We start from the raw sequence: 274,002 nt of genomic DNA on the forward strand, positions 1-274,002 counted from the left end.
CATGCCTTCTGGCTGGAGGGTCCCAGCTGGAAAATAAGGTGTTGTTCCTCCAATCTGCGGGTGGTCAGGGAGTGACAGTACATAAGGCCATGGACAGATATGTGGGTGTGAGAGTGTGAGCCGGACTTGAAATAATAAGGTGTTGTTCCTCCAATCTGCGGGTGGTCATGTAAAAATAAAAATGTTTATGTAATATTTTTCATTACTTGTGGTTCTCAGTCATCTGAGATTTACCATTGGAGGCTCTTGTGTTAAAGCCTGTCTGGCCACCCCTGCCAAATGCATTCTCTCACTAAATTCTAATTGTCACTTTCCTGTCCACTAGGACAGACCATCTGTATCTTCTGGATGTCTAAAGCATTCTGAACTGAGGGGTGGTGGTCGGGGGGGTGGGGTGGGGGGGAACGACAGCACATTTAAGCAGGAGCCATGGAGTGAAATTGTAAATTATTTGTCATTTTTAAAAATTCAGTAGGCAGAAGTACAGAACTTGGCTGCTTCACAGGGAGGGGGGCCCATAAACTTTGAGCAGTGTACTAAGGGGGCAACAGCCAAAGGTGCAGTGCTATTTCTTTAGGTCCCAGAGCTCACCAAAATCGGTGTCAAGGAGGTGCCGGATCGGCCCTGTGAAGTTCCGATGCAGCGCTCCAGTGAGCTCTGGCAGCACTGCATCCCTGGCCAGAGCCAAAAAAAGTTGAAAATGGCTGGTCGAAAGCATTCTTCCTCATTTGCTAATTTTTGTATTGCAAACTTCCACTTGTAAGTCCAAATCTTTAATATATAGAGTACTACAAAATGTAAGGGATTGAATATTGAAGTAAAACCCTGTGATTGAAGTAAAAACACAATGCTGGAGAAACTCAGCAGGTCAAACAGTGTTCTTTATAACGCAAAGTTAAAGACACATAACCAATGTTTTAGGCTTGAGCCCTTCATCGAGGTAAGAGCAAATTGTAGGCAGGTGCCTGAACAAAATGGTGGTGAGAATGGAAGGACTGGTGGGTGGAGTAGGGGGAGAGGCACACAGTTCCACAGGCAGGAGGTAGTAGGTGGATAAGGGAGGGTGGGCACTCCAGAAAATAGGGGGAAGGGAGGATGGCTCCGTGTATGGAGAGGGAAGGGGGTGGAGAGCTGGAGGAAAGAAGATGGAGGGATGGGGAAGAGAAGGAGAACGGGGAGTGGGCAAGCAAAACCTCAAGAATGACTTGAATCGGCTGTGAGTCAGAGGAGGAGCTCGGAGAGAGTCGGGCTGTGAGTCGGAGGAGGAGGAGCTTGGAGAAAGTGACGAGAAGGTAAGCTATAAAAGTCAGGAGCTTACCGGGGCTTGGGCCTTCTTGAATCGGCTGTGAGTCGGAGGAGGAGCTCGGAGGGAGTCGGGCTGTGAGTCGGAGGAGGAGGAGCTTGGAGAAAGTGACGAGAAGGTAAGCTATAAAAGTCAGGGGCTTACCGGGGCTTGGGCCTACTTGAATTGGCGGAGGAGCTCGGAGAGAGTCGGGCTGTGAGTTGGAGGAGGAGGAGCTTGGAGAAAGTGACGAGAAGGTAAGCTATAAAAGTCAGGGGCTTACCGGGGCTTGGGCCTACTTGAATCGGCGGAGGAGCTCGGAGAGAGTCGGACTGTGAGTTGGAGGAGGAGGAGCTTGGAGAAAGTGATGAGAAGGTAAGCTATAAAAGTCGGGGGCTTACTGGGGCTTGGGCCTACTTGAATCAGCTGTGAGTCAGAGGAGAAGCTCGGAGAGAGTTGGGTTGTGAGTCGGAGGAGGAACTCGGAGAGAGTCGGGCTGTGAGTCAGAGGAGGAGGAGCTTGGAGAAAGTGACGAGAAGGTAAGGTATAAAAGTCGGGGGCTTTCCGGGGCTTGGGCCTACTTGGTTTGGCTGAGAGTCGGTTGTGGAGGAGCTTGGTGAAAGTGACGAGAAGGTGAGGTGAGTGGCCCGGCGAGTGAGTGACGCGGCGAAAGAGTGGGACTTCCAGGCTTTGGCTTAGGCGAAAGCAGGCGAGGAGAAAGGTAAGCGGCATTATTTTAACTCAGTCATGCCTATGGGCTTAGTGCTTTGTACTGGGTGTCAGATGTTGGAACCATGGGTGAGTTCCACCCTCCCAGATAGCCACATCTGCGTCAGGTGCACCGAGATGCAGTTCCTTAAGAATCGAGTTGGGGATATGGAGCTGCCGCTTGAGGACCTGCGGCTGGTAAGGAGAATGAGGAGTTAATAGATACAACTTTCAGGGAGATAGTTACCCCGAGACCAGATATGTCAGGTAAGTGGGTAACTGTCAGGGGAGGGAAGAAAATGCCTGGAAAATGGAGAGCACACCTGTGACTACTCCTCTCAGCAACAGGTATATTGTGTTGGATGCTGTTGAGGGAGAAGACCTGACAGAAGCTGGCTGCAGTGATCAGGTCGATGGCACTGAGCCTGGTACGGTGGTACAAAAGGTAAGAAGGAATGCAGTGGTCATTGGGGACTCCATTGTCAGAGGTACAGACAAGAGAGTCTGTGAGCAAGATAGGTATACCCGCATGGTGTGCTGCCTCCCTGGTGGAAGGGTAAGGGATGTCTCAAATCTGAAAGGAGAGGGTAAGCAGCCTGATGTCTTGGTACATGTGGGTACCAATGACATAGATAAAAAGAGGGAGGAGGTACTAAAAAAGGATTACAGTGAGCTAGGACAGAAGCTAAGAAACAGGACTGCCAGGGTGTTGATCTCTGGATTGCTACCGGTGCTAAGTGTAACTGAGGACAAAAATGGAAGGTTAAGACAAATGAATGTGTGGCTGAGGGGCTGGTGTAAAAGACAGGGTTTTGGCTTCTTGGACCATTGGGATCTCTTTTGGGGAAGGCATGACCTTTACAAAAAGGATGGGTTACACCGAAACCCAAAAGGGTCAATATATTGACAGCTAGGTTTGGTGCAGCCGTTGGATGTGGTTTAAACTAATTTGGCAGGGGGATGAGAACCTGTATGATAAGGCAAAGGACAGGAAAGATAAAATAGGAAAAGTTGGGTTAGGCAGCGAAAGTAAAAAATCAGAAAGAGCAAGGAAGATGAAAAAAGCAAATCTGAAGGCTTTATATCTTAATGCAAGAAGCATTTGGAACAAGGTAGATGAACTGGCTGTGGAAATTAAGACAAACAAATACGATTTGATTGGGATTACAGAAACATGGCTGCAAGGTGGGCAAGCCTGGGAACTTAACATCCCGGGGTATACGATATTTAGGAGGGATCGGCAAGAAAGAAAAGGGGGTGGGGAAGCTTTGATGGTGAGAGAAGGGACCGACATGATTGACAGGAAGGATATTAACTCGGAAGATGCGGAATCTATATGGGTAGAACTGAGGAATAGCAAGGGGCAGAAAACTTTAGTGGGGGTGGTATGTAGGCCTCCAAATAGTAATGTAGAGGTGAGGGAAGGCATAAAAAGAGAAATTAGAGAAGCGTGCAATGAGGGAACAGCTGTCATCATGGGAGACTTTAATTTACATATAGATTGGACTAGCCAAATTAGTAAAAATACTGAGGAGGAGGAATTCCTTGAATGTTTACGGGACAGTTATCTAGACCAATATGTCGAGGAACCAACTCAGGAGCAGGCCATTTTAGACTGGGTATTATGTAATGAAAAGGGGTTAATCAGCAATCTTGTTGTACGAGGCCCTTTGGGTAGGAGCGATCACAATATGATTAAATTCTCACTCGACATGGAGAGGGAAGAAATTAAAACCGAGACTAAGGTCCTGAATTTAAATAAAGGGAATTATGATGGTATGAGACGGGAGTTGAGTAAGATTGATTGGGTGGTGTTTATGGGGGGGGCGGTTGATGGTGGATAGACAATGGAAAGTATTCAAAGGACTAATGGAAGAATTGCAGAACTCGTTTATACCGGTTTATCATAAAAATAAACTAAAAAAGGTGACTCAACCGTGGATAAGAGACAGCATTAGGTCCAAAGGGAGAGCATATCAATTGGCCAAAAAAAGTACCAAATCCAAAGACTGGGAACAGTTCAAGATGCAGCAAAGGAGGACAAAGGGATTAATCAAGAGGGCAAAAATAAATTACGAAAGTAAGCTTGCGGCAAACATAAAAACCAATTGCAAAAGCTTTTATAGATATGTCAAGAGGAAAAGATTGGTGAAATCCAGAGTAGGTCCCTTGCAGTCAGAATCAGGGGAATATATAATGGGGCATAAGGAAATGGCAGACCAATTAAATTCTTACTTTAGTTCTGTTTTCACTAGAGAGTCTACAAATAACCTCCCAAGAATGTTGGGAAACATAGAGACTAATGCAAGGGAGGAGCTGAAAGAAATCAGTATCTCTAAGGACATGGTCTTGGGAAAACTGAAGGGATTGAAGGCTGATAAATCCCAAGGGTCTGATAATCTACATCCTCGGGTACTTAAAGAAGTGGACATTCAGATAGCAGATGCTTTAAAAATTATTTTCCAGCACTCAATAAACTCAGGATCAGTATCCATGGATTGGAGGGTAGCTACTGTTACCCCACTATTTAAAAATGGGAAATTATAGGCCAGTGAGCCTTACATCAGTAGTGGGCAAAATGATGGAATCCATTATTAAGGATGTAATAGCGGAGCATATAACTAGCAGAGAAGGGATCGGACAGAGTCAACATGGATTTACAAAAGGTAAATCGTGCTTGACAAATCTATTGGAATTCTTTGAGATTGTGACAGGGAAAATAGATAGGGGAGAGCCAGTGGATGTGGTGTACCTGGATTTCCAAAAGGCCTTCGGTAAGGTTCCACATAAACGACTGGCATGCAAAATCAAGGCTCATGGAATTGGGGGCAAGGTATTGATGTGGATTGAGAACTGGCTGGCAGATAGAAGACAGAGAGTTGGGATAAATGTCTCGTTTTCTGAGTGGCAGGCGGTAACCAGTGGGGTGCCACAGGGATCTGTACTGGGACCCCAGCTGTTCACAATTTACATTAATGATCTAGATGAGGGGATTGGATGTAATATCTCCAAATTTGCAGGCGACACTAAGCTAGGAGGGGTTGTGTGCACTGAAGAGGGGGTCAGGAAGCTCCAGTGTGATTTGAATAAATTGGGGGACTGGGCAGATACATGGCAAATGCACTACAATGTGGATAAATGTGAGGTTATCCACTTTGGTAATACAAACCGGAGGGCAGATTACTATTTGAATGGCAATAGATTGGGAGATGGGGAAGTGCAGAGAGACCTAGGGGTTCTTGTGCACCAGTCACTGAAGGCAAGCATGCAGGTATCGCAGGCGGTTAAAAAGGCAAATGGTAGGTTGGCCTTCATATCAAGAGGATTTGAGTATAGGAATAAGGATACCTTACTGCAGTTATACAGAGCCTTGGTGAGACCACACCTGGAGTATTGTGTGCAGCTTTGGTCGCCTTATCTGAGGAAGATTGTTCTTGTAATGGAGGGAGTGCAAAGGCGATTCACCAGGCTGATACCTGGAATGGCAGGAATAACTTATGAGGAAAGATTGCGCAAATTTGGATTGTACTTGCTGGAGTTTAGAAGATTGAGAAGGGATCTCATAGAGACATAAAATTCTGGCAGGACTGGACAGAATGGATGCGGAAGGGATGTTTCCGATGGTGGGGGAGTTCAGAACCCGGGGCCATGGTTCGAGGATAATAGGCAAACCATTTAGAACCGAGATGAGGAGGAATTTCTTTACCCAGAGAGTGGTGAATCTGTGGAATTCATTGCCACAGCGAGAAGTAGAGGCAGGTTCATTGAATATATTTAAGAGGGAATTAGATATATTTCTTCAATGTAAGGGAATTAGGGGTTACGGAGAGAAGACGGGAAAGGGGTACTGAAATTTAAGATCAGCCATGATCTCATTGAATGGCGGAGCAGGCTCGAAGGGCCGAATGACCTACTCCTGCCCCTATCTTCTATGTTTCTAATATTGAATATTGTGAAATCCATCATCCATCAAGAGTTACCATACCACTGAACCATTTTTGTCACTCTCCCTGAGATCGCATGGGCTTTTTATTTCGACATCTGCCAAGTCAAAACCTTTGTGAAGACACTTGTACATCCTTTTTCCTCAAAAAATGCAATAATTAGCCAATGAGACTCTCTAATAATAACTCCTCGATTAAGCTGTGAAATCTAAGTGAACATTTGCATTGTGATTTAGGATTTATTCTTACAAATCGGCCCATGGCCAGTTAAGCTCTCTAATTTGTAATCAATTAATTTATCCCTTTCTCCCATCCTGTGTCATCTCTCCTGCAGCCAGGGAATACTGAAGAATTATAGTCAGCTTCTGCAATTTCCTTTTGTTCTACTTTTACCAGCTTGAGATGTATCTCATCAGGGATTAGTAGATTTCCACTTTCAGATTTTAAGATTATTATAATTTCCCTTTTAGTAAATTCATCCTAATATTTCTCATTTACCCTTCTGAAGTACAGAATCAACATTATTCCACAGCTGTAAAATATTCATTAATTATCTTGCTGACTTTGTTGGCTACCACATATAAATTATTTATTTGGTCCCAGGCCTTTTGTTAGTTATTCTCTTTCTTTGTATACAGAAAACATCTTTAGCATTTCTTTGATTTTATTTGTCAGTATTTTTTTCGGGCTCTTTGTTTCCTAATTTGCCTATTAATTTTTTTCCTTCTCTAGGCTTTCTGATGTATTTAGGTCATCCCACATGTACCTTCTATTTTCCCTTGTCTTATCCTCAACAAACCTTGTACTTCCCCATTCTCTAAGTTTGGCAACCCAATCTTTTTTTTGGGAACATCTCCCCTGATCTTTCTTAAATCTTTTCCATTGTTTCAAGTGGTTGCTTCCTTTCTGGCTATCTCATTGACCATACCCTGATTTGGAAGCTTTAGAGCAGTGATTCTCAACTTTTTTCTTTCTACTCACATCCCACTTTAAGTAATCCCTATGCCATTGGTGCTCTTAATCCCTTAAGGGATTGCTTAAGGTGGGATGTGAGTGGGAAGGGAAGGTTGAGAACCACTGCTCTATTTCAATTGTTACTGAAATATTTTGCTTGAAAAAAAATTTTCATTGGCCCATTTCCTTTGGAGTTATGAAGCCACGCACATAACGAGTCAATGAGGTACCATTAAAAGTGTTTTTCAAACTTTTTCTTCCCACTCACATCCCACCTTAAGTAATCCCTTACTTACTTACAGAGCACCTATGGCATAGGGATTACTTAAGGTAGAATGTAAGTTTAGGGGAGGCAGTTTGAAAACCACTGATCGTCATCCATTTCTGTAATTTCCCTTTGCTAAACGTAATTGAATTGTGATTGCTGCCACTAGAATGCTATCCCACTTCTGCCTTCAACTGCTTTGTATTCCCAATACTAAGTCCATAATTAGATACAGCACTGCTCTGCCTACCTCCACACTCTCTGCCCCTTACATTGTTGTATGTTGGATGCAAATCTTCCCCAGAGTTAATTAGTTATTTATCACTGACACTGTATACACTACTATAAAGTTCCTCATATTTAGGTGATTGCAAACCCTCATCACTACTCCCCTAATACTTTTGCACTTGTTAGTTCCATCCATCTTATCCATGGCCCATCCCTTCGCAAGCGAAGATGAACACGATGCCTTATAGCTTTTCAGCTTTAGGCACCGTGTGCCAAGGCAAGGACTTGGAGGCGAGTGCTTGCCCAGGACAAACACGTCCCTCTGGGTTCCAAGCCACTGAGCCCGGCAGAGTGCGAGGCACGACAGCCAGAGTGACGCGGGATTGTCCTGGAGTGGTCTGTTCCAAGACCGTGTTCACTGGCCATTGTTCTTATGGATCCATTGCCCACCGAGTTTGCTGCTACAGACCGCTATGGAAACTGTTTCCCGCACTCTGTTACAGCTGCCAGCTCCTGCTGCCAAACTGGCATGTGCTATTTGCCCATAGCTGGGGCCCCTTTCCAGGTACTGACGGCTGGGCAAGCTGAGCCCGGGGATTTGATCTTGTTAGTTATTTGCCGACAAAAATCTATTCTTTTATCTTCTATGAACAGTTGGAGTTCCATGATACATTCTTTTTGTGTGATTAACCCTTTTCTAGTTCTAGCTAAAGCCCCATGGCTTCATCTGGTAATCCTTTCAAGATAACATCCCTTCTAACAGCTGAGGCTGCTGCTTTAACCAGTATTCCCAAATCCTGACTCTTTCACTCCCAACCCTTTCTATTTCGTTGGTAGCCAGGAAGATTAAATGGCAGGTTCTGCACCTCTTTAGTGATATACTTCCACTTGTCTATCAGTGCCTTCAGCTCACCTGCCTCATTTTCTTAACTCCTTGTATTTAGACATTAAATAGAGCCAATTATCCTTTTTAAAATGTGTTTTCTAAACCTTGTTCACTGTCTTCCACAATGATCAGTTATCTGCTTTCCATTTCTGGTCTGTTTTTCTCCCTTCTGAATCTGAATCTTTATCTAACTTCCTATTCACTTGTTAAGCTGTTTTAAATCTCTCTGGCTACCTGTGCAAACCTGCCTTTGTGCATATTGATCTTGGCTCTGCAGAGTTGCAACTCATCATCGAATTTGTTCAGGTAGCACCTTCCCTAGTGCCAGTGCCCCATGAATCTAAAGCCCTTCCAAACATTCTCTCCTTTCTATACTTGTGCAAGACACCGAGAACAATCCAATAATTACTTCTTAAAGTCTGCCTGTGGTCCCAAACCTTTTTCTACTAATTTTGCTCATACTATGGACCATTAACCTCTCGCTGGTCACTCTCCCATTCAAAATGCTCCACAAGTAGATTTTGTAAGTATGTTTGAAAATATGTGTCTAAATTATGTTTGTGGCTTGAAATATGATCCTCTACTCAAAATGTGTTCTTCATCTAACACTCCCAGTAGTTTCCAGCTTATCAATTTTTCCTATTAACATTGAGAAATTCTTCACACAATTATACTACAATGAATCATAACCTTTTAAAAAAATTTATTTGTTTTCCATACATGTAATAATATCCAAGTACAAAATATAACAATTATTAATATCAAATCTATTACCTGATAATATAAACCCTGAACCCCCCCAAGCCCCTCCCCCATTAAACTAACCCAAAAGAAGAGAGAGAGAGAAGGAAAGAAAAGAAATGAAATGAGTACAAAACCATAAGAATAAAGGTAAGTAAGAAACTAGAATGGAAAATTGGTTTCTGCAAGTTCCCCCTCACCACGCAGAATAATCGTTTATAACTTTTAATACATTCAAGGAGGTTAACGAAGTCTGAAGCTGAAGAAGACGTCTATAAATTAATTCCCTCAATTCTTAAGAATGGGTGTCAAATTTTCAAAGATACATCATACTTATTTCTCAAATTATAAGTGATCTTCTCCAAAGGAATGCAGCTATGCATTTCTGCATTCCACCATTCTATACCCAGTTGGGTGTCCGATTTCCATGTCACTGCTTTCTTGCTACTGCTAAGGCAATCTTTAAAAATTGTTTTTGATATGTAGATAGTTTCAGTTTCAGTCTTACCCCTTCAATATTGCCTAATAAAAATAACATTGCGGTCTGTGGAAATTTAATTCCCAGAATCCATTCTACATAAATCATCAATTTGACCAAAAAGGTCTCACTTTGGAGCAGGACCAAGTGGAGTGTAAAAAGGTACCTACCTCCCAACCACATCTAAAACACTGGTCAGATAAATCTGACTTCAATTTATTTAGTTGTTGTGGAGTAAGATATAGTTGATGTAAAAATTATATTGAACTATCCTATATCTAACATTTACAGCATTTGTCATATTATCCCAAAACAACTCTGACACAATTCAATATCAGAATTGACACATTTAAATCTGTCAAAATAGACATCGTAATTCTCTTTTAAAAGAAAGTAATTTCCTGCCAGAATTCAGAATTGACACATTTAAATCTGTCTCCCAACATTGTCTGGACCTATGAATCTCCTATTTAATAGTTCTCTTCTGCAATATAGTATACATAGCCAAAATAAATTTCTTAATATATCTACTACGCATCAACCTTTCTACATCACCACATTTCGATAATAACATTGTTGGACTCAGTTTATCTCTTAAATGTCCATAGTTGATAATAACAAATAAGGGTATTATTTTGTATCCCATATTTATTTTTTAATTGATCAAATGTCATTAAATTTCTTCATATGTAACAATCTTCTCCACATCTAAATCCTTTCCGAAACTAAATATTTAAATATTGATTATCCATTGAAAATGGAATAAGTTGGTTTTGCATCAAAGGCATCTTAGGTCGGACAGTGCTCCTCGTTTCAATTTCATCACTTACTTTATTCCAAATGTTAATCAAATGTTTCAACAGAAGTGCTACCCTCTCCCCAGATAATAATTTAGTTTCCCATTTGTATATAACATTTTCTGATCTCCTTTCTCCTATTTTATCAATTTCTATTTTAATCCAGGCTGGTTTCTTCTTCCTCATCAAAGAAACAAGTTAAAAATCTCAATTGAGCTGCCTTATAATAATTTTTTAAATATGGTAACTGTAAACCTCCTAACTCAAATTTCCGAGTCAATTTATCTAAAGAAACTCTCTACATCAGTGTTCTCAACCTTTTTTCTTTCCACTCACATACCACTTTAAGTATTCTATTAGTAAGGGATTGCTTAAGGTGGTATGTGGGTGGAAAGAAAAAGTTTGAAAACCACTGTTTTAATTGTACCTAATTGACTCATTTTGTACCTGGTTTCATAACTCCAAAGGAAATTGACCAATGACAATTTTTCTCAAGCAAAATATTTCAATAACAATTGGGTCTAGAGCAGTGATTCTCAACCTTCCCTTCCCAAACACATCCCCACCTTAAGCAATCCCTTACTAATCACAGAGCACTGATGGCATAGGGATTACTTAAAGTGGTATGTGAGTGGAAAGAAAAAAGTTGTGAACCACTGTTCTACATCTATCCCTTCCAAAGAACATTTCTAATATATTTATTTAATTCTTGAAAAGAACCATAAACTTGCCACAGAGTTCTACTGTTCAACAACATTCTCCGCACTTGAATAAAGTATTTGTCCAGTTGTCTGAAGTCAACAGTGGAGAGAAAAGAACCAACTTTTGTCTGAAAAATAGAACCATTTGTCCAGATGAGTGACTGTACAATCTAAAAATGAAATAAAACCTTTATTGAATGTTGCAGTTTCTGAGTAAGAAAGTATTTGCAACTTTTCTTCAACATATCCGCAGAATTAATCTTTCGATCATTTTATCTTGGTGAAGCAACATTGTTCAATTCCTTCCAGTAGCATTTCTTTAGTTTATTTCTAGATTTTAAAAAAATCCAGTAGCTCAAGAATATTTGGGTATTATTGTATATGTTTTGAAGCCTATTCTAATGCTTGTTTTTCTCTCCAGTGCTCATGATGAGAATGTTTGGTGGAAAACTGGAGACACTCAGCCAGAGCAGGAGTGTGAACTATCATGACTTGCTTTCACTGTGCTAAGGATCTTATATAGTTCTACTCAAAGCCTTGGAACACTTGGTCAGCATAGATGCATAAATCGGGATGCTCTTTATCGACTACAGTTCAGCATTCAATACCATCATCCCCTCAAAACTGATTGGCAAACTCCAACAACTGGGCCTCAATAGCCCATTGTTGAATTGGATCCTGGATTTCCTCACCTCCAATTCCCAATTCATGAAGAACATCTCCCCACAATCTCCATCAGTACCAGAGCACCACAGGGCTGTGTTCTTACGCTCCTGCTCTATTCACTTTATACCTACAACCGTGTAGCTAGGTTCGACAATAACACCATCTACAAATTTGCTGATGAATCCACGGTAATGGGCTGTATAAAAATGGGCAATGAGTCAGTATAAAGAAGGGAGATTGAAATCTTGGCTGAATGATGCACCAACAGAAACCTCGCACTCCATGTCAACAAAACCAAGGAACTGATTATGTACTTCAAAAGGGGGAAACCAGAAGTGATTATTGGAGGATTAGAGGTGGAGAGAGTTAGTAAATAGGAGTCACTATTTCACGAACCTTTCCTGGACCACACACATGAAAGTCATCATAAAGAAAGCACTTCAGAGACTCTACTTTCTCAGGAGTTTGCAGAGGTTGTGTAGCATTGGAAGAACCTGGCACATTTATCAAGATATTTGTACCTTGAGCTGCTGTGACAGATGGTAGTGACACCGGATGTTGTAAAGTATCATCTTCTTCCTAAGAATTTTGAGGCACAGATAGGGTTGCTGATTAGGAGATTTTCTCACTAGATTTAAAGACTTTTAAGGTTTATTGCCCAGCAATTATATTGATTTAGCGACCAGCAACTTTTTTAGGAAGTTCCCAAAAAATGTAGAGATCTTTTCAGCAATTTTCCTGAACGTGAAATACTGAATTTTTAATGGGAATATGGGAACCCTGTTGCATGATTATTTGTCCATTCTAATTATTTATTCCGAGGGCCCACCAGGCAGCATTTTGTTGTTTAGTGATTGCAGTGCTTTCCTTAAAGCGTTTTAATTGTATTTTTAGTCCTTTTCAAGACTATTAAAAATGGAAGGAGTCACGTGATGGAGTAGTAGCTGGTAGGGTAATATCAGCCCTCTCCAGAAAAGAAGAAAAAAAGTTAAGAAAAGACAAAGTTCATAAATACAAAATATAAGAAATAAAAGATAAAGTTGTAGAGAAGAGAAAGAAAATGGCACCTATGAAGGAAAAAGTAAAAACAACAGGAAAAAAAGAAGAAGAAAAGACACCGGAAAAGAAAGGAGAAGGTAACATTGAGCTGTGGTGGAGAAGAGCGCCCGATCTCCAAGGTTGGTGACGGCCCTGTGGAGTCGCGACCCCCTGACCGCTGGACTGCAAAAATGGCTCACTGAGCCAAACCAAAGTGCGCAACTGCACAATCTAAGGAGAAGGAAATCACCGACGGGAGGGGGACTCAGCCAAGGAGCAGGCAACCATGGCACAACCAGCTGAGGGATGCCCGAGACCATGGCTCTCAGCTGGAGGAAGAGGAAAGCGGCAGGAGAGGGAGTGAGGAACCAGGTGAGAAATAAAGTCGATGGGATGAACGGCAAGAGGAGTAGCAGCAGGAGGCTCAACAGATGAGCAGCTCAGAAGAAGAGGACCAACAGCAAGAGGCCAAGCAAGAAGAGGCCCGACAAAGTGAGAAAAGCAACTCATCAGGAAAATCAGAAGATACACAGATACAAAGAAGAAAAGAAGACACAAACACAGGTACAGACACAGAAGAAGAGGAAGAAGACCAAGATCTTCACAGAGAGATAGAAGGTAAAACAGTTGGACAGAATATAGATAAAGCTTTTTTTCAAGAACAAATGAGATCATTAAAAGAATGGTTGTCATTAGAATTTAGTGTAATTAAAAGAAAAATGAAAAGAACAGAAGACAAAAGGCAAAGATTAGAGCTGGTCATGACAGAAATAGGGAAAAGAGTAGAAAATGTGGAAGAATGAGAAACGGCTGTAGAAATGGAAGTAAATGACTTAAGAGGAAAATTGGAAGAAAGTGATAAAAAAAAGAGACACAAGAGTTGTTAGCTCAGAAAATTAATATGTGGGAAAATTATATTTGGCAAAACAACATAAAATTAGTGGGCCTAAAGGAAGATGAAGAAGGCACAGACATGAAGGAATTTATAGAAGAATGGATCCCGAAGGTCCTGGGAATAACAGAAATGGAGGAAGGAATGGAAATAGAAAGGGCACACAGAACACTAGCTCCAAAACCACAGACGCATCAAAAACCAAGATCCGTTTTAGTAAAATTTTTGAGATATACGACAAGAGAAAATATACTGGAGTGGGCAAGAAATAAAATTAGAGAAGAAAATATTTTTTTTACCCAGACATAAGTTTTGAACTCTTAAAGAAGAGGAAGGAGTATAATACAGCAAAATCGATCCTATGGAAAAAAGGTTATAAATTCATGTTAAGACATCCAGCTGTGGTTAAAATATTTATCCCCGGGGAGCAAAACAGATTGTTCTTGGATCCGGAGGATGCACGAGAATTTGCAGAATGCCTGCAGGACAGAAGGAGAAATGACGAGATGTAACAAGAATGAAGAATGGCGATAAAATACATATAAAGATGTAAAAATAATGTATATGTAAGAACTAAAGAAGGGAAAGAGAAGGGAAGAAAGGAAGTAAGTGGGGAAAAAAGAGGGTGAGCTTTGTTATATATGAAAAAAAAAGTGTTTTTGGGGGGAGTTGGGGGAGAGAATAACCATCACTGTGAAATCAGTTGATGCTTGCGAGCAGGTTCGCAATCCAAATGGAAAGGGGAGTTGTGGTTGCCCAGCAAGGGATAAGGGGTAACTCAGAGAGGGGGGGGGGAAATAAGGAAATATTAGATGTGGGAGTTGTTGGAGTATCTTATGTTTTAAATATGTTGTTATACATTGAGTTTAAAAAGGGAAAACAGAGATGAAAATGGGGAAAAGGGGGATGGTGGTGGTGAAGAAGCGGAAATGAGGTGTAAACAGGATATGAGATGGCCACATTGAATTTTTGACTATAAACATTAATGGAATACATAACCAAATTAAAAGGAAGAGGCTATTAAATTTACTGAAAAAAGAAAAAAATAGATATAGCATAGCATTTGTGCAGGAAATGCATCTAACTGAAGTGGAACATAACAAATTAAAGAGAGATTGAGTAGGACATGTAGTGGCAACATCATATAATTCAAAAGCTAGAAGTGTAGCTATATTAATTAATAAAAATGTACCAATCAAAATAGAGGAGGAAATAATAGATCCAGCAGGGAGGTATGTAATGATAAAGTGTCAGATATGTTCAGAATTTTGGAATTTGCTCAATATATAGCCACCTAATGAGGAGGATCAAAAGTTTATGCAAGATATTTTTTTGAAGATTGTGGATACACAAGGAAATATATTAATAAGATTGGATTTTAATCTTAATTTGGATCCAATACTGGACAAAAGACTAGCAAAAAGAATAAAGTGGCCAAATTTATGGTTAAATCAATGCAGGAAATGAAACTTATGGATATATAGAGGAGACAGCACCCAAGAGAGAAGGAATACTCATATTATTTGAGTAGGCATAAAATATACTCAAGCATTGATATGTTTTTGTTGTCAGCCCATATCCAAGGGAGAGTTAGGAAAATGGAATATAAAGCTAGATTGCTATCTGATCATTCACCCCTGCTATTAGCAATAGAACTGGAGGACATCCCACCAAGAACATATAGATGGAGGTTAAACTCCATGCTACTTAAAAGGCAGGAATTTAGAGAGTTTATTGAACGCCAAATTAAAACATATTTTGAAATAAATACGGAATCAGTGAAAGATGAATTTATATTATGGGACGCAATGAAAGCCTTCATTAGAGGACAGATAATGTTATATAACTAAGATGAAAAAGGACTACAATCGGTAAATAGAGCAGTTGGAAAGGGAGATAGTAAGTACAGGAAAGGAACTAGTAAAAAGGGATAATATAACAAAAAAGAGAGAATTGGCAGACAAAACAATAAAATACGAAACATTATAAACGTATAATGTGGAGAAGAACATAATGAAAATAAAGCAAAAGTATTACGAACTGGGAGAATAAACACATAAAATATTAGCCTGGCAACTTAAAACAGAACAAGCTAAAAAAACTGTATTGGCATCAAGGAAAAAGGACAAACAAATTACATATAACCCAATAGAGATTAATGAAAACTTTGAGGAATTTTATGAACAATTATACCAAACTGAGAATGAGGGGAAAGATGATAAAGTAGAAGAATTTTTAGCTAAAATTGAACTGCCAAAATTCCAAGAAGAAGAAAAAAACAATCTGATAAAAACCATTTGAAATACAGGAAGTACAGGATATATTAAAAAAGCTGCTGAACAATAAAACACCTGGAGAGGATGGATTCCCAATAGAATTCTATAAAACATTTAAAGAGTTATTAATTCCTCATCTCCTCCTCTTCCTCTGGAAGTAATGAATCAGATAGAAGAAAAACAAAACTTGCCAGATTCATGTAAGACAGCAATGATTACAGTAATACCAAAGACTGGGAAGGATGCACTAACACCAGCATTATATAGACCAATATAACCATAACCATATAACCATTTACGGAGCGGAAACAGGCCATGTTGGCCTTTCGAGTCCACACCGGTTCACTGATTTTGTGCGCCCTCTTCAGGCAATGGTCCCGATGGGTTTGGCCCTCGGGATCTCTACTTAATTCAGATTATGATAATAGCAAAATTATTAACAAACAGATTGGCTGATTGTGTACCAAAAATAGTAAAACAAGATCAAACTGGATTTATTAAGAAAAGATGAACAGCGGATAATGTATGTAAACTTATTAATCTAATTCATGCAGTTCAAGGAAACAAGAAGCCAACAGTGGCTGTTACTTTAGATGCAGAAAAAGCCTTTGACAGAGTAGAATGGAATTATTTATTTAAACTATTACAGAGGTTCAGTCTAGAAGAAAATATATTAATTGGATTAAAGAATTGTATAATGGACCATTGGAGAAGGTAACAGTAAATATATATGTATCGAGCCAATTTAAATTAACTAGGTCAACAGGGATATCCATTATCCCCCTCACTGAGCGCTTTAGAAATAGAACCATTGGCAGAAATGATAAGAACAGAAAATAAAATAAAAGGGATAAAAATAAAGGAGAAGGAGTATAAAATCAGTTTATTTGCAGATGACATCATACTATACTTAACAGAACCAGAAATATCAATAAAAGAACTATATAAGAAATTGAAGGAGTATGGAGAAATATCAGGGTACAAGATCAATGCAAATAAAAGTGAAGTGATACCAATGAGTAATGCGGATTATACAGAATTTAAAAAAGAATTACCATTTAAATGGCAAACACAAGCAATCCAATACCTAGGCATTAGGTTAGATAATAACTTAAGCCACCTGTACAAATTAAATCATCAGTCACTAATAAAGAAATTGGAGGAAGATTTAGAACATTGGAAAGAATTACTGCTAATGTTGATAGGGAGGGTAAATTGCATTAAAATGAATGTCTTCCTAAGGATACAATACTTATTTCAATCATTACCAATTCCCTTAACAGAAATTCTTTAATGAACTAAAGAGAATAATAAGGAAATTCTTGTGGAAAAGGGGAAAACGAGGATAGCGTTAGATAAATTAACAGAGATGTACAACCAAGGTGGTTTGCAGTTACCAAACTTTAAAAATTATTATAGACCAGCACAATTAAAGTATTTATCAGCTTTTTGCCAGTCAAGGGAAAAACCAGACTGGACAAAGATAGAACTAGATAAAATAGGGGAGAAGGTACCGGAACATATACTTTATAAGTGGGATGAAAAGCTGCTGCTGTAGCGGCAACTACACTGCTCCTGAAAGAACAAACACAACCAGACGGGTTGAGCTCAGTGAGCAGATTAATTTATTGCAGGCTGCTGGGCTGCACTTATACTCCCAGCCCGGACCTGGCTGACAACCGCATTGAATGGCGCTGATGTCACCCAGGCGTCTCGTGGTCCCCAAGTCCGGGTTTCTGAGCCCCGAGCTGGAAGGAAGGGAAACCCCCAACGGCACCATTCTGGCCGGCTGCCCAGCCGCGTGGCTTACAAGCAGGACTGGTTTGTCTGCCTTGTGGAGAGCTGCCACAGTACAATATAAAAGCTCACCAGTGCTGCATCATTTACTCAATATATGGAAGAAGATCCACTTAGAAAGGAAAAAAACGAATTACCAAATACCAAAATTACTTTTACACAAAATCCGCTAATCCCTTTTACAATAGATAACCTTTCCTTTAGAGAATGGGAGAGAAAAGGTATCAAAAGAATAGAAAATTGTTTTTTGGGAAATAATTTTTTAACATTTGAACAGTTGAAGTACAAATATGGAATAACTAATGGTACAATGTTTGCATATCATCAATTGAAAGCTTATTTAAAGGATAAATTGGGAAACAGACTGAGATTACCAGAAGGAAGCAGCTCTGAATATGTGATTACAGACACAATGATAATTAAAAGATTTATAACAAACATGTACATTAAGCTGCAAGATAAGGAAAATGATGAAATAAGCTATAAACCCAAGCAAAACTGGGAAAAGGATTTAAACATAAAGATAAAAAATGAAACATGGGAAAAGTTATGTTCTGGAACTATGAAGAATATAATAACCACAAGGTTACGCATGATACAGTATAATTGGTTACACAGGTTATATATCACGCCCCAAAATTTAAAAAAATGGGATCCAACATTATCAGATAGATGTTTTCGCTGTAAGAAAATAGGAATAACAGTACATGCAATTTGGGCATGTGAGAAAATGAAAATGTTTTGGGAAGATCTAAATCAGATATTAAATCTTCTTCTTTGGCTTGGCTTCGCGGACGAAGATTTATGGAGGGGGTAAATGTCCACGTCAGCTGCAGGCTCGTTTGTGGCTGACAAGTCCGATGTGGGACTTTCCCCTGCAGACACGGTTGCAGCGGTTGCAGTGGAAAATTTGTTGGTTGGGGTTGGGTGTAGGGTTTTTCCTCCTTTGCCTTTTGTCAGTGAGGTGGGCTCTGCGGTCTTCTTCAAAAACCATTTGAAATACAGGAAGTACAGATAAGCGCCAAACTGTGAGGCGCCAAGATGCACGGTTTGAGGCGATATCAGCCCACTGGCGGTGGTCAATGTGGCAGGCACCAAGAGATTTCTTTAGGCAGTCCTTGTACCTTTTCTTTGGTGCACCTCTGTCACGGTGGCCAGTGGAGAGCTCGCCATATAACACGATCTTGGGAAGGCGATGGTCCTCCATTCTGGAGACGTGACCCACCCAGCGCAGCTGGATCTTCAGCAGCGTGGACTCGATGCTGTCGACCTCTGCCATCTCGAATACTTCGATGTTAGGGATGAAAGCGCTCCAATGAATGTTGAGGATGGAGCGGAGACAACGCTAGTGGAAGCGTTCTTGGAGCCGTAGGTGATGCCGGTAGAGGACCCATGATTCGGAGCCGAACAGGAGTGTGGGTATGACAACGGCTCTGTATACGCTTATCTTTGTGAGGTTTCTCAGTTGGTTGTTTTTCCAGAATCTTTCTTCTAAGTAATATAAATAACGAATTAGGCCTCAAATTGGATAAAGTGCAAAAAAGATTTATTATGATAGCCTTAGCAGTAGTAAAAAAAATGTATAATGTCAACTTGGAAAATGGAAGAGACCCTGAGAATACAGCAATGATACATAGAAATGAATAAATGTATTCCATTGGAAAAAATAACATATAATTTAAAAAATAAAGTCACATTATTTGAACAAATTTGGGAACATAACAGAGAGGGCTTGCCTCGGACCTCCACCCTCCAAAATGATAAGAAGACAAAACGACTTGATCCAGTGTGTAAAAGTAGATGACGCATTTTTCTTGTTTATTTTTCATGGTTTAATGGTTTTATTATATTGTATATGTTGAATATTTATTGGTTTTGGAGGGGTATGTGAAGGGGGGAGGGAAGGTGGGGGGGGAAAGGGAGAGAATGCCACTGTGTATATTTAATGAGAAACATTTGTATATATTTTGGTTGATATGGTTCACGGTGTGAAAAATAAAAAAAATATTTAAAAAAATTTTAAATGGAAAAATTTCATGATGAGTGGTTATGAGATGAAAGATATAAAAAACTGGGTACAGAAAAAGCGACTATACAAAATGTAGATGCAAGTACTGCGGTGCCACGTTATCAGCAAAACTGAGTGATCTAGAAAAACACAGACAAACAAATAAGCATATAAAGGAAGAAGCACCATTTATAGCCAGAGACAGTTAAGTGTTCTTCCATTTACAAAGACTGAAGATGTACATATGACAGAGGTAATATTGCACTCTTTGTAGCAGAAATTTCTGCCCTTAAGGCTTGCTGACTGTTTAACTCAGTTTTGTAAAGCAAATTTTCCTGACTGTAGAATCTGTAATAATCTTGCCCTTGGAAAAACAAAACGCTCTGCCATAATCTTGAATGTATTGGAACCACATTTTAGAGAAGATCTACGAACGGATAAAGGTGATGCAAACTATAGCATCATCAATGAAAGCAATGATATTTGTTTCCAAGCTATTAGGTTGAATAATTAGATTTATTCTCGCACCAATTGTAAGATAACTGTAACCTTTTTGGAATTGGTTGATCTTAAAGAATGTCAACATCAGCAAGGCAATTAAAAGAGCTTTGAGTGAAAATGGCTTGGATTTACAAAGTCTTATTTCTATTGGTGCTGGTAATGCATCGGAAATGACAGGCATCAACTTAAAAGCTGAAGTGCCTACTTTGATTTTAATCAGATGCATTTGTCACTCGCTGGAATTAGTTGTATCACATGCTTTGAGCAAGGGTGTTTCAAGAACAGATTTTCTTGTTAAAGAAACCTATAATTGGTTTTCTCACTCATCAGTTAGACTTGAAAAATACAAGGACCTTTATGCTGCAATGAATAGTGGACTTTTCCCATTAAAATTAGTACAGTGTAGTGAGACTCGATGGATGTCTATTGAGCCAGCTATTGATAGAATTTTGAAACAATGGCATGAGCTCATAGAGTATTATAATGTAGCCCACACAAATGAAAGGTGCTACACAGCAAAAGTTTTGCACTTGATGTTTTGTGACAACACAAATTTCTTATTTCTTGTATTTCTCAAACCTGTTATTGGAGAAGGACATAACATGAATAAGAAATTTAAATCAGAAACTAACGACCCCACTAAATTGCTAAACGATCTTGTTCAACTATTGGAATCCCTTTGCTCCAAAATTATGACCCAGGAACAAGAATTACCGATAAGATAGTGATTCAAAACAATTTAATGCCAAATCCATATTTGGGTTTCATGTTTGAAACCGAAATGCTGAAAAGTAAGCTTCCAGATGCAGAGTGAAAGAATATTCGAAGTAGATTCATTGCATTTCTTTTGGGCCTTATAAGACAACTCCGACAAAGGTTGCCAGACAATATGACTGTTTTGCAAACTATGTCTTCATTTAGCATCCAAGAATGTCTCAATCCAATAAAGAAACATCATTAGCCTTGCCAAGATGTTTGTCACAGATGGCAAACTGTTGACTCACATAGGAGGAAACAGTGTACTTCTCAGTGGAAAGAAACACCAGGTACCTTATTTTGGACAGAAGTTGCAAAATATCTATATGGTGTTGGAGAAAATCCCTTTGTAGACCTTGTAAATTTAGCCTTAAAGATTCTTTCATTGCCTCACCCTAATGTCAATGTAGAAAGTTTGTTTAGCCAGATGAATCTCATGAAAATAAAATTACAAAACCAAATGCACATTGATACCTTAAATGCTATATTACAATTAGATATGAGTTACGAAGGCTTGGCAAAAGTAGCCACAATTACGACTTGCCAAGAAGAATCATTTCCAAGATCGGCACGATGAAAGCTTACGAAACTCGTGTGCAAGCATCAAGTGCATCTGTTACTGAGGATTTGCAGGAAATAGATGACATCTTCCTCAAACTTCACTAAACCTCCAAAACTGAAATTTAAAATGTTAGTTTTTTTAAATTTTAAATCAATGTCTTTTATTTACGATTTTTGGGTGTTTCTTTTATTTTAAGTTAGCGATTTTTTTAGCGATTTTTCTTGCTGCCTTTAGCGACATATATAATTTTGATTTGGCAACCCTAGGCACAAATGTTTCTTGAGTGAATACCTAGAGAAGAGGGAAATGTGTTGAGCAGTATATCATTTGAAATTTTAATGTCTTTATTGATATAGTTGTAATTGATCATGTGACTGGGTTAACATAACAATGGACAATAGGCTGATGAGAATGTTGGGTATAATAGTTTGTGAGGAGCTTATTGTTTTCAATGCAATTTTACATTAATTTTGAGCTTATGTTTGTGCTGTTTGTTTCTGCTTTGATATTTTCTTCCAAAAAGCAGTGTTGTTTTTCCCCATGAACAAGACAAAAAGTGGGCATATTGCTGGACTATGAAAGTCAGAGTGCAAAATGAGCTGATTTCACAGCAATAATTTATGTCAACATATGACATGGTAATGAGTTGTATCAAGAAAGGGGATGGGTCAGCATAAAGGAGGGAGATTGAAAACTTGCCTGAACAGCCTTGCACTCAATGTCACCAAGACTAAGGAGCTGATTGTTGACTTCAGGAAAGATAGGGGTATATAATCATTGGGATATCAGAGGTGGAGAGTGGGAGCAAACTTAAGTTTTAGGGAGATCTTGGAGGATCTTTCCTGGACCCAACACACCAATAGCATCGTGAAGAAAGAACGTCACTGCCTCTACTTCCTCAGGAGTTTGCGGAGGTTTGGTACGACACCAGAAATCCTGGCAAATTTCGACAGAGGTGTGGAGGAATGTCTGTTGACCTGTTGCATCATGGTCTGGTGAACCTAAAGGTAGTAGACACAGGTCATTACTGGCAAAACCTTGCACACTATTGAATACATCTATAGGGAACACTGCCATCAGAGGGCAGCAGCAATTATCAATCATCATCCAGCCCATACTCTGTTCTCGCTGCTGCCATCAGGAAAGAGGTATTGGTGCAAAAAGATATGCACCACCAGGTTCAGGAACAGCTGTTCCCCCTCTACCATCAGACTCCTCAACAACAAACTCAATCAGGAGCTCATTTAGGGTGTGATAGAATTGTTATTATTAATGTTTAGTTAGTAAATATTTCTTAATAAAGTTAATTTTAGGATGGACAGGTAACACTTAGAGATGCAATTAAACTCAGAGAGAAACCATTTTGAAAATTGAAATGTCTGTTAAGCCATTGTTTGATGGAAGCTGTGTGAATAGTCATAGAACTGGAGTGATTGTCCATTCAATTGCTGGAACAATGAATGTTTACTGGAGAAACACCTACAGAGACACACTCAGGAGGTCTATGATTGTATTCTCTGAACCATGAGAGATACACAGACAATGACAAGGAAGAGCCACTTCAGCTGTCTTTTGAAAAGAGGACAGATGAATTGTGTCCACATCTACATGGGCACTTGATTTAACCCTTGCCATTGGTATATTGAAATCATTGTGGAAGAAAACACAAATACTGTAACCTCCATGCAAGAGGGGGGAAATCATTCGTATGAAGAAATAATTCTCTGAAAACTACTCTGCAAGAATCTCATGAGTTGTGAGAAGTCTGATGCCTCATATCAACTCCATAATTGCTGTTTCAACACAAAATCTTTCTGAGACTGAATTTTAAAATAATCTCTTCAGAATTAAGCTTAAACTGTAATGGTTTTGCCACACACACATACATTTGTGCATAAGGGCTTAAGTTAAAGTTAAGTAAGAAATGTTATATTACTAATAGTTACTAATAAAATTTATTGTTTTGAAAATACCATTGTGTTGGTGAACTTCCATTGTTGCTGATCTTATATGTAACAAAGGACTCTGACTTGTGCACTTTACTGATTTTCTTTTGTCCTCTGTATTGCACAGTCAGTTTGTTTACATGTTTACACTGTATACAGGTTTTTTTTTGCACTACCAATTAGTGGTAATTCTGCCATACCCACAGGAAAAAGAATCTCAGGGTTGTATGTGATGTCATCTATGTACTCTGACAATAAAATCTGAAAAAAAATCTAAAATCTGATGTCAATATATTTTTTTTCTTGAATGTATACCCTAAAGTACAGAAGTTACAAAAGTAAGCATGAAAACATTCAAGAAATTGTGAAACAGTCAAAATGCATTGAATGGAACTGTGGTGATTTTGATCATGTGTACAGTTTATTTATCAACTGATGGAGTTTGATAATGACTTTTTTTTTCTAGATCTTAAAACTCATGGACTGCCGGACTGAGACCATCCGAAAATTGGAGGAACAATACCTCATCTTCCAACTGGGCACCATCCAACTGGATGGCATTAATATCGAGTTCTCTGGCTTTTATTAAAATTCCCCCCCCCACCCCACCCCAGCTTCCCAACCTCCCACCCCACCATTGCCTCTCTCATTTCGCACAGACGTGTTAAATTCTCACCAAGTCCCTTATCACATCCAATTAACACCGTTTGTTGGTCTGGATTCCTCCCCCATTGTTGAATTCTGAGACTTTTTGCTTCTGCCTTTTCCTTGAAGAGAACAGGCCCAAAACGTTGGCAATGTATCTTTGTCAAAAAAATTCTAGATGCCAAATAAACCAGGTGAGTTCCTCCAGCAGGCACTTTTGAGCTGCAGCACTTGGGTAGCCGTCCTGGGACCCACATGCGATTAGTGGGGCAAATGTGCTTCCAGCACCTTTTAAGCTGCAGGGGGATCGACCAACCTGGAGATTTAAGGGAGATGATGCACCACACACTCAGTGGAAGGGACAAATCAGTCCAAATGGCGAACAGGAATGGGAATGGTCTTCAGATCCTGGCTAAGCAACTCTGCTGTGCTGCAGTACAGCAGGCAACTGTTGTGACCACCGCTGTCAGGTGAATGCTGCAGTCATTGGAGGAGCAGCAGGATGTAAGCACTGTGCATTTCAATCGATGCAGCCCGGTGATGGACGCACGCAAGCGCTGACGTCACCAAAACAACCGGGTCAGCCATTTTAATTGTCAAGCCGCCGGTGGACACAACCTAGGTAAGTTTAACTCGGTTCCCTGACTACCTACGAGGTAGGTCAGGGACCCAATTGGATTTGGACCACGCTGACCGGGTCAGACCCTTCAAGCTTCTGCGTAAGTGGGGCGCTAACCGGGCAAATTGCTCATTAACCCCATTTATATGGCAGCTCGTAAGCGCCTTCTGAGGTAGGCCAGGGACCCAGATGATTGAGGAGCAGGCTGACAGGGTCGGACCCATTGAAGCTGCCATCTGAGTGGGTGCAAATCGCCCAGTTAACCCCATTTTACACTGCAGCTTGAAAGGGCCGAGCATTTCGGGTTTTTTTTACTACAATCACAGCGTCTGCAGCCTTTTAATAGAGCTAATCATTCCCTTTCAGCGTTATGGGTTCAATCCTGTCGTGAGGCATTGCCTGTGTGCTGGGACAGCTGTGCGGGTTGGTAGGTTAAGTAGCATTGCCAATTGCTCAGAGTGTTTGTTTGTGGGAGTGATGGAATCTGTTGAAAAGTGGAGAGAAAACTCTGACAGAAACACGGCCTGTAACGTACGGAGAAGATGCCCCTAAGAGCACGGTTTGCAGAGGCACGGACTGTTCTGCCGCGGGGGCTGGCGGGAAGACGGAGGAGCGGCAGGCGCGCTGCCTGATGGGAGGCTGGCGGAGTGTCTCCGGGCGGGCGGCGTTGATTGATTCGCGTGAGGCCTGAGGTAACGGGTTAAGGAGAGGGAGAGAGTTCTTGGGGTAAGTGGTGTGGGGTTGTAGCTCCAGAACAGGAGTAGCGGTTATCGGACATCTGCCGAAGGCCGGGGTTAACAAAAAAAGGTGGCCGGAGAGAGGAATGTGGGAGGGATTGGAGCGGCGAGGGGTGGGGCAGAGACTGGTGGGGGGAGAAATGGGGCGGGGAGGGGATGAAGGTGGGGGAGGGGATGAAGGTGGGGGAGGGGATGAAGGTGGGGGAGGGGATGAAGGTGGGGGAGGGGATGAAGGTGGGGGAGGGGATGAAGGTGGGGGAGGGGATGAAGGTGGGGGAGGGGATGAAGGTGGGGGAGGGGATGAAGGTGGGGGAGGGGATGAAGGTGGGGGAGGGGATGAAGGTGGGGGAGGGGATGAAGGTGGGGGAGGGGATGAAGGTGGGGGAGGGGATGAAGGTGGGGGAGGGGATGAAGGTGGGGGAGGGGATGAAGGTGGGGGAGGGGATGAAGGTGGGGGAGGGGATGAAGGTGGGGGAGGGGATGAAGGTGGGGGAGGGGATGAAGGTGGGGGAGGGGATGAAGGTGGGGAGAGACTGGGGGCAGGGGGCGGTAAGAGACGGGGAGGTGGGAGCAGGGGTGGGGAGAGACTGAGGGGCAGGAGCGGGAAGAGAGTGGGGACTAGGGGCAGGGGTGGGGAGAGACTAGGGGATGGGGTGGGAGAATGACTAGGCATCGGGGCAAGGGGTGGAGGGAGAGACTGGGGGAGGGGATTGGGGACTGGGGGAGGGGATTGGGGGCAGATGGGGGAGCGAGTGTGGTGGAAAAACCAGTTTGATTGAGAGAAGGACAAAGCGAGCAAAAGTATAAAAATAAACTGGATAAGAAAGAAATTCCAATGAACATCCTTTGTCACCTCCCTTGTCATCTCCTTAACGTTTCTATTTGGTTATATGCAACTGGCTCAAAGTGCGGATTGGACCATTTAAAAAAAAATCAGTTTCTCACATTCATTTGTGTGTTGTCACTTTTTACTGTTATCTGCATATGCAAAATCATTGGCAGGCATGTCACCTCGACACTTTGACTGTCGTACGTACATCTTTGGAACTTAGAGTACAGCTTTTAATCAGTAGGTGTAATTAGCTCCGCATACCAAACTGCATGAGTTTTTCATGCTCTGCTGGGACCAAGGAAAGCTGCCTTAGGACCTTCGTGATGCCATCATCATCACCCCGTACAAAAACAAAGGCGAGAAATCAGACTGTTCAAATTACAGGGGAATCACGCTGCTCTCCATTGCAGGCAAAATCTTCGCTAGGATTCTCCTTAATAGACTAATACCTAGTGTCACCGAGAATGTCCTCCCAGAATCACAGTGCGGCTTTCGTGCAAACAGAGGAACTACTGACATGGTCTTTGCCCTCAGACAGCTCCAAGAAAAGTACAGAGAACCAAACAAAGGACTCTACATCACCTTTGTTGACCTCACCAAAGCTTTCGACACCGTGAGCAGGAAAGGGCTTTGGCAAATACTAGAGCGCCTCGGATGTCCCCCAAAGTTCCTCAACATGGTTATCCAACTGCACGAAAACCAACAAGGTCGGGTCAGATACAGCAATGAGCTCTCCGAACTCTTCTCCATTGACAACTGCGAGAAGCAAGGCTGCATCCTTGCTCCAACCCTCTTTACTATCTTCTTAAGCATGATGCTGAAACAAGCCATGAAAGACCTCAACAATGAAGACGTTGTTTACATCCGGTACCGCACGGATGGCAGTCTCTTCAATCTGAGGTGCCTGCAAGCTCACACCAAGACACAAGAGCAACTTGTCCGTGAACTACTCTTTGCAGACCATGCCGCTTTAGTTGCCCATTCAGAGCCAGCTCTCCAGCGCATGACGTCCTGTTTTGTGGAAACTGCCAAAATGTTTGGCCTGGAAGTCAGGCTGAAGAAAACTGAGGTCCTCCATCAGCCAGCTCCCTACCATGACTACCAGCCCCCACCCCTCCACATCTCCATCGGGCACACAGAACTCAAAACAGTCCACCAGTTTACCTACCTCGGCTGCACCATTTCATCTGATGCAAGGATCGACCACAAAGAAATAGACAACAGACTCGCCAAGGCAAATAGCGCCTTTGGAAGACTACGCAAAAGAGTCTGGAAAAACAATCACCTGAAGAAACACACAAAGATCAGCGTGTACAGAGCCGTTGTCATACCCACGCTCCTGTTCGGCTCTGAATCATGGGTCCTCTACCGGCATCACCTATGGCTCCTAGAACGCTTCCATCAGCGCTGTCTCCGCTCCATCCTCAACATTTATTGGAATGACTTCATCACTAACATCGAAGTACTCAAGCTGGCAGAGTCCGCAAGCATCGAATCCATGCTGCTGAAGACCCAACAGCGCTGGGTGGGTCACGTCTCCAGAATGGAGGACCATCACCTTCCCAAGATCGTGTTCTATGGCGAGCTCTCCACTGGCCACTGAGACAGAGGTGCACCAAAGAAGAGGTACAAGGACTGCTGAAAGAAATCTCTTGGTGCCTGCCACATTCACCAGCGCCAGTGGGCTGATATCGCCTCCAACCATGCATCTTGGCGCATCACAGTTCAACGGGCAGCAACCTCCTTTGAAGAAGACCGCAGGGCCCACCTCACTGACAAAAGGCAAAGGAGGAAAAACCCTACACCCAACCCCAACCAACCAATTTTCCCTTGCAACCGTGTCTGCCTGTCCCGCATCGGACTTGTCAGTCACCAACGAGCCTGCAGCAGACGTTGACATACCCCTCCATAAATCTTCGTCCGTGAAGCCAAGCCAAAGAAAGAAAGAAGTAATTAGCTGTCTGATTCTGACTCTTCACCTTCAGTCCAGATTCTAACATTCCATCAGTGGTTTAAGTCAATCCTGTATGATCAAAATGTCTTTAAACATCAAGGGAGGTTCATACTAGTTAACAAGTTAGGAAAAACAAAGCAAATTCTATAATTCATATTGCACATTTTGCATGCATGGATGCCCTCAATATATATAAAGTGTAGGTTTGTTTCTAGATCAAAAAACTTCGTTCTTTTAGCTCCTGGCAATTATGGTTTCTACCCTATTTGGGAGTAACCTACACACCTTTTTCACTTCAAAGAACAGTTTCTTCCTTGAAACTTTCTGTAGTGGATTTTCATGCAATGAGTCTAGATAAGGCTCTTAAATCTAAATGCTGACCAGTGCTCGAATACACATAAGCATGTGACGTCCCTGCTTGATTTTCACCATTTTAAGTTCAGAATCATTATTATTTGCATTAAATAAATTTGAGGCTTGCACTTTCCTATTTCTTCAATTCTCAATTTTTGTACATGACTATGTATGCCTTCATTTTAGGTCATTTGAACAATTCCCTTGCAAAGAAAAGTGAAACCTGGTGCTAATTCATCCCTGCCTTTTGGGATTTTTTCCTTAAAGTTGAAGCATGTTATTGACCTTTAAAAATTGAGTGCTCAAACTCTTACTCAATTCCTAAAGCATCTGTTGAACTCTACCTTGCATTCACTCCAGTCCAATAAACAGATTTTGGAAATTAAATATTTTCTGTGGAAATGTTAGTTGATGATATGCATGGAAATACACACAAGAGAACAGGATGTGTACATCCTTAAAATTCAAATTAAACATATCTTTGCCTATCCTTCAGAAGATTAAATCATACTGTTAGATATAATCAGATAAACATTAATTCATTTTTGCCAAGTTAATTATTCCACAAAAGAAGTTTAAAGGTTGCACACAGTCTGTACTGGATAGACTTGTGTTAAAATCGAAATTCCTCACAATGTCTGGCCATGATTGGTTTAATGTTTTATTTCTATAGGTTTTCATACTATTAAATGAAATAATCTAATATAAACACATTCTGAAACAAACTAGATTTTGATTTGCTGTACACAAATGTTTGTTGTTCTGGTGATGGATAAGTTTCGGCCTATAATCTGTGCACTTAATCCTCCTTGGTAGATGACATAATGTCGTGTGGAAGCTAGCGCCTTCCTGATTGAAATAAAAAAGGAAGTCTCTCATGAAACATATATAATTAATGTGGAACAATAATCATGTTTGTGTTTTTGATTTTGTTTAAAAAAAATGGGTTATTTGTGTGTTATTAATCTTTATTTTAGATTGCATGATTGTTTTCGAAGCAATGTTTCGGAGAAAAATATCAATGAATAATCACTTTTTTTTGCAGCCTATTTGATCACTGCTGGGATTCTTTCATTCTCATTTCTTGGTATTATAGTAGAACTATTGCCTGTGTCCACTTCTGTGACTATCTCTTTTGTACTCCATCTCAGATGATTCCAGTTGGAGCATATTTCATGGTGGATGTCATAATTTAATGGCATAAATTTGTTCATGAGATCATTCATAGGAGAACTCTTGGTTTGCCTTTCCCTTGGTTTATCCAGTGCAGTGGAATTGAAACCAACCTCAAACTACTATCAAGTGTACGACTGTGATTAGTAGAGGGATCCTTGGTTTACTTTTCCATTCTGAGTCAATGGTATTCGAACTGATATTAACATTTAAGTCTACTGCATCATCAAATATACAGAGGATCACACACTGATCTCATCCTATTAGAGTCTGGTGAATCAGACATGTGCATTGAGTATTTAAATAAATAGTGGGTCATCTTGAATTATATGTTACTTTTTAAAAAGTGGTCTTTATGTTTTGTGTTCACATACTGTTTACTTCACCCTGTCCAAATTTGTGGATTTGGTGTTGTGTGTTGTTGGAATTTGTTGGACCAGGAATTTCCGTTGTCTATGCACATTACTTAGATAGAAGCATTCCTGATAAGGCAAGTGGTTCAAAAATACCAGACATGGAACTCCGGTGTGAAGCTTAAAACAGCAAATAAGGGACAGAAACCCCATTTAAGAAGCATAATTTTATACTTGGACCAGAGGTAGGGACCACCTGATGTCCTTTCATATTGAAAAGTCCACTCTATCTATCAAGTATTTTGAAATCCAAGCTTAGTGCACAAGGACCAAGTTAAAATGGTGGGAGGATAGGGTGAATGAAATGAAGCACCAGAACTGGATCCTAAAGAAGCATCTGTTCTATTTTAGTTTTAAGGAGGAGTACACTTGTATGAGAGTAAAACTCCTCTGTTACCATCTGCTCTTTCTTCTTTATAAGGCATTTTCCATCTCGATGCCTGACTCCTTTTCTAAACTTGCATGTACCTAACCTTTGTGCATACTCTGATATTCACAAGTTAATTCCAATCTCTGATTTTTTTTTTCCCATTGTTGTTTCATGTGATCATTCAAACTTAAAACAGAACTGAGAGCACGATCTTTATTTCATTTGTGCAGAATGTTTAAAGTACCAAACTTGTTTGTGATGTATCAAGGCTGCATTTGTGGAACTTTTGTAACTGTTAATTCAGTTTTGAAAATGTTCTGGTAAATTGTGTCCAAATGTGTCCATTCCATTCATTATTTAATAATTAAAGAGAGAAAATGACTTTTCAAAATCAGGTTTATTGTCATGAACATCATGTCATGAAATTTGTTGTTTTGCGGCAGCAGGATTGTGCAGAGCAAGATGTTAAAATTACAATTTTGTAAATGCGAGCTATAAATAAATAAATAACTAAATGGTTTGATAAATTAATAGATATATAGACAGACTTAAAAAAGAGAAAAAGTGAGGTAGTGTCCAGAGGTTCATTGTCCATTCAGAAATCTGATGACAGAGGGGAAGAAACTGTTTTTGTAACGTTGAGTGTGGGTCTTCAGGCTCCTGTACCTCCTTCCTGATGATAGCAGTGAGAAAAAAGGCATGGCCTTGGTGGTTAGGGTACTTGATGTCCTTAATGAAATGATTAATGTCCATGCTGATGCCGGCTGAGTTTACAACCCTCTGAAGTCTGTTCCTGTCGTGTGCGACAGCTCCATACCAGACAGTGATGCAACCAGTCAGAGTGCTCTCCTTGGTACACCTGAAGAAATTTGCAGGAGCCCTGGGTGACATACTAAAACTCCTCAAAGTCCCGTTGCAAGCGTTCTTCATGATTGCATCGACATGATGGCCCCAGTATAGATCTACAGAGATATTGAATCTGAAGTTTCTTACCCCCTCCACTGCTGACCCCTCGATGAGGACTGATGTGTTCTCCTGGCTTTCCCTTCCTGAAGTCCACCATCAATTCCTTAGTTAAAAACATAATGCTGGAGAAACTCAGCAGGTTAAACAGTGTACTTCATTCTTTCTTCTTCTTTGGCTTGGCTTCGCGGACGAAGATTTATGGAGGGGGTAAAAAGTCAACGTCAGCTGCAGGCTCGTTTGTGGCTGACAAGTCCGATGCGGGACAGGCAGACACGATTGCAGCGGTTGCAAGGGAAAATTGGGTGGTTGGGGTTGGGTGTTGGGTTTTTCCTCCTTTGCCTTTTGTCAGTGAGGTGGGCTCTGCGGTCTTCTTCAAAGGAGGTTGCTGCCCGCCAAACTGTGAGGCGCCAAGATGCACGGTTTGAGGCGTTATCAGCCCACTGGCGGTGGTCAATGTGGCAGGCACCAAGAGATTTCTTTAGGCAGTCCTTGTACCTTTTCCTTGGTGCACCTCTGTCACGGTGGCCAGTGGAGAGCTCGCCATATAACACGATCTTGGGAAGGCGATGGTCCTCCATTCTGGAGACGTGACCCATCCAGCGCAGCTGGATCTTCAGCAGCGTGGACTCGATGCTGTCGACCTCTGCCATCTCGAGTACTTCGATGTTAGGGGTGTAAACGCTCCAATGGATGTTGAGGATGGAGCGGAGACAACGCTGGTGGAAGCGTTCTAGGAGCCATAGGTGATGCCGGTAGAGGACCCATGATTCGGAGCCGAACAGGAGTGTGGGTATGACAACGGCTCTGTATACGCTTATCTTTGTGAGGTTTTTCAGTTGGTTGTTTTTCCAGACTCTTTTGTGTAGTCTTCCAAAGGCGCTATTTGCCTTGGCGAGTCTGTTGTCTATCTCATTGTCGATCCTTGAATCTGATGAAATGGTGCAGCCGAGATAGGTAAACTGGTTGACCGTTTTGAGTTTTGTGTGCCCGATGGAGATGTGGGGGGGCTGGTAGTCATGGTGGGGAGCTGGCTGATGGAGGACCTCAGTTTTCTTCAGGCTGACTTCCAGGCCAAACATTTTGGCAGTTTCCGCAAAGCAGGACGTCAAGCGCTGAAGAGCTGGCTCTGAATGGGCAACTAAAGCGGCATCATCTGCAAAGAGTAGTTCACGGACAAGTTTCTCTTGTGTCTTGGTGTGAGCTTGCAGGCGCCTCAGATTGAAGAGACTGCCATCCGTGCGGTACCGGATGTAAACAGCGTCTTCATTGTTGGGGTCTTTCATGGCTTGGTTCAGCATCATGCTGAAGAAGATTGAAAAGAGGGTTGGTGCGAGAACACAGCCTTGCTTCACGCCATTGTTAATGGAGAAGGGTTCAGAGAGCTCATTGCTGTATCTGACCCGACCTTGTTGGTTTTCGTGCAGTTGGATAATCATGTTGAGGAACTTTGGGGGACATCCGATGCGCTCTAGTATTTGCCAAAGCCCTTTCCTGCTCACGGTGTCGAAGGCTTTGGTGAGGTCAACAAAGGTGATGTAGAGTCCTTTGTTTTGTTCTCTGCACTTTTCTTGGAGCTGTCTGAGGGCAAAGACCATGTCAGTGGTTCCTCTGTTTGCGCGAAAGCCGCACTGTGATTCTGGGAGAATATTCTCGGCGACACTAGGTATTATTCTATTTAGTAGAATCCTAGCGAAGATTTTGCCTGCAATGGAGAGCAACGTGATTCCCCTGTAGTTTGAGCAGTCTGATTTCTCGCCTTTGTTTTTGTACAGGGTGATGATGGTGGCATCACGAAGATCCTGAGGCAGTTTACCTTGGTCCCAACAAAGCTTGAAAAACTCATGCAGTTTGGCATGCAGAGTTTTGCCGCCAGCCTTCCAGACTTCTGGGGGGATTCCATCCATACCTGCTGCTTTGCCACTTTTCAGTTGTTCGATTGCCTTATATGTCTCATCCAGGGTGGGAACCTCATCCAGCTCTAGCCTTAGGGGCTGTTGAGGGAGCTGGAGCAGGGCGGAATCTTGGACTGAGCGGTTGGCACTGAAAAGAGATTGGAAGTGTTCTGACCATCGGTTGAGGATGGAGATCTTGTCGCTGAGGAGGACTTTGCCGTCTGAGCTGCGCAGCGGGCTATGGACTTGGGGTGAGGGGCCGTACACAGCCTTTAGAGCCTCGTAGAAACCCCTGAAGTCGCCAATGTCCGCGCTGAGCTGGGTTCGTTTGGCGAGGCTAGTCCACCACTCATTTTGGATCTCCCGAGTTTGCGCTGAAGATGGCTGCATGCGCGACGGAAGGCTTGTTTCTTCTCTGGACAGGACGGCTTTGTAAGGTGAGCCTGGTGGGCAGCTCGCTTCTTTGCCAGCAGCTCCTGGATTTCCTGGCTGTTTTCGTCAAACCAGTCCTTGTTTTTCCTGGAGGAGAAGCCCAGTACCTCTTCAGTGGATTGCAGTATGGTAGTCTTCAACTGATCCCAGAGGGTTTCAGGGGACGGGTCCGTGAGGCGGGTTGCAACGTCGAGCTTTGCTTTGAGGTTTGCCTGGAAGTTTCGTCTGACTGCAGGTTTCCAACATTGAACCTCTTTCTGGGGGCTTTATTGTTCCTGGGCTTTGGCTTAAAGTGAAGGTTGAGCTTGCAGCGAACCAGCCGGTGGTCTGTGTGGCATTCCGCGCTAGGCATGACCCTGGTGTGGAGCACATCTCGTTTGTCACTTTCTCGCACCAGGATGTAGTCCAGGAGGTGCCAGTGTTTGGATCGGGGATGCATCCAGGTGGTCTTAAGGCTGTCCCTCTGCTGAAAAGGGTGTTTGTAATGACAAGTCGCTGTTCTGCGCAGAGCTCCAACAGGAGGCGCCCATTGTCGTTGCACTTGCCGACGCCATGCTTGCCCAGGATTCCTGGCCAGGTTTCTGAGTCTTTGCCGACACGAGCGTTGAAGTCGCCCAGGATGACAACCTTGTCAGCTGTAGGGGTGCGTTGGATGAGGTTGCGCAGGTCGGTGTAGAACTTGTTCTTTTCTGCTGATTCCGCCTGGAGGGTTGGAGCATAGACACTGATGAGGGTGATGTGACGCTTGTTTTGAAGTGGGAGTCGCATGGACATGATTCGGTCCGAGAGGCCTGTCGGAAGGTTTTCGAGTTTGGAGGCAATGAAGCTCTTGACCATGAAGCCTACACCAGATAGGCGTCGTTCATCCGAAGGCTTGCCAGACCAGTAGAGTGTGTAGCCCGCGCCGCGTTCTTGGAGGCTGCCTACATCTGCCAGGCGGACTTCACTGAGAGCGGCTATGTCGATGTCAAGTCTGAGGAGTTCATGTGCAATGAGGGCAGACCGACGTTCAGGTCGGTGGCTGTCAGCCTTGTCTAGCATGGTTCTGATGTTCCAGCATGCTAGCTTGAGTTTGTGAGCATCTTTTGAAGGGGAGGACGTGGAGGGGAGGGACGTGGAGGGGGAGGACGTGGGGGGGAGGACGTGGAGGGGGAGGACGTGGAGGGGGAGGACGTGGAGGGGGAGGACGTGGAGGGGGAGGACGTGGAGGGGGAGGACGTGGAGGGGGAGGACGTGGAGGGGGAGGACGTGGAGGGGGAGGACGTGGGAGGGGGAGGACGTGGAGGGGGAGGACGTGGAGGGGGAGGACGTGGAGGGGGAGGACGTGGAGGGGAGGACGTGGAGGGGGAGGACGTGTGGAGGGGGAGGACGTGGAGGGGGAGGACGTGGAGGGGGAGGACGTGGAGGGGGAGGACGTGGAGGGGGAGGACGTGGAGGGGGAGGACGTGGAGGGAGGACGGGGGAGACGTGGAGGTGGGAGGACGTGGAGGGGGAGGAGTGGAGGGGAGGACGTGGAGGGGGAGGACGTGGAGGGGGAGGACGTGGAGGGGGAGACGTGGAGGGGTGAGGACCGTGGAGGGGAGGACGTGGAGGGGGAGGACGTGGAGGGGGAGGACGTGGAGGGGGGGAGGACGTGGAGGGGGAGGACCGTGGAGGGGGAGGACGTGGAGGGGAGGACGTGGAGGGGAGACGTGGAGGGGGAGGACGTGGAGGGGGAGGACGTGGAGGGGGAGGACGTGGAGGGGGGAGGACGTGGAGGGGGAGGACGTGGGAGGGGGAGGACGTGGAGGGGGAGGACGTGGAGGGGGAGGACGTGGAGGGGGAGGACGTGGAGGGGGGGAGGACGTGGAGGGCGAGGGACGTGGAGGGGGAGGACGTGGAGGGGGAGGACGTGGGACGTGGAGGGTGGACTTGGGGGAGGACGTGGAGGGGAGGACGTGGAGGGGGAGGACGTGGAGGGGGGAGGACGTGGAGGGGGAGGACGTGGAGGGGGAGACGTGGAGGGGGAGGACGTGGAGGGGGGGGGGGAGGACGTGGAGGGGGAGGACGTGGAGGGGGGAGGACGTGGAGGGGGGAGGACGTGGAGGGGGAGGACGTGGAGGGGGAGGACGTGGAGGGGAGGACGTGGAGGGGGGGGAGGACGTGGAGGGGGAGGACGTGGAGGGGGAGGACGTGGAGGGGGAGGACGTGGAGGGGGAGGACGTGGAGGGGGAGGACGTGGAGGGGAGGACGTGGAGGGGGAGGACGTGGAGGGGGAGGACGTGGAGGGGAGGACGTGGAGGGGTGAGGACGTGGAGGGGGAGGACGTGGAGGGGGAGGACGTGGAGGGGAGACGTGGAGGGGGAGACGTGGAGGGGGAGGACGTGGAGGGGGAGAGGACGTGGAGGGGAGGGACGTGGAGGGGGAGGACGTGGAGGGGGAGGACGTGGAGGGGGAGGACGTGGAGGGGAGGACGTGGAGGGGGAGGACGTGGAGGGGGAGGACGTGGAGAGGGGGAGGACGTGGAGGGGGAGGACGTGGAGGGGGAGGACGTGGAGGGGGAGGACGTGGAGGGGGAGGACGTGGAGGGGGAGGACGTGGAGGGGAGGACGTGGAGGGAGAGGACGTTGGAGGTGAGGACGTGGAGGGGGAGGACGTGGAGGGGGAGGACGTGGAGGGGTGAGGACGTGGAGGGGGGAGGACGTGGAGGGGGCGTGAGGGGAGTGCGAGGAGGGGGGACGTGGAGGGGGGAGGCCGTGGAGGGGGAGGACGTGGAGGGGGAGGACGTGTTGAGGGGAGACGTGGAGGGGGAGGACGTGGAGGGGGAGGACGTGGAGGGGGAGGACGTGGAGGGGGAGGACGTGGAGGGGGAGGACGTGGAGGGGGAGGACGTGGAGGGGGAGGACGTGGATGGGTGAGGACGTGGAGGGGGGAGGACGTGGAGGGGGAGGACGTGGAGGGGGAGGACGTGGAGGGTGGAGGACGTGGAGGGGGAGGACGTGGAGGGGGAGGACGTGGAGGGGGAGGACGTGGAGGGGGAGGACGTGGAGGGGTGAGACGTGGAGGGGAGGACGTGGAGGGGAGACGTGGAGGGGGAGGACGTGGAGGGGGAGGACGTGAGGGGAGACGTGGAGGGAGACGTGGAGGGGGAGGACGTGGAGGGGGAGGACGTGGAGGGGAGGAGGTGGAGGGGGAGGACGTGGAGGGGAGGACGTGGCGGGGTGGACGTGGAGGGGAGGACGGTGGGGGGAGGACGTGGAGGGGGAGGACGTGGAGGGGGAGGACGTGGAGGTGGGAGGACTGTGGAGGGGGAGGACGTGGAGGGGGAGGACGGGATGGGGAGGACGTGGAGGGGGAGGACGTGAGGGGGGACGTGGAGGGGGAGGACGTTGGAGGGGGAGGACGTGGAGGGGTGAGGACGTGGAGGGGGAGGACGTGGAGGGGAGGACGTGGAGGGGGAGGACGTGGAGGGGGAGGACGTGGAGGGGGAGGACGTGGAGGGGGAGGACGTGGAGGGGGGAGACTGGAGGGGAGGACGTGGAGGGGGAGGACGTGACCCTGTCCTCGGGCCTGTCCTCGGGCCTGTCCTCGGGCCTGCGCTAAGGAGCTTTTAGGTGGAGTGCAGTGCGCGCAGTACTGAGTGTACTTCATAGAGCAAAAGATAAAGATATACGTCTAACGTTTTGCGTTTGAAGTCTTAATCAAGGAATGAATAAAATGTACCTTGATGAAGGGCTCAAGGCTGAAATGTTGGTTATGTATCTTTATCTTTGTTATATAGAGACTGGCTTGGAAACTCAAATGCTCAGAAATGCAAAAGGTTGAAAGGTTGAAACACATGCACTAACCACTCATCTATGTGAGGTGTTGAGTCAAGAAGGCAGCCAATATCATAAAGGATTCAGGTCACCTTGGTTACAATCTTCTTGCAGCGACCTGCAGGCAGAACCTCCGTATATTACCTCAGTTAGAAAATACGCTTCTACTTGCCCATTATCTCAGCCCTCACCCACATCTTTATTTCCCCCACATCCAGTTCATTATCATCCGATTGCACAAATGAAACCTGATGAAACAACGTTCTCCGGTCCTTGGTACAAAACACCCACACACAACCAGAAATAACACATGCGGAGACAAACAGTATATATGCAGGACGTATCTGTTTTCATACATACAAGTACATATGAGAGTCTTAGAGTAAGCAGTTCCTTTGATCATTCAGCATTCTTGCTGCCTGAGGGAGGAAGCTGTTCCTCAGCCTGGTGCTGCTGGCTCTGATACTCCTGTATCTCTTCCCTGTGACAGGAGCAGCTGAAAGATGCTGTGTGCAGGGGTGGAAGGGTCCTCAATGATTTTGCATGTCCTCTTCAGACAACGATCCCGGGGGGGAGAGTCCAGTGATCCTCTCTGCCACTTATCCTGTGGATTGACCTCCGATCCATTTCTCTGCAGCAACTATGATGCAGCCGGCCAGGACGCTCTCCATAAAGCTCCTATAGAAGGTTGATACAATAGTGGGTGGTAGCCTGCCCCACTTCAGTCTTTTCAGGAATGCAGTCGCTGTTGCCCTTTTCTGATAAGTGAGGAGATGTTGAGTGTCCACGATAGGTTACTGGTGAAGTGAACTCCAAGGAACTTGGTGCTCTCCACTCTCTACTACAGAGTTGTGGGTGTATAGAGGAGGATGGTTGTTCCTGGTCCTCCTGAAGTCCACGATCGTCTCCTTAGTCTTGTTCATGTTGAGACTCATAGCATTTCACAAGATTTTCTTTCTCTTCGTTGAAGTGCGACTTGCCTTTGTTGGTGATGAGGCGAACTACTGTTGTGTCAATATGCCCTGGCCCCTTCTCTTCCCCCCCACCCCAGATGAAACAAGGTCAGGATTCCCCTTGTCCTCACCTACCACCCCACCAGCCTCCGTATCCAAGATATCCTCCACAATTTCTGTCACCTACAATGTGATCCCATCACTGGACACATCTTCCCCTCCCTTCCCTTCTTCACTTTCCTGAGAGGCAGCTCCTTCCACGACTCCCTTGTCCACACATCTTTTCCCATGAATGGTAACTACCCCTGTGACTGCAAGAACAGCTCCACTTTTCTCGCCACCATTCTTTGGGGCAACAAAGTCTGTCCAAGTGTGCACCACTTCACGTGAATCTCCAGGGGTCATTTACTGCAACCAACACTCCCATTGTGGCCTCCTATATATCAGTGAGACTGAACAATGCAGATTGAGAAATTGTTTTGTCCGCTGCGACAGCAAGGATCTCCCAATGGCCAACTGTTTAAATTCCACACACTATTCACACACTGACATGTCTATCCATGGCCTCGTGCACTGCCAAATGAGGATACCTGCAAATTGGAGAAACAACACCTTGTATTCCGTCTGGGCACTCTCCAACCAGATGGCATTAACATGACTTCTCCAATTTCTGTTAACCCACCCCCCTGAGTGTCTCTCTTTGCCACGACCTCTTGTCTGTTAGTATGTGCTCCTCCTACAGCTACTTCCTCTCTCCTCTCCTCCTCACCCCACCTTTTTTCATAGATATTGCTTATATCTGACAAAGGGCCTAGGCCCGCAATTGTTTCCCTTTACTTCCTATGGGTCTTGCGTGACCTGCTAAGTTTTTCCAGCACGTTTGCGTATAATATTCTGTAACCATTATTACCTTAATTAATATGGAAATTGAACTGCCAGAGCAGCCCTTTATGCTTTCTAAATGCACATTTATTCTCAAAATTAAATTTGTAAGAATCCTTGAATTTCACCGAGAAGATGTTGCTTTCCACGTACCTACCCTTTCATTTCCTTCAACTTCTCCGAGGCTCTGAGCTGTTGCTGCAGCATCTGCAGATTTTCTAGTTTAACTCTGGTTGCTTTAGTTTGCTGAGAATCTCATGATCTGCAAAGTTTTACTTTTTTGCACTGATTATGTGAGTGAGCCAGTGGCATCTCAGATCTACTGTACAGCTGCATCAGGAATGAAGAACTCTATCTGTTTGGAACTGGAGGAATTCTGGGATGATTGTGTCATTGAGCCAGGAAGGAAATAGCTTTTAACAGGTCAGCAGTTATGAAAAGTCCAGAATCATTTTACAGTTCAAATATGCCACAGGTGCTTTCCAATGCACCAGAAAATATAATCCTTTAATGTCAAGATGAATTTGAGATGTACTGTAATTGATTAATTCACGTTGATTTATTTTTAATGAGAGTAAAACATGAAAGTCTGTGGATATTGAAGTAAAAATGCAATGTTGGAGGAACTCAGCAGGTCAAACTACTTTATGTAGCAAAGGTAAAGATACATAACCAATGTTTCAGGCTTGAAACATTTATTCAAGATATGAATAAAATGTGGACAGACATCAGAACAAAATGGTGGGAGGAAGAGGCAGGGGTCCCACAGGTGGATAAGGGAGGGAGGGCACACCAGCAAGTGGGGATTGGCTCTGAATGAAGGGGGGAGCTATTCTCCTTCCTCCTCCATACCTTTGTTTTCTTCCCTCCAGCTCTCTACCCCCTTCCCTCTCCATTCACAGAGGTAATGCCTCTCCCACCACCATTTTGTTTGGCTCAAGCTGAAATCATTGTTTATGTTATTTTGGAGGGTGGGAGGAAACAGTAGCATCCAGAATAAACTCCTTACAAGCTCCTTACATAGAGCCCTGGATTTGAACCCAGGTCACTGACGCTCTAATAGCGACCTGCTAATTGCTATGCTAGCTGCCTTCTTGAATTTCAGCTAAAAGTGGGCCTGTCCACAAGGAATGGTAAGAAGCACAAACTTCTTATCTGTATTAAAATACTAAATAATCTGGGATAGATAAATTGGCAAGGTTTGGATGATGATGGAAAATGTAGAACATCAATCCTTCTCGGACAAATGTAGAGCAAGTACCTACCCAAAATGAAAGAGGTGAGTACAATGAAGAAAAAGATAGGGTGACTGTAAGGTGACATAAGGCAGACAAAAATTAGTATTGCCCAGTGCCCCTTGCAGTCAAAGAGAAGCAAAAGGCAGTCCCCCCAGACCAAGTGTCTGTTGCTTCCTCTACAGCACTCCTGTAGCCTCTGCAGCTGTACAAGACTCCAATTCAGTTCAAACCTAAGCCTAGATCCAAACTTTCTTCATGTTGAGGAAGCCTTCAGCACCCAGGGCCCTTCGGGAGCCCTTCTTGCCCTCAACATCCTCTCGAATCCCAGTTTCGATACCTGGTTCTCATGAGCCAGTCTCAAGCAGCCCATATCCTGCTGTGAGTCCTTTGACCTCAAATCGCCAGCCTGTGTGGGTCCCTCGCCTGTAAGTTGCCAACAGCTCAGTGCCAGTTCGTGTCCTTCATCCGCAGAGTCCCTTGCAGATCCGCCTCTGTGATCCTTGGATCGTCTCCTCTGTTTCTCCTCAATGGTGGGAGAGTGTCACCTCCCTGGAGTCTGTAATACCGTGATGCCGCTGCAGAACATAAGCACCATCTTGGGCTCATACCCTGCGGTTTCTTTAACATGCCATGTAAACCCTGCATGGAGCTGCCTGCAGATGGACTGGGCAGTTGGGGGGTGGGGGGTGGGGTTGTGGTCTGTGTCTCTGCTCTCTCTGGGTCTGCCCCAGCGTTGCTGTAAGTGCAGCCTGGTAGCACTGCGATTTGTTTTCTTTTAAGTTTCTAATTTTCAGCTAATGAGTGTTGAGGAACAGATAATGAAAACTCTAAGCTACAGTCAGATCTGAAAGAGTAATGAAAATGAGATTGTAAAGATGATGAAAATAGTGGGGAAAGTTATTCTAGTATTGCAAAGAATTTTCAGGCTGTTTGAAAAGTAAAACCTCATGGACGTCATATGCTGAATTCCTTGAACCTGAGACTCCTAAATGCATTGAGTCATCCCCTCCCATTGAGACAGGAAAAGGATGGAAGGGTGAAAGAACCATGGTGTATAAGGGATGTAGAAATTCTAGTTAAAAGCTTACAAAGAAGTTTAAGAAGATAGGAACTGATGGTGCTCTTGGGAACTAAAAGATTGCCTGGAAAGAAGGAAGGATTTAGGAGAGCTGGAAGGGGCCATGAGAAGGCCTTGGGAAGTAGGATTAAGGAATTCTCAATCCATTCTACAGGTATGTGAAGAACTAGAGGATGGGTTGTAAGATGATGGGACAAATCAGGGGTGATAGAGGAAATGTGTACATGGAGTCGGAGAGATAGCAGAGGTCCTTCATGAATACTTTGCTTCAGTATTCAGAAAAGGACTGAAATGTTTGAGCATATTGACATTAAGAGAGAGGCAGCATTAAGGCATTTGAAAAGCATGGTTAGCTAAGTCGTCAGGAGCACAAGAGTTACCTAAGACCACTGTGGGGAGGAGTTGCTGAGCCACTGACGATGATATTTGCATCATTACTAGGGATGGGAGAAGTACCAGAGGACTGGAAGGTTACAAATGTTGCTCCCCTGCTCAAGAAAGGGAGTGGAGATAGTACAGGAAATTATAAACCAGTGAGTTTTAATTCTGTGGTGGGCAAGCTGTTGAGAAGATCCTGAGAGACACCATTTAGAGAGGCTTAATCTGGTTAGGATAGTCAGCATGGCTTTGTCATGATAAAGTTTTGTCTCGTATGCCTGAATAAACTGTTTCTTTGGCTTGGCTTCGCGGACGAAGATTTATGGAGGGGGTAAAAGTCCACGTCAGCTGCAGGCTCGTTTGTGGCTGACAAGTCCGATGCGGGACAGGCAGACACGGTTGCAGCGGCTGCAGGGGAAAATTGGTTGGTTGGGGTTGGGTGTTGGGTTTTTCCTCCTTTGCCTTTTGTCAGTGAGGTGGGCTCTGCGGTCTTCTTCAAAGGAGGTTGCTGCCCGCCAAACTGTGAGGCGCCAAGATGCACGGTTTGAGGCGATATCAGCCCACTGGCGGTGGTCAATGTGGCAGGCACCAAGAGATTTCTTTAGGCAGTCCTTGTACCTTTTCTTTGGTGCACCTCTGTCACGGTGGCCAGTGGAGAGCTCGCCATATAACACGATCTTGGGAAGGCGATGGTCCTCCATTCTGGAGACGTGACCCATCCAGCGCAGCTGGATCTTCAGCAGCGTGGACTCGATGCTGTCGACCTCTGCCATCTCGAGTACTTCGACGTTAGGGATGAAAGCGCTCCAATGGATGTTGAGGATGGAGCGGAGACAACGCTGATTAATAAAGCACATTGATGAAGACAGAGCAGTGGATGTAGTGTATATGGATTTCAGTAAGGCATTTGGTAAAGTTCCACTTGCAAGGCTCATTCAGAAAGTAGAGACATGGAGTCCAAGGAGATCTTGCTTTGTTGATACAGAATTGGCTTACCCAGAGAATACAGAGAGTGGTTGTAGATGGTTTGTATTCTCCACAGAGGTTACTGCACAGGTCTGTTCTGGGACTCCTTTTTATGATTTTTATAAATGACCTGGGTGAGGAGATGGAAGGCTGTGTTAGTGAGTTTGCATGTAACATGAAGGTTGATGGAGTTGTGGATTGTGTGGAGAGTGGCCAGAAATGAGAGATATTGATAATATGCAAAGCTGGGCTGAGGTTTAAACAAGAAAAGTGTGAAGTGCTTCATTTCAGTTGTTAAAATTTGAAGGCAGAATACAATGTTAATGGGAAGATTCGGAGCTATGTGGAAGAATTGAGAGATCTTAGGGTCTGTGTCCATTGGACACTCAAAGCTGCTGCAGAGATTGATAGTGCTGTCTTCTTACACTCTGGGATGAAGTTCAAGAGCCTTGAGGTAATGTTGCAGGTATATAACACCTTTGTTAGTCCACTTGGAACATTGAGTTCAGTTCTCATCATCTCACTACAGGTTGTGGGTACTATAGCGAAGGCTCAGAGGAGGTTTACAAGGATGCTGCCTGGATGGAGACTATGCCATAGGATAGGTTGAGTGGACTTGGTCTTTTCTCCTTGGAGTGACAGAGGATATGGGGTAACCTGATAAAACTGCATGAGATGATGAGAGGCATTGATCTTGGGGTTGGCTAAAAGTTTTCATCCCAGGGCTAAAATGATTAACATGAGTTTTAAGGTGCTTGGGAGGTAAATTCTTTACACAATGGTGGGTGCATGGAATGCTTTGCCAGAAATGGTGGTGGAGCAAGGTACAATAGGCACTTTTATGAATAAATGTACAGAATCTTTTATCCGAAACAGTTGGGGCCAGATGCTTTTTGCAATTCGGAATTTTCTGGATAATAGAATAATAGTAATGGCGGTATGTTAAGTAATTGTGCTGATTTCAGATACGTGTAAAACAAAGTCACACCAACTAGAAGGGTCTTCTGGATGGGGGGGGGAGGAGGGAGGTGTTTGTGGTGGCGCTGGACAGAGGGGTGGTGGCAATGCTGTACGGGGGTAAATGAAGTGAGATAAAAGTAGAGCATAAAATTACTAGTGTACTTTTTATTTTTAAGTAAAACAGAGTAAAACTTCAAACATAAACTGGCTCAAACTATGCTAAACACCTAAAAATGTGCAGTAAAAGCACATTACAACAATGTCATCATCAAAGACCATCATCTTCAGGTTGGAGTCTTTTAAAAGACTTCTTCCAGTGTCATTTGTCCGGGTGTGGGGCCGTCTACGATGAATCGGGCGTCCGTATATGGCGAACTGGAGGCACTGCACTCTGTTTTTTCCTCTGGCACCGATAAAGTAAGGATTCCCTAGGCTTTCACTAATTACCGACACAGGATATTTAAGTGTGAATTGAGCGTGGGTCGCATCAAGTCATGTTTGGTGCCAAATGCGAGCTTTGGTGTGCAGACACCATGAAAAAATGTTCGGTTTCATAATTTTGGATAAAAGAATACATATCTGTGTTAAATAGTTACATGGAACTGAGAAAAAGGAATATTTTTAAATAATTTTTTATTTTTCACACTGTGAACCATATAAAACAAAATATATACAAATGTTTCTCATTAAATATACACAGTGGCATTTTCTCCCTTTTTCCCCCCCTACCTTCCCACCCCCATCTAAAACCAATAAATATTCAACATATACAATACAATAAAACCATTAAACAATGTCATCGCACAATAAAAAATAAACAAGAAAAATGTGTCATCTGGATCAAGTAGTTTTGTCTTCTTATCATTTTAAGGGGTGGAGGTCCGAGGCAAGCCCTCTCTGTTATGTTCCCAAATTTGTTCAAATAATGTGACTTTATTTTTTAAATTATATGTTATTTTTTCCAATGGAATACATTTATTCATTTCCATGTATCATTGCTGTATTCTCAGGGTCTCTTCCATTTTCCAAGTTGACATTATACATTTTTTTTGCGACTGCTAAGGGTATCATAATAAATCTTTTTTGCGCTTTATCCAATTTGAGGCCTAATTCCTTACTTCTTATATTACTTAGAAGAAAGATCTCTGGATTTTTTGGTATGTTATTTTTTTGTGATTTTATTTAATATCTGATTTAGATCTTCCCAAAACATTTTCATTTTCTCACATGCCCAAATTGCATGTACTGTTGTTCCCATTTCCTTCTTACAGCGAAAACATCTATCTGATAATGTTGGATCCCATCTCTTTTAACTTTTGGGGCGTGATATATAACCTGTGTAACCAATTATACTGTATCATGCGTAACCTTGTGTTTATTATATTCTTCATCATTCCAGAACATAACTTTTCCCACGTTTCATTTTTTATCTTTATGTTTAAATCCTTTTCCCACTTTTGCTTGGGTTTATAGCTTATTTCATAATTTTCCTTATCTTCCATTCTACTCTGTCAAAGGCTTTTTCTGCGTCTAAAGCAACAGCCACTGTTGGCTTCTTGTTTCCATGAACTGCATGAATTCGATTAATAAGTTTACAGACATTATCCACTGTTCGTCTTTTCTTAATAAATCCAGTTTGATCTTGTTTTACTCTTTTGGTACAGAATTGGCCAATCTGTTTGTTAATAATTTCGCTATTATCTTATAATCTGAATTAAGTAGAGATATTGGTCTATATGATGCTGGTGTTAATTGAGCCTTCCCCATCTTTGGTATTACTGAAATTATTGCTGTCTTACATGAATCTGGCAAGTTTTATGGTTCTTCTATCTGGTTCATTACTTCCAGAGGAAGAGGAGGAATTAATAACTCTAAATGTTTTATAGAATTCTATTGGGAATCCATCCTCTCCATGCGCTTTATTGTTCTGCAGCTTTTTTAATATATCCTGTACTTCCTCTATTTCACATGGTTTTGTTCCTCTTCTTGCAATTTCGGCAGTTCAATTTTAGCTAAAATCTCTTCTACTTTATCATCTTTCCCCTCGTTCTCAGTTTGGTATAATTGTTCATAAAATTCCTTAAAGTTCTCATTAATCTCTATTGGGTTATATGTAATTTGTTTGTCCTTTTTCCTTGATGCCAATACAGTTCTTTTAGCTTGTTCTGTTTTAAGTTGCCAGGCTAATATGTGTTTTTTCTCCCAGTTTGTAATACTTTTGCTTTATATTCATTATGTTCCTCTCCACCTTATACGTTTGTAATGTTTTGTATTTTATTTTTTGTCCACCAATTCTCTCCCTTTTTGTTATATCATCCCTTTTTACTAGTTCCTTTTCTGTACTTACTAGCTCCTTTTCCAACTGATGTATTTCCCAATTGTAGTCCTTTTTCATCTTAGTTACGCAACTTATTATCTGTCATAGGAACATAGGAAGTAGGAACAGGAGTAGGCCAAAAATGGCCCATCGAGCCTGCTCCGCCATTCAATACGATCATGGCTGATCTAATTTATGACCTAACTCCACCTACCTGCCTTCTCCCCATATACCCTAATTCCTCTATCATGTAAAAATTTATCTAAACGAATTTTAAATATGTTTAATGAGGCAGCCTCAACCATTTCCCTGGTTAGAGAATTCCAAACATTCACTACTCTCTGGGAAAAACTATTTTTCCTCATCTCTGTCCTAAATCTACTCCCCTGAATCTTGAGACTGTGTCCTCTCGTTTTAGTTTCCCCCGGCCAGCTCAAAAAACCTTCCTACATTTATCCTATCCATACCCTTCATAATCCTATATGTTTCTATAAGAAACTCAAGCGAATACAATCCTAGACGATTTAATCTTTCATCATAAGTCAACCCCTTACTAGGATCAACCTAGTAAACCTCCTCTGGACCGTCTCCAAAGCCAGTATATCCTTCCTCAAATATGGAGACCAGAACTGGACACAGTACTCCAGATGTGGTCTCACCAGTACCTAATACAGTTGCAACATTACCACCCTACTCTTGAATTCAATTCCTCTAGCGATGAAGGCCAACATTCCATTTGCCTTCTTAATAACCTGCTGCACCTGCAACCTAACGTTTTGCGATTCATGCACAAGCACTCCCAAGTCCCTCTGCACAACAGCATGCTGTAGTTTTTCACCCTTTAAATAATATTCAGCTCTTTTATTTTTCTTGCCAAAGTGGATAACCTCACACTTACTAACATTGTACTCCATCTGGCAGACCTTTGCCCACTCATCCAGCTTAACTATATCCCTCTGTAGACTCTCCACATCCTCATTACAGTTTGCTCTTCCACTCAATTTGGTGTCATCCGCAAACTTGGCTACACCACATTTTGTCCCCTCTTCCAAGTCATCAATGTAAATGATGAACAGTTGTGGGCCTAACACTGACCCCTGCGGCACCCCACTTACCTTTCTTTGCCAACCTGAAAAACTCCCATTTATCCCGACTCTCTGCCTCCTGTCAGACAACCAATTTTCAATCTAGGCCAATATACTTCCCCGGACTCCACTTTCCTGTAACTTACTGATAAGTCTCTTGTGCGGCACCTTATCAAACGCTTTCTGGAAATCCAAATATACAACATCAACTTGTTCCCCTCTATCCACCGCACCCATTACATCCTCAAAGAATCCTAACAAGTTTGTCAAACAAGATCTTCCCTTTCTAAAACCATGCTGCGTCTGCCTGATTGAACCCTTACGTTCCAAAAGTTTCACTATTTCATCTTTAATGACAGCTTCAAGCATTTTTCCAACTACAGACGTTAAGCTAATTGGCCGATAATTTCCAGTCTTCTGCCTACATCCCTTCTTAAAATGTGGCGTGACATTTGCTGTCTTCCAGTCTGCCGGGACCTGCCCAGAATCCAAGGAATTTTGGTATATGACCACCAATGCATCAACTATAACTTCTGCCATTTCCTTCAGAATCCTTGGATGCATATCATCAGGACCAGGTGATTTGTCTGGCTTTACTCCCATTAATTTCTCCATCACTACTTCCTTTGTAACAACTATTTTATCAAGGCCCTCCCCAACATTCGCATCCTTAACTCCGCACTTGGGCATGCTGGACGTGTCTTCCGCCGTGAAGACTGACACAAAATATTTGTTTAATGCCTCGGCCATTTCCTCATTTTTTGCTACCAGTTTTCCTTTCTCATCCTCCAAGGGTCCCATGTTAATTCTGGCCACCCTCTTCCGTTTTATATATTTATAACATTTTTTGCTTTCTGTTTTTATATTTTGTGCCAATTTACTTTCATAATCCTTTTTCCCATTTCTTATTACCACTTTGTAACCCCTTGTTGTCTCTTAAAATTTTCCCAATCTTCCAGTTTCCCACTGCTCTTTCCAGCTTTGTACACCTGCGCCTTCAATTTTATACTCTCCTTTATTTCCTTTGTTAACCACGGTTGATTTTTCCCTCCCTTGCTGCCCTTTTTCCTGACCGGAATATATTTTTGTTGAGCATTACAAAATATTTCTTTGAAAATCTTCCACTGTACTTCAACTGTTTCATCAGTTAGCCTGTGCTCCCAGTCCACTCTGCCCAATTCCTCCCTCATCCTATGGTAGTCACCCCTGTTTAAGCATAATTTATTAGTTTTAGATCTAACTATTTCCCCTTCCATCTGAATGAGAAATTCAATCATCCTATGATCGCTATTTCCCAGATGGTCTCTGAGTATTACATCATTTACTCTACCTATCTCATTGCACAACACTAGATCCAGGAGAGCATTTTCTCTTGTGGGTTCCTTAACATGCTGCTCAAGAAAGTTATTGCAGATCCGTTCTATGAAGTCCTCTTCCAGACTCCCACGACCAACTTGATTTTCCCAATCTATGACTACTGCTGTATCATTATTACATACCTCACTTATCTCTCTATTTATTTCCTGTGCCACTAAACTATTGTTATTTGATGGGCGATAGATAACACCCACCAATAATTTTTTCCCTTTGTTATTCTTTATCTCTACCCAAATGGACTCAACATTATGCTCTTTAGATCTTATATCATCCCTCATTACTGCCTGGAGGTCATCTTTGATTAAGAGTGAAACTCCACCTCCCTTACCATCCTGTCTGTCTCTTTACACCACCTGATACTCTTGAAAGTTTAATTCCCATTTAGGGTCACCTTGTAGCCATGACTTTCTTTGCATCCCATAATATAAATATGTCTTTCACTGATTCCGTATTTATTTCAAAATATGTTTTAATTTGGCGTTCAATAAACTCTCTAAATTCCTACCTTTTAAGTAGCATGGAGTTTAATCTCCATCTATATGTTCTTGGTGGGATGTCCTCCAGTTCTATTGCTAATAACAGGGGTGAATGATCAGATAGTAATCTAGCTTTATATTCCGTTTTCCCAACTCTCCCTTGGATATGGGGTGACAACAAAAATATATCAATCCTTGAGTATGTTTTATGCCTACTCAAATAATATGAGTATTCCTTTTCTCTTGGGTGCTGTCTCCTCCATATATCCATAAGTTTCATTTCCTGCATTGATTTAACCATAAATTTGGCCACTTTATTCTTTTTGCTAGTCTTTTGTCCAGTTTTATCCAATATTGGATACAAATTAAGATTAAAGTCCCTTCCTATCAATATTTATTGTATACTTGTCTATCTACAATCTTCAAAAAAATATCTTGCATAAACTTTTGATCCTCCTCATTAGGTGGCTATATATTGAGCAAATATCCAAATTCTGAATATTTTTGAGACTTTATCATTACATACCTCCCTGCTGGATCTATTATTTCCTCCTATTTTGATTGGTACATTTTTAGTGATTAATACAGCTACACCTCTAGCTTTTGAATTATATGATGTTGCCACTACATGTCCTACCCAATTTCTCTTTAATTTGTTATGTTCTACTTCAGTTAGATACGTTTCCTACACAAATGCTATATCTATTTTTTCTTTTTTCAGTAAATTTAACAGCCTCTTCCTTTATTTTGGTTATGTATTCCATTAATGTTTATAGTCATATAGTTCAACGTGGCCATCTCATATCCTGTTTACACCTCATTTCCGCTTCCTCACCACCACCTTTTCCCCATTTTCATTTCTGTTTTCCCTTTTTAAACTCAATGTATGACAACACATTTAAAAAATAAGATACTCCAACAACTCCCACATCCAATATTCCCTTAATCCCAAATAACCCCCGCCCCTCTCTGAGTTGTCCCTTATTCCTTGCCGGGCAACAACAACTGCCCTTTCCATTTGGGTTGCGAACCTGCTTGCAAGCGTCAACTAATTTCGCAGTGACGGTTATTCTCTCCCTCCCCAAATCCTCCCCCCCCCACCTCGGAAATCACTTTTTTTTTTTTTTTTTTTTTTACACATAAAACAAATTTCTCCCTTTTTTCCCCCCTTACTTCCTTTCTTCCCTTCTTTAGTTCTTTACATATACATTATTTTTAGGTCTTTATATATTTTTTAATCGCCATTCTTCATTCTTGTTACATCTCTTCATCTCTCCTTCTGTCATGCAAGCGTTCTGCAAATTCTTGTGCTTTCTCCGGATCCGAGACAGTGTTTTGCTCCCTGTTTATAAATATTTTAAGCATAGCTGGATGTCTTAACGTGAATTTATAACCTTATTTCCATAGTATTGATTTTGCTGTATTAAACTCCTTCCTCTTCTTTAAGAGTTCAAAACTTATATCTGGGTAAAAAAAATTTTTTTTGATCCCTGTATTCCAATAGTTTATTGTCTTCTCTAATTTTATTTCTTGCCTGCTCCAGTATATTTTCTCTTGTTGTATATCTCAAAAATGTTACTAAAATGGATCTTGGTTTTTGATGCGTCTGTGGTTTCGGAGCTAGTATTCTGTGTGCCCTTTCTATTTCCATTCCTTCCTGCATTTCTGTTATTCCCAGGACCTTTGGGATCCATTCTTTTATAAATTCCTTCTTCTGTGCCTTCTTCATCTTCCTTTAGGCCCACTGTTTTTATGTTGTTTCACCTCCTATAATTTTCCAACATATGAATTTTCTGAGCTAACAACTCTTGTGCTTCTTTAATTTTTTAAATCACTTTCTTCCAATTTTCGTCTTAAGTCTTTTACTTCCATTTCTACAGCCGTTTCTCGTTCTTCCACATTTTATACTCTTTTCCCTATTTCTGTCATGACTAGTTCTAATCTTTGCATTTTATCTTCAGTTCTTTTCATTTTTCTTTTAATTGCACTAAATTCTAATGACAACCATTCTTTTAATGATCTCATTTGTTCTTCAAAAAAAAGCTTTATCTATATTCTGTCCAACTGTTTTACCTTCTATCTCTCTATGAAGATCTTGGTCTTCTTCATCCTCTTCTTCTGTGTCTGTACCTGTGTTTGTGTCTTTTTCTCTTTGTATCTGTGTCTCTTCTGATTTTCCTGATGAGTTGCTTGTCTCACTTTGTCGGGCCTCTTCTTGCTTGGCCTCTTGCTGTTGGTCTTCTTCTTCTGGGCTGCTCATCTGTCAGGCCTCCTGCTGCTGCTCCTCTTGCCGTTCACCCCGTCGACTTTCTTCCTCGCTTGGTTCCTCATTCCCTCTCTTGCCGCTTTCCTCTTCCTCCAGCTGAGAGCCCTGGTGTCGGGCATCCCTCAGCTGGTTGCGCCGTGGTGCCTACTCCTCGGCTGAGACCCATCCCGTCGGTGTTTTCCTTCTGTTTAGATTGCACTGTTGTGCACTTTTATTTGGATCAGAGAGCCATTTTTGCAGTCCACCGGTCGGGGATTGCGACTCTGCAGAGCTGAGACCAACCTCTGAGATTGGGCACTCTTCACCACGACTCCCTGTTTTTTCGTGCAGTAAGGCCTTCTCCTTTCTTTTCCAGCGTCTTTTCTTCTTTTTTTCCCCCATTGTTTTTACTTTTTCCTTCTTCGGTGCCATTTTCTTTCTTTTCTCTACAACTTTATCTTTTATTATATTTTGTATTTATTGAACTTCGCCTTTTTTATATTTTTATTTTTATTGTTATTTTTCACACTATAAACCATACTGACCAAAATACGTACAGACATTTTTCTCTTGAATATATAGTGTAATTTTCTCCCCTTTTTCCCCCCCTCCCTTCCCTCCCTCCCTCACCCCCCTTCCCATTTATTCAAAGTTCAATCTATAAGATACATTAAACCCGTTAAACAATGTCGTCACTTAATAAAAATAAACAAGAAATGTTTGTCTTTTACTTTTACATACTTTCATTTCGTTGTCTTCTCCTTCTGTCATTTTAGGTGGTGGAGGTCTGTGGTAGGATTTCTCTATTGTGTTTCATGTATGGTTCCCATATTTGTTCGAATATTGTGATGTTATTTCTTAAATTATACGTTAATTTTTCTAATGGAATACATTTATTCATTTCTATATACCATTGTTGTATTCTCAAGTTGCCTTCTAATTTCCAGGATGACATAATACATTTTTTTGCTACAGCTAGGGCTATCATAACAAATCTTTTTTGTGCTCCATCCAAATCGAGTCCAAATTCTTTATTTCTTATATCACTTAGAAGGACGATATCTGGAATTTTTGGTATTTTATTTAATATCTGGTTTAGATATTCCCCAAATTTTTTCACTTTCTCACATGCCCAAATTGCATGTATTGTTGTTCCCGTTTCCTTTTTACAGCGAAAACATCTGTCTGATACTGTTGGGTCCCATTTATTTAAATTTTGGAGTGTGATGTATAGCCTGTGTAACCAATTATATTGTATCATGCGTAACCTCGTGTTTATTGTATTTCTCATAGTTCTGGAGCATAACTTTTCCCATGTTTCATTCTTTATCTTTATGTTTAGATCTTGTTCCCATTTTTGTTTAGGTTTACAGTTTGTTTCCTCTTTGTCCTTTTCTTGCAGTTTGATGTACATGTTTGTTATAAATTTTTTAATTATCATTGTGTCTGTAATCATATATTAGTTTAATGCAGCAAAATCGACCCTTTGGAAAAAAGGTTATAAATTTATGTTAAAATATCCAGCGGTCCTTAAAATAGTTATCTCGGGGCAGCAAAGCAAGCTTTTCTCAGATCTGGAAAAAGCAAGAAAATTTGCAGAACACCTACAAAACAGACAGAGAGATGAAGAGATGTAACAAGATCAAAAATGACAACAAACTATATATAAAGAGGAAGAATAAAGTATAAGTAAGAACTAAGAAGGGAAAGAAAGGGAAGAAAGGAAGTAAGGAGGGAATTAAGAGAGTGAGCTTTGTTATATATGAAGATTAAAATCTTTTCTGGGGGGGCTGGGTGGGGAAGAATAACAGTCACTGCGGAATCAGTTGACGCTTGCAAATCCAAATGGAGAGGGGAGATGTGGTTGCCCGACAAGGGACAAAGGGCAACTCAGAGAGGGGAGGGACTATTGGGGTTAAAGGAATTTTAGATATAGGAATAGTGGAAATATTTTATGTTTTAGAAATGTTGTCTTACAATGTGTTCATAAAAAGAAAACAGAAATGGATAAGAAGGGAAGGTGGTGATGAGGAAATGGAAAGGAAAGATAAACAAAGCATGAAATGGCCATGTTGAACTATATGACGTTAAATATTAATGGAATACATAACCAAATCAAGAGGAAGAAGCTGTTAAATTTACTGAAGAAAGAAAAAATTGATATAGCGTTTGTGCAAGAAACACATCTAACTGATGTGGAACAAAGAAATTAAAGGGAGATTGGATAGGACATGTAACAGCAGCATCATATAATTCAAAAGCCAGAGGAGTAGCTATATTAATCAATAAAAATGTACCAATCAAAATAGTAGAGGAAATAATAGATCCAGCAGGGAGGTATGTAATGAGAAAATGTCAGATATATTCAAAATTTTGGAATTTACTCAATGTATACGACCTAATGAAGAAGATCAAAAATTTATGCAAGATATCTTTGTGAAGATCGCAGATATGCAAGGGAATATACTAATAGGAGGGGATTTTAACCTTAATTTGGATTCAAACATGGATAAAACTGTAAAAAAGACTAACAGAAAGAACAAAGTAACCAAATTTATAATTAAATCGATGCAAGAAATGCAACTTTTGGATATATGGAGGAAACAACACCCAAAGGAAAAGGAATATTCATATTATTCGAGTAGACATAAAACATACTCAAGGATAGACCTATTCCTGTTATCAGCCCACATTCAAGGAAGAGTTAAGAAAATGGAATATAAAGCTAGATTGTTATCGGATCACTCGCCCGTTATTGGCAATAGAGCTGGAGGACATCCCACCGAGAATGTATAGATGGAGATTAAACTCCATGTTACTTAAAAGACAGGAATTTAGAGAATTCATTGAGCGACAAATTAAAATGTACTTTGAAATAAATACGGAATCAGTGAAAAATAAATTTATACTATGGGACGCAATGAAAACATTCATCAGAGGACAGATAATAAGTTATGTAACTAAGATGAAGAAAGACTACAATCGAGAAATAGAACAGTTGGAAAGGGAAATAACAAATACAGAAAAAGAATTCTCAATAAATGAAGATACAACTAAAAGAAGAGAATGGACAGACAAGAAAATAAAATATGAAACACTACAAACATATAAGGTGGAGAAGAACATAATGAAGACAAAACAGAAGTATTATGAGCTAGGAGAAAAAACGCACAAAATACTAGCGTGGCAGCTTAAGACAGAACAAACTAAAAGAACGGTATTGGCATCAAGGAAAAAGGACAAACAAATTACATATAACCCAACGGAGATCAACGAAAACTTCAAGGAATTCTACGAACAACTATATCAAACTGAAAACGAAGGGAAAGAAGACAAAATAGATGAATTTCTAACTAAAATTGAACTACCGAAATTACAAACAGAGGAGCAAAATAAATTAATAAAACCATTTGAAATAGAATACTGGAGATATTAAAAAAAACTACCAAACAATAAAACCGGAAGAGGATGGACTCCCAATAGAATTCTATAAAACATTTAAAGACTTATTAATTCCTCCTCTCCTGGAAGTAATGAACCAGATTGAAAAAACACAAAACATACCAGATTCATGCAAAACAGCAATAATTACAGTAATACCAAAGATGGGGAAAGATCTACTAACACCAGCATCATATAGACCAATATCTCTACTTAACACAGATTATAAGATAATAGCTAAACTATTAGCAAACAGATTGGCCGACTGTGTACCAAAAATAGTAAAACTAGACCAAACTGGATTTATTAAAAAAAGACAAACAACAGACAATATCTGTAAATTCATTAACTTAATTCATGCAGTACAAGGAAACAAAACTCCAACAGTAGTGGTTGCTTTAGACACAGAGAAAGCCTTTGTCAGAGTAGAATGGAATTATTTATTCAAAGTACTAAAAAAAATTCAACCTACCAAAGAAATATATTAATTGGATTAAAGCATTATATAAGGGACCATTGGTGAAAGTGACAGTAAATGGATATATATCAAACCAATTTAAATTAAGCAGATCAACAAGGCAGGGATGTCCACTATCTCCCTCACTGTTCGCGTTAGCTATAGAATCACTAGCAGAACTGATAAGAACAGAAAATAAAATAAGAGGGATAAAAATAAAAGAGAAGGAATATAAAATCAGTCTATTTGCAGATGACGTTATAATATACTTAACAGAACCAGAAATATCAATAAAAGAATTACATAAGAAATTGAAGGAATATGGAGAAGTATCGGGGTACAAGATCAATGCAAATAAAAGTGAAGCAATGCCAATGAATAATGCGGATTTCACAAAGTTTAAGAAAGAATCACCATTTTGATGGCAAACACAAGCAATTCGATACCTAGGTATATAAACTAAATTATCATCCATTAATGAAAAAATTACAAGATGACTTAGAGCACTGGAAAGACTTACCACTAACACTGATAGGAAGGATAAACTGTATTAAAATGAACATCTTCCCAAGGATACAATACCTATTTCAATCATTACCAATTCACCTAACAGAGAAATTCTTCAAGGAGTTAAAGAAAATAATAAGGAAATTCTTATGGAAAGGGGGGAAACCGAGGATAGCACTAGATAAATTAACAGAATGGTACAAACAAGGAGGCTTACAGCTACCAAGCTTTAAGAATTATTATAGAGCAATTAAGATACCTATCAGATTTTTATCAAACAAGGGAAAAACCAGATTGGACCAGATTAGAGCTAGATAGAATAGGGGAGAAGATACCTGAACATATATAAGTGGGATGAAAAATTGGTGCCACATAGGAATTCACCAGTATTGCACCATCTGCTCAACATTTGGAAGAAGATTCACGTAGAAAGGAATAAAATAAATATCAACTACTAAAATTAATATTGACACAAAATCAACTAATCCCTTTCACAATAAATAACCTTTCCTTCAGAGAATGGGAGAGAAAAGGGATCAAAAGAATAGAAAATTGTTTTTCGGGAAATAAATTATTATCTTTTAAACAAATGAAGGACAACATACCACCAACTGAAAACCTACTTGAAGGACAAATTGGGAAACAGTCTGAGGTTACCAGAAGGAAGCAACTTTGTCTTTTCTTAACTTTTTTTCTTCTTTTTTGGAGAGGGCTAGTTTTACCCTACCGGCTACTGCTCCATCACATGACTCCTCCGAGAAAAAGGAGTGTTAAGGCAGTTGTTAGTACAGACCCCAAGGCCTGTGCTTTAGATTTCTGTGGTATGAGAGAGAGTTGATTTTTTTTTCCTCTTGACAGGTGTGTTCATGACCTTTTATAATGGGTTTGTACTCAGTAATTAAGGTGATTGCTGGGCCTGATTTTGGTTGTCCTGATTGGATAAGAAAAATATTTTCTGGATTATTTTCTCATCATAGTTTTGATCCCTTTAATCCTTATGTTGGGAGTGAATCATTAGGTTCTGCATTTGTGTGGTGGGCCTGAATGAATCAGGGATATTGTGTCAGTAATTGTTCATTTTGGAAAACATATTAGTTAAATAAATCAACTATCAACGCAGTGTTCAGAAGCATTTGTTCAATGAGTATTTTGTGACAAAACCACATTTAAATTCTGTAGATAAATCTGTAGTGAGAAGTGGTTTTCTTGCTTCTGGTAGAGCCATGATAGAACTTCTATCTTATTGAAGTAGCGTTTGTTATTGCACTTGGAGTGCATATTAATATTTTTGAGGTAAGTTAATTTTTCCAAAATCACAAAGACCTGACAATGTGGTTATAGGTATGACTAATTATTTTTAGTTTGGGAGTGCATCTGCATTAAGAGCAACAGTGTCTGGTGAATTGGATGGCTGTCAGCGACATTTCTCTGATTGAATATTCTGTGCTGATAGTGTTTAGGTTCCTGATCTGTTTTATTTATGACATGTTTGAATATTTTCCTTTAGGCTGTGAGGTGTGAAGTTAAACCCCAGCATGTCAGCAGAAAAGGGAAAGGTGAGTAACTTAATTAAATAGCTGTATGATTACATTAGTTGGCCTGATAACGGAAATTGTTTAATAGTGGTCTCTTGAGTTACAAAATTAAATAATATAACCATATATCCATCTACGGAGTGGAAACAGGCCAATAATTATTTAAAATATCTTTTGAAATAAGCTTTCCTGAGAGAGATTGCTGTGTAATTGTCATGGGTTTATAATGCATGAGATGTAACCTGTGGGGTGGGGGTGGGGGTGTGTTGCAACTTCTGAGCTTTATTATGTTCATTGATGTCTGCTTGTATAATGACGAGGCAGGTGGAACATCTTAAACAACCATGATTCAGACTGTAACTATGGCACATAAACAAAAGGATGGCTGTATACTTTTTTTTCCCAGGCTGAGCGATTGGGGGAAATTAGTCTCAAAATAAGAGGTTAAGCCTTTTAGGAAGGAAATATGGAGACATTTCAAAAGTAAAATTGATTCTTAAAATAGTACAGGAACATGATGTTAAGGTTTGCTGATACTGATGGTGGAGCAGTCTTGAAAGGCTGCTTGCTTCTATCATTGTACTGCTTCATTTTACTGTTAATCCTCAAAGGCTCTATTATTGAATATTTGTTTTAAGGAAATAGAAATTTGTACCATTTCTAACTATTGAGTGGTACTAGAGAAGACTACTTCATTAAGATTGCTCAAACTTTAAAAAGAAAAATTTAGACATACATCACGATAACAGGCCATTTTGGCCCACGAGTCCATGCTGCCCAATTAACCTACATATCCAGTACGTTTTGAACAATGCAAGGAAACCGGAGCCCCCGGGGAAAACCCAAGCAGACACGGGGAGAACGTACAAACTCCTTACAAACACTGTGGGACTTGAACCCTGGATTCGATCGCTGGTGCCTAAAGGCATTGCGTTAACTGCTACGCCAACTGTGCCGCCCAACGTGAATCCGGATTTGCTGTATATATGTAATCCACTGGGCCAATGTTTTTTTTATATACATTTTGTTACCTGTGGCCCACTTTATCAAAAATCCAACGTAGGAAATGTGAACGCTACACAAGATTTTTGAGCAATAGGTGAACCCAGACATACTGAACGAATAAAAGTAAAATATGCAAACAGAATGGAATGGGATAAGAAATGCGGAAAAAAAACTGTCATGGTACTTTGGAGGAGGAGGTGGTGGGCGTGGTTCAAAATAATCTTGTATTCTAATGAGTGCACATGTGTGAGCTTGTATAATTGTATAAACTGCCCACATTTCAGTATTTGCTATCATACCATTTCCTGCATCTTTTCCTCCATCACTGAGGCACTAGATGATACTTACACTTTTCTGAAATTGTTCACAAGTATGTTTGGATTCTGTGTTCTTGCATCTATATTAGAAACTCAAAAAACCAGCAGAAACGCTCCAATAATATCCTGCAATGGAGATTGCTTTGTTGTTCATCTGATTTTTTGAATTACAGAATGAGCCTCGTGGGTTAGTACAAACATTTAGAGAGTCACCTGTGGGCGACATGTCACTGAATTTTCAGGGGGTTGGCTTTTTTTTTGGAATAATTTTTAATAGAAGGCATCTAATGTTGAGCAATTAGTTTAGGGATGAATAAACAAACATTTTGGTTTTAAGCAGATTAGACTTGGTATCCTTCCATTTTTTTTAGTTTGCATTCCCATGAGATTTCTCAAAAACTCTTCAGATGAGTTTATATTACTACGTAGGATATGTAGTAGCACCTTTTGTTCCGTGTGTGAGCATTATAATGAGCCAAGCCTTCTAGTTTGCCAGCATGCTGATGGAAATTATTTTTCTAACTTCTTGGAAATAAAAGTTTATTTGTATGGAAAATTAATGAGTTGAAAGTGGAAGTAAGCTGAAAATCGTAGAAGTTTGCGACATATGTAATGTAAGAAGAGAGAAATTATCTGTGGAGTGGCTACATTCTACAAGAGCAGGTCAGTCTAGCGCTGAAGAGTATGTGCTGAAATGAAAATTGAAAGTGTGTGGTATCATGTATTGCATTTGGTCATTTTAAACATTTTCAGATAGTGGCAAAAGTGGGTTATGGTTAATTTCCACAGGAATAAGATCTCCCGTTTTATATTTTTCTTATAAAATCTGAGGCCATTTGGCTCATTAAGTCTATCCCAGTTGTCAGAGCAATTTCATCAATCTCATTCCCCTGCTATTTCCCAGTAAATGAACCTCCTATCAACTCAAGTCACAGGGAGAGTGAACAAATTCTACACATCACCAGAGGTCAGGACTGAACCTGGGTTGCTGGAGCTGTGAGACAGTAGTATTTATTACTCCAACGTCATCTATGGGCGGAGCGGTTAGCACAACACTATTGCAGTGGCACGGGTTCGAATCCAGCGCTGAATGTAAGGAGTTTGTACATTCTCCCTGTATCTTTGTGGGTTTCTCCTGGATGTTCTGGATTCCTCCCACCTTTCAAAAGATATGGCGGTTGTAGGTTAATTTTTGGGAGGGATAGGCTCGTTGGCTGGAAGGGCCTGTTACCATGCTGCATGTCTAAGTTTTAAAGATTAAATAATTAAAAATCTTAAAGAAACAAAACTGAAAAAGTTGGAAATTCTTAGCTGGTCAGACAGCCACTTGGAGAGTTAATATTTCACATTAATGTCTCATCTTCAAATCTCCATTTCTGATGAAGACCATCAGTCTGAAATTTTAGCTCTGTTTTTCTCTCAACAGATGCTTCCTGTTAATAAATATAAAAGAAGGAGCAAAGAAACAAAAAAAAATCACAGTTGGCCGGTAGTGCAAACTGTTTTTTGGCGGCTTAGGGTTGTATTAAGGTTCAAGTTGGGGGGGAAAACTCAGGTGGCTGGATCAAGTGTTCTGTACCTTCCCCTGAAGGTTGCAGTGAGAAGAAAGCATAGCCAGGGAGGGGGTGGGGGGGGGGGGGGGTCTTTTATAATGTTGACTTGGCTCGGGTATTCTTGAAGAGTTTGTGAACACATTAGTGATTCTTGAAAAACCACGACTGCAGTCAGGATTGGTTCGGCAGGACTGCAGATTTGCAAATGGCACTCCACTCTTTCAGAAGGGAGAAAAGCGAAAGATGGGAAATTATTGGCAGGTTGGCCTGACTTTAGTGGTTAGTCAAGTCACCTTTATTTGTCATTCATACCATGCATTGCTCGATAAAGATGAGATAGTGTTTCTCCAGGGCCACGGAGCAGATTTACATAAATAGAAGTTAATGTAGAAGTAACAATAAAGTCCATGGTACATAATCCACATCTGTTCTTGGAATTCAGGAGCCTGATGGCTTGGGGGTTTAAAAAAAAACTGTTGCCCAATCTGGATGCAAGGGCCCGAGTGCTATGGTACCTCCTGCAGATGGAAGTACAGTTTATATGAGGGGTGTGTGAAGTCCTTCACAATGTTTATTGCTTTCCGCTTGCATTGTATGTTGTAGATGTCTGTCAAGAAAGGAAGTGAGTCCCCAATGATCTTTTCCGCTGACTTCACTATCCTCTGGTACAACTTCCAAACCAGGCAGTGATGCAATTGCTCAGAATGCTCTCAATACATCCTCCGTGTTGCGATGGAGGGTGGGAGATGAACTTTCCCCAGCCTTCGCAGGAAGTAGAGGTGTTGCTGGGCTTTCTTGGCTATGGAGGTGGTGTTAAGGGTCCAGGTGAGATTCTTTGCCAAGTGCACACCAAGGAACGTGATACTCTTCACCTCAGCAGTAGATTCTGGAGCCAATTATTAAGGATGAGGTTTCAGGATACTTGGAAGGATGTGATAAAAATAGACCAAAGTCAAGATGGTTTCCTTCAGGGGAATTCTTCCCGAGGAAGTAACAAGCCAGACTGATAAAGGAGAGTGAATGAATGTTGTTTACTTGGATTTTCAGAAGGCTTTGATAAGATGCTGCACATGAAACTGAAGTAGATAGGAACGCATGGTATTGCAAGAAAGGTACTAAGAAGATTTGCTGATTGGCAGAAGGCAAAGTGTGGGAATAAAGGAAGCCTTTTCTGGCTAGCTGCTGAAGGCTTATTGTGTATTGTATATTCTGCAGGGGACTGTGTTGGGTTTGCTACTTTTTCCAATAATGACAGTGCTGCTGCTGGTGCGGACACAGCACTGCTCTCCTAGTTCCTACTGTCTGGTCCTGATAGCAAAGGCTCTGTAAAGGCTTAAAAGGCCTGCTGAATCCTGTAACCATGGATGACTGTGCCCAAGATGCCGGCATCTGTGCTGGGCAGTGTAGCACGAGTGTTTGCAGACTCTGGGAGGGTAAGGCAATAGAAACTGGGAGAACCCCCCCCTTGAAAAGGAGAAACATGGGAGTTGACCATACAGGGAAGTTGTCCATAGTAGAGAGGGTCAGCGGCTGAAGGACCCACACAGGCTGTGGGCTGTTGACAACTTGCAGTTGAAGAACTCGCACAAGCTGTGAGCTGATGGTGACTTGCGGTTGAAGGACCCACCCAGGCTATGGGCTTCCGAAGACTGGTTCAGGGAACCAAATATTGGAACTGGGATTTGAGAGGGTGCTAAGGGCAAAAAGGGATCCTGAAGGGAGCTGAAGGCTTCCTGATTGTATTGGAGGCTTGGGTTGCCAGTGGTTTGAACAGGAGTTTGTGTGATGGCTGCGGGAGTGGTGGAGTGAATCCCCAGAAGGAACTTTTCTGCTCCTCTTTCTCTTATTGTTAGGGCACTGGGCAATGGTCAGGGAAGAGTTCAAGAATATCACATATACATTTTTATGTATTATGTGATAAAATGAACTTTTATTTGGATGGTGGAATTGATGGCTTTGTGTCAAGTTTGCGGGTGATATGAGAATAGGTGGAGGGGGAGGTGGTCTTGACACAGAGAGTATGTTGGGAGAATGGACAAAGGAATGGCTGATGGAACACGGTGTGGGGAGTTTTATGGTCATACATTTTGGAAGAAGGAATAAAAGTATAGACTATTTTCTAAAGAATTTAGAAAGTGGAGGTCTATAGGGACTTTGTAATCAGAGTGCTTGAATCCCTAAAGGGTTAACTTGCAGGTAGGTAGGGAAAATGTAATGTTAGCATTCATTTCGAGAGGTCAAAGCATGAATGTAATGCTGAGGCTCGATAAGGTATTGCACAGATGACTTTTGGAGTATTGTATGGGAGTTTTCTCATACCCTGGCTTTGTATACTAAGCTACAGAGACAACAACTTTCCCTGGAGTAATGCAGGGAAAACCTTCCTTGGGAAAAAGAAAGTGGAATTGGAGTTGTAGAGAGAGAGAGAGAGAGAGAGAGGCTCTGGAGATCAGGACAGTTAGAAGGTAGTCATAAGAGGCTGAACAATGGTTACAGGTCTTCCTCAAATTAACAGATTGGGCAGTATTCAAGGACTCAGCTGAAGATCTGAACAATTACACCAGGCTTTATCACAGACTTTTTAAAAACAGCTGTGGATGACTGTATCCCCACCAAATCTTTCAGGGTTTTCCTTAACCAGAAGCCCTGGATAAACAATGAAATCTGGAACCAAATGAGAACCAGATCACAGGCATTTAAGTCCAGAGATCCTTATCAAAGCAGAAGGAACAGATATGACCTATGAAAAGCTATCTCCTGGGTGAAGTGGAGATTCTGGATGAAAATAGAAATAGTAAGGGACACCCACCAGCTGTGGCAGGGCGATGCCATAACTTGCTATGGGCTGGCATAGTTGGCGTAGCGGTTAGCACAATGCTGTAACAACACCAGCGATTGGGACTTGGGTTCGAATCCCACATTGTCTGTAAGGTGTACGTTCTCTCCATCTCTGCGTGGGTTTTCTCCGGGGGCTCCAGTTTCCTCTCACCATTCAAAGCATATCAGGGGTGTAGGTTAATGGGGTGTAAATTGGGCAGCATGGACTCGTGGGCTGAAATGGCCTGTTACTATGCTGTATGTCTAAATTAAAACATTTAATAAATTTAAAAGCCAAATATGGTGAAGTAACAGACAGAAAAGAGGAACTCAGTCCCTTCTATGCCTGATTTGATGACAGTAACAACGAAGAACCACCCCTCCGCACCCCCATTTCTCCTGATGATCCCAACCTGTCCATATTTGAGGATGACATTTGTGCTGTCTTCAGGAAAGTGAAGCCGAGGAAAGCAACCAACCCGGATGGAGTACCTGGCCGAGTATTAAACATCTGCGCTGACCATGTGTTCACAGAGATCTTCAGTATCTCACTCCAACAAGTTGTGGTACCCACCTGTTTCAAAGAGTGTAGAAGAGTGTAGTAACCTGCCTTCATGACTATCGACTGTGATGAAGTGTTTTGAAAGGCTGGTTTTGAAGCATATTAGCTCCTGTCTGAGCAGTGACATGGCTACGTTCCAGTTTGCCTATCGTAGCAATAGGTCTACAGCAGATGCCATCTCACTGGCTCCTCACCTAACCCTGGAACACCCAGATAGCAAAGATGCATTCATCAAGATGCTGTTTATTGACTGCAGTTCAGTATTTAAAACCATCATCCCCTCAAAACTGATCAGCAAACTCCAAGACCTTGGACTCAGCACCCCTCAATGTAATTGGATCATAGATTTCCTCCCCTCCAGACCACAATCAATGAGGATTGGTAAGAACATCTCCATAATCTCCATCAGTACCGGAGCTCCACAGGGGTGTGTTCTTAGCCCCCTGCTCTACTCACTTTGCACCCATGACTATGTGACTTGGTACGAAAATAACAACATGTACAAATTTTGCAAAGATACTGCGGTAGTGACTTGCATAAAGAAAGGTGATGAGTCAGCATACAGAAGGGAGATTGAAAACTTGGCTGAACAGTACACCAACAACAACCGTGTACTCAGTCACCAAAACTAAGGAACTGATTATTGACTTCAGGAAGGGAAAACCAGAGGGATACAATCCAGTGATCATTGAGGGATCAGAGTGGAGAGGGTGAGCCACTACCTCAGAGGATCTTTCCTGGACCCAACACAAATTGCATTGTGAAGAAAGCACGTCAGTGCCTCAACTTCCTCAGGAGTTTGAGGAGGTCTTTTATGACACCAGAAACTTTGGCAAATTTCCACAGATGTGTGGTGGAATGTGTGCTGACCGTATGCATTATGGTCTGGTATGGGGACACCAATACCCATGAATGTGAAGCCCTCCAAAAAGTAGTGGACAACATCCCAAGACATCACAGGAAAAACCCTCCCCACTATTGAGAACATTTACAAGGAACACTGCCATCAGAGGGCAGCAACAATCATCAAGGATCCACACCGCCTGAGATTGGGTGATCTCGGAAGCTAAGCAGGCTCAGGTCTGGTCAATACTTGGAGAGACCGCCTAGGAACACCAGGGGCCGTAGGTTTCTGTGAGGGGCGCTGGATAAAGTGGACAAAAGTTAAAGAATTCCATGTATGTTAAATTTTAAATGTAGTATTACGTGACAATAATGCAGCCAGCACATGCTCTGTTCTCGCTGCTGCCATCAGGAAAGAGCTATAGGCACCACAAGACTCGCACCACCTGGTTCAGGAACAGCTGCTACCCCTCCACCATCAGTCTCCTCAACAACAAACTCAATCAGGGACTCATTTAAGGATTCTTGTCCATTTTATTGAATTTTTAAAATTCTCTCTGTATTGCACAGTCAGTTTGTTTACATTCGTTATCTGTTTGCAATTCTTTATTTCTTTACATATGTACGCTGTGCACAGTTTATTTTTTTGTACTACCAATAAGTGATAATTTTGCCGCACCTGCAGGAAAAAGAATCTCAGAGTTGCATGTGATGTCATGTATATACTCTGACAATAAATCAGAAATCTGTACAACATGGAAATAAATCACCATCTCTCCTCCAACTACCATGATTATCTATATTAGTCCTATTTGCCTACATTAAATCCGGACCTGTCCAGCTAAACAAACTATTCATTTAAAAACATAAAATTTAATAACCCATAATATCATAGTTGTGAAGCAGTTAAACTTTGCTAATCTGCTGATGTTCTGAACTATCAGATCACCAGGTTCCCTATTTCTTCTGCTCCCTTTAAACGCACAGCGTTCTGTATCCCGACTCCCTTTAAACTTATTAGGTTTTCTGAAAACATTGTTATACTCCTTTATAGTATTTAAAAACATGAATTAAAAGTGTGTAGTCTAAAAAATCTGCTTGTTTATAACCATCAAAGTCTAGAAGCCTCTGGGTTATCAGAATTTTACAGTGTGTATGTGGTGAACAGGAAACCTGCTTGATCAAAACAGATGGATTTCTGCAAGAATTTGTGGCACTCTCTATGCATGTAGCTCAGCTCTTGCAAGCTAAATTGTTAAAGGAGAGGAATGTGTCATGTAAATGACAGCAGTGTTTACATGATGTTGTTCCATGGTAAACTGCAATGCATTTGGAGACAGTTCATGTTTACTGTGGCTTTACATTTGCTTAAATAAAAGAATTTGGGTCATGCCCTAAACTGATAACCATCTCCTGTGTCCAGAAGGAATTACTTAGAAGTTGTGTAGGGATAAGATTTGGTGGAGTGGGAAAGGGACAATTTGTGTATTTCTGATACTCGGGGACTATCTTCAGCACCTCAGTGTGATATATTTGTATTTGAGACTTTGCAAACTATACATGGAGAACTTTACTTCATTTGTGGTTCTCCCCCATTCCTTTTCTTGCTGACTCCTCTAACTCTGTTGGTGAATGTGTTCCCTCCCTATCCCACAGTATATTTGTGTTGTGTGTCTCGAGGTTATAGCTCAGAAAATAAGATACACACATCAAGGAGTGCAGTTGACACTAACTTAATGAACTGTCTGCTCTGATATATAGTCAGGCTGACTGGCTGCCACATCACCGATGAGCGTGGCCAGTGTTCCTTTGGACTCTGATTGGTGTCTTCATGACCCACCGTCAGTGATTGGCTGGATCGGCCTGTCTTGCTGCACCATCATCAACGGGTGTGGTTTGTGCCACCCCGGGCACTGATTGGCCCTTTCGCGATCCAGCGATTGGCTGGCTGAGCCCGTTTTGCAGCGGCCTATGGGAACAGACTGCTGACGCTTCGTGCTGCCTGCTTGATTGCCGTGTTCAAAAAGCATCTTCTGTGTCAGCATCTTCTGTGTCAGCCTGCGGTGACGGCCATGACCCTCCCCCACCCCTGAACCAACAATCGGAGAGGTATTAGTACCTTTGGAAGTCCTATCACTACAGCGAGTAATTGGGAATATAATTGGTTGACTTCTGTCCAATGTGTCGGTTTGAGCCAATGAATCAGAAAGTTTTTTCCCTGCTGTCAATGTCCAGAACATAGGTGGACCCATTGTGTCGGAGGACGTGTTTTGGCCCCTCGAAAGGTCTTTGGAGAGGTGATCGATGAGCACTGTATCTGACAAAAACATACCTACAGTTCTTTAAGTCTTTGGGCACTATAGATCAGGGATGGCTACGCGCTTTGGGAAGAGTTGGGGCAAGTGTTCCCAAGCGTTCGTGCAGACAGGCTAGAGTGGGTCTTCCGGGGTACTAGCCAAGAATTTTTCCGGGATGACGTATGCCATATGCCATCTCAGCTGCGGATATATTAAAATCCTCCTTGGGTGAAGTTTGAATGCCCAGGAGTACTCATAGCAACTCACCTGTGGCCATGAGGGCTGATTTGAGGTGCCTATGGAATCCCTCCACCAATCCATTGGCTTGTGGGTGATATGCCGTTGTTTGGTGGAATTGGGTTCCAAGGGCATTGGCCAATGCTGCCCATAGACTGGAGGTAAATTGGGCTCCACTATCTGAGGTGAGATGTTCTGGGACCCCAAAGCATGCCACCCAGTTGTTTAGCAGGGCCCTAGCACATACCTCAGGTAACAGGACTGCTTTAGGCCAGCTGGTTGAACAATCTACAATAGTGAGCAGGTATCATCCAGATCCTGGGGCCATGGTTTGAGGATAATAGGCAAACCATTTAGGACTGAGATGAGGAGGAATTTCTTTACCCAGAGGGTGGTGAATCTGTGGAATTCATTGCCACAGAGGGCAGTAGAGGCAGGTTCATTAAATATATTTAAGAGGGAATTAGATATATTTCTTCAGTATAAGGGTATTAAAGGTTGCGGAGAGAAGGCGGGGATGGGGTACTGAACTTTAAGATCAGCCATGATCTCAATGAATGGCGGACGAGGCTCGAAGGGTCGAATGACCTACTCCTGCTCCTATCTTCTATGTTTCTATGTTTCTATGTATGAACACCCTGTGACACTAGTAGTGGGCCGACTATGTTCAAGTGTATGTGACTGAACCTTTGCCGTAGCAGTTCAAAAGTCTGGAGAGCGACTTGTTCCCACTGGCTGACCTTTTCAGAGGCTATGCCAGGTAAATTGGCCAGCTACCATTCTAACAGTGGTCCTAATGGAGGGGTGTGCCAGATTATGGACCATGTTGAAAATTTGTCTTTTCCAATTGGCCGGGATGATTGGGCATTCTTTACTGGTAGCTGTGTCACACAAAAGAGTCATTTCACTGGACCGATTGGGACGTCCTCCAGCTGCAGGCTGGTTACTGCAGTCCGATAAGTGGGGATGACGGGATCCACTTGTTGTGCTTTCACGAGGACCATGTAGCCAATGCCTGGGGCGGGGTCATGCATGGCAGAAATGGCAGGTCGGGACAATGTGTCATCCACCACGTTGAATTTTCTAGCGATGTGACTAATGCCGGTGGAGAATTCTGAAATACAAGAAAGGTCTCTGTTGCCTGACTGACCATGGAACTGAAACTTTGCTGAAAGCAAAGATAAGTGGTTTATAGTCAGTGAAGATCTGGAATTTCCTGCCTTCTAGGAAATATCAAAAATGCCTCACTGTCAGGTACAGAGCCAATAGTTCGTGGTCGAATGCACTGTATTTCAGTTCTGTTGTCCAGAGGTGCTTGCTAAAAAAGGCTAGTGGCTGCTGTTATCCATGCACCAGCTGCTCAAGCACATCCCTGACCACTGCATCGGAGGCATCCACTGTGAGGGCTATCAGGGCGTCAGAACTAGGGTGCACCAGTACCATTGCATTGGCCAGAGCATCCTTAGTGGATTGGAAAGCCTCAGCTGTCTCATTCTTCCATATAATGTCTTTCTTGTGATTGGAAATGAGGGAGAATAATGGCCTCATGATGTGGCCTGCTGCTGGTATGAATCTGTAGTAAAAATTAATCATACTGCGAATTCTTGTAGGCCCTTGACTGTATTTGGTCTTTACCTTCTCAGGCAGTAGCCTGGCCCAATCTTTGTTAATTTGGTGCCCCAAGAAGTCAATAGCGTCATGGTGGAACTGGCATTTTACTGGGTTAATGATCAACCCATACTCACTCAGGCGAGTGCACAAAAGTCTTGAGTGAGTAGCGTGCTCGGCATAGTCACGACTAGCTATCAGAATATCATTGAGATAGATAAAAACAAATTTGAGATCCTCGCCTACTGCGTTCATTAACCTCTGGAAGGTTTGAGCTGCATTTTTTAATCTGAAAGGCATCCGGAGGAACTCAAAACATCCAAAGGGGTGATAATGGCGGTCTTGGGGGATATCATTCGGGTGGTGTGGGATATGACGATAGCCCCGGATTATGTCCATTTTTGAGAATATCCCGGTCCCCTGAAGGTTTGCAGTGAAGTCTTGTATGTGGGGGACTGGATACCTGGTGGGTGTGGTGGCATTGGTAGTCTCCACATGGCCCCCACACTGGTCACTGTGTGGAGTGGTGAGGCCCACGGACTGTCAGACCGCTGTACAATGCCAAGCTCCTCCATTTTACAGAATTCTTCCCTTGCCAGATTAAGTTTCTCAGGTGGCAGGTGGTCCCTGAGTGACGATCTGGTGCCACACCCCATATTTGGGGATTGTCGAGGTGAAATGCGGCATTGTAATGGAAGGAAACGCGGCAATAATGCGTGCAAACGCATTGTCAGCAGCAGTCACAGAATGTAGGTGTGGGGCCGTGAGTGCTACCGAGTATATCAGTCTCTGTCCTTTGATGTCCACCAATAGAGAGTTGGCTCGGAGGAAGTTGACTCGCAGGAGTGGCTGTTGATCGACGGGCGTGGCCAGTGTTCCTTTGGGCTCTGATTGGTGTCTTCACAATCACCATCGGTGATTGGCTGGATCAGCTTGTTTTGCTGCAGCGTCATCAATGGGTGTGATTTCTGCTGCCCTGGGCACTGATTGGCCCTTTCGAGATCTGTCGCTGACGATTGGCTGCCTGAGCCCGTTTTGCAGCGGCCTATGGGAACAGGCTGCTGACACCTTGTGCTGCCAGCTCGACTGCCGTGTTTGAACGGCGTCTTCTGTATCAGCCTGCAGCGATGGCCGCTAAGGCATGTCATTTTAATCAATTTATGATTTGACAAATGAGACTGTTTAATTTACTCAGACAACCATCCATCAATGTAGTTTATTACAAATGGTCAATTTGTTAGATCTGGGATTCATTCTTACCAGGCATTGTGTTGTGGCTTTTGTTCAAGGCATCTTCTGTGAGTGTATTAATTGTTATTTTGTTCTTTGCCGAGGGGTGTGGGGAATACTAGTACAACACAGCTGAAATATGGTCAAGGAGGTTACGCATGTTGTTCTGACAAACTTGCATGTTTTTTTGCTCAGTACCTCCAATACCCATTGACGGAAAATTCGAAGAAGTAAAAAAAATGTTTTGTCGTCCATCTGATTTTCCTCAAGGCAACCAGCATTGTTGGGGGCTTTTCAGAGCCTCATCTGCACAGACTCTATTATGTAATATTCTCCTGGACATAACATTTCTCGCAGTGTTTGTAATTGAAAGGCAGGATGTCACAGACCTATGAAATCACTTTTCACAAATTTCTTCTTCATGTTGTTGTAAAAATGGTCTTCCAGCATGCATTTCTGCAAGGCAATATTCTGCCTCAATTGAGCAACATATAAAGCCTGTAGCAGAATTATGATTTATTTCCTAAAGTTGTAAATGATGAGTGTCATGACACGTACACAGCACACACAAAGGAAACTTTTTGTTTGTAGAAAAAATAAACCAGCAATCACATTGTAAGGATTTGTCACTTGTACTGTGGCTTACGTTTGGCATTCAATATAGTCCCCTAATGACGAAATACTCAAAGGAGTCCAAACAATAGCTGTCAGTGTTCTGAGGGGGGAAAAAACATTCAAAAGATTTGCCTTATAGATGAAGGAAAATTAATGAAAGCTGTTCATGAAATCAGTTATTAATTTACATATAATAGAATTGTTATTCTTGGTGGGGTGATTTCCTTTATTAATTGACGAAGGTCTGTGCTGAAATTGAATCACTTGGTGTAAACATTTATATTTTTGGCGATTAATTAGATGTGTAAGAGTCTGATAAAGATGCTGCCCAGCGTTTTAAGGTGTGCTTCAAGACCACACCTACAGCAGTTTTAAAACATCAAGTTTATGTTCACTGAACATGTTATGACAATGTCTGCTGGATCCTCGAGAAAATGGTAACTTCATGATTCTGTACTGTAACAGCCTGAAATGCAGAAATAGCACCCAAAAGCATCATAGTTAGGAAGATGAATTCTTACAGTTTCTTTGTTCTTCCTACAATTGGGTATCATGGAATACCTTGATAGTTAGTCCACCATCTGTGGAGCCTGGTGTCATTATGAAGCTATATTTATCAGATAAATATAATTAAGAAAAATATATCTGTTTATTTCAAATACTATTGGTGATTTTAAAAAAAATATATACACTATTCTGTAATCTTGATGGTGTCTAGTACAATGAGTGAAAAATTGCTTCTTCCCCAGCATAGTCCTGTTGCCATGGCATGGTGTTGCAGTAGGAAGACATAATACTGTACATGTTAAAAACCATGATGGGAAATCTCGGTTGTGAAGGGAGGAATAAATGTGATTGGTGACTTGTGGGTGGCTGACTGTATAATGTGTTGTGTAGTCTATCTTTCCCAGATTTCCCTTCAGTTTTCTTCCATAATTGGATAGACTGGAATCCTTTTCTCTCTTAACAGTTTCCAGATGTTGCTGGCTATGTGGGCTTTGCAAACCTGCCCAACCAGGTCCATAGGAAATCCGTGAAGAAAGGATTTGAATTCACGCTGATGGTTGTTGGTAGGTTGTGCTGCTCATTTAAGGCTATAAATGGATGCAAACTGTTATAAATCCTGTTGACTAAATTTCAGTTCAACAAGTTTCAGATAGAAATTGGGATCTAAGTTTATAAACAATCAATTGTTAGTGGAAGAGACATGTTCTTTTAACCATCTTTCAAATTGTTTGCATCTGAAATGCCAGTTATCTTTTTACATTTTATTTAATAATTTTAAAACTACATCCAAACATACATATTGAATAAAAGTATACATAGAAAAAAATACATCTGTGTGTATGTATGTAAAAGAAAACAACCCCCCATCCCTCCCACCCCCCATTAATATAAAAGAAAAGAAACAAGGAGAATGTCAATAAAAATTATTAATTCAATATATATAATATTGGAGTTGAGGGTTACCAACGGGACAGGCCTTCAAGAGTCTCTTACACCTTCAAACCAACATGTTGTAAATATGGGCTCCATACTTTCAAGAAAAAATGATATTTATATGTAAATTATAGATGATTTTCTCAAGTGGAATACAAGAACACAATTCAACATGCCATCTCTCCAGCCCTAAATCCGTATCTGATTTCCAAGTAATGGGTATGCATTTCTTAGAAACGGTTAAAGCCAATCTTAAAAATTCAATTTGATACATAGTTAATCTTAATTTAGGACTAACCACTTTAATATTACCCAACAAAAGGAACTCCCACTCCTGTGGGAGTTAAACTTTTAATATTTTCTCCAAAATATTTTTAACCTGTAACCAGAAAGGCTTTACCCTAGAACACTCCCAAGTAGAATGAAAAAAAGGAACCAACTTTCTGGCCATATCTAAAACATAAATCAGACAATGTTAAGTTCAACTTATTTAATTTTTGAGGAGATTAATATAATTGATGTAAAAAAATTATATTGAACTAATCTTTATTTAACATTAATAATTTTTGTCGTACTTTCTTTACATAATTGTTTCCAGTCATTTTCATCTATTTGTCTATTTAAATCAATCTCTCATTTTAATCTTGATTTATGAATTCCTAACTTGGGAGCAAATTTTTGAAGTAATCTATACATCTCTGAAATAAACTTATTTATGCCCCCATTACTTATCAACATTTCTAGTTCGTTCTGCCTAGGTAATATCAAATTATGACCTAACTTCTCAACCAAGAAAGCCCAAACTTGATAATAACAAAAAAGAATATTATTTGAGACATTAAATTTCTCTTTCATTAGTTGAAAAGTAATAAATTTAACTTCAAAATAATTCTCTACTTCAGTGGTTCTCAACCTTTTTCTTTCCACTCACGTACCATTTTAAGTGTTCTCTGTGCCATTGGTGCTTTGTGATTAGTAAGGGATTGCTTAAGGTGGTATGTGAGTGGGAAGGGAAAGTTGAGAACCACTGTTCTAGAACCAATTGTTACTGAAATATTTTGCTTGGGAAAAATTGTCATTGGCCCATTTCCTTTGGAGCTATGAAACCGTGCATATAACGAGTCAATTAGGGATGATTAAAACAGTGGTTTTCAAACTTTTCAACAGAATCCTCTTAGTCATAAGTTCCATGAGTCAATTATGTTCAGTCAATGTTTCCAATATAATTATTGAATTTCCAATATAATTATTAAATTCCCAGTTGTGTCACGGCTTTTACATAAATACCATATATTTTGGTGTATGTCGACCTTCAGATAAGTCAGGTCCCCATTTTCAGCCTAATTTTCATGATTTTATTATATATTGGTTGTTTAAGTCGATCCTCAAACATCGCGTTGACTAAACTGTTGGACATTGTAATCACGGAGCCTCCAGTAAAATGTCAAGAGTATGAAGCAAGTTTTAAGTTAAAAGTAATAGAAGCGACCAAGAAATCCATGATAGAAAATTTGTTGTAGGTTGGGTTCTTCATGGTGTTTCAAGGGTTGTCTTGTACACTGAATTTGTGTAGTGAATTTATGTTCTCATTTTTGTATATGACGTATAAGTCGACCCCTGATTTTTGAGTGCTTTTTAAGAGTTTCAAGACTTGACTTGTACACTGAAATATACGGATAGTTGGGAAAGTACCTGATGATGGGTAGTACTACACACTTAACTGTTACAAAAATTTTGCTTCTAAAACCTTCTTCTGATTAAGACCGAAATAATGATTGTTTGAGTGGCTGTTGTTTATTTGATCTTAACTGAGTACAAACTGAAAACCAATCATTTACTTTTGAATAAATGGCTTAATGTAATTCGATAAATCTTCAAAATGCTCATCAGTGTGATGACATTTTTGCCAGTGTTAAATATTCATACTTAAAACATGTACCTGTATATCAAAATAACATTTCCTCTTCATTGAAATTACAAAAGAGTGAATTATTAAGATTGGTTCCTTTAAATCGGTGGCTTTCAAACTGCCCCCTAAATTCTCATTCCATCTTAAGCAATCCCTATGCCACAAGTGCTCTGTGATTAATAAGGCATTACTTAAGGTGGGAAGAAAAGTTTTGAGAACCACTGCTCTAGATCCAATTGTTACTGAGACATTTTGCCTGAGAAAAATTGTCATTGGCCCATTTTCTTTGGAGTTGTGAAACTGTGCACATAACGAGTCAATTAGGGACGATCAAATCAGTGGTTTTCAAACTTTTTATTTCCACTCGCATACCATCTTATGTAATCCCTTGCTGATCACAGAGCATCTATGGCATAGGGATTGCTTAAGGTGGAATGTGAGTGTAGGGCAGCAGTTTGAAAACCACTGCTTTAAATCATCTTTTGTCTTTTTTGTTTCTAATCTGCTCAACTGTTGTCAGTTTGTGCATAATTCCCTTAGTCACACATTTTAATGATCTTATGATGTCATTTTGCACCTTCCCCAGGTGAGTCTGGCCTTGGAAAGTCAACACTGATCAACAGCCTGTTTCTGACTGACCTCTACCCTGAGCGTTACGTACCTGGGGCTGCAGGTAAATCAATTATGGGGGGAATTTCTAAAATTTTAACTGTTAAGTAATGTAGTCATGTTGTCACATTTGCAATAAAGATTGTATAGTTTACCACAAAGGTGCAGTGCTTAATGGCAGATCTGTATTAGTTGGGGTAAAAATTCAGATGATTTAATAGTTTTCCTGGAGTAGAAGAAGAAGAAATAGAGATGGTCTTTGTTCCTGATAAATAACTGGTGATGCATTTTGGAATGTGTTTTGTTATGGATACAGTGTAAGTCATAAGGTGTGGTTCATAACTGACACTCTTCTTGGCTGAATAATCAAACCCACTCCCAAATTAAGCTCAAAACAAAAAGTTTTTGAGTGACATCAGATTTCTTTAAGTTCTAATAAAATTGCACCCAGTAACAGTTAACTGCTTCAAGGAAAGGCAAGTGGGGAATGAGGGGAAATAGATAAAAAGGGGGAAATGTATTAGAAACTGCAGCTGCAGGACATTTGAAGCTGATGTTTACAGTTTTTCAGAAAATGTCCTCCTTTATTTGTGTTTCAAGGTCAAGGCTCATGAGCTGTCCGTCATGCTGAAATCCTTTTGCAGAGTGTAATGTGATAGCTGTAGCACCAGTTATCAAAACTACTCCATATGTTTGGAATTGATGTTCTTTTTCCAAAATATAATTGTTTTTCCACAGATAATATCCCATAATAGAGGCATAGCAAGGTGCTGTCAAGTTTAACTAAACATTTACTTTGGACTTACTTTGACCCTCTCTTTTAAAATCTACCTCCCTTCTCCAAAAGTAACACAAATCTCTAATAGTAAATCATTAGAGGTGCATGAGAATAATATGTGGTCATCCATAGAAAAATAATCTCCACGAACAAAGATTGATGTGAAGATCTGCCCGCATTCTAATTAGTTTTGGCCCTCGTCTTAGTGACAGCTGCTTCTGTCAAAGTGAGCTTTAAGCGTTAATATTTCTGCTCACCAACAGATTGTATGTCAGGACCTGAAAACCTGTTGTGGGTGACAATAAATGTTTTCCTCCAAAATACGAAGAACGGGGAAGGAAAATAGATCTTCAAGAATAGATAAACAGAGTTTTAAGAAAATGCAGTTGGCTACAAATAGGAAAATAGTTGGATTGTAAAACCCTCATTAAAAATTATGGAAATAGGAATTGAGTTGGATTTAAAACCTTTTTTGAAGAAATTATCTGGAAGTTCTGACAAAAATGACCTACACAGCAAACACGAACTGATATAACTGTATGGAACTTAAAACTTCAGTGTCTTTGTGTGCTTATTTTAAAATAACTTTCAATCTTGCCCGAATAGAAGCCATTGGCTTATTTGAAGATTTTGTGGCTTATTTGAAGATTTTGTGGCTTATTTGAAGATTTTGTCATAGCATCCTTATTTTTCTTGAGTGGAGTTTGGAAGAGATTGGAAACACATTAGTAAGAAAAGTACGGCGACTATTTATTTTCACAGAAAAGATTGAAAGAACAGTACAAATTGAAGCCTCAACAGTGGAAATTGAAGAGCGAGGAGTCAAACTACGCTTAACAGTGGTAGATACTCCAGGATACGGTGATGCTATTAACAGTCAAGATTGGTAGGTTCCCAATTTCTTGTGTTATACAGTGCTTGTGAACTACTTTCTTGCAGTTCCTCAAACACGGATGCTTCACTTTGTTGATTTTAATTAGTGCAGGATTTGGTGCCAGCTGCTCTGCACAGGAATAGCATTCTGAAATTCTTAACCAATGCCCATTTTTTTATCTTAATTAAATTATGTTGTGAATTAATAAGATAAGGATGTTATTTCAGTTCAATTGTGTTGTTTTTCTTTATTTTGAAACAATAGTTATATGTGGAACTGCTTAAGATTTTGAAGTTTACTTTGGTAAGAAAAATACTTCAGCCTATATCAACCTAACATTGATTTTTTTAAAAAAGTAATAAAGAAGGGAATATATTACAATTTTTTTAAAAAGAAATTTCCAAAACTGGGATAGTGCCATAAACTGTAGAAGTAAAATGTAACTAAGGAAATTGGTGAACATCCAGATAAATGTACTTTTCATCTTTGTACGGTTTCCTCCAGGAAAAGGAACCAAAAAGCAAGTGGTGTTGCAGTTCATTTGCTTTTGATCAATGCATTTGTCTCAAGAAATTACCTGTCAAATATTTAGTCTGTTTACCTTTTAGTTAGTCTGGATCAGATTTTCTGCCTTAACTGTGGTATGGGTGGTTGCTAAGGAAATCATCAGATCTCTACACAAATACCCATGAGATGGGTATTTTAAAATTTGCCTGTGCTAATTTTTGCTCCCTTGTACAGGTTTTCAATCTTCTTTCAAAGATAATCACATTTATTATGGTTTCATTTGTTTTTTACTTCTATTCTATTGTGTAAGAAAATGGAATGATTTTGGAAAAAAAAACTTTGCACCAGATTTGTCTATTGAATTGCAGGAATGCTGCTTTGGAAACCCAGTTGCAAGTTGGCCACTTCTGTAGGTGGAGTTTGTTTAGATGGATATTTTTGATTGTTACACTTGTATGTGTAAGCCAACCTTACATTTTTTTATATTCTTATGTTGGCTTTGTAATTTATAATGAACTTCTGTAGCCCAAACATTTATCATTTTGTCGTCACTGCACCGTAAGTCACACTGTCACCCTCCAATATTGAGTACCTTTATCCCTTATCAAGCAGACTGTCAACCTGTTTTACTGAGGTTTTTGCCTTCTATCAGCCACATAGATATCCTATTGTTTAAATACTGTAACACTTGGGTCCCTTACATCCAGATTGGGAATCTGAACATTTGTGGGGTTGTAGCTTCTTCTCAGCCTTCACCGACTGCTGAAGGTGACATTAATTTAATAGCACTGACTGACAAAGGGAAGTTGATGGTGTGCCTCGTACCACGCCCTCTTGTGTTCAGTCCCCACCAATGAAGCTCCAGGCATCCACCACAGGACAATGGATTAAGGACCTTCTCTCTGGGATTTGCAGTGTCTCTGACAGAATCACTTCCTTGATGGGTGTTATGCAGGAGAAAGATAAGGCTCTAAAAGGGAGACCTCTAGGAGGGAGATGTTCAAAGATGGTTTTTGACTTCAGGAGGGCCCACGCAGGAACCACACACCGCTGACCATTGTCAGCTTGACCATTGAGGTCGTCAAGACTATCAAGTTCCTTGGAGAAGAATTTTGTCTGGTCCCTCAACACCAGCTCCATAACCAAGAAAGCCCAGCAGCACCTCTACTTTCTGCAAAGGCTGAGGAAAGTTTTATCTCCCACCCTCCATCCTCACTACATTCGACAGAGGATGTATTGAGAGCATCCTGTGGAACTCCATCACTGCTTGGTTTGGAAGCTGTACCACTTTGGACCGCAAGACCCTGCAGCGGATAGTGTCCAGGTTGGGCAACAGTTTTTTTTTCCCTCCAAGTCATCAGACCCCTGAATTCCTAGAACACATGGGGATAATGTACCATGAACTTTTACTGTATGCGTGTTAATATTTTAATGTGTTTAACTTCTATTCTAACTTATAATTATGTAAATATTCTCCATGGACTTGGAGAAACACTATTTCATCTTTACCATACGAGCATGGTATGAACGACAAATAAAGGTGATATGACTAATTTACTTTAATAGTCAGTCATAGTACCACTGTCATGAGTATTTGGACAACCACTTCTGACATAATTCCTGCTCTGCTAGACTTGATACTCCCACCCAACCTCCCCCACCCCCAAAAAGAAAAAAAAAACAAATTGAAAAAGTAAAAAAAAAAGTATAAAAGGAAAAGTATAAAAAAAGTATAAAAAGAAAAAGCTACAAAGAATCTTGGATGGCAGAGAGAGAAGTTGTGCAGTACAACTCATTAGTCCTAATTCTAACATACAGAGGAGAATTCTGCAGGGCTAGAGGGGTAAGAAGGATATCACTACAAATTTAATTCTATTATTTGAGTGTACGGGAGGCAAATTTGTAAAAACATGAAATATTTATTCCTTAATTTGTAAGTAATTTTTTTCCCCAAAGGGATACAACTTTGAATTTCAGTGTGCCACTGTGGCAATGTTAAAGATGTATCCAATTTCCAAGTGATTGCAATTAATTTTTTCACAACTGCTAAGGCTAATTTAACAAATTTCAATTGATATTTTCAATTTAGAAGTTGTACCTTCAATATTTCCTAATAACAACAGATCAGGATTTAATGGAAAAACAACTTCTGTAACTTGTAAAAAAAATATTACTTTCAGACACCCAAAAGGGTCTCACATTAGGACAGGACCACGTTGAATGTATGAAAGATTCTACGTCCTCACTACATCTAAAACATTGATCTGATAAATCTGATTTTAATCTATTCAATTTCTGTGGTATAAGATATAATTGATGTAAAAAAAGGTATTGAACTAATATATACCTTACATTAATTGTATTAGTCATAGAATATCTACATAAATTTTCACACTGAAAGACTTGCATGGTCTATGATCAGATAAGCAGACTGTCACCAGGTTTACAAATTACCTTGGCCACTTGTCAGTCACACAGGCAGTATTATAGAATGTAATAGTCTGAAAAATATATCCAAATTCAGTAAAATACCTGTTATCCGGAATTCAAGCATCTTCAAGTGACTGGAAAAAAAAAATTGTGGAAAATAATGGGTAAAAATACGGAAGTTTAAAATTGGCATGCCTCGCTGTTAGTTCTCTATTTATACAACACAGTCTCAAGTAAGCAGAAAACTCATTTATCTGGCATCTATCAATCCTTGGAGGTGCTGGATACAATGGGTCTCACTGTATTTGAATGATTCAGCTGTACAAGTGATTTTAGGTGTTTCACTATTGAATTCAGTTTAATGTAATTTAAGTGGTTTCTTGATGGATTTTCAGAGAGGCAAATTACCAATTAGACTTCTAAATCCTAGTCCATTCCCTGGCGGGGCTCCCAGGTGCCCTCAGACTCTGGCTCTCCTGCTGAGTTCAGGGAGTTCTACGTGGGCATTTGACAATCAGAGACCTCTTCTCTCTAGGCAAGAACAGTGTGCAGCAACTGGAACCCAGATAATCAAGAAGAAAACCTCCTCTAATGGGATGTGAGGATATGGAAACATCCTCATCCTGATATGGGAATATTAATAACCCTGAGTGTAAAGCCCTCCAAAAGATAGTGGACACAGCCCAGGACATCAGAGGGAAAACTCTGATGCAACTCTTATTTGCACTACCAATCAGTGGTAATTCTGCTGTGCCCGCAGGAGAAAGGAATCTCAGGGTTGTATGTAATCTCATGTATGTACTCTTGACAATAAATCTAAAAAGTAAATGCAAGGGGTAAAGTGAGAAGAAGGTGAGTGGGAGCAGAGGAAGATGAGGCAGAAAGGTGACTGAGGAAGGTAGTTTGGATAAAAGGGATAGTGATAGGGAGACTGAGTGAAGGATGGACCAATTGATAAGGAGTCTGTGCATGCACCACAATACATGCATCATTGAGTGACATCTTCCATAACTGAGAATTGGAGTTGAAGCAAGTCGTTCTCAATCCTGAGGGTGTGCCTGGGCTCAAACCTTAGCTTAATTTGTATTAATTCTGTCTTGTGTTTCATCTTGATCTCTCATTTGTTGAATTGAAATTTTCATTTATGTGTTTTGGTTGGTCATACAGCCTGATGGATAATTCTGTGTAATGTAATTGAAAAAAATAAGGTTCTTCGTCATGCTGGGTTTTTGAGAAATGTGGTTGGCAATTTTCTGACACAAGGATTCATAAAACGGTAAATAATACAAGTCTCCAGTTAATCTTAATTGATGGAAGATCAACTGTTGAATAGAGTATCCGATAAGATTCTGCTCAAGTGCCAGTTTGATTTGAAATAAATGTCATTTTGCACGTTGATTGGAAATTTCATTGACTGACTAGAGAATTGTGTGGGGGGGGGGGGGGGGGGGTTAAAATTATGTGTAAAATGTGTCAATGCAGAACATAACAGTTGATCAATTGAAAAGGCAAATTAATGGTGAGATTGTGTCAAATAATACAGTGCATATTGCAAGTGGCAAAGTCGAAACTTTGGGATTCAAGGTAACCCACAATTGAAACTCAATTCAGTCGTGCTAAAGGGTCCCAACCCGAGTATCTCCAGCTTCTCTTTGTTCACTCAAGAATCCAGCATTCTGCAGTTCTTGAAGGAAGGCTCAGGCTCAAAATGTAGGCACTAGATCTTTGTCTCTTGTAGATGCTGAAAAGACTGTCTGAGTTCCTCCAGCAGCATCTGCAGACTTTCTCGTTTCACTCGCCCATGATTGAAATTCAATTCCCCTCGGCTCACTGACAAAGGTAGTCGTGAGTGGAGGAAAAAGTAACAAAACTAGTTAATTTGAAGTGGGGAAATGTTTAGGGAAGCTGATCAAATCTCCACCTCACTATTTAGCTAGCACCTATTTTACCTATCTCGGCTGCACCATTTCATCAGATGCAAGGATCGACAATGAGATAGACAACAGACTCGCCAAGGCAAATAGCGCCTTTGGAAGACTACACAAAAGAGTCTGGAAAAACAACCAACTGAAAAACCTCACAAAGATAAGCGTATACAGAGCCGTTGTCATACCCACACTCCTGTTCGGCTCCGAATCATGGGTCCTCTACCGGCACCACCTACGGCTCCTAGAACGCTTCCACCAGCGTTGTCTCCGCTCCATCCTCAACATCCATTGGAGCGCTCACACCCCTAACGAGGTACTCGAGATGGCAGAGGTCGACAGCATCGAGTCCACGCTGCTGAAGATCCAGCTGCGCTGGATGGGTCACGTCTCCAGAATGGAGGACCATCGCCTTCCCAAGATCGTATTATATGGCGAGCTCTCCACTGGCCACCGTGACAGAGGTGCACCAAAGAAAAGGTACAAGGACTGCCTAAAGAAATCTCTTGGTGCCTGCCACATTGACCACCGCCAGTGGGCTGATAACGCCTCAAACCGTGCATCTTGGCGCCTCACAGTTTGGCGGGCAGCAGCCTCCTTTGAAGAAGACCGCAGAGCCCACCTCACTGACAAAAGGCAAAGGAGGAAAAACCCAACACCCAACCCCAACCAACCAATTTTCCCTTGCAACCGCTGCAATCGTGTTTGCCTGTCCCGCATCGGACTGGTCAGCCACAAACGAGCCTGCAGCTGACGTGGACTTTTTTACCCCCTCCATAAATCTTCGTCCGCGAAGCCAAGCCAAAGAAGAAAGAAGAATTTTGGGGGCAAATGTATATAAACTTTCAGCACTCTTGTGAAATGACCACTGTAAATCCTGATGTGAGCCCTCAGTGATGAATTATCTCATTAATTCAAAAAATTCCAGTTCAGCTTTCAGAGACTGCATGGGATTAATTGCTGAACATCTGCAGAAACTCCATATTAATTGGCCACAGGATATTGAATGTGGAGTCTTTACACGTGCAAGAATAGTGAATGCTGAATGTGAATTCCAGCTTTGTTTTCATTCTTTGTGGTTAAGGATACAAAGTGCATTCTGTGTTCAAAACAATTGCTCTCATTCATTGAAAAACGATGGGTGTTGGTAATGGTCAATTTAACTGTAAAAGAAGGTGTGCGGTAGAGTTTCAAACTTGAACTTCTCTGGGGAGAGCATTCTGAGCTGGGGAACACCTGCAGGAAATGGCGGCCTCAGAACTAGCATTATTCATTTATTAGGAGAGCGTCTTGAGGTGAGGAACTAAAGAATTATAGAAATATATTTATTTTATCCTAGCCCTGTCGCTGGGACTTAAACCTGGAACTCTCCCCAACATCATCCACATCTCAAGGACTACAGCGATTCAAGAAGGCAGCTCATCCGTGTTCCAATTAGCGATGGGCAATTAAATGCTAGTTCAGCCTGCAAAGCCCACATCCCCTAAATGTTAAAACAAAAACACACTGCAGTCATTATTGTACATCCCCACTTCTGACCTTGGGCTTGAGGGAAGGTCATTGATGAAATGTCTGTCTAAAGAAACCTAAGCTTTGACGAACTCCCACGGACATCTGGCAATAAAACGGTCCCTGCTTTTCCACAGCAAGGCCACTAATGCGGTATGTAAAATTCATGTGCATAGTGGTCGTCAGTGACCATTTTCAGTCATGCCAATAAATTAATACCTTTGACATTACATTGCCTTTACCAATAAAAAACACTCCAAATTGGGCCAAGCACAAATCTGGTGAGAAGAGATGATTGGAAAGTCACTGGCTTATGATATTTTGCTGTGCGTTCTGCATACCTCACCAGTTATTGGAGCCATACTTAACCTTGCCTCTGGATTTGGCTCTTTTGTTTGCCAATTTGAATCAAGACTAGAAATGAGACTTGGAGATAAATGGTCTTGGTGGGACTTAAGTGTCATCGAAGAGTTTAATTGTTAATCAAATTCCTCAAGGTGCCACTTTTCCTGACAATTTGCATCATTTTGCTGAGAGTGAACTGATGCCTTGGCAAATGGTTGGATTGGATTTGTTCCGCCTTTTCGAGGCTCATCGACCAGAGCAATTTTTTTGCATTGAGCCCATGTCATTAATGTATCTGTACTGTAAGGGCTTGGTTAGGGGATTGGTGGGTCTGGAGCACATTTCCTCACTGCTAGAGCAATGATGCTGTTTGATTCCAAACCTTTACTGAATCCACTTTGCTAAGTCAATTTATTTTAATATATATTATGTCTCTTTCTCTTTGGCTTGGCTTCGCGGACGAAGATTTATGGAGGGGGTAAATGTCCACGTCAGCTGCAGGCTCGTTTGTGGCTGACAAGTCCGATGCAGGACAGGCAGACACGGTTGCAGCGGTTGCAGGGGAATATTGGTTGGTTGGGGTTGGGTGTTGGGTTTTTCCTCCTTTGCCTTTTGTCAGTGAGGTGGGCTCTGCGGTCTTCTTCAAAGGAGGTTGCTGCCCGCCAAACTGTGAGGTGCCAAGATGCACGGTTTGAGGCGATATCAGCCCACTGGCGGTGGTCAATGTGGCAGGCACCAAGAGATTTCTTTAGGCAGTCCTTGTACCTTTTCTTTGGTGCACCTCTGTCACGATGGCCAGTGGAGAGCTGGCCATATATTATGTACAGGAAACTAAATTGGGTGAAGATTGGTATTAATGAAAGTGGAGACAGAAATGCATAGATCTGTTCAAAATGCCAGGCTAAAGAGTTTTGTAAACATTTCAACTTTGGTTCTGTTCCACTGTGAATGGTGGAGAAATTAAGTTGATTTAATTGTACACCAGCATTGATATGCTCCTGCTTAGTAACTTTATTATATTGTCACTTTATTGCATGCCAGGTGGTTTCCAGATCTGCTCTTTACTCTCATTATTGAACCTGGGTGAGTCCTAGGCTTATAGTAATGGTGAAGTGAAGGGTATGTTGGACCCTGTTATTGGTGTAGGAGTCAATTAATGCTGCTGTTCATGCCCCAAAGTTTCTAAATGTCCAATTTTGAGATGTTAGATCTCTTCTAAATCTATTCTATTTCACACTATTGTAATGTCACACAGCATGGGATACCTCAGTTGAAAGCCAAACATTTTTGTTACAATGGTAACAATACAATTGCATCAATACAAATGAATCCATTGAGTCCTGTGAACAAGCGATGCTTTTTTTCCCCTTTCATCTTACTTTCTCTTCACACCTGAATAAGATTGGATATGACTTTCAGAGTTTGGCCAGCTTGATTAGTGATTTTTTTTTTGTTTTCTTTTTGTTGATCTGCATTGATGTTTTCTGCATCCTTGCTGCCATCAATGTCATCTTGAAAGTCATCTTCAGAATGGAAGAGCAATTGGTTCATCAACTGAAGGTGTCTGTTAGGCCATTCCAGCAGGAGGATTCCAAGCTGTTTTTGATTCATGGCCACAAACTGCAGGACATCTTGTGTTAGTGGGAGATGATCCTTCTTGATGGTACACAGCTTGTCTTGGCCACTTGAGTGGGATTGGACAAAATTGGGTGGTGATGGAAAGCCTTTGCCGTGGGCAGAAATACATGACTCTTCAGTCAATGCTAGATGGGACTTCCAAAGTTATTTCTGTTGTACTTGATACAAGACTTTGGTCCTTTTCAGCCCCTTTACCATATTGGTGTGAATTAGGAGTCACAGAGCCATAAAAGGATTAGGATGGATAGACATGTAGATGAAATTTTATAACCTTTTCACATAGACATCCCTGATACTAGCAATTCATTTTAAAATTTAATTCTATTAATTGGTGTTAATTTAAATACATTGGTAGTTGAATTTGTCTCCAGGTTATTAGCCAAGGCATAACCATCATGCTCTCATACCCTCTTGTTAAAACTCTGTGCAAGTAGCACTCATTGCAACAGTGGGAAAATATATGTTCAGATACTTCTCCAGGCACTGGTTAGTGTCGCACTTCCTCAGGGTGTCTCCAATACAACCAATATCATTATGGCTGAGGTGTGCCTTTACAGGCAAACAAAAGAAAACTTTTTTTTGTATTTATGTACATGACAATAAAGTTATCCTCCTTATTATAAACACTCCTTTTATCAATACATGTATAGTAGTTTGCCTGGAGCACAAATCCCATAGTGCTATTTACATTTGAACAGAATGTTTTATTTTTGATATTCCACAGCTGGTTAAACAATCAAAAGCATTATAACAGATCATCTATTTACTTGCTGCATGTAGGCTTTTGTACAAATTGCTGCCTTTGTGTTGATTCTATGCAGTCACTTCAAGATAATTAATTGCACTTGAATCATTTGGAATGTTTGATAGATACAGTAATATAAATTTAAATCTTTTTGTGTTTTTTTTTAGTCAGGAATTGCTCTGTTTGTCATTCTTCCAATTAATATACATTTATATATTTTATGAAGGTGCATTGAGATTGAGTGTAGGTCAGATTGCAGACATGGATTCCGCTATTCTGACATCCTGCCTCTTTAAGTTGATTTTAAGCATGAGATACAGCACAGTAACAGGTCCTTCTGGCCCATGAGTCCATGCTACCCAATTAAACTTTTTGGAGGGCGGGAGGAAACCCTTGCAGACACGGGGAGAATATAAAAAATTCCTTCAGACGGTGTGGGATATGAACCTGGGCCGCTGGCGCTGTAACAGCTTGGCACTATCCATTACGCAAACTGCGGCAAAAATTTGACTTGACAAAATGTTATGCTGCTGCTGAAGTGAAAATAGTTAATGAATTAATTAATCTTTTTGTGTATCAATATGAATGAGTAGTGTTTGGGTTTCCAGTCCTGGGAATTGTTGGGTGAGATATCAGGTTTTCTGATTTTGGGACTACTTGAGAAAGAGGACTTTGACTTTTCCATCCAGTTATAATAGTATTTTGAATATTTGACATTTTACATTGTAAGAGAATTTGGATTGTTTTCCCCAGACATTATTCTATGGTGTATTCATTTGTAAGCACTTTACATCTGCAAAACATCCAGGTAATTAAAAAAAATCCAAATGGAGCTATTTTTGGGTTGGTGATTTGTTTTTTTGGACAATGAGGCTTTACTGAGACTTTGCAGAAGCATGTATCAAAGTATCTGGAATAGGTTCATTTATTTGGATCTTATGAAGGGAAAGTGTTATGACCTCTAAGCTTTTAGCTCTGTGCTTCTGTACTCTCCTGTACTAAGTATGAGATGCCTACCAGCCTGATCACAAAACACCCACTGTCACTACATCCTGGCACATGCAAGAGTAAGAGTGAAACACGAAAGTTTTCACACGCTGTGATTGTCGTAAAAACACAGAAATGCTGGAGGAACTCAGCTGGTCTTCTCAGCATCCAAAAAAGCAAAGATATATTACTGACGTTTCAGGCCTGAGTTTTTCTTCAAGGAATAAGCAAAATGAGCCAGAAGCAGGAAATCTTAGAAAGTCTCCGAATTCAGACAGTGCTGGTTGGGGGAGGAATCCAGACCAACAAAAGGAGTTAATTGGATACGATAAGGGATGAGGTAAGAATTTATCATGTTTGTGTGAAAGGCGACAGGGAAAAGGGAGAGAGCTGGAGGAAGGCGACAGGGGAAGTTGGGGTGGGGGGGGGTTGGTTTAACGAAAGCCAGAGAAGTCGATATTATTGTCATCTGGAAAGAGGGTGCCCAGTCTGGAAATGAAGTTTTTTTAAATCTCCAGTTTGCAGGTGGTCTCAGTCTGGCAGTGCATGAAACCATGGATGGACATATCAGCAAGGGAATGGGAGATCTACACTATTGTGGCTGACAGCCAAGGTGCTCAACAAAGCGATCTCCCAGTCTCTCCGATGTAGAGGAGACCACAACGGGACTACTGGATGCATTTCACTTGTGAATCTGCAGGAGTCATCTACTGCATCCAGTTCTCCCGTTGTGGTCTCCTCTACATCGGAGAGACTGGACATAGACTTGGAACTCACTTTCTCAAGCATCTCTGCTCCATCCACAGCAATAGTGTGGATCTTCCAGTGGCCACCCATTTCAATTCCTTATCCTATTCCCTTGGTGTCATGTTTGCTCATGCTCTAATGCACTGTCAGACTGAGACTGAAACCTCTTCCCACTGGACACTCTCCAACCAAATGGCTTCTCTGGCTTTCATTAAACCCCTCCCACCCAACATCTTACCCCATCACCTTGCTCTAGCTCTTTTTCCTGTCTCCTTTCACACAACATTCCCTATGTGGCCAACGTTCATAGGTGAACCATGGCAATATACACTTGATGGACAGTAAAAAAAACTTCACAGTTGATTTTTGGCTATTCTGCAAAATACACGTGCAATGTGCTCTCGAGTATGGGTCAAAGAACAGTGAGATTCAGATGCATTTCACAATGCTTTAAACTGCTGAAAATATGGGAACATATCAATTGGAGCAGAAGTAATTTTGATACAACACGATTAAATTCTTATCTCATCCTTTATCATATCCAATTAACACCTTTTGTTGGTCTGGTTTCCTCCCCCAACCAGCACTGTCTGAATTCTGAGCTTTCCTGCTTCTGGCTCCTTCTACTTATTCCATGAAGAAGGACTCAGGCCCGAAATGTTGGTAATATATCTTCTCTTTTTTGGATGCTGAGAAGACCGGTTGAGTTCCTCCAGCATTTCTGTGTTTTTACATGTAACAGTAAACTTGAACTAATTGGGTGTATACATGTAGAATCCAGTAAATAAAACAATTAATTATTTTGACTTTGGTCACACTTTCATGTGTAGATATTAGGCAGTGGAGGATTATTTAAAAAAAAGTGTTAATAAAAGATTGAGGCAAAGAATTTGGTGCATGTTAGGGAATTATGCTTACAAGCTAGTTGTTGTTCAGCTTAAAAAATAAAGCAAATTGCCACTTTCAAATGGTAATGCAATGCCTGAATCTCTCTACCCAGTCATCATTTTGACAGCATTGGCTTTAAAACATGGAATCCTTCTCACCCTCACCAACCACCCCACCAGCCTCCGCATCCAACACATTATCCGCTGGAATTTCCAATACTTACTACAGGATCCCACCACCAGACATATTTTTCCTTCTCCTCCCCTCTCAGCCTTCCATGGGTAGCTGTCCCTCTGCTTTCCCCTCGTGCACTCATTCCTCCCCATCCACAGGATGGTTCAAGACTTGTGCCCACACCTCCTCCCTCACAATCTGGGGCCCCAAACAGGCCTTTCATGAGAAGCAACACTTGAACAGCTAGAGCACTAATTTACTGCACCTGGTGCTCCCTTTGTGGCATTCTTTACAGCGGAGAGACTAGTCACTTTGCTGAGCACCTCCGCTCCATTTGCAACCACAGCGGCTTCCCAATCGCCCACCATTTCAATTCTGAGTCACACTCCCTTGTTCACATGTTTGTCCATAGCCTTGTGTACTATCCCACCCTGCCCACCCGCAAATTGGAGGAACGACACTCTATATTTCATCTGGGCACTCTCCAGCCAGATAGCATGAGCATTGACTTCACTGCCTTCCACTAAACCTGCTCCCCCCCCTTCCTGTCTTTCTAATTCTTTCACCCACCCAGCCATCCCTTCACCTCATTGCAGATGCCCCCTCGCTCCTTTCTCCACCTATCATCTCCTGCCTTTGCCACCCCTTCTCCCTCTCCCCCTGGCATTTTATCGCACTTTGATGAACGTCAGTTCTGTATCTTTACCTTTGCTACATAAAGGGCATGGTTTGACCTGCTAAGTTTCTCCAGCACTTTGTGTGATTTTACTTCAACCAAGGTGTCTACAGATTTTTGTGATTTACTTTTGCCTTTATATCTGGCTCTTTTTCTGTAGTTCTTTCTTTTTGGATGTATTTTATTTTATAGGACTAATTTCTTGATGTGTAACTCTGTTTTCCCGATTTGCCTTAAAAGCTGGAGGAAACATCTATTTTGTTTTGTGATTCTCCATGTTCATATTAATAAAATACTTTGCAGGATTTAAGTTTTAAAATTACTTTTTCCAATTGAGAACAGTAAATTGGATCATAATCCAGAGCAGCTGCAGTGACCTTGTTTCTTCCACCCACTTCATGGAAGAGGGTTAATTTAGGATCATCCAAAGCATCAATCTGGATCTGCCTGTGTGCAATTCTCCTGGCACTGAAGATGCACAGCTAATAATGTGTTTTGGGATTGGGTGTGTTTGAATTGGCTCTAGGAATGTTTTAAAAATGTGACCTCACTCCCACAGAAATGATCAAAGTTGCCTCAGGATGCAGGTGGCTCCTCCCCTTGGTGTTTTTAGTGGCTCTGGTCCAGTGTAATTCAAAGTGGTGGGTCAGTGTTAGCTCTGCAAATTTTATTTTCATTTTCGAGTAGGTTGGCCCTCTGCTCCATTCTTTCCTTGAAACACTGATTCTTGTTGAGATTTGGTCCCACAATGCTGGAGGTTCTCCAGGGCATTCCCGATGTGGCCAACGTTCATAGGTGAACCATGGCAATATACACTTGATGGACAGTAAAAAAACTTCACAGTTGAACTTTGGCTATTCTGCAAAATACACGTGCAATGTGCTCTCAAGTATGGGTCAAAGAACAGTGAGATCCAGATGCATTTCACAATGCTTTAAACTGCTGAAAATATGGGAACATATCAATTGGAGCAGAAGTAATTTTGAACCTGATTGGATAGGATCATGATTTGTTTGGTTGTAATTTGAAATCCAAATCCCTTTCCACCTCCTCTGACCTTTTGTTTGAAGAATGTATTGAAAAAATAACTTAGTCAATGCTTCCCTTTGCAATTTAAAAAATATTGCCTTATCACTCTCAGATGATTGAGGGGGACAGCATCCTCCCAACATCTACACTGCGTCCTTCCTCACAGGATCTTCTATGTTTCATTCATTTCCCTTCACTTTTCTGGATGCTAATGCTTACAAACCGAATCTGTTCAACATTTCCCATAAGAAAACTTGCCCATTTGAGAAAGGTAACCCAGCAAACATTTTCTGAACTGCTTCCAAAGCATCAACATCTTTCCAAAAGGGGGCAATAATTTGCAGTGTATTCCACATGAGGTGTCATCGATAACTTTTATGATATATGCCTGAACTTTCATTTTAACAAAAAATATATTTTGGCTAATGAAAATAAAAAATGCTGAAAATCTGAAAGAAAAGCAGGATATGCTGGTTAAACTTAGCAGGTCAGGCAGCATCCATGGAAAGTGAAATATTTTGTGTGCCTGGAATCTCATCAGAACTGGGAAATGTCCGTTTATCTAGTAGTTGGGAAAGTGGGATTCCTTTTTTTTGTGTAGTATGTGTCATCAGTTGCGGTACATCTGATGGATCGACAGGATATTGAGAAGAAGTTGCTCATGCTTGAATATATTTAGGAAGCTTTGAAAGATTGAGAATTGATCAGGTATGGAGAATTGTTTTCTCAGATGAGAGAACTGAAAGCAAATTAGACATTTTTAATGGAAGGGAATAAAGGTATCTAGTTTGTGAGGTGTCCGAGGAGATTTGGTATGTCACCGAAGACTCAAACTTCTACAGGTGTACCATGGATGAATGTTCTGGCTGGTGGCATCACTGTCTGGTACGGAGGCACCAAATCTCTGGACAAGAATAAACTCCAGAGGGTTGTTACCTCTGTCTGCGACATCACAGGCACCAGACCACTCCATCGAGGACATCTACGTGAGGCGGTGTCTTTAAAAAAAAGCAGCCTCTCTCCTCAAGGACCCTCACCACCCAGGCCATGCCCTCTTCACTCTGCTACCACTGGGGGTAAAAGGTACAGGAGCACTCAATGGCACAAGGACAGCTTCTTCCCCACTGCTATTATTGATTATTCCTAAATAATCAATGAACCAAAGGCACTGTCTTACTTTTTGTGCACTATTATCTTTACTTTTTTATAGTAATTTTGTAAGATGGTTGTAATATGAATGTTTGCACTGATGCTGCAAAACCCCAAATTTCAAGACTTGTTCATGGCAATAACTCCTGATTCTGAGTAATATAGTGAAGGTACGTGAATGTTCAAGAAGTACAAATCAATCATCTAGCTTTTTAAAAAAATAGCTGAATATAACCATATACAGCACAGAACAGGCCAGTTTGGCCCTACTAGTCCATGCTGGAACAATTCCCCGCCCTCCTAGTCCCACTGACCAACACCTGGTCCATACCTCTCCAATCCTCTCCCCTCCATGTAATTATCCAGTCTTTCCTTAAATGTAAATAATATCCTTGCTTCAACCACCTCTGCTGGAAGCTTATTCCACATCCCAAACACCCTTTGCGTGAAGAAATTTCCCCTCATGTTCCCCTTATAATTTTCCCCCTGCAATCTCAAACCATAGCCTCTGGTTTGAATATCCCCCACTCTTAACTGAAAAAGCCTATCCACGTTGACTCTCTCTGTCCCTTTTAAAATCTTGAACACCACCATCAAATTCCCCCTCAATCTTCTACACTCCAGAGAAAAAAAAGCCCCAGGCTGCTCAATCTTTCTCTGTAACTCAAACCCTAACATCCTGTCAACATTCTCATGAACCTTTTCTGCACTCTCTCTATTTTGTTTATATCCTTCCTATAATTCGGTGACCAAAACTGCACACAGTATTCCAAACTTGGCCTCACCAATGCTTTGTACAATTTCATCATAACATCCCAACTCTTGAATTCAATACTCCGATTTATGAAGGCCAACATTCCAAATGCCTTCTTCACCACTCTATCTACCTGAGTATCAACTTTGAGGGTACTATTTACCATAACTCCTAAATCCCTTTGTTGCTCTGCACTCCTCAATTGTCTACCATTCAATGTATATGTCCTATTTAGTTTGCCTTTCCAAAATGCAACACTTCACACTTGTCCGTATTAAATTCCATCAGCCATTTCTGAGCCCACTCCTCTAGCTTTCCTATATCTCTTTTTAAGCTACGGTAATCTTCCTCACTGTCCACAATACCACCAATCTTTGTATCATCTGCAAACTTACATATCCAATTTACCACCCCTTCTTCCAGATCGTTAATATATATAACAAATAATAGTGGACCCAGGACCGATCCCAGAGGAACTCCACGAGTCACCGACCTCCAATTTGACAAACAATTTTCTACCACTACCCTCTGACACCTCCCATCCAACCATTGCTGAATCCATTTCGCTACCTCCTTATTTATACCTAATGCCTCCACCTTTTTTCCTAACCTCCTGTGGGGAACTTTGTCAAAAGCTTTACTAAAGTCTAAATAGACAACATCCACAGCCTTTCCTTCATCAATCCTTTTTGTAACTCCCTCGAAAAACTCTAAGGTTTGTTAAGCATGATCTACCCCTGACAAAACCTTGCTGACTACTACCTATCAATCCCTGTTCTTCCAAATATTTGTAAATGCCATCCCTCAGAACATTTTCCATCAACTTACCCACCACAGACGTCATACTCACAGGTCTGAACCTCACATTTGAACCCTTTCTTAAACAGCGGAACAACATGAGCCACCCTCCAATCCTCTGGCACTACCCCCGTGACCAGTGACATCCTATATATCTCTGTTAATGGCCCCACTATCTGTACACTAGTCTCCCTGAGTGTCCTTGGGAATACATTGTCCGGACCCGGAGATTTGTCCACCTTTATCTTTTTTAACACTGCCATCACTACCTCCTCGGTTATCCTTATATGATTCATGACCTCCCGACTATTTTTCTTTACTTCAACTGGTACAATATTTTTTTCCCTAGTGAATACCGAGGAAAAGAAATCATTTAAAATTTCCCCCATCTCCTCTGACTTTTCACATAGCCTAACCTCCCTATCTACAAAGGGTCCAATTTTATCCCTCACAAATCTTTTACTTTTAATGTACCTATAGAAACCCTTTGGATTTATTCTTACTCTGCCTGCCAAAGCCTCTTCGTGCCTCTTTTTGGCCTTTCTAGTTTTTCAAGCTCTGCTGGGACCAAGGAAAGCTGTCTCAGGACCTACATGATGCCATCATCATCACCCTGTACAAAAACAAAGGCGAGAAATCAGACTGCTCAAACTACAGGGGAATCACGCTGCTCTCCATTGCAGGCAAAATCTTCGCTTAGAAATCTATTCTTTTCTGTGGACACGCTTACCCCTCAACCATTAGTTGCAAAAACTGTCTATTCACCTCAAATTGTTTTCAAGATGCAGAGGTAGCTTTATAAATTGGCTGCAATATTTGTTTACAATGCACTTCAACTTGAAAGCAATTTCTTAAGATTTTTTCTACACTCCTTGTAGTCCTCTTTCAATTTCTCATCACCCTGCTGTTTATACCTCTTGTATACCTCCCTCTTTCTCCTAACCAGATTTCTAATATTCCTTGAAAACCAAGGCTCCCTATGACTTCCAGCCTTTCCTTTGATCCTCACTGGGACATATCTACTCTGTACTCTCAAAATTTCTTCTTTGAATATTCTCCATTTTTCATTTACATCCTTTCTTGAAAAAATCATGTCCCACTCAATACTCCCCAAAGCCATTCTCATTCCTTCGAAATGTGCTTTTCTCCAATCCAGAACCTCAACTTGAGGCCCTTTTTTGCTCTTCCCTAAAACTACCCTAAAACTAATAGAGTTGTGATCACTAGACCTAAATTGTTCTCCAACATTAACCTCAGACACCTGACCTATCTCGTTCCCTAACAAGAGATCCAATATTACACTGTCCTGAGTCGGTTCCTCTACGTATTGATTAAGAAAACTATCTTGCACACATTTGACAAACTCTAGCCCATCCAGCCCTCTTACTGTATGGGTATCCCAATCAATGTGAGGGAAGTTAAAATCTCCCATGATCACTACCTTATGTTTATTACACATATATGCTATCTCCTTACAAATTTGTTCTTCCAATTTTCTTGGCCCATTTGGTGGTCTATAATACACTCCTATTAGTACCCTCATGCCTCCTCCACCCCTCAGTTCCACCCAAACAGCCTCACTGGACGATCCCTCCAAACCATCCTGCCACCTCATGGCAGTAATGTCCTCCTTAACAAGGAGAGCAACTCCTCCCCCTTTTTTTACTCCCTGTTCTATCACATCTAAAACATTTGTATTCTGGAATATTTAGTTGCCAGTCCTGACCCTCCTGTAACCAGGTCTCACTAATTGCCACAACATCATGATTCCAAGTGCCAATCCATGCTCTAAGCTCATCTACCTTGTTCACTATGCTTCTTTCATTAAAGTACATGCATTTCAGAGAATAACCCTCACATATATTCCCTATTCTACCTTTTACCTTAACCTCCATCCTTCCTTTGTTATCTTTATCATTCTTAACTAGGTGGCCATGCACTCTAGACTGCTCGCAAACTCTGCTCCCCACCCCCTGCCAAACTAGTTTAAACCTTCCCCCACAGCTCTAGTAAATTTACTTGCCAGGATATTGGTCCCCCTCCAGTTCAAGTGGAGTCCGTCCCTTTTGTACAGGTCCGACTTTCCCCAGAAGAGATCGCAATGATCCAAAAATCTTATCCCCTTCCCCCTGCACCAGCTCTTTAGCCACGCATTCATTCTCCACCTCCTATTACTACTCTCTAGCGCGTGGCACCGGCAGCAATCCAGAGATTACTACCTTAGAGGTCCTGTTTTTTAACTTCCTGCCTAATTCTATGTATTCCTGTTTCAGGACCTCATCTCCACTTCTAACTAAGTCATTAGTCCCCACATGGACCACGACTTCTGGCTGCTCACCTTCCCCTTGCAGAATTCTGTGAACTCGATCAGAGACATCCCTGACCAGGGAGGCAACAGACCAACCTGGATCCCCGATCTCGTCCAACAAACCTCCTATCTGTCCCTCTGACAAGTGAGTCCCCAACCACAATTACCCTGTTTTTATCCCTCCTTCCCTTCTGAGCCTCAGGGGCAGCCCCTGTGCCAGAGACCTGACCCCCACGACTCGTCCCTGATAGGCTGTTCCTCCCAGCAGTATCCAATGCCGAATACATGTTCCTGAGGGGCACTTCCACAGGGGCACTCTGCACTGGCACTCTCCCTCCTTTCCTTACAGTCACCCAATTCCCTGACTCCTGCCTTCTAGGGGTGACTGTCTCCCTGTATCTCTTCTATCACTGCCTCTGCTTCCCTTATGATCTTCAGTTCATCCAATTGCAATTCAAGCTCCCTAACCCGGTCGCTCATGAGTTGCAATTGGATGCACCTTTTGCAGGTGTAGTCATCAGGAACAGCTGTGCTGTCTCCGACTTCCCACATTCCACAATTGGAGCATTTGACTACCCCAGCTGACTCCATTACCTCCTTTCTCAATGTATATAAGTTATTTAAAAGAAAAACTAAACAAATAATACTAAAAGACTAACCAAAAAGCACACAGGGAGCTCCTTCCTACTGAAGTCCCTCGAGCCAAAGCCCCAAGTCTCCACTCCTTCACTGCCCCACTCCTCACTGGCCGCTCCCTCCCCTTTCACTCCTTTTATTGGCCCCTTGACCAATTAACCCCGTCACTTTCACCAAGCTCCTCCTCCGACTCACAGCCCAACTCTCTCCGAGTTCCCAGCCGAACCAAGTAGGCCCAAACCCCGGTAAGCCCCCGATTTAAATATCTTACCTTCTCGTCACTTTCACCAAGCTCCTCCTCCTCCGACTCACAGCCCGACTCTCACTGAGCTCCTCCGACTCCCAGCCGATTTGCATTGTTTTGCATTTTTGTTTGTACCACAGTGAGGAACTAAATGTGCTGGTTGAATTGTGTCGAGATATATTTTGTTTCAATTTTTAATGTTTATGAAGATCAAAAGATAAATACTGGATTGAGAGAACCATCTCGTATTAGATGCACCAATGAAAATTGAGTGAACGGTGGTTGCATAATCTTTGTCACAATTAAATGGTATTCTGGTCACATTGGATAGTTGTGAAAATACTGTTTCATGCACAATCTCTTGTGATTTAGGAATTGCTATCTTGCCTTAATTCCAGAATGCAGTATGGAAATATATTGATTGTGTTCTTCTCTGACTTTTTTGGGGAATGCGTTTATTGTAGGATTAAAGAGTTGGAAGATTGGGTTTTATACAGGAAATAAATAAATTCGATGTTCCATGACTAGCTGATGATGAATCATTTTTAGCCAGTTACGTATACAGTATCTTGCTTCCTCTAATGTCCATTTGCAGAAGTTACGAGAATCACAAAATCAGAGGATTTTGAATGATGTTAGTATTTTATAAAAGCAATGGACCATTGTGTAAAATATCTGATTCACTTTGATGTCCAGTTCCAAAGGATCCAGTTTCAAGCCTTGAGCCTCTAATTTAGACTGATATTTTTGTGGGCTTCTGCAGGAATAAGAGGTTTGATTTTTTTTTTAAAAACTAAGGCTGCATTTTGAATGAATGCAAACCATCTTCTGACAATGTTCAAAATAACAAGAGAATTTGCCACGTCCCACAGCCAACAATATCACTCGAATGTTCGAGACTTCCTGTGTAGTAGTAGTCTCCAGAAACAGAGGGTACAGGTGTGACAGATAAAAGGGTTATCTTAGCAAAAGGATTGTTATCACAGTGGAATAATTTCTCCTATGGGTTTTATTATATTCATTCCAAAATATTTGTTTGAATGTCATTCACCCTTTTAATTTAATTTCCAATCTTCTTTATACCCAAACACATGGTGGCTAAATTAAAAGGTGTGATCTAATAGATGACATTTAAAGAATATAAAGTGAATACCGAAAGGCAAATACACCACAGGATGAATAATCCATCCTTGATAACTGGAGGATATAATGGGTGAAAATAAGATTACAGTAAAATAATAGTTGAGTGGCAATAGTTGGCAAAAATCTGCAAACAGTAACTAAAATGATTTTTAAAAAGAGAAAATGACAGATGGAATTTCAAAACACAAAACTTTTGAGAATTGCAGATAAGAAAGGAGGATCAGAGGTTGTGACTGCAGAATTAATGATAAGAATTTTTTAAAAAAGTCATCTATGTTAACATCTTGTATAGTAGACTATACCAGGTAACCAAGTGAGGATTAAGATGATTAATGTAAGCTGAGGGAAAAGTATCATACCACTTAGAAAGGAGTAAAAGAAAAGGCAGGAAGATGCAGGTAATTAGCTTGGCATCCAATGTTGGCAAAAACATTGAATCCATTATTTAAAAAGTGTTAAAGTACTTAAAACACAATATAATGAGGCAGAAATGACATAACTTTATGAAAGGACATTTTTAATTTGTAAGTATTTTTGAAGGCTTAATCAGGAAAGGAGATAAAGGGCAACCAATGATTGTGGTCTTGTGATTTCCAAAGAGCATTGGTAAAGTCCACTGTGGGAGGTTACTGCAAGGGAAAGAGGGCTGTTTAGCAGACGGGAAGCAGGATAGGGATCAATGGGTCATGTTCATGTTGGCCAACTAGTCAGTGGAAGGCATTAGATTAATTCCGGCTCAGCATTTTACAATTTATATTAATGATTTGAATGAAATAATAGTGCATTAATCTCAATTTGCTAACAAAAGATAGACTGAAATGTATGTTGTGAGGGGCATACATAGTCTGAAAAAGCATAAATATCAATTGAATGTACAATAAGATTGTAGTTGGTGTTTAACCCTTTGGACTCAATATCCCTGTTTTCTAGGGACCACCAACAAGTGCATAAACTCCACGTCCCTGTTTTCAGGGACCATCAGCAAGTGCATATTCTCCATGTCCTGGTTTTCAGGGACCACCAACAAGCGCATATACTCCGTGTCCTGGTTTTCAGGGACCATCAACAAGTACAAAAACTCCATGTCCCGGTTTTCAGGGACCACCAAAAAGCACATATATTTCGTGTCCTAGTTTTCAGGGACCACCAACAAGCGCATATACTCCATGTCCCAGTGTTCAGGGACCACCAACAAACGCATATTCTCCGTGTCCCAGTTTTCAGGGACCACCAACAAGCGCATATACTAGGTGTCCCAGTTTTCAGGGACCACCAACAAGCGCATATACTCCGTGTCCCAGTGTTCAGGGACCACCAACAAGCGCATATTCTCCGTGTCCCAGTGTTCAGGGACCACCAACAAGTGCATATACTCCGTTTCCCAGTGTTCAGGGACCACCAACAAATGCATATACTCCATTTCCTGATTTTCTGTGACTGGCTTTATCTCCAGCCACCAGCTGGTTCATACTGGTGTTCATACTATAAATGTTTACCCATGGACCCAGTCCGGAGTATGGTATATATTATGAAAGGTTAAAAGTGGTCAGAGTCCAAAAGGTTAATGTTGAAAATTGAGGTGACCTCTGAGTAGAAAACTATATTACCTACTTAATATATAAAAAAAACTGTGGGATATGCTACTATATGTTAACATTTCATGTTGGAAACCATCAGGACTGATGTTAAATATGATTCAAATGATGTTGGTGTATTAATTTTTTGTCTTTGTTCAAAAAAGGAAGAGTACAGGTTCAACAAACAATTAGAAATATGAATGATATCTCTGTCTTTTAGGGATGGTGGTCATGAGACCACACATAGAATATTGTACAGATAGGCCCCTACTAATGACTGTAATTGAGACTGAAGGTCGGTCGGATCTCGAATGTACCTAAGTCCAGATTTTACCCGCGTACGTGGAGTACCGAAGTCTTAAAGCAAACTTTTTAATAAAATATTGTATCTGACAAAACTACAATAGTGATACAGGGCATGTATAAGATTCAAAATGTGAGTATTTCTTAGTCGGCGTCCCAGGGACCATAAACAAGGAGTGGCTATCTTGATCCCTGTGCGCATGCGGGAGTCTTAAGTTGGCGCTTGCTTGGTGGGTTCGTGTTAGAGTTCAGTTAGTGCATGCGCGAGATTTAAGCACCCTGATGATATCAGCAAAATCATTATGGAAAAAGATAGAAAATAAGGAAGTTTAAAATTGGTGTGACCCATTGTTAGTTCACCTCAAGCATTCGGAAAATGCACTTATTCAGCATCTACCCATCCTCATAAGTGTCGGATACCAGGGGTTTTACTGTATTCAGCTTTTAGAGTAGTACAGTGAAAAATCGTGAGTTTAATTCCAGAGATAAGTGGATGAGTAAACATTGAAAGACTAGGCCTTTGCTGCCCATAGTTTAGGGTAGGAAAACTGATCTTATTGATATATTAGATCAATGGTATTCAACCTTTCTCTTTCCACTCTCGTACGACTTTAAGTATTCCCTATGCATTCAGGGCTCTGTGATTAGTAAAGATTGCTTAAGGTGGTATGTGGGTGCAAGGGAAGGTTTAGAACCACTACCCTAGACCCAATTGTTACTGAAATATTTTGCTTGAGAAAAATTGTTATTGGTCCATTTCCTTTGGAGTTATCCCTAACAAGCCAATTAGGGATGATTAAAAGTAGTTTTCAAACTTTTTCTTCCCACCTACATACCACCTTAAGCAATCCCTTACTAATCACAGAGCACCTATGGCATAGGGATTGCTTAAAAGTGGTACATGAGTGGGAAGAAATAAGTTGAGAACCACTGGATTAGATTCTGAGAGGACTTGATGTTGGATTTTTTTTTTGTTCCCCTCCAAAGGAAATATTCTTGCTCTCCAAGTTGATTGTGAATCTATGAAATTCTCTACCATGGCGAGTGGTAGTTGTTGAGTTATTAAACATTTTCAAGGCTGAGCTGGACAGATTGTGGAATGCAGGTTTAGTGGATGGTGGAAGAAAATGGTATTATTTAAGATGGTGATGCATGAGGCTCCTCACAATGGTGAAATCCCCAATCCGCTACTTTGTGTCTATGACCCTTGTCAAAATACAAAACAAACTGGACTTTCAAATGAGTGGATCGGTAAGATTCTGTATGGTTTAAATTTACTGAAGCAGGGAATACAGACTGTTGCGTGGAGCGGAGCGGATCGCGGGAAACACGTGGGAGGCCAACAGATGTGCTGCTGGAGAAGGCAGAAGCATGGAAAACAGGCTGGCATCAGCGTTAGACTGAGAGTTAACCCCCTTTAGACCTGCGCTCCCAGTGATTGTATTCTCAAATGTAAGATTGCTGGAAATGAAAATAGATTACCTGAGACTGTATCTGAACCAGAGAGAAGTGCAGGGCTGCTGTACTCTGGTGATTACAGAAACGTGGCTCCAGGACACTTTTCCAGATTCATTGATCCAATTGGATGACCTGACCTCCTTCAGGACAGACAGAGACACTGCTGCTTCTGGCAAGATTCAAGGAGTTATATCAATGAGAGCTGGTGTACCAATGTCTCTTTTGTGAAGGCCTTCTGCTCAACTGCGATAGAGTACATCCTGGTGAAATGCAGTCCTTTCTACATGCCCAGGGAATTTTTGGCCTTGCTGATTGCTGCAGTCTACATTCTACCTTTGGCTAATGGGGGTGAAGCCATGAAGGAGCTTTATGGTGCTATCAGCAAAACCTAGACTTTCCACCAGGACAGTGGCATTATTGTTGCTGGCAACTTCAATTACGCCAATCTGAAAACAGTATTACTACAGTTTCAATAGCATGGGAACTTTGCCACCAGAGGAGAGAACACCATGGATTGGGTGTACACCAACATCCCTGGTGGGTACAAGGCTGCACCTCGCCCCTTCCTGGTTACTTGGATCACATATCTGTCCTACTAAACCTGGCGTGGAGACTCTGGCAAAGCCAACTAGGTCAGTTTGCAGGGAGATCAGGACGTGGCCAGGCAGTTGGGGTGGGGTGCCATAGCAGTACTGCAAGATTACTTTGAGACCACAGACTAGAGCTGTTTCAGGGAGTCCACCACCTACAGTGGTCATGTAAACATAGAGGAATTCACGAGCTCAGTGACTGGCTACATCAGCAAGTGCATTGAGGATGTCATCAAGATCAAATCCAGGGCTAACCAGAAACCATGATTGGAGGCAGATGGCTGGGCCCTTTTCAGAGCTCATGATCCTGTCTTGAGGACAGGGGATAGGATACCACTAAGATCATCCAGGCTGAAATCTTCCATGTAATCTGGAAGGCAAAGCATGGGTACGCACAGAAGATCCACTGTCAGCTGTGCGACACGAGGCCCATGTGGCAAGGGATCAAGGCTAGTATGGATCACGAGTCAACCTTGCAACTTAAGAACAATGACACCTCCCATCTGGACAGATTGAAGACTTTCTATTGATTGATGAGAAGAACAGGATGATGCCAAAGAAAGCTCCATGTCCCACTGATGACCTAGCTCCCTGCATAGTTGTGGCCAAGGTGAGGACTCTACCCAAGGTGAACCCACACAAGGTGGCGTGACCAGACAACACTCCATGAAGACAGAGGTCTTCATGGGCATCTTCAAAACTTCACTGCAGCAGTCCATCGTTCCTGAAGGGTTCAAGACAGCCACTATCAGTCCAGTGCCCAAGAGGGTGACAGTAACAGGCCTCAGTAACCACCGATCTGTAGCAGTGACCTTCGCTATTATGGAATACTTCTAATATCTGGAGATGGAACGCATCAAAGCACACCTCTCAGAGATGCTGGATCCATTTCAAATCACCTGTAGAATAAACTGTTCCACAGACGATGCTATAGCCTTGTTATTTCATCCTGTCCCAGCCCACTTGGAGAAGGATGCCTCATACTCCAGGCTGCTGTTCATTGACTTTAGCTAGGTGCTTTGTACGATTGTTCCTCAGAGGCTGGTGGAGAAGCTGTCCTCGCTGAGACTCAGCGTCCCTTTCTGTAATTGGATCCTGGACTTCCTGATGGAAAGACCACAGTCTGACCAGGTTGGTAGCAGAATATCATGCACTGTCAAGGCATATCTCAGGGCTGTGTGCTCTGTCTGCTCCTATTCACGCTACTGACCCATGACTGCACTGCCAATACCAGGTCCAACAGTTCCTTCAAATTTGAAGATTATACAACAGTTGTGGACCTCAAGGATGTCACTTGATGCCGTAGGGTTAGGATGTAGGAGCCTGACCCTTCTGGTAAACTAGTAAAAAAGTACTAAATAAGTAATGTTAAAGTAATTAAACTATTTGAAGTATTAACATTGAAATAACACTTAAAAAATGTCTCCGAAGAAAGAAAAAACTGCTGCAGCCCTACCTTGAGCCCAATGTGAAGAGAAGATTAGAAGAGATCTAAGGCCTACATCTAGCTTGAAGCAGGGAACTAGTGTTTGAGGTGTTCCCTGGATGAGTGAATCTGCTGAGGGTGCATTTGCTGACATCGCTCTCCCACAGCAGTGGAGTGATAGCGTCAGGGAAGAACCCGGAAGTGTACTGTGCATACACAAAAGGCCTGAGCCTTCAGTGACAGCATTAGAAGGAGTCAGGCTCACAAGGCTCTAGCAGTGAAGATGAAGAAGAGGAAGAACAGCAGCGGGAAGAGGAGGTATTGAAGAAGTTAATATTTTTTAAAGTTAAAGTAAACGTACAGTTGAGGATGTAACCAATGTTGAACTATTAAGAGAACTTCAAGGAATGAAAGGGGAAATAACAGTCTTGGTCGCAGTGAATAAAATGAAGAGAAAATTAGATAAACTGGATGGGAAAATAAAGAAGATGCAGGAAGAAATGCAATGTTGTTGATAAGCGAGATAAGAGTGGAAGATTCCACTACTGTTTTGAGAATGGAAAATCAAAAGCTTCAACAGAAAGTAGGCGTGCTGAAAAATTTCAGTAGAAGAAATAATATTAAAATAATGGGCCTTAAAAAAGGAGTGGAGGAACAAGACCCAATCGACTTTTTAAAAAAAGAAATGGATTCCTGAAGCTTTGAAATTTTGCATATCCTATTGAGATTGAAAGAGCTCATAGAGCTCTTAGAGGAAAACCACTTCCAGATCAGAACCTGTGTTCTGTGCTAATTAAATTCTTTCAATATCTAGATAGAGAGATCTTGACCCTTGTGGCAGAAGGGGCAAGGAAAGGCCTGCTTTAGTATGAAGGGGATAAAGTTTTGTTCTACACTGATATAAGTGCAGATTTATTAAAGAGAAGAAGACTCTTTAATCCAGTTAAGAAGGCTCTTTGGGGGAAAAAGGATATCTATTGGCACTGTTTCATCCTACAACCTGAAAGATTTTCCTGCCTGGAGGTCAAAATAAGTTATTTTTGAATTTTATTCAAGCAGAAAAATTTGTGCAAGATCTTCCAAGAGCACAAGTGGAATGAAGAATTAAAAAACCCAGTTATTGTTACTATGTCCCAGAGGGACTAAATTTTTTTTCATCTACTCTGCAGGACTGAATAATTCAGAATAATGATTATTCTCTCTTTACTGATTTTTGTAAAATCTTTATTTATAAATTAAATGATTAAAGATCAAATGGTAAATGTACCAGGGGGGTTGGGAGGGGAGATGAGGTTCTAACTGCTACTGAATAATTTGTGTATTTGTGAGCCTGGATGCAGGCTGTAAAATAGAGGGAGGTAGTGTGTATAATTAAAACAAAACTTGTTTTGTGGTGGGGGGGATTTATTCTGTCTATATATAGTTACAAATGTTGGAGCATATTTCTTTAATTGTATATTTGTTTTCATTTCTTTATTTGGATTGCTGGAGGAAATGCGCGTCGACACATTGGATATTGAGTAATGGACTTAAGGGGAGGAGATTCACAGGCAGAGGTGGAGGGAGTAATACTAAAGGGTTTGAATATGGTTTATTAAGATGAGTAATACATTGAGTAAATTTTTCTTCAAAGAAGAAAAGAATACATTGAGTAAATTTTAATGTTAATGGGTTAAACGGATCAGTGAAGAAAATGAAAGTTGACTTAGCTTTTTTGCTAGAAACCCATTTAATTGAAAGAGAACATCAGAAATTAAAAAGAGGTTGAGTATGTAGCAGCTTCTCCATTTAATTCTATGACAAGAGTTGTGGCGATTTTGATGAAAAAGTATCTTCCAATTAAAATTTAAAATGTTATGACTGTCAAATATATTTGGAATTATGGACCCCTTTAAATTTATGTGCACCTAATGTTGATGATGAAAAATTTATTTAAGAAACATTCCTTAATTTAGAAGATGCACATGAAACTATTTTAATAGGAGATTTTAATTTTTGTTTGGATCCTTTTTTAGATCTATTAGAGGAGTGACAAGAGCTAAAACAGAAAAGATTACATTGGTATTAATGAGAGATTTGAATTTAATATATGCATGGAGGAGAATCCATCCTGGAGAAAAAGATTATTCTTTTTATTCAAATAGACATGATTCTTATTCTAGAATGGATTTATTTTTAATTTCAGCACAGAGGCAAGGTAGGAGTTTAGAAGTGGAATATAAAGCAAGAGTTTTGTCTGATCATTTGCTTTTATTAATGACTATTGTAATTCCTGATAAAGAGAAATTGGTTTGTAGATGGAGACTGAATCCAATTTTCCTAAATAGAATGGATTTTTGTGATTTTACTAGAAGACAAATTCAGATATTTTATGATACAAACTTGAACTCTGTTAATGTATAGTTTGTAATATGGGATGCTTTGAAAGTGTATTTGAGAGTGCAAATTATAAGTTTTACTGCAAAAATCAAAAAGGAGTATATGAAAGGGATAGATCAATTAGAAAAAGAAATAAGGGTTTTGGAAAAAGATTTTCAAAGGAGAAGTTCTGAAGATAAACGTAGACAACTAATTAACAAAAAAAAACAGTATAATATATTAGAAACCTACAGAACAGAGAAAGTAATTACAAGAACTAGACAGAAGTATTATGAACTAGGCAAACGATCACTCGGTACTTGCATGGCAACTAAAAGTGTAGCAGGTTTCGAGAACAATGTAATTAAGAATGACTCCACTGTTATTAGTTATAAACCTCAAGAAATAAATGAATCTTTTAAGAGTTTTTATTCTAATCTATGTATGTCAGAATCTTTAAAGGATGATAATAAAATAGATAGATATTTATCTCAGATAAGTATAGAAAAACAGACAGAATTGAGTGCCTACATGTAGAGGTGAGGGAGGCAATAAGTTTGTTACAATGTAGAAAATCTCTGGGAGAAGGCGGCTTTCCACCTGAATTTTTTACAAAGAATTTAAAGATTTATTAATTCCTATTTTAATGGAAATGTTAGATCAGACATCAATTACTCAAACTTTCATTTTCAACAGCAATAATTACTGTGATAACAAAAAAGAGAGAGACCCTTTAAAATCTTCATCTTATAGACCTATTTCATTATTAAATGTAGATTATAAGATTGTTACCAAAATTTTGGCAAATAGGATAACTAAATTATTACCAGGCTTTGTAAAAACGAGGCAATTGGCTGATAATGTGGCTTAAAGACTATTTCATCATTAAATGCAGATTATAAGATTGTTGTCAAAATTTTGGCAAATAGAATTACAAATTAGTGCCAAAAAAGATTTAAGTGTTGCAGTGGCTTTAGATGCATTTGATAGATTGGAGTGGGACTTCTTATTTAAGGTGTTAGATAAATTTGGATTTGGACAGACTTTTATAAACTGGATTAAGGCATTATCTAATGACCTTAAAGCTAAAATAGTGACTAATGGACAAATATCTGCTCCATTCCAATTGACAAGATCTAGTAGACAAGGATGTCCCTTATCTCCAACTTTGTTCATATTAACTATACAGCCACTAGCAGAGGCAATTAGAGAGATTTGGAAATTAGGGTTGGTGAAGAGCATAAAATTAGTTTATTTGCAGATGATGTTCTAATATATTTGACAGAGCCTGAGACTTGCAAAAATTGGAGGAATATGAAAAGATTTCTGGTTACAAAATAAATTTGGATAAAAGTGAAATTATGCCTCTTACGAAGGAGATTATAGTCATTGTCAAAAAAATGCTCAAGTGACCAAAAGATGGGATTAAATGTCTATGGATTCATGTAGAAAATAATTTAAAAAAAAATTATATAAATTGAATTATTTACCATTACTTAAAAAGGTTGAAGATGATTTGGAAAAAAGGACAATTTTACATATAACATTAGTAAGAGAGGTTAATTGTGTTAAGATTAATATTTCCAAGAGTACAATATCATTTTCAAACTTTACCTATATTACACTCTCAAAAGTTTTTTTCAGAAATTAAATAAGTATGTAAGGAGATTTATTCGGAAAGATAAAATGTCAAGAATCTCTTAAAAAGATTAATGTGGAAATATGAATTGTGAGGGCTACAGCTTCCTAATTTTAAGAATTATTATCAAGCGGCTCAAATGAAATTTCTTAGTTTTTTTGAAGGAAAAGAAAAAATAGCATGGGTTAGAATAGAATTGGATAAAATAGGAGCGAGATCAGCAGAGGAATTCATATATAAATGGAATTCAAAATTAATAGCTGATGTTAAAGAAACACTTGATTAATGTTTGGAATAAGATAAATGATAAAATTGGAACAAAAATAAATATAACGTCAAAGATGCCTCTGAATCTAAATTGTTTTGTTCCTTTTTCAAAGGATAACCAATTTTTAAATACTTGGATTCGTAAAGGGATTTAAAAAAAAATTCAAGACTGTTATGAATGAGGCCAGTTGCTGTTGTTTGAACAATTAAGGAATAAATATGGAATAACGAGTAACACTATTCTGTTATTTTCAATGGAGAGGATAATTAAGCGAAAAGTTAGGTCCAGCTATGTTGATACCTATTTGCAGGTAGGTGGAAACTCTCATTAGGAGGGGAAATATTAAGAAATTTATTTCTGCAATGTATCTTTTATTACAAACAGGAATCCCCTAAACATGGAGACAGAGGTGGGAATTGGATTTGAATATTATAATTGATGAACAAAGATGGTCAGATCTCTGTTGAGGCTGTATGACAAATGCTATTAATGTAAGATATAGATTAGTTCAATATAATTTTTTATATCAGTAATACCTTACACCACAAAAATTGAACAGAACGATGAGGAGATGGGAACTTTCTTGCATTCAACTTGGTCCTCTCCCAAGGAAAGACCTTTCTGAGTGGACACTGTATTTCCACAAAATCCTGATTTTTTTTCGTGAATATAGAAGCAACAAGACCCAAATTAAAATATCAATATACCAATTTAAATTAGTTAAAATAGCACTAGCAGTGGCAAGGAAATGTATTGCAGTTATTTGGAAGTCAGATTCACACTTGGGTTTGGAAAAATGGAATGCAGAAATTCCAAGTTGTATTCCCTTGGAGAAAATTACATATAATTTGATAAATGAATATGGAATTTTTTTTTTCAAATTTGGCACCATATATGCAAATTTTAGGTATAAATACCACGTCTCCAGAATGGAGGACCATCGCCTTCCCAAGATCGTATTATATGGCGAGCTCTCCACTGGCCACCGTGACAGAGGTGCACCAAAGAAAAGGTACAAGGACTGCCTAAAGAAATCTCTTGGTGCCTGCCACATTGACCACCGCCAGTGGGCTGATAACGCCTCAAACCGTGCATCTTGGCGCCTCACAGTTTGGCGGGCAGCAGCCTCCTTTGAAGAAGACCGCAGAGCCCACCTCACTGACAAAAGGCAAAGGAGGAAAAACCCAACACCCAACCCCAACCAACCAATTTTCCCTTGCAACCGCTGCAATCGTGTCTGCCTGTCCCGCATCGGACTGGTCAGCCACAAACGAGCCTGCAGCTGACGTGGACTTTTTACCCCCTCCATAAATCTTCGTCCGCGAAGCCAAGCCAAAGAAAAGAGGTATAAATATGCAGTAGTGTTCTTCCTGCTGGTTGAGACCTGTGTTAATCTGCTCTAAATTAATTTTATAGAAAATCTGGTGGAATCCTGTGTGTTGGATAGCAATCCTCCGAGCAATCCATGAAGCTCTTTTATTTTACTATATATTATATTTTTCTTATATATAACTTCTTTGGGGATGGGGGGTTTAAGGGGAGGATGCGGTGAGAAGGTGAGGGATTATAACAATCATGTAATGATTACAACCTTTTTAAATTTAAATTTCTATTAATTGCTTATTAATTACATGTTTGGAAAAAGTTTTAATAAAATATTTTAAAAAGTAGTTGGCCTCATCAGCAACAATGACGAGTTGCACATCAGAGTAGTGGTGGAAGATCTCGTGAAATGGTGCGAGAGAAACAACCTGAGTCTCAACATGGACAAGACGAAGGAGATGATCATGGATTTCAGGAGGACCAGGAACAACTACCCTCTACTACATATTAACAACTCTGGGGTGGAGAGAGTGGAGAGCACCAAAGTTCCTCGGAGTTCACTTAACTAGTGACCTATTGTGAAAACTCAAGATCTCCTCATTCATCAGGAAGGTGCAACAATGACTCCATATTTTGAGAAGACTGAAGCGGGCAAGGCTATCGGCCACCATTATGTCAACCTTCAATAGGAGCTCTATCGAGAGCATCCTGGCTGGTTGTATCATAGTGTGGTATGGTTGGTGCATAGAAATGGATTGGAAGTCAATACACAGAGAGGATCACTAGAGTTTCACTCTCCCTCCCCCCCACCACTCCCTCGACGTGATCTACCAGGATTGTTGTCGAAAGAGGGCATACAAAATCATTGAGGACCCTTTCCGCCCTGCACACAGCATCGTTCAGCTGCTCTTATTGGGAAGAGCTTCTTCCCACAGGCAGTGAGAATGTTGAAACAACCAAAGGATCTGCTCATGCTTCCATCCAAGACCCTCGAATTAATTTTAATAGATGCACAGTGAAACCTCGATTTTACGTGGCCTGATTTAACGCGAATTTGGTTATAATGCAATTAGCCTGTGCTGTCTGAAATATACCGTCTGGCTCTCGCCTGCTCTCGGATGTGGGGCTGTGGGAGGCCAGCAGATGGTCAGGCACGGTGCTGTGGAACTCTGGCAGCCGACTGCCCCACATATCAGCTGGAGACGTGTTTGCCAGTGGCTGCTAGTCGAAGTTGAGAGCTGAGTTGTTCCATAGCAGCCAGTGCAGGCTGCAATTGCAGCACAGTGAGTTGTTGTCCAGGTGCAGCATGGCCAGACTGGGCTGGTGGCAGTGTGCTCTCTTCCAGCGTGGTCAGCTCCTTCAGCTTGTACAGTTGCCAAAGGTTCTGCTCCTACAGAGAGCTGATTCCCAGGAAATTCAGCTGGATTGTGCCCAGGTTGTGCAGGTAGGACAGGGATTCAGCTGAAATTCAGGTTGAACAAATTGCTGAATGTGTCCAGTTCCACTCTGCTGCTGATCTTCTGCTGTATTTGTAAGTAACCCCGATTTAGCGCGACCCTGCTTTTTCCTCAATGACTTTTTATGGATTCAAATGATCATGTTATAATCAGGTTTCACTGTAATATTTGTCTTGCATATGTATTTTTTTGTCTGTCTGTGAGTTATGTCTGGCTGTGTGGCTGCATGTTTTGCACTGAGAACACTTTCATTGGGTTGTATTTGTACAATCAAATAGGAATAAACTTGACTATGTCTAAAGATTAAAATTGTGGCCATTCTGGTAGAACAGGGATCATATGACCTACTATTTCTAATATCAACAAAGAACCCTGACACTAAATGTTAACTGACCATTTCTACCCATGGGTGCTGCGTATTCTTCCAGCATCTCGTCATGTGCTCAAGATCCCAGCGTTTTGTATTTCTCCACTTCTAAAACCGCGCTCTCCATAATGTTTGGGACTTTTTTTCCATTATTTGTCCCTGTGTTTCATAGCTTTAAATTTGTAATCAAACAATTCACATGTGATTAAAGTGCACATTCCAGATGTTATTCGTGGGCATCTGTGTACATTTTGGTTTGACATGTAGAAATTACAGCACTTTTTCTACATAGTTCCCACATTTCAGGGCACCATAATATTTGGGACATAGCAGTGGTATGTATATTAAAATAGTCATGTTTAGTAATTAATTGCAGTCACAATTAGTACTTTGTTGCATATTCCTTGCATGCAATGACTGCTTGAAGTGCATCGGACATCACCAGGTGTTGAGTATTTTCTCTGCCAGGCTTCTCCTGCAGCTGTCTTCAGCTCCTGCTTGTTTTGGGGGCTTGTCACTTAAGTTTTCTTTTCAGCAGATGGAATACATGCTCAAATGGATTTAGATCGGGTGACTAACTTGGGCTTTCAAGAATTTTACAGTTTTTAAATTTTGGAAAAACTCCCTTGTTGCTTTAGCAGTCTGTTTGGGATCATCGTCTTGCTGTAGGATAAAGCGTGGTCCACTGGGTTTGGAGGCATTTGCTCGAACTTGCTCGAACAGCACATAATGATGTTTCTGTACACCTCAATTAATTTTGCTACTGCCACCAGCAGTTACATAATCAATGAAGATGAGTGCACCAGTACCTGTGGCAGCCAGACATGCCGAGGCCATAACACCCCCACCACCATGTTTCACAGATGAGGTGGTATGTGTTGGATTTTGGGCAGTTCCTTTACGCCTCCACACTTTGCTCTCACTCTGATCCAGGTTAATCTTGGTCTCATCTGTCCAGAAGACCTTTTTCCAGAATTAACCAGCCTCTTTTAAATACTTCTTGGCAAACTGTAATCTGGCCATCCTGCTTTTGAGGCTAAGTAGTGGTTTGTATTTTGCTGTGTAGCCTCAGTGTTACGGTTCATGAACTCTTCTGCGGCAATTAGTCATTGGGCACATCCACATCTGCCTCCTGAAGAGTGTTTCTGATCTGTTGGACAGATATTTGTGGCTATTTCTTCATTATGATGAAAATTCTTCTGCCATCAGCAGTGGAGGTCTTCCTTGACCTACCAGTCCCTAAGCTCACTGGTACACTCTTTCTTCTCAGTGATGTTCCAAACATTTGATTTTGTTCATCCTAAGATTTGGGAGATGTCTCTTGCTGTTTTATCCTTGTTTTTCAGTCTCACAATGGCTTCTTTGACTTTCATTGGCACAACTTTGGTCTTCCTGTTGAAAAATGTCAACTATAGACTCCTGCATCAATGAAGCAATTAAACATACCTGAGTAATCCCAATCACCTGTGAAGCCAAATGTCCCACATATTATGGTGCCCTAAAATGTGGGAACTATTTATTTAAAGTGCTGTAATTTCTACGTGGTCAAATCAAAATGTATGCATATAACCTTACATAAAATATGGAATGTGCATTTTAATTACATGTGAATTGTCTGATTACAAATTTAAAACTGGAGTGCAGGGGCAAATAAGGGGAAAAAAGTGTCTGCATCCCCAACATGAAACAAATTTTTTGCTTTGTAACAGCTGAATGAAGACCTAATTGTCTACCATATAAAAATATGAAGAAAGTTTAGATAAATGCAGGGACTTTGTGTAACTAAGGTTTGTGCATGCATTAATAATGAGTAGAGCAGGGCATTGAAGAGAAACTTTATGACCTAAAGGAGACATTCTCTTAAAATTTTAAATCACAAAACATAACATTTGTTACTACATTTTAATGCAGACATAATGTGATTAGTCATTTATATATAAACCCCCCCCCCCCAACTTTCCCAAACACCCCAATGATACCCTCCCTCCTCCCTTCCCCACCTTCAAAGAAGGAAAAAGGAGATCGTCATCTAGTACAATCACATTAAAACTTTTTGGCTGCAGGAGCGGTGGCACCTGTCGAAGTGGACTGAGAGATCAAATTCTAACCCAAATAGTTTTCAAATAAGGGCTCCAAATTTTAGTAAAGAAAAATATATTTGTCTCTTAAATTATATGTAATCTTTTCTAAAGGAATACAGGCTTTCATTATGCCATCTTTTCATCCCTAAAACCGAATCAGATCTCCATGTAATAGCTAAACAGTTTTTAGAAACAGCCAAGTATAAACACAAAAATTCCATTTGGTACATAGTCAATCTAAAGTAGGCTTCTCAATTTTTTTGGCTATGGCCCCCTTAGAATGCTGCTCAAAATTAATGGGCCCTCTTTGTTGCAAAGCTTCTGCACTTCTCTCATACTGACTACATAAAAAACAAAAACAAAAAAAAAATTATGTGAGGTGAGAAGAAAACAGAGCTGTAGGGCCCCATTGAGAATGGTTGTCCTAAAGCATGGCTATGAGGAGTTTGCTACCCTATTTTATGCAATTTATTCATGTGTTATTAAGAATGAGCTGGATAAGAAGAAGTGGGGGTGGGGGGGGAGGGAAGCAACCAGTTTAGATGACATGCAGCAAATGAAACTGTATGTTGAACATTAATATTGCCTGGATCTATGGCAATGAATCTGGCTCCAAATAACCGCTAGGAGAAACAGATATGGGACACACACCCAGGTCCGATCAGCCTGTGGTGGGCCTCCCTTGGCAGAGGGTGTCTTGTATTTAAAAGGCCGAAACACTCAGTGATACCAGAGAATACAACTGAAGATGTGTCTGATACCGGTTAATATTTCCTAATGGTCATCCTCTATTATTGTAATTGAAGCAACTGACTCAATCTAACCAATACTGAAACCTTGGGGATTCTAACTCCTCATCCTGTGTATCAACCTGTATCTGTACTTTGAAAGTTATGCAATTATTTTGTCTTTTTTTTCCTGCTATTTTTTGATGTTGGGGACTTGTACATATTAGTAGCTCTATTTGCCCATAAAGAAGAATTATTAAGCAAAGTGCCTTTTTTGCAATACATCTTGAAGTTGTTGGTATCTGTCATTAGAAAAATTCACTTACACAAACATTGAATGGGAATTTTCTGCAAATGCAGCTGTATTAAAATCGTAATAATGTATTGCAGACATGAAACCTTGTTGTCACTGTGTTCTAACAATGAAGAGAATATGGCTCCATAGGGAGCCACCCACCATTGTAATTCTGGTGCACTGTTTTCTGTTGAAGCTTCCTCTCATTGGCAAAATACAGGCATGTTTTGGCCAGTCACATTGTTTTTTTTTAAGCTGATATGAAACTTCACAAATTGTTTACAGTCCAAGTAACCTGTTGCATGTGATATTTTGTTTTAGTTTTTATAAATTAATTTCTGTGTAAGTGATATTTCTGGTATATTTTGCATGGGGTTTTTAGTTGTAGCCCTGTATATTGTTGTAGGAAAATCCAAAATGATTGCTAGTTTTAAGCTATGAAAATCTCTGAATTCCCACATAATTGTGTTTAATTTATATAAGAGCAGGGTGTGTTCTGCTTGTAACTATTTAGTTTTTTACTTTTTTTCCAGTCATAAGAACATATTTGTTACCTCATGCTGCCTTGAAGCAGTCTTGATGATGAGTGAATTACACGCACAACTCCAGTATTTAACAGGGAGCATGCATCATTCTTTGGAATCCATCTTTCCGAACCAACGTGTGTATTGTGAAGAGAACCGTGACTCCTCAGCATTGTTAGGAACGAGAGACTGATCATTGATATTTTATTTCTTTGCATGTGAGAATATTTCAGGAACTTACTGTAACTATGACTGTTTCATCTTCTAACATCCAAGCTGTAGAGACATTATTTTCTTTAACCCAGTAAGACGGTAAGAAACGTTAAATTCCTGGGTGTCAAAATCTCTGAAGACCTAACCTGGGACCATCATGTCGACGTATTTATGATGCACAGTGCACGAACAGGCTACAGAGGGTTGTAAACTCAACCAACACCATTCTAGAGCTCACTCCATTAACCCTTTGGTGTCCAGCTATTTTTAACCTTTCATATTACAGTAGTTGCACCTTATCTGCAGGGTATATGTTCCAAGACTTCCAGTGGATGCCTGAAACTGCAGATAGTACCGAACCATGTTTTTCCTATACATACACACCTCTGATAAAGTTTAATTTATATATTAGGCACAGTAAGAGATAAATCAACAATGACCAATAATAAAATAGGACAATTATAGGAATATTAAAAAAGTCACTTGAACAGAAGCACTACGATACTGGGACAATCTGATAACCAAGATGGCTACTAAGTGACTAACAAGCAGGTAGGGTATACAGCGTGGATACACTGGACAAAGGGATGATTCATGACCTGGGCAGGATGTCGCGAGATTTCATCACACTACTCAGAATGGTGCACAATTTAAAACTTATGAATCGTTTATTTCTGGAATTTTCCATTTAATATTTTTTTAACCCTGGTTAACCGCAGGTAGCTTAAACCACGGAAAGTGAAACCGTGGGTAAGGGGGAACCACTGTATATTCTGTACTCCAAACTGGGTCCATGGGTACAGTGCAAACACCAGTTTGAACCAGCTAGTGGTTGGGTATAAAACTAGTCCTGGAAAACCGGGACTTGGAGTTTCTGTGCTTGCTGGTAATTGTGCTAAACTGGGACTTGGAGTATATGTGCTTGTTAGTTGTCCCTGTAAACAGGAACTCAGAGTCCAAAGGGTTAAGGGCATCTTTAAAAGGCAATTCCTTCAAGAAAGCAGCTTCCATTATCAAGGACCCTCACAACCCAGGCCATGCCCTCTTCTCACTGCTACCAGCAGGAAGGAGGTACAAGAGCCTGACGACATACACTCAATATGCCACCATCAGATTTCTGAAAGCTCAGTTAACATGTGGACATAACCTCACTTTTTCTCTTTTATTGCACTACAGTTAGTCCTTGACTTCAAACCTATGCAAGTTACGTCCACCCACACACGACTAAAATTTTAAAAATATCTTTTTTTATTAAAGCTACTGTACAAGTTCATATTTTGTATTAAAAGTACTGTATACAGTACTTTAGACTCTTGGCAGCTGCCTGAAGTCCCCGCTCCCCGTTCCTCACGGCACCTGAGGTCCCTATTCCTCAACTTATGACCAAACCCAGTCCCCATTACAGTCGTAAGTCGGGGACTACCTGTAGTTATTTATCTTTTTAAAAATCTTGTATTTAAAGAATTGTAATTTATAGTAATTTTGCACCTTGTTCTACACAATCCTGCTGCTGCAAAATAACAAATTTCAAGACACATTCATGACAATAAAACCTGATTCTGATTATGCCATGTGTTTCCTCCCATGGGAGCACTAGCTCAGCAAGTTGAGTAAGACATTACAATGGTCTTTCTTCCTTTCATTTATGTTACCCCATAGATGTTTTCACCAAGGGATGTGTGTCATTTCGTTTAGGGAAAAAAAAGCACTAGCCTGAGTCACGATGAAATCTGGAATCATTGTGGCAAGGTTGAGTTGGTAGTCATGTGATTGGAATTTTTTTTGTCCCATGCTGCTATGTTTTCCATGAATTCACAAATTAAAAATTGAGTTTTTGTTATGTGAATAATATGTGACCATTCTTAGATTTGGAGATGCAGATTTATACCAAAGTCAGTTTCTTAATTGGTTTTGCATCATCGTAAAATGAAACAGCAGAGAAAGATTAAGCCCTTTCAAGCTGCCATGTAAAATGGGGTTAACCAGGCAATTTGAAAGGGTTCAACCGGATCAACTTGGTCAGATCCCAACTGAGTTGCTAACTCTGAGGTAGTCAGGAAACCTAATAAAACTTACCCGGGCGTCCTGGTTTGGCAGTTTGAAAGGGGAATAGCCGACCCGGTTACTCTGGTGACATCAACACTTGCACGCTTGTGTCACAGGAAAGCCTTGGCTGAGGTGCCACTGCTGCAATCGGGTCGGGGGGGGGGGGGGGGGGAAGAGAGGTCGCTGCTGCGATTGGGGGGGGGGGGGCGAGAGAGAGGGGTCTCTGCCACAGGGGAAGAGAGCTTGCTGCCATGATCGGGGGGAGAGAGGTTGCTGCCGCGATTGGGGGGGTGGGGGGAGAGAAAGAGATCGCTGCTGAAATGTGGAGGGGAGAGGCTACTTCTGAGGGATCCCACGATCGAGGGGAGAGTGGGGGGCCGCGATGTTCTGTTGCTGCTAACGCTGCTCCGGTTCGTGGTGATGGCTCAATGCTGGATTGCAGGATCAAATGGCCTTCTTCCTTACCCATTATCCACCAACCTGCTAGAGCTGCTCTGGCGCTGGCAGAGTGGTACAAGTGGCGTGGGGGATTATGGGTAAGGAAGATGGCCATTGCTCCCATACTCCAGCATTGAGCCATCACTGCGAACCAGAGTGCAGTAACCCCCCCCCCCTCCCCTACTCATGGTAGCAGCATGTGGCTGGGGAGAAGTCGCAACTGACGGGGGTGGGGGGGTGCACTACTGACGGCCAATAGTTGCTGTGAGTGCATGACACATCACTCACCATGTCATCACAGGGGCAAGATCCCCCTTAAATCACAGGTTGGCGATTTAACAGGTAGGTCCACCTGCGACTTGAAGGATGCACCCCGACCCAGTAATCACATCTGGGTCCCAGGAGGGCTAGTCGGGTGCTGCAGCTTGAAAGGGCCTATTGTGGTCATGCAGGTTCTGGGAGACGTAATCATTTTGGCCCATTGTTCCTTCCCCATTACTTGCTATTTTTCTTTCCTTTCAAATATTTATTCAAGATTCTGCAAGTTAAAGGTTGTGGGCCCTGAAGCCTTCTGATAACCTGATGGGTTTGTATCAAGCTGTGTCCTTTGGGTGCACAATCCCTAAATGTTTCTGTGACAATTTGGCAAATCTTGGCCAGGTGGAGGTGAAATAGTATTGTGGTCTTCATAGTTCTTTGGCAGGAGTGGAAAATCAAGAAAAATGACAGCTTTTAAAATCTTTCGATTCTCTTCTAATGTTATATGTTTGCAAGAAGTAACTTCATTGGGCTATCTGGTTGATCATATTACGAACCATTGGCCAGTCCACGAAAAGACGAAACGATCTATCCAGTCGTACAGGAAAGTCTGCGGATGGCGTGATTATATTGCACAAAAGTGCTGGAGAAACTCAGCAGGTCATGCAACACCTATAGGAAGTAAGTGGATAGAACCAATATTTTGGGCCTGAGCCCTTTAAGGTCTGAGCAAAAAGCAGGCAAGCCCCTGAATAAAATGATTGAGGAGAGGAGGGAAGAAGGAGCACAGGCCAACAAACTGGAGATCGTGGGTGAATATCAGAGGGAGAGCAGAAGAGACAACAGCTCAGAAGTGTTGGGTGGAGGGGGGTAGCTCCTTTTTAGGGGCAAACTGGGAGGCCTGGGAATGGAGTTGGAAACCACATGGCACAGTATTTGCCCTGTCAGCTGCGATAACAGGGATCTTCCAGTGGCCAACCATTTCATTTCCACACCAGCATATCTGTTCATGGGCCCTTGCACTGCCAAACTGAGACCACCTGCAGACTGGAGGAACATGTAATATTTTGTCTGGGCATTGCCCAACCAGATGGTGTTAATGTTGACTTCTCCAGTTTCTGTTAGCTCCCTCCCCTGACTCTTTCTCTGTCTGGCTGTCACCTTTCCATCAGCTCTCTGCCCCCTTCCCTCTCTATTCAGAGAGTTACCATCTCTCCCACCACTTCTCAGCATTTTTCTCTTCTGACCTCCCACCAACATCCACCAACGACTTTCTACCTGTTGGTCTGTGGTCCTTTGACAGAACTGAGGGAGCACATTATTACAAAGGTATTTTTCTGCCTAAATAGCGGAAATTTGATTAGTATATATGATGGCTGCTTGAACTAAAAACTTGTTTCTACTTCATAACCTAATCCTCTGGCATATCCATCCATCATGCTATCATTGGTGTCAAACCTGAGACTTACTGCTGACTCGATGAGGAGTGTAGAAGGTCAGACAAAAAGTAGGTCTTGGTATAAATTGAATTGTCCATGTGGTGAAGGCATAACACTATGCACGATGAACAGCAGAGTCAGATTACCAATAAACAGAGCTAAGTAATCTTGCAACCAATGGATCTCATCAAAGCAGTGTGAATGGGAGATGGCTCCTTGAACAGCTCCATCGACAAAAGCAGAGGCAAGAAATCAAAAACAAAAAAAAAGTAGTGGAAATAGTCAGGCAGGACTGCTAGAGTTCAGCACGTGAGGTCAGCAGAAGCTTTGCCAGCTAGAATCCAGTCTTCAGCTTTTCGATTAGTTCCATGTGATGTCAAAACACAGCCAAGTGCAGTAGATCGACCAATGACAATTGGCAACAGATTCCAACTACCCCCTTCTTGATGTTGGCGGTATTAACATCAATTCTGTACCAACCTGGTGGAATACCATTAACGTAAAAATGCAACAGGAATAGTCTCACAAGTCAGAAGGTAAAGATAAAATAACGTTTGGCTAATTCACATTCCACAAAATCTTTTCATCCTCCCACACAGTATGAATCAGAATTGTATGGATGACATGTTTGGATGAGAGCAGCTTCAACAGCAGTCAACTACAGAATAATAGAGTCCACTTAATTGGGTTCATACCCACTACTCTAAACATTTAACATCGATACACTCCCTTCTGTTATGTGCACCATCAGCCAAGTCCATGGCAACAGCTTTCCGTGGATTTTTGGACAGAACATCCAAACACGTAATCTCTTCTTCTGAAAAAGACAAGCAGAGCAAGCGCATGGGAATGCCAACACCTAGTCATATGCCATTTTGACCTGCAGTGTAAATAAAGTTCACTTCTTGTTGCACTGTTAAAATTGTGAGTCCTTCAACTTGACGGTGCAACTTTACGAGAGAACTACAGTGGTCCAGGCAGTTGGATGGTGATGCCCTTCACAAAGGTTGGCCATAAATGCTGGCTTTGCCTCTAATGCTCATTGTTTGAAGAATGAATAAATGAAGAAAGGAAATGTGGCAGGTGGTGGGAGCAGGATGCTGCAAAAGCCACAAATTGCAAAGAGATGAGGAAAGAGATAAGCATTATGTCTTCTGTTCTGATTCCTTTAGTCCTATAGAATGTCACTAAACAGCAGGTTGAAGGGCCTCGAGAGAAATCAGCCGGGTCCTCCTCTACCTCAATAAACTGGTGTTTGAGTAAATTCCAAGAGTGCCATTATCCTTTTTTTAAAAAAAAAAATTATTAATAAATTTAAAACCACAAAGAATTCAAATCCAAATGCATATGGCATATATTAAAAAGAAAAGAAATAAAGAAATCCCCCCCCCGCCCCCCCAATATACCCCTCTCCCTCTATCCCCTTCAACAGGCGCACTTATTACTTTAAAGTTTATTTTAATATACTGAGACCTTAGGAGAAAGGGAATGTCAGAGCTTCATTTAAATATTCACACCCACACTTTGTGGCTCCATATCTTCCAAAATATATAATATTTGTCTTTTAAATTATGTAATTTTCTCAAGTGGTATGTAACTCTGAACTTTCGCATGCCATCTTTCTATACCCAAATCTCTATCAGACTTCCAAGTTATGGCAACAGATTTTCTTACAAATTCAATTTCAATTTAGGTTTAACATTTCTAATATCTCAATAAAAATAACATTGGATCCTGTGGGAATTTAATTTCCATTATTTATTCCAATAAATTACCTATTTCAAACCAAAAAGGTTTAATTCTAGGACACTGCCAAGTAGAATGCAAAAATGTACCTATTTCCTGTCCACATCTAAAACATAAATCCAAAAACATCTGGTTCAATTTATTTAGCTTTTGTGATGTCAAATATAACTGATGAATAAAATTGAATTGTACCAGCCTGTACCTCACATTTATTGTACTTTTCATATTTTCTCTACATAACTCAATCCAATCATGTTCATGTCTTTGTTTATTTGAATCTACTTCCCATCTTTGTCCAGATTTATGGACCCCTACTTTTCATGCTTTCTTTTGTAATAACCTATGCATTATTGAAATAAATTTCTTTATATCTCCATTACACAACAAAGATTCTAATTCTGTCTCTACTGCTAATAATTGCTTGACCAAAATTTTCATGTAAAAATTCCATAATCTGATAATAACTAAGTCTAATATTCTCAGGTACCTTGAACTTCTTCATTCTATTAAAAGTAATAAATGTCCCTGCTTCAAAAAACATCCTCAATCTTCCCAATTCACTGACACTGCCAAATCTTTAAAAATTGAATTCCCATGGAAAACGAATCAGTCTATTCTGAAATAATGGTGTTTTTCTTGACAATAAACCTCCTCTCTCAATCTCTTTATCAACCTTATTCCATAGCTCAATTAAGTGTTTCAATATAGGAGTTTCTCTATTTGCTGTTAACAATCTTAAATTCCATTTATAAATAAAATCTTGTGGGTTTGGTTCCCCTATTTTACGAAGTTCTATAGGCACCCAAGATGGAATTTTATTTAAATCATGCATTACGTTAACAAATTGCAACTAGGCTGCTTTATAATAATTCATAAAATTAGGCAGCTGCAAACTTTCTAAGTCATAATTCCACATTAATTTATCCAAAGAAACCCTTGCCATTTTTCCTTTCCATAAAAATTTTCCTAACACAACCATTTAATTCTTTTTAAAAATTTTGAGGAATTGCCTTAGGAATCAATTGAAAATGATGCTGTATTCAAGGAAAAGCATTAATCAAGCAGCCATTAATCTTGTGTGAACTTTAACTGTATAAGCAAAGCTCTTCATTCAAGTCCATATGTAAGATTTTTTAAACTTGTGTAAACAGTATGTTGGTGCATGTGCCTAATATTCCCTACTGAAGGCCTAGTTGTTACATAGCAGTTGCTCGGCATTGGCTGAGATGAACTAATCAGGTACAAGGTTTGTATGTGGGTTGTTTCTCATTTGTCCATTGAATTGGGAACTGACGGGAAGCTGAATCATTCTGTAAGTGGTAGTATCCCATTTCATTGTTAGTGTTGGTTGAATTTGAAATTTACTGTGGGCTGGCATTTAAATAATACTGGCAGGAAGGAGATCACAGGTCAAACTACATGGTTCCATTGTGAATAAACGTAGATTTTTATTGCCACAATGTGAAGGCTATTGTGTATAGGACAATAGGTGACTGGCAATTAAATTTTACTGGTTCATTTGTTCAATTCTCATGATTTTAAAAACAATCTGTTTGAATCTAGCAAACCACAATTTCCATTGCATTGCAGTTAAGAAATGCCATGAATTTCAAGTTCTCATCAATTATTTACTTTAAATGGTGACTTGTTGGCTAGGCAATATGATAAATCGGCAACAATGAAGAGTGACCATTCGTTGGTTAATTGTGAGAACTTGGTTTTGCATTCCACGCAGGCTGCTTGCAAAAAATCAAGCTCCAGCGACATTTTGGATTGGCAAAAAAATCATAGAAAACTACAACACGTAATAAGAAACGTGCAACAAGTAATCATGACGACCATAACGTTGAACTTCAACAAACAAATCAAATTTAAGTTTAAAAAAAATTCCTGATGGATATCTGGCAGAACAGTTGCTCATGTCACAGTACTGGCCTCTGTAGCAGCCATAATTGCTGGCTCCCTCCCCTTTCACTGTGTCCTGTCATTTGAGTTCTCTGTTTGAGCTTGACCAGTCTTTTTCTAAGGAAATCTCTTTGAGTCAAGGATGATTTGTTTCCAGTCCATTTTTGCCTTCTGAAGTTACTAATGAATCCTTTACAGAATCCTCAAGCTCCCTCACAGTGAAGCTTCATGGGAAAGGCAGGTTGGTTGGGATGTTGTGCACTCCTACTTCCTTCTTGATATCTTCTGTAATGGTTCTCTGCCAGATTTTCCTTGTAAATCAGCAAGGAGTTACATTTTCCAGGCAACAAGAGCTGGAGGTATTTTATTCTGTCATCTTGGGAATTGCTTCAAATATTGGAAGTCAAAGTCATGTACTTGTATGCAGAATCAGGTGGGAGACCGGTGGACAATTGAAAGTAATTGCCTTTGATCAGAGTCTTGCTGTTGGAAATGTAGCCATATGAGAAGGCCCTGATCATTTGTTTGCCTGTTACACAAATGAATCAGGTTTATTGTTATGTGCTGGACTTGGGATCTCGTTCTTCAAGCACATTTTCCTTCAGGGGCTGAAGGCAATGCTGGCATATTGGAAGAGATGATGGATTTCCCACTGATGTTAGCTTCGGTGAGAGGCAGCTACTGAGAAATGGGGAGTATTCTATATATCACAAGGTCACATCTGGATCTTGATTGCCAGAGGGCAGTGTTTTGTGATGGGACCTTTGCCTTTCTGTTGTTTAATCTGAGACCTATTCTCTTACAAACCTTGAGTGGTTTAAATATGGGATGCAGCTTGTGTCCATTATGTAAACATCAACTGTGTTTGATAACTGACCAAAATTGGAGTGATTTTTGGTTCTGGAGTGAGGAGATGAAGGTTGGACAATTTCCATTTGGCGAGTAGTTCCACAAGGTGCATGCTGTGTTAACACAATTTGAATGGGCTGCAGTGGGATTGGACATGTGCTGGATTAAGTGGTAAGGATCATGGCACACTTGCCGTTGTGGAATACTTCCTCACCCTTTATCATTTCCACAACTTTCTCTGGTTGTGATGTTCTAAGCTTTTTATGAAATCAGAAATGTTTGCTGCTCTTCCCCATATTTTTCATGAATTTGTGGCACGAATGCATTTTTTTTTGCTGCTCTCAAGGAGTTCTTCACCCAATGAGGAGGGTTTTAGTAGTGACTTTCCCTAATGCACGTGCCAAGGAGACTTGCAGTTACTTCATTTGGACTAGCCCTTTCATAGCATTGTTGCATTTTGACCATCAGTATTATTATCAGCCAGCAAGTTCAAGATGGGACATAATTTGCAGTAAATAAGGTTTGTTTGCCTGGAAATAAACCACAGAACATTACAGCACGGAAAAGGCCCTTAGGCCCTTCTAGTCTGTGCCAAATATTATTCTGCCTAGTCCACTGACCTGCACCCATAGCCCAACATATCCCTCCCATCCATGCAGCTGTCCAAATTCTTCTTAAATATTAAAATTGAGCCTGCATTCACCACTTCAGCTGGCAGCTTGTTCCACACTCCTACCACTCTGTGTGAAGATGTTCCCCCTAAATTTTTCCCCTTTTACTCTTAACCCATGTCCTCTGGTTTGTATCTCACCTACCCTCAGTGGAAAAACCCTACTTACATTTACTCTATCTATACCCCTCATAATTTTACCATTCAAGATAATGTCATGTAATAAAACAGTGTCATATTACATGAAATTACTTTTGCCTAACGTAAGGCAGACAGAGTCACCATCAGCAGAAATCGCCTGAAGAACCTCTTACAGTCAGAGAAAGAAGCAAAAGCGAATTCCCCCCAGAGTCACTGTGTGTCCGTGGATTCACCTCCAGTGCACCTGCAGCTTCCACAGACACAGAGAGTCCAGTCCAAACCATCGGCAACCCGAGCTCCAGATTCAAACCTCTGATATGATTAGGAACCCTTCAGCGGCCTCAGCACCCTCTCACATCCCAGTTCTGATATGCCCAGTCTCCAGCAGTCCACAGCCTGGTGTGAGTCCCTTGACCGTGGTTGTCAGCAGCCCACAGCCTATGTAGGTTCCTTGCCTTGAGTCACCAGTACAAATCCCATAGGTGCTTTGTGGTTAGTAAGGCATTATGTCAGGTGATATGTGAATGGAAAAAAAATGGTTGAGAACCACTGTCCTGACTTATTTAACCTTTTCCTGTAACTCAGTTCCTGAAGTCTGGGCAACATTCTAGTAAATCTTCTCTGCACTCTTTCAATATTATTGATGCCTTTCCTGTAGTTAGGTGACCAAAACTGCACATTGGCCTCATCAGTGTCTTATACAACTTTACCATAACATCCTATACTCCTATAATAGGGAGTATCACCAGCCTATAATTTCCAGGGTTACTTTTAAAGCCTTTTTTTTAAAATCACATGAGATGCCCTCCAATCCTCTGGCACCACACCCGTGGCTAAGGACATTTTAAATATTTTTGCCAGGGCTCCTACAATTTCAACACTTGCCTACTTCAAGGTTTAAGGGAATAACTTGTCAAGCCCTGGGAATTTATTCACCCTTATTTGCTTTAACACTCCTCCTCTTTAATCTACATAGGTTCCATGAGCTCACTGCCTGTTTTCCTACTTCCTTAGATGCTGTGCGAGTTTTCTGAGTAAATACTGATGCAAAAAAATTAAGATCTCTTCCCATCTCTTCTCGCTCCATATGTAGCCATTTTCTCTGATCTTCGAGTGGACCAATTTCAGTTATGTTTAAGCAGAAAATTATCTAATGGTAATATAGATTGTACAATGTACATATGCACTGAAATCCTTCTTTGCTGCAGGGCAACAGGCACTTTCTAAATTAAAAAGATAATAAATACAAACAATGGATAAGTAATAAATATTCACAGTTACCAATAGCGCAAAAAAAACAGTGGTATTGTAATGGTGCAGAGTCCTTTTTGTGGTATTAAGAGTATTTAATGATTAGTGTAGTAAGGGAGCTTCAAGAGCCTGATAAGTGTCGGAAAGAAACTTAACCAAGAGGAACTGAACGTCAAGCTTCTGTACCTTTTTCCCAAAGTCAGCAGCGAGAATAATGTTGTGACCTGGTTCAGGGGAGTCCTTTACAATGTTGTCTGTCTTCTTGAGGCAGTGTCTCACATGAATGTATTCAATGGATGCAAGTTCAGTGGCTGTAATGGACTGCAGCACCTTTTGGACATCTAACAAAGTGCAAGACTCTTTCTTATTTTTTGTTTGGAAATTTGTTGTGAACTCCATTGGTAAGACAAGATGTGAGAGAATATGAAATGACTTAATATGTCCTGTCATAATATCCACAAAATTATTTCCATGACCTTTGCTTTGTAACAAAACTGAAATGTGAAGGTGAAATGTTTGGTGTACATATCTAAATTCACTCCCAAATAACCATGTTCAATCAAGTGTTGGCATATTAGTACAGTGAAACTCCGTTATAACATGATTATTGAGGACCATAAAATATCATCGCGAAAAAAAGATGGATTGTGCTAAATCGGGGTTTCACTGTGTATATACACACAGTTTACAGGTTGACTCAGATTTAGAGAAGCGGGGGCAGTTTGGCAATTAGGACAGATTACCAGAGGGCAGGAATTTATGGTATCTCGAAGTGACACTAACACATTGATGGGGCCGGGACTCACTGCTGGTGGGTGGGGGAAGAACGAGGAACCCAAATCTGTTGGGTGGTGGGGGGGTTGGGGGGGAGAACCTGTTTCTGTGGCTCCGGGCTGATTCAGTTTTCTTGTCTTGAACTGAACTGCATTGCGCAAACCTTCCAGTTGCCAAGTACGCCAAAATGGCTTTTGGCGGGGCACATGTCTGGAGTTTGTTATGACTTAGGTGTCTGAACACCTTTGCATCCCCAGTATTTCACTCTCACTTAGAATGTCTCCGCAAAGTTAGTACTTGCAGAATCGTCTTTAAAATGTTGCGTGATTTCCCCACCATGAAAAATATTTGTTTGATCCACTGAGTGTGCAGGTCATCTTGCAAAAACAAGATAAACATTAATTAGTTACCTTAATCATTTAGGTGCACCACTACTAATTATCCAGTGTGCCACTTTTGGCGCATAGCTTGGCCATCCTTGGCACAGCATCTTTTAAATGAACTTGTTTAACATCCTATTTAAGGAATGGAACGCGAACAGGGGTGGCGACCCAGAGCTTTATCTTTTGGGCAACTTCATTGAAATAAGTAACAAACTAATTAATTCCAAATTTCATTTGTTAAAATAGCCTTAGCAGTGTTACGAAATGTATTGCGATTACTTGGAAATCCAACTCCCCTCTACATCTATCATGATGGACTGCTGAGATGATATTTGCATACCTTTGGAAAAAAATTACATACAAGTTGAAGAACAAATATGACATATTTATTAAGATATGGCAGCCATATTTGGGTCAAATAGGGGCACAATTGTAATTTTAAATATAATAATAAAAAGGATAATAGTAATAAATGCTGCTAAAGTATAAATGTAAGTAACTTCCCATATAGAATCTTTGATGATTAACATATATCTGAGCCCTAATGGTGTGTGGATTTATACTGTGAGTGGGGGGGGGGGGTTGTTTTGTTCATCGTAAAGAAAAATAAATTTTATATATCTATATATTTAATATTGGGGAGTTTTTCTATGTATACTTATGGAAAAAAAACCCAACAAATGGATCGCAGACGTTAAGCGATGCATACATTGTATATATCAGTGTCCAATGACTCATCGTGCTATATCCGAATTAGCATTAAATTGGGGTGCGTAAAATCAGGGTTTCACTGTTCAGTAAAACCCTCAGTATCTGGCACCTGGGGATTGGTAGATGTCAGATAAGTGTATTTGCCAGTTGCTTGAGGATTGTGTGTTGTGTAATTGGCGAACTAACTGCTAGGAGGCGCTGATTTTAAACTTTTATATAATTTTTAACCTATTTATTTTCCACAATTTTTTTTGCCGGTTGCTTGAATTTTGAATAACAGGTTCCAAGTTGTACCAATTTTATGGTTGTATGATATTTAGTGTTATTGTTCATAAGGCCGTACCTTCTTTCTTCTTACAGCTTCAGACCTATCATTCAGTACATTGACAATCAGTTTGAACGGTATCTTCATGATGAGAGTGGTTTGAACAGACGACACATCATTGACAACCGAGTACATTGCTGTTTCTACTTCATCTCTCCTTTTGGTCATGGGTAAGGAAAGATGATTCCTACTGAGATTTCAATCATTAAAATGTTTATCTATATGCCATATTTAGTCATGGAAGGATGCACAGAGATATCAACCAAAGGATGCTAATTTGTGTGTTGATAATTTTATCATGGAATGTGAGCAAGAGGAGTGAGCCACTTGTATGAGTTGTAGGCTCGGTATGTCATCGGAAACCTTGGCAGGCTTCTGCAGATGTGCAGTGGAATGTGTGCTGACCGGCTGCATCACAGTTTGGTATGCGACCACCAATATGTCTTAGCTAAAAATCCTGCAAAAGATAGTGGACTCGGTCCAGTATATCATAGTCAAAACTCTCCCCATCATTGAGGACATCAACGTTCAATGTTGCGTCAGAGAGGAGCAGCAATTATCAAGGATCCACGCCATCCAGGAGATGCTCTGTTCTTGCTGCTGTCCATCAGGAAGGAGGCTCGGGTGCCACAGAACACGTACCTCCAGCTTCAGGAATGGTTGCTACCCCTTCAGACTCCTGAACGAATTCAGAGACTCATTTAAGAACTCGTACTGAATATTTATATTTTTGTATTTGCAAAGTAATTTTCTTTACAGTTCTTCCTTCCTTTGAGTACAGTTTACAGTTACTGGTAATTAGAAATTCTGCCTGGCCCACAGAAAAAGAATCTCAGGATTGTATGTGATATCATGTGCAGTATGTACTCTGACAATAAATTTGAACTATGACCTTGAGGCAGGGGTCCCTTGGGAATCATGGATTATGACACAAAGATCGTTCAGTTAATCCATTACGAATAATGTAATTTTCAGCTTGGCCAGTGGTCTATACCCTTTCTATTACCTAGAACTTTTAAACACCTGTTTTAACTTCATATCCTTCAACAGCAAATAAAATGTCAGTTTAATCTGCTGTCATCATTTTGGGTATTTGTTTAACCATCTTTGTGCCAATGAAAACGGTGCTGTTTCATCTTCTACCCCTTGACGATCAAGTGCTAGTGCAGATGAATGCTGTGAGATAACCCACTTCCATCAGCCACGAAGGCAGTGCGTTCTAAATTCCAAACACTCCTGAGGAGTTGTCCTTAACATTCCCACCAGGAAGCTCTAATGGAACCAACCTTGTCCTTTTAAAACCAAACTTATCCCTCTTGTGGCATTTTGTTACTTCCTCTATTAGCACATTACTGTGCACAGATTGTTCCAGCTTGTGCGCATGTCATGACACACAGCAGCTTCTTGGCAGAGATCATTTATGATTTTAAATTTAAGTCTTCAGTGTAATAATTTGTTTAGATGGAATACAAGTTAAAAAAAAAAATCAGAATTTTACTTAAAAATGTTGGAGAAACTCAGCAAGTTGCGCAGTGTTCTTTATGTAACAAAGGTAAAGATACATAACCAATGTTGCGGGCTTGAGCCCTTCATCAAGGTATGAACAAAAATCAGACAGGCTCCTAAATTAAATGGTGGGAGACTGACGGAGGGAGGAGCAGAGACTCACAAGGGTCATGGGTGGACATGGGTGGGAAGTCACAAGAGAAAAAAAGCTGAGAAGTGACAGGAGGAGGGGATAGCTCTCTGAATGGAGAGGGAAGGGGGTGGAGAGCTGGAGGAGAGGAAACACAGGGATGGCAAAGAGAGGCTGACAAGGGAGAGACCTAACACATACTGGAGAAGTTGATGTTAATGCCATCCAGTTGGAGAGTGCTCAGATGGAATATTAACTGTTGCTCTTCTCAGCAGAAGGCGGGGAGGGCAAGATGTGTCTGATAGTGGGATCATGTTGCATGTGATGGAAATTGTGGATGATATGTGGATGGTGGAGGGTGGTGGGGTGGTAGGTGAGAACAAGAGAAATCCTGTCCTTGTTGCTTCAAGGGGCAGAGTGGCCAGGGAAGATGTGTGGGAAACGTTGGTAGTAGAGAGGAGACCATGTTTTTGGAGGAAGAGGAGGACATCTCAGATGATCTGGAATGGAAAACCTCAACCTAGGAGCAGATGCGACAGAGACAGAGGAATTGAGAGAAAGGACAGGGGACAGGGTGTAGTGGAGGTAATTGTGAGAGTTGGTAGGCTTGTCAAGAATGTCTCAGAAAGTTTGTCTCCTGAGATAGAGACAGAGAGATTGAGAAAGGGGAGAGTGTTGCCATAGATGGACCCGTGCCATACCCATGGCCACCCGTTTGACTTGGAGAAAGTGGGATGAGTCAAAGGAGACATTATTGAGAAAAATCAGAAGACTTGATGAGTGGGAAAAATTGTGCTCGGATTACTTAAAATGCTGCAGCGAGGTAGCCAAGATTATGAAATTAAAACAATACCAATTGTTAGCATAGAAGACGGCATGGTTAATGCAAAACTCTTACAATGTGAGCCACCCGGGTTTGAATCAGCCGCTCTCTGTAAAGGGTTTGTACATTCTCCCCATGAGCTTCCTCCAGGTGCTCTGGTTTCCTCCCATGTTCCAAAGACTTAGGGGGTTAGTAGGTTAATTGTTCACATGGGTTAAAAGATCCAAAAGCCAGGCCTTTATTCTGAAAATTTTTTAAATCTTTGGAGAGAATGGTGAGTTCTACGTTTCATGCAGTATGTAACTGTTTGCCATCTCGTGCAGCCTGAAACCGCTGGATGTGGAGTTTATGAAGGCCATTCACAGCAAAGTAAATATTGTACCTGTGATTGCCAAGGCAGACACACTGACGTTGAAGGAACGGGAACGACTGAAGCGAAGAGTAAGTAGTTGTTACTTTTGATCTCTCAAGTTCAGGTAGTAGAGAGAGATGGTCAAGTTGAAGTATGATTTATTGTTTTTCCTCTGTTTTTACCCATTTGTCCACAATAAATTTCAGTTATTTAGTGTTTTCATTGGAAGTTGGCTGGAAGTATATAAATAGGTTTTGCTTTCAGAAACATTTTAATATGTTTGGATAATATTTGATTAATTCTCCATGGAATCAGGAGGGATACATATCTTTGCTACCTGCTAATATTACATTTGGAACCCCGCATTTCAGATAAGTGGCATTCTTTCCAGTATTTTTATGGGTTTGGATTCCCTTCCACTGTCCTTCCATCCAATGCTATTTTGTGCAGCCAAAAAATTATAGATATGGAGTTCATGGTGTCAATTAATTGTAATGTACATATTATTATTCTGTTTCTGCTAAAATTAGTGTACTAGTCTTGAGTTAATGGGAGCAACAAATGCAGAGCAAATTACTGCTTTTAGCTTTGATCAAGACCGAGTGACATAATGGCACAGTGCACTACATCTCCTATGCCCAACCTTTATTTTGGCTGTAGCCCCCTTCAGACTCTGCTCAGACTTGATGAGCCCTCTTCCCTGTTAAGCAGCCAAATTTAGTCGGTGTCTTCTGTACTTCTCTCCTTCCAATGACATAAAAATATATTTTATGATTTTGGTCCTTGGCCCCACTTAAATGTGCCGTTGGCAAGCATGCTGTTGAGAATGACTGCTCGAGATCACAAAATTCTTGCATAATGCATTATTGCTATTTTCAGGCAGTATTACTGCCTGAAAATAGCACAGTTGGCTTAGCAGTTAGTGCATTGCCTTTACAGCGCCAGTGATCAGGATCAGGGTTCGAATCCCATGCTGTCTGTAAGGAGTTTGTGTTCTCTCCGTGTCTGCGTGTTAATGGGGTGTAAATTGGGCGGCACAGACTCATGGCCGAAATGGCCTGTTACTGTGCTATATGTCTAAATTTAAATAAAAAAAAAAATTACTGTTACTGTGTGTGTTGAAGCAGTCCAGGATGTCAAATTCATGAAATAGTAAGGTAAGCTTTACTGCTGCAGAGTTGCATGGTTATCTTCTTTCCATTTTGCATGCAATTGCTTGGCCTTTGAGGCTGGAAAGGTTTAACAGGTGGCATGTGTTAGTTCTGATAGTATTCTTTGTTACCGCATGCCTTGCGTTTGTTAGGTGGGCCCCTTTGTGCTTAAATTATAGCTGTCTGTTGTAATAGGTGCAATATTTTTTTATATCAGTAAACTTAAGTTATTGCAGCCATTTAAATGTCTCTGTTCTTGTTCTGATGCTGAGATCAACAATGCTTTAGGTTGCAATTTTTCTGCAACAAAACTTGTGATAGTATTTCCAGTATTGTGTGGGCGTGGGTGTGGGTGTGGGTGGGTGTGGGTGTGGGTGGGTGTGGGTGTGGGTGTGTGTGTGTGTGTGTAGATGGGTGGGTGTGTCTGTGGGTGTGTGCGTGGGTATGGGTGTGGGGGTGTGTGTTTGGGTGTGGGTGGGTGGGTGTGGGGGTGCGTGGGGGTGGGTGCGTGGGTGTGTGCTTGTGTGGGTGGGTGTAGGTGGGTGTGTGTGGGTGTAGGTGTAGGTATAGGTGTGTGTGTGGGTGTAGGTGGGTGGGTGTGGGGGTGCGTGTGGGTGTGTGCATGGGGGTGGGTGTGTGGGTGTGTGTTTGTGTGGGTGGGTGTGTGTGTGGGTGTAGGTGTGGGTATAGGTGTGGGTGTAGGTAGGTGGGTGGGTGTGGGGGTGCGTGTGGTTGTGTGCTTGGGGGTGGGTGTGTGTTTGTGTGGGTGTGTGGGTGGGTGTGTGGGTGTAGATGGGTGGGTGTGGGTGTGTACGTGTGGGTGTATGTGGGTGGGTGTGTGTGTGGGTGTAGGTGGGTGGGTGTGGGCGTGGGTGTGTGAGTGTGGGTGGGGGTGGGTGTGTGTGTGGGTGTGTATGTGGGTGTGCGTGTGTGGGTGTAGGTGGGTGGGTGTGTTGGTGTGTATGTGGGTGTGGGTGTAGGTGGGTGTGTGCATGTGGGTGTGTGCGTGTATGTGGGTGGGTGTGTGCGTGTATGTGGGTGGGTGTGTGTGGGTGTAGATGGGTGGGTGTGTCTGTGGGTGTGTGCGTGGGTATGGGTGTGGGGGTGTGTGTTTGGGTGTGGGTGGGTGGGTGTGGGGGTGCGTGGGGGTGGGTGCGTGGGTGTGTGCTTGTGTGGGTGGGTGTAGGTGGGTGTGTGTGGGTGTAGGTGTAGGTATAGGTGTGTGTGTGGGTGTAGGTGGGTGGGTGTGGGGGTGCGTGTGGGTGTGTGCATGGGGGTGGGTGTGTGGGGGTGTGTTTGTGTGGGTGGGTGTGTGTGTGGGTGTAGGTGTGGGTATAGGTGTGGGTGTAGGTAGGTGGGTGGGTGTGGGGGTGCGTGTGGTTGTGTGCTTGGGGGTGGGTGTGTGTTTGTGTGGGTGTGTGGGTGGGTGTGTGGGTGTAGATGGGTGGGTGTGGGTGTGTACGTGTGGGTGTATGTGGGTGGGTGTGTGTATGGGTGTAGGTGTGGGTATAGGTGTGTGTGGGTGTAGGTAGGTGGGTGGGTGTGGGGGTGCATGTGGTTGTGTGCATGGGGGTGGGTGTGTGTTTGTGTGGGTGTGTGGGTGGGTGTGTGGGTGTAGATGGGTGGGTGTGGGTGTGTACGTGTGGGTGTATGTGGGTGGTGGGTGTGTGTATGGGTGTAGGTGTGGGTATAGGTGTGTGTGTGGGTGTAGGTGGATGGGTGTGTTTGGGGGTGCGTGTGGGTGTGTGCGTGGGGGTGGGTGTGTGTGTGGGTGGGTGGGGGGGGTGGAAGAAAATAATTAAAAGCAGTTATCTAGTGTTGTTTCCTTGAAGGCTCATTGTTGACTTACTTTGTAAATTGCCTTTTGAATACTGGGAAATGTGGATCTACTTTTGGCTTGAGCCAAACTACAAAGCTTTTTATAAGCATTTTCCCAAATGAGTTATTCTGCACTTCAACAAAACAGAAAACAAATAATCTTCTACTGAAAGTCAATCAACCATTGATTGAATGATGTCAAAGAATTATATGTGTAGCAAGAGAGCAGTTAGTCCATTGTGCCATTTTGATTAAGTATTGGACACTGATAACAATATTTTTATAATGTAATCTAGATATATTGAATTCATGGATTTTTTTTAACTGAATTAACCTAGAATATTTTGCAGTCAAGAAAAGATCATTTGTTTAACTCCAAAGCCTAACCCCTGGTCTTAAAAGGAAACAATTTCCAGTGGTCAATGTGAGTTAATTGTCATATGCTCATGAACATTGTACAGATGTACCAAAATTCTTGCTTGCCAAGCAGGTACACCAACTCGTAAAATGTAAATGTCCATGAATGCAAGGCAGAAAAAAAAAGATAATAAATATCAAAGGATAGATAAATATTCACAATTGCAGTGAGTGCAAGACAGAAAGTGACATTTCAGTCGTGCAGATCTTGTTTTAAATTTTAGTTTGGAGATAAAACTCGGTAGAACGCTCTACCAGCCCATGAGCCCGTGCCACCCAAATACTAAAAACGCCATATGCTTTTGGAGAGCGAGAGGAGCACACGGAGGAAATGCACACGGACAAAAAAGGGTTCAAGGAGGAAGCCTGGCAACTATCGGCCTGTAAGTTTGACGTCTGTGGTCGGTAAATTAATGGAGAAAATTCTTAGAGATAGTACTTATAAACATCTGGATAGACAGGGTCTGATCAGGAGCACTCAACATGGATTTGTGGGAGGAAGGTCATGTTTGACCAATCTGATTGAATTTTTTGAAGAGGTGACTAGGAATGTGGATGAGGGTAGCGCAGTGGATGTTGTCTATATGGACTTCAGTAAGGCCTTCGATAAGGTACCACATGGAAGGTTAGTTAGGAAGGTGCAGTCTTTAGGTATAAATTTTGAGATAGTCAAATGGATTGAACATTGGCTGAAAGGGAGAGGCCAGAGAGTGGTAGTGGATAATTGTCTGTCAGGTTGGAGGCCGGTGACCAGTGGTGTGCCTCAAGGATCTGTATTGGGCCCATTGTTGTTCGTTATATACATTAATGATCTAGATGATGGGGTGGTGAATTGGATTAGTAAATATGCAGACGATACTAAGATAGGTGGAATAGTGGATAATGAAGAAGGTTTTCAAGGATTGCAGAGGGATTTGGGCTGCTTAGAAAAGTGGGCTGAAAAATGGCAGATGGAATTTAATGCTGATAAGTGTGAGGTGCTTCATTTTGGTAAGAAGAATCAGAATAGGACATATGTGGTAAATGGGAGAGCATTGAGGAATACAGAAGAGCAGAAAGATTTAGGAGTAACGATACATCGTTCCCTGAAGGTAGAAACTCACGTGAATAGGGTGGTGAAGAAGGCTTTTAGTATGCTGGCCTTTATCAATCATTGCATGGAATATAGGAGTTGGGAGGTGATGTTGAGATTGTATAAGACGTTGGTGCGGCCTAATTTGGAGCTCTGTGTGCAGTTCTGGTCGCCTAATTATAGGAAGGATATAAACAGAGTGGAGAGAGTGCAGAGAAGGTTTACCAGAATGTTGCCTGGGTTTAAGCAACTGGAGTATGGGGAGAGATTGGACAGATTGGGTCTTTATTCTTTGGAGCGTAGAAGGTTGAGAGGGGATTTGATAGAAGTATTTAAGATTATGAAAGGGATAGACAGAATGGATGTGGATAGACTATTTCCGTTAAGAGGAGGAAAGTTTAAAACAAGAGGACATGAGTTAAGAATTAAGGGGCAGAGGTTTAGAGGTAACATGAGGGGGAACTTCTTTACTCAGAGAGTGGTAGCTGTGTGGAATGATCTTCCGGGAGAAATAGTGGCGGCGGAGTCAATTGTATTATTTAAGAAAAGGTTGGACAGGTATATGGATGAGAAGAAGATGGAGGGTTATGGGCATTGTGCAGGGAGGTGGGACTAGAAAGGGGTGTTTGGTTCGGTGCGGACTAGAAGGGCCTAATGGCCTGTTTCCGTCCTGTAATTGTTATGTTATGTTATAATAAATTACATGAAGAGAACGTACAAACTCCTTACAGACAGCGTTGGGTTTTGAAGCTGGGTCACTATAGTGCCGTAGTAGTGTTGCGCTAACCTTGCCGCCCTTTGGTGGTTAGAGGGTAGTTTATGGTTAGGGTTAGAATATTACTGGGAGGGTCATAGCTGTTGGACTTGAGACTGTTCTTGAACCTGGAGGTGGTGGACCAGTCTTTTGCACCTTCTGCCTGAAGTGAGCAGCAAGAGGAGATTGTGATCAAGGTGAGGGAGGTCCTTTATGATCTCCATTACAGAATAGGTACAGCAGGAAAGAGGCCTATTAGTCCCTTTGGCAACCCTTTCCTGTTTTCAAAAACTTAATTGCGTGCCCAACTTTCCTGTCAAAAATATTAATGGAAAGAGTAGATATTTTCTTGGTTGAGGCAGAAGAAAAATCAACTTGCTTCCTGTTAAATTCTGATCAGTAAAACCTTTTAAAAAGGGATTTTAAAAAACAATTTGGATTTTCATGAAGCCTATCGCATCCACATGGTTTTCATAAATTATTGAATGCAATTAGTTGGTTATGAAGTATATTCCATATTAACAAATTTTTTGAAATCAAAATTGCAGCATAGAATTTGAAAAATCTGATATTGTGTAGATTTATTTTGGTTAGAAAAGGGGGCAAAATTTCCAATTCTTTTACATATTCCAGGCAAATAAGGACTCTTGTTTAATAGCTTGCGTCCATAATGCACATTGCACAACATGCTTGTCTCAGTGCTGCACTAAACTGTCAACATAGATTACTGGCTGGACTTGCTCTTGTCTTGAAGTTAAACTTCTGACAGAACCAGAATATCATCAAAAGAATATTTGCATTTCATCGAGTAACATTTATGCTATAAGTACAGCAGTCATGGGCCATCTCAGACACAAAGTTAACCTAAATTTCAGCAGTACCGAAAAAGTCCTCTATCAATCCTGATATTGACACTGAGTACCACTTTAATTGTCCAAAAACTGATCGATAGCTTGGACCAAGAACTGAGCAGAGACTGGCTCCTCCAAGATGCTTCATAATTGACAAAGTCCAAGTTACAAAATGTTCATAGGGGAACAGTTATAATATAAAATCTTAGCTCCATGCAGTTTTCCTGATCAGTTCCACACAAATGAAATCAATGCTCCCTCTCTTCATACCCACTTAGTGTCTTTGAATAGACTTTTTTTTCCTCTTATTTTGAGGGGCTCTGGGCAATGGTGACTCTTTGTTGATATATTGTTGTTCACAGTATTACAGTTGAAATAATCTTGTGTAAACTGTTCCACCCAGCCCTTCTCGCTTGGCTGACAGGGGAAAAAGCATAAGATAAAATCTCGTCATTTCAATATTGGACATAAATAAACTAAAACCTTTAAGAGAGACTAGATGCAGACTAGGAGGTCTCTTCACTGAGCACCTTCACTCTGCATCAATGTCAGGGATCTTCCAGTGGGCATTTCAATTTTGTCCTCCACTCCTGTGCTGTCCATGGCCTCATGCACTATCAAAGAAAGGCCATGAGAGGAGCACCACTTAATATTCTGTCTGGGCACGGCATTAAGATCAACTTCTCCACTTTCTGCTAGACCACTCCCTGTTCTCCTTGCCTTCCCTAGCCCTCGAGCTCTCCATCCCCTTCCCTCTCTATTGACAGCTGTCCCTTTTCCCCCTGTTTGCTGTTGTGCCTTCCTTTCCTTATCGATCTATCACCTCTTGCCTGTAGCCCTTGCTCCTCCCCCTGCCCCTTTCCCCACCCCACCCCACCATTTTATTCAGATGTCTGTCTATTTTTTGCTCACATCTCGATGAAGGGCTCAGGCTTGGTTATGTATCTTTGCTCTATAAATGTGTGCTGAGTTGATCCAGCATTGTTTTATTTTAAAGTTCTCGAATTCTCTGCATTGCAATTTCCATCAACAAAGAGCCCCAACGTTTGCAAAACCACTAACTTCAAAAGTTTGAGATAAATAATGCACATCAATTTGTTGAATCGGAAGAAAATAACAAGTTTCTCACAGATACAGTGGGAGTAATGTCTCTTCAGAGGCTTCAGCTAAATGGGAGGGCTGTCAAATTGCTAATGTGGGTTTGTTAGAAGGGGATGCGTTATTTATCCAAAGGCTTTTGCATGGTTATTACAACCTCCTGAATGAGATGAAGTTGGGAGGGTAGAAGCAGGGTGTATGATCCAGTGGAAAAACCATGGACTGATAAATTGAGATTAAAAATGAATTTGGAGAAATGCCATGGCCAAGACATAAAGTTAATTATAAAGACTTTTTTTAAAATCATTTCTGGCATGCCTTCTGAAATAGATCTCCCCTACTCCCGCCATCACAACACTCTACATTGGAGCTTTCCATTTATTTCTGTTAGTGAGACTAGTTTATATTAAACTATTGCTGAACTCATTAGCTGTTCCCATTGGCAATTGTGTATTGTCCTAATTCCCTCTCATTTATCAACCTCTTTAAAACTGCCTCTTTGACCAAGCTTTAAATCACCTGACCTTTTGTGCTATGGTGCCAATTTTCCGTGAAAAGAATTCTGAGAAATTGTTTTGAGACCTTTTTATTATGTTACTGAAGCAAAAAGAACTTTTATTTTGTCCTCCTCCTTGGATTTTCAGTCAAAAATTAACTAATATCCTCTGAACTGTAACTGCAATTTGTTACCTTTTATTACAAGTTCCCATTTTAGTAAAATGGGTTTATCACTAAAGGATAGGAGAGACAAGAGGAACTGAATGGTCACACAAGCACCATCACAACACACGTCACACTCAACGACTATTCGATAACATTGGAAGAACTGAGGGAAGGCTTGTCATCGTCTGTTCTAGATACAATACATTTTCAATAACACTGATTTTGCTTGGGAGAACCATTTTGATGCTGGAGAAAAAACAGCTTTTTGAAACAGCTTGTGTGGCCAGCCATATTTGTGGAATTCAGAGCAAAGCTGGCTCTGTGAATGACTGGGGCTTTTTAGTGGATTGACCTGTGCCAGGAAGATCTTTTCGGAAGCAAAATGCTTCAGTTTGAGTGTGACTAACAGTGAAGGTCACTTGGAGATATCGGTGCCTGAGTCTTGGAAGCTTCATAGAGGCTGCCCAGTTCGAGCCTTGCCTACAAAAGGACCAGGAGTGTTATGACCACAGCTCATGTGGATGGACATTTCTTCAAAGGCAACACAAGAAGAATTTGTAGGTCTGTAGTAGCCACAACTCCAGTCTTCCCATCAATTCAATTCTGGGCATCAAATTTCAAAGACCTGGACTGTAATGGTTTGGGTATATCTCACTCTCTCACACACAGACACACACAGTTTAAATGTAAGAAATAAAATTCTTTTCTTTCTTTGGCTTGGCTTCGCGGACGAAGATTTTTGGAGAGGTATGTTCATGTCTGCTGCAGGCTCGTTGGTGACTGACAAGTCCGATGCGGGACAGGCAGGCACGGTTGCAGCGGTTGCAAGGGAAAATTGGTTGGTTGGAGTTGGGTGTTGGGTTTTTCCTCCTTTGTCTTTTATCAATGATGTGGGCTCTGCGGTCTTCTTCAAAGGAGGTTGCTGCCCGTCGAACTGTGAGGCGCCAAGATGCATGGTTGGAGGCGATATCAGCCCACTGGCGGTGGTCAATGTGGCAGGCACCAAGAGATTTTTTTAAGCAGTCCTTGTACCTCTTCTTTGGTGCACCTCTGTCTCGGTGGCCAGTGGAGAGCTCGCTATAGAACACGATCTTGGGAAGGCAATGGTCCTCCATTCTGGAGATGTGACCCACCCAGCACAGTTGGGTCTTCAGCAGCATGGATTCGATGCTTGCGGACTCTGCCAGCTCGAGTACTTCGATGTTGGTGATGAAGTCATTCCAATGAATGTTGAGGATGGAGCGGAGACAGCGCTGAGGGAAGCGTTCTAGGAGCCATAAGTGATGCCGGTAGAGGACCCATGATTCAGAGCTGAACAGGAGCCTGGGTATGACAACCGCTCTGTATATGCTAATCTTTGTGAGGTTTTTCAGGTGGTTGTTTTTCCAGACTCTTTTGTGTAGTCTTCCAAAGGTGCTATTTGCCTTGGTGAGTCTGTTGTCTATCTCGTTGTCGATCCTTGCATCAGGTGAAATGGTGCAGCCTAGGTAAGTAAACTGGTTGACCGTTTTGAGTTCTGTGTGCCCAATGGAGATGTGGGGGGGCTGGTAGTCATGGTGGGGAGCTGGCTGATGGAAGACCTCAGTTTTCTTCAGGCTGACTTCCAGGCCAAACATTTTGGCAGTTTCTGCAAAACAGGACGTCATGCGCTGGAGAGCTGGCTCTGAATGGGCAACTAAAGCAGCATGGTCTGCAAAGAGTAGTTCACGGACAAGTTGCTCTTGTTTCTTGGTGTGAGCTTGCAGGCGCCTCAGATTGAAGAGACTGTCATCTATGCCAGATGTAAACAGCGTCTTCATTGTTGAGGTCTTTCATGGCTTGGTTCAGCATCATGCTGAAGAAGATAGTAAAGAGGGTTGGTGTGAGGACGCAGCCTTGCTTCACGCCATTGTCAATGGAGAAGAGTTCGGAGAACTCATTGCTGTATCTGACCCGACCTTGTTGGTTTTCGTGCAGTTGGATAACCATGTTGAGGAACTTGGGGGGGCATCCGAGGCGCTCTAGTATTTGCTAAAGCCCTTTCCTACTCACAGTGTCGAAGGCTTTGGTGAGGTCAACAAAGGTGATGTAGAGTCCTTTGTTTTGTTCTCTGCACTTTTCTTGGAGCTGTCTGAGGGCAAAGACCATGTCAGTAGTTCCTCTGTTTGCGCGAAAGCCACACTGTGAATAAACTGTGTAATAAAATTAGTACTTTAAAATTTGATCTTGTCCCAGACTATTTGCCTGCACCGGAATTCTCAGAGCAAAAGGATTTGAGTACAGGAGTACAGAGATCCTGCTGCAGCTGAGCAGGGCCTTGGTGGGACCACACCTAGAGTACTGCATGTAGTTTTGGTCTCCTTATCTGAGGAAGGACATCCTCGTCATGGAGGGTTCGCTAGAATGATACCAGGGATGGAAGGACTTACATATGAAGAAAGGTTGGATAGACTAGGCTTGTATTCTCTGGAATTTAGAAGTTTGAGGGAGGATCTTATGGAAACATATAAAATTCTTAAGGGTTTAGACAGACTAGATGCAGGAAGGTGGTTTCCAATGCTGGGAGAAACCAGAGCCAGGGGTCACAGTTTAAGGATAAGGGGGAAGTTTTTTAGGACAGAGATGAGGAAAAATTTCTTCTCTCAGAGAATGGTAGATCTGTGGAATTCTTTGCCACAGGAAGAAGTTGAGGCTGGTTCTTTGTCAATATTTAGAGTAGGTTAGGTTTGGCCCTTGTGGTTAAGGAGATCAGGGGGTATGGGGAGAATGCAGGAACCAGGTACTGATCAGCCATGATCATATTGAATGGTGGTGTAGGCTTGAAGTGCCAAATGGCCTACTCCTGCACCTATTTTCTATGTTTATATATCAAAGAAAGGTCTTTGGTTTTGTTTGTTCTGTGATTTGCTGCTGCAGGTATGTGTGAAAAGAAAGTTGCTGAAATTTATGATGTCAGAAAGAAGTAACTAGAATGATTTATGTGGTGATGAAGACAGATCCCTTTGTTGATTTATTGTCAAAGTACAAACATGACATCACATACAACCCTGAGATTCTTTTTTCCTATGGGTGAGGCAGAATTACCACTTATTGGCAATGCAAAAAAACTGTACACAGCATATATATGTAAACAAATAAAGAACTGTAAACAGCTAACAAATGTAAACAAACTGTGCAATACAGAGAGAATAAAAATAACAATAAAGTTCCAAAATCAGAGTCCTTAAATGAGTCCCTGATTGAGTTTGTTGTTGAGGAGTCTGATGGTGGAGGGGGAGCTGTTCCTGAACCTGGTGGTGCGAGTCTTGTGGCACTGATACCTCTTTCCTGATGGGAGCAGTGAGAACAGAGCGTGTGCTGTGTGGTGAAGGTCTTTGATGTTTGCTGCTGCTCTCGACGGCAGCATTCTCTGTACATGTATTCAATAGTGGGAGGTTTTTGCCTGTGATGTCCTGCGCTGTGTCCACTACCTTTTAAGGGGCTTTACCCTCAGGGGGTATTGGTGTCCCCAAACCAGACCATGATGCAGTTGGTCAGCAAACTTTCTACCATACCTCTAGAAATTTGCCAGCGTTTCTGATGTCATTCCAGACCTCCGCAAATTCATGAAGAAGTGGAGGCACTGAGGTGCTAGCTTCACGAGGCCATTAGTGTGTTGGGTCCAGGAAAGATCGTCCGAGATAATGACTCCCAAAAACTTAAATTTGCTCACCCTCTCCATCTCTGATCTCCCAATGATCACTGGCTTTCCCTTCCTGAAGTCAACAATCAGCTCTTTAGTTTTGGTGACGTTGAATGCGAGATAGTTGTTGGTGCACCATTCAGCCAAGTTTTCAATCTCCCTCCTGTAAATTGAGTCATCACCTTTCTTTTTACAACCCTCTACTGTGGTATCATCGGCAGATTTGTAGATGATGTTATTATTGACTCACACAGTTGAAGATGTAAAGTGAGTAGAGCAGGGGGCTAAGAACACAGCCCTGTGCTGCTCTGGTACTGGGAGATTGTGGAGGAGAAGTTATTACCAATCCTCACTGATTGTGGTCGAGAGGTGACGAAATCTATGATCCAATTACACAGTGAGATGCTGTGACCCATTTCTTGGAGTTTGCTGGTCAGTTTGGAGGAGATGATGGCGTTAAATACTGAACTGTAGTTGATAAAGATCATAAAGAACAAAATGAACCGTTTCAATTTAAGGAAAGACTGGATCGTTACATGGATAGGAGGGGACTAGAGGGATATGGACCGGGTGCTGGTCAGTGGGACTAGGAGGGTGGGGATTTGCTACGGCATGGACTAGTAGGGCCGAAATGGCCTGTTCTGTGCTGGTTATATATGGTTAATTGAAATGTAAACATTTATTTTACAGCTTTTCTGCAAAGAAAGTTTTGAGCTCGAAATCAACATGTTTCTCATGAGAAAGTTGATTGTTAAAAGCCCAGCCTCTACAAGAAATGGGATTGAGTTAAACAGATTATTTCAGAAAGAGAATGACAGACTTTCTTCTTGTGTTATTTATGCACATTTCCACAGGAAAGCTGAAGGCAGATACGATGTCATAAATATTTCAGTAGTGCCAGCTGGGGCTTTCCCTTGATTGTTTTACTTAGTATTATCTGAATAATCGTTACCACAGCAATGATTCAATTACTTTTCTTGGGCAGAGTTATCAGATGTCTGCTGAACGGGGATAAATTAGTCTGAATGCCACAACCTCTCAACATCTTGTTGGTGATGTTATAAATGGAAAAAAAGTCTTATTTAGTTAGTACAGTGCAACTCTGATTATCCAGAATTGGATTATCCACAATCCTCAGTTATCTGAAATTTTTTGAACCCAAAAGTGACATTTGTTTGCCTCAGATAGAGTTGAGATAAATGAAGATGTCCGAAACAATCAGAAATCCACAGTTATCTGAAATTTTTTGAAGCTGAACTGACCTCATAGGTTTAAAATAAAATTCACCCGACATGAAATTAGAACGACGATTGTCCTCATTTCAGGTAACTCTCTCCCCTCTCTCTTTCCATTTCTTCTTTACCTTCCCCTGTTTACTTTTCTTTCTGACTCTCTCTCTCAAACTGTGTGCAGCTGTTCGAGGGTTATCAAAGTCCTTGTCAACCAGCATGAGGCATATACCTTCTGGGATATGTTCTAAAAACAACTGCTTGAAGACCAAGCAAGGCCTATGGCTGTCTGCCAGTGCCATCATGTCGTTCATTAACTCTGAAGGGGTGCGGTCCCCCAGGCCATCAATATGGAGGAGACGTGCAGCTCGCTCACGCCGTGAGAGATTATAAATCTGGAGAAGGAGGGCTTTTGGGGCTTTATACTTGCCATGAGCTGGTGGGTCCCAAAGGAAATCCACTACTTGGCTGGCTGTTGCCCGATCGAGGGTGCTTATCACATGATGGTACTTAGTGGTGTCCACTTCTATCCCGCGAATGTGGAACTGCGCCTCAGCCTGACCAAACCAAACTTCAGGTTGAGTGGTCCAAAAGACCAGCAGTCTGTGCGAAACCACTGCGTTGTCCATGTTGGGTCCAAATTCCATTTGAGCCCATTAGGGTCACCAATGTAGCAGCAGTGTCACAATATGAAATGAAGAACAAGAAAATGATCAAACATAGTCGAGTCGAAGTTCAGTAAAAGTCGCTTTACTCAGTCACATGCAGCTTTTTAAACCCTGTGCATTCCAAATGACGTCATCACATTGGGACGTCACTCGGAACCTCCTGAGTCGGTTCGAATAAGCCTCCGGTGAGCTGGTCCCGACCATTTTGGATAATCGGAATTGTACTGTACACATCTTTTTCTGTGTAATATTGATGACCACACAGATACAGAAATGGAGTTGTATCCCAGAGCAGCTTTATTTCACAATTTCTGCAGTTATAGTTTGAGCCATACATTAGCAATAATTTTACCAAATTTAAAAGAATATTGAAAATGGGGGAAGCTAATTTGGAGTAGAAACTGGGAATATTTAGCTGGTTATTAATTTTGGAATGCAACCATGTTGACATATCTATTGTCAAGTAATAGGAAAGTTACATTTATACTAAGTTGAGGTATCTCATGAAAGTGAACTGTAATAATATTTTGAGTTTGCATAGCCTATAGCAGTGGTTCTCAACCTTTTTCTTCACATACCACTTTAATTAATCCCTATGCCATCGGGACTCTGTGATTAGTAAGGGATTACTTTAGGTGATATGTGAGTGGGAAGGGAAGGTTGAGAATCACTGCTGTAGACCCAATTGTTACTGAAATATTTTGCTTGAGAAAAATTGTCCTTGGCCCATTTCCTTTGGAGTTATGAAACTGTGCACATGACGAGTCAATTAGGGACGATTAAAACAGTGGTTTTCAAACTTTCTCTTTCCACTCACACACCACCTGAAGCAATCTCTTACTAATTAAAGTGGTATTTGAGTGGAAAGAAAGAAGTTGAGAACCACTGGCCTATCGCATACTGGAATGAAATTGCAATATAGAGTGCAAGATTTTTTTTCCTAAAATTTCATTTGGAATTCGTTTCACTGACACTGTTGGATATGGATAACAATTATTGAATATATTACCTTTATTACTTGCCATTTTATCTAGAGTTAGATTCATTTCATTAACTAAGTGTTTTGTACATGTATTTGGAATAATATTTATGATTTTTAGCTTTAAACAAGTCAGGCTGTGGTCAAATCCAGGACCTATTCATTTTCTTGCATTGCTGACTTCATATATTAGTTTTCAGTTGTTATATTACCACTCATGGATAAATGGACTAGTGTTGGCAAGTTCATTCTTTAAATCTCCTGATGTGGACGGCTGGATAGTACTGATTCCCTTGCATTTTATAGTCCCAAACACATCACTTTGTAGCGGCCCACTCCATGGGTCAGCCCAGGAAATTGCCGTCGAATGTGGTGATCGAGCATGCAGGATGGGAGACCCAAAGGCTGCAGAATAGCGGCCAAATCAACCAATCGCCGTCAGCGGATCATAGGGGGTCCAATCCAGGCCTGCGGATCTGAGGTGGCCAATTGGCAGTCAGCTCCGCTCAAGCCACGCCCTCGGTGGTGATGTAGCCGGCTGCCTATAGAAGGCAGAGCTGCATCTCAATAAACTCAGTATCAACTACACTCCCTTCATGTGAGAGTCTTCTTTCTTGTTATAACCTCGAGCTATAACCATAGTGACCCTCTACAACTTAAGAGTTTAAGAACATGTACATTTCAGCTTCTGTTTTGCTTTTACAGAACTTCAGAGGGAAGGTTGCAAGATGTGATTCAGGACTTGACTATCATCAGTAGTGCTCACAGAAATATGCTTATACCTTCAGGATGCATGCTGCTGAAGTTACAGATGAACCCTATTTTAATGCCAGGTTCAAAGAATCAGATCGCAACAAAAGCGGGGTCGTGCTAAATCAGGATCACAAAAACAGTGTGTTTTCAAAAATAAAATAAAGAACACATGTACAATACCTGTGTTTGCAATTATCTTTTTTTATTTATTACAATCATCATTTTCTTTCTTAAAAATACAATTGAGTGTTCGTTGCCTGATGCAGCATGTCGCTGGCGGGGAGCGAAATCCAAAATGCTTCGGAGCTGGAGGATTTTTATGTGGAACACATCCTGGGTCTCCAGCCAATGTAAACGAACCTCAAGATACTCAATGGCTTCAGACACTTTCGGAGGTGGAGGTGGAGGCTCCTCATTGTCATCTTCCTGTGGTTCGGGAACTGGTGCTATAGTAACGTTATGGACAATCTTGGAATCCATCAGATGCTCATATATCGGGCATTCGTCATTGGCAGAGTACCATCGGTGAAAACCCTCTCCTAATTTGAAACAGCCTCTGCACCTCACCCATCTGCGAAGCCGTAGAATTCATGTTCATCATCATCATCATCTTCATCTTCCTTGGTGGGTTTTTGTGATGAAAAGGCTGAACCCAGACTCTTCTCCCAGCATTTTTCCCCACACGTGAGGAGCTGACTGCTGCCCAGCCCTTCCTATCTAAGTGGTAAACTTCTTTAATGTTTGTTCTTTTCAGATCGTCTTCCAGTGTTGTTGATTTGCCTTCAATTCTACAAATTAATTTGCACCTGTAATTATGGTTGAACACAGAGATGATTCCCTGAACTAGGGGCTGGATCTTTGATGTAGTGTTGATTGGGAGGTAAGAAACTCGAATCTATCCATCACGGCATAATAGGTTGGCAGTTGGCAGGTGGGTGGGACAGATGTCAAATAAAAGAAGAGCTTTGGCTTCTAGCTTCTGCTTACACAAATGAGCGCAGACAGCAGGGACAAAAGTTACATAAAACCAATCTTCAAGATGATACTGGTCATCCAAGCATTCCTGCTCTGTGTGTACTTGAACAGTAATGATGTCATGTTGACATGGTGGAAACAGTGGGGTGAGCAAAATTTGCTAATCATTAGCGGTTTTAACTTTTGTGTTCTAGTCTTGTTAATACAAAACAACAATTTAACATGATCTTTGCGTTGTTTGAACCCCTCACATTGATGGGCATCATCTTTGCTAGTCAATGTGTGGTCTTGGATCAGAGGCCTGTTTCGTCACAGTTGTACACTTGTCGTTTGATGTAGCCACCGTCTTCTAAGAGAGTTTTTAGTTCTTCCGGATATTTGCTGGTGGCAGAACTCTCAGCTGAGTGAATTTCTGACACTAACACTTGAGAAATCCCGTGACATCATTTAAACTGGTCTAGCCATCCATTTCTAGCTTTAAACTGTGAGGTTTCTCCATTGATCAGCTGGTCAAACTTCTCGGATTGAGCTTTGAGAATAGGCCCAGAAGTTGGAAGGCCTTCTGAGTGTGCTTGAATGAACCACTTGTACAGGGAGTCTTCAAGGCTGACATCTTAGGCTGTCTTCACGCGTTTGGCCTTTAGTCCCGCCTCTTCCTCAATTTTACAAAGCGACGCGCATAACTTATCTTCCTGAGATTTCCAGCCATGAAGAGTTGATTCAGTTATGTCAAGGTCGTGTGCAACTTGGGTTTGACTTTTATTCTTGATTGCGTCAAGCGCGTGAAACTTATCTTTCACTAAAAAAGATTGTCATCTTCTAACGGTGATTTTCATTTTGATCTGAAAACAATTTCAGTTCTGGAAAGAGGCAAAAAAAGAGTCCACTGGCTGATCATATTATATCTGGGCTCATGTTAAATAAGGTCGCGTTAAATTGGGGTTCCATTGTATTAACATTTTAAAATTAGACATATCAGAGCTGAGCACATTTTCGTTGCAAAATGGGCCTATGTTTGATGAAGTCGGAATTTTTTGGGCACTGAGTCAAATTTTGATGTTAAGATCAGAATTTTTTTCATCTCCGATTAATTGATTTCACAGCCATTTAAATATTGAACCAACCTTCTGGCTTGATAAATTAAGGAAATTAATAAACAAGGTTAATAATTTCATCATTGTGATCAATGGTCCAGTGTGGCAGAATTCTTTCAATTTAATAGGTTCACCATCTATGCAATATTCAGGATTATTTCTGGATTGATAATCTTGACACATTTTCAACATGAGTCCAAAAGGTAATGATCCTTTCTCACCAATGTACATAACTTTTCTTTTGAGCAAGTGATGTCTTCTGCATGCCCCAGCCGCATGCTTTGCACTGACTTCAGAAAAGCATTTGATGGAAGCCCTAGTATGAAAAATTGTGGTAAACTTCAGAATAGTGAAGGGTCACGGTAGAGGTGATGTTTAGTGCAGTATCCACAGCATTGGTGCAGAAAGGTGTCCAGGTACATGAGAGCTCCACATATATTTAAAACTCAGAACCAGAGACTAAATTAGCTTTTCTTTGATGCTTGGTTACAATTTGCAGTTGGTTCCCAAATTATTGGGATGATTTATGCAAAAAAATGTCGCTTTGAAATTACAAAATAAGTTAGAGAAATGAACAAGCAAGAACATGGAACAAAAGAGGATAATACTACAAGAATGATTTTGCAATGCTCATTGAAGTAGAAAGGCTGGGCAGATAGAAAGTAGATGTTTTCTTCAGGAAACTGCCCAAAAACTCATTGTGCTTTGGATTGGATATTGAGTTCAATTCCACCTTGTGTACTTCATGTTTTCACTATTTAGTTTTGTTATTCTGCCTCCTATTTGTACCTCCAGAGCTGCTTGATGTTACTGCTCTTTTCGATATTTAACTTCTTGGCTGCTGCCCAATCAAATACCCTCCTTGTTTTCCCAGATTTTCCCCTTCTCCATTTTACCTGCCTGGCTTTCCCCACTTCTGACATAAACTGATTGAATGTTTAACTCTTTCCGCAGACTCTCACCTGTTGTTTTCCAGTGCTTTGTTTTTCAATTAACATTTAAGTCCCTCTTCTTGAAGCTTTGCCGCAGTCTTCTCACAGTCACCCCAAAAGCTGCAAACACCTATTTCATAAGGACCTTGAATCAAATAAAATTTCCTGTCTTCAGCTGTTTGTGTGTCATTGAAGAATATACTATAAACTAGGCGATTTGCTAATTGTTCTAGCTAGTATCTATTGCAGCACATTGTGTGTTTGAAATTTACTGTTGTGTTTAAATGTCATTTTGCAATCCACAAACATGCTGTTCCTTGCTATGTTGCTACACCTGATGCCAGTTCACCTTTACTTCCCGTGGATACATGACCTGTGTTTCTTCGGCATGTTTGTGCATTGGACTAGACCCCAACATCTGGAGACTTTCTTATTTCTTTATATAATCTATCGCTCTCCATTTTTCTTCCTATTAAAACACCAAATCCCAAATATTGCCAGTCTTCCAAGACAGTACGTTTCAGATTATCTGAAACATTCGGGACCGGTTATGTATTGGTTAACTGCATTTTCTGGATATCTTGAGAAAGGGCTTTAAGCAGCCCATTTTAAGCAGCAGAATTCTTGTATTGGCCGACGTCGATCCCGACACCTTCCCACAGCTGTTACCGAACCTGCCCGGGAGCCCGAGGTCCCAGCCCAGTACGATACTTATATCAGCAGTTGAAGCAAGAACAAGGGAAGGTTTTCAAGCATGAATTAAAGTTTTAATTCTTGCCATAAAAACAACGTGATGTCTGCTGACAAAAATAAGATAAATCCACCAACATTCAAAATGGATTAAAAATGGCACTAACAGCACACTTAAGTACACGAGAGCTCCATTGGATTCAAAATGGCGCTAACAGCTTGTCAGAGTCCCACTTGAGCACAGCATTTTTCACTTGTGATGACATGTCGCCGCTGAAATTCTTTGCGGATAACTAGAATTTGGGTAAAGTGGTTTTTGGATATCTTCTAAGTAATGGGTTCTGCACTCTTCTGATTTGAAAGGAGAACTAGGCTATCAAGATGACAATTAAATAAGAATGTACAAAAACATTATTATCATACAAAGAAAATGGCAAAATTGCAATAATAGTTAAAACTGAACTTGAGCTGGTCAAAAGCTTGTCGTTTGAATAAAAAGTAATTCACATCAAGTGATTAACAGCTCCAAGCAAGTCTACGGGAGCCTTTCCTTGAACAAAAAGGTGGATTCTGTATTAATAAAAATAAACATTCATAAATGCTGGAGGAAGTCAGCAGGTCTCACAGAACATAAAGATATATTACCGACATTTCAGGCCTGAGCTCTTCTTCAAGGTAGGCTGAGTTCCATTCAGGATTCTGCATTAGGACAAGCATTGAACTTTACGATTAAAGTGAACTGAATCATGTAGCTCTCCTTGTTTCTTGTGACATGACTAGAATTCAAATAAGGGGAAAAAAATCTTTTATTGAAAGGCAGAAAACTCCATGTACAGCCTTTCTAAAAAGTTACAATAGTGGATCTGAAAGTACCCTGTATAAGAGAGACTGTGTGTTCATTTGTGCTTTCCTGTAATTTATGTTACAAATGTTCGACTATGTCTATTGGCACAGCTTGGATTTCTTCAGTTCCTATTCTTTGAAGCTGCTTTACTGTTGAAGCTGAGCCAAATTCTGCCCACAAATGCACGTACTATGATGGGAGGGAAGTGAAATTGCACTGCCTCCTTTTTCGCACTCTTAAATGAGAGATTTAAATGTAACATTTGTTGAAATATTCAAAATTAACTTGTTTTCAAGCAAGAGAAAGAAATAAGAGGATAGATGGCTGATTAGAAGATTGTAATTCAGAAGCCAAATTTATTAGTTTTCTGCTTAGTAAGTTTGAAGTTCTGATTTTACTGTTCTGAAGAACATTATTTGGGGCAGTATCTTTTAATTACATCCAGGAGTGTTTCATGAAGCAGTCTTTAGTCAGAACATTGAGGGAAGGGACCATTCTAGAATCTGCATTGGTAAATGAACCAGGTGATCAGAATTTTGGTAGGAGAGAATTTTGGGAATAGCGATCACAAGTTCTTAAGTTTCAAGATAGTTATGAATGAGGATAGGCCTGGATCTCATGAGAAAATACTAAATTGGTTGAGGGCAAATTATGACATCATTAGACAGGAAGTGGGGAGAGTTGATTGGAGTTCCTGTAATAGGGCAAGACCGCATCTGTTGTGGGAGCTGTGTAAGGACCAGCTAATTAATCCAGTATCAACATGCTCCAGTAAGGAGAAAAGTCAGGGATGGCAAGTTTTTTTAAAAAAATTGAATGATGAGAGAAGTTCTGAATTTGGTCCAAACTAAAAAAGAAAATGTTAAGTTTAGGAAAGTAAGGAATATTAAAATTCCAGGGAAGAGCTCAAGCAGGCCTTTAGGAAGGCTAAAAGGGTCCATGAAACCTCCACGATCAGGATGAAAGAGAATCCAAAGGTAATTTAGACATAGTAAAAATAAGATGACCAGGCAGAGAATAGAACCATTCCAAGGTCAAAGGAGGAAATGTATGCTTGGAGTTAACGGACGTTGGTGTGGTACTAAATAAGTAATTTGCAATGCTAATATACTGGGATGTTTTGAGATCAAGAATGAGATGCTGCTGAGTCATTTGAACAGCATTAAGGTGGCGATACCCCAGGACCTGATGGTAACAGGCAAGGTCCCAGCCTTTATTCAATAAGGATAATCCATGAAATTATAGGCCATTAAACCTAATCAGTGATTGGAAAACTATTGAAGAGGATACTTGGGGATAGGATTTGCACTCAATTGGAAAGGCTGGTCAGTCATTTGGGACATTTAGCATTGTTTTTTGTTGGGAAGATGATCTACCAATTTGATTGAGATTCTTGTGGAGATGTCAAATGTTGTTAATAATGGTAAGGTTGTGGATTTGTCTACATAGATTTTAGTAGGGTATTGGTCAAGGTTCCTCATGGTATAGATGCATGGGATCCACAGTGAATTGATCATTTGGATTCAGAATTAGCTGGCCCACAGAAGACAATGGTAAAAAGTGGAAGGATGTTGTTCTGACTGGAGTTTTATGACCAGTGTTCCTTTGGGATCGATGTTAGGAGAGTGTGTGTGTGTTTTTTTTTTAAAAATGTAGACATACAGCCTGTGTGTCCAATTATACCCAATTAACCTACAACCCTTGGTTCATTTTGAACGGTGGGAAGAAACTGGAGCCCCTTGAGGGAAAACCAATGCGGACACAAGGAGAATGCACTGACACCTTACAGACAGCGCGGGAATCGAACCCCAGTCCTGATTGCTGGTGCTGGAGTGCCGTTGTGTGCTAAGCTCTATGCCAAATGTGCTGTTACAAAAGGATATAAATGAGTTACAGATATAGGCAGAGAAATAGCATATGGAGTTTAATACAAGTCTGGGATGTTGCACTTGGGAGAGCAAAATTAAGTGAAATTTTTTAGTTAATGGTAGGATTCTTAAAAGAATTAGCTCCTTGAAAGTGGCCACACAATTACAGTATAACTCCGATTATATGAAATTGTGGGGACCGGGCCTATGTCGGATAGATGGTTTTTCGGAGAGCTGGTCATTTTTTAAAAACAGCCCAGTAGCAACAGCAAATCACTTGTTTGTACAACAACAAACAACAAGGGAAGGCTTTTTAAGCATTAAAATAATGTTTAAATCTCACCCAAAAAATGCTGGCCGCTGCTGATCACCGACACCTCAAATGATGAAAGGAAGTAGTTTTACTTTGTCAACTGAAGCTCATTTATCGACTTATAACTGCTACAAATCTAATTGTTTCAAGTCCTTGAGGTGCAGTGGCAACAGTCTACATAATGTCTCCACAGACCAATAGAACAGGCAGTGCAAGGAAAATACTAAAAAGGATTGTGTCATCCAGATTAATAACAATGAACATGGGGACATCTGGTCTTGCAAGGCTTGAGTGCCCTGGAAGGTGCCTTCAACAGGCGTGTTAATTATAAAATTGTGATTACTAGAGCTTACTGTGCAGTTAGTTATGTGAGCTGTGTGGGAGTGTCATCTGGTGTGATGCAGGAGTCTGATGTCCAAGTGTGTGCGTTAAAGCATGTGTAAATTATGTGGAGCAGAAGGTTAACAAGATCCATAATTAGTGTAGGGAAAAATAAAAGGCAATGGGAGCTCTGCAGCAGGTCTGTAATTCAAACAGATCTCATTAAAGACGATGACATATCTTACTGATAACTTGTGCCTTGATACAACAACAGATAAATTCCTGCTGCTTGAGGTCTTTGACTTAATTTAATTTAGATTTAGGCTTGGAATTTCAATTTGCCAGTTGACTTCCAATAGATTTCACAGACTGTCTGAGCAACTATGGTGTCAAAACATAGGCAGGCTTAGTTAAGGGTTGAATGCAACGAAATCCGCTATCAGATCATGGAGTTAAGATGAAACAGGCATTGCTGGCAACTAATTGACCATAAGCTTACTTTGTATGTACTGGCATTGTACCCATACTGTATACAAGGTAGACCTAATGGACCCAGTCCATTTCTTGGCTGTTCTCTAACTAGCACACCAGCATTCTAATAGCAGAAACACAATAACCACAAGGCATCTATTCAGTTCAGTAGGCCAGATAAAAAATCAATTCAGATTACTTTTGCAGTCAAAGTTAACGTGATTTAATTTTCGGATCCATTCATGGTGAATGAGTTTTACCTTTTCTGTTAATATCAGATTTCAATGATTTTTTTGTAAGATGTATTTGATTTTAATGTCAGTAGAACATCACTGCTTCTCCTGGAGTGATATTTCCTTTATATTTGAATGTTGCCTTGTATTTTCAGTTCCCCAGTCTTCCCTGCATGGGACCATTGCTTGTGGATGGAAAATAGATGAAATGGCAGTGGGATTTTTCTAATTAAAGGATGAACTTACTGATTGAAGTTGCAGGTGTCTGGGAATCACTTCCCCATGGATTCTTATTAAGTAATTCCATTAGTTTAGACTAAATGGACCATTTAGGCTGTGCAGTAAATGTGGTTTAGCGCTAAATTTGATTTTTAAAAAAGTTGATGTCTACTTGAAAACTGAGACAGAATGTTCAGACCCATGTGGAATGATCCTGAACACCCCTTTCAAGAGTGGGCCCCAAATAACTTAATTCTATTGCACTGCTTTCTTTGCTTCTTTCTTAGATACTAGATGAGATCAACGAACACGGTATCAGAATCTACCAATTGCCAGACGCTGATTCTGATGAGGATGAAGAGTTCAAGGAGCAAACCATGATTCTGAAGGTGAGACGTTCTGAGTGTCACAGTAATCAACATCAGCAGGTTCTAACAAAGTGGCGATTAAAAGCAAACACTGAAGTGGAGACGTGGAAAATGCAATTCGTGCATCAAATGGAATGAACAATTTTTTGCACAGGTTAAGAATGTAGCAAGCAGATTCTGTGTGTTGATTATTCCAAGGAGCAGCAAGACTTGGCTGACTTGCTGAGCATCATTTATGTAGAAACAATGATTTTGTTTGACAATTGGAAGTTAGTTACAGATGCATAAATTTCTTAAGAGGTCAGTTTGAGGGCACAGTTTCTGGGGAATTAAATTTGAGTTTTGAATGGAATAATGCAATTATTTTGTTCATGGAATTAAATTGTGTCTAAAGTTTGCATAGATAGGCATATATTCTAATTGAAATGTTTAAATTTTAAAAGGAATTGACAGAATAGAAAGATAGAACCAGATAGATAGAACCTGTTGAGGGAATCCAGAACTAAATGTGTGGTATAATCACATTGCACTTTGTTGTAATAGCAAATCCACAGCTATTAATGATCAGATCTGAAATTGATGGGCAAGGATATAAGGGATTGTGGAGCAAAGGTCGGTGGAATTAAAATGCAGCATTTCACGAAAGGGTGGAACAAATTTGTCAGTTAAGCTTCTTATTCCTGTTATTGTCAATCAGTCCTAAATTTCCTTTTACTTCTAGGCCAGTGTTCCCTTTGCTGTGATTGGCTCCAACCAACTGATTGAGGTGAAAGGCAAAAAAATCAGAGGTCGCCTATACCCATGGGGAGTGGTTGAAGTGGAGAACCCAGAACATAATGACTTTCTCAAACTACGCACAATGCTGGTGTAAGTATCCTTTGACGCAACGACGCATCATAAATGACATACAAGAGGATGCAAAACCAGTAATAATAATAATAATGATAATAAAGTTTCCATACATTTATATATACTGCACACCAATTTGAGCATAAGATGCTTCTAGAGAAGGTAGGCCATGTTACATTGAAGTATTGCTCTCTAGTTTTAAGGGACCAAGATACTGCACTGAGATTACCTATGGACTGACCTCATGAAGAATCATTGGATTGTCTGATATCTTATCCATGCTTTAATTGCCATATACTAAATATGCTGACAAGTGTTTGTGTATACACACACACACACACACACACACACACACACACACACACACGTACACTTTTATATCTCCACATATTTATCCGTTTTCCCCCCCTTCTCTCTCTCTCTCTCTCTCTCTCTCTCTCTCTCTCTCTCTCTGTCTCTCTCTGTGTCTGTGTGTGTGTGTGAAATCTAACTGAACTGATCCTGGAAAATCCTGAACTTTAGCTCTTGCAAGTAAATAGATTTTTAGTAAGTCTTCTTGTATACTCTGAAGATTAATTTGAGTTTGATGGATAAGCTCAACAGCTTTTATTACATTTGACTGGAATTTATACCTTCCGTATTTTGTCCTTATTTTGAAGAGAATATCGCTGAAGCTTTGGAATTGGGTAGAGTGGAATTTTTCACCTCAACCCTTCCCCTGCCTCTGCATGATCCAAAAGTTTTGTTCAACTTTATCTTGGGTAAACTAGTTGCGACCATTTAATGATTTGCCATCTTTTCACCAAAATTCTCATTTCAACAGTCCCTCCAATCTCCACATTATTGCTGCCTTAAGCCTCATTTCTCCCTCTCTTTTCCTTTTTCCCCTCCCCATCCGCCCTACCTGCCTTGTCGTCTACGTTTTCCTTCCTTCAGCCCCTACCCCTTTCCCTTCCTCCCATCAGAATGCAACTTTCTTATCCTCTCTCCCTTCCCTCTGTGACTTTGTAGCTCCTTTCCTTCCCCCGATCGCCTGCCAACTTGTGCTCCACCCCTGTCCTAATGCTACTTTTTATTCAGGTGTCTGTCCAGTTTTTGCTATTTCTTGTGAAGGGGTTTCAGCCTAAAATCTTGACTGCTTTCCATGGATGTTGCCTGACCTGATGAGTTGCTCCAGCACTTTGTACGTTGCTCCAGTTTTTCTCCACTGCACCCCCGCCCCCACCGTACAATCTTTGCAGCATTTTGAACCAGACCTCCAGGTTTGACTGTTCCTCTGATCACCTGAGTGACCTGCATCACGCACCCTGCCTAGACTTTAGTTTAACCAGATCTCTATCATATTTACATATCCTACTCTGTGGTGCCACTACCAGACCTGCTACCCCAAATCTTGAGCAACACGAGTTCAATACTGACCTTGGGTGCTGTTTGGAGCTTGCACATTCACCCTGTGACCTGTAGGTCTCCTCCAGTTCTGGTTCCTTCCACGTCTCAAAGATGTGCGACTCGATAGGTAAAGTGGCAGAACTTGGGCGTGGGGGAAGGTTGATAGGAATATGGGAGAATAACAAAAAAATGGATTAATTCAGGAATTACAAACACTCATACCTTGAAGAAGGGCTCAGGCCTGAAATGTCGGTTAGATATTTAGACCTCCTATGGATGCTGCAAGACCTGCTGAGTTCCTCCAGCATTCCATGTGGTGCTCTACTTTTCCATCAGCTACATTCTTTCTTCTTTGCCTTTATTAAGACTAGTGTAGATAGATGCTGATGGTCTGCTAGAACACGGTGAGCTGAAGGGCCTGTTTCTGTGTTTGTTCTTACCCACCGAAATGCCCTATTAGGTTTCAGCAGGCTCTGACGTCACTCAATTCCTGGATTTCTCAGCCGGTAAGATGACTTTTCCAAATGTAATTTTAAAAACATTTAGACATACAGCACGGTAACAGGCCATTTCAGCTCAAGAGTCCATGCAGCCAAATTTACACCCCTTTAACCTACACCCGTGGTACGTTTTGAAGGATGGGAGGAAATGGGAGCCCCCGAGGAAAACCCATGCAGAAACGGGGAGAAGGTACAAACTCCTTACAGACAGCATGGGATTCAAACCCAAGTCCCGATCACTGGCCCTGTAAAGGCGCTGTGCTAACTGTTACACCAACCGAGTTGCCCAAATGCTGTTAAGACCACTATCTGTTTCTATAATCCCCATCATCCCTTGAGAGGAGCTCAAGCCCAAAACGTTGGTGATGTCTCTTTATCTTTGCTACATAAAGTACAGTGTTTGACCTGAGCTTCTCCACCCTTGTGATTTTACTTCAGCCACATTGTCTGCAGAGTTTCGTGTTTTACATCTGTTCCTATTCAGGCCTCTTCTGAATCAGGTTGTAATATTGTTGGGCTGAATGCTCAGTAATTCTCTTTGTAGCTTTCTTGGCTGCAACACCTCCACCTCTCTTTTTATGTTTATCTCTTGAACCAAATTTTATTCACCTTTTAATAATTCCTCCACATTACTCTCATTGCATTACACTACTCTCACCCTAGTCCTGGCAGTCTAAATGACTGAGCTTCTGTCACGAACTTTCACCTTAGTCCTGGCGGCCTACAGGACCGAGCCTCTGATGCAAACTCCCACCCTGGCCCCTCCCCCTCCCTTCTCTGACTTTCCCAAACCCTTCCTCCTCAGGAACCTTCCGGACCACCCTCCCACCTCCTGATTCACCCCATCCTACTCCTCTTGACATGCACCACCTCACTGGCCCCCAATCTAACCCCAGCCTGGTCTTTACCATTCCCTCCGAACCGCCCCATCAGAGACAAAACACTCTGTCCTCAGTAGAGACTTGACCTTCATTGCTCTTTGCCCACTCTTCAGCGAGTTTCTCACAGCTACGATGCTGAATTCTTTTTCCATCGGCTCTGTCTCCCTGCCTACTTCTACAACCAGGATTCTCCACTCCCCACTACAGAGCCTTTCTACTTTAAACCCTCTTTCTCCTATACACCTTGTTCCAGCATCTGCCTGCTGTGGACCTTTATATTTCCAGCTGCTGCCGAGACATCAACCGTCTCGACTTCAATACTCCCTTCACTTATTGTAATCTAATCCCTTTGTAACGCTCTGCCCTCCATTCTCTAATCCCAGCCTCACCATCCAACCCGCATACGTGGGTGGCTCACTGAACTCTTATCTGGTGAAAGCCGGATGATAACTCACAGACTCCTCCTCTTACCCATCCCACAAAACTCATCAAACTTCCATCTCACACACTTACTCTGAGCTCATCATTTCTGGTCATCTCCCTTCCACATCCTCCAGCCTTAAGTTTCTCAACCTCGCTCTGCCCAGTTCCACCTCCTGCCCAAAATTCACAGACTCAATTGTCTCAATTGACTCCATTTTGATATGCATCTTTACCTCCTATGGACGCTGCCAGACCTGCTGAGTTCCTCCAGCATTTCTGTGTTTTTACTGCAAGCACAGCAGTCTTTCATGGTTCACTCCTTGGTTTCTTTTTGTCACCTGACTTCTCTGGTGATGTTAAAGATGTTGAATGCTTTTCAGTACTGCTGATTGTCATTCTTATTTTTCTATTTTATCTTATTAGTTTGCAAGGGTGTGGAAGAATTGGGAGAACATATCTGAACAATTGTTATCTCTCACATAGGGATGCCAGGCTAGTGGTTCTGTCTTAAACAGGAACGTCTGCAGATGTTGTGAGTGATTGTAGTGCAATATTACAAAAATGCTGGAGAAATTCAGCAGGTCATGCATCATCCATGGGAAGTAAAGGGTGACCAGCATTTTGAGCCTGAGCCCTTCATCAAGGTGTGAGCAAAAAGTAGGCAGGCACCTGAATAAAAAGGTGGGGGTGATGTGAGGAAAGGGTCGGAGGAGGAGCACAGGTTAACAGGTAGGAAGTCACAGGTGGATGTAGGTTGGAGGATAGAAGAGGGAAATAAGCTGAGAAGTGATCGGGGGAGGGGGGTTTTGCTCTGAATGAGAAGGGGGTGGAGGGATGGAGGAAAGGAGTCAGAGGGATAGAGAAAGAGAGAGACTCAGGAGGGGTTTAAAGGAAACTGGAGATTGGTAGCAAAGCCTTCTGGTTAGTGTTCCCAGATGGAATATTATGTGCTGTTCTTCCAATTTGTGGGCAGCCTTGGTTTGCCCATGCATCAGATCAGTGTGGGATTGGTGTGTGGGATTAAAATGGATGTCCACTGGGAGGTACTTGTTATTTCATGTAGGTGCTCACTGAAGCAGTCTCACAGCGTGCGTCCAATCGCTCCAATGTAGAGGAGACCACAACAGGAGCATCGTCTGCTTTAGCTAATCCTTGCATATTCACAAGTGAAGTGTGTGGAGCGAAGGATTTGTTCATGAGCCCTGCATATCAAAAGTTGTAAATCCTATAGAGCTATAACTGACTATTTCATTACAGGAAAGGAGTAGCTTTCAATTTGACATATAAAGCAAGTTTAAGTAAAAACGGGCATTCAGAATCAGAAAATAAATTGTGCCATGGAAGTAAAAAGCATGAGTGGCTGCTCAGTTCATTTAAAAGGAGAAATGTGGAGTCAGTCACGTGGTTACATGTTTTTCAGTAATTGATATCATCTATTTACTTATTGTTGTCTGAGATGGTTCAGTGTGAGGTTGTTTCATAAAGTTATCTTGACTACTTGCAGTAGTCTTCCCATTGAATCTTTTCAAGATCTCTCTCGCACTTGTTTTCTCACATCTTAAGATGTTACTGTTCAACACACATTAGGTTATCACTCTTGACCCAATTATTTTGCCCTTCTCTGTTTAACAATTCAGTTTAAAAAGGTCTCCTTTTTAGCCTTGTTCTATTTTTTGTGCACATGATCAAGTCAAAGCACTGCTTATCCTTTTAAATGTCTTCAACAGAAAATCCTTTGCATCAATTCCAAAACTTTACTCAATTTTTTTTCCTTTAATGCTTCTATTCAAATTTCTTCATTCCCTTTGCTGAAATGGCAGACTTTACATAGGTTCTGCTATGTTTTAAAACCACTGTGCAATGCGCTGTGACGTAGCTCACAGCGGCCACTCCGGACATGGGTGTTACATTTACCTAAGTGAAGAAACACTGAAAAGGATCGAGGATGGTCTCTGGAACAATGGGTAATGGGAAAAGCAATGCTGGAGACATCACGAAGGAAGCAGACCTTTTGAAAGTCGCTGAGGTCCAATTTGAACGGCTGGTGCTGGCGGCAGAGAGCTTGTTGCGGCCTGGTGGTCACGGACGAACCCTCCGTGTCGGGGATGGCGGTGTGGTGAGCAAAGTCAGTGGTGGAGGCTGGAATTGGCAGGGCAGTGGGGTGGGGTGCGGTTGGGAGGGCCATCTGCATCACTGGCAGCGGTGGTGTGTTGGGCTGGAAGAATGGCGAAGAGTTGAGGTAGTCCAAGGGTCTGGAGTGGTGGGCACCCATGGCGGCCATGATGGCTGTGTGACAGTCACTCGCAGTGGCCCCTTGCTATGGTGCCATTTGCCCGCTATTATGCTTGGTCTTATGTGTAGTATTATGTCTTAAAGTACCACTTTGTCCAGGAGAAATGTTGTCTCGTTTTTATGGCTGTTTTACAGTTTTAAAAATGACAATAAACTTTGATTGATGTAACTTTTGCTTTTTTTTTTAAACATAACTGTGTTTTCATTAATTCTAATATGGTTCATAATATGTTAACTTCATTATGTCCTCTTAATTTTGGATTTTGTGAAGACTGGAAACTGAAGTATAGATAACGTGCAGTTAAGGAATGGTTGGACTCCATTCCTTTTATGGCTGGGAACTTACTTGCCAAATTTGACACAACTATTTCTAAGCACCATTGTTCTCTGCCAGTACTGTTCAGAAACACCCAAAGGCAAAGAAAATCCTGACTACCTTCTCCACTACAATATCCTTTAGTTTATCTGCCCTGTCTTCTGTCTTAACTCTGAGGAGCTAATGAACTTAGTACTAAGACACCAGCAAACTATTCAGTTTCTACTTTGATCTCGCAGATTGGCAAACCATACTTAAGTGGCACCTGTGCTCCGTCTTGAAAATATGCCCTTCCCTGGTCTCATACTTCCTTCTATTAAGCCTGTCCATGCAATTCTATGAACTATTTTTCCACCAACTCTCTGGCAATCTCTCTACACATTTACTGGCCTTTATTGTAAACTGTTCCTTCTGTGCTGTAGTTGCCCTCTTTTAATTATGAATCATTGCCTTAAACTACCCTGATCCTCCTTTCCTTGTACGAGACACCTATGGGTTGATTCTCTGGGGTCGAGATGGAGGTTTAGAAAGTGAGGCAGGGAGCAGATGAACCAAGCAAGAGAGGAAGAAAGGGGACTCCCAGGTACTAATCAGTCAGGCAGGCGATAGCTTGAGTTCGGGGATGTGTCAGCGAGGATTATGAAGAACAGAAGTGGTATTGATGAAAGAATCATAGAATGATGTAACATAATCCTAAAGCTTGTAGGTTCTACTATTTTCCACATAGCCAATTCTTCAGTATAAGTATTTGTCCATTTCACTTTATGAACATAGTTACTTAATCTGTTTCTCCTTCCCTTTCAGGCAGTATATCATAATTCAGACTTTCTTCATGTTGCTGCTGGCCTTTATCCCTTTTACATTACATTAATGTCCTGTGTTTTACACATATGTAATGGATAATGTTTCTCCTCATTGCATCCATCAAGGTATTTCATGATTCTGATCATCCCTTGAGATACTCTATTCTGCAAAAAGCAAGTCCAATTCTTTCATCTTTCCATGTCATCAAAGCTCCTACCCTGCTAGTAATCCTCTTTTCATCAAGGCCTTGCTTTTTATCCCCCTAAATCAGTGGTTCTCAACCTTTTTTCTTTCCACTTACATACCTCTTTAAGTAACTCCTATGCCGTAGGTGCTCTGTGATTAGGTGCCTGGCATTGGATACAATGCTGCTGTATTTAAGATGTTTAGAGTAACTTTGTTTTTGCACTGTATAGATCTTAGCATTGAGAATTCTCCTGTTAAAGCTTGCTTCTGTGCCACTTCTCCACATTCATTAACCTGCCTAAGAACTTTGACTTTAATCAAACTACTGGTTATTTTTTCCCAATTTTCCCAATACAGTGGCTGGGAGTTGATTATTCATAACGTGAATGTAAGTTCTTTTCTCTCTGCTTGCTTCAGAGGTTATGTGAGAAGATAAGCTGATCCTGCAGCTTTACAAATATGGTAACTTAAAGGTTTATTCCATACTAATTGATTATTTTGAATTATAAAGTTATACAGTTATGCTTTGGGAATGATTTCAAGGAAATGGTGGAAGAAAGGTGATAGCTGAGATGAGATCAACACAACAAGGGGCCTGGGGGGAGGCGGGGAGAATATTTATCCTTACTTTTTAAAAAATATTTCAATCCTTCTTAAAGAAGGATTGTCTTGCATATTAAATGCAAATTGAAACATTTCATAATGAAGGTTGGTTGCTTAAGAGATTTTATTAGTAAGTATTAATGGTTTTTCCATCCAGAACTATGGTTTGCAAAATCACTGAAAGACAAATGTGCCCATGGTAATCATAAATGCTTAAACACCAGAAAATTACCAAGCAGTGCATTTCAAGATTGTGCCACATGCGACAGATCAATGGCATGAGCTTTCCTCTTGGATTCTGGAATAAACTGACATTCACTGTAACCTTGTACCCAATAGCCATTTTCTATCATCTTCAGGGGAAACTAAGTATCACTTAGTATTATTGTTACGGTACCTCAGGATAAATGTGGAAAACCAGAAAGTTGCAGCTGCAGATTTAATCTGGAATTGAAGTCTTCTATTTAAAGTATATTCTTATTACAGTTACTTTCTGCGGATATTTTGATAATGCAACATCAACTAGGCTGCTCCAATGAAAAGCAGAATCATTAGACTTTGGGTTATAGAGAAATACAGCACGGTTACCGGTCCTTTAACCTACTTAGTGTGCATTGACCATCAGCCATCCTTTTACGTCAACCCTACATTTATCTCACTTTCTAAAAATATCTCTCTTCCCTGCCCACAACATTCTTATCGTTCTAAATTCTATCACTTACCTAAATGCTAGAGAGTATTTACAGTGGCCAGTTAACCTTCTGACCCATGAGTCTTTGGGACCTGGGAAGAAACCAGAGCCACTTGAAGAAATGCAACTCGAGAATGTATAAACTCCACACAAGGCAGGATTAAACCCTCGTCTCTGACACTGCCAGGCAGTGCCACTATGCCAATCGCCAACTTGCGTCAGGACAGTAATTGGCTGAGGTAATTGATCATTGCTGACTGCGCAGATTTAGGAAAACTGCTATCCAGTGCTCCTGCTGTCAAGATATATGTGGTCATGACTTGAGAGTAATATCAAGTTTGGATATGATGCCTTTTGTGGTAAGACACCCTGGAAGGGGCTTGCTGTCAAAATAGAAGAATGCCACCATCTGATAAGGAATAAGAGCCAGCAAGAAGAGAGGCATAGAATGGATAAGAAAACGTTGTTTCCTACTTCATTTACCATTGTTGATAAAGAAATGTGTATTGGCACTTATAAATTATCAAAAATCCAGTTGACATTTTAACAATCAGTTTTATTGACTGTAGGATGGTTTTAAAAATTAATTGTGCTTTCAAATAGAGTATTTGCTTTAATTGGTGTATTAATGCCCCATGTTGCTATTAAATATAACTGAAGCAGTGTTTCCCTCATTAATCTCACTTGCCTTATGGGTGCCAGTTTCAGGGTTGAACTGAACAATCAGAACTAATGACACCTGCACGTTTTACTTTGATGCACTTTCTTCCAAGTGGACAACAAAGCAAGCATGGATAATTTGTCATTTGCCTCAGTAGAGAGCCTGGCACAAGATCAGTGGTTGCCTTTGAATCTGGGTTGACGTGCTTGGCTCCAGGAATCCTATTTTACTTTTTGGAGAAAGTTTGGCAATCTCCAAAAGGACTTTGACATGCAATGAAAAAATTAAATTACAGCTTGACTTCTTCAAGAAAACTGAAAAGTCTGTCAGTGGGCTTGTGAAATTGCCGGAAGGGTTAACTCGCCAGGTTTTCAGCAAATCGTTGGAATAGTAGGCCCCCTAGTGCCAGAGTATTTCAGTGATTGTTTTCTACTGGCCTGAGAAACAAATATTAGGTCAGTGGTGCACAATTTATTTCTGTGATGGGCCAGATTGCTCGAGGGAGAATTGCCCATGCAAGTGCAGTAGTTCTGTACGTTTTATGTGGTGTTCACAATTTTCATTCTGATCATGCTCCTCATGAGATCCCTGTAGTTTCCTTGTAGCTATGCTGAAAAACATGACCACAGAATTTCCACTAGTAGAAAAGGCAAAGTAGTGCGGCATTTTTAAGATGGGCACATAGTAAGGGGGATGGCTTTGTAAATCTTGATTTCTTCTCACAGAGAAAGGGTTTACCCCAGTGTTTGCAGGATTCCAGGGGTTAGATCATTGGAGATATTTAAAGAGGAATGATTTCCGGATTGAGGGAAACTGACACAGAAGAGGAGGAAAGGCCAGGGTCAGTCAACCAAGAGATGGCACAGCTATGATGCTACTTTCACATCGCTCCAACACTCCAGAGTCAATGCTGACCTTTGGTGTCTGTTGGTAGGTTAATTGGCCACTGTAAATTGCCTCTTGTATGTGCATGAGTGGTAGAATCTGGGAGAAGTTGATGGGAATTCAAGGCAAATAAAATGGGAGAAATGTAAATAATTGCTCAATGATTGATGCTGACACTCGGCTGGCCGAAAGGCCTTTTTCAATCGCAGATCACATTGACTCTGTGCGACTCGATATTGCATGAGGAGGCAGGTGGCTACACCTATTTTTATTTTGTGTACTCGTGAACCAGATTTAACTTGGAAGAGACTCAGTGACGGATCACATTGTGATGGACTGAATGGAGATTAAATGACTTCGAGGAAGTTTCCAGCTCCACATTGAACTTTGATAGAAACATAGAAGATAGGAGCAGGAGTAGGTCATTCAGCCCTTCGAGCCTGCTCTGCCATTCAATGAGATCATGGTTGATCTTAAAGTTCAGTACCCCGTCCCCGCCTTCTCTCCGTAACTCCTAATTCCCTTACATTGAAGAAATATATCTAATTCCTTCTTAAATATATTCAATGAACCTGCCTCTACTGCTCTCTGTGGCAATGAATTCCACAGATTCACCACTCTCTGGGTAAAGAAATTCCTCCTCATCTCGGTTCTAAATGTTATCCTCGAACCATGGCCCCGGGTTCAGGACTCCCCCACCATTGGAAACATCCCTTCCGCATCCATTCTGTCCATTCCTGCCAGAATTTTATACATCTCTATGAGATCCCCTCTCAATCTTCTAAGCTCCAGTGAATACAATCCCAAATTGCGCAATCTTTCCTCATAAGTTATTCCTGCCATTCCAGGTATCAGCCTGGTGAATCGCCTTTGCACTCCCTCCATTGCAAGAACATCCTTCCTCAGATAAGGCGACCAAAACTGCACACAATACTCCAGGTGTGGTCTCACCAAGGCTCTGTACAGCTGCAGTAAGGTATCCTTATTCCTATACTCAAATCCTCTTGATATGAAGGCCAACATACCATTTGCCTTTTTAACCGCCTGCTGTACCTGCATGCTTGCCTTCAGTGACTGGTGCACAAGAACCCCCAGGTCTCTCTGCACTTCCCCATCTCCCAATCTATTGCCATTCAAATAGTAATCTGCCCTCCGGTTTGTATTACCAAAGTGGATGACCTCACATTTATCCACATTGTAGTGCATTTGCCATGTATCTGCCCAGTCCCCCAATTTATCCAAATTACACTGGAGCTTCCTGACCCCCTCTTCAGTGCACACAACCCCTTAGTGTCAGCTTAGTGTCGTCTGCAAATTTGGAGATATTACATCCAATCCCTTCATCTAGATCATTAATGTAAATTGTGAACAGCTGGGGTTCCAGTACCGATCCCTGTGGCACCCCACTGGTCATTGCCTGCCACTCAGAAAGCGAGCCGTTTATCCCAACTCTCTGTCTTCTATCAATCCATATCAATACCTTGCCCCCAATCCCACGAGCCTTGATTTTGCATGCCAGTTGTTTATGTGGGACTTTATCGAAGGCCTTTTGGAAATCCAGGTACACTACATCCACTGGCTCTCCCCCATCTATTTTACCTGTCACCATCTCAAAGAATTCCAATAGATTTGTCAAGCACGATTTACCTTTTGTAAATCCATGTTGACTCTGTCCGATCCCTTCTCTGCTAGTCATATGCTCCGCTATTACACTGGTCAGCCACAAACGAGCCTGCAGCTGACGTGGACTTTTTTACCCCCTCCATAAATCTTCGTCCGCGAAGCCAAGCCAAAGAAGACATACTTAATAATGGATTTCATCATTTTGCCCAGTACTGATGTAAGGCTCACCGGCCTATAATTCCTCGCTTTTTCTCTACCCCCCTTTTTAAATAGTGGGGTAACATTAGCTACCCTCCAATCCATGGATACTGATCCTGAGTCTATCGAGTTCTGGAAAATAATTCTTAAAGCATCTGCTATCTGAATGTCCACTTCTTTAAGTACCCTAGGATGTAGATTATCAGGCCCTTGGGATTTATCAGCCTTCAATCCCTTCAGTTTTCCCAAGACCATGTCCTTAGAGATACTGATTTCTTTTAGCTCCTCCCTTGCATTAGTCTCTATGTTTCCCAACATCCTTGGGAGGTTATTTGTATCCTCTCTTGAGAAAACAGAACTAAAGTAAGAATTTAATTGGTCTGCCATTTCCTTATTCCCCATTATATATTCCCCTGATTCTGACTTCAAGGGACTTACTCTGGATTTCACCAATCTTTTCCTCTTGACATATCTATAAAAGCTTTTGCAGTTGGTTTTTATGTTTGCCGCAAGCTTACTTTCGTAATTTATTTCTGCCCTCTTGATTAATCCCTTTGTCCTCCTTTGCTGCATCTTGAACTGTTCCCAGTCTTCGGATTTCGTACTTTTTTTGGCCAATTGATATGCTCTCTCTTTGGACCTAATGCTGTCTCTAATTTCCCTTGTTATCCACAGTTGAGTCACCTTTTTTAGTTTATTTTTATGCCAAACCGGTATAAACGAGTTCTGAAATTCTTCCATTAGATCTTTGAATGCTTTCCATTGTCTATCCACCGTCAACCACCCCCCCCCCCCGATAAACACCACCCAATCAATCTTACTCAACTCCCATCTCATACCATCATTTAAATTTAAATTAAATTTATTTAAATTAAAATTAAATTTATTTAAATTCAGGACCTTAGTCTCGGTTTTATTTTCTTCACTCTCCATGTCGAATGAGAATTCGATCATATTGCGATCGCTCCTACCCAAAGGGCCTCGTACAACAAGATTGCTGATTAGCCACTTTTCATTGCATAATACCCAGTCTAAAATGGCCTGCTCTCGAGTTGGTTCCTCCCCATACTGGTCTAGATAACCGTCCCGTAAACATTCAAGGAATTCTTCCTCTTCAGTATTTTTACTAATTTGGCTAGTCCAATCTATATGTAAATTAAAGTCCCATGAAGATTGACGTGTGTGTTTTCAGGCTCTTGTACCTCTTTCCTGATATTAGCAGTTTAAAAAAAAAAGGGCATGAGGATCTTGATGATAGAAACTACTTTCATGAGCCACCATCCGTTGTAGACGTCCTTAAAGGAGTGAAGATTAATGTCCATGATGTTTCTGACCAAGTTCTCAACTCTCTGTAGCCTGTTCCTGTTCTGTGCATTTGCACCTCCGTACCAGACAGTGATGCAACCTGTCAGAATGCTCCCATGGTCCACCTGTAGAAATTTTCCAGTCTTTGGTGACATACCAAATCTCCTCAAGCTCCTAACAAAATATAACTGCTGGTGAGCCTTCTTCGTGATTGCATCGAGGTGCGATCCCACGATAGGTCTTCAGAGATGTTGACACACTGAAATTTGAAGCTTCTTACCCTCTCCACTGCTGACCCCTCGATGAGGACTGGTTTGTGTTCCCCTGGTTTCCCCTTCCTGAAGTCCACAATCAATTCCTTAGTTTTACTGATGTTGAGCGCAAGGTTGTTGTTGTGACATCACTCAACTGGCTGACCTATCTCACTGCTGTACACTTCCTCATTAACATCCAAGCACCACAATCGCATTTCATGAACAGCACGATTGCATATTGAAATGTGAGACATTGAGACTGTGGCTATGGTCAGTAAAATGAGATGGAAATTGCAGAGTAATGCCATGGAGTATTGCCAGCCATAATCTTTTTGCTTTAGTCTGTGGTATTAGTGTGAACACCTTATTTTGTTGAAGATCAGTTCATTGCATGTATAAACTGTGTGGGCTGTCACTGGTGTTATAAATATTAGTTCTGCTGTAAGACCATACAGACACATGATTGTATAGAGGAGTTTACAGTTAAAAATGAAAAGTCATTAACCAGAAACAGTAACCTTGTTTTTCTTGAATAGTTCCAGCAATTTTTGTTTTATTTCACACTCTGTGAATCTTGTAGAATTTTGGTTTTGAAAGTTGCACACCTAGTTTCAATTGATCCAGAGATACGGGTGCGGGAAATTGAAATTATATCAGATTTGTGGTCCTTGATGGGGAAATGAGTTGTGTGGTGTGTCAGTTTGAGGGGAGAGGGTGGGGTGAAGCATTCGAGGTAGGGAACACATCTGAACCTAGTGAGGAGAGATTTGCTGGTGTGACAGTTTGCTGTCTTATTGTCAGTAATTTTAAAAGGGAAATTGTGCAGCACATATAATTAAGTATCTCCAAACTAATTTTTTGTACCTTGAACCATGAAAACAATGATTGAATTATTGGTTGCGTTGATGGACGTCTTTGAGCAAGGCAAAGCAGCTACTTCTGCCTCCTATGGTGGTATTTTTTACTTCGAATAAACATGTTCTCTAAGAAGACACAGGTTTATACTTCATTTTTCCCCGTTGCAGATGTTCTGATTCTCCCAATTCCTGCATAAGAATTTCCTCTCCTTTCTAATGATACAGTAAAAGTCTAAAAATCTAGATGCCACCCAAGAAACCAGACTCTCAAACCTTTTAAATTTAGCAGGCTTTTGTGTGTGCGGGCATGTGTAAGCGCCATAGATGCACAGCGACAACAGACGACCACACTTGATAGAGATAATCTTATCATAAAGAAATTCATTTGTATACTGTTCTTTTACCGTGTTCATTTTTAAACATAATTTCAAGCATTAATTACACACTTTTTCTTGTAGTGAAAACATTTTATGTTTACATTTTTGTCAGGTGTTGACTTTATTTTTCTTTAAAACTGCTTGCTTTGATAAATGAACAGTGCTGTTTTTACTGATGAATGAACTATCAAAATTTGCCTGTTCAACTCTTCTTTATTCCTCTTTAAATTTCAATTTTAAAAGTACTGTCCAGAATCCAGAAAATCCAGACTGACGCAATCCCCAAACAGTCAGGATTTTAGGACTTTTACTGTAATTTTCAATAATAATTCCATAAATTCATTAAAATCATTCTTGTCCTCTTCTACCATCCAATTCCATAGGCCCAATTACATAGGCTGTGACCAGTCTGCTTTGATTATTATAACATGATTCCTGCGATGGAAGATTTATCCTGTGAGGCGAACTTGTGCAAACTGGAGTGATACTCCTGAATTTAGAAGTAGAATACATTGTCTCATTGAACTCTGAAAGATCTTTCGCAGCTTGACAGAGTAGATATGGGAATAATCCTTCTCCAGGTTTGGTGTCTTGAAAGCGCCACAGATGCACAGCGACAACGGACGACCACACTTGATAGAGATAATCTTATCACAAAGAAATTCATTTGTATACTGTACTTTTACCGTGTTCATTTTTAAACATAATTTCAAGCATTAATTACACACTTTCTTGTAGTGAAAACATTTTATGTTCACATTTTTGTCAGGTGTTGACTTTATTTTTCTGTCTCAAAACAAGGGGTTGGCCTTTCAGGACAGGTCAAAAGAAATTTCTTAACTCAGAGGGGTAGTGGCTCTGTGGAATTCTGGAAGCAAAGGACTGTGAAAGTTTAAGTCACTAGTGTATTTCAAGACAGGTTAATAAGCTTTTGAATATCAAAGGAAGTATGGAATGTGGAGTTAGAGCAGAAAAATGGCATGGAGATAAATGATTAGCCATGATGTCCTTGAATAGCACAGCAAGCATAAGGAGACAAATGGCCTTCATTTGTTTCTCTTTCTTCAATGAAATCTGCTAATAATTACTTTTTCTTTCGTAAAGATGGAGAATCTCATTAAATATTCTTGCTACATCACCTGTGGGTGAGTTCCTAATCACTCTTGCCATTTGTGAGCTCCACTTACAACACTGAGCTCCTTTATTTTGAGTTGTGTGAAAGGGTAGATGAGTAAAAGATCAAGCCGAAAGAACCAAATGCAAACCCTATTGCTGTTTTTCTCCAATTACTGCCAGAACTACCTCAGAAGATCAAGATTTACATTGATTTGTTTGGTTTTATTCCATGGGGCAGTGAAACTGGCCTCGCAGAATATAATCGAAAATTCAAAAACCACAGATGCTGTAAATCTGAAATGAAAACAGAAAATTTTAGAAGTACAGCCATTCCCTGACATATGTTGGATCTTGAATTGGACGCAAGTCAGATGTGCAGAATTTTAGCATTGGCAAGCAGTTTGCATGCTTTCAGACCACACACTGATCCCACTGCCCCGCTCTCTCCTAATAGCCTGCTGTCAGTCCCCACACTGATCCCACTGCCCCGCGCTCTCCTAATAGCCTGCTGCCAGTCCCACACTGATCCCACTGCCCCGCGCGCTCCTAATAGCCTGCTGTCAGTCCCACACTGATCCCACTACCCCGCGTGCTCCTAATAGCCTGCTGTCAGTCCCACACTGATCCCACTGCCCCGCGCGCTCCTAATAGCCTGCTGTCAGTCCCCACACTGATCCCACTGCCCCGCGCGCTCCTGATAGCCTGCTGTCAGTCCCCACACTGATCCCACTGCCCCGTGCGCTCCTGATAACCTGCTGTCAGTCCCACACTGATCCCACTGCCCCGCTCTCTCCTGATAACCTGCTGTCAGTCCCACACTGATCCCACTGCCCCGCGCTCTCCTGATAGCCTGCTGTCAGTCCCCACACTGATCCCACTGCCCCGCGCGCTCCTGATAACCTGCTGTCAGTCCCACATTGATCCCACTGCCCCGCGCTCTCCTGATAACCTGCTGTCAGTCCCACACTGATCCCACTGCCCCGCGCGCTCCTGATAACCTGCTGTCAGTCCCACACTGATCCCACTGCCCCGCGCTCACTGATAACCTGCTGTCAGTCCCCACACTGATCCCATTGCCCGGCTCTCTCCTGATAACCTGCTGTCAGTCCCACACTGATCCCACTGCCCCGCGCTCTCCTGATAACCTGCTGTCAGTCCCAGACTGATCCCACTGCCCCGCGCTCTCCTGATAACCTGCTGTCAGTCCCACACTGATACCACTGCCCCGCGCTCTCCTGATAACCTGCTGTCAGTCCCACACTGATCCCACTGCCCCGCGCTCTCCTGATAACCTGCTGTCAGTCCCACACTGATCCCACTGCCCCGCGCTCTCCTGATAACCTGCTGTCAGTCCCACACTGATCCCAGTGCCCCGCGCTCTCCTGATAACCTGCTGTCAGTCCCCACACTGATTCGACTGCCCCGCACGATCCTGATAACCTGCTGTCAGTTCCCACACTGATCCCACTGCCCCGCGCGCTCCTGATAACCTGCTGTCAGTCCCCACACTGATCCCACTGCCCCGCGCTCTCCTGATAACCTGCTGTCAATCCCCACACTGATCCCACTGCCCCGCTCTCTCCTGATAACCTGCTGTCAGTCCCACACTGATCCCACTGCCCCGCGCTCTCCTGATAACCTTCTGTCAGTCCCCACACTGATCCCACTGCCCCGCTCTCTCCTGATAACCTGCTGTCAGTCCCCACACTGATCCCACTCCCCCGCGCTCTCCTGATAACCTGCTGTCAGTCCCCACACTGATCCCACTGCCCCGCGCTCTCCTGATAACCTGCTGTCAGGCCCACACTGATCCCACTGCCCCGCGCTCTCCTGATAACCTGCTGTCAGGCCCACACTGATCCCACTGCCCCGCGCTCTCCTGATAACCTGCTGTCAGTCCCCACACTGATCCCACTGCCCCGCTCTCTCCTGATAACCTGCTGTCAGTCCCACACTGATCCCACTGCCCCGCTCTCTCCTGATAACCTGCTGTCAGTCCCACACTGATCCCACTGCCCCGCTCTCTCCTGATAACCTGCTGTCAGTCTCACACTGATCCCACTGCCCCGCTCTCTCCTGATTACCTGCTGTCAGTCCCACACTGATCCCACTGCCCCGCTCTCTCCTGATAACCTGCTGTCAGTCCCCACACTGATCCCACTCCCCCGCGCTCTCCTGATAACCTGCTGTCAGTCCCCACACTGATCCCACTGCCCCGCGCTCTCCTGATAACCTGCTGTCAGGCCCACACTGATCCCACTGCCCCGCGCTCTCCTGATAACCTGCTGTCAGGCCCACACTGATCCCACTGCCCTGCGCTCTCCTGATAACCTGCTGTCAGTCCCCACACTGATCCCACTGCCCCGCTCTCTCCCGATAACCTGCTGTCAGTCCCACACTGATCCCACTGCCCCGCTCTCTCCTGATAACCTGCTGTCAGTCCCACACTGATCCCACAGCCCCGCTCTCTCCTGATAACCTGCTGTCAGTCTCACACTGATCCCACTGCCCCGCTCTCTCCTGATTACCTGCTGTCAATCCCACACTGATCCCACTGCCCCGCTCTCTCCTGATAACCTGCTGTCAGTCCCCACACTGATCCCACTGCCCCGCTCTCTCCTGATAACCTGCTGTCAGTCCCCTCACTGATCCCACTGCCCCGCGCTTTCCTGATAGCCTGCTGTCAGTCCCCACACTGATCCCACTGCCCCGCGCGCTCCTGATAACCTGCTGTCAGTCCCACATTGATCCCACTGCCCCGCGCTCTCCTGATAACCTGCTGTCAGTCCCACACTGATCCCACTGCCCCGCGCGCTCCTGATAACCTGCTGTCAGTCCCACACTGATCCCACTGCCCCGCGCTCACTGATAACCTGCTGTCAGTCCCCACACTGATCCCATTGCCCGGCTCTCTCCTGATAACCTGCTGTCAGTCCCACACTGATCCCACTGCCCCGCGCTCTCCTGATAACCTGCTGTCAGTCCCACACTGATCCCACTGCCCCGCGCTCTCCTGATAACCTGCTGTCAGTCCCACACTGATACCACTGCCCCGCGCTCTCCTGATAACCTGCTGTCAGTCCCACACTGATCCCACTGCCCCGCGCTCTCCTGATAACCTGCTGTCAGTCCCACACTGATCCCACTGCCCCGCGCTCTCCTGATAACCTGCTGTCAGTCCCACACTGATCCCAGTGCCCCGCGCTCTCCTGATAACCTGCTGTCAGTCCCCACACTGATTCGACTGCCCCGCACGATCCTGATAACCTGCTGTCAGTTCCCACACTGATCCCACTGCCCCGCGCGCTCCTGATAACCTGCTGTCAGTCCCCACACTGATCCCACTGCCCCGCGCTCTCCTGATAACCTGCTGTCAATCCCCACACTGATCCCACTGCCCCGCTCTCTCCTGATAACCTGCTGTCAGTCCCACACTGATCCCACTGCCCCGCGCTCTCCTGATAACCTTCTGTCAGTCCCCACACTGATCCCACTGCCCCGCTCTCTCCTGATAACCTGCTGTCAGTCCCCACACTGATCCCACTCCCCCGCGCTCTCCTGATAACCTGCTGTCAGTCCCCACACTGATCCCACTGCCCCGCGCTCTCCTGATAACCTGCTGTCAGGCCCACACTGATCCCACTGCCCCGCGCTCTCCTGATAACCTGCTGTCAGGCCCACACTGATCCCACTGCCCCGCGCTCTCCTGATAACCTGCTGTCAGTCCCCACACTGATCCCACTGCCCCGCTCTCTCCTGATAACCTGCTGTCAGTCGCACACTGATCCCACTGCCCCGCTCTCTCCTGATAACCTGCTGTCAGTCCCACACTGATCCCACTGCCCCGCTCTCTCCAGATAACCTGCTGTCAGTCTCACACTGATCCCACTGCCCCGCTCTCTCCTGATTACCTGCTGTCAGTCCCAGACTGATCCCACTGCCCCGCTCTCTCCTGATAACCTGCTGTCAGTCCCCACACTGATCCCACTCCCCCGCGCTCTCCTGATAACCTGCTGTCAGTCCCCACACTGATCCCACTGCCCCGCACTCTCCTGATAACCTGCTGTCAGGCCCACACTGATCCCACTGCCCCGCGCTCTCCTGATAACCTGCTGTCAGGCCCACACTGATCCCACTGCCCCGCGCTCTCCTGATAACCTGCTGTCAGTCCCCACACTGATCCCACTGCCCCGCTCTCTCCTGATAACCTGCTGTCAGTCCCACACTGATCCCACTGCCCCGCTCTCTCCTGATAACCTGCTGTCAGTCCCACACTGATCCCACTGCCCCGCTCTCTCCTTATAACCTGCTGTCAGTCTCACACTGATCCCACTGCCCTGCTCTCTCCTGATTACCTGCTGTCAGTCCCACACTGATCCCACTGCCCCGCTCTCTCCAGATAACCTGCTGTCAGTCCCCACACTGATCCCACTGCCCCGCTCTTTCCTGATAACCTGCTGTCAGTCCCCTCACTGATCCCACTGCCCCGCGCTCTCCTGATAGCCTGCTGTCAGTCCCCACACTGATCCCACTGCCCCGCGCTCTCCTAATAGCCTGCTGTAATTCCCACATTGATCCCACTGCCCCGCGCGCCCCTGATAGCCTGCTGTCAGTCCCCACACTGATCCCACTGCCCCGCACGCTCCTGATAACCTGCTGTCAGTCCCCACACTGATCCCACTCCCCCGCGCTCTCCTGATAACCTGCTATCAGTCCCCACACTGATCCCACTGCCCCGCGCTCTCCTGATAGCCTGCTGTCAGTCCCCACACTAATCCCATTGCCCTGTGCTCTCCCGTCAGCCCACTATGCTTGTACGATATTCTTTTATCCTGAGAACTGAGAGATGCTGTGATGTACATAAGGCTGGAATATTGTCTGGCAGTCACTATCGTACGCATGCAGCCATTAGCAGTGGTGGACGTACGACCAAGTGTAATTTTTGTAGTTACATTTTTTAAAAAATGTATACAGTTATTTTTTTGATCTTATGTACGGATGGTCGTAAGTCACTCTGGAAAGAGTGAAAGGGCGGGCATTGGCCATGGACAGTGTTGGGCTCTCTGCAGTTAAGTGATCTGCATAAGATCTGCAGATTGGCTTTGAGAAGAGGGCTATCATTTTTCAACTCTGCAGCAGATGTCTGCTCATTTAGGAAAGATGGTTGAAAATAGTTCAGAATCATATACCCTTTTTAAAGGTCGAAAGTAGGGGAGAGGCTGTAAATAAGGAAATTTGTAGATACTGGAGTATAATGCAGTACCCAAGAGCCCTGGAGAAACTCAGTAGGTCATGAAACCGCCATAGGATGTAAAAGGCAGTTGACCTTATGGGTCTGAGCCTTTCCTATTCGGGGCCCTTTCAAGGGAAGCAACACTTACTTCACTTGTGAATGTGTAGGTATCATTTCGTGCATCTGGTGTTCCTGATGCAGCCTGCTCTATGTCAGGAATCCTGGATGCAGACTGGGAGATTGCTTTGTTGAGTTCCTTCACTCTGCTGCAGCAGCAAGGACCTCCCAGTGGCCAACCATTTCAATTCCACACACCATTGCCTCAGTGACATATCTGTCCATGGCCTCGTACTGCCACATTGAGGCCACCTGTAGATTGCAGAAAAAGCATCTTATGTTCCATCGCGGCAATCTCCAATGGATGGCATCAGTATTGACTTTCCGATATCCCCCTCCCCAGTCTCTCTCTCTGTCTCCCTATCCCTCTGTCTCCCTTCCTCCAGCTCCCATCCACTTCTCTTTCTTCCAGCACTGAACTAGCCTTTCTAGCCCTCTGTCTTCCCCACTTATCAGCTCTCTTTTTTGACCTCCCACCGCGATCTCCACATTGCCTCTTATCCCCCACCCTTCACCCAGCTTTTTGTTCAGACATCTGCCCGATTCTTAGCACCGCTGGAGAAGGGCTCAGGCCCAAAACATCCATTGCCTTTTACTTTCTTTCAATGCTGCTTGGCCTGCTGAGTTTCTGTTTTTATCTTTGCTGGGGAGGACAAAAATTGGTTGGTTATTTTTGCTTGTTATCCATTCATCCTAGAAGTGTGGGCATTGGCCATGGACAGTGTTGGGCTCTCTGCAATTGAGTGGCCTGTATAAGATCTGCAGGTTGATTTTGAGAAGAGGGCTATCGTAGGAAATATGGTTGAAAATAGTTCAGAATCCTAGAAACAGGAGAAGACACTGGCTGACTGAAATTTCACTTTTAAATCCTTCCTGTATTCCAGTACACACATGCAGGACCTGCAGGAAGTCACCCAGGATCTGCATTATGAGAATTTCCGTTCGGAACGACTGAAGCGCGTTGGCAGGTGAGTTACTATGTTTCTTCCCTCTGCTGTTCTTGTCTGCTTTTGCTTTCTGCAGGAAAAGTTCTACTTGATGTTTTTGTTTTTCTGTTCATCTGGTGTGAATTTAAAATTGTTCCTAATGTGTTAGCAATTTAAATTCATGCTCCAGAGGAGTAATGCTGAGTCATTAAAATTGCACCTTTTATCCCGCATCAGTCTTGAATTAATTAATCTCACTTAGAACAATGGATTGTGCAGCATTGGGATCTGCAACCTTTGGCATCAGAGGTCAACCAAAAAAAGCTTGATTCATCGTCTTAACCAGAGTTTCAATTTCTCTAATGCGCAGTCTGAAAATAAAACAGAATATAACATTTTTGGGTGAGGCAGAGGAGAGCATGCACTTCCTGTGGGAATTTCTTGCAACATGTGACTTAGTGATCTAAGAAGTGGGCAATATTGTTTTCACAAAACTTAAGGAAACCTCAATGTTGTCTTTTTGTTTTGATAAACTTTGATTTAAGAAGGGATGAAAGTATTTTGGTTTCTACTCACAAATCAGTATAGCCTGGGCACCAGTCAAAATGTAATAAAAGGCTATTTTTCCTCAAGGGAACTGCAATACAAAGAAGGCAGTAGGCCCTTTCATACAGTCAAAAAACCCGAGTGTAAAGGTGGAGATTCTCCGCCTTTATGTCAGGAGACTCACCTCCCTTACCATGAATGTGCCCCGACCGGCTCCAAGGTGCCAACTGCAATCCCTCTCCGGGGGGAGGGTCAGCAGCAGAGCATAGTGCACTGCCATCTAGCATGAATGTACTGCTACTGCAAGCGGCTGGGTAGGGCCAGGCTGATGATGTTGCGGTGACGAAGTCAGCCTGCAACTCAACTCACTCACCCCTCTCCAACCATGACACTCTCAGGGCGGGGGCCGTCAGGGCAGGGGCAATTGGTGGGGGGCCGTCAGTCCAGGAGAGACTGGCAAAAGCCATCAGGGAAGGGGGGCTGGTCGTAGCTGTCAAGGCAGGGGGGGTCACCAGGCTGCTTCGGCCTCCGGGGCCACTTGTCAGCGCCGTGGCTTAATATGCGGCAAAGCAATGGCCATCTTCCCTGGCCATAATCTCCCACGCAGAGTGGTTCCAGCTGCATGGGGGGGATTATGGGTAGGGAAGTCTACCATTGTTCTGCTGAGTATTTAGGGCAGGTGTCACCACAGCAACAGTCTCCCTGTCTACCGAGGCACTGCTCTGCATAAAAGCAGCACTGGAGCAGCTCCATGAAGAGGTAAGTTTAAAATTTTTATCCACCTCTGCAGCTGGCCTTGAAATAGAGGCCCCACATGAAAACAACTGTTGCAAACTTTGAATTCCCTGACATTGTGCGATTGAGTGCGATCAGTTTGAAATTGAAAGGATAACATGGATTGATATAGACAGAGAAATTGTGTCTTCTTCTCTGTGAGGTAAAAGTTTTCAGGGTTGGGGGGGGGGGGAGTAATCCAAGAACCTTATTGTCAGGGTACTAAGTTAACAGTCATTGAAATGCTCTAAGCATTCAATGTATACATCATGGTAAGGAGGTTGTGGTAGAGGGTTGTGGTGATGAATTTATGTTCTGGAAAGTTGGAATTTGTATAATTGCAGAGATGATTCAAACAGTATTGGTTTAAGTTTGTGGAATTGACCTTTTTACTGATGAGTTATAAGTAATTATATTTTCAATTGGGAATTTACCATATTTACCTTTTTTTGTTGCTTCTGAATCCATATGTCCACTGAGCTGCCTTTGTAATTGTAGGCAAACCTGGAATTCATTTTCTGTTTAGGTTGAAGAGGTTAGATTTGATTGAAGAGAGTGCAGAAGGAATGTGCTTACAATCTATAGCTACTCATACTGCTATTAGTATTGAATAGATTTTCTAATCAGGAGATTTGTAATTTGACATTATTTTGTAGAGGACACTTACACACATTATTAATGCACAAGAATGGTATTTTTTAAAATGATTGTTATGTGCATAGCATTGAAGTCCTTGCAATGAAATATTCAGTAAAACCCCTGGTATCCAGAATTCAAGCAACTGGAAAAATAATTGAAGAAAATAAATTTTAAAAATGAAAGTGAATAAGAAAAAAATAACAGGTAAAAAATACACAAGTTTAAAATTGTAAACATTGTCTGAAGTAACACATCAACCTTTGGTGAAGATGGAAGCAAATATTCAGCCAGTGGAGGGCCTTGGTCGGGCCTGGCTCATAGCAGCTGTTTGAATGAAACAGTAATGGCGTCGCCCAGGATGCCACTCACCGTTGCGGTGATTCTCTTAAAGTGCCTCCTTCTCCCTGCTTACTTAGAGTTGCCTTGGTCAGAGGTTTATCTATAAATTTGGGGGAGGGGGGCTTAATTATGTAATTAATGTCTTTTGGGTGGCTCTGCAGAGGAGGTGGAACCAGCAGATGCAGCAACGGTTAAATGTTTTCAAAGAATGTGACTGAAAATAAAGTAGTGTTTTAAGATTTGTATATTAATGCAAGTGAAGTGTGTTCAGTGTAAGTATAGGCTAGTATTTTTGTCTTTTAAACTGTTTATTCTTAATGCAGGTGTATTAATTACCCATTCTAAGAGTAAGTCTCAAGCAACCAGAAAATACACTTTCCGACATCTACCAATCCCCATAGGTGCTGGATACCAGGATTTTACTGTACATTTTAATGTACAATGAATCGAGTGTCTGCAGTACATATTGAAGTTTCTACTTCTTCAAGGTGTATGCAACTATGTGAGGGTATTGCTGTTAAAATTAAATACAGCATCTGATGTATACATGAAATTTAACCAGAGAATGCTGGAATGCCCAGAGCAGTTTCGACAGAACCTCTGTTAAAGGAAACCTTAATGGTCAGTTCAATTATCTTTCATTAGAAATGTTCCGATGTAAAGTCCTCGGTTTGATCCATTCTCTATAAATGGTCCCTAATCTGGTTCCTCAAATTTTTCTGTTCTTAATGCAACTTATTGTGAGATCAATACTATTTGAGTTGAATTGTGGTTGCAGAAATTTAGCTTTTGAAGTTGGCTCACCAGTGATATGAATTGCACAAAGTATGTTGTTATTTAGCTGTTTTGTATATTAACTACATGGAATGTTAAAGTGTTATTGCACAGAAGTAAGCTTTTTGACATGTCAATTCTGTGGATTCTCGCGTCCTTTAATTATTTAGTCTATTACAAAGAATTTCTGTTTTTTTTTCACATTTTAATCACTCTACTTTTTTTTAAAAAATCTCCCCTTTAATTGTACATGTGATTATTTGATATTTATGATCTCCAATCATCTGATGCAAAAAGCCTAGTTATTTACTTGCAAGCCTGAATTTCTGTGCATATAACAATCTTACAAGTTCTAATATTTCAATTTGATAAACATTGACCATCCTATTGACCCATTCTGCAACCATGTATATTTGGTTATAGCTTTTAAAATTTATCATACTCCAATGTGGTACTGACTGCATCTTTGGAAATTGTATCTTCGTTCAAACTAGTTGTGCGTGGAAGCATAGTGAATGGGACTTGATATACTTCTCCACAACATATACTTTCTCTAAAGCACTGCCCCTGGTTGCATTATTGAGGTTTGATCTACTTCACTTTCTCATCAGGGTATATCAAGTTTTCATTCCTTTTTGCAATTTTGTTTGTTACATTTATCAGCATTTTCTAGGAATACTTACAAATTTATTTTTAAAAAGTTTTGATTTGCCATCCCTTCTGCTCTGAAGCGATAACATGAGGTCACCCTACCTCAACAGTTACCCACTGATTCCTCCATTTCAGTATCTGCTGCTAACTTATCCATCAATAAGCAGTCTTGTAACAATAGGCTATCTCAATGGTTTTCAAACTGCCCCCCTAAACCCACATCCCACCTTAAGCAATCCCTCTGCCATCAGTGCTCTGTGACTAGTAAGGGATTGCTTAAGGTGGGATGTGGGTGGGAAGGGAAAGTTGAGAACCACTGCTCTAGGCCCGATTAAAACAGTGATTTTCAAACTTTTTCTTTCCACTCACATCCCACTTTAAGCAATTCCTTACTAATCACAGAGCACTAATGGCATAGGGATTACTTAAGGTTGGATGTGAATTTAGGGGGGCAGTTTGAAAACCACTGTGCTTCGCTATTTCCAAGATATTGGAGCATTTCTTGAACTAAATCTGATGAACCCTTTGTGGAAACATTGGCCGAATTCATAAATATGGCTTATAGAATCTTCTTAGTAATCTTGAATGCCTGGAGAAATAATGCAGCGTTGATGATTGAGTAATTCATACAAGATAGCCATGATCTTGTTTCAGGCCTTTGTGCAAATCTCAGGAAAAGATGACACCCCCCGCCTTATAACAATGCTATTTATTCAAAACATTTTGCAACACCAAATAATTGTGTAGTGAAGCATTAAAGGGAAGTCCAGCTCACTGGGCATATCGAGAGATTAAAAACAACAGTGAAGACATAATATCCACCCAAGGTAGGAATGTGTTGAGTCAGTTTGTCTTTGGAGAAGTGTTGAGTAAGAAGCTGTGCAGTAGTCGTGCAGAAGTCAGCATCTGCCCTACATGTCACTATTGTTTTACTTAGCAAGCTAAAATAATCTAGACATTCTTTGGGGCAAATTACAATGTATTAATCATCATGAAAATTAATTGCTTCAAATAATGTAGTTTAAAAAATATTGAGAGTGAAAAGTATTTTAGATTTATTTTTCCAGATGCTCAGAATTACTTACACTTAGTCACTAACGATTGCACTTGATCTCTCATTCCTATCCTTTCAGTAAAATTCAGGTGCTATTGCTATTATAAAAGCCATTATGATTATAAAAGCTATTACGGTATATACACGTGTAACTATTGATACCATGTAAAAGTCGCTGCCCTGTTTTTGGCCCCAAATTCTAGTATTAGCCATATATTGCATTTAAAAGTCAACTTCCCCTATTTTTGTTCCCAGCCACTCGCCCACCTGAGCTCCCAGCGCTCTGATCGCGGACTCTTGCCTGGGCCCTGACCACCTTCTCATCCAAGCACCTGGTGCCCCGACCATGGACCCTCACCTCAGCCCCAGCCATCCCATATATTTTACCCTAAGATTTGTTCCACAAAATTTGACTATTACACATGCATATAAGGTAATTGTTCAATGTTTTTGCAGTCGTTCTGTACAGCCACACCTCAGACTCCATTTTGTGAAGCTTTGGTGTCTGTTAAAATTATTTTCCTCTTGCCAAACCCGTCGCTAAATCAGGATTATGCTAAAATGCAGTGATAACTTCTGGCTACAGTTTTGTTGTGCTGCTGTCATTTTAACCCTGTTGGTTCCTCCACCCTTATTTCAACAACAAATGTGAGGATTTTTTTGTAAGCCAATCAATCTTGCATCCATTAGTTTTTTTGCATCCAAACACCATAAGCTCTAATTTTAAGCCCTTCTGAGCTCCCGGCACCCCGTCCGCTGACCCTTGCCTCAGCCGCATGCATGCTTGAGCTCCCGGTGCCCTGACTGCAGACCTTTGCCTCGACTGTCTGCCCATCCGAGGTCCCGGTGCCCTGACCGTGATCCGTTGTCTCGGCCGTCCGCCCATCTGAGCTCCCAGTGTCTCAACTGCAAACCCCCACCTCGTCGGCTGCCCATCCGACTTTCTGACACCTTGACCTTTGATGCTGCACGTTATCAAATGTCTTCTGTGAATCATAGTACCTATATTGGTTCCCTTGAAAGAACTCCATTGGATTGGTCTAATGTGATTTTCCTTTCTCTTTTGTCCATTCACCCTTCAATTCTTTGCTGTAGATACACTTTCATTTGCTGTTACTTACCACCTTAATTTTATTTATCGTTGTTTCCGAATTTCTCCTGCCTCCCTCATCTCCGAAATCCATTTGCTGTGCGTGAAGAGAATCGGGACCTCTGATGTGTCACAGAAAATTATATTAATTTTTGGAGACTGGTCATGATTTTTCTGTATGAGTTCCATATTTACAGACGTCCATGTATTAATTTTGTTCTCAAGTAGGAAAATAGACAAAATCATTCAGGATCATAACCATACCTTGCAATGAATGACATCAAAGGCACACAAGACTCAGACTGAAGCTGAGTTCTGCTCTTTGTAGGAATGAATTTATGTGCCTATGGTGAACATTTGCACTTCATAATAGGGGAGCTTCATCCTAAAATGGAAAGAGGGCAGAGAAGATTTACTAGGATATTGTTGGGACGAGGAACAGAGTTTCAGGGAAAGGTTAAGCAGGTTAGGACTTTTATTCCCTGGAGTGTAGAAGAATGAGGGGACATTTGATGGAGGTATTTAAAATTATGAGGGGGATAGACAGAGTAAATGTAGATAGGCTTTTTCCCCCTCTGAGGGTAGGTGAGATACAAACCAGAGGACATGGGTTAAGGGTGAAAGGAGAAAGTTGAGGGGGAACATTAGGGAGAAATTCACACAGGGAATAGTGGGGGTGTGGAAGTAACCGCCAGCTGAAGTGGTGAATACAGACTCAATTTTAACATTTAAGAAACATTTGGACAGATATATGTATGGGAGAGGTATGGAGGGCTATGGACTGTTTTCAGATCAGTGGGACTAGGCAGAATAATAGTTCAGTACAGACTAGAAGGGTCAAATGGCCTGTTTTCTGCGCTGTAATGTTCTGTGCGATGTACAGATGACCAAATGTCAAGTTTGTAATTCAAGGATAGTTTGTTTGAATGTTTGTTCATTTCTCAGCTAAGATCTGCATTTATTTTCCATTGCAATTTGTTTATCGAGTGACGATGGGTAGATAAGGCCAACGATGCTGTTAAATGGGAAATTACTTAAAGGCCAGTCTGGGTCATAATCATCATGCTTGGCTTCACGAATGAAGATCTAAAAGGGGGCTGTCCACGTCTGCTGTAGGCCCACTGATGGCTGACAAGGCCAATGCAGGACAACATGCCCAACTGCAACGGTTGCAAGGGAAATTCTGTTCTGAGTTTAGTGCTGCTGGTTCTTCCTCCACCTCCTTTTGACTTCAAGGCCAGACCTGCATGGATTCTTGAAGCAGCAGACAAACTGGTGAATGCTGTGTCACCAGACTGCGCAATCGGAGGGTAGAATAGACTACTGGTGATGGTCAATGTGACAGGCATCCAGGGATTTCTTCAGAGAGTCCTTATACTTTTTTGGAGCCCCTCTCTCATGTTGACCAGTGAGAGGTTGCCATAAAGCACAATCTTAGACTGGTGATGATCCTCCATCCCAAAGACATGCCCTGCCCAGCGTAGCTGCATCTTCAACAGTAACCTCTGCCTGTTTGAGGACTTCAATGTTGGAGATGAAGTCACTCCATTGGATGTTGAGGATGGCGTGGAGGCAGCTTTGGTGGAAGTGCTCGAGGAGTTGTAGGTAGTGTTGGTAGGTGACCCACAAGTCGTACAGGAGGGTGGTCAGTACAATGGCTCTGTACACACTGATCTTTGTGCCTTTCTTCAGATGCTTGTTCTTCCAGACTATTTTGTACAGCGTGCAAAAAGTGCTCTTTGCATTTGCCAGTCTGTTGTCAACCGCTTTATGGATCTTGGCATCTGACAAGATGGCGCACTCCAGGTAGCTGAACTGGTGGACTGTCGTCAGCTCAGTCTCGCTGATGGTAATGCGGGAGGGTGGTACTCTTCTGAGGTGCAGCCTGATGGAGAACTTCTTTAAGCTGACTTCCACTCCAAAGACCTCGGCAGCCTTCGCAAAGCAAGATATCATACACTCCGATGTTGTCTTTGTACAGGCAACAAGGGTAGCATTGTTGGCAAAGAGTAGCTCTCGAATGAGTTGCTCCACTGTCTTGGTGTGGAACTGTAGTCCCCTCAGGTTGAACAGGCTGCAATCGGAGTGGTATCCGATATAGACACTGTCCTCGTCATCAAGGTCTTCTGTGGCCCTTTGGAGCATCATGCTGAAGAAAATGGTGAAGAGTCAACATGATGAAGGGTTCTGAAAGGTCATTGTTGTGTCTGACTTGGCCACAGTGATTTTCATATAGCTGGATGACCATGCTGAAGAACTTAGTGTTGGCATCCCAGTTGTTCTACAATTTGCCACAAATCATTCCTGCTCACAGTGTCGAACACTTTGGTAAGGTCTTTTGAATACTTTATTAAAAAATTTAAAACCACAATACATTCAAATAAAATGGATTATATAAAAAGAATACAAGTGGTATATATGCCAATCCCCCCTCCCATCACATTATCCCTCTCCCTCCCAACCCAAACCCTGAAAAAAGAAAGAGAAGAAGGAGATTCAAACATAACTAGATGCCATGGATCAGAGTAACACCACCACAATGGACCATAGGGAATTCAACATTTTAAACCCATATAGTCCAATTAAAGGCTCCATACTTCCCCAAAAAAGAGATAATTATTACATAAGTTATACATTATATTTCTAATGGAATACATAATCTCAATTCCATTATGCCCTCGTTGCAAACCCAAGTCACTCTCATTTTTCCAAGTAATCGTTAGACATTTTCTTGCTACAGCCATTGCCTATCTTAAAAATGCAATTTGACACCTGGCTAACCTCAGTTTCAAACTCAACATTTTAACATGACCTAATAAGAATAATGTTGAATCCATTGGTAACTGAATCCTTAAAACTTTCTCTAAAATTGTGTTAAGTCTTGTCCAAAAGGAATTAACATTATCACATAACCTGGTTGAGTGTAAAAAAGAACCTACTTCCTTATGACATCTAAAACAAATTTGAAGAAGTCAAATTATATCTCTTCAATTTTTGAGGAGTTAAATACAACTGCATAAAATTATCATGAACTATCTTAGTCATACTATCTTTGCATAAATTTCTCTAATCTTCTTAATATTCCCAAATATTTTTCCCACTTTAATCTTGACTTGTGTATATCTAACAGGCATCTTACTCTACAATAATAAATACATTTCAGATACAAATTTTTTCTTTCCACCTTCCATTAGCAAAACGCTTTGGTAAGGTCGACAAACATCACGTTTGGTCCCTTGTTCTGTTTCCTACACTTCTCTTGGAGCCATGGGAGGTGTTCTTCTGCAATGATGGGCAGTAGTCTGTTCAGGAGTATTCTTGCAAGGATTTTTCCTATGATGGAGAGCAGAGTTATCCCCCGTTCTTGCACAGGGTGATGATGACTGCATCACTGAGGTCCTGTGGTAGTTTGCCTTGTTCCCAGCAGCAGACAAAGAACTCATGTGTAATACTGGGCTCCCATGCTTCCAAACATCTGGTGGGATTCCATCAACTCCTGTTGCCTTCCCACTTTTCAGCTGCTTCAATGAATTGCTGAGTCTTGGGCCATGTGGTTGGCGCTGAAGAGAGTCTGGAAATGTTATGATCACTGGTTCAGGATGGATGTCTTGTCTGTGTAGAGCACCTAGCCATCTGCACTGTGCAAGGGGCTCTAGGCCTGGTGTGAATGGCCGTACACTGCCTTCAGGTCTTCTTAAAACCCTCTGTAGTCACTGGCATGAGTTCTCTCTGCGAGATTGGACCACCACACATTCTGAATCTCTCAAAACTTACGCTGGAGATTGCTGCACACAAGGCAGAAGGTTTTTTTCTCATCAAGACAAGATAGCTGAACAAGGTGCAGCCAGTAGGCAGATCTCTTCTTCACCCGCAATTCTTGGATCTCCTAGTTGTTTTCATCGAACCAGTCTTTGTTCTTCTTTGTGGAAAACCCTAGGATGACTTCAGAGGTCCACAGGATGGTAGTTTTTAGGTGTTTCCAAAGCACTTCTGGAGAGTGGTTTGTGGGCAAACTGGGATCCTCAAACCTTGACTGAATGTTCATCTCGTTGTCAGCTTTCACTTCAGTTGACTGGAGATTGTCAACCTGGAACTTCTTCCTTGGAGCATCTCCTCTGTTTGGCTTGGGTTTGCAGTAGAGACTGAGTTTTCAGCAGACAATGGTCTGTATTACACACTGTGCTAGGCATCATTTGAGTGAGTAAGCCATCCTGAAGGTCTCTCTGGCACACCAAGATGTAGTCTATGAGGTGCCAATGCTTGGATCGAGGGTGTATCCAGGTTGTCTTCAGACTGTCTTTCTTCTGGAAAATAGTGATGGTGAGTTGCTTTGCCACGCAAAGTTCTAACAGAAGGCGCCCGCTGACATTGCAGCTTCCAACACCTATGTTTACCAAGTATTCCTTTCCAGGCTTCTGGATCTTGGCCTACTTTGGGATTGAAGGTGCCAAGAATGATGACCTTGTCGTCTACAGGGGTGTTCTGTATAAGTTGTGCAGATTAGTGTAAAACTTATCCTTTTCTGCAGGATCCACTGAAAGTTGGGGCATGCACGCTAAAGAGTGTGGCATGCTGCTTGGTTTGAAGTGGAAGGAGCATGGAGATAATGCAGTCAGAGTGACCCATTGGCAGGCTTACATGTATGAAGTCAATAGAGTTCCTGACCATAAAGCTGTCTCTCAGTCTCTGGCTTGCCTGACCAGTACAGGGTGTAGCCGGCACCAATTTCTTGAAGGCTGCCTTCCTCTGGGAAACGGACTTCACTGAGAGCAGTGCTGTCGACATTCATTCTTGTAAATTCATGTGCAACTAGAGTGGAGTGTTGTTCTGGGCGACCACTGTCTGCTGCATTAAGCATAGTTCTGATGTTCCAAAATGCAAACTTTAGTCCTTACACACCATATGAGGCAGTTACGTACCTTTTTTTTTATGTTGTTCGACCACATTTGATGATACCCCTTGACAGTGGCTAGCCAACTGGAGGAAATGGAAATGAGCTTTGGTTAAGCCACCTTTTCAAGGTGGGGAGCAAGCAGTGCTGTTCCTAGAGAAGGTTGCTTGGTCATTTGAAGTGCTGCCAAATGACGTTGTCGTCTCCGCATCAGACAACCTATACACCTGAACTGCCTGCATGTAGGATTAGAACTGCGGCTTCCAGTGTCATCTTCCACTTGTCATTTTCGCCCCTCTTCAATCACTGCAGGTCTTATGGTCAGGGAGGATGGTCGAAGTTGTGGGCAAGGCCTTCGAGCCTGCACAGTGAATTTTTTTTTAGGTGGAATCCAGTGAGTGCAGTACTGGCCCCACCCTTTATACCCGGGGTTTATCTGCCATGGCCTAGCACCCTAGGATGGTGACAGCCAGGTCATTGGGTCATAGGTATTACATCGAAGTGTCCTTCCAGATGGATGGCCTGATGAGGTTAATAAGCCCCATCTGCCCGGGTTTGAAATTAGAATTTTCCTTCTCTTAGGCTGACTGCCAACCAAGGCTAACGAGTCCAGCCTACCCATCCAGTTATACCACCGGATGCTCGGTTGCATCATGATGTAGCAAACTTGACGAGAAGGTGTTGCTATAACCATATAACAATTACAGTAGGGAAACAGGCCATATCAGCCCTTCTAGTCCGCACTGATTTATGTGAAACTCCAACTAGTTCCACCTACCTACTCCCTGCCCATAACCTTGCAACCACCCCACATCCATGTACTCATCTAACCTCTTCTTAAATGACAGAATTGGCCCTGCCGCAACTACCTCTTCCGGAAGATCATTCCACTCAGCCACCACTCTCTGAGTGAAGAAGCATCCTCTTATATTACTCCTAAAGTTTTGCCCCCTAACCCTTAACTTATGACCCCTTGTTCCAATCTCCCCTACCCTCAGGGGAAAGAGCCTTTTCACATCTACTCTATCTATTCCCTTCATAATTTTAAATACCTCTATCAAATCCCCTCTCAACCTTCTACGCTCCACTGAATAGAGTCCCAGTCTACTCAATCTTTCTCTGTATTTTTGATACTGCAATCCAGGCAGCATTTTAGTAAACCTTCTTTGCACCCTCTCTACCTTATTTATATCCTTCCTATAATTTGGAGACCAGAACTGCACACAATATTCCAAACTTGGCCTCATCAATGCCTTAAACAGTCTCAACATCACCTCCCAGCTCCTATATTCTATGCTATGATTTATAAAGGCCAGCATATGAAAAGCCTTCTTCACCACCCTATCTACATGGGAATCCACCTTCAAGGAATGCTGAACCGTTATTCCAAGATCCCTCTGTTCCGCAGTATTCCTCAATGCCCTTCCCTACACTGCATACGTCCTATTTTAGTTATTCTTCTCAAAATGAAGCACCTCACACTTATCTACATTAAACTCCATCTGCCACATTTCAGCCCACTTTTCCAAACAGTCCAAATCCTTCTGCAGTCCACCAAAACCCTCCTCGCTATCCACAACTCCCCCTATTTTTGTATCATCTGCATATTTACTCACCCAATTTACCACCCCATCATCCAAATGATGAACAACAAAGGACCCAACACCGATCCCTGAGGCAAACTGCTCGTCACTGGCCTCCATTCTGATAGACAGTTGTCCACCATGACTCTCTGGTGGTGCCTATCTTCTAGCCACCGTTGAACCCATCTGACTATCTCTATATTAATCCCTAGTGACTGAACCTTCTTCACTAACCTTTCATGCGGAACCTTATCGAAAGCCTTAGTGAAATCCAAATTGAAAACGTCGACTGCTCTACCTTCATCAACCTTTCTAGTTATTTCTTCAAAAAATTCAACAAGATTTGTCAAACACGACTTTCTCCTCACAAACCCATGTTGGGTGTCCCTGATTAATCCCTGCCTCTCCAGATATTTATACATATTATCCCTAAAAATACCTTCTATTAGTTTCCCCACCACTGATGTCAAACTTACTGGCCGATTATTGCTTGGTCTACACCTTGAGCTCTTTTTAAACAATGGAACCATGTTTGCAACCTTCCAATCCCGTGGCACCACACCCTACTCTTGTGACCGTTAAAAAAATCACTGTTAGAGCCTCCGATATTTCCTACCTGACTTCCCTTAAGGTCCTGGGAAAATTCCTGTCAGGACCAGGAGACTTACTTACTTTTATACATCCCAGAAGTTCTAAAACCCCCTCTTTATTAATCCCTATCTTTTCCATAACTAACTCTTTTGTCTCACTTATCTTACACAATTCAATATCTCTTTCCTTCGTGAATACCAACGAGAAGAATTCATTCATTATCTCCCCCATCTCATATGGTTCCTCACACGTTCCTCTGCTCCGATTTTCCAGTAGACCAATTATACCCTTCACTCTCCTTTTGCTATTGACACAGTAAATGTAGAAGAGGCTTTTTGCAGTGGCCTCCTGCCTGACAAGCTAGAAAGTGACCACGCAGCAATTACTATCCTGAGAAAGGTGAGGTGATGTATTGCATGTGCTCTTTCCCTGGGTGAGCGGGACATCAGGCCCTGTCATAATGGTAACCAGGTGAAGACGATCTGATAATTTGATGGTAACTGTTATTGGTAGCTTCATTCAGATCTATGTAATTACAGTAAAACCCCTTGTATCTGCCACCTACAGCAATTGGCAGGTGCCGGATAAGCAAGTTTTCCGGTTGCTTGATACTCATTCTTACAGTGCCTAACTAATACACCTGCATTAAGAATTGGCAGTTTAAAAGACAAAAATACTGAACTATACTTACACTGAACAAATTTCACCAACGTGAATATATAAATTTTAAAACATTTTACTTTATTTTCAGTCACATTCTTTGAAAACATCTTTTTTTTTTGGACTTTATTTAAAATTTTATAACATGAATACAATAGAGAATTACATTTAAAGAAAAATATAAAAAAAATTAAAATGGTATGATTACAATATTACATCAGAAAACTACACAAAATAACCCCCCCCCCTGTTAATTGTAACACAATATTAGTAATCGAACTTAAAATTAGTCCAGCCCTTCCACCCCCCAAATAAAGAGTTAATAAAATTAACAATATTATATATGGAAAAAAACCCACTTACAAAAAAAGAGATAAAACTTAACCTAAAAAAATTCTAACAAAAAATTTTTTATCAATACTAAAATATCACAAACATATATTTAAATCAAACTTAAATGCATATAATTAGCAAACAGAGTCCACTTTAACTTATAAAAAGACATCTTATCCTGAATTGAAAAAGATATCCTTTCCATAGTCAAACAAAATTTCATCTCCAAATACCACTTATCTAAAGTTAATATATTTTTATCTTTCCAAGTAAGTGCTATACATTTCTTAGCCACGACTAAAGCTAAATAGATAAAGGAAATCTGATAATCCTCTAAACCTAAATCAATTAATGATTGCATGTTCCCTAATAAAACATCTTGAAAATATTGGCAGGTTCATCCTCCTCCATAGAGCCACCCGAAAGACGAGCAATAACAGAGTTGTCAAGATGGGAGATTTTAATTTCCCATATATCGATTGCCATCTCCCTAGAGCAAGGGGTTTAGATGGATGGAGTCTGTTAGGTGTGTTCAGGAAGGTTTCTTGACGCAATATGTAGATAAGCCTACAAGTCTGTACTTGATTTGATATTTGGAAATGAACCTGATCAGGTGTCAGACCTCTCAGAGGGAGAACATTTTGGAGAGAGTGATCATGATTGGAACAGACAAGTTTGAAAAACGTTTAATTGGAGTAAAGGAAATTATGAGGCAATTAGGCAGGAAATTGGAAGCTTAAATTGGGAACAGATGTTCTTAGGGGAAAATACAGAAGAAATGTGGCAAATGTTCAGGGGATATTTATGTGAAGTTCTTCATGGGTACATTCCAATGAGACAGGGAAGTTATGGTAGGGGACAGGAACTGTGGTGTACAAAGGCTCTAATAAGTCTAGTCAAGAAGAAACCTGGGTAATGTTAGAGATCTAGAAGATTATAAAGCTAACAAGAAGGAATTTAAAAAGGAAATTAGGAGAGCCAGAAGGGGCCATGAGAAGGCCTTGGCAGGCAGCATTAAGCAAAACCCCAAGGCACGTGAAGAGCAAGAGCAAGAGGATAAGACGTGAAAGAAAAGGACCTGTCAAGTGTGGCAGTGGGAAAGTGTGCATGGAACTGGAGGAAATAACAGAGGGGCTTAATGAATACGTTTCTGCAGTATTCACCGTGGAAAAGGATCTTGATGATTGTAATGTTGACTTGAAGCAGACTGAAAAGCTCGAGCATGTAGATATTAAGAGAAAGGATGTGCTGGAGGTTTTGGAAAACATCAAGATGGATAAGTCACCGGATCTGGATGAGATGTACCCCAGGTTACTGTGGGAGGCGAGGGTGGAGATTGCTGAACCTCTGCCGATGATCTTTGAATCATCAATGGGGACGGGAGAGGTTCTAGAGGTTGCGGATGTTGTTCCTTTATTAAAGAAAAGGAATTAGAGATAGCCCAGGAAATTATAAACCAATGAGTCTTACTTCAGTAGTTGGTAAGTTGACGGAGAAGATCCCGAGAAGCAGGATTTATGAACGTTTGGAGAGGTATAATATGATTAGGAATAGTCAGCATGGCTTTGTCAAGGGCAGGCCGTGCCTTACAAACCTGATTGAATCTTTTGAGGATGTGACTAAACATATTGATGAAGGAAGAGCAGTGATGCAGTGCAGATGGATTTCAGCAAGGCAATTGATAAAGTAACCCATGCAAGGCTTTTGGATAGGTACATGGATCTTAGAAAAGCAGAGGGCTATGGGAAAGCCTAGTTATTTCTAAAGAAGGGACATGTTTGGCACAACTTTGTGGGCCAAAGGGCCTGTATTGTGCTGTAAGTTTTCTATGTTCTAATAACAGATGAGGCCTTACTAATATACTTAATAAAAATAATATTAATAATGGTAGACGCTTCCTAAGCAGGGAAAAGGAGACACAAGGCTCTTTCAGGTGGACCCTTCGCCTTGAGGCTGGCATCAGGAGAGGATTTAAAACTCAAATACACCTTTCAGGTGGCAACTCTAAAAGGCTGCTGCAGCGTTACCTGGTCCATCTGAAAGGGTCTATTCATATCCAGAAGCACTGTGTAGCAGGTGAAACTGCTCTGTGTTTCCCACAATAGTTCCAACTGGGATTATGGATAGAGAAGACCACCATTGCTATGCCGTGTTTTGAGCCGCAGAGAGTGGCCCCAGTGCAGGAGCGGCCAGCTGGCTGTCATAGCCCAACTGCTGCTCCTGCCCCAACTGCCCCCGCCGACCTCCGCTCCCCAGTGGGGGTAGGAGGCTGTCAGGCAGTGGGGAGTTGGGTCACCGGCTGATGGAGTCATCAGTCCACCCTCAGGCAGCCGCCTACACCAGCTGCACATTCAGGTGTGTCAGTGGAACGTGGCACTCCACTGATCACCACATTCAGGTGAGTATGTCTTTTGCCGTGGTGGGAAGATTATGCAGCTTTACAAAGGGGTGTTCAGGCCACCTGAAAGGGCCTTTTAAGAGAGGCACCCTAACGGTGAGTGGCATTAACCAGCTCTTCAACCTGGATGACTCCATTTTATTCATACACAACTTTATTCAAACAGCTGCTACAAGCAAAACACGACCAAAGCTCTCCATTTGAAAATAAGGTTTATGTATTACTTCAGAGAACATTTACTTTTACACTTTTTAACTTTTATTTTAATTTTCATGTATATTCATCTTTTTAAATGTATTTATTTTCCTCAATTTTTTTTTGCCAATTGCTTGAATTCAGGATAAAGGGGTTTTTACTGAATTTATATTCACTGGCTGCAAGGATGAAATTTCCATCTTGTGACCCTGCACCTGCTGTCCAAACTTTTGAATACCTGTTCTGTAACTTAACTTATTATAGATAGTAGAGTGCTGAAGTTTTGTATGTCACTTCAGAACTTCACTGAACTTTCCCAACAACTTGACTTTTGTGATTTGTTACATTGAGATACTGCCTTGACAAGACCATGCTTTGGTAATATGCACTGAAAAGCAGAGGGCAACATGCATACTTATTGGTATTCAGACAGCTGTAGAATTGACATCCATGTTTAGCATAAATGAAAATAATTCAACGATTGAGTCCAGCTAACTATCGAAGATTTTGTATATGTTAATTCCCTTAAAAGTTCAGGAGCTACAGGTGTTTGGGTCTGGGTCAGAATCATAAATATCTGTTAGCTTGTAGTGACCAACTGCCAAATACGAGCCAGCATTTGCAGTATAACTGCAGGCAGTCACTGGTTTCTTTGCTCGGTTAGCCGGCAATCCTGTTTAGGCACATGGGCTCACCATCAAATTATCAGTATGTTAGAACGAGCTCACTACCTTTGCACTCCTTCTCCCCGAGCTCCACCAGCACACATTTCTCACAGTACCAGGCCTGAGTCTGCACTACCAGAGGGAATAGCTTCTGTATAACCTAATTCATCCACCATGTAAAGTTAGGATCCACCCAGTCAGTTCCCAATCAATGTTATCAGGGGATCTCAACTTAAGCATGTATATACTAATGGAGAACTTGGTGTTCAAGAATATTATTTTTATCAGGATGCTCTTGCTTTTAGAGTGATGGCAGCTTTGCACATGAGGAGAGATTGTAGCCCAGGTCAGTGTTGTTTCAAGATTTAGAATGGGAAGAAATCTCATTAAAATTCTGATGAAGCTTGACAGGCTGAATGCAGGGAGAAGGTTGTTCCTGGCTGAGGAGACAGGGGCAGAACAAGAAGCAGTCCAACATTTGATGTTCTCTATCTTGCGCAGTTTTGCATGTTTGGTCGTTATGTTAGCTGAACTAAGAATGAGAGTTAACTTTTGCTCATGTAGACTCATTGGATATGAGCAAGAAAAATGTAAGGAATGGTCAGTATTCAGGCCTAAAGGTTAAACTTGTAATGAGTTGTGCCACAGGAAAGGTTGGATCATTTGTGGAGTGTACTCTTTCTTAATCACCAAGCAGTAGAAGCCAGAATGAGCATGAGTAGTTGATCATATCTTTTGCAAATATTTTGCTATTCTAATCAGGAAAAATATTGTGCTCAGAATAGTTACGGGTATTTAATAAAAAATAACGAAAAAAATGGAGATACCTGGTCATAATCCAATTCACTTTAAAAATAGAAAAGGAAACAATGTTTAAAAAGAATGATAGGTAAAAAATAGCAGACCAAAAGATATATAACATTTTTTCTCTGATTCATTATTCCCTATTGGTATCAAATTCAATGCAATCCAGAAATGATAGTTGATCACAATCTAAATGTATGAATCAATCTTGTGAAAAACTCCTGGATGTAGCATTGGATGTAGTATTTGTGTTCCAACAATGCAACATGGAATCATTAGGTTTCAAAGAATGATTTGGGATCAGCATACTTCTGCAAGCTTGTGTACGGGACTTTACTGCTTGGGTTTTAACTGACAGGTAATGTCATTTGAGTTATACAATCTTTATCTCTTACTGACAGGAACGTGGAAGATGAAACAGTTGACAAGGACAAAATGCTTTTGCAGAAGGAAGCTGAGGTGAGTGCATTCATTTCACAGGAGAAATGTGCAGAAATTAACAAGTGGTAGGCTTTCCCAAGGCTATCCAATTAAACGTACTACAGTACTTTAAACACAACACCGTCTGCTGGAGGAACTTGGGTTAAACAGCATCAGTAGGAGAGAAAGAATTGTCCATTTTTCAGGCTGCATCCTTTCGTCTGAGCAGCTCAGATCCCAAATGTTGATTGTGTCTTTTATTTCCCACCAATGCCACTCAGCCCACTGAGCTCCTCCAGCAGATTTTTTTGCTCCCAATTCCAGCATCTGCTCTGTATTAGTGTTCAAATTAGTGTTCAATATTATTAATGTAACTTGCACTCGGAGAATCACCAGTACTTTCTTGCTTTGCACAGACATGAAATTTCAGTGACTGAGACTGTGTGCGGAACTAGTAGAAGTTGCATAAATATTGTGCTTCGTAACAACAGTGTGAGCTGTATATCAATATAATTTCTTCCTTTGCTTGTGTTGTGAAGGTGATGTACCTCAGGATACAGTTATAAAGAGGTAAATTTCTGACTAGCCACCTAAGTGTCAAGTTCCCATTAACAAAACTTACTACATGTGAATTTTGATTCATGGAACCTGAAATTCCACACTATATCCCTGCAATCAAACTGTGCTGGGTGGCAGTCATTTCCTCTTCCAGGGCATTTCACCAACATAACCCAGGGAAGGCTAAAGCTGGCGTTTATTTATGTGAAGTTCCCAGAATCCATAAATGGTCATCTGGTTTCCTCACTAATCATCCAGCAAGTGTTCTGATGTTAAAGGCACATTACACAGCAGCTGGAAGATGGAACGCAGTGACCCTCACCACATTAAGTGTTTAAAGATGATTAGGCAAGCACACATTAGTTTATCGTAGGTTGAGCTTATCATAAACTATGGCAAATAAATAAAATCTGGCCCGGCCAGTAGCCACTCAAATCTTTGATATTGGCCTTGTGTTAAAATGAAAATTTTAAATGATTCTCACAATCAACTGATTTTTCTCAGTTGCAGAACACGGTTTATGGTGTATGTGAGAAATTGGAGCCCAAGCAGGATGTACATTTAGGGGTAATAGAAGGCATTCCACTTTTTGTATCCAGCAACGTATGAATATTGTTTCAAGGGCTGCCAAAAATATCACTCGGGTCACCAAGTATAGAAAGACAAGGAACATAAACTTTAGCATACAGTATTAACAACATTGCTCCATGTAGCTCCAGGATATTTAAGCTCCAAACTCAACAGATCTCCACATGGCTTTTTACACTTGCCTCCAAGTGTAAAGTTGAGAGCAATTTCCCCCTAATGCAATAGACTAATAATGGTAAGGAAACAGTGAATTCTCCAGCAAGGCACATATTGAAATACACCTCCTGCTCCTTGAAGACGTCAGCTGTTAGGTTGCTACGAATGCTCCTTGGAGCCCCACAGACACGCACATACAACACGCAATTGCCTTGCAGCTAAAGTCTAACTATCAAGTGGCAACAAGCCAAGTCATTCAAGCAGCAAGTAAATCTCAGAGCAGAGAGCACAGTAATTAGATTAAAACCAATTCATGCACAAGACAGATTGACTTCAGCTGCAGCAGAATGAGTTAGATGGCAGTGAGCAAGTCAGATCATTTAAATTGGAGAGGACTCTTCTTCCTTGATTGACAGAATGGATGAACTGAATGATCATACTCATCTGATTAAATGACATCTGCATAATTAATTTGCAATGTTAGAGAGGAGAAAGTCTAAATTTTAGTCACCAAAACTAAAGTGACTGAAAAAAGAAATTCAAGAACTGTCCATCCATTTTCTTGTTCTAGGCTACTATTTAGCCTTTCTGAGACAAACCTAATGTAGCTGCCGATCACCGAGATGAACCAAACCACCGCTGCCGATCAGTGACACAAACCCACCGCTGCTGCTGATCCCTGGGGAGGCTTCCCAGGCCAGTGGAACACTCACAAGTCGGTGGGCTACTGTCTCCCCTGTCACTTTAGCTCCTGCCTCCGAATCCATCCCTCGGCCTACCGCACATGCACACCGGGGAAGTAGGATGAGGGGAGAATTTGGAGTTGGCATCTGGTGTGCTGAGGAGGGGGGATGAAACGCCACTGAACCCAAGGTCCCGCTGCTGCCCGTGAAGCCGGCCTCCTTGAGACGCTGGGACAAGGGATTCTTCCGACTGCTTGCGGCTGGGAGATTACAACACGCAATTTGAGAGGGAGAGTTGGAGAGAAAAGTCAACAGGGAAAGGTAAAGAAAAAATGGAAGGAAAGAGGGGAAGGTAAAGAAGAAATGGAAAGAGAGAGGGGAAGAAGTTACCTGAAATGAGGACAATCATTGTTCTAATTACCACTAATTGATAGTGCAAAAAATAAACTCTACACAGCGTAAACATGTAAACAAAGAAAGAACTGTAAACAGATAATGAATGTAAGCAAACTGACTGTGCAATTGGATTAGATTCAACTTTATTGTTATTGTGCCAAGTAAAATGCAAAGCCAATTAAATACAATTAGCATCCAACTAGAAGTTAAAAAATACAGAGAGAACAAAAAGAAAATCAATAAAGTGCACGTCAGAGCCCTTAAATGAGTCCCTGATTGAGTTTGTCAGTGAAAAGTCTGATGGGGAGGGGTAGCAGTTGTTCCTGAACCTGGTGGTGTGAGTCTTGTGGCGCCTGTACCTCTTCGCTGATGGCAGCAGCGAGAACATTCTCACTCTCTTTTAAGACTTGGGAGAAACACCGTTCAATATCATTTCCCTTTATAATTTAACATAGTAATGTAGTTTTTTTAACCTTGCAATGATTTGCATTCCATAGTACAAACCATTTCTGTAGATTATTTGCCCTACAGACTGATTTTGTATCTCAATCAAGAAAGCTTTAAAATGACATAGTTGGAGCTGACATCCTTTGGCTGGATGCAGATTTTGAACTACATACAGCAGTCCACATGCATTTGCCCACCCTGGAACTTGGAAATGACAGCTTCCCTTATTTGGGATACATTTCTAGTTTGGTTTGTAGAAAGGCTAGATTTTTACAAATGTTTCTATTCACAGAGCTGGTCTGTGAGGCTTAATGTGCCACCATTCCTTTAGCAAGCGGTGGAACAGATGTAAGAGGGATGTAAAGTAAGGTATTCCCTTGGAGAACATCACCTCTCCATGAAATGATTTGCAGCTATTTTCAGTGTTAAAAGTGCCAAGTATACAAGTGTGTTGTTATTTTAAATAAGAAAGACTCAATGTTCTGCCACTACCTCTTAATAGCCAAAACCATTTGGTTTTACAAGTAGCAGCTAAATAAGTATTCAAACATTATTTAAAAATATATTTTGAGAGGATGAACATTGCAGGAAACTGGTCTATAATCTTCTGTTCAGATAGTTAGTTTTGTCGAACTATTAAATCTACTATACAGGACAGGTAATTGTGATCTTGCTTAAAGTTTAGCTTTTCTATTGCAGCAATTCCTCAGAATTGCTTTAGAATGTCAGCCTCTATTTTACATCTCAATCTCTGGAGTGGGGCTTGTGTCTACAAGCTGTGTTTTAGGCAGAAATCTTGTCAACTATGTAAACTGATCAGATTGAGGATAAATACAGTTGTACAGCACAGAAGCAGTCCCTTCGGCCCAGCTCACCATGCTGACCAGTCTTCGACCTGAACTCGTCTTATTTGCCTGTGTTTGATTGATCCCCCCCCCAATATTCATGTTCCCATTTCAATGTATTTTAAATTACCAATTTAATAACATATTTCTAATTGTGACCAGAACTGTGCACAAAACTCCAGCGTGGCTTTATCAATGTCTGTACAGTTGTAACATGACATCACAACTCCTTTTCTCAAAGCAAGCATGCTAATCACCATTTTCACCATCTTGTCTAATTGTTTTGCCGTTTTCATGGAACCATGTGCATGTACTCCTTGGTCTATTTGTTCTACAACACTCCCCAGGGCCCGCCCTACCATTTACTTTGCAAGTTCTGTCCTGCTTTCACTTTCCAAAATGCAACACCGTTAACCCGTTTGTGTTACGTTTCATCTGGCCATTCTTTAACTTACTTCCCCAGTTGATCAAGATCCTTTGTAATCTTAGGTAGACTTCTTCACCATTTTTGGGGAGATTTGCAAACTTGCTGAGCATGTTAAGTGCATTGCCATCCAAATCATTAATATCGATGACAAACAATAGTGGACCCAGCACCGATCCCTGAGTCGCAGGCCTCCAACCAAAACACCACCCCTTGTCTGCAATCTCATGACTCCTTTACCAAGCTAATGTTGCATCCAGTTAGCTAGCTCACTGTGGATCACGTGTCATCGAACGTTCCAGATGAACTTTCTCATCAAAGGCCTTACTGAAGTCCTCATAGAGAATGTCTATTCCCCTGTCTTTGTCAATCTTCCATCACATCTTAAAAAGTCTCAGTTAAATTTGTGAGACACAATTTCCCACATACACAACAAAATTGACTATCCCTCAGCAGACCTTGCTTTTGCAAATGCTGATAAATCTTATCTCTTCGAAAATCCTCCAGTAACTTCCCCACCACTGATGTTATGCTAACTGGCCTCCTAGTGTACTGGCTAGCCTTTGTGTCCCTCTTTAAATAAAAGGAAAGCATTAGCTGCCCTCTAGCCTTGCATAAAAGACGATAAAATCTCTCTGCCAAGGTCTGTCCAATTTTCTTTTCAAAGAATCGCTGGGTAAGGCCCCAAAGTACTCAGAAAATTGGATAAATCTCCCAGGCTGAATGGATTGCACCATAAATAAGTAGCAGTAGAGATTGTGGAGGCATTGGTAATGATCTTTCAGGAATCGATAGATTCTGGCACTGGTCCCGAAGGACTGAAAAATTGCAAATGCCACTCCACTATTCAAGAAGGGAGGGAGGCAGAAAGGAAATTATAGGCCAGTTAGTCTGACATCAGTGGTTGGGAAGATTTTGGTCGATTGTGAAGCATGAGGTTTACAGAGTATTTGGAGGCAAATGACAGAATAGGGCAAAACCAGCATAGGGTCCTTAGGGGGAAATCTTGCTTGACAACCTATTGGAATTCTTTGAGGGAAAGACAAGCAGGCTGGGTAAAGGAGATGCAGTGGATATTGTGTACAGCCTCTCCTCCTACTTGCGACTTGTGTGACTTACAACCGTCAATACATACGACTGAAAAAAATGTTTAAATTTTAAAAAAATAAAGAGAAAATGTATGTAAATGTAAAAATTACGCTTGGTTACGTACATCCACCAGTGCTAATGGCTGTATTTGTACGATCGTGACCATCGGACGATATCCCAGCATTGTGTACATCACAGCATCTCTCTCAGTTCTCATGGGAGATGAATGCTGTTCAGCAGGCTGTCAGGAGAGCATTGGGCAGGGAGATCAGTGTGGGGACTGAGAGCGGGCTGTCGGGAGAGTGTTGGGCAGTGGGATCAGTGTGGGATCTGAGAGTGGGCTGTCGGGAGAACGCGGGGCAGTGGGATCAGTGTGGGGACTGATAACGGGCTGTTAGGAGAGCGCAGGGCAGGGAGATCAGTGTGGGGACTGAGAGCGGGCTGTCGGGAGAGTGTTGGGCAGTGGGATCAGTGTGGGATCTGAGAGTGGGCTGTCGGGAGAACGCGGGGCAGTGGGATCAGTGTGGGGACTGATAACGGGCTGTTAGGAGAGCGCAGGGCAGTGGGATCAGTGTGGGGTCTGAGAGCGTGCTGTTGGGAGAGCGTTGGGCAGTTGGATCAGTATGGGGACTGATAGCGTGGGGACTACATGCCGTGCTAACATATGTCTGACGCGTCCATTTCAAGATCAGAACGGAACTTGGACTTATTTCAGGGAATGGCTGTATGTAGATTTTCAGAAGGCATTTGACACAGTACCACACATGGGGCTACTTGAACAAGATAAGAGCCCTGGTATAACAGGAAATATGCCAGCATGGGCAGTATTGGCTGATTGGCAGGAAGCAGAGAATTGGAACACAAAGATGATATTCTGGTTGGCTGCCAGTTGCTAGTGGTGTTCAGCAGGGTTCAGTGTTGGGGATGTTTCTTTTGATGTTGTATATTAATGGAATGAATGGCTTTGTGGCCACTTTTGCAGATGATATGAAGGTGGGTGGAGGAGCAGGTAGTGTAGAGAAAACACAGGCTGCAGAAAGATTTAGACAGATTAAGAGAAGTGGCAAATGAAATATAATGTTAGAAATTGTATGGCCATGCACTTATAGAACCTAGAACACAACAGCACAGTACAGGCCCTTCAGACTTTGATGTTGTGGTGATATGCTTGTTCTTTCAAGAAGAATGACTTTATGTGGGTTAAACACTTAACCGACTTTATTTTCCTTGAGTTGCTTCAACCAATCTCCAGCATCAACCCCCGTCGTATATCACTTCTGGTTTCCTCCCAACCATGTGCATTGCATTCTGGTAAATGTGGTTCATATTTACACGCATGGTAACAGATCTTTTCCCTTTGAGAAACACAAACATATGTCTACATAACAAAAGTATCCACATTTCTACCATTTGCATCTGATGAATTCTGATTTCACAAAGTCATTCAAGTTCATTTAGGGCATCCATAAGATTCAGCTGAAGCTTAGAAATCCATGAAGAGGGTCCTGTTTATACACAAGTTCACCTAACAGACACCAGATAGCTGTTGCAGTTCACCAACATTATGATAGGTCACCAGATGCTAATCAATCACTTTAGAGGAACTGCTTATGTCAGCAGGACTAACTTTACCTTCACGTAAAATATGATTTCCTTCAGCATCTTTTAATTCCATCAAAAGCGCCCTATTCTGCTGTGAAAGATCTGACCCTTGCATCTTTTACCTCTGATTCTCCCTGTTGAGTAATGAAGCATGCTTATTTGCCTCATCGGTGATTTTTTTGTAAAAGGTGAATTTCCTTCATGGCATTTCTAATTTAGCTGAGAGATTTGCCACAGATTTTTCCACATGTTCATATTCTTCACGCTGGCACATCGGAAGCGCAGCTTCATATCTTTACATTTTCATCCAAATATTTTTCCTGTTTTGCCAATAACAATTGATCTTGGGCTTCAATATATCCATGATACAACTCTGTGAGCTTCATTCCAGGCTTCACAATCTTGGCCATAGCCGCTGCAGTGGGCGACACAGATGCCATTTCTACTTCTGATAGTGTGGTGGTTCCTTTAAAGTTTGTAGTTGAAAGAAGATGGTTTGCATTTTCTGATTTCTTATCCTGAAGAGACTCTTCAAGGTGTTTTCTTGAGAGTTCAGATTCTTGTATCGATATATTCTTATCATCTAATGCAGCCATTCTTTATTTTAGATGCAGCTGAAGTTGCTCATTAGACTCTTGTCAACATCTGTCCACTATGCCTAACTGTCGCTTATTGTGTTCTTCATTCAGTTTTTCTTTCTGTCGGGCCCTTTTCAGCTCCTGATTCCTTTCTTCAAGCTGAGTCTCTAAATGCCTCAGACGGTCTTCTCTGCTGCCAGGCCGTTCTTCAGCCTTTGTCAGAGCTGCAATTCGCTGGACAAGTTCAGCTTCTACTTCTGATAAGGTTTCTGCTCGTTTCATTGTTTGCTGCAGTTTCTGTTCAGCAAGTTCCAGACATTTGTGTAACTGCCTAATTTTGTCTTTTAGCTGGCATAAGAAGGCATCCTTATTTGCCAACTCATTTTCCAGTTTGTCATTCATGTCAGGTAATGAGGTTGATTCTCTCTGTACATTAAGGTATCACTTCTCCAATGTCATTATCCTTTCTTCCATGAGTGTTGTGTGCTTATCCTCAGTCTGTGAAGGCATGATGAAAACTCTTTCACCAGGTTGAGCTCTTCACGTGCTCTCAGACCTAATATTTGCTGTGCTCTCCTTTGTACAGTCAGTAGCTGTGACTTTAGATGTCGTCCTTTGTGTTTGAGGGTCACCAAACAGCCCCCTTTTACTGGAATGTACTCTCCAGAGTAGCCTGTCACTTTTAATTTCACTGGATAAATCTTGCTGTTTGTGATGAGGATCTTGAAATCATCCATAGACAACATATTCACCTGGGCTCCGGTGTCGAGCTTAAATGGAATTCAGTCACTGGAACAATCCATTCTGTTTTGCCAGCATTAGTCTGTAGTGAATCCTCAAAGAATTCCTCCATTTCTTCATCCACTGTATATACCTTTCTCTTGGTATCCCCTGCTTTGCAGCACTTTCCAAAAGGATTCTTCTTTCCACATTTATAGCAGGACTTTCCATAGGCTGGACACATCTACCTCCGCACCTGCTGCATTAGCTGTTTGAGCTTACCACTTTGCTTTGTTGTTACTTTGGGAAACTCCTGGTGCTCTGCTTATCTGTTTTCATCACATGCACTGCTATGTCTATCCTGTGCAGCTCCTTAACTGTTGTGGCTGTCCTGTGCAGCTCTTAAGCTCGTGCTTGTGGGGTCTCTGCTGCTCTACACATATTCATGGCCTTTTCCAGAATCAAATCTTTTTCACACAACAGTCCATTATATGGGATTCCGCAAACTATCTTTAATGAGTGAATTTTTCAAATCTCCAAATTCACAGGAGTTGCTGTGTGAAGCTCGGTTAAGTATTGGTCAAAGCACATACCTTGTTTCTGGTCTCAGGAGAAAAACTTGAATTTCTCAAACATGATGTTTTTACTTAGAATAAAATACTCCTCAAATTATTTCATCAGGAGTGTCCAACGTGAAGGCTGTCTCATCAATGTGAAAACTTAGAGATGTCCAAGGCATCTTCACCCATCACGTGCAGAAACATAGACATTTTCTGTTTTCCATTGGTCTCTCCCATTCCACCAGCTTCTAAATAAATGTTGAATCGCTATTTGAAGCGTTTTCAGTTATCAGGTAGATTGCTGGTAAACTGCAATGGTGTGGAGGACTTAACTTATCCATGCTTACAAACTATTGTCTTCTCCTACTCTGACACTTCTGATCCTTGTTCTTTTGAAAAGAACGTGTTTGTTTGGGTTAAACACGTAACCGACTTTATTTTCCTTGAACTCCTTCAACCGACAACCCCCATCATATGTCATTTCTGGTTTTTGCCCAACCATGCACATTGCATGATGGAAAATATTTAACATGGATAATAACACAGTGCTGACCCATATATTCCTTTAAAAAAAGTACTAAACCCTCCCTACCCCATAACCCTCTTTTTTTCCATCCATGTGCCTATCTAAGAGCCTTTTAAATGTTTCAAATGTTTTACCACCAACCTTAGCAAGGCATTCCCGGCACCGTCAACTCTCTGCATTTTAAAAAAAATCTTATCCCTGATGTCTCCCCTCCCTTCACTTTGGTGTTTGTTGTTTCTGCCCTGGGAAACAGGCGCTGGCTGTCCACCCTATCTAAGCCTTTCATAATCTTGTAGACCTCTATTAAATCTCCTCTCATCCTTCCATGCTCCAAAGAGAAAAGTCCCAGCTCTGCTATCCTTGCCTCGAGACTTATTTTCCAATCCAGGTAACATCCTGGTAAATCTCCTCAGCACCCTCTCCATAGCTTCCACATCCTTCCTATAATGAGGTAACCAGAACTGAACACAATACTCCAACTGTGGGCTCACCAGAGATATGTAGAGTTGAAACATGACCTCTCTACTCTTGAACTCAATCCCCCTAATAATGAAGTCCATTATCCCATTGGCCTTCTTAACTATCCTATTAACCTGTACGCCGACCTTGAGGAATGTATGAACTTGGATCCCTAAGGTCCCTTTGTTCATCCACACTCTTAAGTAACTGACCATTAACCTTGTACTCAGCCTTCTGGTTAATGTAGAAAAAAATAAATTGGCAGGTTATTTTTAAATTGGGGAGAAAATTGAACATACTCAGATGCAAAGTCCTCATGCAGGATGGCCTGAGGCAGTGGAGAAGGCAACAAATGCAAGGCTGGTATTCATTTCAAGAGGAATAAAATACAAGAGCAAGGATGTGACACTGAGGTAAAGTAAGGCACTGGTGAGGCCTCACTTTGGAGTTTTGGGCTCCTCATTTAAGAAAAGTTTTTTTATATTTTAGTTTAAAATTTTTAACTAGATATGCATTCAAATATATTTCAAAATACAGATGTAATAGTGTATTTGATATCAAATACATGATGATAATACCCCAACAACCCCCACCCCCTTACAGTCCCAAGAAAAGATAAAAGAAAAAAGTATAGAATAAAGTGTTAAGATAGGAAAGAAGAGAAAGAATGAGAATGGACTGCTGAAAGTCTTAAATCCCATCTGGTCTAAAATTCTTACCTATTCTTTCATTGTTAATAGGGTTCCACACAGATCTTAAAGGCTCAGAAGAACATTTAGAAATTTAAAAATTTAATCCTTTTTTTGTAAATACAGGCACCAAATTTGTAAAAATATATATAATTTTTTCCTTAAATTCTATGTAATTTTCTCAAGGGGAATCCAAATGTGTGTTTTCCCCATTCCATTGTTCCAAACTCAAGGGTGAATCAGATCTCCAAGCAACTGCAATACATTTTCTGGCACTGCTAATGCAATTTTAACAAATTCTCTCTGGGTATTTAGTTAATTTCAACTTGGGTCTTATCCCTATAATGTTACCTAATAAAAAAAATTCTGGATTTTGTGAAAATTGGACTCTTGTAACTTGTTCTAAAAAATGTCCTAATTCTAGCCAGAAGTGTCTTAATTTATCACAAGACCATGTTGAATATAAAAAAGTCCCCACCTCTTCGCCACATCTAAAACATTGATCTGATAAATCTGATTTCAATTTATTTAATTTCTGTGTTGTGAGGTATAACTGATGTTAAAAATTATATTGTACAGTCTATAATCTTACATTTATTGTATTAGTCATACAGTCTCAACATAAATCAGCCCAATTCTTCTCATCTATTATCACATTTAAGTCTGATTCCCATCTTTGTCTAGATTTATGAATCCCCGGTTGAGAGGTTCCTGTTTGGAGTAAATGATAAATTGCTAAAATAGATTTCTTTGAATTTCATTTTGTTATTAAAATCTCTATATCACTGGACTTTGGTAAATACATTTTTGGACCCAGCTTATCCCTTAAATATGCTCTGATTTGAAAATAGGTAAATATCCTATTATTAAGGATATTAAGTTGTTCAGATGACATCAATTGCCCTTGCTCGTAGGTCTTCAATGTATCTGATCCCTTTACGAGACCAAATTTCATAAATTTGATTATTTAATGTACAAGGTACATGTCTGTTATGAGACAAAAGGGTTTTAAGAGATAAATTATTCTTTATTCCAATGCTCATTTAAGAAAAGATGTGCTGATGTTGGAGAGGGTTTAGAGGAGGTTCACCAGGATGATTCTGGGAATGGAAAGGCCATCATATGAGGAGTGTTTGACAGCTCTTTACCTGTACTCATTGGAATTTATGAGAATGGGGGTGGGGGGGGGTCCTCATTGAAACATTTTGAATGTTGAAAGGTAGGTGTGGACAGAATAAATGTAGAAAGGTTGTTTCCCAAGGTGGGAGAGTCAAAGACAAGAAAGCATAATTTAAGGATTGAAGGGTGTCTGCTTAGAACAGAGATGCTTAGGGATTTCTTGAGCCAGAGGATGGTAAATCTGTGAAAACTGTTACCACAGGTGGTTATGGAGGCCAGGTCATTGGGTGTATTTAAGACAGAGATTGATAGATTCTTGATCAGCCAGGTCATCAAAGGTTATGGGGAGAAGGGCAAAGAGGCTGAGTGTGAAAATGGATGAGCTCATGATTAAATGATGGGCCAGCCTCAATGGGCTGAATGGCCTATTTCTGCTCCTTTGTCATATGATTTATCCACCTTAATATCTTTTGAGATCTCGAGAACCACCACATTTGTGACATTTAACCATTGTTGCATCTCTGGGTTCCTCCCCTTCCACGAAATCACCCAGAAGATGAACAGTAACGTTATAGACAATTAATCCCCCTTCCCCCAAGTTTACGGATAAAGCCTTACTAGTATACTTGCTAATAAATATAAAGACCTTTACTAAGTGGGGATAAGGAGGCACTTTAAAAGAGTCACCCCAACAGTGTGCGCCATCATCCTGGGCGACACTATTGCTGTTTCACCCAACGTAATTTAAACAGCTGCTACGAGCAAGGCATGACCAAGGCTCTCCGTTGGCTAAATATTTGCTCCCATCTTCACCAAAGGTTTATGTGTTACTTCAGAGAACATTTACTTTTACAATTTTAAACTTTCATTAAATTTTTATTTGTTCTTGTTTATTTTACATTTTTATTTATTTTCCTCGATTTTTTTTGCCGGTTGGTTGAGGTTGCCAGTTGTGGATAACAAGGGTTTTACAATATTGATTTAAGACCTCTCCTATCTTCTGTGGCTCAATTTTTCCTAAAGGGAACCTATTCTTTTCATCATTCCCTTTTTGCACACAATGTATTTCAGATCATAAAGTACTTGTAGGATTAAGATGATTGTTTATCTTATCTGCACAAGCTACTTCATGTCCTCTTTTAACTCTTTTCATTTCCCTGTCAAGTGTACTTCTACATGCTTTATAGCCAAAGATTCACTTGATTCCAGCTGCCTATACTTACATAGGCCTCCATCCTTTACTTGATTAGAGCGTCAACATCCCTCATCAACCAGGTTTCCCTAATTCCTTTGCCCAGAGAGACGCTGTCCCTGACATCCCTCTATCTCACAATTAAAAGCCTCCCACTTGCCAGACACCTTTTACCTACAAACAGCCTCTGCTGATCAACCTTTGCAAGTTCCTGTCTAATGCCTTCAAAATTAGCCATACCCCAGTTTAATCCTTTAATTTTTGGATCAATTCTATCTTTTCCCATAACTTTTTAAAAAATAATATGGTCACTGGTCCCAAAGTTCTCCCCCACTGACATTTCACAGGAGGAAGGAGGGCCAGTGTTGTGCTCTCTTGAGTAGGGCCATCGGCATGTTGTTTGAGAATTAATTTTAAAATATAGTCTCGCGTCACTTAATGTCCGCAATATGTTCTGTGAAATCGAGCGCTATGCGATTTGGACGTTGTGCGAACACCATATTATAGTAATATAGTTGTTTATTATGACTATCAAGACATGTACTATAGGTTATATATGTACTGTACATTAGGGTTTTATTTTTAAATTGGGGAGAAAATTGAACATACTCAGATACACCTGGCAGCACAATTGCTTTGTATACAAGAGACTGAGATACATGTGTTGCATGTGGGAAGCCGCTATGTCCCATTCTCCAATCGGGATTTCTAAAGTCTATTCTAAGCATATGGGACCACGGAAGTATATGCGGTTGGATGTTGCCCGAATGGACGTTATGCGACACATTACTGTACAAAAGATCAATTTTTAGAGATGGTAGACCAAATATAAAAACTTAGAGAAATACACTGCATGTTGGCAATTGAACAAAGAGAGATGAAGATAATGGGTGTTGTGTCCAAATTTTTGATCTACATTTCTGACTTCCATATTCTTTCCATAAAACATTTTCAGTTAGAAAAAAAGATTCTTTCTGTAATGAATTTTGAGCTAGGGTGGCACGGTTAGCATAGAGGTTATTGAAATGCCAGTGACTAGGGTGGTTCGAATCCAATGTTGCCTGAAAAGAGTGTGTATGCTCTCCCCATGTCTGTGTGGGTTTTCTTCAGGTGCTCTCCAAGAACATACAAGGTTTGTAGGTTAATTGGTGACAGTAAACTCCTGGTATTCAGCACCCATGGGGAATTAATAAGTGAATTTTCTGGTTGCTTGAGATTGCGTCTACTATGATTGGCGAACTAACAATAAGGTCCACCAATTTTAAATTTGCGTTATTTACAGGGTTTTACTGATTTTGGCGGCACAGGCTGATGGGCTGGAAGGGCCTGTTACTGTGCTGTATCTCTAAATTAAATTTAATATATAGAGTGCTAATGGAGTGAAATATTTTCTCATTGATTCTTCTCTTCATCTTCCCTACTTCTCTAAACAAACCATTGATCATTAGTTCTGCTTCAGCTTTGACTAGCATAACTTGGAAACTTTGTGTGAGAAAATAGATTTTTAACATTTTCTTTTGGAGAAGTTTGTATAATGCATTGCAGCATGAAATTTGATGTGGCACCTGAGTGCACTAAATTATCGAAGTGCAGAACATGAATAGTTTAATTATTAACATGATTGAACCCTGGCATTTGCCTCATGTCTCATGTGTGTATGTTCCCTTTATAAAAGCAGGTTTATTTTTAGTGGGGAGGTCCTATTGGCTTTGATGTGGTTTTTTGCAAGCATTTTGAACTTCACCTGTTTCAAGCATTACCAGTTGATTTAAAAAAAACCTTTTAATTCATGCATTTTAAGTGAAGCCAGGAAGCTAATAATGCTTGCAAAAAATAGCAACTCTCAGAGCTGCTGCATTTGTGCTCAGTTGGCCACAGCCACTTGAAGACTCCTGCTCATGAGAAGTTCTTTGTTTTGTTTGCAATGCTGGAGGCCAACATTGTACAATCTTTCCCTTTTGTGCTTTATGCCAGCTGTGTCCTTAGTAAAATGGTGACCTGATCACCACTGAGCAAACTATCTGAAATAGTTTGATTAAATACAGGAACCAGTGAGGAACTTGTTTTGTGGTTAGCAATGTCCAACAAAAGATTAAATTAGCTTATGAAATTCAGTGCTGCAAGTGCTGTTGTTCATGTAAAAAAGAATAATTGCACTTTTGTTAAAGATTTGCCCTTGCATTTTCAGTCATCACATTTTCTGCTTTTACTCTTAATACACTACTCTTCTTTGAAATTCATTTTTCTTTAGAGAACCTATTAATACTTAACAGATTTGGAATTATTCTTTGCAGGTGGGTGAACATCAAACTACTTCCCCAGCATCTTTCTTGCTTCTGCTGAGCACGACTTTCCCCTGCCTCAGCAGGACAGATTCCATAATGTGGACTTTTGTTAAATACGGATGTTCATAATCTGGGTATGAGCCTATCCAATACTTTTCATACAGCAGTCCCCACCTCTTCACGAGCTCCATCCCATCCAGAAATCCTCTTTTCATACAGCAGTCCCCATCTCTTCACGAGCTCCATCCCATCCAGAAATCCTCTTTTCATACAGCAGTCCCCACCTCTTCACGTGCTCCATCCCATCCAGAAATCCTCTTTACATACAGTAGTCGCTTTGCCAGTTACCTTTGTTTGTGATCCCACTTCATCTTTAATTATATTCTGTATTTTCTGCAGCCTATTTGAAGAGTCAGCTCTAACCAAAAATCCTAACTCAAGTTATCTTCCTTTAAATTTGCAACAAGAACTTTTCCAGTGATTCCCCCAGTTCCACTCATTCTCAGTGGGCCCCCATTTTATTTTGTTGCATATGGATGATTCTTGTTGACTGATATGAAATAGAATGGGCGGCTTGGTTAGCATAGCTGTTAGCACCACGCAATTATAGCACCAGCGATTTGGACCGGGGTCCGAATCCCGCGCTATCTGTAAGTATGTTCTCCCTGTGTCTGCTTGGGTTTCCTCCGGGGGCTCCGGTTTCCTCCCACTGTTCAGAATGTACTGAGGGTTCTAGGTTAATTGGGTGGCACGGGCTCGTGGGCTGAAATGGCCTGTTACCGTGCTGTATGTCTAAATGTTAAAATTTAAGAATCCATTTTGCTTTCCTTAAACCACCGCCTTACTGAAAGGCTCATGGGGGCCGGAAGGGAGAAGTCTGAACTGTGTGAACTTTACTGACTCTCCGTGTGATGGTGTGGATTTCCCCATGTTCCAAAGACAAGCAGAGCGGTGGATTGCTGTCATACCATTGTGTAGAATCGAGGGAAATTGATGAGAATGTGGGGAAAGTAGGCTACAAAGAAAATGAATGTGAGCAGCATAGATTCAGCAGCTCTTCTTCTATAGCACAGGGAAATACGGATCTGACCACTTCCTCCTTCCTGGCCCAGCTGAACACCTGTCAGTACAGACCAGGATTTTGATTCTTGCAGTGCAGACCAATTTAAATTCCATTTTCTGAGGAAGAAAAATTGCCATCTAAACTTCTGCCTAGATTTGTAAACTCAAGCGAGCTGAATCGTCCACTGCATCTACATGCAGTTATAATATCAACGCAATGTCAGTTTCAATGTGGAACAGCCCAAATTGGCTTTATTCAGGAATGAACTCCATTAAATTAGTTTTGACAGTTTTAATCTTTAGTGTATGATGAAAATTTCTTCCAACTCATTTGCTTCAGAATTCATCAGTGCTCTTGAAACAATGCAATTGAAGCAATTGAAACCATTGTTGTTCCTTATCAGGGCTGAACAATTTTTAAAATTATTCAATTTTTGACACACAGGCAACACTAACAAGGACAGTATTTATTCCCCTATCTCTAACTCCTTTAAATTTCATGGTCAACCACAATGATGGAGTCATATTAAAACCACATAGGGTTTTCCAATAATCTAGTGGTTTTAGTCGTCATTATTAATTTCAAGTCATGGTGGGGAGCTGGCTGATGGAGGACCTCAGTTTTCTTCAGGCTGACTTCCAGGACAAACATTTTGGCAGTTTCCGCAAAACAGGACGTCAAGCGCTGAAGAGCTGGCTCTGAATGGGCAACTAAAGCGGCATCGTCTGCAAAGAGTAGTTCACAGAGAAGTTGCTCTTGGTGTGCTCTTGGTGTGCCCACATCTCCATCGGGCACACAGAACTCAAACGGTCAACCAGTTTACCTACCTCGGTTGCACCATTTCATCTGATGCAAAGATCGACAAAGAGATAGACAACAGACTCGCCAAGGCAAATAGCGCCTTTGGAAGACTACACAAAAGAGTCTGGAAAAACAATCACCTGAACAAACACACAAAGATCAGCCTGTACAGAGCCGTTGTCATACCCTCGCTCCTGTTCTGGTCCGAATCATGGATCCTCTACCGGCATCACCTACGGCTCCTAGAACGCTTCCATCAGCGCTGTCTCTGCTCCATACTCAACATTCATTGGAATGACTTCATCACCAACATCGAAGTATTCGAGCTGGCAGAGTCTCCAGAATGGAGGACCATTGCCTTCCAAAGATCGTGTTCTATGGCGAGCTCTCCACTGGCCACCAAGACAGAGGTGCACCAAAGAAGAGGTACAAGGACTGCTTAAAGAAATCTCTTGGTGCCTGCCACATTGACCACCGCTAGTGGGCTGATCTCACCTCCAACCGTGCATCTTGGCGCCTCACAGTTCGGCGGGCAGCAACCTCCTTTGAAGAAGACCGCAGCGCCCACCTCACTGACAAAAGACAAAGGAGGAAAAACCCAACACCCAACCCCAACCAATCAATTTTCCCTTGCAACCGCTGCAACCGTGCCTGCCTGTCCCGCATCGGACTTGTCAGTCACCAACGAGCTGCAGCAGACGTGGACATACCCCTCCATAAATCTTCGTCCGCGAAGCCAAGCCAAAGAAGAAAGAAAGAAGAAAGATTAATTTCAAAAAATTATTCACGATTTAAATTCTACAGCTGCTGCGCTGGGTTTTGAAAACTCTAGTACGTAGGTCTACACTTCCAGATATCTAGTCAGGCAATTTAATGAGTGTGCCCACACCTCGAGAGTATCCGTACAATCGCACCAAAGCCTTTGATGCAGGTGCCTGATATTACACCTGGCTACTACAATGTGGAAACGCCTCAATGGCCACATTGTCTGGTCCAGCTGCCACTGCAGCTCTTGGAGATACAGGAACCCCCTTCAAAAGGTTTTGTAAACAAGGACCTGGGCTGGAACCTGCCGTTGACTGTAAAAACCGCAGCTCAACAGGTTTGGCTCATCCCACTTTGCGTCTGGGCGCAATCACTCGGCGCCCCCAGACCAGTCCATCGTGCAATTTTTCCCCGATGATGGATTCCAGTCCCAGATCAAGGAGGTGTGAGGCAGCAGCTCTGCTGATTGGGGTACTGCTGAAAGTCTCTTGGTCTCTAATGGTGGTAGTTGGTGGCTGTTTTCTTCATCTTCATGACAGCATGCAACCATTTTCAGGACTGTTGGCAACTGCAACATATGAGCTCCTAGAACACCAGCAGCTTTTACTTATTATAGATGCTGCCTCTGTCTGGAAATTGTTAACTGCTACAGTATTTTGGACAAGTCCCCCTCCCATGTGCATTACAGGTGTTTGCTTCTGTTTCACTTAACAACTGCAACCTTTCCTTTTTCCAGCAGCTGCAATGTGTATCAACATTCAAAGCTGATTAGGGAGAAAATTCTTCAAAATTATACTGATGGCTCTTGTTATGTGCAGTGTGGCTCTTGCTTGATCTGTTGTGCACTTGCACTGAAGTTGTTTTAATTGCATTGAGGATACTAAAGCAGTCTCCCTGTCCCAGTAAAGGTTCTCGCTTTGCAGCTGTTCATCTGCAAGTAATATTATTTTGAGATACTTTGTTCCTGTGTTGTAAAAGCTAAAGAGAAAGCTCGGACAATTTGCCTGCAGGTGGTTGTTGTAAATCACGTGGCTTGGAGAAAGTCGGTGATAATGTTCAATACTTAAGAATGATAGTTTTCTACCGTGTTTACTTCGACCTTCCTGTGAGCTGTTCCAAGAATTTGCCCCTGCAACAATGAGAAAGCAGTCATCTGTTTCCCAAGTTGGGAATCGTATAGACTGGAATTATACTCTCAGTAGTGGCAACTTTCCTTTCCACGATAACACTAAAGGTGTGAGAAATGAACAGAAATATCCCAGAATCTGTGTTGTTCACATTTTGGTAGAAAGTGTAAGTTGGTGCCTGGATATCCATTTGGTTATTTTATTTTTTTAAATATTATTCTGAAGGTTGTCCTTCCACTTTATTTGAATTCTTTTGGTAACTTCAGATATTCGGCATTTTCACTCCATCTGGCGTTTGTTACTTACCTGCCCCCTTTGTTATTTAATTGCTTATGTGCTCGACTTCAGAGCAGATCTTCCCCCTCACTTTCTCTTCCCTTCCCATTCTCCGCACCTCACCACCTCCATTTCCCCAATTTGATGAAAAGTCATTGATCGATTTGGTCTTGCGCCTGAGTATTTTCGGTTTGTGTTTAGAGTCCAGCAATTGGAGTATTTTTCTTTTGAATCTATTTGGGTGGACACCATGAATGGTATTTGTTTTGTGATGACTTTGTGAATTTATTTAAATACAGGAGAACCCATTTTGTAATTGATGTGGCTCCATGGTCCAAGATTGGACTGAATTATCTGAGTTTTGGCAGTTTCGCTTGGACAGCTAATGATGCATGAAACAAATGTCAGATGGTACAAATTTTGGTTATGTGGGCATCAGTGAAACATTACTCCAATTTTAGTCCATGTGTACTTGACTTCAGATCAACATTTCTTCCAAATTCTTTTAAAATTGTGGAGAATGAATGCTGTTTGTAATCTTAGGATTAGTGTGAGCATGGATGCCTGCATTTGAGCTGTTGCAAAATTAAGACAGTCTTTGACTTTTGAGTTGTATTTTGAATAGAATACAAATGTAAATATCTCAACCAGTTAGAGAGTTTAGTTCAGAGGTCAGAGTGAAGTATTGTTTGCATCTTTAAGCATCCGAATGCAGATTTGGCTTCTAAATTCTGTCATGCTGAGAAGAGTATAAGGTTTAGTGGATTCACAGAGAGAGACGAGTCTGGACACAGGTAACTTTCATTATCACGCAGGAGACAAACGGGAGAGTGTCAAATGGTACTTGATTACTATATTACTTCACATCAGATGTAGGTTGGACTCCAATACCAGTGGCCACCTTTATATATGGTCACACACTTGAGTACACACTGTACAGACAGGGACTGCACGCACGCACGCACGCGCACACACACACACACACACACACACACACACACACACACACACACACACACACACACACACACACACACACACACACACACACACATCCCTGTACCAATATGGGTGTGAGCACTGCAAGTACTGATCTATTCTAGTACTACAGTTCAGCTTCAGTGCAGTGCACACCTTACCCGTGACACTTCCAGTGATGTCCACGGTAGCGACCTGGCATTGAACGATGTCTGCGGCTTGGTCCATGAGGCAGAGAGAAAGAATGTGCTATGCATCAATGTTTTATACAGTTCTGATCTGGGTGCCTAACCAATAATGACCCTAGGTAATTTAAATGAGCCAACAGCAAGGTGTGCACGAATAGGTGGCCGGAGTCCAACCTTGATTGACTGGTGATGTGACTTATATAACCATATAACCATATACAGCACAGAACAGGCCAGTTTGGCCCTACTAGTCCATGCTGGAACAAATCCCCACCCTCCTAGTCCCACTGACCAGCACCTGGTCCATACCCCTCCAATCCTCTCCCCTCCATGTAATTATTCAGTCTTTCCTTAAATATAAATAACGTCCTTGCTTCAACCACCTCTGCCAGAAGCTTATTCACATCCCAACCACCCTTTGCGTGAAGAAATTTCCCCTCATGTTCCCCTTATAATTTTGCCCCTGCAATCTCAAATCATGGCCTCTGGTTTGAATGTCCCCCATTCTTAATTGAAAAAGCCTATCCATGTTGACTCTCTCTGTCCCTTTTAAAATCTTGAACACTTCCATCAAATCCCCCTCAATCTTCTACGCTCCAGAGAAAAAAGCCCCAGGCTGCTCAACCTTTCTCTGTAACTCAAACCCTGACATCCTATCAACATTCTCGTGAACCTTCTCTGCACTCTCTCTATTTTGTTTATATCCTTCCTATAATTCGGTGACCAAAACTGCACACAGTATTCCAAACTTGGCCTCACCAGTGCTTTGTACAATTTCATCATAACATCCCAACTCTTGAATTCAATACTCCGATTTATGAAGGCCAACATTCCAAATGCCTTCTTCACCACTCTATCAACCTGAGTATCAACTTTGAGGGTACTATTTACTATAACTCCTAAATCTCTTTGTGGCTCTGCACTCCTCAATTGTCTACCATTCAATGTATATGACCTATTTAGATTTGCCTTTCCAAAATGCAACACTTCACACATCCGTATTAAATTCCATCAACCATTTCTCAGCCCACTCCTCTAGCTTTCCTATATCTCCTTTTAAGCTGCTCTCAAACTTCCAAGCAAGTTCCAGACAGGGAGGACACCCACAATCCACAATATTTCAGAAAGGCAAGGAGGCCACATTTTCCTCCACAACCTACATATAATTATTCTATGCCAGGTTTTATGGTCACCCAAGCCAATGACCAACTGAGACAATGGCAGTGCAAATAAATGCTCATAACATCCATTAATTTTAAAGAAAAGAGTATTAATTTGAAGAATGAAACAATGTTCTATGAGCAAGGCCACAATTTGTTCAAATCTAGCCTATCAATGTCAAGAGGGTTGGCACAGTTGGTGTAGTGGTTAGTTCAATGCCTTTACAGTGCCAGGGTTCGAATCCAAAGCTGTCTGTAAGATGTTTGTACTTTCTCCCTGTGTCTGTGTGGGTTTTCTCCGGGGGCTCCGGTTTCCTCCCACCATTCAAAATGTACCGGGGATTGTATGTTAATGGGATATAAATTGGATGGCACGGACTTATGGGCCAAAATGGCCTGTTAATCAGTGGCCTAAGAAGTTCATGGGCTGAACTCTAATACGCTCAAATATAGTTTAGTCAGCTGGTGAGAGCTCAGTGGCTGCAAATGGATCATGGGCATTCATCTGTTAAGATAAAGTTGCCTTATAGCTAAGTTACTGGTCTAACATCCAGCTGGCCTAGATAATTGATCCATTGGTTCACTGTCATCATGACAGCTGGGCAATTTAAATTCAAATGATTAATAAATGTGTAATTAAAATCTAGTAACTGTGTTAATATCCATGAAGTTACTAGATTGCCATTTGAAACCGCATCTCATTCACTTGTGTCCTTTGAACGAGGAATTCTGACGTGGTGGATTCTTAACTCATCATAGTGCAGGGATGTTTAAGAACGGACGTGACACGTTGGCACTGCTAGTGACATCCACAATCTGGGAATGAACAACGATTTTAAAAAAAAGGATTTTGCTAAATATTATTAGTCGTAAGCTACTAATTGTACGTACGATTTCACCTTTTCTCCATCCAGTCATTCGGCAGTAAAACATTGAATCTTGAGGAACAAACCTTAATGAGGTTTACTCTGCAGACTTGCTTTAAAACCTTACTTCAAATATTTCCCTTATAAAAGCTTTGCTGCTTTAGGTTTGACCTTTATTTTACGTGTCACCTTTGAAATAGCATGTGGTGCCTGCTGGTTTGGTGACTACATGTGTGTAGGTACTCCTCCTCATCTGGCTGTGTTGTAATTTTGTCAGCTGTTCTACCTTTCCATGTCATTAACCTGTACTTGTCTAATCTGTCATTTGCAGAAAATGAACCTAATCTCACTGTGGTCCTGATAAAAAATCTCCTTTGTTCTGGTCCATGAAACGTGCAAAACCCCCTGCTCTCCTTGAGAATTTGCCATTTTTCACTCCTCACTTGTTATATAGGCATTCCTGCTGAGGATAGAATTAAATATTCCCAGCCAGTGGTGTGGAATTTAATTTCATTGTGAGCGCGCTCAGCAGCTCTGCAGAAATGGGAGGTGTGGGGGAGGGAAAGAAAGAGAGTGGCTCAAGTGATTAGCAGTGCTTGCCACTGGATGGCACAGGACTGTCAGAGTGTGACTGCTCAGAGAAACTGGTGAATGACCAGCGCACACCACATCATCCAGTAAATCTGGTTACATATGCATAGGAACCACTGACCCAGAATATGGGATTGGTGAAGATCTGTCTGTCTAAAACAAAAATCACTGAATAATGCAATGGTCAAAACTGTATCACTTAAGGTTTAGTTCTATCAGTGTAAGACCATATTACCTGGCACACTAAAATTACATTAATAAGTAACCCCAACTGCACCTTTGCATGATGGTCTTTAATTGGCAATTGTTTGAGGTTTGGGATTAAATATTTTTAAGTTATGCTGTGCGTTCATAACTGTATTTAAAATCTCCAATACAGTTTATTAATGTGCGTAATACAAGTACACAATCCTTTATCTGGACATCCAAAATCCGGAAAGCTCCAAAAACCAGTATTTTTTTCCCTGGTGCTGGTACAGCAGAGAGAGAGAGAGAGACAGCAGTGCGAGCGACTAGGTTGGGCGGCAGGAAAGACAGCAGTGTGACTCGGGTGGGCGAGGGGGAGAGAGACGGCAGCGTGACTCGGGTGGGCGGGGGGGGGAGAGACAGCAGCATGACTCGGGTGGGCGGGGGGAGAGAGATGGCAGCGCGACTCGGGTGGGCGAGGGGAAGAGAGACACCAGCGCGACTGGAAGGGGGTGGATACGCAGCACAATTTGGGTGGGCTTAAATCTGGGGCAGCTGGCTTTTGTTCTGAAATCCGGAAAAATCTAAAATTCGGAACACATTGTCCCCCAAGGGCTCCGGATAAAGGATCGTGTACCTGTATTTAAATGTGTGCTCCAGAATAAACCTTCACCTATGAAATGACCTCATCATCAAAGAAATGTCATTAGTCATAAGGAAGTGAATATCATGTTTTGTGTAGTGTTAGAGAGGTGCCTGAAAATAGTGTTAACAGCAGATAAACCTCCGCAGTTTAAATGCTCTGGGATTTGAAGGTGGACTGGCATTCATCAGCAAAGCTTTGCAAGAGATGTAGAGTGCTGGCCAAAATCCACTTGGCACTGTAAATTTACTGTGCAAGTCAAGTTGATGCTTTTCAAAAGCACGATAAAATAGGTGCAAAGTGCTGTTCTTCTGATATAAAAGGGTCTTTGAAACAACACGAACCCTTATCCACCGCCCCTCTTTCCCTCAGTCGAAGCATTGCAGTGTTGTTATAATGTGGTCTTTTAAAGCTAATAATTTTACTATGAAGTGTATGCACCTTAATTGGAATGTAAATTATAATCTATAAAAATAAAATCAGGCAATGCTATTTTGTTCTTGCTGGGACCCTTATTTAGAAGGTTTTAAATAAATCAGAAATGGGATTTATAACCGCCATGGAAAGCACTTTTCTATCTCCATTTTTAATCAAAGAACTCTGTTTAATAATGAGCAGTATCTACGGGTACAGAGTATAACTCTGTTGCATCAATTTTTTTGAAGTGACTGCTGCGATTGATGTGTTGTGCATCTGTGATATCGCTAAGTGTTTTTATGTTACTAGAAATCAACATTTCTTTTCCCCGCAGTTACGACGAATGCAAGAGATGATTGCTCAGATGCAGGCACAGATGAGAATGAAGCCTGCAGATAATGGAGACGGACATTGAGCAGTGAACCCGTCCTACTTTTACTTACAGGTAAGAGCTACTAGTGATCTTACTTGCCCCCAATCTCTTTACTATTTGTGACCAATGGAAAATGGTGATCACACAAGTGAATGAAGTGGCAAGTGAGCAACTATGATTTGCCTGAACCTCTCTGCCAGGTTCCACACAATGTCTCCCTTCAACCCACAGGGTCAGTTATTGTGGTCCAAAAGCAGGGCATCCATCCTGTTGAGTCAATACAGTTGTTTTGTCAATCAATCCAGTCAGTTTTCTGAAAGATTACTTACCTCAAGTACCTTCCACTTTCCTTTTGTAGTCATTGACCGCTTCCTCTTGTCACTGAGCGCCTGGTTATTACCACCTGTTCTTATTTTTACATTTCTTGTCAGAGTACATACATGACATCACATACAATCCTGAGATTCTTTCTCCTGTGGGTGAGGCAGAATTACCACTTATTGTTAGTGCAAAAAAAAAGCTGTTCACAGCATAAACATGTAAACAAATAAAGAACTTTAAACAGATAATGAATGTAACTAAACTGTTCAATAAAGAGGGAATAAAATAAATCCATAACGTGCCCAAGTCAGAGTCCTTAAATGAGACCCTGATTGAGTTTGTTGTTGAGGAGTCTGATGGTGGAGGGGGAGCAGCTATTCATGAACCTGGTGGTGTGAGACTTGTGGCACCTAATGGTAGCAGTGAGAACATACCGTGTGCTGGGTGGTGTGAATCTTTGATGATTGCTGCTGCTCCCCGACGGCAGCGTTCACTGTAGATGTTCTTGATAGTGGGGAGGGTTTTGCCAGTGATATCCTGGGCTGTGTCCACTACCTTTTGCAGGGCTTTACATTCAGGTCCCCATACCAGACTGTGATCCAGCTAGACAGCATACTTTGTACCACACCTCTGTAGAAATTTGACAGGGTTTCTGGTGTCATACAAATTCCTGAGGAAGTCAAGGCGCTGACGTGCTTTCTTCACAATGCCATTGATGTGTTGGCTCCAGGAAAGATTCTCTGAGATAGTGACTCTGAAGAACTTAAATATGCTCACCCTCTCCACCTCTGATCTCCCAATGATCACTGGATCGTATTCCTCTGGTTTTTTCTTCCTGAAGTCAACAATCAGCTCTTTGGTTTTGGTGACATTGAGTGTGAGGTAGTTGTTGGCACTCCATTCAGCCAAGTTGTCATTCTCCCTCCTGAATGCTGACTTACATAGAAACATAGAAGATCGGAGCAGGAGTAGGTCATTCGGCCCTTCGAGCCTGCTCCGCCATTCAATGAGATCATGGCTGATCTTAGAGTTCAGTACCCTGTCCCCGCCTTCTCTCCGTAACCCTTAATTCCCTTATACTGAAGAAATATATCTAATTCCCTCTTAAATATATTCAATGAACCTCCCTCTACTGCTCTCTGTGGCAATGAATTCCACAGATTTTCCACCCTCTGGGTAAAGAAATTCCTCCTCATCTCGGTTCTAAATGGTTTGCCTATTATCCTCGAACCATGGCCCTGGGTTCTGGACTCCCGCACCATTGGAAACATCCCTTCCGCATCCATTCTCTCCAGTCCTGCCAGAATTTTATACGTCTCTATTAGATCCCCTCTCAATCTTCTAAACTCCAGTGAGTACAATCCTAAATTGCGCAATCTTTCCTCATAAGTCATTCCTGCCATTCCAGGTATCAGCCTGGTGAATCGCCTTTGCACTCCCTCCATTACAAGAACATCCTTCCTCAGATAAGACGACCAAAACTCCACACAATACTCCAGGTGTGGTCTCACCAAGGCTCTGTACAGCTGCAGTAAGGTATCCTTATTCCTATACTCAAACCCTCTTGATATGAAGGCCAACATACCATTTGCCTTTTTAACCGCCTGCTGTGCCTGCATGCTTGCCTTCAGTGACTGGTGCACAAGAACCCCTAGGTCTCTCTGCACTTCCCCATCTCCCAATCTATTGCCATTCAAATAGTAATCTGCCCTCCAGTTTGTATTACCAAACTTGATAACCTCACATTTATCCACATTGTAGTGCATTTGCCATGTATGTGCCCAGTCCCCCAATTTATCCAAATCACACTGGAGCTTCCTGACCCCCTCTTCGATCCCCTCTTAGTGTCAGCTTAGTGTCGTCTGCAAATTTGGAGATATTACATCCAATCCCCTCATCTAGATCATTAATGTAAATTGTGAACAGCTGAGGTCCCAGTACAGATCCCTGTGGCACCCCACTGGTCACCGCCTGCCACTCAGAAAATGCGCCGTTTATCCCAACTCTCTGTCTTCTATCTGCCAGCCAGTTCTCAATCCACATCAGTACCTTGCCCCCAATCCCATGAGCCTTGATTTTGCATGACAGTCGTTTATGTGAGACCTGATCAAAGGCCTTTTGGAAATCCAGGTACACCACATCCTTTGGCTCTCCCCCATCTATTTTACCTGTCACCATCTCAAAGAATTCCAATAGATTTGTCAAGCATGATTTACCTTTTGTAAATCCATGTTGACTCTGTCCGATCCCTTCTCTGCTGGTCATATGCTCCGCTATTACATCCTTAATAATGGATTCCATCATTTTGCCCAGTACTGATGTAAGGCTCACCGGCCTATAATTCCCCGCTTTTTCTCTACCCCCCCCCCCTTTTTAAATAGTGGGGTAACATTAGCTACCCTCCAATCCATGGGTACTGATCCTGAGTCTATCAAGTTCTGGAAAATAATTCTTAAAGCATCTGCTGTCTGAATGTCCACTTCTTTAAGTACCCGAGGATGTAGATTATCAGGCCTTTGGGATTTATCAGCCTTCAATCCCTTCAATTTCCCCAAGACCATGTCCTTAGAGATACTGATTTCTTTTAGCTCCTCCCTTGCATTAGTCTCTATGTTTCCCAACATCCTTGGGAGGTTATTTGTATCCTCTCTTGTGAAAACAGACTAAAGTAAGAATTTAATTGGTCTGCCTTTTCCTTATTCCCCATTATATATTCCCCTGATTCTGACTGCAAGGGACCTACTCTGGATTTTACCAATCTTTTCCTCTTGACATATCTATAAAAGCTTTTGCAGTTGGTTTTTATGTTTGCTGCAAGCTTACTTTCGTAATTTATTTTTGCCCTCTTGATTAATCCCTTTGTCCTCCTTTGCTGCTTCTTAACTGTTCCCAGTCTTCGAATTTGGTACTTTTTTTGGCCAATTGATATTCTCTCTCTTTGGACCTAATCTGTCTCTATTTTCCCTTGTTATCCACGGTTGAGTCACCTTTTTTAGTTTATTTTTATGCCAAACCGTTATAAATGATTTCTGAAATTCTTCCATTAGATCTTTGAATGCTTTCCATTGTCTATCCACCATCAACCCCCCCCATAAACACCACTCAATTAATCTTACTCAACTCCCGTCTCATACTATCATAATTCCCTTTATTTAAATTCAGGACCTTAGTCTCGATTTTAATTTCATCACTCTCCATGTCGAGTGAGAATTCGATCATATTGTGATCGCTCCTACCCAAAGGGCCTCGTATAACAAGATTGTTGATTAGCCCCTTATCATTGCATAATACCCAATCTAAAATGGCCTGCACCCGAGTTGGTTCCTCGACATATTGGTCTAGATAACCGTCCCGTAAACATTCAAGGAATTCCTCCTCCTCAGTATTTTTACTAATTTGGCTAGTCCAATCTATATGTAAATTAAAGTCTCCCATGATGACAGCTGTTCCCGCATTGCACACTTCTCTAATTTCTCTTTTTATGCCTTCCCTCACCTCTACATTACTATTTGGAGGCCTATATACCACCCCCACTAAATTTTTCCGCCCCTTGCTATTCCTCAGTTCTACCCATATAGATTCCACATCTTCTGAGTTAATATCATTCCTGTCAATTGTGTCGGTCCCTTCTCTCACCATCAATACTACCCCACCCCCTTTTCTTTCTTGCCGATCCCTCCTAAATATCGTATACCCTGGGATGTTAAGTTCCCAGTCTTGCCCACCTTGCAGCCATGTTTCTGTAATCCCAATCAAATCGTAATTGTTTGTCTCAATTTCCACAACCAATTCATCTACCTTGTTCCAAATGCTTCTTGCATTAAGATATAAAGCCTTCAGATTTGCTTTTTTTAACCCTCCTTGCTCTTTCTGATTTTTTACTTTCGCTGCCTAACCTAACTTTTCCTATTTTATCTTTTCTGTCCTTTGCCCTATCATACAGGTTCCTATCCCCCTGTCAAATTAGTTTAAACCACATCCGACAGCTGTACCAAACCTAGCTGCCAATATATTGACCCCTTTTGGGTTTAGGTGTAACCCATCCTTCTTGTAAAGGTCATGCCTTCCCCAAAAGAGATCCCAATGGTCCAAGAAGCCAAAACCCTGTCTTTTACACCAGCCCCTCAGCCACACATTCATTTGTCTTAACCTTCCATTTTTATCCTCAGTTGCACTTGGCACAGGTAGCAATCCAGAGATCACCACCCTGGCGGTCCTGTTTCTTAGCTTCTGTCCTAGCTCACTGTAATCCTTTTTCAGTACCTCCTCCCTCTTTTTATCTATGTCATTGGTACCCACATGTACCAAGACATCAGCCTGCTCGTCCTCTCAGAATACTCTGGACCGATTTGAAATATCCCGTAGCCTTGCACCAGGGAGGCAGCACACCATGCGGGTATACCTATCTGGCTCACAGAATCTCTTGTCTGTACCTCTGACAATGGAGTCCCCAATGACCACTGCATTCCTCACCTTTTGTACCACCATGCCAGGCTCAGTGCCAGCGACCTGGTCACTGCGGCCAGCTTCTGTCAGGTCATCTCCCTCAACAGCATCTTTCTTAATACAAACCCACTACCATGGTATCGTCGGCAAACTTGTAGATGGTGTTATTGTCATACCGAGCCACGCAATCGTAGGAGTGAAGCAAGTAGAGCAGGGGGTTAAGAACACAGACCTGTGGTGCTCTGGTATTGATGAAACAACTTCATGTCCCCTTATGTTCCCAGCCAAAACCTTAAATCTATGTTCCTAGTCTTTGTGCCATCAGCTGATAGAAACAGCCTTTATTGTCATCCCATTTAATACATCTAGAACACCAATCTCAAATTCTCCAGCCTAACTACGTAGCCAGAATCTATCATCCTTGTTACCTGTCTGCTAAACTTTCTTTCATGTGCATTAAACATTCCAGTTCTGTGAGAACTTTCAGACTTTCTTGATATGAATGCAGACAGCTGCAAATTCCAAAGTGGCTTCTTCTGTCCAAAGTTAGCGAGAGACAGGCTATCGACTCTTGACCCCACCGCCACCAAGAGAAAAGTACAAATTGTGGACACATGAAAGATGACAAGATACAAAGCCAGAGTAGAGCTTCTTCAGGAAAGGGCTATCTTTGTGCTCTGACCAGGTCATGAACGTTATAAAAGGCTTTGTAAAAAAAGGCCAATGCTGTGAACGTTCTGTCCGGTTGGTTGAATTAAGTCTGGCACCAAAACGTAATCAAAGAAGCCACAGCTGAAAGATGGCTGCAATTTATCTTTTCATAAAAGTGTAGGATTGTACAGTTCTACTGCAAAGTTTCTAATTTGGGATAGGAATGTATGTGAAAATGTGAACCTTTTTAAACAATGCCCCAAAGAATCCTCCCACAGCTTCTGTTTAATTGTTTCCACCTCAACACGTTTCTCTTGTAATCCAATCAAACTGTTGTGCAGTTCTGTGGAAGTTGAGGTGTGAGGCTGGCCAAAGGTCAAATGGACCTCAATGTGCCTGATTTATTTTTTTAACATTTTCCTTCATTTTCAATGCAAGATGAGGGCAGCTATGTTTACATTTCAGAATGCTTCACATTACAAGCTCTTGAGAGTTGTATCTCTGAACAACTTCCTGTTAGTGTGGGTGTTTGTGAGTTATTTTGTCTGTGCAAGATTGTACATTTGACTGACAGGGCTCGTTGATGGTGGAAATGTGGAACGTGCAATGCTCATTCTTCTGCTCTTGTCCTTCAGTTTAAAAATACAGCTTTTTTTTCATATTATCAGTTGCTGAGTCGAAATTCCAGCAATGTTGGTCTTTCTTCAAAGTAATAGGAGCAACAAACAAGCTGCTGGAGGAGCTCAGTGGGTGAGGCAGCCTCTGGGGGTGGGAGGGGAAGGGATGGCCAAGGTTTCAGCTTAGGACGTGGGTAGCACAGTGCTGCTCAGTGTGTGAGGCGAGGTCATTTAGCCCTTTGCCAATGCTTGGTCATTGAAAGCAAGATCCAAGTTTGTTTTTCTCTCTCTGATTTTAACTCCTAACACCAACCATTTCAACGTGTATATCAAATGGAATTGTGATGGAATTATTCCCTCTGGAATAATTTTGAGCTGTGAATCACTGCAATTTATTATTGCCCCTTCAATGGATCTGCCAAGAATGGTAGTGTCGATATAAAATTTGAATCCATTTTTCTTGTATTTTAAACCTAAATCTCTGAACTACAAGCTCCCTGACTGAGTATTAGCATGAAGTAACATGTCATTCCATAGGTGCAATTGCCGATTCAGCAGAAACTGAGGTTGACGATGGGAACAAAAGAAGGCAGTTTATTGTCTCTTTGTTAAGATTCTGCCTTATCTGTGTGAGCTCTACCTCATGTTCCTGTATTTATTAAAAATTTCGACACACAGCATGGTACAGGCCTTTTCGGCCCACAAGCCCTTGCCGCCCAATTACATCCGATTAACCTACAAACCCCTAGTACACTTTTGAACAGTGGGAGGAAACCAGATCCTCCCCCCCCCCCCCCCCCCCCCGGGGAAAACAAGCACAGACATGGGGAGAATGTACATATTCCTTACAGTCAGCACAGGATTCGAATCCATGTCCTGATCGCTGCCGCTGTAACAGCATTGTGCTAACCGGGCTGCCCTAATTCTTTAATATCTATCAAAACTTTTCCTCCTTATACTTAGCAATTGATTGAACGACAAAGGACAAGTATGTTCCAAACTTTTACCATCTTTTTAATATAGGATATTTTCCAAATTTAACCCTGAAGGGTCCATCTTGAACGTTTAATGTCTGTTTTGATGTCATGGCTAACGTAGCTGTCAGCGCAACGTGGTTACAGCACCATCAACCTGAGTTCGAATCCAGCACCATCTGCAAGGAGTTTCTACGATCTCCCCGTGTTTGCATGGGTTGCCTCTGAGTGCTCTGGTTTCCTCCCACCCTCCAGGTTAATTGGTGTATTTGGGCGGCATGGGCTTATAGGCTGGAAAGGCCTGTTACCGTGCTGTATCTCTAAATCTAAAATAAAAATTGAAGTTTTGGCAACTCCTTGCTACTACCCCTTCAACCCCATTATATCTATTCTCAGATGAGGTGCTCAAATATGTAGGGAGTACATTGGATGTGGCCAGAATTGCTGAACACTTACAGCATTATCCAGTCCACATTACAAATGCCTTTCATCTTTTTTGATTGCTTTCAAATTCCATCCAGGTCATTTTGGAATTGAGAAGATGCTCTGTTTTTACATTTTGTGTATCACTCCACTTCCAGCTGCATTGTGATCCATTTGCCAGAATTTATGCTCTTTGCATTTTTATCTGTCCATCCACAAGACAGGAAGGCAATCATCTGTGGTAGCTCCAAGAAATACTGTAAATTAAAATCATTTTGTCGTTGGCACATTCAGGAACTGTCCAGGTATCAAAATGTATTATCCCCAGAATTAAATTCCTGCTGCATTTTGGGCATTAAATAAATTGAGGCTAATAGAGAATAAGGTATTGCTTTGAGTAGTGAATGTTCAGCTTTTCTTTAAGGCACTTTCACTAAACATCATCTCCAAGCTTGATTTTAGGCTTGTCAAACTCTCGGTAGTAATAGCATATCTGGATGGGAGGGGAGGAAAAAAAAACATGCAACAATTTGTTCAAGGTGGCGGTGTTGAATGTTTCACAAAATAAAGGAACAGAAGCAGGCCATTCAGCCCATCAAGTCTGCTCCACAGCTCCACCCTGAGCTAAATCATTCTTGCATCTTGTTCCAAATTCCAGCCTTTTCCCCATGATACCCTGACTAATTAGATACCAATCAATCCGGAAAATCTGAACTGACCCAATCTCCGAGCATTCCAGATTTTCGGACTTCTATTGTACTCAAGGTTTTACATGGTTTCAATCAGAGAATGATGTCGCCCTGAAGCCATTTGGTTCATTGTATCTGTACTATGTTTTTCAAAAGTTACCTAATTAATCTCACATCTCTGTTTATTCTGCACTTTTCTGTATTTGTTCCCTCAATTTTTAATCTCATTTCCATTTTAAAGTCCCTATTGAATGTGCTTCCAATTTTTATGCTGTACTTCAATTTGCAACAGATCTACATTTTTAAATAAGTGTCCAGTTCTCTTGGCTCACCCTAAATCTGAATTATATTATGACCCTTGAACATTGAACTTTAAAGCACAGGAAACAGGTAGTTGGCCCTTCTAGTCTGTGCCAAACTATTATTCTGCCTAGTCCCAGTCCATATCCCTCCCATCCATGTATCTGTCCAATAATTTCTTAAATATTAAAGTTCACCAATTCATCTGGCAGCTTGTTCCACACTCCCACTACTTTCTGTTTGAAGAAGTTCCCCCTAATGTTTCCTTTAAACTTTTCCTTTTTCACCCATAACCCATGTCCTCTGGTTTGAATCTAACCTAACCTCAGTGGAAGAAGCCCACTTGCATTTACTCTATCTATACTCCTCATAATTTTGTATACCTCTATAAAATCTCCCCTCATTCTTCTACGCTCCTGGGAATAAAGTCCTAACCTGTTTAACCTTTCCCTGTAACTCATTTCCTGAAGTCTGGACAACATTAGTAAATCTCTGCACTCTTTTTATCTTATTGATATCTTTCCTATAGTTTGTTGACCAAAACTGCCCACAATCCTCCAAATTTGGCCTCACCAATGTCTTATACAACTTGACCATAACATCCTAACTCCTGTACTCAATACATTGATTTATGAAGCTCTCTTTGTGATCCTATCGACCTATGATGCCACTTCCAATGAGTTGTATATCTGTAATCCCAGATCCCTCTGTTCTACCACACTTCTCAGTGCCCAACCATTCACCGTGTATGTCCTACCTTGGTTTGTCCTTCCAAAATACAACACCTCACACTTGTCTGCATTAAATTCCATCTGCCATTTTGCAGTCCATTTTTCCAGCTGGTCCAGACCCCTCTGCAGGCTTTGAAACCCTTCTTCGCTGTCCACAACGTCCCCAGTCTTTGTGTCATCTACCAACTTGCTGATCCAATTCACCACATTATCATCTAGATCATTGATATTGATGACAAACAATTATGGAGCTAGCACCAAACCTAGCACCTCTAGTCACAGGCCTCCAATCAAACAATCATGCACTCATACTCTCTTAAAGCTAGTGTCAAAACTAGTTTACTAACTCACCATAAATACTGAGTGACTGAACCTTCCATGTGGGACCTTGCCAAAGGCCTTACTCAAGTCAATATACTGGAACCAGTTTCTCCCTGGTTACAATGATCAAAATCTTTCATTGTTTGAACACCTTGATAAATTCTTCGGAAAAAAAACACAAATGCTGCTGAATAAACTCAGCAGGTCAAACAGTGCCTTTATATAGCAACGGTGAAGATACATCACCAATGTTTCGGGCTGGAGCCCTTCATCATTCTTCTCTCAGCATGCTCTGCTATACGGAGAACAATCCCCTCTCATAACCTCTTCAAACAACTGAGGTCCTGGACTCATGCTGATGAATATCCCTTCTGTACCCTCCGTAAGTGATCTTGTCATGTGTTCCAATGCATGGTACCAAAAAAAAGTACGCAAGCTCTCAATGTTTGTGAATACTTACATCTGAAGCACAGAGTTATGTCAAGAGCTTTTGCAATTTCTAACCTTCTGATGGGTCCCACTGAAATCACTTATTTAGCAAGATTCTTAGCATTTCCACCATTGACATCATATTTTCTGTAAATAAAAACACAAGATGCTGGAAAAGCTCAGCAGGGCAAATGGTGTCCTTTAAGTAGGAAAGATAAAAATACATAACCAACGATCAGGCTTGAGCCCTTCATCAAAATATAAGAAAATAGGCGTCCGAACAAAAGTGTCTACTCATTATCTGTAAGTGTTCATTATGGAAAAATACTTCTAAAGAAGAGATATGGTTGGTGTAGCGGTTAGCGCAACGCCTTTACAGCACCAGCGATCGGGACTGGGTTCGAATCCCAGGAGTTTGTCTGTTCTCCCCATGTTTGTGTGGATTTTCCACAGGGGCTCTGCTTTCCTCCCACCCTTCAGAACGTTCCGGGGGTTGTAGGCTAATTGGGTGTCAATTGGGTGGCATGGACTCATGGTCCAAAATGGTCTGTTACTGAGCTGTACGTCTAAATTTAAATTTGAGATTTGTACTCTGTTTGATTTCAATAAAAATATGATTACATGTCTACAACTCGAGTATCCTGTGATTAAAAGATGTATCCTGACGGGTCGCAGCTTTGATGTATATTATTTTGTCCCATGATAAATTATAATGTTTACAGGATTATTTAACGTGAGATAAATTCAAGTCATAATTAAAAGGCGAGTTGTCAGTTCATAACACCATTCTGTTTTCCTCCAGGGATGGAATGTGCTACGTCCCGTGGTTGCAAACACTTTATCTCTCAGATGCAATATTGACCGTATGAGCTTACGGTCAAACAGAAGAGGAAATCGTTTTTACAAATGCATGGAATTTTGGTATCATTCTACTGTAATTGCAGATATATTTTCTATCATACCTATTTTTACTGATATTACTTGAGTGCATTGGGAATCTTTATATGGTTTTTATATTGTTTATAAACCTTCGTGTATTGCTTCACACTCTTGAACATTCACAGGCATATAATCCCTTTCCTCCGAATGGCGGATTTTGGTGCCTATGAGAGCCTCTGTCAACATCAAAGACGTGTTATTAATGAGGAGAAGGTACAGCCAACGGTGTTTTCCAATGGAATCCTAAAAATAATCTCTCACCTTTCTGTTGAAAACAAAATTAATTCAACCTCCGAATTTAATTTGCCATCCATGCAAAAATACACTGCTGACAGATTTCCAAATGCTGCATGAATCCAAAACTATGATTGTTATTCAATCCTGTAAATCGACACAGTTACTTTGTGTCACATGGCATTCTTGCTGACACGTTCTTCAATAAGTGAATGCAGTTAATGGAGATAATTACCCACTCTCATATTATAAAACTTGACGAAGGACCAAAGAAAACAAATAGTTACCATTTAATTGCAAGTTCTGCTGTAGTGGCTGAATTGCTTTACTCATTAATCTGTGGCAGACGCCGATAATCTTTGAGGTTTTCAACAATAAGTAACTTGTGTTTCCCGCCAGCAAGTGTATAACCTACAAAATTATTTAAGTTGAAACTTGAAACTCTAAAACTAAACTTGTTTTTTAAAAAAAAGTGTATCTCAGACATGCCAGAGATTCTCTGAAACATGGAGCAGTGTAGCATCCTGAAGGATAGTTACGATTTCATGTGTTTATTTTATGTGTATTCTTAAGTCATTTATTTCCACATTTTTGGCATGTTTAGTGTTCTCTATCTTTGAAGTCATGAATGACACTACATAAATACAAGGTCTACTTAGTTTAATTGATGGCAATGTTGCACATTAAATCGGGGGCTCGTGGTTTCAAGTTCAACTTTAGGACTGAGAATACATTCTATTGCTGATAATGGGTGTTTTGTGAGAGAATACAACATTCCTAGATTTATTGCTATATAGATTGAATTTGATCCTTGGTAGCTTGGTAGATGTCTGATTTTTCTAAGGACCAGACATTCTCCCACTGTTCCAAAGTTAATTAACACTAACAAAACCAAATTATTTGTCAATTTACCTTGCTCCAATTTATCATTCCAGGCAATATTTAATTGCATGGGAAATCCAGAGGTTATTAGAATTGGTGCAAACATTCCAAGCAGACCTGCAAATTACGTGGCACAAATCGAGCATGAATCATCATATTTAACGCTGATCATTTTAATCTGTAAGACTGTATATCGGTAAATAAAGACGGTTTTAAAAGAGGCAGTTGGAGCAGAGTTTGATTAATTACATATACAAAGATCTGATTTTAAATAAAGTAATGCAGAAATAAAGGGCAAATTTTCTGCAAACTAAAATGTTCCAATTATAGCTCCTGTCTTTCTACATTTATCTTAATCACGACTTGAATGCTTAGGTAAGTTTATCATTGCTGCAAAACTCCTCCACAGTTTGTAGACTTCAACTAACAAGTCTGATCAGTCGGCTGATAGATAGCTTAATAATGGCCAAGATAAGATGTTCACTTAATTTCTATGGAATGCATTTTTAAATGCAATGGTGCATTGCAGCAACAGTGTGGCGGTTTAATAAACAGAAGACTTGAATTATGAGCTGATTGTAGGTTTAGCGAGCTGGGGAACCCGCTTTCCCCAGGAAGCCAGCATGCTAAGCCAATCCAATGCGTTGCATTTTGAAAATGGAAATTGACTAAATTGCATTGTTGTCACAGCTGTTTCCCAGTTTCAGAAAATTCACCAACTGAGGGTGATCAAAGTACTTAATGGCATCAATGATTCTGGGATCACTGTGTCTTCCATGCATAATATAATTGTGCTCTTGTGTATATCTTCTGCATGCTATTTGATAAAGTTGCATTTCATTACACCAGAAGAAAGACCCCTCCCCCCCCCAACGCTTGGATCAGTGTTTCTCGTGATGTTTGAAACAATAATCACTGTTAATGCTGACCAAGTTGCCTTAAGATTGACCTTAGATTTTTTTGGGGGGGGGGAAATGCAGCTGGTTTTGCTTGGTTAAATGCCAACAATCTGCCACTGAACTTTTGTTAGTTATTCCAGACATAATCGTAAAATGCTTTTATCTTTGTACACTGTGTTTGTTTTTGTATTAAACAGTCAGCAATAAACTGCACAGGAATAAATTAACTGCGTGCTCGTTTTTAATATATTTAATTTGATTTTACCGCAAGGCATCCATTAAGGAAGAAAGAATAAAAATGAAATGAGAATGAACCATCGATAAATTTGATCTACTATAAACACATCTGAATGCACAAATGTGGTTAGTAAGGTTGGTGAATTGCTAACAAGAACAAAATGAGTAATTTAATTTCCCTTCTTAAGAGAAGAAGGATCATCGAAAGTTAAAGTAGGAGATGCTTAACATACTGGACAGAGAAGTAGTTCAATGGCTCAGCTAGTTGAGCCACAGACTTGCAGTACTGGAGACTTTGGGTGCTGTCTGCATGGATGTTGCACATTCAATTTCAAGATTATTGTCGTGTGTACAGACAAACAACATTTCTCCCACACAGCATATAATAATCATATAGATGCACAAATGGGGGTTGATATACACCAGATATACTTTTGAGACCTTAAATTCACCGGAAAAAATATAGATTGACGTCAATTCGGCGTATAAGTTGATGTTGGGAGTACCTCCCCACCGCCTGCGTCGTCGCTCCCCGACACCTCCCCACCACAGGGCGCCGTCACAACTCGGACCATGACGTCGTTGCTGCTGCCTGGTAAGCCAATTTTCCTGCTACCACCGGGAGCACGATGTCACCGCTCCAGCTCCGTGGGTCATCGCTGTTCCTGTCCGGTAGGCCGAGTTTATATTTTACTTAATATACAGCTTTGTTACTTGCGATCGGGGTGTTTTAAAAATTTTGGTTTGTTCCTGGGAGGCCTGGTCAAACTGAAAAATTGGGGTAGACTTGCACACTGGATATACCATAAAACCATTAAAATTAGGCTAAAAAAGGGCAGTCGACCTATCTGCTGATCAACTTATATGCTGAAATATATGGTAATCTAATATATATTTGTGCATGTATGTCTCTTTGACTGCTCTCCATGCAAATCAATACAGAGCACTCTAGAAATGTCCAAGGAGGTTCAGTAGGGGTAACATTTGATGCTAAATGTCATGACCACATTGAATTTAACCTATAAGGCCATATGAAGTTCAAAAGTGTTTTTTGACCAGCTTGCACTGACTTGTTATATGAAGTTCAAAAAATCATTGAACTTGCACCAGGGACACCTCAATTAGTTACAGTGTTGTGCATCAATGTACATTCAGAAACCAAGCCCAGTTCAATATGGGCCCAAAAAAGGCGAGGCCACATTGGCAGAAGCTCTTCACAAGCCCGTAGAGTTAGACAAAGGAGAAAGCAAGAGACAGCAAAGGGACATCAACTTTGCCTCACTGTTGATGCTTCCAGTCGGGCAAGGGGCAGGCAGCAGGAAACAGAAAGAAAAAATGCAGAATTACCATGAAGCTTTATGGGAATTTTATTTCAACCATGTAGTCAATAACTGAGTTTTATTTCCTGGGCAACACTGGATAGTTTAAAGTAAATATAAACATTTTGGGATAATTTGCTTGGTTACAGATACTCTTCATCAATCTCACGGTTAGTGCAACACTGTTACAGCGCTAGTGATCGGGACCGGGGTCCGATTCCCTCGCTGTCTGTAAAGAGTTTGTATACTCTTCCCTTGTCTCCGTGGGTTTTTCCCGGGGCCTCCAGTTTCCTCCCACTGTTCGAAACATACTGGGAGTGTAGGTTAATTGAGTGTAATTGGGTGGCATGGGCTTGTGGACTGAAATGGCCTGTTACTGTGCTATATGCCTAAACTTAAACTCACAGCCTGCAGCAAAAATCTATTTCCCAGCCTGGCACTTCTGATTTTGGTGCTCCTGTTCCACCTCCTTGATCGGAGTAGGTCAAAGATACTCTGTGTTGGATGGAAAGTGTCCTCAATAATTCTTTGAGCCCTATTAAAGTAGCTCTGCTGGTGAATGTCGTCAATAGAGGAAAGAAAGACCCCATTGATGTTCATATTGACTTCTGGTCCAACGGTTTGCAGTTGCCGTACCACGCAATAGTGCAGCCTGGTCCAACGGTTTGCAGTTGCCGTACCACGCAATAGTGTAGCCCGGTGTAATGATTTGAAGTTACCATACCAAACAATAGTGCAGCCCGGTCCGATGGTTTGCAATTACCGTACCACATAATAGTGCAGCCTGGTCCGATGGTTTGCAGTTACCGTACCACACAATAGTGCAGCCTGGTCCGATGGTTTGCAGTTACTGTACCACATAATAGTGCAGCCCAGTCTGACAGTTTGCAGTTACCGTATCACACAATAGTGCAGCCCGGTCCAACGGTTTGCAGTTACCATACCACATAATAGTGCAGCCTGGTCCGAAGGTTCACAATTACCATTCCACGCAATGTTGTGGAACCTGTTTGTCAGGATATTTGTCCCTCTCTGGTTCAAGTGCAACCTGATCCACTTGAACAGGTCACCTCTCCCCCAGAAGAGATTCCAATGATCCTGAACCCCTGTCCTCTGCACCACCTCCTCATCCAAAAATTCACCTGGTCTTTTTTCCTATATCTGGGCTCACAAGCATGTGGCATCAGGAGTAAACCAGAGATTACCAACCTTGAGGACCTGCTCTACCTCTTACCTATACTGGCTCTACTCATTGTGCAGGACCTCATCCCTTACTCTACCCATGTCGTTGGTTCCAATGTGTACAGCAGATTTCCGATTTACTGCCAGAGTTCAGACATGAGATTCTTTTTCCTGCGGGCCAGGCAGAATTACCACTTATTGGTAGTGCAAAAAAAAATCTACACCATGTACACATGTAAACAAATAAAGAAATGTAAACAAACTGCAATACAGAGAGAATTAAAAATTAATAAAGTGCCCAAGTCAGAGTCCTTAAATGAGACCCTGAATGAATTTGTTGTTGAGGAGTCGTGGTGGAGGGGGAGCAGCTGTTCCTGAACCTGATGGTGCGAGTCTTGTGGCACCGACACCTCTTTCCTATGGCAGCAGCAAGAACAGAGTGTACGCTGGGTGGTGTGGATCCTTGATGATTGCTGCTGCTGTCCGATAGCAGCATCGATAAAGAGCATCCAGATGTATGCATCTTTTCTGTCTAGGTGTTGTATAGCACCTGTTGCTACGGTAGGTGAATTGGAACAGCATGGTAACAGGCCATTTCAGCCCACAAGCCCGTGCAGCCCAATTACACCCAGTGCAATCTCCAGTAATTTTTGAACGGTGGGAAGAAACCGAAGCGCTCCGGGGGAACACCCACTCAATCTGAGGGACAACATACAAACTCCTGACAGACTGCATGGGTTTCGAACCCCGGTCTCGATAGCTGGTGCTAGCAACAGCGTTGTGCTAACCGCTACGCCAACCGTGCCGCCTAATGGAGAAATGTCAAGTGATAGGAAGAATGAGATCAAGCATTATGAAATAAAAGATCCTGTCCCAAACGGGGACAGATGGAGCAGATGGAGCTTGCACATGTGTATGCACAAGTTATTGAAAGTAACAGGGCTTTTCAGTAGCTCGCTCATAAGACTGCAGATGTCAATAGAAGCACAAAGTTTAGCAGCAAGCCCAGCCCTCTTATCCCTGCACCAATGAAGCAATTAAACATACCTGAGTAATCCCAAACACCTGTGAGGCCAAATGTCCCAAACTTTATGGTGCCCTGAAATATGGAAACTATGTATAAAAAGTACTGTAATTTCTATATGGTCAAACCAAAATGTATCCAAATAAACTTTCCATAAAATCTGAACATGCATTTCAATGACGTGAATTGTTTGATTACAAATTTAAAACAGTGGAGCACAGGGGCCAATGCAGGAAAAAAAATGCCTTTGACCCAATCATTATGGAGGGTTCTGTATACCTCTTAGCTGATGAGAAAAAAGCGTGCTAGGTGGCGTAGATCCTTGATGATTGATGCTGCTCTCCGACGGCAGCGTTCCAGGTAGTTGTTAACAATGGTTGGGGATTTGCCTGTGACGTCCTGGGCTGGGACAACGTGCGGACTCCAGTCAGAGGACGGGGTTGAACGGGGGTTACTGGGACCGAGGCAGCAGCTCTGCTCACTGTATGCTGAACCTTTATGAAACACATTTCTGGCCTTGACTGGAGCGCTGGTTCAATTTTGGTTGCCGCAATCTAGGAAAGCTTTGGAGAGAGATTTGGAAGAAAGGTTCCTTTGATTGAGGAATTACAATTGCAAGGTTGGATGGAAGAGCGTGCCACTGTTTTCTTCGAAGGGAGGCTGGGGGATAGTGGGAGGGGTTGAGGGCTGGAGATGGCAGTTGTGAAATGAAGGGGAAGAGGTCGACAAAAGGAAAAGTATAGATGCAGGGCAAGGCTGGAATCACAGACGCACTATGTGCCGATGGGCTGGAGCTGGTTCCATCAAAACCTTTCACGAGGGAACAGGATAAATTCATGGAGAAAAGTGTTCGGCGAGGTGGAGAAAGGTCCCAGTGGGAGGAACAGGAGAGAGTTACTCTGATGCGCAGACCCAATGGGCTGCGGGGCTCCCTGCTCTGAACTGTTTTCTATTTTTCCTGTTTTTTGGGCAGCAGGGCACAGTGGCAGCCGCACATGTCTCAGCAGCTAGTAACTTGCTGTGGGAAAGCGTGGTGCAGGGTAGGTGATGAACGAACAGCTGTGAAGAATGTTTGGTATGCTGTTGCAAAAATTCCATTGCCAGAAGTAAAGTCATTAAGAAGTGTTGATCCTGACTGTCTGGATTTCCATGTGACACTGTTTTATAGAATGATTCGAAGTGTGGCCCTTTGTCTGCTCACTCTGCCCTTGTGGTTACTCAATGATTTATTAAAGGAAGTTGTGTTGATATTTCCTCAGTAGTCATTGTGAGGTTAGCCAAAGGGAACTTGAGGAAATAGCTTTCACTTAGAATCACAGCGTTGGTTGTGCAGTGGATGTGTAAACAATCATTTGGCTGAACAGAGAACACTATATAATGCAGTACAGGCCCTTCAGCCCTCATTGTGCCTACCCCGTAAGCTTCTATTTTTCTTCCATCCATTTGCCTAAGAGTCTCTTAAATGCCCCTCACGTTTCAGCCCCCACCACCATCTCAGGCAAGGAATTCCAGGCACCTTCTACTCTCTGCGTAAAAAAAAAAACAATACACCTGATGTTTCCCCTAAACATCCCTCCCTTCACTTGGTACAGATGTCCCCTGGTGTTTGCTGATCCTCCTGGGAAACAGGTGTTGGCTGTCCTCTCACAATCTATTATGTCTCCTCTCATCCTTCTACGCTCCAAAGAGAAAAGACCCAGCTCTGCTAACCTGAGACTTATTTTCCAATCCTGGCAACATCCTGGTAAATCTCTGCACCCTCTCCAGAGCTTCCACATCCTTCCTATAATGAGGTGACCAGAACTGAACACATTACTCCCAAGTGTGGTCTCATCAGAGATTTGAGAGCTGCAACATGACCTCTCTACTCCTGAACTCAATCCCCCTATTAATGAATCCCAGGATCTCATAGGCCTTCTTAACTATCCTATCAACCTCTGTGGTGACTTTGAGGGTTGTATGGATTTTGACCCCAAGGTCCCTCTGTTCATCCACACCCTTAAGTAACTGACCATTAATCCTGTTCGCAGCCTTCTGGTTTGTCCTTCCAAACTGCATCACCTCACACTTACCCGGATTGAACTCCATCTGCCACATTTCCGCCCAATGCTGCATCCTTTTGTAACCTACGATAGACAAGAGCATTAAAGAATTCAGTAGTGAAACAGAGTTTTAGGGAAGAGGGATGTTTTGTCTATTTGTGTGGGTGTAATCATTTTATTTTTCAGTGCATATCTAACATAGCTTCTCAACCTGAGTATTTTGCTATTTTATTCGGCAACAGAAAGTCTAATCTTAGATGCTTCACTTAAATGTGTTGAAGTCGGACAGGGAAGCTGCAATGTATTTACCCACTGGAAGGGGGAGGTTAAGTCGCTCCGACCATCTGTTATGCACCTGATGAAGCCATTTACAAAGCCAGGGGAAAAGATAATCCTGGGCACATATTACCAGTGTGTGAAAGTATTCAGGGAGCATGAGACAGACCCGGGGGTGACCAACTGTGGCCCCTTGCCCATATTTAAGCGGCCTGTTTGAGAAGAAAAATATCTGGTGGTGTTATCGAAGTAGCTGTAACGGTGGGGAGTGAAGTCTCAGCGCTCCCCTCCGGGGTCCAACTGCCCAGTCAGCTCTGGGAGGTCTTTAAACAGCTTGTTCAAGAAGCCGATGGTGGTTGAAAACTGCCAGGCTTAACATTGTATGGCCCACTACTCCTTATGTGGCCCACAACCAAAAAAGGTTTGGTCACCCTGTTTTAAACGGAGAGTTATCAGGAAAGCAAGTATAGAAATGTCAACCATTTGAAAGTCTGTGCACTGTTTAAAAAAACAATTCATTCTCCAAACAAGTAAAAACAAGCAAAGGTAATTATTTACACAGACAAGGCTTTTCAGCAGCCATGTTTGTCGCCACGTCTACAGACTATTTTAACAGATCTGCGTAAAAGCTAAGGCCTACTTAATTATCAATTAGGATATGTCATAATAAAGAGGAATTCAAAATGAAAATGCGTTCTGTTTTACGTGATATACAGTACAACTCCGATTATCTGAAATGGTCAGGCCCAGGCCTATTTCGGACAAACGTTTCTTTTGGAGAACTGGTTATTATTTAAAAAACAGCACAGAAGCAACAGCAAGTCACTTGTGTCAATGTGTAAACAACAACAAACAAGGGAAGGCTTTTTAAACAGTAAAATAATGTTTAATTTTCACCAAAAAAAAATGTTGGCCGCCGCCAATCACCGACACCTCTCCTCCCAGGCCACACTGATGCTGGAAGCCCGAGGTCCCTGTTCCTGCCCAGGAGCCCGAGGTCCCCGCTGATGCTGGGAGCCTGAGGTCCCTGTTCCTGCCCGGGAACCCGAGGTCCGTACTGTCACCGAGAGCACGAGGTCCCCACTCCTGCCAGGGAGCCTGAGGTCCCTGCTGATGCCGGGAGCCCGAGGTCCTCGCTGATGCAGGGAGCCCGAAGTCCCCGCTGCTACCTGGGAGCCTGAGGTCCGCACTGCTGCCAGGTGCCTGAGGTCCGCTGCTCCTGCCTGGGAGCTCGAGGCCTCCGCTTTTGCCAGGAGCCCGATGTCCCCAGTCAGTTCAGCTCCAAAAAAAATTCAGATAAATGAGGATTTCTGATTTTTGGATATCCTCATTTATCCAAATTTTTAAAAAATTTGGATAATTGAGGATTTTGGAGAATTGGAGTTATACTGTAATATTTCTTCTATTGTCAAGGAGTGCATCTGCTAATTCTTGTGATAAGGGTGTCTATCCCAATTTGCTGTAACCCAACAATAATAAATGAGGGAGCTCCATGATTTTGATTCAGTGGCCATGACAGAATATGTGTGAGATGTAGTTGTCTATTCTAGTGGGTAGTGAAGATTATGGGGCTTAATTCAGACATACAGCATGGTAACAGGCTCACGAGCCCCTACTGCCAATCACACCCAATTAAATTATAAACCCAGGTATGTTTTGAAGCTTGGCAGACCCCCCCCCCCTTCCAGGGAAAACCCAGACAGACACGGGGAGAGTGTACAAACTCTTTACAGACAACGCGAGATTTGAACCCAAGTCCCGATCGCTGACGCCATAAAAGCGTTGTGCTAACCACTCAGCCAGCCATGCTGGAAGGCTTTGTTGAAGATGTTTTGTGTTCCCGTCCTGTACCCTGTAAATAGTGCATACACAGTAGTAGGTATAAACTAATATAACCTGGAAGACTGGAACACACTCAAGTGATAATTTCATCATGGATTCAAAGAATTGGGTCTACCTTGGTTGTAGAAAATCTCCCATCTCACACCTGATATTCCCTCTAGGGCAGTGGTTCTCAACCTTTTACAGTCTAAGACCCTCCTGGCTTCCGGCCTAATATGCCATGGCCCATTAGTGGCAATGACTGAGCATTAGTTTCAAGTCAAAGGCAGCTCTGTAAGAAACACACTTTTATCTAACTTATAGTGTTTTATTTGACATTTTTAAAGGGCAAAAAAATACTCTGCAAGCATAAAAGCTCCCAATTGATGCTGGGAGATAGAAGACAGAGAGTTGGGATAAATGGCTCTTTTTCTGATTGGCAGGCGATGATCAGAGGGGTGCCACAGGGATCTGTACTGGGACCCCAGCTGTTCACAATTTACATTAATGATCTAGATGAGGGGATTGGATGTAATATCTCCAAATTTGCAGACGAAATTAAGCTAGGAGGGGTTGTGTGCACTGAAGAGGGGGTCTGGAAGCTCCAGTGTGATTTGGATAAATTGGGGGACTGGGCACATACATGGCAAATGCACTACAATGTGGATAAATGTGAGGTTATCCACTTTGGTAATACAAACCAGAGGGCAGATTACTATTTGAATGGCAATAGATTGGGAGATGGGGAAGTGCAGAGAGACCTAGGGGTTCTTGTGCACCAGTCACTGAAGGCAAGCATGCAGGCACAGCAGGTGGTTAAAAAGGCAAATGGTATGTTGGCCTTCATATCAAGAGGGTTTGAGTATAGGAATAAGGATACCTTACTGCAGCTGTACAGAGCCTTGGTGAGACCCCACCTGGAGTATTGTTTGCAGTTTTGGTCGCCTTATCTAAGGAAGGATGTTCTTGCAATGGAGGGAGTGCAGAGGCGATTCACCAGGCTGATACCTGGAATGGCAGGAATAACTTATGAGGAAAGATTGTGCAATTTAGGATTGTACTCACTGGAGTTTAGAAGATTGAGAGGGGATCTCATAGAGATGTATAAAATTCTGGCAGGACTGGACAGAATGGATGCAGAAGGGATGTTTCCAATGGTGGGGGAGTCCTGAACCAGGTGCCATGGTTCGAGGATAATAGGCAAACCATTTAGAACCGAGATGAGGAATTTCTTTAACCAGAGGGTGGTGAATCTGTGGAATTCATTGCCACAGAAAGCAGTAGAGGCAGGTTCATTGAATATATTTAAGAAGGAATTAGATATATTTCTTCAGTATAAGGGAATTAGGGGCTACGGAGAGAAGGCGGGGACGGGGTACTGAACTTTAAGATCAGCCATGATCTCATTGAATGGCGGAGCAGGCTCGAAGGGCCGAATGACCTACTCCTGCTCCTATCTTCTATGTTTCTATGTGATAAGTGCATCAAATGACATATGAAAACGCTCATTTTATTGCAAAGGGTTTGTCTTCCAAATAATTACTTGTATAAATACACGGTCTGTTAGTTTGTGTTTGATTTATTTCTCAAATGTCGGGACGTTTCCTTGAACGTTAATTCAATTGCTCGCAATAGCCAAGTAATCTTGTAACATGTCCCACAGTCACACAATCCAGTCCAGGGTAAATATTTGCAAAAATAATTTATATCAACTTTTAGAGGAGAAATGTATCATGTGTCTTACCTTATAAACAGGAGCCTCTTAGGTCTTGACTGAAGTGAAGAACAACAAGTAGTAGGAAGACAGAAACACGCGCGCTTCTGAATCAGTCCGAGTCTGCCTTGTGTGGACCTCTGATAGGAACTGTGACTGAGTGCTGAGTGCTGAGCCCACACGCATTGAGAGATGGCCAGAGGACCTCAGTTTCAGATTGCTCGCCAGCCCACCCGGAACAACCGATACGTGACCTCAGACCCACCCTGACCTCTGTGGGTTGGGAAGTCTCTGTGGCCCACCACCCATTGGCTGGGAACCACTCCTCTAGGGGATGGAGAGACTTTGGGAAATCTGGATTAGTCACTCGGTACAGAACACCAAGTTTTTTTTTTCCCTATTTGTCTCTCTGGTTGAGGAGGTGGGATTCAGCCATGGCAAGACGGTTGTAATTGGAGAAGCGCAGGCAGGAGACCCTTCTCTTTTCACAGAGCCCAACGAAAACTACTGTTTAATTTGTGTTTTTTTTTTCCAGTTACTCTATAACATGGTGAAGGCATGCAAAGTTCCGATATATTGTCAGAGTACATGCATGAATCATTGCATACAACACGGGCACCATATCTGCAATCTCCTTGTTTTGAAAACTGGGATCATATGAATATTTAGGTTAGGTGGTTGAATAGAAATGGGATTTGGACGTACAATGGGCAATGCCCGCACAGAGCTGTAATATTAACGTGGGCTAGTGGTAGAAAAGGGTCACAAATGCAACTTCCCAATGATTTCCCTTTGCATAAACAGCCTTCATTTTGACCCCATTTACAATGTGTTATTAAATGTTACATTACTATTGCCTTTGACATCTCAGTTTTGTTAAAAGCTGCTGAGTTCAGTTTTGCGTAGAATAATACTACTGTCCTTCATGATTCAATTTATTGTGATGTAATAAATAAAGAGTGCAATATTTCAAGGAATTTGCCTTCATTCGCCGTCGGGCAGACAGATTCGCCCTCAGCAGAAATTGCCTGAAGCACCAGATAAAAGCCGCTTTCAGGTGCATTCTCCGCCAAGGATGCGCCTACAGAAGTGGAGGCAGAGCTTTGGGAATCGTTGGTCAGGTGGCAGCCCTAAAAAGGCTGCGCTGTCCACCTGAAAGGGATGGCTCCTTGGAGGTGCCTCGGAGCACACAACGGCTCCTGTCCCTGAAGCTGTACTCCTGCCCACTGCCGTGACATCATTTGAAATGCGACGAAGGAGAAGCAGAAGGAACACAGGATTATGGCGGACACGGAGCAGGCAAGAGAAATACTGCTGATGGTTTCAGCCTCTCTCAGTGTTCAGAACAAGATATCCTGCCTGCTCACTGTGTTTCCAGATTCGCCCCAAGTGTCTTGGGCTGATGATGTCACTGCAACATCATCAGCCCGCCCCTTAGCTGCTGCTTTCAGGTGGCTCCATTCAGGTGCCTGGGGGGACTTCAGTGCTCTGGTGATTATTGCTCCTGGAGGAGGGTTAGAAAGTGCGCCTTGAAGGCGCCTGTTGCTCTTTCAGGTGGGTACCCCGAGAGCCACATAGGGGTAGAATATGCGACTTTACATCGGGGTATTCTGGCCGCCTGAAAGAGCCTAAAGAGAGTGTCGTCGTTTTCCCCCCCCCACCCCCCCCCCCCGAGTCATCGAGTGTCCGTGGATTTGACTCCAGCGCTCCCGCAGCCACACAGAGCCCGATCCCGCCTGAGCTCCAGATCCAAACCTATGAAACGACTAGGAACCCTTCTGTGCCCTCTGCACCCCCTCACATCGCCATTCCGATACCTGGTACCCCTTCAGCCAGTCCCCAACAGCCCGCAGCCTGTGTGTTTCTTCAACAGCAGAATCCCTTGCTGGTCCGCCACCAAGGTCACTGTCCTGTGGGTCGTCTCCTCAGCCGTTTTCCGCTTCCCCAGTCTCTGCAGCCCTACATGGTTGCTGCCGATCATAGACGCCGCCATCTTGGGCGCAGACCCTGCGGTTGCGGGATTTTAAAAAAGTAAAACCCACCTTCATCTCCACTTACAGGCCATTTGAAGCCTCAGCAGAGTTGGCGGCAGTCGGACTGAGCGGTTGGACCCCGCGGGAGTGTCGTACCTCCCCTCCCCACTCTCTGTCGGTCCACACCAGCGTTGTCATAAGAGCAGCTCCATCATCTACAAAACGCTACAGCCTTACTAGCAGCCAACACTTCAACGTATCATAGGTTTCCAGGACAAGTTTAGTTTATTGTCATCTGTACAAGCACAACCCGACGAAACAGTGTCCTCTGGTCCTCACAAAACATGCAGACACAAATGAGACATAACACACATGCAGGCAAACAGTGCATATGCAGGACAAGAATTCATACATACCAGGGGTGGTCAAAATTGTTTAACATAAGAGCCACATACAATAAACTTCAGATGATTCAGAGCCACTAGGCATGAAAAATATTACATACATGTTTTTTACTCTTACATACCTAATCATATTTATTTATGCATGTAGTTTTTAAACTGCTAATTTGTAATACTTTCAATAATGAAAAAGTACACATACTCTTGTGTAATAATCAAATTTTTAGGACCAACTTTTAGGGGAAAATTTAGGGTGTTGACTACTACACACACACTACTTCTGACCGTGGAGAGTACCTGCGTCGATCAGGGTGTCAGGAGCTCAGATGGCCAGCCGGCCACGACCAGGTGGTAGTAGCCTTGCATTCGAGCCGTCAGCAGCTCGGAGGATGGGATGAAGGCCGGGGGCCAGGCAAGAGTCTGCGGTCAGGGTGTCAGGCCCTATCAAATATTTCCAATCACAAGCCACATACTCGTAACGCTACAATTGTGAGCACCACCTCGTACGATTCCTGTCGCAGCCAACATTTCTATGAGCTGCGCATTGTATGTCAGAACCACAATTTTCACACCCTGACCACCCTCATTTTTCATCTGGGCACCCTCCAACCCCAGGACATGAACACAGTTCACTGCATTCCACTAATCAGCTTGCTTTTTCCCCCCTCCCCCCCACTTTAACATTATTCCAGTTCCCACTTCCTTTCTCTCTCCACCTAGCCTAGACTCCTCCCTACCCTTCCTGCGGTTCCCCCCCCACCCCGCATTTCACTGCACTCCAAAATGCCATCTCTTGTAGGAGATAAAATTTTATTTCTTGAAGGAATATTTGATTACACTGTACAACAAATGTTTTTCAAAAGGTTTCCTTCCTGAAAATAAAGGATATTTTTAAAATAAATATGACAGACAACTTCAAGCTGAACATCAAGATAATTTCAGATTTGCTGTATCACGTAGGAAGTTGGAGAAACATTAAATTAACTTTTATTAAATTTGGCAGGTTTAATTGCATAACAATGCTGTCTGCATTAATTCAACAGACCTAAAAACATTTTGCCACTGATTTTCGTTTGTACTCTGCATCTGATGCCTCTCCAGGGGTCCAGTGCTACAGGAGCGCCGCTCTGGCACCTCAGGCAGCCGCTCCGGCACCTCCTTGTCACCCAGAAGATTAGTCCAGCAATCATCGGCCAGCATTGATGGAATTCCCTGTTGGCCTGATGCCGCTTTTCCATGGTCGCAATGTCCCTGGCAAAACCTTTCGCCGTGTCCGTCGCTGACTGCACCCAGATCAGCAGGGAAGATGTCCGAGTGCGAAGGCAGAAAATGAATTTTTAGTGACATGATTTTGTAGGCTTGAGGTAGACTTAAAATATGACAGGAAATTACCAAAATAGGTCATATCTAAAAAGTGGTATGTGATAGGAAAATTTGAAGGTGTTTTCGTGATCAGCAGCCCAAAGTCCATAAAATACACCCAAAATTGTTCAGGAAGCAAAATTTTCATCACACAGTGTTGTTATTAGTTGATGAATTTGGCTTTCCAATAGCTTGCTAATAACAGCTGTTGCCAAATGTCCTGATTATCTGGAGAAGCCCAGACTGTGATGTTGCATATTTTTGTTACCAAGGGAATTGTTATTGCCTCTCTGAAGAGTGTTCTTGTGAAGGATGGCGTAGCTGAAGCCCACTTTTGCTCCAAATCCTTCAAGTAAAATCTCTGCCATAATTATGATCATCAGCCATAATTTTGTGGGACATTTTATTTTTGCCCAACTTATCTGCAGAGTCGTTCACATCAATCACTTTCTGCTCAGAGTGGAGAGCACACCAGCTCAATGACCCTCCTGGCGGGAAATAACCGGCATTGTCTCCAGGAAATGCAAGGGGGAACCGCAAACCTCTTTTCTCTGACCTCGCAGGGTGCTTTCCCGCCTTCCTTCTGGAATACCTGCTTTACTTTCTCACCCATACGGCTGTTGTACCTGAGCCACCAGGCTGCGTGAGCTGGCCGGCTCTTGACCCAACACCACGATAGCAGCGCTAGCCAATTTGATCAGCCTCCTTTGCCCTAAAATTGTCTCACCGGGCATAGGTTTTCCCCTTTTATTTGCACACCCCAGTTCCACCCTTGGGAAATTATGTTCTGTCGGAAGGGTTTGGCGCCCCCAGTGAACTTGTAGCTGTACCGTGTTCTACGCTTTCGTCTGTGCTCTCTCGCAGGATAAGGCTGAAAAGCGTGTACATTATTTCAGAGGCCCTCGTGCTTCTAAACAGAGTGAACTCACTCCATGTTCACACCCCAGATCATCAGGGTAGCTGACACAGATGCATTGGCGAATGTGCTGTGGTGACATCAGAGAAATAGCAGTCTGCTCCACTGGGCTCGGTGAAACTGGTTTGCAGTCAACAGAAAGAACTCGCCCTGAGTGTGTTGGCACACGTCATTAAGCAGCGTGTAATTGGTATCAGAGGGCATATGTGAAATCTCTTCCCCGGGAGATGGCGGGGTGGAGGGGGGGGTGCTTTGAATAGGAAGGGTGAATAAAATTGACCTGATGAATTCAAGCAGGTTTCGGTCATAGTGACGTTGCAGTTACTAAGCAGTGAAAAGAATCTAAACAAAACAGGTGGCAGGGTTGGCCTAGCGGTCAGCGCCACGCCTTTACAATGACCGGGACCAGGATTCAAATCCACATGCTGTCTGTCAGGAGTTTGTACACTCTCCCCGTGTCTGCATGGGGTTTTCCCCAGGGGCTCTGGTTTCCTCCCACCGTTTGAAATGTACCAGGGGGTGTAGGTTAATTGGGTGTAAATTGGGCGACACGGGCTCATGGGCTGAAATGGCCTGTTACTGTGCTGTCTGTCTAAATTTTAAAAAAAATAAATTTAGACAGACAGCTCAGTAACAGGACCATTTGGCAGGATGAGCTTGAGTGATCTCCTCCTGCTCGACAGAGGATAGAGGCTGCTTTTTAAAGACACTGCCTCATATCAATGCACTCGATGGAGTGAAGTCTGGTGCCTGTGATGTCGCAGGCCAAGTTAACAACCCTCTGGAATTTATTCTTGTCATGAGATATTATGCCTCCATACCAGGTAGTGATGCAACCTGCCAGAATCATCTCCAAGGTACACCTGTAGAAGTTTTCAAAAGTCTGTAAAAGGCCTGGATGAATTGGCGTTTGTCAAATTGTGTTCAGGAAAGTTTTCTAAATCAATATATAAAGGTACCAACGAGAGAGTGCAATACTAGATCTCCTATTAGGGAACGAGATGGGACAGGTGACAGAAGTGGGTGTCGGGGAACGTTTTGGATCCAGTGATCATAATCCTGTTAGCTTTAAGTTAATTATGGAGGATTCTACATTGGAGAAAGGCTAATTCTGAAGAAACGAGAAAGGATCTAGAATGCATGACTTGGGGTAAATTGTTTTCAGACAAGGATATGCGAGGTCAGTGGAGGACCTTGACAGGTGAAATTTTGAGAGCACAGAGTTTATACGTTCCTGTCACGATCAAAGGCAAGGTCACTACATTAGTTCTGGTGAAAAGATTAATCACAATCCTGTGTGTTTAGTACCTGGGCAAATAATTTGATGAAAGATGATCTGGATTTGTGATAGATCACAGATAACTCTTCACATTGCTTCAAATTTAAATTTAGGCACACAACATGGTTACAGGCCATTTCGGCCCACAAGGCTGTCCTGCCCAATTAACCTACAGCCCCTGGCACGTCTTGAACGATGGGAGGAAACTGGATCCCCCCCCCCCACCCCGGGAAAGCCCTCTCAGCCACAGTGAGAACATACCAACACTTTACAGACAGTATGGGATTCAACTGCTGGCGCTGTAACAGTGTTGCTACCCATTCCCTTTCAGGTAGATTCTTCCTTGGTTATGAAGGAAGATACATACAAATCGCCACACAGTGAGTGATGCCAGAAGGTACACTGAACCTGCCCCAGTTGACTCTCCTACTAATCCCCTCAGAATTGAATATTCTGTTTATTGGCCATTCAGCCAAAAGGTTTGAAAACCACTGTTTTAATTGTCCCTAATTGACTCGTTATGTGCACGGTTTCATAACTCCAAAGGAAATGGGCCAATGACAATTTTTCTCAAGCAAAGTATTTCAGTTGTAGTGTGCGCGCTGCAGTGAGTGTGGAAGGAAGACACACACACACGAGGAGTTAAAGTCGAAGATTGATTTAGTGCACTGGCAGCTCTGCTTTATATGGGCCCCTGGCACTGACATCAGGGCCCCGCATCATTGGAGCGCCAGCCTCTGGTGGGCTGGCGTTCCCGCCAGAGTTCCCCATCTTCCCGCCGTGCAGAGGTCACCTGGGACAACGGCCAGTGTCATCCACAGGTCCACGGGGTCACTGCGTTCATCGGCCATTTTGCAGGCCGGACCGTGTCTCCGTCCACAGGCCGCTACACAATAACAATTGGGCCTAGAGCAACTCACATACCACCTTCAGCAAACCCTTACTAATCACAGAGCACCTATGGCAGAGAGAATAATTAAAGTGGTATGTGAATGGAAAGAAAAAGTTTGAAAACCACTGTTGTAGATTGACTGCCTGACAGACCTAGGTTTAATCCTGACCTCAGATATTCATGGTGCTGAGTTTGTTCGTTCTCTCTATGGCTGCCTGTGTTTCCATATAACCATTTGCAGCACAGAAACAGACCTGTTCGGCCCTACTAGTTTGTGCCGAACATCTTCTCCCACCTCGTCCCACTGACCCGCATTCGGCCCATAACCCTCCATACCTTTTCCCTTCCATATACCTATCCAACCTTTCCTTGAATATTAACATCGATCTCGCTTCTACCACCACTGCCAGAGTTCATTCCACACCCCCACCACCCTCTGCGTGAAGAAATTTCCCTCTCATGTTTCCCTTAAGTTTTTCCCCTTTTACCCTCAATCCATGCCCTCTTGTTTGAATCTCCCCCACTCTAAGTGGTAAAAAGCCGATCCATATTGACTCTATCTGTCCCCCTTATAATTTTGAATACCTTTCTCAAATCATCCCTCAACCTTCTACGCTTCAGGGAATAAAGTCTCAGCCTGCCCAACCTTTCCCTGTAACTCAAACCCTGAAACCCTGGTAACATTCTCATAAACCTCTTCTGCACTCTCTCTATACTGTTTATATCCTTCCTGTAATTCGGCCACCAAAATTGCACACAATATTCCAAATTTGGCCTCACCAATTCCTTATACAATTTCAACATAACATCCCAACTCCTGTATTCTATACTCTGATTTATGAAAGCCAACATACTTAATGCCTTCTTCACTACCCTATCCACATGTGATTCAACTTTGAGAGAATCATGACTCTCTTGGTTCCACTGCACTCCTCAATTGTCCACCGTATATGTCCTATTTTGATTAGTCCTACCAAAATGTAGCACCTCGCATTTATCAGTATTAAACTCCATCTGCCATCTGTGCGCCCTGGTTTTCCCCCACATCCCAATGAAGGGCAGATTGGTAGGTTAGGCGGGTATTGTAAAATGCCCCGACTGTGAAGCCAAATGGTAGAATCTGGTGCAAGTTGATAAGAATGAGGGGATTAATGTAGGGTTAGTGTAAGTGGGTTGGTGATGGTCTGTGCTGACTTGGTTGGCTGTAGGCCCTGTAACGACAGTACACCACTGCCTATGAGTTCCAAGAAATGGCGAGAGTTGGCGTGTTGATAGAAAGCACTTACAGATGCACTGCAGCGAGTCTACTGACTGAATGCATCGCTTAGGTTGTCAAGCGCCCAGGACCGTGGAAGCACATATAAGCAGAGCTGCCAGTGAACTAAATCAATCTTCGACTTTAACTCCTCGTGTGTGTAAATCCGTTATTCCAACCCACCATCCAATGAAGACATCTATGTGGGGCATTGCGTCAAGAAGGCAGCCAATATCATTCCGTCACCCTGGTCACGACGTCTTTGCAGGGCTACCTTTGGGCAGAAGGTACAGAAGCCTGAAGACTAGCGCCCCGAGATTCAAGAACAATTTATTTCCAGTGACTACAAGGCCGTTGAACCTCCCCTTGTTACCCTGATCATTGACTGTACCAACCACCCACATGGACTGTGTGCACGACTGGAACACGTTTTATCTTGCAATATTAGAATTGTTGAATATTAGATCATAAATATCTTTTGTAGGTACTATCTTTTTAAGCTAATTTAATGTGCATTTTTTTTTTCCTTTATGAGGTATCTATTGAACTGCAGCGAGTAAGAATTTTGGTACATGTGTATGACAGTAAACCACAATATTATTACCGTGCCATGATCCTATGGTCAAATGTGGAAGTGCATGAAATGGACATTCAGATCATGTGGTAGTTAGGAGAGGAGACAGATTGGGAACAGAAGTTTTGATCCACATCCGCAAGTTCAAACACAGGCTGGACGACCACTCTGGCAGACCTCTGTCTGCAATGACCACATTGAGCATTGTAAGGATTGCTGCAAGGATTGTACCCCTCCTCTCCATTCACACACCAAGGTGTCTGCCTTCTCCACAGCCAAATGTAAAACCAGAGAAGCAGCACCTGACCATCAACAACCCAATGGCATCAGCATTGTAGTCTACACTTTCCGGTAACCTGTTCCTTTCTCTTTTGACCCACCCATGTCTTCTCACAGTTGCCTTCATTCCATCCCTTCACCTCCCACTCCCATGTTATTGCCTTTCTTTCCCATCCCCCACCTGATTTTATCTGCCCATTACCAACACATCCCCCACCTTGTCCCCACCTGTCCATCACCAACACATCCCCCACCTTGTCCCCACCTGCCCATCACCAACACATTCCCCTCTTGTTCCCACCTGCCCATCACCAGCACATCTCCCTATTGTCCCCACCTGCCCATCACCAACACATCCCCCACCTTGTCCCCACCTGCCCATCACCAACACATTCCCCCCTTGTCCCCACCTGTCCATCACCAACACATTCCCCCCTTGTTCCCACCTGCCCATCACCAACACATTCCCCCCTTGTCCCCACCTGCCCATCACCAGCACATCTCCCTATTGTCCCCACCTGCCCATCACCAACACATACCCCACCTTGTCCCCACCTGCCCATCACCAACACATTCCCCCCTTGTCCCCACCTGCCCATCACCAGCACATCTCCCTATTGTCCCCACCTGCCCATCACTAACATATTCCCCCTTATTGTCCCATCACTAACCCATTCCCCTTATTGTCCCCACATTCCCATCACCAACACATCCCCCCATTATCACCATCTGCTTATCCCCAACACATCCCCCCACTGGATCCTACTCTTCCCCCCCCACCCCGCCCCCATTGTCCCCTCCTACCCATCATCCCTCCCTTATCTGGTTCCACTCATCATCTTAATTTTTGTCAGATTCCATAATTAAATTCATGACCTCCACCCTTCTCTGTCCGACCTGGCTCTACCTGCTCTGCCCATCAATCCCTTCTCACCTGGATCCACTTATTGCTTGGCAGCTTCTCCTCCTCCCCTCACCCTCACTTTACTTTGTCTCTCTCCCCTTTGCAGTTTCACCCCTGATGCACTCCCCTCAAGACGTCGACCATCCCTCTGCCTCCACAGAAGCGGCCTGGTCCTCTGAGTTCCTCCAGCAACCGCTGATTCGAGCATCTGCAGTCTTGTGTGTCTCTCTGGGGATAGACGTTGCCTGAGTGATGCAAAGTGGCAAGAAAGGCTTTAACTTTAAACCAAACATGTATATGACCTGGGTTAAGGAATAGCATGGTAGATTTGAACTTGCAGTTCACAGTATAGGGGCCAGTAATTTTCAAAGACAGAAGCAGACAGAATATCGAATGGGAAAACTGTGGCAGGATTGAATTCAATCTGGGGAACGCTGAGGTCATCCACTTTGGTTTCCAAACAAAAACAGTCAGAATTGTTCTAATTGCTGAGAAACTCGCAGCTGGTGGAAGACAAAAGGGGTTTGGATTTCTGTGTAAATAAATGACTAAATGTAAGGACGCTGCTTTAGCAAAAGATCATTGAAAAGCCCAGGGGATCGTCACCAGGTAAAAATGAATCTGCGCACCACATCTCAACTATCAGGAAGGCAATAGCGTCAGTTGGCGTAGCGCTATCGCAGGGCCAGGGATCCAGCATTGTCTGTTAGGAGTTTGTACGTTCTCCCCGTGTCTCTCTGGGTTTTGTCTGGGCGCTCCCGTTTCCTCCCACCCTCTCAAATGTACAGGGGGTTGTAGGTCATGGGAGTGCATTGGGGCGGCATGAGTTGTAAAAACAAAGCTCTGATTTGCCAGGGCTTACTCGTTCTAAAGATTTATGCCTCTGAAGTATTATGGGTCTCCTACTCACTCCACTCTTACCTCTCAATGTGCCAGCAAACAAAATCAGTGATCCATTAAAAGTCAGCCTTTAAAACAGGGGTTCTCAACCTTTTTCTCTCCACTCACTTCCCATTCTAAGTACTTCCTTTGCCATCAGTGCTCTGTGACTAGTAAGGGATTCCTTAAGGTGGGATGTGGGTGGAAAGAAAAAGTTTGAAAACCCCTGTTTTAATTGTCCCTCATTGACTCGTTATGTGCACGGTTTCATAACTCCAAAGGAAAAGGACCAATGACAATTTTTCTCCAGCAAAATATTTCAGTAACAATCGGGTCTAGAGCAGTGATTCTCAACCTTCCCTTCCCACCCACATCCCACCTTAAGCAATCCCTTACTAATCACAGAGCTCCGGTGGCAGAAGGATTACTTAAAGTGGGATGTAAGTGGAAAGGAAAAGGTGGAGAACCACTGCTTTAAAGAGTGCAATGATTTGTGATAGGGAACGAGTTTGGAGTTTCTATTGATTAAAAAAAAAACTTTTGAACATGGAATGTTTAACTCAATGACTTAAAGATTTCCTCTGAATCGCAAAAGCCACCTGAACCAGTTAGAAAGATTAATTTTCAGAGGATGAACGACTTGATTTGCAAAGAGAGAATTACCAAGTGGCGTGATTCCGGAAATGGTGTAATGCCAAGACAGAAAAAATGTTGATGTTTCCCCAGAGATGTGATGGGAAGAAAGTGTTCTCAGCTTCTCCACCCAGAATATCTGATCGTTCTTTCCTTGTTGTCTTTTCATTCTACCCCGGTCAATTTCCTACATTAATACTGCATCTTAAAATATAATAACAGTTCATTGCCCCCGTCTCATGAAGGCCACTGAAACCCAACAATTTGTGTCTGACATGATCCATTTTTATCATTATTATTTACAAGCACTGCTGCTTTGCTCTAAGATTCCCCAGACTTGCTCCCAGAGCCAATGCCAAAAAAAAAATCATTCCTTTAAAAGAAATTGCAGCAGGAATAGGGCCATTCGAGCCCCTTGTGTTTGCTCTTCCATTCAATCAAATCCTTTCCCTCACCCCTGCTTCCCTGCTCTTCCTCCCTTCCGTCTTGAATATACTCATATACTGAGCCTCCTCAGGTTGAACACTTACAAGATCAATCCTCGTGTGCCATCTCAGGTGTAAAAAAATGTCAAGCAAAACATTAAGGGAAGGGGTTTCTCCTCTGTGTGTAGACTAATAAATATTTACTAGCCTTGCAGATAAAGACTGACAATTCGGCAAAGTTTCATCAGTACAAGGTGGCCTGAGATGTCTGAAAACAAAACCATAGGATAAATATAGAATGGCCAAATTTGAGCAAGATTAACCCATCTAAAGTTGATCAAGTTGCACATCCAGAGAAGCTACAAGGACAGGTGTTACTGAAAAACAGGAACGATCAGCTTCCCGAAACCTGTGCAAGAAACTTGTGAAACTACACAATTATATAAGGTGTACCTAAATGCTATATGAATTGAGTGAGGCCCAGTGTAGGGAGTGAGTGACACTGTCTACTCATTCTTTGTACCCCTTGCTCCCGCTAGTGTAATATAATAAAGTTGGTTGTATTGTTAAGGAACATGTTAGAATAGTTAAGGGTAAAATATTTCTTTAAAAGAGATAGATTGTGCGGGTTTAGTGTAGGTTAAAGTTCACAAACAGAGTAACACTTCACAAAAGTTATCTTATTTAAAATGCAAGAGCTTTGCTGAAGTTGGACATTGAGGCTCTGGTTGGCTTTTCAGAAGCAATGAAGAATGCTGATCTATTGTGTATGGGCAATAAAGTCCAGGCTCAATTAAAATCTTTCAAAGATTGGGTTTTCAGCCCTCAAAGAGGTCATGTGGTTTGTAGAAGCAAAGAGAGTAAAAAACATACAGGTGATTCTCTTTTGGAGAGAAGTGAGTTCCACAGCAACAATTGAGGCTGCAACATGGCCAGCTGGCAGCTTGTTGAAAGCCCTACTTTGAAGATGGGTTGTGAGTTCTGAGTTAAGCCTGTTCAAAATCCTTGTGGTCCTTACAAGAGGAAATGACTGGCTAGAGTGTTTCTCCTGAAATAAGGGAAACGAGGAACTCTGTGGTGGCCTGGAAGAAGAGGTTATCATATGGAAAATTCATGATGGGGCAAGTTTCTTTGGCAAGACACTGAAGTGGCTGATCAGAGGAAATCAGTTTGTGTGTGTCCAACGAGCACAGATCTCTCTCTGAAACCTTCCTGAGCAGTAACCATTGACCTTTAAACACCAGATCCTGGTGAAAATTCATAAATGTTAAAATCTGTACACAGTATAAGAATTACCTGGTACCGGTGAACTTGGAGGAGTGCGAAGTGAGACTGGACTGTGAAGCAAAGAACTTTCCTGAACAACCGTGTCTGCCTGTCCCGCATCGGACTTGTCAGCCACCAACGAGCCTGCAGCTGACGTGGACATTACCCCTCCATAAATCTTCGTCCGCGAAGCCAAGCCAAAGAAAGAAGACATACATGTGTGCTTAAAGTTAGAAGGGGGTTAAGTTAGGTTAAGTTAAGTTGATAGTAATAAGATATGTTTAAAGAAAATTAAAAGCAACTTTTGTTTAAGTAACCATTTGTCTTGGTGAATTTCTATTGCTGCTGAGTTTTAGGGTCCTCTGGGCTCGTAACAATACAATTCTAGATCCTGGGGAAAATCCACCTTTGTAATTTTTTTCAGAATGTCCCCCAGGTCCTCCCACTCAGATCTCAGCTTTGTACACAGCCAGGTTGAATGGATAAAGGCTCCAATCTCCACACCTAAAGCAAATTTCCGAGATTTCTGGTTTGGATTTATGTAATTTTTGTGGTGCCAGGTGCAGTAGATGCAGGAAGTTGTATTGCACCAACCTGTACCTGGCATTAATACCAGCTGTAATGCTGTCCTGACATAGGCCTGACCAGTATCGCTCGTGGATTGTTGTGCCCAAGTCCATCTCCCTCCTTTCCCTCGACCTGTGTAAGCTTGGCTTCGGACCCTTGCTTTGGATTGGGAGATACATCAAAGAGATGAACTTGCACGTATACCCCTTTCATATTAGAATCTCCATATCACTACACACGGGCAGGGCCATAGATGGCCCCAAATTAACCAATAATAAATTCTTACTATAAGATAACATTCCAACATTTCACTAATCCTTTCCCACTCTCCCTGTTCGTACAGCAAGGTCTATTGTATTTAAAGCTCTCTTTTTAACATCACTAAAAAAAGTTATTTCCTGTACTCACACCTCAGAACAGCAATGTGGTTCGTCTGAAGAACTCCGCATCCCATAAATATTAAAATGATATCTCAATATAATCTTGGTCAACCAGTAATATTTTTCCTCATTGCTGGCAGACAAAGCAGCAGGGTCTTTCCCTCCTCCCTCTCCCATTTGTAGTCTATTCCCTTTGGAAATCATTGTTCCCTTGCACAGAAGCCAGGCAGCAGGAAAGGTTTCCAAAGAGCAGAGCAGTGGGCCCTAAGGGTGGAGGGTCCAGATACAGAGCAAGGGGGTGGGGCAGCTCGATGGGAAGTTCAGCCCAGGGCCGGAGACATTCGAAAAAAAAGCATTCCATTGAAATCTGGTGCCTCATGAGTCAGATTGCTGATTCAAATTGGCAGCAGAGACTGTAGAAGCTGATATTGCAAGTGGATGCTGGATAGGTTTCAGCAGGCAGATGGATACAACTCTGGAGATTGATCTGAGGGAGTCAGAGGATTTAAATGGCTGTCAGGGTAGCTCACGTCGAGTTGATTGTCCTCCAATTGTACAAGTATTCTTTGGCTTGGCTTCGCGGACGAAGATTTATGGAGGGGGTAAAAGTCCACGTCAGCTGCAGGCTCGTTTGTGGCTGACAAGTCCGATGCGGGACAGGCAGACACGGTTGCAGCGGCTGCAGGGGAAAATTGGTTGGTTGGGGTTGGGTGTTGGGTTTTTCCTCCTTTGCCTTTTGTCAGTGAGGTGGGCTCTGCGGTCTTCTTCAAAGGAGGTTGCTGCCCGCCAAACTGTGAGGCGCCAAGATGCACGGTTTGAGGCGTTATCAGCCCACTGGCGGTGGTCAATGTGGCAGGCACCAAGAGATTTCTTTAGGCAGTCCTTGTACCTTTTCTTTGGTGCACCTCTGTCACGGTGGCCAGTGGAGAGCTTGCCATATAACACGATCTTGGGAAGGCGATGGTCCTCCATTCTGGAGACGTGACCCATCCAGCGCAGCTGGATCTTCAGCAGCGTGGACTCGATGCTGTCGACCTTTGCCATCTCGAGTACTTCGACGTTAGGGATGAAAGCGCTCCAATGGATGTTGAGGATGGAGCGGAGACAACGCTGGTGGAAGCGTTCTAGGAGCCGTAGGTGTACAAGTACAACCTGATGAAACAGCATTCCCCGGTCCTCAGTGTAAAACATGCAGACACACCACCAGACAACAATACCTACACAGTATTCATCTATACAAATAAATAAATATTGTTTTGTGCAAATGAGAGTCTCAGTTGGTCAGCGGGAACAGTTCCTTTGGTCGTTCAACGTTTTCACTGCCCGAGGGAAGAAGCTGCTCCTCAGTCTGGTGGTGCTGGTCTGATCCTCCTGTATCTCTTCCCCGATGGGAACAGCTGAAAGATGTGTGCAGGGTGGAAGGGGTCCTCAATGATTTTGCACACCCTCTTCAGACAATGATCCTGAACGATCACGCTGATGGAGGGAAGGGGGGTGGGGAGGGAGACTCCAGTGATCCTCTCTGCCACTCTCAAGGTCCTGTGGATCCATTTCTCTTCTGCAACCTTACCCTCACTGTGATGCAGCCGGCCAGGGCTCTCTCCATAGAGCTCCTGTGGAAAAGTGACAGAGCTCAAGGCCATGTCCAAGGGAAGTACAATCTTCACAGGGCTAAATCTATTGGCTCAACCAGCAAGCTTCTTGTTTTGTGATTTACACTCAAAACCTTCCTGAAATAGCAAGTGATCACAGGTGGTTCAGATGGTTTGACCCAAGTTGGGAGCAACTATTTGGAAGTAATATATACCTGGCAGTCAACTAATAAATGTATGTTTTTATTAAGTGCTGATTTGCCCACATTCTCAAGCTGAAGTGTAAAACACAAGAGCAGTCATACATTTCTATTAGACTGATCTAGATTCCAGTATAATTAAGTTTTCATTGTGTTCATGGTGCTTACAATAGCTCTGAAGAGGGGGTTCATTAAATTATGTAGAGCCTGTGTAAGTATCAGACTATGGGTAATGTTTGGATGGGGGTTTGAGAAGGGGTTAGTTAATACAGGAGAGTAGAGCTCCACCAGAAGGCTAAATATGACCTTACTGAATGCTGGAAAGGTGTGAGCTGGTGAATGGCTGGTTCCAACCTCTGCCCATGACAGATCTTTTAGGCTGTGGCATACAAGGAGCTTGTTGGCATATCGCGTCAAGGCTGTTTCACAGAACATTACAGCACACTACAGGCCCTTCAGCCCACGATGTGTGCCAACCCATGTACACCTACTCTCGGTCACGTCACTATGGGAGGTGTCACCCAGTGAGGTAACTCATGGTGTTACCCTCCACCATGGACCTCTTCCCATACCAGATCATACAGAATCCTCAGTAATGTTTTTTGTATTAATGTCACTCGGAAATCGTAATTCCCGTAGATCACCGAATTTAACGGCAATAGTAGTGAGGTAAACAAGCAGCAAAATTAAAATTACACATTTACATTACAATATCATACTTCTTTGTTCTCAAAAAAAAGTTATTACTAGAGGTTCACAAATACTAATGACTACAATATTGTAGCTAAAACACTAGAAAATTTGACAAAAACAGCGATTATAAGAACACCGGGTGTGCAAGTTGTAGCGCCTGCAGATGAAATTATGTGACTAAAAGCGTCGTTGTCATTGGGGAGTAATGATAGCTCTGACCGGGACATGTTAGAACGTTCATAAAGGAAATGAGCTTCAAGTTTTAGCCTCATAGGTACAGTGATACATGGAAGCTGGGCTGACAAAAAATGTTGTTGTTATAACTAACTGCAGGGATATTTTTTTCTGCTGAAACACGGCACAAACATTTTACAGACAGTCATTTTGGTCTCACCCCCTCTGGTGTCATCCAGTGCAGAGCGCTGTCCCCTAGTGACACCAGTGCCTACTCTACAGCAACCTAACCCTTCAACTCACATCCATTCCCCATCTGCCTGAGTCCTTTAGAAGTCCCTATTGTACCAGCCTCCACCACTATCCCCAGCAATGCATTCCAGGCACCCACCACTCTCTGACTTAAAAACAAACCTACCTCTGATGTCTCCCCAAAACATTCTTCCACTCACCTGAAACAGAAATACTTCTGTATTTGCTATTGTTGCCCTGGGGGAAAAAATGCTGCCTGTCTACCTTATCTAAGCCCCTCATTACCTCAATTAAAGCCACCTCTGAGGCTCCAAAGAGAAAAGCCTCATCAACTTTGCTTCATATGACACCTTCTCCAATCTCGGCCACATCCCGGACGATCTTCTCTGCGCCCTCTCCAAAGGTAAGCAGGTGGATTAGTAGAGGGCATCAGGTCTTGGCCCATCCCCTCCCTGGTACAGAGAGTAAGCCTCAGGGTGACTGTGGGTGGGGTCAATAAGAGGTGATGGTCTCTTGGATCGGTTGGGAGGTGGAAATGTAATGGGGCTTACGGCAGTTTGAGGGACCTAATTGCAGCCTGGAGCATGGTCACGACAACCCATCTCTTCCCGAAGGGGCAATCTCATCTTGGGATTCAGTTGATCAATGAAAGTAGAATTCACTGCTTGTAGAAGGAAGGATGGGGTCCTTTCCATTTCAAATGGTGTGAATATTGGTGTCACTTACCCTATCCAAATCTTTTGGCATTCAGTAGGTATTTTCACATCACAGGCAGGCGGTGACCCTACTTGGACCCCGGTGAAATTCCCATGACGGCAGGACCTCCCAGGCTTTTACACCATGGTCCAAATTCCCTGGAATGTGCCCTCCCAAGCAATTTGGAGGGGGGGGGTCCCAGTGATGATGCCTTCTGATCTGAGTCTACTCTAATCAGAGTTCTCAGGATCTTGGAATTGTCACTCCCCATGGTTCATTCGAACCAACCTTCACTGGATTCGGAGTGTTTACTTTACCATCACGTTCACAAACGTGTCTTTAAAACATTTCTTTAGCAAGTCCTCCAATTGGCATTGAATGAGATTCAGATTTGGTGATATGGTCCAAACGTTTAATGAGATGCCCCCCAGGGAGGGGGCCGCTTTGGCCCGTCGCGGTGGCAGCACAATGCGGGATCCATGGCTGACTTTGTTACCCACAATCCCTGGGAAATGCCGTTCCAGCCATGTGGGTGGATTATGGGCGACGAGGACGGCCATGGATCCCACTACCGTGAGGTGCCGGAATAACCCCGAAACGGGCCGCTGTGGTCAGGATTTCTGGGCTACGATTAAAACTCTGCCATCAGTGCTCTGTGATTAGTAAGGGATTGTTTAAGGTGGGATGTGAGTGGGAAGAAAAAGGTTTGAAAACCATTGGTCTAAACGTCCCTCATTGATTCATGATGTGCACGATTTCTTAACTCCAAAGGAAATGGGGCAATAACAATTTTTCTCAAGCAAAATATTTCAGTAACAATTGAATCTAGAGCAGTGATTTTCAACCTTCCTTTCCCACTCACATCCCACCTTAAGCAATCCCTTACTAATCACAGAGCCCCGATGGCAGAGGGAATACTTAAAGTGGGATGTGAGTGGAAGGAAAAAGGTTGAGAACCACTGGTCTAGAGCATAAAATAGTACAGCACAGGAACACAATACATGTACATCTTACCTTACTTTGTATTACATGGGTTCCCAAGGGTCAAGATTCAAGATTGCTTATTGTCATGTAATAAAAACAGTACAATACTGCATGGAGTTTGTTTTCACCTGCTGTAAGGCAGACAGATTCACCATAGGCAGAAATTGCCTGAAGAGCCTCTTACTCTCAGAGAAAGAGAACCAAAAGAGAGTCCCCCCAGTCATTGAGAGTCCGTGGATTCATGTTCAGCGCTTCTGTAGCCACAAACACAGAGTCCAGTCCGAACCATCAGCAGCGCGAGCTCCACACCCGACCCTCTGACATGATCAGGAAGCCCTTGGCACCCCCTCATGACCTGGGTGCAATACCTGGTGCCCATTTGGCCAGTCACCAGCCACGTCTCCAGCAGTTCATCGCCTGGGGTGTGAACCCCTCGACCACAGTCTCCAGTAGCCTGCGTGGGTTCCTTGCCTCAAGTCGCCAGCTGCTCGCTACGCATGTGATCTTGAGCCACAGAACCCCTCGCTGGTCTGCCGCTGTGGTCCCTGTCCCGTGGGCCATCTCCTCTGCTTCTGCTTCTCCTCCTTGAGCGTGGGGGGCGGTCTCCTCTTTTTCTGGTGCTCTGCACTGGTCCTCTATTTCCCTGGAGTCTGCAACCCCTCATGGACCTCTGCCCATCATTGGCACCGCTGTCTTGAGCGCAGAAATTGCAGTAAACCACCGTCGGCTCCTTCAACAGGCCACTCAAAGCCTTGACGGAGCTGGCGGCAGTCGGACTGAGTGGTTGGACCCCACGGGGTAGCGCTGTGTCCCCGCTCTCGGCGGGTCAGCGCCACCATCACAGTACAGTGTGAGATCATCAAGGGTGACAGTATCAAAATAGATTTGTACAATTGGATCATATCCTCCCATAATTCAAGTAATTTCCCTTGAGGTCAGGGGAAACGATCAATAAAATGCTAACTTAGTAAATGTACAGGAGGTCAAGAAACTCATGGAAAATGCAACGTGCTTCAGAGAGACTGAGGCTGGATTGTGTGAAATGGGTGACTGTTGTGGAGGTAAAATGTCTACAAAATAAAAAGCACCACAGGCATGCATTTGATTCCTGTTTTGTGACGAGCTGAACTTAAAAAAGCTGCAGGAAAACATTGAGGAATGTGAGATTATTGTTTGGCTTGGCATATTGCCTTGGTACTAATATAGCAAGGTTTCAGAACGCAGTCCAGGAAGTGTGTTTGGTTCAAATACAGAGGTACAAGAAAAAAAGTACTTAGTCTGAGATTCATTCTTAACCTCCTCTGAATCTAAAAGAAGACGGCCTGTCTAGCCCACATGACTTTCTATGCAAGGGCTATACCTTTCAAACATGACATTACCCCCAAAGTTCTGTCGGGCCCTTCAGGTGAACCCTCTGGAAGAAGATCAGCAGAATTTTTCTTAGTGTCTTGGCAAAAATTTATCCCTGAACCAACATTTCCAATTATATTTGTGTTTGGGAACCAAGCTTTGTGTAAATTGGCTGCCATATTGCCAACGTTTCAACAATGACTCTATTCAAAAGTATCTCAAATGCCCTAAAGTGCTTTGAGAAGTCATTGAACACTCTGCAGAAATATGTCAATCTTTTTTACATTAATCGGTGGGGGTGGGGGGGGGGGGGGGGAGATGGGGAGATAACATCTGAAATTTCTTTAAGCACATGAGTGAAGAGGAGCTCAGAACGAATATTGAAAATGCTTTTGAAGTTGAAACTGAGTTCAGATATCAGGCAGCAGTTAACATATTCTAGTGAAGGGCAGACATGGAGGATTCTCCAGAAATGAAGAAAAGTGTCGGCACGGTCGGCGCAGCGTCAGCACAACACTGTTACAGCGATCAGGACCAGGGTCTGAATCCCACGGTGTCTGTACGTTATCCCCGCATCTGCGTGGGTTATCCACCGCGGGCTCCGGTTTTCTCCCACCATTCAAAACGTACCGGGGGTTGTAGGTCAGTTGGGTGTAAATTGGGTGGCATGGACTTGTGGGCCGAAATGGCCTGTTACCGTGTCGTATGTCTAAATTTTTTTAAAAGTTAAGCTGAGGCCCTGTCCATTTACTCACTGGGCAAAAATAAAACGTTCTCATGGCCCTAATCTGAGGAGGAGTGGGAGGGTTCACATCAGCCTCTTGGCCGATATTAGTTTCAAGCATCATTAACAGATTACCTGCCTGTTATTTTAGAGATACAGCATGGTAACAGGCCCTTCCAACCCACAAGCCCAGGTACATCCATGTGACCAATGAATCTACTAAACCAGTTGTTTTCAATCTTTTTCTTCCCACTCACATCCCACTTTAAGTAATCCCTCTGCCATCGGGGCTCTGTGATTAGTAAGGGATTGCTTAAGGTGGGATGTGGGTGGGAAGGGAAGGTTGAGAATCACTGCTCTAGACCCAATTGTTACTGAAATATTTTGCTGGAGAAAAATTGTCATTGGTCCATTTCCTTTGGAGTTCTGAAACCGTGCACATAATGAGTCAATGAGGGTCGATTAAAACAGGGGTTTTCAAACTTTTCCTTCCCACCCACATCCCACGTTAAGCAATCCCTTACACAGAGCACCGATGGCATAGGGATTACTTAAAGTGGGATATGAGTGGAAAGAGAAAGGTTGAAGACCACTGGATTAAACTCTGGGAGAGCAAGGCACGTGGAGGAAACCCACGCAGACACGGGGAGAACGTTCAAACTCCTTACATACCGGGCCAGATTCGAACCAGGTCACTGGAGCTGTAACGGCGTTGCGCCAACCACTACACTGACCCTGCCATCCTCAATCTTACCTTATTAAATTAAAATTCAATTAAGTCATTATCATGTAACTATCAACGTTGTGGCTAATGAGCTTGCAAATTGGCCATCACATTTCCAGTTCTCAGTAATTGTAATGCTTCAAACCATTTCATTGTTTGCGGAGGGTAATTAATCACTGAAACACTTATTCAACACTCAGTAATGAGGAGGCTTTAAACTCTATTTTCACTGTTGGCTTTGTGAAGAGCTTTGTCACATGGAGATTGTGAAAGGCACTACTTAACACAAGTGCTTCTCTTGAATCTAATTCACATCAAGAATGACAAATAAGTAATGTTTTACGTTAAATGAATTTAAAAAATGGCATGAGTAAAGATTGGATTTCTTCCTCAAATGATTCCTTTTATTAGCTGTAAAATAATAGCACTTTGAGTGAACTATGGGCTCAATTGCAACTTTATAAGGACATGTTATTATACTGTGCTGAGGTGTTTTAAGTGCAGCACTCCTTACCAATCACTGCACAGAGATGAGCATGTAATGAAACAGAGGACTAGAAATGGACCTTTTTGCCTCTTGAACTGCTTCAACATTTAACATTATGGCTGGTCTTTGCCTTGAACAGAAGTTTCCCACGCTGACGTCCTATCCCTTGATTCCCATAGCGTAGAAAATGCTCTTTCACTTGCATCTTCAATCCCATGTAATGAAGCATTCCAAAGATTTGCCATGCCTTGAAATGAGAGGCTCCGCAGTGGACAACAGAACCCCAAGTGAACCATGAGATTAAAGGGCATGTGGCACTATATAGATCCAGGGCCCAGGACTGATAAAAGGAAGGACTACAAAACATATCACATAGAAGAGTGTGGTGGGGCTTTGGCGGCACTATGACTCCTAGGAGGCTTCAAACTGGCCATGTCATGTCAGTGCGTGATGACAGCAGTGCGTGTCAGCCACCTAGTTCGGGCTTTTAAAAGGTTGCGCAGGAGATGAGGAGTAAATCCGTTTGATTCACTCTAGAAATGCCCTGCATGGTTATTTAATCGTGTCCACTGCATTTCCACAATCGATGACTCCGATGAGTTCAAAAACGTATTTTTGGACCAATGCGGACTCTTCAGCTGTTGGTGTGAAGCTGCCACCTTTCTGGACAGCTGAGCCTGAACTGTGGTTCCACAGGCTGAAGCACAATTTCACCTTCGCAAAGTTGAGTTCGACACCACTCGTTATTACCATCCAGTCAGTGCCTTGGACCAGGCCATCGCTGAGAGGGTGGGCAAAATACCAGGATGAAGAGTCTTCAGGATAGGAAGAGAAGAAGAATGAAGTCTCACATGGAGCATGTTATGATTGCTTAAGGTGGGAAGAAAACATTTGAAACCCACTTTAATCGTACTTAATTGACTCGTTATCTGCACCGTTTCAAAACTCCAAAGGAAATGGGCCAATGACAATTTTTCTCAAGCCAAAAATTTCAGTAACAATTGGGTCTAGAGCAGTGTTCGGCCAAGTGAATGATTCATTGGGAATGTAACTCTACAAATCTCTGGTAAGGATTGTATTCAGTTCTGGTCACCTCATTATAGGAAGGATGTGGAAGCCATGGAGAGGGTGCAGAGGAGATTTACCAGGATGTTGGCTGGAATGGAAAACCAGTCTAATGAGGCAAGGTTAGCAGAGTTGGGACTTTTCTCTTTGGAGCGTAGAAGGATGAGAGGACATTTAAAAGAAGTCTACAAGGTTATGAGAGGCATAGATAGGGTGGCAGCCAACAACTGTTTCCCAGGCCAGGATCAGCAAACACCAGAGGGCATCTGTACAAAGTGAAGGGAGGGAAGTTTAGGGGTGATATCAGGATCTCTTTTTTTTTACACAGAGAGTTGTGGGTGCCTGGAATGCCTTGCTGGGTGGGGTAGTAGAGGCTGAAACATTAGGGCATTTAAGAGACTCTTAGACAGGCACATGCATGGAGACGATTAGAGGGTTATGGTGTAGAGAGAATTTAGTGTTTTTAAGGAATATATGGGTTGGCACAACATTGAGGGCCGAAGGGCCTGTACTGTGTTGTCATGTTCTATTTTGTAAGGGCAGAACTCCTTTCCAACACCATCAGGTTGCTGGTCCCATAATGGCCAGGAGCACTCCTTTTAAATCGGGGCCTGCTGAGGTACCAGTCAGCCTCGTGATCTTGGGGAAATGCCTGTCGTGGGCTCCCCCATAAGTGCCGGTAATTACCGCCCATTCCCTGATGGCCCTCATCCCCTCACTAACCATATTCCATTGTAGCCGGCCATGCAGGCCCCATTCTAGGAGGGTGGGGGATCTGGTTCGCACCACAGTCACTGTCTGATCCCAAAGGAGATGCCCTTGCGGATCCCCTTCAGGCAACACCCGTAGGCCAGTATTAACTGTTTGCTGATCAGACAGGCTACCCAGAGCTCTCGCTTTCTGGTGAGAGAGGCTCACATTGTGGGCCCCCTCATCGCTGAGTCGGAGCAGACACTTGGCCAGGTGTTCACCTGGTCACTGGCGTTATCGGTTGCCCAGCCCTGTCAGCTCTTTGGCTGAATAGCCCCATGTCTCCGGGGACTCAGTACGACCACAGGAATGAACCCCCCATTGAGGTCCCCCCATTCTTCGCTGCTTCCTGGTTCTTTAGGGTTGGCGGGGTACCCTTGTGGCAGGACTGCGACCGCATGGTTATTGGCCTGTCCTTCAGGGCTTTGGGTGCGTGGGGTGGGGTTGGGGGAGAGATGAATAGTTAGTCTCGGTCTCCTCATTCTCATCACTGTCTTTCCAATCGTCCCCATTCCCCAGACCACGTGTCAACTCTGTCCCCTTGTCAGGCAATGACCCAGATCCTAACCGGGTCCCACTGCCAGGCGGACCGACAAGCCGCACCCTGCTGTCGCGGTTTCAGCAACTTGCAGGCTACCTCTGTCCCTTTCATCTCAAGGCCTGTGGCTTGGGCTGCCTGAGCTGCCTCCTGCAGTGCACAGCCACCATTTCCCTCTCTCTCTGGGCACTCCCTTGATCCTTCCTTTCCATGGTTAGTGTCTCAGGAGAGATGCTAGCAGCCAAAATCACCCCTCTGACTCCCTGGTCTTTGAGACCCCCGATTTCTTGAGGAGGGGCACCACATGGTGACCCATTTGCTCAGCACACGGGTCCGGGTGCTTGAACCATCTACTGGTTAGCTGTGGTCTGCCATCCTGCTTGCCCAAATCCTGCACTATTGACAGTTCACCTGGGGATCCTCTCCTCACTGCTGCCCCTGTCCCAATTCCAAAACATTTCCCCCATGTCTGTATTTATTCAAGACTCTAGGGACCCGCTCGCAGAGCCTGTTGTTATGTGAAGGAAAAAAATTCCAAATAGCAGCAAGTCTGAACACAGGCTGAAAACAGTGATCTGTATTCACACGGGTAGGGAAATCACAACAGGGGAAATACACACCCACTCACACACCCATACACACACACACACACACACACACACACACACACACACACACACACACATGCGCGCGCGCACACACACCCCTACCACCAGACATACTCACACACACCCACCCATGAACGCACACATACAGTATTACACACATCCACCCAGGCATGCACTCACAGACACACACACACATGCACAGACATACACCCACCCACGTGTTCACACACAAACACACCCACACCCCCACATACACACCCACACACACCGGCACCCACACACGCATGCACTTGCACACACACATGTGCACGCACGTGCACACGCACACACACCCACGCACGCATGCACATGCACACTCTCTCTCTCTCTCTTTCTCACTCTATCTCACAAGGATCGCACAATACAATCGCTTTGGACTCAACAACTACCTGATGCAACCTCCTGCAGTGAAATAGTTTTACAGTCAAGGAATACAGTATAATGCCCGCCACCCCTAGTTACAATGCTGGCAAACTAGGCTTACAATAACAGTGACCTTCACATCTACCACACTACAGCTCCCCACCTTTGTCAGCTCACAGCTTACCAATGACTCTCCAGCGTCGTCCACGGTTCGCAACCTGGAGTCAAGCTCGGTTCATCCTGGGGGGATTAAAGAGAGATGGTCCAAACAGGGTAGGGTTTATTGTGCAATCAGCTGGAGTGTCCGGCCCAGGTATGGGTCAGGTGATTAAAGGGGGCCAATTGTCAGCCTAATCTGTGGCGGATCTTGACTTTGATTGACAGGTGAGGTGACTTCCAATTGGATGCCCAGCAGTTGGATCAGGTGACACACGTGATCCTCCATACCACAGCTTCTCCTTCAAGCAGAAAATGAAAGGCACTGCATCGGTAGCGAAGGCTGTACAGAGGCAGTCTAGGGTGACAAAAGAGTGGCTCTCTGTGACTACCTAGGGTCGGAAGACTGAGCCAAAGATTTGGAGTGGACCTGAATGAATATGCCACAGTTGGTAGTGAGATGTGCTTGAATGATTACATTCCGACTAAGACTATCCAAGTGTACCCTGACCAGCAGACATGGATGAGCTCACCGATCCACAAACCAGTGAAGACTTACCCTACCCAGTAATTGGTCTGCTTGGTTTTTCTCATGGCCCAGATAAACCTCTATTGGAATCTTAGGAAAAAGTTTTAGCTTTTACTACATTGATAGCCAGACGAGCTATTTTATTATATATCAATTATAGCATAGAATCAGGCCAGTGTGGCTCTCCTAGTCCATGCTGAACATCTTCCCCCCCACCCTCCCCAGTCCCAGGACTGCACCCAGGCCATAACCTTCCATAACCCTCTCGTCCATATACCTATCCAACTTTTCCTTAAATATTAAAATCGAGCCCACATCTGCCACTTTGGCCGGAAGCTCATTCCACACTCCCACCACCCTTTGACTGAATAAATTCCTCCTCATGTTTCCCCTAAACTTTTCCCCCTTCAATCTTGATCCATGTCCTCTTGTTTGAATCTCCCCCACTGTCCACATTGACTCTATCTGTTCCCCTCATAATTTTGAGTACCTCTATCAAATCACCCCTCAATCTTCTACGCTTCAGGGAATAAAGTCCCAGCCAGTTTAACCGTTCCCTGTAACTCAAACCCCGAACCCCAGCAACATTCTTGTAAATCTTCTCTGCACCCTCTCTATTTGGTTAATATCCTTCCTATAATTCGGCAACCAAAACTCCACACAATATTCCAAATTTGGCCTCACCAGTGCCCTATAAAACTTCAACATGACATCACAACTCCTGTACTCAATGCTTTGATTTATAAAGGCCAACTGAAAGTTTTCTTCACCACCCTTTCTACATCTGACTCCACTTTCAGGGAATAATGTACCAGAATTCCTAAATCCCATTGCATTCCTCAATTATTTACCATTTAACATGTATGATCTTTGCTGATTAGTCCTACCAAAATGTACCATCTCACATTTCTCAACATTAAACACCATCTGCCATCTTTCTGCCCACTCTTCTATATCCCACTGCAAGCTTTGAAACCCTTCCTCACTGTCCACAGCACCACCAATCTTAGTATCTTCTGCATACTTACTAATTCGATTTACCACCCTATCATCCAGATCATTAATATAGATGACAAACAGCAGTGGACCCAATACCGATCTCTGAGGCACTCTACTCAGCACCAGCCTCCAATTTGACAAATAATTTTCCATCACTGCTCTCTGGCATCTCCCATCCAACCATTGTTGAATCTATTTAACAACTTCAACATAAATACCTAATGATTGAACCTTCCTAACTAACCTTGTCAAGGGCCTTACTAACATCCATATAGACAACATCCACAAACTTCCCTTCGTCAACCTTCTTAGTAACTTTCTCAAAAAATTCTATAAGATTTGTTAAACATGATCTACCACATACAAAACCATGTTGACTACTCCTAATCAGTCTGTCTATCCAAATAATTGTATATTCCATCTCTAATTATTTACCTACCACCAATGTTGAAATGGAAAGGAGATCCATCCCCTATAATCTTCTTTGGCTTGGCTTCGCGGACGAAGATTTATGGAGGGGGTAAAAAGTCCACGTCAGCTGCAGGCTCGTTTGTGGCTGACAAGTCCGATGCGGGACAGGCAGACACGATTGCAGCGGTTGCAAGGGAAAATTGGTTGGTAGGGGTTGGGTGTTGGGTTTTTCCTCCTTTGCCTTTTGTCAGTGAGGTGGACTCTGCGGTCTTCTTCAAAGGAGGTTGCTGCCCGCCAAACTGTGAGGCGCCAAGATGCACGGTTTGAGGCGTTATCAGCCCACTGGCGGTGGTCAATGTGGCAGGCACCAAGAGATTTCTTTAGGCAGTCCTTGTACCTTTTCTTTGGTGCACCTCTGTCACGGTGGCCAGTGGAGAGCTCGCCATATAACACGATCTTGGGAAGGCGATGGTCCTCCATTCTGGAGACGTGACCCATCCAGCGCAGCTGGATCTTCAGCAGCGTGGACTCGATGCTGTCGACCTCTGCCATCTCGAGTACTTCGACGTTAGGGGTGTAAGCGCTCCAATGGATGTTGAGGATGGAGCGGAGACAACGCTGGTGGAAGCGTTCTAGGAGCCGTAGGTGGTGCCGGTAGAGGACCCACGATTCGGAGCCGAACAGGAGTGTGGGTATGACAACGGCTCTGTATACGCTTATCTTTGTGAGGTTTTTCAGTTGGTTGTTTTTCCAGACTCTTTTGTGTAGTCTTCCAAAGGCGCTATTTGCCTTGGCGAGTCTGTTGTCTATCTCATTGTCGATCTTTGCATCTGATGAAATGGTGTAGCCGAGATAGGTAAACTGGTTGACCGTTTTGAGTTTTGTGTGCCCGATGGAGATGTGGGGGGGCTGGTAGTCATGGTGGGGAGCTGGCTGATGGAGGACCTCAGTTTTCTTCAGGCTGACTTCCAGGCCAAACATTTTGGCAGTTTCCGCAAAGCAGGACGTCAAGCGCTGAAGAGCTGGCTCTGAATGGGCAACTAAAGCGGCATCATCTGCAAAGAGTAGTTCACGGACAAGTTTCTCTTGTGTCTTGGTGTGAGCTTGCAGGCGCCTCAGATTGAAGAGACTGCCATCCGTGCGGTACCGGATGTAAACAGCGTCTTCATTGTTGGGGTCTTTCATGGCTTGGTTCAGCATCATGCTGAAGAAGATTGAAAAGTCCAAAGCCCGCTGCGCAGCTCAGACGGTAAAGTCCTCCTCAACGACAAGATCTCCATCCTCAACCGATGGTCAGAACACTTCCAATCTCTTTTCAGTGCCAACCGCTCAGTCCAAGATTCCGCCCTGCTCCAGCTCCCTCAACAGCCCCTAAGGCTAGAGCTGGATGAGGTTCCCACCCTGGATGAGACATATAAGGCAATCGAACAACTGAAAAGTGGCAAAGCAGCAGGTATGGATGGAATCCCCCCAGAAGTCTGGAAGGCTGGCGGCAAAACTCTGCATGCCAAACTGCATGAGTTTTTCAAGCTTTGTTGGGACCAAGGTAAACTGCCTCAGGATCTTCGTGATGCCACCATCATCACCCTGTACAAAAACAAAGGCGAGAAATCAGACTGCTCAAACTACAGGGGAATCACGTTGCTCTCCATTGCAGGCAAAATCTTCGCTAGGATGCTACTAAATAGAATAATACCTAGTGTCGCCGAGAATATTCTCCCAGAATCACAGTGCGGCTTTCGCGCAAACAGAGGAACCACTGACATGGTCTTTGCCCTCAGACAGCTCCAAGAAAAGAGCAGAGAATAAAACAAAGGACTCTACATCACCTTTGTTGACCTCACCAAAGCCTTCGACACCGTGAGCAGGAAAGGACTTTGGCAAATACTAGAGCGCATCGGATGTCCCCCAAAGTTCCTCAACATGATTATCCAACTGCACGAAAACCAACAAGGTCGGGTCAGATACAGAAATGAGCTCTCTGAACCCTTCTCCATTAACAATGGCGTGAAGCAAGGCTGTGTTCTCGCACCAACCCTCTTTTCATCCCCTATAATACACAATGGCTATATGATGTAATGTCCTATTTACATTTAGAGAGAATCAGATATAATATTAAAGATAGAAAGTTTCAATTTATGAAGTTATGGGCCCCATTCTTTCTTTTAAAATTCTTTTTATTGAGTTTTATCAGAAAAACAAACAAAAAAGCAGTGAATCAATTGCAATGAAACCTTTGCAGATTTACAACTAATTACACATGGTATAGTAGCAATACGACTGAATTCTAAATCCAAAAATTGGTAATACTTACAATATTGTCAGAAAAAATGAAAAGAAAAAACTCAAACCCACAGCGATCATGGTTACAATTTACTTCTATACATTTTATTTTTTAATCATTATTTTTTTCTTGTGTGCATTTGAATAAATGGATCACTATGTAAATGCCAATTTTTAATGTTTAACAATAAAAATATTTTAAAAAGGAAGAAGACTAGATCTGCGGCATTGAGTTCAGGCACTTCAGAGACAAACAGGGAGGCTCAAAGGCAATTCTGGACTAAGCCAGTCTCAGCTATGGAACACTGAAAAAATGCAGCGAAGATTTACAAGGATGTTGTCGAGACTTGACTAACTGAGTTAAGGGGTAGGGGGATTGGTGGGGTGGCACGGTTGGTGTAGAATCGAGTCCCGTGCTGACTATAAGGAGTTGATACATTCTCCCCGTGTCCGAGTTTACCGTTTGAAATGTATCGGGGGCTTGCTTGCAGGTTCATTGGGTGACACGTGCTTGCGGATCGAAATGGCCTGTGACCGTGCCATGTGTCTAAATTTAATTTAATAGGAAGAGTAAACAGGTCAGAGCTTTATTCACTGGAACATAGAAGAATTAGGAGCAATTTGATAGAGGTTCAGATAATTATGAAGGGTATAGACCAGTGATTCTCAACCTTTTTTTCCCCCTCACATACCACTTTAAGTAATCCCTATGCCACAGGTGCTCTGTGATTAGTAATGGATTGCTTAAGGTGGGATGTGGGTGGGAAGAAAATGTTTGAAAACCACAGTTTTAATCGTCCCTCATTGACTCGTTATGTGCACGGTTTCAGAACTCCAAAGGAAATGGGCCAATGACAATTTTTCTCAAGCAAAATATTGCAGTAATAATTGGGCCTAGAGCAGTGATTCTCAACCTTCCCTTCCCACTCATATCCCACCTTAAGCGATCCCTTATTAATCACAGGGCATCAATGGCATAGGGAATACTTAAAGTGAGATGTGGGGAGAAAGGAAAAGGTGGAGAACCACTGAAATAGAACTTTGAAACTGTTGATCAGAAGCACGTGGAAAGCACTTCTTCGCACAATGGGCTGTAGATGAGTGGAATGCTAAAACAAAGGTTGAAAACAGCTGGATGGAGTCTCCTTTGAAATGGTAGCTAATTTTTGTTGCAGTATTAATGATGCAGGTCATTGGAAAAAGTACAGAACATCTCAGGGGAACAGTATTAGAAGCACAAATCTACGTCCACCAGAAAGAGGAGAATAGGTTGGGTACGTCCTGGAAGGCTTTAAAAGAAAGGTAGGCAACTCCTTAATGATTTTCTTGGCCTAAAGTCATCGTCGAGCTTTGTGGTCAGTGAGGTACCTTTGATGGGCTGTAACTGTTGTTGTGAGAAACAGGGTTTCTCATTGGTTCATATCAAGCCCCTGTAAAATCAATATGACAAGCAGATAATCTGTTTAGGACTCAGCTAACGGTTAAATTGTGACATTATGATGTAATTTGATGCTTTAGCCACTAGTCTCTTATATGTATAATTGAAATTAGATTCCATAAACGTATGATGGTTACCAAGAAATCAAACAGACAACTGGGGCCAAGAAAATATTAATCACACAGCCATAGGAAAATATTGTACATACAGATGGTTTGTGTAATCCATGTCGGCCCACGAGCCCATGCTGCCCAATTTACACCCCATTAACCTACAACCCCACTATGTTTTAAATGGTGGGAGGAAACCGGAGTCCCCAGGTAAAACCCACACAGACATGGGGAGAAGGTGCAAGCGCCTTACAGTTAGCAGGGGATTCAAACCCCAGCCCTGATTGCTGGCACTGTAAGGGCCACTGACCACTACACAAACCGTGTCACCCTATCTCACCTACCCTCCGTGGAAAAAAAAACAATCTACATTTATCCTGTCTATCCACCTCATAATTTTAAATACCCTGTTCAAATCTCCCCTCATAAGGTCCTAACCTTTCCTTGTAATGGCAGTGTTCTGAATTAAAGATCAACAAGCAATGGTGTATTTCAAGATTAAGTTCAGAAAATCCGTTGGCTACAAGGCTGAAAGTGAAGCAAATAGGAAATAGGATCTCTAATTGTGTAGAGCATGTAATGTTGTGCAGAGAAGGTTAGCGTTCAGAAAGCACCAGACAGACATAGCAGCTGGGTGGAGGTCAGATAAATGATACTGAGAAATGTGTTTAGGAATGAAAAACAAGTGATTTATATCTGCGCTTTCAATTGGGGAAAGACGGCATGACAATATTTTAAAGAACAGGGACATGCTCCCAGGTGCATTAACCCTTACTCAACACCCCCCTCGTTTGTTCATGCTACTATTTGCGGGATCTTGCTGTACACTCGTGCCAATCTTACAACTCCGACCGCACTTTCAAAGGTTTCACTGGCTGTACTGCAAGTCCCTGTGGTGATACAACCACTGGACGGTCGGAGGCTGCCTGTCCGCCTCTCTGCACTGTCTACTCCCAGGAAACCTGGGAGGCTGGCTCCACCTACCCCCTGCCAATCACCGGCCCCACATAAAGGCTCACGCTGGCCCTTGGGCAGGCAGTAGAGCAGATGGAGCCAGAAGGGATCCTGAAACTTGTGTGCAGGTTTTAAGCTAATTAAATCCTGTAGTACAGCCTTTCCTTGTTTGATTGCACTGTAGAGCTTGAAAGGCACCAACCCATCTGAATCTCCCCTTTTTATATCACCAAGAGTTCTTTATTCAGTTATAATGAAGAGATGTTCAAGATTATTAACATCTGACTGGACTAACACAACCAGATCATGGTGCACCAACACACACCACACAGTAATCACATGTAAACAGACACCATTTAAAATAAATATGTGAATATTTTAGAATTATCTACTCAGTTACAGGACAATCGCACATCCTGTGGAGAAAAGTATTTCCCAGCCTGGCATTGACAATCGCACATCCTGTGGAGAAAAGTATTTCCCAGCCTGGCATTAATTAAGAAATGACAAACTTCACAGTTCTACAATCACCTTCTTCCATGTCGTCTTGTGCCATTCTATCAACCCCCAACTTAATTTAAGGCAAGCTTATGGTCATCTAATTGTACAAGTACAACCTGACGAAACAGCGTTCTCCAGCCCTCGGTGCAAAACACGCAGACACACAACCAGATATAACACACATACAAACAAAACATGTGCAGGGCAAGTATTATATCTACAAAAATTAATTTGTTTTTTTCATATGGGAGTCTCCGAGGGTGAGTGTGAGCAAGTCCTTTGGTCATTCAGGGTTCTCACTGCACGTGGGAAGCTGCTCCTCAGCCTGGTGGTGCTGGCCCTGATACTCCTGTATCTCTTCCTCAACTGGAGTGGCTGAAAGATGTGCAGGGTGGAAGGAGGGCTCAGTGGTTTTGCATGGTCTCTTCAGGTAATGATCCTGGTAGATCACGTCGACTGGTAGATCACGAGACTCCAGGGATCCTCTCTGCCACTCTTATGGTCCTGTGGATTGACCTCTGATCCATTTCTCAGCAGCAACGTACCCACACCGTGATACAGCTGGCCAGGATGCTCTCAATAGAGCTCCTGTAGCAGGTCGACATAATGGTGGCCTTGCCCGCTTCACTCTCCGGAAGTGCACTCGCTGATGTGCCTTCCTGACAAGTGAGGAGATGTTGCGTGTCCACGCCAGGTCTCTGGTTAAATGAGCTCCAAGGAACAAGTTATTTGCACTCCCTGCTGTTCTCAAGCTCACCATGTACTTCACCCGTTACCTCCTGCGCCACCCACCCCCCCTCCTCCCCACCCCCCCTCCTCCCCACCCCCCCTCCTCCCCACCCCCCCTCCTCCCCACCCCCCCCTCCTCCCCACCCCCCCTCCTCCCCACCCCCCCCCTCCTCCCCACCCCCCCTCCTCCCCACCCCCCCTCCTCCCCACCCCCCCTCCTCCCCACCCCCCCTCCTCCCCACCCCCCCTCCTCCCCACCCCCCCTCCTCCCCACCCCCCCTCCTCCCCACCCCCCCTCCTCCCCACCCCCCCCTCCTCCCCACCCCC

At 42.4% G+C, this 274,002-nt stretch overlaps 2 protein-coding genes and 1 long non-coding RNA gene across 15 annotated transcripts; 2 read left to right on the forward strand and 1 right to left on the reverse strand.

The window, feature by feature from the left end:
* Positions 1-24,665: 24,665 nt before the first annotated feature.
* Positions 24,666-230,949, forward strand: LOC138761488 (septin-2). Of its 6 annotated transcripts, none has more exons than XM_069933703.1 (13): positions 24,666-24,693; positions 57,478-57,526; positions 71,560-71,659; positions 74,525-74,611; positions 76,088-76,211; positions 126,410-126,544; positions 129,157-129,274; positions 152,547-152,648; positions 153,349-153,494; positions 175,072-175,155; positions 193,502-193,559; positions 217,832-217,942; positions 228,575-230,949. In XM_069933703.1, the coding sequence occupies exons 2-12, from the start codon at positions 57,506-57,508 to the stop codon at positions 217,910-217,912; spliced, it is 1,056 nt and encodes a 351-aa protein (XP_069789804.1). In that variant the 5' UTR covers positions 24,666-24,693; positions 57,478-57,505; the 3' UTR covers positions 217,913-217,942; positions 228,575-230,949. The 6 variants fall into 6 exon arrangements, with proteins under 6 accessions (XP_069789804.1, XP_069789806.1, XP_069789803.1 ...); XM_069933705.1 differs by lacking the exon at positions 24,666-24,693 and adding an exon at positions 25,096-25,117; XM_069933702.1 differs by lacking the exon at positions 24,666-24,693 and adding an exon at positions 25,289-25,382.
* LOC138761487 (uncharacterized) lies at positions 136,917-151,134 on the reverse strand. 8 transcript variants are annotated; one of them, XM_069933695.1, is made up of 5 exons: positions 151,046-151,134; positions 148,636-148,766; positions 147,331-147,445; positions 142,330-142,515; positions 136,917-139,180 (listed from the first exon to the last, which is right to left on the reverse strand). In XM_069933695.1, exon 5 carries the CDS (start codon positions 138,806-138,808, stop codon positions 137,690-137,692), a length of 1,119 nt encoding a protein of 372 aa, XP_069789796.1. In that variant the 5' UTR covers positions 138,809-139,180; positions 142,330-142,515; positions 147,331-147,445; positions 148,636-148,766; positions 151,046-151,134; the 3' UTR covers positions 136,917-137,689. The 8 variants fall into 8 exon arrangements, with proteins under 8 accessions (XP_069789796.1, XP_069789797.1, XP_069789795.1 ...); XM_069933696.1 differs by lacking the exon at positions 147,331-147,445 and having other exon boundaries at positions 148,640-148,766; XM_069933694.1 differs by having other exon boundaries at positions 142,330-147,430; positions 148,640-148,766.
* LOC138761489 (uncharacterized) lies at positions 141,335-144,478 on the forward strand. The gene is made up of 2 exons (XR_011356349.1): positions 141,335-141,995; positions 144,252-144,478. It is a non-coding gene; the product is annotated as an uncharacterized lncRNA (long non-coding RNA).
* Positions 230,950-274,002: the final 43,053 nt, after the last annotated feature.

Source organism: Narcine bancroftii, chromosome 4, assembly GCF_036971445.1.
Source record: "Narcine bancroftii isolate sNarBan1 chromosome 4, sNarBan1.hap1, whole genome shotgun sequence".
Classification (NCBI taxonomy): Eukaryota; Metazoa; Chordata; class Chondrichthyes; order Torpediniformes; family Narcinidae; genus Narcine; species Narcine bancroftii.

What these genes read in the sequence shown, in the direction of transcription:
- LOC138761487 (XM_069933696.1), bottom strand. Translation starts at nt 138,808, where the DNA reads ATGAAGACGCTGTTTACATCTGGCATAGATGACAGTCTCTTCAATCTG.
- LOC138761488 (XM_069933703.1), top strand. Translation starts at nt 57,506, where the DNA reads ATGTCAGCAGAAAAGGGAAAG. An exon ending in AAACTACGCACAATGCTGGT is followed by an intron (nt 153,495 to 175,071) that starts GTAAGTATCCTT and finishes CCTGTATTCCAG; the next exon opens with TACACACATGCAGGACCTGC. An exon ending in CGACTGAAGCGCGTTGGCAG is followed by an intron (nt 175,156 to 193,501) that starts GTGAGTTACTAT and finishes TCTTACTGACAG; the next exon opens with GAACGTGGAAGATGAAACAG.